Here is a 262,401-nt window from a genome sequence, read left to right as displayed (position 1 = left end):
GATATTCTACTATTGAAGCAAGAACTTGCTTCAATAGTAGAACGATAATGGAATCCATCTCATCCCAGAGTCGAATACAGAAAATTGTGGATATTGGTTCCGTCCAATATATAGACATATTCGACGATACTAAATTAAAAACTGAAGATGTGGGGAGAAAACAGCAGTGAGATTGGTCGGACAAAAAATTGGTGGAATCAGCTTGCCAAGACCATGACCATGGTGTGCGGCGCCTGTAAAAATTTAGTCAGACTAACGACGAAATAATTGTAGCAGTTATTGATTTGTTTGACGTGTGCTACGTACTCTGATTAGATTTTTAGAATCGACCAAAAAATTTCAAATTTTTTGATCAGAATGTCTGAAAAAATATGCAAATATTCCTGAAATTTACACTAGTTGAAATGTTTTTCCTATGTTTTATCAGTTTTGGAAATAATTAATTCGCCTTACGGACAATCAGTAGATTGGTTTAGTACATCAAATTGTCTAATTCACTGATAATTGTTAAGACATTTGCCCTAAAATGAGTACTATAGAAGTTTTTTCCCGCGTCTACCAGTTTAGAGCTCAGTAAAGTTTCTGGTGTTCACTGTGTAGAACCCTATCTAATTAAAATAATTATGTATGCTAGGAAATTTGATATAGCAAAACTAATTTCAGAAAGAAGTGATTGTAATCAGAATAAACCATCAATTAAATATTTCTATTCAATTTGATATTTAAATGTTTTATTATTTTTACAGTAACTATCAGAGGAACGTTGCGGATTATGGCAAAATTGATTACAAAAGGTGCCAGTCAATCTCAGAACTACAAGCAATCCGTGTTGGAGACTGTTTGCTGTCCTTTAATTCGCTGGGTGACAGTAATTTTATCACCATACTTTTTCTAATTTATTTAAGCTAATTTTTTCTCTGTCATTTCAGCCAAGAGGTGATTGCCTCGAAGAAGCCATCATGAATTTTTCAATGGGTTCAATTTAGGCGCAGTGCTTACTCAGAACATATAGTACTACGTTAGCACTGCGCCTAAATTTTGATCGTACTATGTAAGGATAAAAGATTCCTTAGTTGCTTGATACTCTTCCAATCAGGCCATCGATGATGTGTTTTGTAAGCGTTTTCTATCAAGGCTGTCTAGTCAGTTCTTCCTTTAAGCCAAGAAAGACTCTTCGTGATCAGTAGGATAGTAACACTAATCCTTAAATTGCCCTGCGCGACCGAGTCGATAATAGAAGGTTGCATTCCGCAGCGGGATATAGTACCAAGCTTCTTGTTTATTTATGGAATTTTCGTGTCCAGTTTCAATCGGCATATGCAGGTAATGTTCTACCGACACCTAATTTTAAGATTAATTGTCAAACAGACAGTTCGTCTTTTTTACGGAAGTGTAAATACATGACACCGCAAGAAAAGATTAGTGTCGCATAGTTGCAGCGAATAGGCGTGAAATTATTTGCAGCCCGTTGTTTAAGAACCAGTATTTCGTGTTCGATCGACCTATAGAGATCTGCTTTACAAAGATAGAGTTAACCGGTTCGTGATGGGTCAGCCTCAGACTCCAAAATAAGTAAACACCGCATTATTGATGAGAATCATTACTCATAGGCCCGCAGAAACACAAAGATATATTTAATGTGTTAACGAAATCAACGCTTAGCGCTTCATACGTCGGTGTAAAATTTTCAAATCAGTAGCAGGTTTCAATGGGACAAAAACGTACAATGACTGATGTTAGCTACCATTAAAAATTATATAACTAAGGTTTGTTTGCTTGCATTATTTTTCAATTTTTTTTTGCAATGTTCGGCTTTGTTTGAAAAACATTAAATTTCAAACCACTTACATAGTAATCAATTTTAATGAAAATATGACCATAATAATATAACTTCAGACATCAACTCAGAGTTACGCAGACGAATTAACTATTTTTTAACAATAAATATTATACCTCGACTTCTAGCATACTAGTTGAATAGAGCCATGATTTTCACCAAGGTTGGTTAACTCATCTCATCAAGAAAGGACCCTCCAGCTCTGTAATCAATAACCCGCACAGGGTGATCAATTGAATCAGTCACTTCAGTTATTCGCGCTTGCCTGAATGATGGACTTAAATCGTTTGCCAATTAAAATGAGTGGAAATCTGTAGTTAATAGAAGAAAGACTCTAGCACTCTACCAATCGACAACCGACATTTGGCCTTGTATGTGGTCGAAGTCACTATTTACCGTGTATGAAGTGGTTAATTGCGATCGCATATGATTCCTGGTGTTCACCTGTAACCCTCTCATCAAAACACGTAAGTTTAGATATATCATGTCCAAACAATACCCGTGTCAATTATAGCACTTAAATTCCAATGTTACCAGTTTTTTGATACCTTAGTATGTAAGAATGTGAGAGACGCACAATCTCTGCCGCCAAGGCCATTGGCTCGTATTACGGTGGCACAGCGAACCTGAGCACCTCGAGGCAAAGTAAGGACACCTCGATTAAGGGCTAATCGTGCACCTTAAAGAAGAGACGCTCTTCTCAAACCTTTTTCCGAATCATGCTGCTTTTTTGCAGCCGATCGATGGACATCAAACGCTTAAGTTGCAATCTTATGCGCTGTTGTGCGATGATACCATCGAGTGAAACCCCGTTCGATATTTTGTCGTCGCCATCGAAAGGACGCGCCGATTTGAAGAAGCGACGCGAAGGTCAGCTTTTGTCTATCACTCTAACTCTTATAAACAAGTCTGCAGTGGCACGAGACCATCATCACGCACCCGCCGCAGTTACGGGGGGAATACACGTGCAATAGTAGCTTGCATTTTAATCAGATGCGATGCGTGCAAGTTCAAGTTCGTCGGGCTGTATAGGACCCGAGCTGAAGTGTAAATGGGAAACTTGGAGCGCCTTTCGCGGGGGCTTATCTTACGCAAATCGGATTGGAATGTCAGAAATTCCACTTAATATTCAAATTATCAATCGGTTTCAATGCCAATTTGTGACTAACAATGCCGATCATTGATTATTCGAATGATTATGCCCGCGATTAATCACACAATCCGCTTCGAATACTATACAGTCTTTTTTGTTAATTATCACAAATCTTTTATCAGTTCCAATAACAAATCACATGAAGTTGTTATTCTAATAAAAAGTGCCACAAACGACCTGTATACAGTAGAGTGGCTCGAAAATGACATTTTTCAGCACAGCACTTTTTGAGTTCCCTTTGTGGTCCCAAATGTCTGTGCAAAGTTTGCTGGTTGCATCCCGGGTTTGCGCATTGCGTTCAAAGTTTGTATGAGATTTTATATGGGGAAATCAATTATTGTGCAATTACGTTAATAAAGATCGCTATTTCACTCAATATGAAAAACCAGCTTAATAAAACGACAATTCAAACCTTGGTTAACAACATTGTCGAAGACGGTAACTAGCTACGAGTTTTCATAAAATAGTTATAACGATTTTAAAACTTATGGCTCAATCCAAATGCAGAAATTAATTAGTTCTTCCAACACTGTCAGTACACCACGACACCGATACTTAAAACTTGAATAAATGGGAATATATTCATCGCGGAGACTTGGTACCTTTGAATGAAATGTTCAGAATGAATTGCTGAATAACATAGACGTAGTCAGAAAATGAAAACAGGAAGGGGTGTGGCTTGTGTACTCCCCAATTCCCTGTTTAGATAGTTTAGTATAACATAAGGAGCACATCTTGAACGCAGGTTTAAACCGCCGAATTAAAAATTAATCTTACGTGTTTGAGTGCTACTATTTAAGGGGTCTACTGTTATCTCATTTAAAATAGTACAGCGGTTTATAAGTTTTACATATCTTAAAACCCTATTTCGTAGCCGTTCAGAGTCAGAATTTTTTAAAATGCATATCCTTAGATTCCTTGAAGTCTCCGAATTGTTTCTATTGACGTTTTCGTTTGAGAATCTAGGAACGAAACCATGATAGTTATTTCAAACAAGCGTTTTTTGATGAAATTGAGTTCACGCAAAACAGAGGTGATGTTGGCGAACCAGAAATATACTTCAGGTTAGAACCCAACGCGATTTCCAGACCTGAGTTAGTTTTTGTCTCAAGCATTTTTTTCATTTTCTGAGTCAGAAATTCTGACTACGAATATTCAGCAATTCATTCTGAACATTTCATTCAAAGGTACCAAGTCTCTGCGTTGAATATATTCTCATTTATTTAAGTTTTTAATGTCGATGTCGGTGGTGCACCGACAGTGTTGGAAAAAGTAATCAATTTCTGCATTTGTATTTTACCATAAGTTTTAAAATCGTTATAACTATTTTTTGAAAACTCGTAGCTAGTTACTGTCTTCGACAAAGTTGTTAACCAAGGTTTGAACTATAGTTTTATAAAGCTGGTTTTTCATATTCAGTGGAATAGCGATCTTTATTAACATAAATGCAAAATAATTAATTTCGCCATATAAAATCCCATACAAACTTTGAACGCAATGCGCAAACCCGGGAAGCAACCAATCGCTACCAAATTTTGCACAGGCATTTGAGACCACAAAAGTCACTCAAAAAGTGCTGTGCCCGCTAGTTTAAATCATTTTGAAGTTTTCCCATACAACTGCGAGCCACTCTAGTATACAGTCATTGCTAAATGCTCTTCGGCGTATATTGCACAACAATACTAATGGAATATACATAGCTTCAAATTGATATTCATAGATTTATCTACTCTTCATAATTCCACGAAGTTTTCAAGCGAAGTTTTTTTTTAAATCTTGAAAATATACAATTATCAATTATTATTTTTTATCAAAAACATATTGCCGCTTTCTTATGCGCGCTAGGAAAGTTTACTGCGACGGATACCATTTTTACGTACTTTTCGTTGAAGAATTATAAATTATATAGGGATATCATGACGTTACTGCTGGTGTTTGCGCGAAAAACATCTGCTCTTAAATCCATAAAAAAAATCACGACTTCTTTAACTGAACCAAAAATCGAAAATCGTGACCAAGTTCCTGAAATTTTGAAACTATTTGTATTTCCGAAAAAACTTACAGGAAGTTACACTCGAATGTTTGGTTGTCTGTCTCATCGAAAAGAATCGATTTCAGAAGCTTAGTAGCGATCTTCGTAATTTCTCTTCACGGTATTTTATATTGATATTTTATTATTTTATTTATATTATTATATTTTATTCATTGGTTTACCATCGGATTTTTCTGATAGAGTAATGTGATTCATATTCATGATTTAAGGGTCTTAGTTACGATTTTCATGAATCATATTCACGCAATCATATTTTATTTCTGAGCTATCTATCGAATTTGATACGGGGAGTAATGTAACTCCGGTTCATAATATCTACAGTCGTAAGTAGTCTTCCTCTCTCCCCTAGGTTAACGGCTTTGATGGTATTGCAACAATCATTAAGCATATTTGTGCTTCGGTAAAGTACAAAACCTCTGACACTCATCTGCTTTAAGATGGTTGCATTACGCGTCCTGTGGTGCATCGAGGAGACCGAGCCTGTGCACGCTGGCGGGTCGCCATATATTGCCATATATTTTCTGTCTACTGTATATGCAAACATTGTTCAACAGTTTAATGACAGTGTTTGTGGAAACGGCTCACAGTGGGGGTCATTGTGTGTCGATTTGCGGTCATCGTGCACAGGCTAATTAAAAAAAGAAGAAAAAATAGAAGCCTTGTTGTGTTCTAATGATTGTAGTTTTTAGTACTAGATCACAATATTTATGTGCTAGTCGTAAGTCTACCTGTGTATGTGTTCGTCTGAGTACTTGAGCATCTGATGCAGAACTGACGTATATGATAGAATGGTGGATAATCTTTCCTAGAACTCGTTGGTCACTTTTTACCGGAGTTGAATTCGTACATTCAATTCGATTCATTCGGGAAGATCGGAATGGATAAACTAATGTACGACTAATTTACCAAAGCTCATGAATCATCCATTTCCGGTCAGCATAGCATGAAATTTTTTTTAACAAAATTGTCGATAATGGAAAATAAGTATAATTTGCTGGCATTTAGACGATTTCAAAGAGTTTGATTGCATGTTACATGTATTCTTTTATTCTACTTCATTAGTCTGCTTTTGTTGTTCTTCTGGTAGTTTGATTTTCCACTACTCATGTGTATAAAAATAATTTATGCGCGAGAAGTTACATGCACGCTACCACACGCGACGAACACGTTAATATACAAACGCTCGAGTCCTTCGCGATCATTCATGCACACTTACGCCTGCGATCTCGGGAACAGGATACACCCGGTGACTAAGTGAGCGTTTTAACAATTATAAATTCATAAACGTAGTCTCAGGAGTGAACCTACAAACACCCGTGTTCGCGTGATAATGAAACGGTTACGTCAAGAAGTCCCTATCCTCGCCCTAGTAGCATAGGTCCAATGCTTTCAGGTGGACCAAACATAAAAAGGGCGCTCATGTCCACTAAACAACACGTCCCATTGCGACAAAAAATTGAATTTATACCCAGGAAGTCACATACATGCGTCAAACACGTTATCATACAAATGTTTGAGTGCTTCGCGATTATCCACGAAACCTACTCCCGCGATCTAGTAAGCATGAAAACATCCCGATGATAAGGTGAACATCTTAGCAGTTAAATTTTTTTAAACGCGGTCTCAAGCGTGAACCCACAAACTCCCGCATTTGCGTGTTCATGAATCAGTCACTTCTGGAATTCTCTATTTTCGGTACCAGAAGTCTAAGTTCATGCCTTCAATTGGACCAATAAAAAAAGCACTCATATCCACTAGACAACACATGACGACATGACCGGAAGCTCTATCGATATGGGGTACCTCACTCTCTGTCAGAATCTGAACCGTACACCGAAAACTGTACGGGATCTTATTGAAAATTTTACTTAAAATAGTTATCATACATATACCAGTTTGATCACCAACAAAAATAATCGATATTATAACAATATAATTCATAGTAAAACGGCAAATTAACAATTATAACGAAACACACCATAACATAAACATTTTATTACTGCTCAGGTACAAGTTTTTCTAAAAATCTCTGGTTTCCAGGTATCACGATGCACAAATTCTCGAAATTTCAATCCACCACGAGGCCACGATGACGGTTGCAAAGCTTTTGATTTCCACCTGTCAGACAAAACTACTTTAAACGATGCATAATCCAGCGTACTGCAGTTTTTCCATCTTGGCACTAATTTGCTCGTTTCTATCTCATCGACACTATTGATGCCGAGAGAATTGGAGACCAACAGCGATATTTCATTTTTCGAAACACTGCAGTCAACATTCGATAAGAAAAGTGCAAATTTCATGTCACTGTTTGTCGCGGACCTGTTAGGCGGTAATGACAGGGGTGGCACGGTAGGTGCAGTTACATCGATTTGGCTGATGCTTGCACTCATTTTATTATGGACTATAGACGTTGAAACAGGTGTCGAGTGGCTCTTTCCAGCATCATCACCAGGAACAAGCATTGACACCGTGTTCAAGATATCACTTATCTGCCGTTTCATCGCCGTAATTTCTGCTTCAACATTGACTTGCGGTTTCTCTGCTGAACCCATCGTATCCCGAATTTTGTAAAAGACACACGCACAGTCATCACAGAGCCAAATTACATTGTTCGAGAACGAGTTAATTTGCACTTCCTCGAGACCAACACATGCTGCATGAAAGTGATCAGCACATCTTCCTTCACACACCACGATGAGACCAGTGTTTAGTTCGATTGACAAACAGCACTTTTTACATTTCATTTTGTTAGCCACCGACGATTAGCAACAACGAAACAATGGCAGCACGAGCTTCGTTATTCAGTGCAAACAATTTGGTGTTTTAGCAGCTGCACGCAGGTCGAATTACAAAAATAGCAATTGGCACTGATTTATAGGTCAAAGTCGAGACGGGTGAACTCCTTTTCCGGTTGTTAAGAACGCGAGCACATGAGACAAACACGATAACATACGGACGCTTAAGCCCTTCGCGATCATGAACGCACACCTACGCCCGCGATCGTGCAAATTTTCTAACATCCCGGTAATAAGCAGACACTTCCGTACTTAAGAAGTCAAACGCGAACCCACTAACACCCGTGTTCACGCGATAATGTATCGGTCACGTCCCGAAATCTTTACTCTCCGCCCTAGCAACTTAGGTCCATACATTCAGTTGGACCAATCAAAAAATAACGCTCATATCCACTAGACAACACGTTCCATGACGACATGACCGGTAACTCTAGTGATAAGGAAGAATTCGCTTTCTTCTAGCATCTGAACCGTACACCGAAAATTAAGTATCAGATTCACGGTCTGCGCGCGATCATCCAAGATCACACACGAAAATGCAAAAGAACACACGATCATAAAATAGAATTTATACACGCGAAGTTACATACAAATAAGCACACGCGACCTACAATTCTACACGCGATCGAACACGTTAACGTACAAACGTTCGAGCCCTTCGCGATAATACACGCGATCCGGGAACTCTAGTGATATGGAAGATTTCACTTTCTCCTAGTTAATGAATACATGAAGAATATTCTGAATTCAGTGAAATGATCACGTAAAATTCTTAACATAATGCAAAAAATTGTATATTTCATTAACTCTTTTTTGAATTTCATGAAGTGCTTGCTTTGCATTCCAGTGAATGTAAACGACCATCAGACAGGTGGCTTCAAATGCCCTGCCTAGAAGAGGGTGACTGCAGGCCAATGGTGATGGCGATAACCCCGATAAATCTGAATCACTGTGACACCGCACAGCAACTGTTATGACAGTCTACGACAGAAACTATGTGTGGCTTAGCATTGATTGCCGAGTCGTATTAATACTTCCCTGAAAACGGCTACTGGATGGCGGATAGAATGGAAACGGCTGCGATTTAAGTTCTGGGCAGCTTCCTCATTCAAGAAGTGGTAGAACGCTCATACGAAAGCTTCGTGATCGCAAACATCAACGGTATCTTCATGTGCAGCTGTTACGCTCCTTCGAGGTGGACAATGGAGCAATTCAGCTGAATGATGAAGCAATTAACTGAGCAGTTGGTCGGCCGAAAGCTGGTTGTCATTGATGGTGACTTCAACACCTGAGCTGTGGGGCAGAAGAGTAACAATAGTATATCCTGCAGGAAACTCTAGCGAAGTTAGACGTAAGATTGTGCAATGAAGGAGTACCTTTCGGAGACCCGAGAGGGAGTCTGTCATCGACGTTACGTTCTGACGCCATGCACTGACGGCGAACATAGATTGAAGAGTATGCGAGAAGTATACACATAGCGACCACCACAAGATTCGCTACCGTATTGGCCAACGGAACCCTACTGCAGCACGGACCTCTTCGTTGAGGCATTTCGGCTGGGCGGCGGGACTAAGAACGTGGATACGTCTGATCAAACCAGAAGGATTGTGACGACTTGTGACGCCATAATAGACGGCGTCCAGCTTACTGGTGGAACGAGACGCTTAGTACGCTACGCGTTGCTTGCCTCAGAGCCAGAAGGCGGGCTCAAAGAGCAATATTGGAGCCAGATAGAGAAGAGCACAAGGCTGCGTTTTGGGAAGCTAGGGGTCGATGCCTACCGAGTCGTGAAGGCGAAAATGAAGGGACCGTCGACGCCAGCCGAAATGTGCCCAGGTAAGCTAAAAATAATATTTAAGGGTCTTTTCCAGAAGCACAATCTCACTACCTGGTCACCGACACCGTACGGGGAAGAAGTAGGAGAAAACACGAACGATCGGCAAGTGTCAAACGATGAGTTCGCAGAAGCATCAAAGCGACCAAAATCAAAGAAAGCCCCCGGTCCGAATGTTCAGATAGGTGCTGCAAGAGTGTCTAAACGAAGGAAACTTCTTCGAAATGTGGAAAGTAAATGTGGTGTTGCTGTCAAAGCCAGGGAGGTCTTACATGTTTGCTGCATACACTCGGCAAACTTCTGAGAAAAAAAAACATCCATAACAGGTTGACGAAATGTACAGAGGTCGATCGCGGTCTGTCCAAGATGCAGTTCGAATTCCGCAAAGGAGCATCGACAGTGGATGCGATTTAGAATGCAGAAAAGGCATCTTAAAGGAAGCGAAACGGAAATCGATACTGCGCTGTGGTCAAGATAGATGTGCAGAATGCATTTAACAGCGCTAGCTGGGAGACAATTACCGCTATGCTGCATAGAATGAGGATTCCCGACTATCCAGATCCCGAAGAGCTACTTCCAGAGAAAGAATAGAAAGCCCGGAAAATTGAACTTCCACCTGACACAGCTGTCGGGCCACGGCTGCTTCAAGAAGGATCTTCATCGGCTCGGGTACGCAACGTCACTATTGTACCAAAAGTGTGAGAACATCGAGGAGACACCGGAGCATGTGGTCTTCGAATGTCCGAGGTTCGAAACGACACGCATGGAGATGCTTGTAATGGGATGACCGGACATCAACCCGGATAATGCCGTCTATAAAATGACAAGCGACGTAGACACGCGAAAAGAGATCAACAGAGTGGTGATACAGATCAAGGTGGCCTTACAGCGGAAATGGCATGATGAACGGCGAGCAACAGCTTCTAGAGAGCAATCACCGCCGGGGAACTCTCCGCCGGGGAACTTTCCGCCGTAGTAGGTGCTAGCGAACCAGATGCCACGCTCCATCCTAAATCGCCGGATGGTACTCTACCGGTTGGCCCGATAGAAATATAAGAAATCAAAGAGGAATCGGAATCGGGAGAACTTTTTTCGCTGGGGAATGCTCCGTCGGAGTAGGCTGGGTCCATCGTCGGGTACTACACCGAGTAGTTCGCGAACAAGTCGGGAGCTGAATGGCTCATCGAGAAAGTGGTGCTAAATAGCACGAGAAGGTGAATCAAAGGGCTTAAAGAAGTTGCGATGCAAAATGACATTGGACAGGGATCCAAAGGGCTCAAGCGCTGAAAGCAAAGAAGAATCGGTATCGGAAGAACTTCTTTCGCCGGGAAACTCTCATGCTCTACTGGAATCGCCGAACTAACCTCCGCACCTGGTTGGTTGGCTCGGTTTCGGGAGAACTTCTTTCTCCGGGGGATTCTCCGTCGGAGTAGGCTAGGTCAACCGTCGGGAACTAGATCGAGTAGTTCGCGAACAAGTCGGAAGCTCAACGAGGAAGTGGTGCTACATGGTACAAGAGAACCGAGGAGTTCAGTAAATTTGTATTAGACAATCTGAAGTTTTCCGCTCAGAATGTCCTCGTAGGGGACGAGCACTCCCACTGCCATAAAGAATTTACCACTTTGTGCGGATGGTCGAAAACTAGTAGTGTATCGAGGAGGGGTGCTGTAACCCTACTGAAAGAACTTCTAAGTAGCTGGATTGGAATGTGGTTTGTGGACATTATAAAACCTCTCCCCGAAGTAATGTCGTAAGGGAGTGCCGGGGAGAAATCAGGTATCATACAAGAGTAGTTGTTTTAGCGGGTCGGGTGGCTGCCCAAACCCGTTCCTTGACTTATTGGTTTTGTATATTTTTTTCCTGCTTTGAACATTTTTTTGCTCATAAAAGTCGGTATCTTATTCAATCGCTCATGGAGAAAGAAATCAATTCATAGGTGTCGTTTGATGGCCCATAACAATACTAAAAGTTTATACACGATGAATGATACTTATATTACGAAATCTTAAATTACCTAGGCATTATCACATCTATTTCGACAACTATTTCGAGACAGTTAAGGTAATCGCTTTTCGTTGAATCCTGTTGTTCTTGATACAGTGGCACAATCTCATTTTCGTACACCGCTGTGCGGAATGCTTATATGCATTTTACAAGTAAAAAATGAGTTCACGAGACATTTTATTTATGTAGAAATTGTTTACTAGACAGCATAAGGAAGATACAATAATTATCTTTGTACTACAAATGCTAATTTTTTCACAAAAATCATAATTCTAAAGATAGTCAAATATACACGCAATCTCATATTCGTACAGTACACATATTTCTTCAAAAATCAATTGAAATTTCTATAATAAATATTCAATGTGGTACCTTTTGTTTGTAATTACAGTTTTCAATCTATTGGAATGCTAACAACTAGTTTTTGTGTGCATTCAACTTAAATTTTATTCCATTCTTCTAAATAGTAGTTTCTAAGATCATTCTTATTATAATCCGGATAGTTTTTAACTTTTTATCCAAATACTCCCATTTATTTTTCTAATCAGTTAATAAACGGGGTCTGCAGTGGAGAATCCATAGCATTTAAACAATAATAAATTTACTCTGAACGTTTTATGCACGCCTTATGCTATAGTTTTTTCTCCTGATCGAATTTCCAATGTCCACCATTTTTTAGTAAAAGTACCATTTTACGGAAGCTTTGCTTTAAAATTTATTTTAAGATATTCATATTAAAATGCACATTCTGATCCATCATTCCATCAATGAAGACCAAATTTCTAGCACTTCTAGTGGACATATAATACTCCATACAATAATTCCACTGTCCCTGCGCTTACCTGCTGTTATAAGACTATAACGTCCAGGTCTGAGTTCGATTTTCTCCACCCAAAACAACAGCCATTTGAGTCAAACATGTTGAATTTGGACTCGGAGACAAAGTTTAACATCTTTCCAATATTCCAATAAAGTTGTTTAGTGTATAAAAATCAATTCTTTGTTCTTCTCATTGATGAACAGCTTCTTGCTCAGAACACAGGCATTGTAATTGTCAGTTCTCCATACATTACGAGCCGTACCAGAGCAGACTTACACACTTAATTTAAATTACTGGGTACAGTAAAATTTTACTGGGTTTTTGAACAGCAAACCGTTCGGTAATCAATTCAGTAAAACAATTCGGTTACCGAACTCCCCGTAATCCGTTCTATCCAAACGTCAAAAAATACTGATCAGTCAGTAGTTTCCTCTGAAAATGGCGATTTGACAACTGATTTGCTGTACCTGTTTTGTAAGTTTTTGACGAGGTTCGGTAATGTTGGTACAATTTTGCCGAACAATCAGTCAGTTTTTTACTGGATAATGTTTTTGTACCGAAAAAAACAGAAGTGCTGATAAATTCAGTGAAAAATATTGCGGGTTTCAGCAAATTATTCGAAAAATTACAGAAAATCGTTAAAAAATGAAAACTTTACCGCAATTTTTTAAATAATTTGCTGAAAGCTCCGTAAAAATATCACTTTACTGTGGTAGTCGTCAAAAGAAATTACCGAACAACTTTTGGCTGGCTTAGTGTGTATACTTAAATGCTATGATTCAATTTATTTACCATGTATATAACATTAATTACTCGATTTTCCCAAATTTTTCTAATTAAAAATCGTTTATCCCTCATCGCAATTTTTTTACAGCTCAAGTTTTTTGCAATATCTGTTCTGCATTTCGCCACATCAAAGTTTTTAACAACATGTTAAATAGTTGGACGCAACCTTTGAACAATTTCAAAGATTTTATGAAGTGATTTAGCTTCATTTTGGTGAGTAATAATTAGTTTCCGTCCCATAATGGCAGTTAATTTACTTTTTATAACCATTACGTTAATTTGAGGGAATTTCTTAAACTAGTGTTGAGGAAACTATGCCAATGAACACTTTTCTCTGGTCATAAAATCTATTTTTCAAAGTAAAGCAAAAAAAATAAAGAAATAACAGGTCTTAAATTACAAATTAAATGGCTTTTCAAAAGTGTACGAATATGAAATTGTGCCATTTTCACACTTTAGATTACAAATGATAAGAAAATGACAGATGATGATTCTACTACCACATTTACTAGGGTGACCATACGTCCTGGTTTCCCAGGACATGTCCTGGTTTTGCATTGACTGTCCTGGTGTCCTGGGAAGTCGAGGAAAATGCTTGATTTGTCCTGGTTTTTATACTGTAAGCCTAATATATTTCTATTTATTCAGTCTTCGATTTTCACTATGCTCCAGATCGCAGTTACGACCGACCATAACTATAACTGCATATCCTCGATCGGAATGTGAGACAAACAAAACTTAATACAGTCGAATCTCCCAATTGTACCTTCCGATGTTTTTTTTTAATCTTAAGAGTGCCTCGTCAATATCGATGAAACAATGGTTACCAGCGCGTCTTCTCGGCTTAAATCGTCTTTCAATCCGGGACCCAAAGAATTCCCTTTGGTACCTTTCAAAAGATACATCCGCGTTTTGGTGTTTCTGCTTCTACTGAGTTAATGGCTTTTTTCGTCTTACTGGAAATCCATTACATAAAAAGCAAAATAGCAACTATCATAGAATAATTTCATTGAGCGCTCTCTCGAGCTGGGGATCATGCAATTAATATAGGGTCGATACCAGTACTTAATCAATCGTTCTGCTTGTTAACAGTGCAGTGAATCAAACGAACGTTTCTACCTAAAGTCTGCTGTCTATATGTACCGTGCCAGTACTATAAACAAGCAAAGCAGTCGAATAATAAAATTCGTCCCAAGCCAGTGTGAACAATAAAGCACCGTTACTTTCATTGGTGCGATACCGATCAGTCATTTCAAGATGTTTGAAACTCAACAGCAAAATTGAACAGCAAATTTGCAAATGTAGTTTAAACTATCGGAAGTCGTCGTTATACAAGCCCATACTCGTTACTGATAACGTTTAAAACTTTGGCCATAACGGAAAGCTACGCTATGGAAGACAACATGCAATACGTCGTTGAGGATGATAATGTTAGGACCAAGGTACCCGTTTATATTGACAATGATAAGATTGATATGCGTCTGCACGATCTACACTTGGGTACTATTAATAAATTTATTACAACCATCATGTCGGAATACGCAATACGTCCTTTAAGTTTGAAACCTGGAGAAAATTTTTCTAGATATTTCCAACGGTGTTTGTTGCGTGAGAATACGAGTGACGGAACCTATTCCTTCATATCTGAACATTCAATTCTAAGCAAAACGCATGACCAAATCTCAAATCACGCAGTGCACGTATGAAGGACAGACTCCTGCGTGCCTTACGTTGTTACACAAGAAGACACACTACGAGGAACCACGTAGACAAACCTCTAACGAAGCAATATCAACTGCAAGCATCACACAGCTCTTCATCAACATCAACTAAATCACAAACCACCGGAGTTGCAGCAACGAATACAGAACCAACGCACAGCGTGAACGATCACTGTGATGCGCCTGCTGCTTCCAAATCAACACACTTCCTTTTCTCACGGTGTATACCCAGTGAACAGTGGTTGAGTGTGATCTGGCCAGCGGACAATTCTTTTGCAATTTTTCAGACGATTCCACCCTTTATTGTTCCGGTTTTTTATAGTTTCACTCAATCACCAATATAGCTTTTGAAAATGATGAGTTGTTTGCTCATGTCGACATGATCGATTCAAATTTCCAGTTCTAAACAAAACATACAATCTATTCGAGTATGCTAGGTTCATTTAGGGAATTCGTTGTCTTTGAAATTGAATATGAGCAGAGACACTTTTAGGCCGTGCGGGTAATAAGGTATGTGTTATTTTCGCAATATTCGTGCTTGCATTACAATCACATGAAATCATTTCCGGTGCTCTTGTGCAATTGAAGTCCTGGCACCTTGAGTTGCTCCAAAGTTTCGGATATTTTCGAGTGGGAGGGAGTAGTCTCCCACGTCATCTGCCAGTCCTGGATATGAGTATTTCTCAGATACTGCATGGACGATAATTCTCTCTGTGTATCGTCATAAATTCTATCATCACTCTAGTACACAAGTAAAGTGGTTTGAGATTATAATTTCGGAGAATAGTATGACTTTCTAACAATTCCAAATATTGACTAGAATAGGGATTATCTAGTTCTGCTCTAAAATCAAGAAGAAATATCCCAGTTGAAGTGAACTAAGCATAGGTGAAGAAGGGCAAATACTGAAATGCATGAAGCACCACACGAGTGCCCAACATAAGCTAAGCGATCGCCTTGAACGAAGTAAATGCAATAAATACTGGCACCGCTCATGCTAGCTAACCTGCATTCTATCTACTGTTACTTAGCGGATCAGAAGGACTCCCTATTTAGTTGCCCCTTGTCCCTGGTAAGAGCCACGGAGACCCTGTGGGGTGGACTCCAAAGGTCTCTTCTGCTGGCTAGCGCGAGCTTGAGGTTCAGAGGCTCAAAGTCGGCTCAATGACAATGACATCAATAAAAGGTTCAAACACACGGTCTTCACTTTTACACTTTTATTATTACAAGCTACTCACAGCTACTCGTGTTTGTGTGTGTGTGTGTGTGTGTGTGTGTGTGTGTGTGTGTGTGTGTGTGTGTGTGCGTGTGCGTGAGTTTTTATAGTAAGGTTTAAAAAGCTTCAAAAGCCTGACCTGTAGTGTATTGGCACTGAGTGGGACTCACGACACACGTTCGTGCCTAATCACTAAAACAATCCTTACTTTTTACGTCCTTCTTCCTCACGGAACTATCATAAGGTATTACTGCATGGGGGGACCGTTGTGCTTTCGTAGCACCTCTCTCTTTTGCTCTATCTCGAAGCCTCACTTGGTTCATGGAGTGGCTCGACATATGAGCTTTGATTTAACTCTTCTCTCGCTTCTTGTCTTCATCTATTACGTCACCGTTTAGCTCTCGTCCCCGTGAGCCGTTTAGGTGTTGATTCTTTGGGCCGTTTACCTCAAGTTTCAGTGAGTCATTCAGCTCCCGGCCTTATCATGATCTACATGGATAGTCCTGAACGGTGAACTCACCCTACTCCGACCGTTAGTTCCCCGACGGAGGAATTTCCCCCGACACCGATACCCGCTTCCTTGAGCCATTTAGCTCCCTGCTGTATCGAGATCAACTCTGATATTATCCTACTCCGACTAAGAGTTCTCCGGCAACGGGTTTTCTCTCGGTGTCGGTGTTTGTGTGTGTGGAGGGGGGGGACGGTTCGCTGCTGACCGGCCGGTGGTCACGAGATCGCTGTTGGAAACGGTGGACTCGTGGGTGAGAAACTCGTGGACTTGTGGACGACGAACTCGTGGATGACGATCTTGTCCTCGCGGTGCTACCGCGCGTTCGATAGGTTTTCGCAAACCGTCGATGTACCTTTCGCTTCTCAGCTTCTTCAAGGATCTTGTGGGACGTTCGAAGGAATTTGATGACAAGCACCAAAAACCACTACAATGGCTGCTGGGCGAAACTTGCTGAGTTCTGGTCATAGGAATGAAAGAAAGAACTTACTACGGACTACTGGGCTTACTATGCGGATCTTCCTATACCTTTTGTGTGGCGTAGTAGTTTCTACCGGCGCTACTATTGTCTGCTATTTCTTCCTTTCCAAACTATAACTTTTTTCTTGTAATTTTCCCGTAATAATATACTCTTTCCGTGTCTAGAACTCTGTCCTTATATTATAGGTATCCTGGGATCCGAACTCGTCGATGAGTTAATCGAAAGAGATTTTAGAATTTGCTATAGACCCCCAGTAGTCTCTCTCTCTCTCTCTCTCTCTCTCTCTCTCTTTCATTTTCCCAACCCTTTCACCTTCCAGTGCTCTTTTTCCGCAGCTTTCCCATCCATTTCCTGTACCCACGATTATTTAGATGAATGCGTGTTTTGTGTATGTGTTGTAACACAATTTATTTATTTGGCACCGCCAAGCTAACGCATTTGTGTATATCAAATAAACGAACTGAATAAAAAAAATATTTATTTATGTTATGCTATCAGGCCGTTTAGTTTTATTTGTAGTGCTTCCTATTATAGTATAATTTAAATTCGAACAAAATATTCTGAAATATTTAACAGGAAATTGGCGTGATTTTAGACGATAAGTAGTACATTTTCATATATTTATTCCAATTAGCCTAGCAATAATATTGGTAACCACGATAGAGAGTAAATAAGTCCTCTCTATCTCTCTTCACTCTTGCTTGCTCGTGATCGGTAAATAGGGCAAAAGTGCCAGAACGGTAACACTACTTTGCTATAGCTCAGTGCAGCGTGCTAGCTTTCATCGTGCTAGCGAGCGATCTCACCCATCGTGGCTCGTGATACTTGCTAACTCTAAGTCGTCAAACACTACTACAAGCACTAGCTCAATAAGCCAAGGTCTGACATATTATGAGCCAGTGCACAGGAATACGACGCAGTGCAGGTACTTATGCATGCCTGACCAATACTGCTTGTATCATTTAGCTTGAGCTTGAGCTTGAACTTGTGCGACCACCCCTGGCTGCTACTCCGTTATCGATCGGGACTAGCTGAAGTTGCACAGGGAATCAGTAGATAATTATGCTTTGGATTAGCGAAACATCTTTCAATGTGCAACTCCTGGTAATCCCTGGTGTTTCTGATCAATACCGGCGCCGGCCAGGCCCGAACGTAGATCGCGGAAGGAAAGGGAAGGAATTGTTAGTCCGATACTTGCTTTTGCTAGAGGCCGTATATACTACTGCGCACTCCACAAGTATCACGGGAGGAGGATATTTTTGTTAGTAGAGTATAGAAGTTGGATATACTTCTTCTTTACCGACGCCAGAAAGGTGATTCCACTACCTGAACTAGATATCGATCCATCAATTTCATGGACCGGGGACCAACGGCTTTATTTCCATTCCGAAGAATTTTTTCACCTCAGTAAAATCTCAACGACCTCGGCTGGAATTGAACCCAGGCCAACTGGAATGAGTGGCGGTCACGCTTACCGCTCAACCACCGGCGCCGTCTCCAATACTGCTTGTATCATTTACCATATTTACTAATAGTCGATTGATGCGCCTAAGACATAGACATATGGGATGAACATATATAAATGAATTCCAGCGATAGTTACTTAAATATACGAACTATGACTCAATCAGAATATATTGGCTCAACTGGCACGTTCCCCGTATGTAGTTGGAGATTTGTGCCGTATTTGTCTCTTATCCAACTTGTCGAAATTGGCAGAGCAGGCTCAGGACCAACGAAGTCAATCGCTGAACCTGCCCTAGCCAATTCGTCAGCCCATTCATTTCCAGTAATACCAGAACGTCCGGGCACCCATACGAGGTAGATAGTGTTAACAATGCTAAGTTCTTCGATTTGGGTTCGGCACGCGATCACTAGCTTAGATCGTGATTCGTCTGAGCTACGACATCCTCACCGTTATTTGAAGCGCAATATTCAATGGCCGCCCTCATTGCATGCCCCACTTTTGGGATACTCTTGGCCAGAATTTCTTTGGCAGCCTTGCTGCATCTTTGTTTCTGTAACTGATTTAGAACATGTGAAATCAAAATACAGATAAAATTGATTAATCGTTCCATCACTAGCTAATAATTATAATTAAATAATAAATTATTTATCAACAAGGCGCAATAAAAAAACGATTCATAAATCTATGGATTACAAGGGGATCGCGCCGATTGAGTCAATTTGTTCTGAATATAATATATTGAACTAAAACAAACCTTATCGAGCTTCTTATTTGCATTTTTGAGGCAATGATTCACACATTCCTGTTTTTGTATTTGGGGTCCATATACTATATTATCCTTCAGCCTCGCGATTAACTTGGAATCCCCATCTACTATCGGGACAGTAATTTTAAGGTTTTTTGAGTAGATTTTTCGGAATCCATCTATTATGATATCCGATTCCATTGCTCCGGCCGTTCCACGGAAATTTTTATAGCAAACATGGTCTATGCGCCTATTATATTTGTAGCAAACTGTGCAATACCAATTTCTGACACCGACGCACAGTGATGCCGAGGCGGAAAAAAGTCAAAAAATTCACCTTTTAATTTTGTTCCAAGGTTATTTTTGTATTATTGTACAGTATATGAGAAATGATTTGCCAAAATTTCAGGACGTTTGGATGAGTGGTTGGCCCGCTACAGTATTTCAAAGTTCAGTGCGCTCATTGTTCGATTTTTTCTTCCCTTGTAAAATATATGGAGAAACTGAAACAAACTTTATCTCGATTTTCAAATAGGAGCACACACTTTCTCGCATGTCACATTAGGCCCATTTTGAAGATTTTTTTATCAGCTTTTCGAAAATCTCTATGACATCTTGCGCAATTTTGCGCAAACCACATCTTTTTGGTATTAACAGTGTACAGGTATACATCGATTTAACGTACTTGTGGGATTGGGAAAGTGGCTGACCATAAAATATGACCATCTCCGAATCGAACAAAACTTTGCAGTTCTGTTCGGATCATGAATCTCCAGGATTTTCTCTGTCTATTTTGATACAAGAGCATTTTTTTAAAAGGGCGTAGAAATTTTTGCATGCAGCATGAAAATAAAAATTTCTCGGTTACCGTATTTTATACAGCAAAACTATCTGAGAAATAGTTGCAGGGAATGCAAACTTCTACACGAAAAAATATACACTGATTTTTTTTTAAATATTGTAGTTTTCGAAATATTTTAAATTTTGTTCCAATAAATGCAATAACAATTATTCCATTTGTTTACGACCTTTTCATAAGTTATTTGTGTTTCTCCATCAAGAACAGAAGGTTTTGCAAAATGCTCATAAAATATCCTGCAACTTTCCCGTTGACATCAAGTCGATATTGGGAACAAGTTGAAAGCTACAAGAAAACAATGAATATATGATTCAGCTATAGGATCAGATGGTCAAACTATATAGTTGAATTATATTTTTGTTGTTTTCTGATAGCTTTCAAAAGGTTTACAATAACATCTTGATGTCAAAAGAAAAGCCACAGGAAATTCAATGAGCATTTTCATAAACCTACTATTTTTGAAAGAGAAACGCGCACATCTTATGAAAAGGTCGTAATCAAACAAAATAATAGTTTTGGTTAAAACAAAATTTAAAATATATCGAAAACTAATGCATTTTCGAAATTATTTGTTATGAAAGAAAAATGTTTTCATAAAATATCAAAAGAAAAATGTTTTCATAAAATATCTAGATACATGTATGAGAGACGAAATCGATTGAATTCACCTAGTAGTGCGATGGCGAATTTCGCGCCAAATCGTATTCAGAGTTGGCAGCACCCCCTCAGATTTTAATGAAACTTTCTGTACATGAAGATTTTGTCACAAAAAGCCACTTTGCATACTTTGTTTTTCCAAAAATGATCTAAACTGTCTTGTGAAAAGGGTCAAACTTTATTTACCAATTTTTTTCAAATGGCTATAGTCTAAAAATGACAAATCCTACAAAAAAATGTTGTATGAGTGATTTTCCCAAAATTAGTCAAATTTTTGAATAAAAATATTGTAAAAATTCTCCATTGACTCCTACACTAAAAAAATCGATTTTAAAAATTTAAAATCGATTTGCAAAAAACCCCATTTTTGATTTGGATGAATTTTTTTCAAGATAGGTAATTAAGTTCCCTACCTACCGTCAAAATTTCAAGTTGGGCACTTTCAAGGAAAAAAAGTTGTTTGAAAAAAAAAAAACATTTTCTTGTCCAAACTGAATTTTTTTGCAGTGTATTTTTATCGAAAACTAAACCAATGAAAGTCATAATCATCTCAGAATCCAATTTCCCAACTGCCTATTGGCCGGATACATGCAAAAACTATCAGTAACGAATTTGGTATATATTCATAACAAACTTGAATGAAGCACGGGTGGAATGATCTTGACCTAATGTTGTATATTAAGGCGTATTTCCTCAGTATTGCTATGTGAGCGTGAGTACCTCGCTTTGTCTTACTCACTTTAGCTTATATTATCCACCAGTAACGACCAGTAACGACCACTCGCTCATTTGAAAGTTTACATTCAAGTTTGTTATGAATATATACCAAATTCGTTACTGATACTTTTTGCATGTATCCGGCCAATAGGCAGTTGGGAAATTGGATTCTAAGATGATTATGATTTTCATTGGTTTAAAAATACACTGAAAAAAAATCAGTTTGGACAAGGAAAAGTTTTTTCAAATAACTTTTTTTCCTTGAAAGTGCCCAACTTGAAATTTTGACGGTAGGTAGGGAACATAATTACCAATTATCAAACAAAATTTCATCCAAATCAAAAATGGGGTTTTTTGTAAAACGACTTTAAATTTTTTAAATCGATTTTTGTTTGTGGATTACTCTTTGTCGACTATTTATTGTTCAATATAGCAATAATCCATTTAAATAAGCCAAATATTATTTCGATAAAACGAATTTCGTATTTCATTTTTCTATCTACAACCGCTAGAAATAACCACCGAACAATTCCAAGTTGTCTAGATGGGACTTGATCACTTATCGGTGCAAAAATGTTCATTTGCGCGAACCTTCTGACTGAAAACTTCTTAACTTATAACCATCGGATCAATCTGAAACATATCTCGAAAAATGAAAAGCGATATAAATAACTCCAAGCTACGGCGTAGCCAAGAGGTGGTTTGGGAGGTTCATCCCCCCCCCCCCCCATTTAAAATTAACTGGTTTGAAGAGAAAAATTTAGTGATGCTGACTAATTTAATTTTATATTACGATAATAATTATATGATCAGCACATTGATAACCTATTGTTTCAAACATCACGAAGATTTTTGAAAAAAATTGGGAATGCGATCCTGATCTGTAACTGATCTATTGGTCGAGATCTCACAGTTGTCTAATTGCATAAATTTCAAATACCTGCATGAAAACATTTCAATAGAAATCCATTCAGGAGTTCCAAAATCAAACATAATCCTCAGATTTCCTGTCATATTGAGCTCACTTTTGAAGGGATGTATCGAAATATGGATTACGGTCATTTTTTTTAATAGGAAGCGAAGTTGGAACTGATTTAATGTCTATGAAACATAGAACTGCTCACCGAAAAATTGCATAACTTTCAACATTTACAGATCATGTTTTTATTTAGGGAATTAGAAGGAAATTTTTGAAAAATTGCGTTTTCCATTTGGCTCTAACAGGTTCTGATCGATTTTTATGAGCATCTGATTTTTGTTGTATTGTATGTATTATATGATTAGGTAAAATATATGTTCGAAAACAATAATTTAAGGTCAAGAGGACATTATTTCGAAACCGATAATTTCGGAGGTATAGTACAGCACATCATCTGATAAAATAATTTGGGCGGTCAATTCTCCTAGAAGTAGTTATGGAGAATTCACTGTTCCAACTAACTTAGTTCGAGAGTTAATGTCCTCAGCAAAGTTTTCGAGAGTGCTATTATAAACCACTTTGTTGAAGACATGAAGGCTCTATGTGTTCAGGGTATCAAAATATTTAGGCTATTTGAATCTACCCTTAAAATGAACTATTATGATTTTACTGTTTATGATAAATCTCTTCTACTTTTTATAAACAATAAAATTTAAATTTTATCCAAAGCTGGAGTTTGTGAAGCTCACAATAATAAGTTATTTTTGAAAGATATCATTTTATAGCTCGATATACTCCCCACATGAAGTATTCATGCCTTCAACAAGGTTGTTTCAAATGACAGCCTCAACAAATTCGCTAAAGACACGAAGTCTGCTACCATTGTTTTTGAAAAATTTATGCTGCACATTTTTAAAACTTCAAAGATGACGGTTTCGAAATGCCATTTTGACAGTAAGTTTTCACCAAACCGAATTTCTGGCCGCTGACTCCAAGTAAGTAGAAACAAAGTCGTTCTACACTCGTCCACAAGAAACTTCTTCGAATACTGCTTATCTATTATAATTCGGTGAAGACCCGATTTAATCAGCCTCCGATTTGATCAGCCCACGATTCAGTCTGCCCCCGATTTTGTCAACCCCCGATTCGATCAGCCCCCGATTTTGTCAGCTTTTTGACCCGATTTTGCTTCATATCAAACTATGTTCTATGGGCTCTAGCAGACAAACAAGGCTGAATCCGAGTAAATCCTTTCTTGAGCATATTTTTCTTATCTTAAAGATGCAAAAATAAAAAGATCAATCTATTTTAAATTTTCCCTCTAAGCGAAATTTATATTAAACAATCAGAAATAGTTATGAGGCTTCAGGAACTAAAGAGGAATATTCTAACAGCTTCGGTTTATTCTAAAGAGAGAAAGAACTATGTCCCGATTTAGTCCCCGTTTCGTCAGCCTAAAATACACCATGGGGCTAATAAAAACGGGTCTTTACTGTATTTATTACTCACTGTGTCCCACATTAATTGGTACATTTTTTTTGAGGATAATTTTTTCAATTGCAACGAACTACACTAATATTTTAGTAGTTTTCAAGGAGTTATTTTATCGACTTCTTCCAAAATTTGGCGAACCTACTCCCATTCTTTTTCCCTTCTTTATTTCGAATATTATGTAGTCAAATTTTCTTTTTTACTTTTTAACGATATTCAGTTAGCTAGAGATTACTGAGTAGGGAAAGTTTTGAAAATTTAGAGCCATTGTACTCAAGTGAGAGCAAGGATGTGAAATATACAGATCGGAAAACTAGAAGTGGCAAGGTCATTAGAAACAGGCTTCAAATCTTACGGTCTAATCTTTTGTCTTCTGCTGCTAGCAGTTGAGCTTAGGCAGAATTACTACGAATCGCTCAAGTCTACCAACATGTCTCAACAGCAAAAACAGACTTGTCCCTCTTTAACGCGAGAACCGATAAAAGAGAAGTCAAGTAAGATCACCAATAAAACCTGTCGACGATTACTCTCATTCGTGCGATAGTTTATGTTAAAAGGATATCCTAAATTATTTGGTATGCTTAAGGGCTTATATGTTGCGAATTGAGTATTATTTTTTAATAAACTGAGTAATGACCGTCTCTCCACAACGCAGTTTATTTTTCATGGCTTGCGGTGAGCACGATCTCTCCAATTGCTGAAATGAATATTATAGAATAGGCGTTAGTTTTCATTTTCTTTACAGATTTTACTCACCCAGATTTAAATCGCGCAAATGGCTCTGAATCAGACCCCTAAGACGATTTCACTAGATTTTCAGAGCAGCGTGAACATTGCACTAGCGCGGGTGACAGAAGTTTGTCGAAGAGTTTCGCGAAAAAAATGTTCTAGTAATGATAATGATTTTCCGTGACGAGATATGAGAGTTTTTTTTTATAATATGTTCTTTGAGATTAGGATTAGTAACATTAATTCAAATCAAAGATATTACTGGGAAGTCACTTTTAAAAAAAGTCGATATCGAAGTAAAGTTTGAACTATTCACGCATGCACTTCAGAGGTAGCCTGATATCAAGAGCTGCAATTTCAGTTCTTAGTTCACAGTCGTGTTGGAAACTTGAGTAAGCGCAATTGAGAGTATGAAATTCAAATAGATTAAAAAAATCGATTTTTTTGGCCCAGCACTTTAGGAAAATTCAGTTTTTCCTACAAAATGCATTGATTGAAGAATTTAGATATGTTATTAACAGAGCATTAGTAATAATTCGTTTGTCCGTCTATTTTATGAGCCATTTTTCCGCTTTTCCAATGATTTGGTTCAGCCTTTGAGATTTCTAGCACTGATGTTGTCCTATGCTGATTTGAGCGTTTCTCTGAGTATGTGTTATCAAAAGCATCGCGAAACATCAAGTTCTAAATGTTCTCAATCGAAATAATATTCGAAGAGAGTGCTAAGAGTTATAAGAAATGTCTCATCACACTGTTAGGTGGATTAAAAGCGTTTTTTATCTGTGTGACTTTAGTTCAAAATTGTTTTTTTCTCTCAACTTTTTTATTGTAAAATCGAATAAAATAAGGGATCTACAATTTGGCATCATTCCAAATCTAATTTGGATAATTTCAAAAACCAGAAGAATTTTTTTTATTTTAGAACCGTAAAAAGTTAATGAATCAAACATATTGAAATGGGAGTACTACCGAAAGTGAAAATGAATATTCATGCGAGTCTATTTTATTTAAATAAAGTTATGTGTTTCACCACACACTAGAAAATAATGAAATTCAAACGACATGTAAATCAATACGAATGTAAACATACACAGCTTGAATCAAAAATTTAATTGAAAATTAAGTTGAATGCGATGTACTCAATGGGAGCATCAAAAAGCATACGATTTTACAGTTTCGTTCGTGTGATATTACATGTCATTTATTTTACAGCAATATTGGTTTAAAAATACATTAAAGAGCATTGATATCTCGTTTAATGAAGCTGTAATTTTCAATCAACGTGTAAATTTATAAAAAAAAATCGTTGAAGAAAGCACGACATGTGGTGTGTGTGTGGTGGGACTTAATTTTACATAAATATTCATGCTCCAAATATGTGCATGAACATAAATTTAAAATTATAAAAAAAGTTCTGTGCATTTTATTGACGGTTCAGTGTCCTTTCGATTCAAAACTACTATAGTCGATACATTGATTTATCCAAACACCTTATTTCAAGCAAATTTCATAATTTCAAGTTTTCAAGTAAATTGGTTAAAAAAGGAATAATTCTTAGATTTCTTTGCGAAACAGAGAGTGGTAATAGTCAACCAATTTCCACTGTATATGGCAACATTTGAAGAATAATTTCTTTAGTTTGCATAGCAAAGTGCTAGAAATTGAACGACTGATAGTGAATCTCCAGAGGCACTTTGAAAAAATGCAGTGTCCATCATAACTCAAAATGTACTGGACCAATTGTTTAGAGATTTTGTACAATCCTTCCTGGACCCAAGTAACCACGTGAAATTTTCTTTAAATTATTTGAAATTGTTTTTAACGTTTCGCTTTCCGCTCTTCAGCACATGACAGCCGTCTTGACCGTCATACAGCCACCCCCCATTTACCTCCCTATCATGATATCTTTAGGTATTAGGGCTATGTAAACATCATATTCGTAATCAGCGACCCAAAATTACCCAAGAAACCATTGTTTGAAAATATTTAATACACTTTTTCAATTTTTTCCGACTTTTGTATGAAGAGGAATCACTGTGCGACGTCTAGCACTTTGTTCTTTCGCTTATAATGGCAGCACAACCTGAAGGAATATATAACGTTATATAAACCGTATTTGAAGTTTTTCCATTTTTAATTTATAGCTACAGTATAAAAGTACTTGTATTTGAATAGTGTGAAAAATAGTTACGTGTGCTGTTGTAGAAAAGTATGAAAAGAATTGTCAAAATCCCCAAACAGTAGAGATACCTGAGGGAGAGTCATAGCGGGACCCATTCGATCTAACAGGCCGACTTCCATCCATCTTTGCCCGTGTAACAGGAACTCCATTCTCATCTACTGAACCTTCTTCTAAACAAAGTTTCTTTTCCAAATCGATTGCGTTGTTAGTGGATTTAGAAATGGCTGCATTCAATGTTTCGTCCATTCTGCCTTCTTCTGCGTAAAAGGTGGACTTGGTCATGAATGGCATGTTGGCTGTGTGAAAAATTTCTTCGAATTGTGGAAATGTTGATCCTAAGCATACAGTTGCTCAAACTAAGGATTTCTGCAGCGCTTTAGTTTTTCGATCTGACTTGCCACATACCACCATACCGCTATATTCGCATTTGAAGATCGTATCGTGATACAACACACCAAATTTCTTCTTTGACAAAGGTAAAATTGGGCTCCATACAAGACGCCAGGTGCCATCTATGTAATTTGAAGGCCCACTGGAACAAATAAGCTGGCATAATAATCCTATACCCATCAATTTTAAAATTTTCGTCATTTTCATTCGCAAGAAATTCTAGTTCCACAGCTTCCGAGCTGGTATCGATATATGTATAAGTTCATTAATTTACAAACAAATAAAGAAAACCAACCTGGGTTCATTAGGTTCACTCGAACAATTTCCGTTTTCCTCTGTACTGGGAAGTATATCAGCCTCAACATTTGGCTCTTCTGGTTCATCAGATACGTCATTTCGCGCTACTTCTTCGTCGATACTATCATTGTCATTGAAATTCAAATTAGTAAATAGGAAAATCTCAATTGGAATAATGTAAATGTTCCAGTCATAGTGAGTTGGTTGGCATTCTATCCCGCTAAAATTTAGCCAGAAACTGAGCGGAAATTCTGGATGGTTCTATTTTGTATTCCGGCTCCAGTAACACGACCGATTTTAATTAGAATTAGCAGTATCACTGGAGCCGGAATACAAACTAAAGCTAGCCAGCATTTAGACTGAACTTACTGGGGCACACCATTCCAACCACTCATGAAAAGTATATTTCAAAAGATGCAAACCTGTTCATTAGATCAAAGCTACCCTCACGAATTGCTACAATATTAGCCTCAGATTCAAAACCTTCACTCCATAAATTTGATTGGTCGTCTTCAAAATTATCTGCATTATCTTCATAACTATAATTAATAGAAGTTAGTATCAAAATCATGTACCGATTTTACAAATACAAACCGATCATTTTTAGAAAATGAGTTCTCGTTATCGGACTTTGGTTCAAATTCATTTGATTCGTTATTTGCTTCAGTTATTTTTTCGAATCCAGGATTATTTACACATTCTGTGCATTCTTCAACCTTTCTTTTCTTGCCCCTCAACAACTGATTAGCTTTACCTGTACGTTTTCTTTTTGTGTGTCGAGGCATTTTCTAACGTGGGCGTAACCGGGGATCGAATATTCGGCGGGTGTAAACTTCCAACTTCCCGTTAGCGGAAAGAAAATCAATCAGAACTCGTAGGTAGAGAACAAGATTGAAAAGTTAATTGGTAAACAGACAGCTAAAAATCAATCCGTTTGCTTTGATCATACCTGTTGCTCAATAGATTCTAACAGTATAAATCAGCAAAAGTGAACAACAATCAATAATGAAATAAAAATATATACATTTTTACTAAATTTGCTACCTTGTCTAAATGATAAACTATTCACATATAATAATATGTAGGTATTATAGGTACAACACTTACGCATTACATATGCTAATTGTTTTCATTGATAAGGCATTAGATATACAGTTAGGAGCTTTTAAATGAAGCAGTCTATTAAAACCCTACTGCGGCCTTAAATAGCGCAAACGTTTGTGAAACAATATTAAATATATACACTAGAGGTGTACGAATATGAGATTGTGTCACTGTACGTTATGTTTCGGCTTCGATTTGAAGTAGCATTTTCAGCAAACTGAGAGCTGCCGAATTAATTCAGCAAACGATGAATCTATCATAAATTCTCGGAAGCCGGCTGCCCAGAGCAATAAACATATAATAACACTTCAAACGTAGAGATGCAGAGGTATGCACGGTCTCCATTCGTTGATTCTCTATGCAATTTCACTAGTTCTGTACAATCACGGAGTAGCAACTACGAATTGTACGATCATCATGCTCATGCTCAGGTTTATTTTTAAATTCCGGTAGGGACATTATAGTACAATACTATTCTGCATATTTTCCCAGTCATAAAATTACCCGAGAAAGATCACTATAAGAAAATCTTGCGTCAGGATGACAGTGTACTTCTTCGATTGTTTAAAAAACATGATTAACATAATACAAACTAGAAAAAATGAGTAATAAACGACTAAACCGTCATATATGAAACACTACATCTAGCTGCATCGAATTATTAGGTAATTGGGCAATAAGTTTATTGAGTCAGCATTCAAGTAGGCCTTCCAGTAATCGTCAATCTTCATACATTTTAAACTAGAATTTACTCAAGTATGTTGTCTGATTACGCGCAGTGAAGTAAAGCCACATACAATAAACGAAGCGTAAGTGCACACCTCGGATGTGCACTTAAAGTGTCATTTAGAACAAACCTTCTCAACCCGGTCGTAACGAAACATTTCAATTAAGTTTCGCCTTCCAAATTAGCTACTACAAAACACAAAATTGTTATCTCGCTGTTTTACATCAAGCTGCACCAGAGGAACAAAACATTTCTGTCTCAACGCTCTAAGCAGTTTAAATTCTCACACTATTTTTTTCGATTGATTTCAAATTAGCATGCAACTCTTTCATAGCTTCACTGTATTCAACCAGCGCACAATGGGAAAAAACAGTGAAATTCAAAATTCTTTATTACCTTTGTTTTATTTTCAATTATGGCGTTAAACTTTCTCAAATATTCTACTAAAAATCACGAGAAATTGATCGGTGCTGGTTAGGGGCGGATCCAGAAAAAAAAATTCGGGAGGGGTCTGAAATTTCGATTTTAAAATGGTAATTGTACAATTCGTATTACGTATTATCCTTATTTAATGGATATCAGTTTTGTTGGTTAAATTTGGATTGAAATGATTATTAGTTTGAAACTATTATAAAATTGAAACTAATTTAAAATTTCTCAACTAGTAAAATAATTTCGGAGGGGGTCCGGACCCTCAGAACCCTCCCCTGGATCCGCCACTGGTGCTGGTTTCAAACAGTGGAAATAGCAAAAAGTGTATCATTTGCTTTGAAAATATCTTTCACTAACTTACTCAAATTTGATGTACAATAAGTAAATTGAAAATTTATGTTTAGGAAGAAATGAAGATTCGAAGGTTCTGGATAAAACGAGGACAACTGACTTCCATCGTTTCCGTGGATTTAGATCATAACTATTTGATTTATTGGAATTTTTTTTATAGATTTTTCCCGCTGTGCGCCAGAAGGGCCCTTTGTATTAGATATCATCGCCACGTAAAATTAAGCCGCTACCAGCTTACCCCCGGTGGGCATTGTATGCGTACAGCCTATTCTGTTCAATTTTCACACATTAAACTGCTTTTAACTCATATAACGTTGGACGTTTATTCTTCCTCCACCTCCATCATCCCCCCGAGCGTGTGCTGCGTGTTTTGCTCCGCGAAAATTCCCATGCCAAACATGCTTGCGCTTGCAAGATCATCTGCGACTGCGCGAGGGATGGTCAATGGTTTAAGTTTTCGGAGTTTTGACTAACTTATCTACTGTTGCATAAAGCGACGAACCAGCGTACGCAAATAGACGTTTCAAACTGACATGAATTTCTATTCGCTTTCACACTTAATTAGAAAAGACACTAAAGTAGAATTAAAATTGGTCATATTATCCACCAAAACTACATACAATCCATGAGCTTGGGTCTGTAATAATTTCAGAAACTCTAACAAAAGATCATCCCTAAGAAAACCAACTGAAGGCAACTGTAGTTGATGTGACATGATTTATCGAGCACCCGGGGCGAACGCGGAACGTTGCTGACTTGCCGTACACCAGAAGGTACTCCGTTGTGGGTACTTATGATGACCTTGAACATCTACGAGCAGCTTCTTTTAGGCCAAACCCTCATGATTGGTTTAATGGAGTCATAGAGCGCGAACATATAGTTTAGAGAATGAAGGCTAGCAAATGATTGAATATTCTGTAGCCATCAATCTCAGATATTTACTGCGAACCCTCAGTTATTACCTTAACTATGATAGGTAAATTAACTATGACCAAAGTAACTATGACTTCTGTAGGTCGAAAATGTTTTTGTTAAAAAAATGTAAATTTCGCTTCCTTGGACTTTACGTTACTACCAACCTTTCGTAGGTTGAGTTATCAACGTGTCGAAGGAAACTTGATTGGTTGGTTATTGTTTCTTTTGCTCATATTCATCCGGGATTAGCCAATTTTTTGGAACAAGAAAAATCAATACCGGGTGTTGACTTTTCGATATGTCCCTACATGTGACTTTATCTATCTATTGGAACCAGAGTCTGGGGAATCTGTTCAACACATTGGCTCTAATAGTATGGTAGGACTGCTCGCTTCGAAGTTTCCCATCGCCCAAACTCGAATATCTTCTACTTTTACATCGGAATTTAATTTCCTAGGAACAAAGCGAAAGTATGTATACCGATTAATGCACATTGTATCAGTCATAAGGTAAATAATAAAAATTATTACCATCTTCCTTGTTCTCGCTATAAAAATGCCTCATTTTAAACTGCATATTTTGATGTTGATTAACATTGATTAGCGATTTAATTACCGATATTTACAGCTATCAACAAAACAAGTTCGCTTGAAATAGCACCACTACACCTTGAAATGAGATCACCTTTTCATTGATTCATGATTTAATTGAATCGTTTCAACTCCTATGAAACATTAAACCATTAACCTTGAAACTTCCAAGTCCTCATCAATAGACTAAAGTTCACAAAAAACTATACGAGAGGAATTTGTTAGAATCGAGCATGACACTAATTGGCCAGTTCTTGGGAATGACCGCTTACCCGAGTATACGAAAAGTCCATAATGCCCCCATGATCATGGTTCAAATTTACCCCCACTGCATGGTGTTTTGATAGTGTTTGGAATGGGTTCAACCCATGAAAGCACCATCACTATGGTCCAGAAGATCCCATTTAAAAACCACGAGAATTTGCTCGGGTATGAGCTTTTTACAACATGCTCAAGTTAAATCAGAATCACTCATTTACTGAAACAAATCATGACAGATTTAAAAGAAAGAAATTCATCCTGTGAAATTTCAGTATAAATTTACCCATTTATGACCAGTACCAGGAAATCCGGATACAGTTTCCAGGACAGGGCGGTACATCAAAAACATCTACTCGATGGTTTATGAGGAATGCAATCATACATATTGTCAGGGCCGGCGGAACCCTTTTTACCCGAGTGAGTAGTAAGATTCGGAGTGATTTCTACCCATAGTGAAAGAAATGGCATGTAAAAGTGAAAATTAAATTTCGCGTATGATATCTATTGGCTATTTGGAAACACCCTTTGTAAACGGACGGTATGACCGACGGCTCAGTAAAAATGTGTTTGTTGATTACTGATACAACAAATGTTCCACAGCTAAGCACCTGTGCGGTGCACAATGTATGGGATCAGGAATCTGGATGGCTTGTCTTGATGGTGCTCCAAAACGACGACGGTTGTCGATTCGGGACAGCAATAGGTTGTCCGTGTGCTAGTCGAACTGGTGTATACAATAGATTACCGCGGGTGGGGTCTAAATGTGGATCAATTCGATGGGACGAACACTAATTGCTTCCTTGGGTGCGCACTCCGATGCGCAGCAAGTCAGTGGACTGTATTGCGATGGCTCAGCTACAGCAGCAAACAGATGCCTCAGATCCAGCAGTGGAGGACAAAACACGAATGGTGCTCTTTCGGTGGCAGAAAGGAAAATTCCGGATTCTCTTTGGATTTGTTTATTTCGCGATGTTTACGGTTTGAAATTTACAAAAATACTGATCTGATACGTACAAAATGCATTACTTTTATACCTGATTCATTTCCGATGTCTGAATCGGCTTTGTGTGATGTTGGCTCCTCCCACCTCCATTGAAACGAAAAAATATGATGGTACGGCTGGGCGGGAGGGGAATTCTTGCTAGGACATGATTGAACAGGATTTTATTTCTACTTATGAACTATGGGGGAAAGATACAAGTAATGGGATAAGATTTGTATTCAAGAATAAGATTTAATAATGGATTGGGTGATAGTGGGTGGGGAATTTAAAGCAAATATTGGTCAGGGAAAGACAAGAGGAATTTTTATGAATTTAGACGTTCGATACCGAACATTCTCCCGCCGGGTTACGATGTGGATCTACAGATGCGAGAGCGTGGTCGTTATCATCAATTGGAAGTGGTGCGAGTCTGGATACTGAGCGACGGTATACTCCGTAAAATGTTTGTACATCTACTACTCTAACTACTAAATCCTTGCCAGGATAAACTTGCAAAATCTTACCCAACTTCCATGATTGGGGAGGAAGATTGTCTTCCTTAATTAACACAATGAGCCCAGGAACAACATTTGGGGAACCCTTGATCCACTTAGACCGAGCTTGTAGAGTATTAAGGTACTCGATCGACCAACGTCTCCAGAAATGTTCTCGGAGGGACTGTAAATATTTCCATCGAGTTAAACGGTTCAAGGAGGCATCTTCGAGCGTGGGTTCTGGAATAGCCACCAATTCTCTGCCAATGAGAAAATGTCCGGGCGTTATGGCAGACGGCTCGTGGGTGTCCAGCGAGTTAGCAAAAAGGGAGCGCGAATTAAGGACTGCTTCGATTTGCGTGAGAACGGTATAGAATTCTTCAAAGTTGAGACAGGCATTGCATAGAACCTTTCGCAAATGGGTTTTCGTACTCTTCACCCCAGCCTCCCATAACCCCCCAAAATTAGGAGATCGAGGTGGAATGAATTTCCAAACAATTTCTCTAGTGGAACAAAACTCATCAATTTTACGCTTGGTCTGATCATCCTGGAACATCAAAAATAGTTCATGGAGGTCTGATTTTGCACCAACAAAATTTGTGCAGTGGTCGGAATGTATTTCTTCCACTAAACCCCTACGGCTAACAAACCTTTGGAGAGCAGCCACAAATGCTGCGGACGATAGTTCGGATACCAATTCTAAATGAATAGCCTTGGTAGCAAGGCATACGAAGATACAGATATAGGCCTTTACTCGAATGGACTTTCGGAGACCAACCTTTACAAATACCGGTCCGGCAAAGTCGACACCAGTTCGAGAGAATGGAGCGGAGGGAACAACACGAGCTTCAGGCAAGCGGCCCATCATGGGCTGGAAACAACGTGGGCGAGATCGGAAACAGGTTACACATTTCCGCAACACCTTTCGAACTGTTGATTTGGCATTGATCAACCAAAATCTCTGGCGCAAAAGTGACACTAATCCAGAGGGTCCAATATGGAGATTTTCTAAATGGATATCACGAATAAGTAGTTCACAGACTGGATTCTTATTTGGGAGCAAAATTTGATGGCGGGCATCGTAAGACAGATGAGAGTTTTCTAATCTACCACCTACCCGAGCAACACCAGTTGTTGACTAGCAGTTGCTGCAACATAATTCGTTACATAAAGGTATATGGCAACCATTATCGCGCTGGTTTAGCAACCCAAAAAGCGCACGTGTAAAAGCCTTTGCTTATGCAACGAATCGCTGTCGTTGCTTGTTACAAGTGCTGCTTGGGTACTCTCAATAAACCATCCACCAACACGGGATCTAGTGAACCGAAACGACGACTAGGTTTTCCTGATGAAATCAGACTGATTTCATCCGACATATCAAGGCGTTGAACCAGTCCAACAATGGTAATCATCGATCTTCGTAATTCGGGTATCGTCAAGTTTCTGAAACATACGCGATCGGCATGGTTTGATCTACAATTATTTGCAAAACGTAAAACATAGCCAACTACTCTCTGCAATTTTCGAAATGAGCCGAAGGCTTCAAGGAAAGGAACATCTTGCAACACAACTGTGGCAGAGACAACGGGCATAACCGGGATGGTTTCGGGCAACTCAAATTCTTGAGGTAAATCTGGAACGGCTACTTCATAGTGGACTAATTTCAAAAAAGGCGATCCATTCCACCACAAACTGTTAGTCGCGAGAGCCTGTGGTAATTGTCCCCTTGACACAACATCAGCTGGATTTTCTTCAGAACGGACATAAGACCAGTAGAAGCTGTCGGTGGTGGAATTAATCTCTGTCACGCGGTTGCGGACAAAGACTTCGAGCTGGCTTACGGGCTTCTTCAGCCAAGCAAGTACGATACGACTGTCGGACCACAAGCATACGCGTTGAATGTCAATTTTCAAAGACGAGATACAGTTGGGGACTAGTCTTGACAACAACAAGGCTGCACATAGTTCCATTTTAGGGATTGATATAGGTTTCAGGGGAGCAATTCTCGACTTACTACAAAGCAAGGAAACCCTTACGTTGGCATCAGAAACAACTCTCAGATAAATTACAGCTCCGTAAGCATGATTAGAAGCATCCGCAAAACCATGTACTTCAATAATTTCGGCGCCTACCAATCCAACGAAGCGCGGAATTTTAATCGAGTCAACATATTTCAAAGACTCTCTAAACGTAAGCCAAGACTGCAATATATCATCTTCCAAAATATCGTCCCATCCCACTCCATCCTTCCACAAACGTTGCATAATTTGCTTTGCCAAAACAATCACTGGGGCAACCAACCCCAAAGGGTCAAACAACCGAGCAATCTCGGATAGGACTATACGTTTGGTTGGCATAGATAATGGTTTGAAATTCAACTCGTAATGGAAACGGAAAATATCTTCTTCTGGATCCCACAAAAGGCCTAAGGTCTTTATAAGCCTGTTCACATCTGAACATTCAAAACTTAAAAACCTTTCACGATCTTCTTCGGGCACGGTGTCAAGAATAGCAATGTTACTAGCACACCATTTGTGTACTGGGAAACCTCCGGAGTTAAACAAATTTGTTAAATCCAAACGCAATTTAATGGCCTGCTCAATGGTTTCAGCACCCGATACAACGTCATCTACATAAACATCCTCTTCTATGACCTTAGAAGCTATTGGGAAACGCTGAGATTCATCACGGGCTAACTGTAACAATGTTCGGGTTGCTAAAAATGGGGCGCAAGCTGTTCCATAGGTGACGGTTGTTAGTTCGAGGATTTGAAGCGGATCATCAGGATTATCCCTCCAAAAAATTCGTTGCAAACTGCAATTATTATCATTCACGTAGATCCTTCTGTACATTTTGGAAATGTCTGCTGTTATCGCAAAACGATGCTTACGAAATCGCAGGATTATGGAAAAAAGATCATCCTGAACAGTAGGGCCAATCATCATAACCTCGTTAAGGGATGGTCCAGTTATACGAGCAGAGGCGTCGAAGACAACTCTTAAACGGGTAGTGGAGCTGGTTGGTTTCAAAACTGCATGGTGGGGCAAATAGTGGACCAACTTCCCTGGGGTATCATCTAATTCGGAAATTTGCTTACAATGGGACAACAGCTTGTATTCGTTAATGAAATCTACATAAGCTTTCTTCAATTCAGCATTCTTTTTGAAGCGATGCTCCAGAATGTGAAAACGCTTTATGGGCAATGAACGATTATTTCCTAATTCGATTACAGATTCCTTAAGTGGGAGTTGGACAGTGTAGGTACCATCGGGATTTCGAACGGTGGTGGATTTAAAAATTTGCTCACAATCTTCTTCTTCCTTAGACCTAACGTCACTAGACTCAACCGACTCAATAGACCAGAACCTTTCAATACATTCTGTGAGTGGTTGCAAACTGGCTGTGTAGCAATTCTGATTCTCATTCGTATCCTCAGAACCACCACCAACAACCCATCCCAGACGGGTTTCTTGAAGGATCGGTAAGTTATAACCAAGCATTAATCTACCGGGAAGCATCAAATGGAAAAACAGTTTGATTCCAATCAGCAGGTCAATTTCTGCTGGAATATGAAAGGTAGGATCGGCAAGAGGCAAACTTGAGGGAATTTTCAAAAAGCGGGGATCTAGTTTTCGACCAGGCAGAGAACCAGTTACCACATCGGTAACCAAACAATCTATTTGGGTTTGATAATCCGTGCAACAAGAACGGAACGAAAGTATTGCCTTCTTGCCCAGCACCGATCTTTTACCGGTTGCTCCAAAAACTTCAACATGGGTTGGTACCTGGTTGATTCCCAAACGCTGAACAAATGAACGAGAAATCAAATGTGGTTGGGAACCACAATCGAGGAATGCACGGCAGGGGTGGGGATTTCCTTGGCTGTCAAAGACATCAACGATGGCTGTAAGCAAAAGCGTGCCGTCTGACCGAGGGACCTTATGGACTGGATTAGACAAAGACGAAGCACTTTCAACTGGAGAAAGAACTTGGGAACTAACAACATGAGTGGATTCCGAATTGGGGTTTGGATTATCAACAATGGGCTTTGGCGTATCAATAATGGGCTTTGGATCGGGTCTTAGAATTTTGGGCTCATGTAGTAACGTATTATGTTTACCTTGACACTCCTGGCAAGTTTTACTGGAAGGGCATTTCGAGGAAATATGGCCTTTCCTCAAGCAATTGAAGCAAAGATTGAGTTCTCTTACCTTAACTCTACGCTGGGGTACCGTCAAGGAAACAAACTTGTCGCACTTAAAGTTAGGATGACTCGCACTACAGATCTCACATATCGTCACACTATTAGCTACAGGTGTAGCCAAAGCGAACGACTTAGCGGGTGGGGGCTTTGGGGCAAACTTCTGGCTGGGTTCCTTGGCAAACGATGACCTTGGATGACTGGCTTCGCAACGCTTTAACATCGAGCATCGCTCCTTCAGGAATTGGACGGTGTCGTCATACTTCGGGATCTGCTTATGGGGAACGGTGGATTCCCACTGCTTTCTCGTCTCAGGATCAAAGGCATTGGATAATACGACGACAACAAAACGCTCGGAAACGCCTTTCAAATCCTGTTTCAGCAGTCTCAATCCTTCAACGTGGCGGGTTAACTCGTTCAAAAGCTCTCTCATCTGCTTTGAGCACTCCTTGCTCATTCGTTTGAGATTCAGCAAGCCATGAATATGAGAGTCTACTGCCTTTCTTTCATCTTCGTAAACGTCAAGCAGTAGCTCCCACGCGTGGGCAAAATTTCCTTCGCTGAGCGTCCTTGGATCGATAATCCTGGCGGCGGAACCACCTGCTAGTGCCCGCTCAAGGTGGTGCAGCTTGACTGCATTGGAGTCTCTGGACCTTGACATTATGTCCAAAAACACCTGCTGGAATCTCGGCCAATTTTCTGGTTTCCCATCGAACGAAGGGACAGGAGCCGGAAGCGGTTGCTGCTGAACAACTATCTGCGGTTGCAGGGTACTGGATGCTGGAGCGGATGATGTTGGCGGCAGAATCGGTTGCGGGTACACGGATTGGATCAAGGTTTCCACCATCGTTGCGGTCTCTGTATGAAGGGTTTCAAACTGTAGGTACGTAGCATCACTTTCATCTAACTTTTCCGCCGGTAACAAGGCGACGATTTGATACACTTTCAGCTGGGCAAGTGTAAACTGAACAGCGGCGGCTTCCGACACTTCTTCGATGGTTTTCCGGATCCTGGTCACCTTGGCCTTGGCTTGGCCACGAAGATGAATGAGAGTCTTTAGCTCGGCCATTCTTTCACTTTTCTGGGGCGTATGTTGCATCATCACTGATTATACTGTCTTTTTTCAGGCTTAACTAGCTCACACACAACTAAACTGTCCTTTCGAAACTTGTTCGATCGTGTTTCAACTTGTTTCACTTGCACTCGCGCGGACTATACTTTCGAAACGCGGCTGACGATCGAAACGGCGAATGTCTCAACGAAATTTTCAATTTCTCCCCGAGAGCCACTAAATTGTTTCCAATGCGGATGGGATGGCACCGATGCTGCAATCCGGCTCGAAGGACCAAACAATGTGCGGTGCACAATGTATGGGATCAGGAATCTGGATGGCTTGTCTTGATGGTGCTCCAAAACGACGACGGTTGTCGATTCGGGACAGCAATAGGTTGTCCGTGTGCTAGTCGAACTGGTGTCCACAATAGATTACCGCGGGTGGGGTCTAAATGTGGATCAATTCGATGGGACGAACACTAATTGCTTCCTTGGGTGCGCACTCCGATGCGCAGCAAGTCAGTGGACTGTATTGCGATGGCTCAGCTACAGCAGCAAACAGATGCCTCAGATCCAGCAGTGGAGGACAAAACACGAATGGTGCTCTTTCGGTGGCAGAAAGGAAAATTCCGGATTCTCTTTGGATTTGTTTATTTCGCGATGTTTACGGTTTGAAATTTACAAAAATACTGATCTGATACGTACAAAATGCATTACTTTTATACCTGATTCATTTCCGATGTCTGAATCGGCTTTGTGTGATGTTGGCTCCTCCCACCTCCATTGAAACGAAAAAATATGATGGTACGGCTGGGCGGGAGGGGAATTCTTGCTAGGACATGATTGAACAGGATTTTATTTCTACTTATGAACTATGGGGGAAAGATACAAGTAATGGGATAAGATTTGTATTCAAGAATAAGATTTAATAATGGATTGGGTGATAGTGGGTGGGGAATTTAAAGCAAATATCGGTCAGGGAAAGACAAGAGGAATTTTTATGAATTTAGACGTTCGATACCGAACAGCACCAATTACTCCTTTCTTTTAAATTTTGTTGCATTAATTTTCCGTTCCCTCCGTTGAAACATTCTTTTCGCGGATACTGAAGCTCGCATAATATTGTTGGCTAATCAGAAGGTATCTCTTACGACCGACATCACCTCAGACTTAATGGAGGTCGATTTGGATATTTCTTCGATGGCAAAAATGATGCCGATAAGTCCCCTTTTCAATACAAATTATATCCATCTAATACAACCGGCCCTTGGATAGTCTACTGCCGGACCAATGATAAGTTATTTAACATCATCGATATATGCATGATTTAACTAAATAACTCTCGGCCGTGTATAAAGAAGTATCTTGTCTATGTCCCCCCCGGGAAGTAAAGATTGATGGTGTAGTCTCCAATGGGGGCCTTCATTGTGAATTATGGGGTTGGTTCCCTCACGATGAGGGGAGAATCATGAAAAGTCTTTTTATTATGGAGAGACTCCGCGTGATCTCTCGACATATCCTGCATATAAATTATATGGGAAACAATTGAAGCAGTCTCCTAGAAGAAATGCTAAAGAGGGCTTCTCCACAGACCACGACTAATTTTTACGCTTCCTTGTTCACTAAAGAGCCAGACTCGGACTACTCCATTGTGGGAACATCTTCTAATGTGCCAATACATTTTCGAAAGAGGAAAATCATTTTCTTTCTCAAGCTCTCTCGTATAGGCCTTAGAGTGTCCCTTGAAGGGTGCTGTTACGAAATCGAAGTAAGTGGTTCCTGGTCTCGGAAATTTTAGAAACTTGCAGGAATTTCCACATAAGACATTAAAAACTCCCAGTATCTGTACAATACACTCCCTACATTTTCCTCCAGATTTTACACAATGCATTTGCACTATGATTAAAGGGCAGACGAAACGAGTACCCGACGCTAACAACCGTGAACAATCTCCCACTCTGTGGTAGGCAGAGATTGCTCAAAATGTTACACAAAAAGGCCCTATAAGAACTATTTGAACGTCGGATCGCCCGAAATTTTCCCGAATATACGCGACACTAGAAACGCAAATGAAAAGCTTGACGAACGCAAAAAACGCGGTTATTGGCACCGGTTCGTCAACGGATTAACGAGAGAAACAATGCTTCGGCAGATGGCTAGAGCCTACGTTGTGTATTCGATTCAACCTTTGATCGGAATACACGGAACCAAGAATCCTTTTTCGGTGACAGCAGTAGATCCAACAATAGACGTTTCGCGATGAAATGATAATGATGTATATAATCGTAACGTTCGTCAGATGATGACATCTATGCATCGCTTCTATGCTAATAACTATGACAATAGTGGTGAGGACAATCATAAAAGAGACTCTGCTGCAAACATTCTCCCCCCAAAACTCATGGTTTTATGTTTACCATGCCCATATCCTGACAGTTTCAAGGACGATGTTGTTCGATGGAGCATGAAAAGCACTTCTTGTGTTTCGTGGTGAAAACATGGGAGTTCCTGAGTACTTTATCTGAAAAATCATGCCTTAGTTGTAGTTCTTTGGCATTGCTCCGTTTCGGGTAATGAAAAGGCAATGGTCATGAGAAGGTGGATACTTTATGCATTAGAAGGTGATACTTGTGAAAAATCCCGTAGCTTCAACGTTTTTTTCACTATTTATTGTCAGATCACGCTCGAGAATTGACAAATTTCGTGTTCCAATGGAAGTTTAGGGAGCCCAAAGATATTAACAAACCTTGGTCCAAGTAGATGGATGAGGATCGTAACATCATTCGGGTGATATATCGGGTCATGTCCAATCATTATACATTGGATGCGCATCTCCGACGTATTTTTCTCGCTTTCTGCGCTTCTGGTGAGGGTGATCGCGACATTACACATGTTGTCTGGTCGTGCGCCAAGTGTTCTAGGCCAGATCTCCGTTAAAACAACCCCTTCGGCCTCGTTCCATTCCGAGATGTGCTGGCTATCCTCGGTCTCCCTTATAAGTCTCTCATATACATATTTTTAAACATGATAAACATCCAAATTTAGTTATCTCCTCTCTTTTGACTGATATGCTAATAGCTACCTGGAAATCTGGTCTCAAAAGGAGTTCCCAGCGGATCCAAGGAGGCCAGTCGACGATTTGGTCATGATGTCCTGACAGTGATCTTTCGTTTGCCAAAAAGCTACAAGTTTAATTGCTTCTTTTCCCTACCATTGTTGTCCATCTTCTCTACACTTTCCGTGATACGATTTTTGCTACTCTGACGTTGGTACCAGTCCCTTCCTTATGAAAAACCTAATAGTATTTCTCCATGTTTCAATTGTTAATCCAATAATAGGTCTTATTGAAAAATTGCATATCTAGTACTTAAAAATAATTTTTGCTGAATTCTATAGATTGAATAAAATAGCAATAATATTTTTGTATGTCGATCTGAATTTCTTGTTTTAAGATGTAGATATGTCAAAATGTATTATGATAAAACTAGTATTAGTTTTAACAAAAAATATTTTTTTTTATTTCAGGGAAATCTTTATTATTATCCCATATTTCAAGAAAAAATTGCAAGCCAAAAAAATTTGCATCTGGGTAAAAAACTTATACTTTGAGAATTTCAGACGCTTGCAATTTGTGCGCGCGGCACATACGTGGTTAATCTTTGGTTGTTCCAAAGTTTCGAGTGGGTAATTCCCCACTCGGTCATTTTCGAGTGGGTAGTATTACCCATACTACCCACGTGATCCGCCGGATAACGTTAGCTGTACACATGCGAACACTTGATGATAATGACCAGTTCCAGTTATTATGGCACAGGTTTTCCAGGATGATAATTTTTGGATGATGTCATATTTTATGAAATTTACTATTCGACTTCGTCTCACCACCTAGCGATGAAAAATCGAACTAGTGGGTTTTCTTCATGTAAATTCCATACAAACTTCAGGCACGTTGGTCCGGTAGCTAGACTTGTCTGATTTGCTTAAGATTTGAAGCAAGTACTCCTGGTGGGACTAGGAATCGACTCAGGGGTGGGCCGATAGGGGTCATTTTTTTCTTGTCACCAGGGCCTAAAATTCACATATCCTTTCAATGAACGACGAAACCCACTGGATTCACTTTCGGCTTGTTGCTGCTTCCTTCAGTACTAAATACAAAAACCTGTTTAAATCCACCTAGCGGTGCAATTGTGCCTTTCTCATTTCTCTAAACTATGGCACGGAGGCTTTTTATGTTCAACATAATTGTGGAAATGTCCATTACATTCTTAGTACACTTTGCACTTATACACAATGGCATGCCAGCCACGAACTTGATGAGCTACGTGTCGACGGTGAAACACTTGAAACAAAAAAATATCATACTTCATTAGCCTAATCAGCATTAGATCAATGTTATCTGCTTGCTAACTCATTTTGTCATGCGGGGGTGGGTATGTGAGGAGGGCGAAAGTCCCATGAACGAACGACTCCCCAGCTTAAATTGGTATGCTTGGGTTGAAAGGGAGGGGTATGAGGTGGTGGTCTGAGGGGTGATTTAAGGAGATTTTTAAAGGAGGGGAGTGAACAGTAGAGGGGGGGGGGGTGTAACCCCTCTCCGTAAACCATCAACTACGCCCCTGTTAAAATCCAGAAACCTTATGCGAGTCGAAAAAAAATTTGGCCCTCCGGGATTAGGTTGACGTTTTTCAGAGTGATTGCATAACCTTTCTATATGAGAAAGGCAAAAATGTGCAAAATCCAAAAAAGTGAATCTTCGTCAAATTTTTTTCGTGTTTGCATGAAATCTCGACGTTTTATGCACCTTGAATACATTTAGCATCAAAAATAAAAATAATTTTAATTTTTCCTATAGTTTTTATGAGAAATTTCTGTGTGGCCGCACTCTGAAACCCGTAATTCCGGAACCAGAATTCCGATCGATCCAAAATTCAATAGCAGCTGATGGGAAGGTTGCACCTTTCATTTGAGACTAAGGCAAATCGGTCCAGCCATCTCTGAGAAAAATGAGTGACATTATTTGACACATACGCACATACATACACACACACATACACACACACATACACACACATACACACACATACACACACATACACACACACATACAGACTTTTTCCGATCTCGACGAACTGAGTCGAATGGGATATGACACTCGGCCCTCCGGGCCGGGATTAGGTTGACGTTTTTCAGAGTGATTGCATAACCTTTCTATATGAGAAAGGCAAAAAGATAAAAAATGTGGTAAACTTGAACCAAATATGGAAAAAATTATGAACACTTAAGATACAGTTACAGAACAATTCCGGAGTGTTGATGTTTTAAAAGAAACTGTATACCTTTTGAAACTTTAAAAATCACGTTAGCAAAAATGAAAACAGCAAAATGCCTTAGTGGTGAAAAATTAGGTAAAAACTATTATTTCTCTACTAAGCAGAAATTTTTTTTAAGCATTTGCGCGTTAAGGGTACAAAACTTATAACTAAATTAATTATGGAATTTGCATTTCGACTTCTTCGACGCCTCATCAGAATCCGACACTAACTTAGTGACCTTTTCACGCAGAACTAGGGGTTTGCTCAGAAACACAAATAATGTTTTCGTTTTTTTTGGAACTAGTGTCAATCCGGCGCTAGATTAGTTCTGCCACTAAGTTAGTGTCGGATTCTGAGGAGACGAAGTTCAAACGCAAATTCCATAACTAATTTCATGTATCACTGACTCTGGAGCTAAGTTTGATTGAGTTCATGACCATGACTTTTTCAGCTTCTTTTACCAATATACTTAGGTCTCAGCTCACCCAGCGCAAAGTTATTTGAACCAACTGTCAGTAATCATCGTTAAGGAACGAAAAGTTGGTCAACTTTCGCAACACCATTCTCGGAATAGCAAGTAATCGAGCTTGGCTCGACCACACAAGATGCTAAAAGGGAAAATAATGATCCTTAAATCTTCCATCATTTTCAATCGATTTTGACCTCAACTGCTACGGGTCAAATATCAACTTATTACAGCTATAAAGGTGGCAATGATTGATCATAAATAATGAAAAGTTTCCATGATTAGTCACAAGAAGGTACAACAGATCAAAGATTAATGCTTTTTTGTCTTGAGCCGAACAATTTGATTCAATTTTGCACAATTATTGAATTTCTCACAGTCGTGCAGCGGTCAACATCCCAGACCTTCAAGTGTAAGCACACCCATCAGCAAGCGCGAAGCTGCATACTTCAGGAAAGGAAAGGATTGCCTCATTTGAATATTACGCAATTGTCACGAAACTTGATCCGCTTTCTGGACCATTTTCTTCCCAAACGCCGCAGAGACATTTCCATCAGCTGGCGGGCAAAAAACCCATTACAGCATCCAGATCTGCTGCCATCGAACAGAAATGTGAATGCAGTTCCATTAAACGAAATTTCAACACTTTGTTTATCGGCCTACGGCGATCGCGATGCAGAAAAAAAAGGTCGCTTCGCAGTCAAACTGTCCGTATGACCGCAACGAATGCATCCTACGCGGGCGACGACAATTGCGATTCTCGTTCAAATGACGAATGCAGCGGCGCCTACTGTTCGTCCCCTACCGCAACCGGCGCCAAACAGTTGGGTGCGTGGTTTGACTTTGGTACCCATAATTGTCGCATGGTAGACCGAGAGAAAGTTTCGAAAGGGATCACTATCGGTGGCAATGAAACATTAGGTACAGATTAGTTCCCTTCAAGATCACTCTGCCAATTAGTAAAATAACTGCTTAGATAGTTTACATCGTTGTAACTTGTTTCATTAATCTGCCTCGGGCAGTTTTCGACCCTTTTAACGGTGAATTGTTTCCTCTCACGACCGCATGGGGCTGGTTCAGGTTAATTTTTTTGTGGGATATTATTACAAAATTACTCATGGCCCAGCGTGTATTTTATTTGAGCAGCAACCTAAATTTATGGGCACTGGGCAACGGGTCAAAGTTACAGCGGAGATTGATTTCGCTAAATGACGGCCACGGTGCGTAGTTCTGGTGTAATTGATGGACATGCTCAGATTTCAAGGTTCTCGGACGAATCTTGCTCCATTCCCTTCATGTTTTATTTGTAAACAATAACAATTAGAAATAATAGTAACAAAAACTAGTCACACCAGTTACAGGTAAAATCCATCTTTAAAGTGTTGAGTGTACATTAGACTGCCCAGAAAAATATGAATTTTCGAAAACGGAGAGAGATAGAAATAAGATGTCCATGCGGTCACAGGTGGAACGACAATTGTCTAACCAAAACATAACTCGTATTATGTACTACAATTCTTCCAAAGTTAAATCTAACCATTATTTCACAAAACTGTTTAGTTTGATGGAATCTAGTACTGACACAAAACCATGCACTGCTAGGCCACATGCAAAACTGACTCAGACATCGCTTCGCTAAAAGTTTAATAACTTCTTCTAACAAAGCCGGATTGACTGGCAGTCTTCGACAAAGTTGTAGACAATTAAATTATCTATCTTATTTTCACTTACAGTAATAATACGATGCATACTGTGCCACCTAGCGATGAAAAATCGAACTAGAGGGTTTTCTCCATGTAAATTCCATACAAACTTCAGGCACGTTGGTCCGGTAGCTAGACTTGTCCGATTTGCTTAAAATTTGGAGCAAGTACTCCTGGTGGAACTAGGAATCGACTCAGGGGTGGGCCGATAGGGGTCATTTTTTTCTTGTCACCAGGGCCTAAAATTCTCATCTCCTTTCAATGAACGACGAAACCCACTGGATTCACTTTCGGCTTTTTGCTGCCTCTTTCATTGCTAAATACATACAAAGCAAAACAAAAAAGACATAGCCGACATCTTCTTTCGATTCTATGAAAGCGAGTAGCAGAAGCAGCGACTTTCATTTTCCTATGAAAATACGAAAATTCAATCTCGTTTTAATTTTAGATAAGCAATTTTGATTCTCATTTTAATTTTCATTAGATGAAATTACAGCAATGTGCATCATAGAATTGCAACTAGAACGCAGACACAACGGGAAATATGCACACCAATACTGCTTCAGTCGTCCAATATCATCGCTAGCTTTTAATTCCACGAAATCGAACAACGACAAGTAAATATCGTTACTAGTGCATTGCACTACGTTCAATATCGAAGGGACTAATGTCGCTCTCAATCTCAAAGCGAAAACGAGTGTGCGTAGGAAATAATGAAATTTATCTTACTCGTATGCTTTGTCCTAGGCCGTTATCTCATTTTCGTTTTAGCAAATTTCCGATGCTTTAGAAAGTAGCGTCGCTGTCTCGTCATTTTCGTCTGATTTTGGTAAACGAAAAAAATATTTTTCGACTCTGCTTGTCACTCTAGTGTACATCTCACTGATATCTAACGTCGCATAGTGGCGTAACTAGCCCAAATTCCTGGCCAATATAAGCCACGTTTTTAAGCCTTATCATCAGAGGTGGGTAAGAAAACCAACCGGTACGTACAGTCACTGGTATGGTGCTCAAAGTCTCAACACGTGTAAACGAGCGATCCACATCGTGTGCGGTTTTGATTTCGTTCACACGGTAAACGAAATGACAACCTCGACCGAGTGTCGGTTTTGAAAACCAAACCGAGTCACTCAGCACCGTTTACATGTGTGCACGATTTTCAACTCGTGTTAATGTATTCTAAACAGCGGTATCGGTTCGGCTTTTTTTTCTGTACGCGGTGCTTCGGTTGAAAGAAGAGGCAATAAATTCATATGCAGTGCTGCCGAATAAACAACTGAATTGAATAAGGTTAGTTGTTGAGAGTCGATGGGGCAATATCGAAATGTTAGGTTCTGGGCGATTGTTAACGTTTCACAATTGATGTTCTTTACCATATTAAAAACGGACACGAAATTCAAAATGGCTATCTTTCTTGGCGAATAATCGTATGAAACCGATAAATGTAGATATGTTTGATTCGGGAAAGTCGTTGATGTTAATGTAACAATGTTAAAATTGAAATTAATGACTTCAAAGAAATCAATAAAAACAATGAAATCAATACAATCAATGAAATCAATGCGATCAATGCAATCAATGCGATCAATCAAATCAATCAAATCATTGAAATTAATGCAATCAATACAATCAATTAAATCAATGAAAACAATTAAATCTATGAAATCAATCAAATTGAAAACAATCAATAAAAACATTCAAATCAATCAAATCAATCAAATCAATAAAATCAATCAAATCAATCAAATCAATCAAATCAATAAAATCAATCAAATCAATCAAATCAATCAAATCAATCAAATCAATCAAATCAATCAAATCAATCAAATCAATCAAATCAATCAAATCAATCAAATCAATCAAATCAATCAAATCAATCAAATCAATCAAATCAATCAAATCAATCAAATCAATCAAATCAATCAAATCAATCAAATCAATCAAATCAATCAAATCAATCAAATCAATCAAATCAATCAAATCAATCAAATCAATCAAATCAATCAAATCAATCAAATCAATCAAATCAATCAAATCAATCAAATCAATCAAATCAATCAAATCAATCAAATCAATCAAATCAATCAAATCAATCAAATCAATCAAATCAATCAAATCAATCAAATCAATCAAATCAATCAAATCAATCAAATCAATCAAATCAATCAAATCAATCAAATCAATCAAATCAATCAAATCAATCAAATCAATCAAATCAATCAAATCAATCAAATCAATCAAATCAATCAAATCAATCAAATCAATCAAATCAATCAAATCAATCAAATCAATCAAATCAATCAAATCAATCAAATCAATCAAATCAATCAAATCAATCAAATCAATCAAATCAATCAAATCAATCAAATCAATCAAATCAATCAAATCAATCAAATCAATCAAATCAATCAAATCAATCAAATCAATCAAATCAATCAAATCAATCAAATCAATCAAATCAATCAAATCAATCAAATCAATCAAATCAATCAAATCAATCAAATCAATCAAATCAATCAAATCAATCAAATCAATCAAATCAATCAAATCAATCAAATCAATCAAATCAATCAAATCAATCAAATCAATCAAATCAATCAAATCAATCAAATCAATCAAATCAATCAAATCAATCAAATCAATCAAATCAATCAAATCAATCAAATCAATCAAATCAATCAAATCAATCAAATCAATCAAATCAATCAAATCAATCAAATCAATCAAATCAATCAAATCAATCAAATCAATCAAATCAATCAAATCAATCAAATCAATCAAATCAATCAAATCAATCAAATCAATCAAATCAATCAAATCAATCAAATCAATCAAATCAATCAAATCAATCAAATCAATCAAATCAATCAAATCAATCAAATCAATCAAATCAATCAAATCAATCAAATCAATCAAATCAATCAAATCAATCAAATCAATCAAATCAATCAAATCAATCAAATCAATCAAATCAATCAAATCAATCAAATCAATCAAATCAATCAAATCAATCAAATCAATCAAATCAATCAAATCAATCAAATCAATCAAATCAATCAAATCAATCAAATCAATCAAATCAATCAAATCAATCAAATCAATCAAATCAATCAAATCAATCAAATCAATCAAATCAATCAAATCAATCAAATCAATCAAATCAATCAAATCAATCAAATCAATCAAATCAATCAAATCAATCAAATCAATCAAATCAATCAAATCAATCAAATCAATCAAATCAATCAAATCAATCAAATCAATCAAATCAATCAAATCAATCAAATCAATCAAATCAATCAAATCAATCAAATCAATCAAATCAATCAAATCAATCAAATCAATCAAATCAATCAAATCAATCAAATCAATCAAATCAATCAAATCAATCAAATCAATCAAATCAATCAAATCAATCAAATCAATCAAATCAATCAAATCAATCAAATCAATCAAATCAATCAAATCAATCAAATCAATCAAATCAATCAAATCAATCAAATCAATCAAATCAATCAAATCAATCAAATCAATCAAATCAATCAAATCAATCAAATCAATCAAATCAATCAAATCAATCAAATCAATCAAATCAATCAAATCAATTAAATCAATCAAATCAATCAAATCAATCAAATCAATTAAATCAATCAAACCGGAAGTCGCCATCTTGGATTCCAAAATGGCGCCAATGGTAAATTTTCGGTGTCTGCTGACCATATCCTTTCACATGACACATATTGATGGTGGTGAGGGGTGGTAATCAGAAGGAACCATCTTGGATTTCAAAATGGCGGTAAATGTCAATTATTGGTCTGCTGACCATATCCTTTCAAATGACATCCATATTGATGGTAGTTCTCACCAGTTTTCGATGTCTGCTGACCATATTCTTTCAAATGACACCCATATTGATGGTGGTTCTCATTATTTTGTGGTAACCGGAAGTCGCCATCTTCGATTTCAAAATGGCGGTAATGGTCGATTTTCGGTTCTGCTGACCATATCTTTAAAAATGACACCCATATTGATGGTGGTTCTCACTATTTTGTGGTAGCCGGAAGTCGCCATCTTGGATTCCAAATGGCGCTAATGGTCAATTTTCAGTGTCTGCTGACCATATCCTTTCAAATGATACCCATATTGATGGTGGTTCTCACTATTTTGTGGTAACCGGAAGTCGCCATCTTGGATTTCAAAATGGCGCTAATGGTCAATTTTCGGTGTCCTGACCATATCCTTTCAAATGACACTCATATTGATGGTGGTTCTCACTATTTTGTGGTAACCGGAAGTCGCCATCTTGGATTTCAAAATGGCGCTAATGGTCAATTTTCGGTGTCTGCTGACCATATCTTTTAAAATGACACCCATATTGATGGTGGTTCTCACTATTTTGTGGTAACCGGAAGTCGCCATCTTGGATTTCAAAATGGCGGTAATGGTCAATTTTCGATGTCCTGACCATATCCTTTCAAATGACACCCATATTGATGGTGGTTCTCACTTTTTTGTGGTAACCGGAAGTCGCCATCTTGGATTTCAAAATGGCGCTAATGGTCAATTTTCAGTGTCTGCTGACCATATCTTTTAAAATGACAGCCATATTGATGCTGGTTCTCACTATTTTGTGGTAACCGGAAGTCGCCATCTTGGATTTTAAAATGGCGGCAATGGTCCATTTTCGGTGTCTGCTGACCTATACGGATCCAAAATCTTACGATTTCTGTTCACAAGTCCGAATAAGAAATATTCTGAACACCTGTTATGAACCTATGTATTATTTTCGTACCGCAAAAATGGGTTAATATTCTATACCATTCCTGCTCTGAAAATTTTGTCGAACAATTTTTGCGCTAAATGATATTTGACCCGCTTTTGCCTGAAGTTTTGATAAATATACAATTTCGGATCTAAAGGAATATTTTAACCCACTTTTGCTCTGAACAAAATTTTAATCCACTCTTGCTCTCAGTCTCTCATATAAAAATAGCGAATGCTATTAAACTTCCTTTTACTTTCGATTTTTGGGCAGTTCCCCATACCAAACATACCCATATTGCAAAGTTCCTGATGATAAATCATCATGAAAATGCCGTAATATTGAGTTAAGGTAAGTCATTTATTTTCTTCCAAAATGACGAGGAACATTTTTGTTGTGCATGGAAGATGTCTCAGAACAATTTTTCAATTACCGAAAAAATACCTGACATTATATCTAAAATAAATATGCACTGAATTTCTAATAAAAATGCTGGCAGCACTAGCATAGCCGATAAACATCAACCCGAATACACAACCGCAACACAGCCGAAGTTTGGTTTCGGTATTCTCGTGTTTCGTTCCATACTCGTGCACCGGTAAACGAAAATCAAAACCAAACCACGGTGCTGTGTAAACGAAACTCAGTTTGGTTTTCGTGTCTCGTTGAAACACAACCAGCGGTAAGACCGCACACGATGTAAAGGAAACACAAAATCGTGTGAAAATTTGGTTTACCGCACCGGTACTAAACCGGTTTTTTCCCACCTCTGCTTATCATATGTCAAAGAGTAGTGAAAAGTGATTTCTTATAGTTTTGGACGATATGCTAGTAAATAATTATCGTAAACCCTCCTAGCAGTGTAATGCAGAGACGAGATAAAAAAAATTAAATTCCACTTTATTTTAATTTTTTTATTCAAATCTAACGATGTTACTAGGGTTGACGAGTGTCAGTAAGAGGGCTTCGCGATTTTTTGAACGTAACACCACAAATTAAAGAATATTTTTTGCGTTTAAAATTGGTTGATTTGAGATCCAATGAGTTTAGGTTCTCTGTAGTGCAAATAAGTCTTTCCACTATCTCCTTCTCTAAATTGCCAAGCTGATCTTACATAAACCTAGCAGAGTTCCTGCATTTGAAAACGATATCGTCTTATGAACCTTTTGATATAACTTCTATCGGTATCTGGAAAATAACCTCGGTTCAAAATAGCATTGAGGGGGAGGGGGGGGGGGGGGTTAGTTGGCAGTTGGGGTAAGTTGGCGGAATCCCCTTTTCTCCGTTTCTATTAGACATAAAGCGCTGTCTCTCGTTGTGAGCCTCATGTAATGTGAAACACATTATCCAGCGTGTTTTTATTGCAAAACATTTTGTTTTGTAGAAGCTGTAGGCGTTATTGTGGTTTTGAGTATACTTTGTAAATTTTCTTAATTTTAATTATTTTGTGTTATTTAAGGTTGTTTTCAATATATTCCCCGAATGATTATATTTTTTGATAGTGCGTGAAAAGAGCTTGCAGTATCCGACGCGACATCTACTTAAGAATTCCATAAGTTGCAACTTATGAAGCTACACAATTTTGATTTCATTGAACGCTTATGTATTTCATAAGTTCGCCCTATGAAATTTATAGACGTATTTAATGACGTTCATAATCCTATTATTGTGCAAATGTCATAATTTTACCATATGAAATCAGTGAAAATAGGAAACTAGGCTGGATTGAATTTAATGTTTTTTTTCGAATTCGGGGAAATAAAATGTAAGTAAATATTCTTCGTTACTCATTGCTCCATATTTTACATTACTTTCATAAGAAATGCATTGATTTTCTCAAACTTTCAAAACTTCTTTTCCATTCATTTACAGCTTTTTGGAAATATTATGAGACATCACAAATTCATCAAAACATCAAACTAACTTATCTTTAGCTCCATATTCATGTGAAATAATTCGTTTAAATAAAAAATATATGTTATTAAATGAAAAATATGATGCGGAGTTAATATTTTCTCGAACTGGTGCCATATGATACATCTATGGATTTCATAACATCTCATATATAAAATTTATATTCAAGCATGATGATTTACATAAGCCCAGTCGCATGAAAGATATAAAGATGGCTTAAAAATTTCATTAGCATGACTTATGAAAATTCTTAGTGGCTCGATGGCCATTTTTTCCTCCGAGTCATAAGTCAAACCTATGATTTTCATATGGGATACTTGTGGCGCTGAATCATAAATGATTCTTATGGAATTCACTAGTTATTTTATCTCGGTGTATAGATATTACTCCTATCCATACACAAAAGTAATTTTTAAATCCTTTTTATTAAATGTGCGGTTAGGGTAAGTTGACGGTGACGCACCGGGGCAAGTTGGCGGTACTATTTGCAGTGCAAAAATAGTCATCAAATATTTTCATTTCTGGAATTCCCTCCAAAGTAAGAGAAACTTTTTCTTGTATCTCTCGTCAATGCAGGGGACAACTATTTGGGTCAATCGCCTGAAGAATTTTGAAATTTTGCTTTTGAATATGGAGTCAAAATGACGGGGCATAGAGACTGAAATATAATGAAAAGTGTCGAATAATATACAGTTTTATTGAAAAGACGATCGGTACATTTCATAAGGCCCACTGATGTAATCAAATTTCCATTTGATTGTTTACTTTTTGGCATTCCGCCACCTTACCCCATACATGCAGCCAACTTACCCCGGGGCTGGGGTAAGTTGGCGGCTTTTCCGCGTCACATATTTTTGTCTCTAGAAATGAGGACAACGTATCAAATATTTTCATAAAATTCAGAGATGTTGCCAACAGTCCGCCGTTCATGTAACGTGTTCTATTTTGCAAGATCTACCAAAATCAAAGCGGTTAAAATTGAAAACTGAAAACACCGCCAACTAACCCCGGTCTCCCCTACTCAAAATGAATCGAAAATTTATAATTAATAATGAACAATTTCTTTTAAAAAAGAATCTACAACAAATTGTAAACGAAACTTCATAATATCGTTGGTCAGCTTTTTGTGATTGATCTACATTAAAACACTAATAAAATTTCTAATTATTAGACTATTTTTTCGAGAGTTGTCTTACTGGAGACAAGACAGGCAATGGTGCCCACTAAAATACCGCTTTAGGCCAATAGCAGCGGGCCGTGATTCTGAATGTGATATTCATTGTACGGTTCAGATTTGTGCGAGGGTAGAGACTTCGCGATCGCGTGTATTATCGCGAACAGCTCGAGCATTTGTACGTTAACATGTTCAATCGCGGGTGCGTTTGTATGTCGCGTGTGCTAACGTGTATGTCTTCGCATGTATAAATTCTGTTTTATAACCATGTGCGTTTCACATATTCGCGTGTGTCTTGGATGATCGCGCGCGGACCGTGAATCTGATGCTTAATTTTAGTGTATGGTACAGATAATAAAAGGGAGTCAGTTTCCCCATATCACTAGTTCCAGGTCGTGTTGTCTAGTGAATATAAGCGTCACTTTTTTGATTGGTTCAACTGAAGGCATGAGTCTAGACTGCTAGGACCGAGGTTAGACTGTTAGAACACCACTTTACTATCAATCAAGGAGAAAAGGATGAGCTGAAAACTCGCATCTTCGAAACCGTAGCATTGGAGGAGCTTTACTAGACGGTGTGGAAATGCGGGGATCGAGCGACGGCACAAGAGCTGGGCGAAATGCGCCAACGCGTGATCAAGTGGCAGGTGATCAGCGAAAGGATGTGTGTAGTGTGGATCAAAGGCCATTTCTTCGACTAGAGCATTATCAATGTGCACTGACCTCACGAAGCCGAGAAAGATGCATTTTATGTGCAGCTGGAGCATGTCTATGATAGCTGTCTATGGCGGAATGTTAAGCTCGTCATCGGTGACATAAACATCCTGATAGGCCGGGGGCATTGTGTAAACCAGTTATCGCATAGGATACACCTTACAAATAATGTGCAGAAATTCTCACGATTGATAAGTATATTATGACGAACACCTAAATAGCGAAGCAGTAGACGACAAGAGTAATGCAAGAATCAGCTTGGAGACGCGCGCAGTCTACCTAAGATTCATGAAAAAAATAGGACAGTTGAACCGCTGGCAATGATCAACTTCCATGTGAGCTACTCAAACACAGAGTAGAGGAATTGGCTAGAGCACTCCACTGGGTGCTTTTGAAGATCTGGAAGGAGGAGATTTTACCGAAGTATAGGATGTAGGGAGTAGTATGTCCCATCTATAAAAATGGTGTTAAGCGGGATTATTGCAACTAATTACCGATTAATCACATTACTGAACTGCCCTTGTATGCAAAGGTGATTTTTCAATTTTCAAATCTTGCATGGTGCGGGTAAAAGCATGCTTTCGCCACTTTGCTTTTCGCGTTTAAGCAGGTTATTTTTTATTTCAATATTAATTTGTCAAAAGGGCGAAAGTGTTTTTTGTAAACAAACTTGTTTCGCTCATTATCTGCTGCAGAGTGTAATTTCACGAAAAATATGCGTTAATGTAAATTTTTACCCTTCGTAGAAGTAATTTCAATTGTTTTCTGCTTTGAAATTATAGTAAATTAAGAGAAATCATCAAAATAAAAGTTTGTTTACAAATCCTATTAGCCCTTTTGCAAATTTAATATGGATTTGTATTTGAAGTCGTTTGCACTGAAAGATGCGAATTTTCGTAGTGATCTTAAAAATACGAAAAAGTTAAATTTGACCAAAGTGGCGTTGAAGTCACTTTTGCATACTAGGATAGTAAACGTCATCTACAAGGTGTTCTCCCAAATTCTTTGTTGCCGCCTATAACCGTTAATAAGGGATGTCGTAGTGCAATATGGGCTATAACGCACAAATACGGGTTGCATACTTATCTCCAATCAAGCTATTTGCAATAACATTCTTGAAAACTTTGCTGAAGGAACTAAGTCTCGAACTAAATTTGATTGGAATTAGTAATGCATCCAACTGAAAAAATTAATCAACAAAATTTTGCTGCTAAATACCAAACCTCCAAAAGCTGATGGTTTCCATATTATGGTATCATGGCGCCATTCAATTTGATATCCAACTGTACATCATAAATAGCGAAAAACTTGAAAAAATTTCAATTTTTTATTACCAATCTTAGCTAGTGGCACTTTGTATAAGTGATAACCCAAAAAAATCAAATGCACATATAAACCGATTCTGACCTGTTAGAGACAAGCGTAAAACACCATTTTTCATCAGTTTCTATGTAGGCGTTTTCGTTGAGCTATTTTGCTTGATATTTACATGATTTATCAACTATAGGATCCTCACTAAAATATTAGTTACGAGATCCCATTCTCACAATTTACAAAAAGTCTCATAACGTTTAAAACATTATGTTCTCAATGTAATGAACAGATAATAAATTTCCAAAATTATTATTTGAATGTTTAAAAAACTAGTCAGCATCAAACTTTTTTTCTTAAATTCAAATATTTTGGTTCGGAGGGGGTTTTAACCCCCCAAACCCCCCCTTGGTTACGCCACTGGGTGCTACGTTTACTTAACTAGCGGGGTGTTTTCATGTTGGCGAAATCGCGGGTGTAAGTATGTGTAGATGATTGCAGTTGCATGGTAACGTTTGTGACCAGGTTTCTGATATCGCGAAGGACACAAGCGTTTGTACGTTTGTACCTATATGAATATAGATAGGGTATAGTAGAGATATACTAATAAAAGGAATCATAACATTCCGAATAAAGAAAAAAATACAAAGAGCTTTATTAGAAGTGTATAAATTGATCGATAGTATTTTGGTATACATGAGTAATGGAAAAGCAAACTAATAGATATACAAAAGAAACAGACTAATGAAGAAGAATTGAAAAAAAACACATGTAAAATGCAATCAAACTACTTTAACTCGTCTAAATGCAGCAAATGTTGTTTATTTACCATTAACGACAACCGCATTATGTTCGACTTTCATCATGCTATGCTGGCCGGGAATGGATGATTCACGTGCGTCGGTAGATTCATTGTACCTTAATTTATCCAATCCGACCTTCCCGAATGAATAGCATCGAATGCACAAATTGAACACCGGAAGTATCAGCCACTATTCTATCATATACGCCAGTTCTGCAGCCATTATCTGACCCAACTGTAACAAACACTCAGACGAACACATACACAAATAGACATACGACTAGCACAAAACAATTGTTCGCTAGTTCTAAAAACTACAATTATTACAAAACGACAACTAATAGGTTTCTACTAATGCAATTTTTAAAATAATTTAATTATTAAATTAATTTAATTAGTTTATGCACGATGATAAAGTCAACCGTCAAATGGACACACAATGGCCCCCACTGTGAGTCCCGTCCACGAATACCGCCATCAAACTGTCAAAAAATATTTGCAAACACGGTACACAGCAAAAGTCAATCCACGTCGACCCGTCAGTCGGCCACGCCACCGCGCACAGACTAGCGGTTGAGCGTTAGTATGCGCAGGTGCATTGTGTGAAAAAACATAGAACATAAAAAAGGCGCATAAGCCCTCTCGGTTTCCTCGATGCACCACTTTCGAGGCCTAATGCAATAACCATCTTAAAGCAATTGTCTACATCAAAAGTGACACACTATTTTATACCACATGTCAAAACATGTATAAATCCATTATTAGACAGGAAAATAGTCGCAATATTGTTTACGTCAAATGTAATTTTCATTCTTTCTAAGTATGTAAGTACAATTGTCATAATGGATCGGATAGATTAATGAACATAAGGTCTTAATTTTTAATAATTATTATTAAAAAAGTATTCACATCACAATAAAATGGAAAAATACTTACAGAAACAATAAATAAATAATTCAGACGTTTTGTATAGTCTCAACAACTTTTTGTTACTTATATTTAGGCAAATACATAATATTTACAAACTTTTGTAAACGCTACTGGGATTAACTGGGAATGTTTTTTTCGTGGGACGGGGAGAAGATAATCCAAATAAACGTCTTTGCCCGACAATATGCTTTTTACACTACCGATTTTTTAATAATATTGACAAAATTGGCACTTTTTGAACCCATTTCAAAAAAGAAGAAAGCATAACAAAAATGCGTCTCTTTTAGTCATAATTGTTGGTGTTTATTATGAAAATCTGAATTTGGTACCACATATTGACTTAGTATACTTAGTTTAGTTTATGGACAATATAGAAAATTGTGGAGTAATGTAATTTTTTTTTTTTTATCCCTTTATGGGCAGCTAGGGCCGAGGGTGGTGGCTAGCGGGTTTCATACATCCTTGACCTGACGGACAAAGCTATGGTGCCTTGAACACAGGCAACGCAGATCCAAGGCCATCATTGAAATGATAAGTTCTGCGTTTGAGATGTACTTCCCCCGGTTGCCAGACGAATACCTGTAATTATTACTTGTTGCTTTGTATGTATGAATCTAATGTTCAGTCCTTGGTGGTGTATGCGTGGAAGGTGTGGTTTTTAGCGTTCGAGTCCAGGAGTGCATATCTGTCTGGGTTAGCGGCGGCGTTTACTAATTGTGTAATAGTGTGATCGCCAAAGGCTCGAGCATTTGAATGCTAGCGTGTCTCTAACTTTGCGTGCATAAATTCGATTTTAAATTCGTGTGGCCATTCGCATATTCACGTGTATTCGTGAACGATCGCGCGCGGACCGTGAATATGATTAATTTTTAGTGTATGGTAGAGGAACGTGTTGTCTGGCGAATATGAGCATCATTTTTGATTGGTCCAACTGAAGGCATGAGTCGAGAGTAGAGAATTCCGAACGTAACCGGTCTATGATCGCGCGAGTGGTGGGTTAATGCTTGCGACCGCGGTTGTAAAGTTATAGGTGCTGAAAAGTTCACCTAAGTAAGGGGGTGTTTTAATGTTGGCGAAATTGCGAGCGTAGGTGTGTGTGAATGATTGAAATTGTAATGTAAGTTCGCGTTTTGACCAGGTTTGTGTTATCGCGAAAGTTAGGGGCGTTTGGGCGTTTTGGATGTGAGTGTATATGAGAGAATATGCAATTGATTGTGTTGGTGAGTGTGAGTATGAACCTAACTTAAGATATAGTAATAAAAGGAAAAATAACATGCCGAATGTTTCTTTTTTAGGTCACTAACCGTGCATTGCAGAATGCCCAAAAACTCTGAACTAGGCCTCGTCGCGTCCAGTCTGTCCGTCTCGTCCTGTCGTGTCTGGGGTTTCCAGGTTGCATGCATTCACCAGATGAGACTAGCTTATGTCAGTTTACTTGTGCACTGGTTTCGTGGAATCGAGGCGATCCTCGAAATGATAGATCCTACGAGTGAATGCACTTGGCCCAGTCACCTGTCAAGCATTTGTGTATTTGTTTGTGTTGAGATATATGTGGAGCCTGTAAATAATATTTTAATACGAATATTATTGTATTTGTTAAAATAAGAAACGTGTACTACTTGCAGTTTGTTGATCGTTCCTACTTATCTGATTCCATCGAGTATGAGAATACATCTCCATTGTTCTAAAACCTGGCGACGTCTGATGGCAGAGAAGAATCATTGTTGGCAGCAATGTTGCTCTTCTTGGATGTATGAGCTCGAAAAGGTCATCACAAGAATATAACGCATGAGACCGAAAATAAATAAAAATAAAATAAAAAGAAGAGTTAGTATTGTTATTGAGTATTAATAATGTGCCGATTTTTTTCGAGAGTTGTCCTACTGAAGCTGTAGAGCTAATTGATTCAATTAAGGCATGACCTAGACTTCTGGAATCGAGGATAGAGACTTCAGGACGTGAACGACTCATGAATGCGCGAGAGCGGGGGACTGTAGGTGCACGCTTAAGACTACATTTGAGTGATTACAAGTGCTGAGACGTTCATATTATCACCGAGATGTTATAATGTCTGGAAGAGCGCGAGTATAGGTTGCGTGGACGGTCGCGAAGGGCTCAAGCATTTTTATATTTGTTTGTCACGTGTGTGTGACTTTGTGTGTATACATTCGATTTTTATGTAGTTTAGTGAATATGAGCATTATATTTTTGATTGGTCCACCTGACGGCATTGGACTTATGCTACTAGGGCCTAGCATAGGGGATTCCGGACGAAACCGATTCATGATCGCGCGAACACGGGCATTTGGAGGTTCACTCTCGAGACCGGGATTGTTAATTTATAAGTGCTAAACCATTCACTTAGTCACCGGGGTGTTATACTTTTTACGAGATCGTGAGTGTGGTCGTGCGTGGATGATCGCGAAGGACTCGAGCGTTTGTATGTGGACATTTTTGTCGCGTGTGCTAGTATGTAACTTCGCGTGGGCACATTATTTTTGTAAGCGTGTGGCCATTCGCATGTTCGCGTATTCTTCAATGACCGCGCATGGGCGTCTTATCTAGTTTTTATTTCTATTGGTCTAACTAAAGGCATGAATTTGGGCTGCTAGGATCAAGGGCGGAGACTTCCGGACGTAACCGATTCATGATTACGCGAGCTTAGGTTCTTAGGTTCCAACGTTCACCTAATCAATCGGGATGTTTGAATATTGGCGAGAACGCGGGCGTTCGTATTTGTGACCAGGTTTGTGTTATCGTGTAGGCCACGTTTGTACGTTTGGAATGAGAGATTGATAGTGTATATGAGAGAATAAGAAATTTGCTTGCAGAGAGAATTGGGCCCTAAACCCACATTGTATATTATTTGACCATGGCAGTGGATAATAAAGGTCGCCAAGTTAAGTACTAAAATTGATCACAATGTAACTTAACTAAAAAGAAAATATTCGTATCCCAAGTTTCTGTGATATAATCACTGTAATACTGCTTTGGTGGAAAAGCCCCCGGACCACATCAAGGTACAGTATCATGCCGAGGGAGAAAATTGTGGAGTAATGTAATTCAAAGCTAAAAGATCCGTTAAAAATTTACCTTTTTTAAACACTTACATACAAAAATTATCAATTGAAAACCCTATTTTCCTGAAATCATTCATTAGAGTATGGTTTAAAAACAATTTCGTCGAAAAAAATAGGCAAAAGCACAAAAAATTATTTGGGGCCATTTTCGCCAGGATTTGAGATACTACCCTTCGTTTGCGGAAGAATGACCTTCTGTTTCGCCGATTCTCGGCATACATGAGATCAGTTTCCCTGATACCAACGTTTATTTTCCCTTGATGCTTCTACTGACAAAAATAAAAAAAACGATTATATTTTTTAGCGAGTTAAAATTTCAACAAAATTATTGTTTTGCACATAAAGTAGAGTAGCTCATTCTCGAATTGTTCTGCTATACAAACGACGATTCTAATTGTTTGTGGACAGGGGCAGATCCAGAAAAAAATTTATGTTGAAATGAACGTTGTACAATACGTAAGAGAACAGATACATGCTAGAACAATTTTTTTCTGTAAAAGCTGTGCAATCATTCTAATGAAATCTACATTACAAATCGCCATTGGCGATCAAACGCTGGATGTCGAACGGCAGATATCTCAAGAAGATGATGTTTTTACTTTCATCAGTCCAATTCTAATGAAATATTATTTCTTCAAATGAAGAGTAATTTTAATGAAGAAACTATGTTTTCTTACTCTGAAAAATACATAGAAGGTAAATTTCTGGTTATACTTCACTAAGAATTCGCTCTTCCGGGCTCAGTTTCTACTGAAATAAAATTCGGAGATTGAAATCTGGCTAGAAAATTCGATGGTGGGCGAAAATCACTGGATTGAAGAGTGCGCGTGTTGATAGTCCAGATTATCCACTGATAAATCCAAATTCTATCTGAACATATTTCGATATTAGATGGCGGCAAATTTAATTTTTTTCCCAGAGCAGTAAACAGCCTAGCACCGCCACTGCAAGCAATTTTGATTATATTTTTACGTTTACAATTTTTAATTAAATGCCACAATACACCAGCTTTAAGCATATTATATCGAAAGGAAGGTTACGAAAAAATTGCACGAAGGTTATGGTTTCCCAAACTAATGTCTTGACCTTACGGTAACATTTTCTTTCACTCTTATACAAGACTTCGAACAGTACCTTCAAATTTCAAATACCTAACACAATGCACCATAATTTCCACCGACCCTTCCAACATGTTGTCAAAGAAGAGCCAAATGTATACCAATTAGAGTACAACGAAGTCCATTCACGCCGCAGCATCAACATTTTAATTAATGGCGTCGAACCGACCGACCGACGCGACATCTCACTCTTTGTTTGATGTAGTTCAATAGGCGAAGGCTGCCACCACCATCGAGCGGCATGGATCATGAAGCAAGCCACAAAATAACCTCCCATCAATAGTGATAGGAATTTTGAACGGCAGATTCGGCGTCTCATTCGCCGGTGTCAATAATAACGGGTTAAAATCAATCAAAGCCACCACAGACCTACTCTTTGGAGCACAAACAACGCCACTCTCACTTACTGATGCAGTTCGTCCGAGTCGTGTCTGGTGCAAGGGTTGATTATGATTCGATCTGTTTTTGTAAAGAGTGATTATCTCTTTTTAACATGGCATCGATAGGAATATTTGATCAACATGAATAATGATTACTGTCGTCATCGGTAAGTAGGACCAGATAGCACCCTTGACTCTGTTTCGACCAGATCTTCATCATCCTGAGTCCTATGTGAATATGTAGGTATGCCGTGTGAAGGCAAATGTGTTCAATGGTTTCAAATTTTCAAAACAAAATAATTTATTTATCGTATCTATCTTGTGGGTCGAAAATTATCTCAAAGGTTATACATTTTTCAACTGAATAATATTATACATAATGTAACGCTTGATAGAGTCTGTTTGGGAACCTGATCTAAGAGACGAGCGTTTATCAACAATCATCTAATGTCGGATTCGTATAAACACAAACGTAACTAAAATTATCACAGTTTATCGCCGCTGTTGTTTGTTAGGACCGGTTGTCAACAATCACTAGCATATAGATCTTCGAAGTGTCTTCTATCCTCAACGATATGAGGAAATAAGCAATGCCCGACCATCTAAGGGAATTCGATCCGACATTTACTTTTACAATGCTTTTGAGCCCATACAACCAACTGGTTCTCTATTAGGGTAATGCGGGGCATTAACTCATTCTGACAGGACAGTTTTGGTTGCGTAAGTACATCGGTCAACCATCTTGAAGCCATCTTTAAAACACATATAAAAAACCAACTTAATCCAGACAGACAATGTCAACAAAAAAGGATAAATTAAATTGAGTCATTGGATGAAATTAATACAAGGAATAAATTGAACATAAATAATAACATTGATAAAATGAATAAACTGAATTAATCGTATGAACTGGAAAAAAAATTAAAAAGAGAAAAATGACTAAAATAAAATCAATGAATACATTGAATAAAGAGAATAAAATTAATTATATGAATTAAATGAATTAAATAAAGTAAAGGAATTAAGTGAGTTAAATTAATTATATGAAATCAATGAATCAAATTAATTAAATGAATCAAATGAATTAAATAGATGAATAGAATGAATTAAACGAATTTAATGAATTAAATGAATCAAATGGATTATATGAATCAAATTAATTAAATGAATAAATTGAATTAAAAGAATTAAATTAAATAAAGAGTTAAATTAATTAAATAAATTAAATTAATTAAAATAATGAAATTAATTGAATTCATAAAATTAATTTATTTAACTAAATGAATTAAATTAATGAAATTAATTAAATGACTTTAATGAATTTAATAAATGTTATGAATTTAATTATTTAAATTAATTTCATGGATTAAATGAATTGAACTAATCAAATGATTTGAATGAATTCAATAAATTCAATGAACTAATAAATTAGATGAATTAAATATATGAAATGAATTTAATGAATTCAGTTAACTTAATATAATTAATTGAATGACTTTAAAGAATTTAACGAATTTAATGAATGCAATGGATTAAATGAATTAAATAAATTTAATGAATAAGATAAATTAAATGAATTAATAAATTGATAAATTTTTTGAATTAGCTGAATTAAATGAACTGTGATTCATTCAATTGAATTAAATTAATGAAAATAAATAAATAAATTAAATCAATTAAACTAATCAAATGAATTAAATGAATTCAACGAGTTGAATGAACTAATAAATTAGATGAATTGAATATATTAAATGAATTTAATGGATCCAATGAACATAATATAATTAATTGAAATGTCTGTAAAGAGTTTAATGAATTTAATGAATGGATTAAATGAATTAAATAATTTATTAAGAAAAGTAAATTAAATGAATCAATAAATTAAATGAAGTATATGAATTAGCTGAATTAAATGAACTGTGATTCATTCAATTGAATTAAATTAATTAAATGAACTAAATGAATTAAAAAAAATAAATGAATACAACCAGCAAGATGGATGAAATGGATAAAATGAGCAATGTGGATAAAATGGATATATTGATTGGATAAAATAGATATATTGGATGAAATGCATATATTGGATAAAATGGAATAAAAAAAATGAATAAAATGGATAAAATGGATCAAATCGATTTAATGGATCTAACGGATCAAATGGATAACATGTATAAAACGGATAAAAGGAATGGATCAAATGGATCAAGTAGATCTAATGTACCAAATGGATGAAAAGGATAAAATGGATAATATGGAGAAAAAGGAAATGGTTAAATGGGATAAAATGAATCAAATTAATTAAAGGAATAAAATAAATAAAATGATTTAAATGAGCAAAATAAATAAAATCAATAAAAACAATAAAACGAATAAGATGAATGAAATGAATATATGAAATTCATGAAATAATCAAAATAAATTTAATGAATAATATGAATACTGCAATTTTTACTATCTTCTGAAAGGTTGTATTAAAACCAGTTATTTCGGTATTTCGAATGGAAATACTAACCAAGATATCTTGCTAGTTCGTCCAGACAAGCTCAGTACTGTGACATTCTGTCAAGCAAATTACGTTATTGCCGACAAGTCATTTATGACGGACTACCGCATCTACATGCCCACTCTCAAAGTTGAGATCGACGGCGTAGTCACCAATTCGAGTTTGTCATGCGTGGATCTACGGGAGAACTGTGTTGGTTATTTGAAGGACCCCTTGCTGCGTTCATCAAAATGGCAGTTGCGAGGTTGGCAGTGCAGCCAATTTCTTTGTCATATTTAGATATGTTGCTATAATACATATAATAATGACCGTTTTATTAACACACATTTCGCCAAAATTTATCTGGTACTAATCAATCCAACATTTTTATTACATGCATATTGATAGTTGTTTTCACTGTTTCTTAGTAACCAAAGGCCGTCATCTTGGATTTCAAAATGGCTCCTTTTAAATGGTATCCATGTTGCACTCTGATTTTAAAATGACTTTAACCATAGCTTGAGCTTGAGCTTTACCTTGTGCGACCACCCCTGGCTGCCACTCCGTCATCGATCTGGACTAGCTGAAGTTGCAAGGGAATCAGAAGGTAATTATTTTTGAGATTAGGGAAACATCTTTCAATGTGCAACTCCTGGTAATCCTAAAGTGTTTATTGATCTAAACCGGCATCGGCCAGGTCCGAACGTAGATCGCAGAAGGAACGTTCGTCCGATACTAGCTTTTGCTAGAGGTCGTATATATTACTGCGCATTCCACAAGTATCACGGGAGGAGGATATTTGTTAGTAACTAGATATCGATCCATCAACTCAAGGACCGGAAACCAACGGCCTTACATCCCTTCCGAAGGAAGAATTTTCACCTCAGAAAAATCTCGACGACCTCGGCTGGGATGAAAAAAAAAATATGCTGCACTGCCAACCTCGCTAGATGCATACAGTCATCTGTCAACAATTATTCAGCAGGGTACAAGAAAGGTAAGAAAACTAAAAATACAGAGACAACTGCTCCAAGATGAGGAGAAAGAATGGTTCGGAATATTGGTCATTTTTGAGTGTTTTTGTTTTATACTTGTAAAATAAAGCATGGCCACCGGGCCCCTGGTAGTAAACATAATCATCTGGACGAGCATCCCGATTCTTTGGCGCACGATGAAAAGAGAGAAAAGGCCGGGTTTTACCTTTTTATCTCGAAACTACTGATAAAAAATAATGATTGCCAAACCAAAGCAAAACTTATATTAACAGAAAAGCCCACTACGTCATTTGATTATTCTTTTTTTCATATCCTCCTGATTTATCAGCTTCATCGAAAAAAAGTACAACCTCACTCATACAGAGAAAAAATGTTCCTACCTGTATCCGTCTTGAGTTGCATCGTCTTATCATAGCCTTTACCCTGTATGTATTTATTATCTTGGTCGGAGTTATTTTCATGTCAGTGAGTGTTCATTCATATTCATTTGTGAGTGGTTCATTGGAATGGCCCACTTCCATTAACTGAGACCGTGCTAATGTGAGGTTGGTTTTCAATAGAAACTAAACAGGCAAAAACGTCAAATGACCAGAACCTGTTAGTCAATTGACAGTGAACTCTAAGTGACTCAAACGAAGACGGCAGCAGAACTCAACTGATATAGTGGTGGTATGCTTACAGTGAAAGTCTCGCAGTTTCAATTGAAATGAATATTTTCGTTTGAAATTGATATTTTACCGCACTGGGTAAGAGACTCCACATAACCATGCCTCACGTGCAGTGTCCGAAAAACTTCGATCGCTCCCCTGGAAACGCTCTTATGGAGAGGGGGTAAGGGTTCCAGCCTAAAAAACAAACTTCATTTTTACAAAAACACAGGTTTTTGTAGAACGTCTCTGGAAAAAAAACTCGATTTGCGTTGTTAACTGTAATCCAAAAACTACTCAATTGACTTATTTCAAACTTTGCATACACATTATATGTATAAAATACCCAATTTCTGCGTAGAGTTTTCGAGATAATTTTTCAATTAAGGGGGTTTTTACTTGAAATAAAAATTGCAATTTTTCACCAAAAATTCCGCCATTTGAATTTCCCTATGCAGAATACCTAAAATAGCACTTTTTACTAAGTGTTCTGCCACGCTTATGATCAAAAAATTTACAAACTTACTCGCCAAACTTCTCCATTTGGATCTCCAAAAAAATAAATTAATGCTGAAAAAATCTAAGACAGGTAACCTTAACCTTTCATTTATGAAGTAAGCCCGATGACTTTTTAAACATGATGTCATTTTGGGACACCCTAATTAGAAGTTGCGAAAACGATAAAATATTCCAGAAACTCTTGCCCGAAAGCTTTTTGTCGCTAATTGTAATGTCGATGTAAAAGGGCGCATTCTACAAAGTATGTCAATTTATCAGAAATACAGATTATAGAATAAGATAGAATCTGCAGCTCAATTTTTTTTATTTGTTTCGAATGTGCTTTCAATGCGCAACAAATCGTATGCATTACGATGAAATCGATAGCTATGGCCAACACTTTCTGAAGTCCAAACAAGTACTATCGCGACCCCTGACATGTACCGTCCCACTATTAATCATATCTATCGAAACATTTACATCAAAAAGCTCTCGTTACTACATCGTCACCGCCCGCTCTATCATTTCTATAGATGGTGCTTTCCAGGGGGAGAGCTCATTTCTCAAGAGCACTCTGATGGGTAACACAGTTAATGGGAGGCATCGGACCGCGGGTTGGAATGAAAACTTGATATTTCTTAACACAACACCAAGCACCTATGCACTTTATCATCCGCACCTTGAGTGTTGCAGCAAGGTATCACATTGACGACACTTGAACGCTATCGGCCGCGTTGGAAAGTTATGTAAAAGGCTTTTGCTATATCACCATCATTTGGTATAAAGATTCGCCGTAGAACGATAACTCTCCGTCCGTCAGCGTGAAATGCCGTTCAGATGCATCTCGATTACCATAATTTAACGACTTGCGTACGACTAGTCACGCAAACGAAGCGCATAAAACGGCAACACGCAGATAGAAGAAAGGTTATAAATTGAAGTACATTTGCGAATGAGCTTATATGGTTTGGCGAATACGCTAGACTGGCCATAGGGTATTCATCCATCGATTTTATTAGTGTCAAACTTTAATTAACTGAGAGAGAATGGTATCTCCACGGTTTCAAGTAGAAAATATTTTTCTCTTTTAACACACATCGTAGTTGCTCACCGATACAACATAATCTAACAAATATTTATAGCTTGTCAAAAATCTTGAAGTAACGTTATTTTATGGAAAAGACTTTTTCAGACACACAGCAGACAGCGGCAACGAATGGGGTTTTTCATTGAAAACCCCTAGTTAAGGGGAACGCACTGGTACTGCACTTTCCAGCGGAAAAGCTGGCCAGTAGACGTGTTTCATTCCCACTTCTGCTAGAAAGTGCAAAACCAGTGCAATCCACCGCACCGGTTTTATTCAATGGAAAACGACAGAAGTAAACCCTTATTTGATGTCAATTAGAAGACGTGAACCACTAACTACAATGTAATTGTCCAGACTTCCAGGTCCAAATTATTCATGCGTGCACTAACCATATTTGACGTAGACCTCGCCGTGTGCAAATTTTCCGCATCGCCAAACATTTGGATTAAAATGACAAATGACGTTAGCGTTGATAGTATAACCGGAATTAACTGTAACGATAATTCTTGCTTTATTAGTCAGAAACGGTCAAAAGCAGATAAGGCTTGTGGGTTAATGGTCAGATCAGCTGTTTCTTCTGTTATTAGAACTTTTGGAAAGGTATTCAGCCCTAACTTCACTATGGTAACACAATATAATTATACATTCCATTAAGTCGATTCAAACAGTTTGAAAAATGTGTAACTCTCGTATTGTGTTCGATGTTAATTGGGGAAGACTGTCTCAAAGAAAGCATTGAGTACTCATTAGACATTTATGGATACCAGTTTCTGATTTGAATGCTTTCCTATGCTCTACAACTGAAGAGTACTGCTTAGCACTGTCTTAAACACCTTGAACTATTATACCCCAAACATTTGCAATAGGTTTCGGAGAAATGGTGGAAGTAGAGCTTGAGATGTTCTTTTTTTTATTTATTTAAAGGTGCTCAACATATATAGGTTATCTGCACCTGTTATCTAATACAGAGTTTACAAATTTTAGAGTACATCGTATCTTAAACTAATCTAAATATAAATTATTATAAATATTCTATATTATCCTCTAGAGATTAATCCTAATTAAAACTATCCACAATTGGTTATATAATTCGGACTCCTTCAGGAAATTCAAAAGATCCCTGTGAATTCCTTTCTCCTTCAAAGAATTAAGGGAAATTCGGTATTTAATTCTAAGATCCAGACATTTTATACAATTAGAAAATAAATGAGTTATATTTAGTGGGGATTGGCATGTTACGCATAATGGGGCTCGTTCACGTTCAAAAAGGTGTTTGTGTGTCAATTTTGTATGACCGATACGTGTCCGAGTAGGCACAACAGCATCTCTTCTTTAGAAGCAATCAATGCCTCAATGTTGTTGTTTGGTTTTGTCGAAGTTTGTTTTCTGTTAGGCTTTTCCAATTTTCTTGCCATTGATGGCAACTCTCGTATTCTAGTTTGGACATCACAAGACTTATACATAGTGTTGGTCTCATTACCAACATAAAGGGAGAAAACTTAATGGGAGCAATCGGAACGGATGGTTGACACTTAACCTTGGTGAATTCCGCTGGCGCCGCTTCTTCATACGACGAGAGAATCCAAATACCACCTTCCAACACTGGGTAAATTCCCTTGGCGCCACAATGCGACAAGAAAATTCTAGCTGAATGGAGACAAAACCAGGCGGAACAGGAACGTTCGAGATTCAACTAGTCCAATGAACAGTTTGTGACTTTTACACTATTTTATTACTTTCACTTACATTTACACTTTTCTTCACAAAGGTTGGAAACTGAATGAATTTATTGCGGACGGGTTCTGCTATTTATACATCATTCACTGCTGTCAGGGTTGCCACTATTTTTGAAGAAAATCGGGCAGTTCAACTAAAAATGTCTGGCAAAATCTGTCACTTGACAGCGACCTTAAAATCATCGAAATTTTGCACCAATTTTGCTCGTCCTAGAACGTGTATTAATGGAATATGACCAGGATTTCCAAAATTTGTTTGTTACAACTTCTATAATTTAAAAATCTGATATAATAAGAGATTTTACTGTTGGCTGGAGGCCTAAAAAAACTTTGGCTGTACCAGATAAATCTGGCATAATGGAAACCTCACTGGGGTGTAAAGTAAAATTCAGAATATCTGGAAAAATCTGGCAAAATTTAAAAAATCTGGCGAAATGTATGGATTGAACAAATGTCTGTTCAGTTGGGAAAAATCTGGAAGATTCCAAATAAATCTGGAACATTGGCAACGCTGACTGCTGTAGCGAAACGAATGGCTGATTGGCCAACCAATCAGCGCGCGGGATGGCGTCATCGGCAGGGTTGCCAAAATTAAATCTGTATTTTTGTCCTTAAAAATCTTTTCATCTGTATTTATTCTTCGAAAAATCTGTGTCGATATCTGTATCGAATCAGTTGAGTCGTTTAACCTGGATTTTGCTGGATTATCAATCGAAGATATTAATTCCTGTGGTTTAAATCAGTCAAGCAAGGACCTGTCTACGTCTTCATAAAAAACACTACAAATCGTTCTGAAATTTTACATCCAGAAACTTTAACTTTACCGATGTGCACAATGGAAAAATAAATTTCTTCTTCATTTAAATACTTTTGTTGATATATAATGTTATATACATTAGGTCGACCCATGTAGCTATCGAATTTTTGGACAAAAAATTGAGAATTAACAAAGTCACAGAGCATTACAATTAACGTTTCTGGAAATAGACTTCAGCCAGGCGTTTGCTGGGTGCTAACCTGAGTGTATTACAAACCTTTACCTTTCAGAATGTGCGACCACTCTCAAAAGTAAAAATGTATTTTAATATAGAGGGCTAAGCTGAGAGAGACACAGAGGATGTATTACTGAAACAGAAAAAGATATTTCAAAAAAATAGTTTTTATAACATCATTTCTCAAAAATCTGTACATACACATAAAAATCTGTATATCTGCACATACAGATTCTTGGTCTGAAAATGGCTGAAAAATCTGTATAAATGCAGATTATTCTGTATTTTTGGTAACCCTGGTCATCGGTATGATTCGTGCTGCTGTGTGTTGGCGCATGCGCATTTTCGTCTCTTTCTTTCTCGTTTGCGGCCTCGCAAGCGAATTGCGCAGTTTGGAGGGTTCGAGATGTTTCGCGGTGCAGCGTGCCATGCTGGTTGTAGAATGTTCTGGTCGGAGAATATTCTCGTTCGTGAAGTAAATCTTCGCTATTGCGAACACACAGTAAGCGGAATTTTGCGATGGGAGCCACAGGTGGTGTTCGAGAGAGTTCTTATAATTTGGATAGGTTGGTCTACATTTCGTTTCAATTGCTTGATATGTGCAGTCCAATTAGGCCTTCGATCGAAAAGTATTCCCAGGAACTTATGTGCATTAACCAACAGGAAAGATGCGCCGTGTAGCTTTAATTCTGGGTCGGAGGTACAGTCTGTTCTTCTACAAAATTGAATGACCTTTGTCTTTATAGTTGAGAATCGAAAACTTGTGGCTTTGCACCATTCTTCGAGTCTTAGTAGAAAATCTTGGAGTTTATCTTGGATAAGTGGTAGTGATTTATCTGATGCGAACGCTACTGTATCGTCGGCAAATTTGAACCCTTTGATGGTGACAGGAAAGCAAAGTCGCATTGAGTTTATTGCTAATAGGAACAGAATGACGCTTAATACGGATCCTTGGGGTAGACTATTTTCTTGAACAAAGATAGATGAAGAATGGTTACCAACACGGACTCTAAATGTTCGGTTTTGTAAAAAGTTATATATACAAAATGTAGCATGTTACCTCGAACTCCGATTTTAGAAAGTGTTTGAAGTATTTGGGGATGCCAAGTCATGTCATACGCTTTTTGAAGATCAAAAAATATGTAGACTAACTATTCCTTTTTATTACAGGCCCCTTGGATAGCAGATTCCAGCGATATTAGATTATCCATTGTATTTCGATATTTTCGAAACCCTGATTGCGTAGGGTCGATAATTTTGTGGGTCTCAAGAAACCACAGCAATCTTCGATTTAAAAGTTTTTCTAGAAGCTTGCATAGGCATGCTAGCTCCTTGTTTCAAAATCGCGATGATGACTGATTCTCTCCACTTTTCTGGTAACACATGGTGTATCCAAATGTTATTATAAATCTCGAGAAAATACAACATACCATCGATAGGTAAATGTTGGAGCATATGGTGGAGGATATCGTCGGTTCCAAGAACCTTTGCAACTGGCGACAGCTATTTGCAGTTCTATCACACCGAATGGGATATTGAGATTATCATTTTCTAAATCTTCGAAATCAATATTGTCAAGCTGGGTCCTCCTTCTAAGAAAATCACTTGGATAGTTGTAGGTACTTGACGCACGCAAACTGTTTGTCCATTTCTTCTGCTATTTCAACCGGAGATGTATTAGTACGTCACCTACTTTCAAAGAGGGTTTTAAGTTTGGTTTAATTTTTTCGCACATGCTCTGAACCTTGTTCCAAACAATTCTGGTTGGAGTAGTGGGTATGGTGGTCGATACGAACTCTTTCCATTTGTCAGACGAATATTTTCGAATTAATCTTCTTGCTTTGGCCTTGGCTAAGTTGTATTGAAGAAGTGTTTCAGTGTTCATATGAGCATATAGCTTTCCTTCTTTCTTTAATATTAAGAGCTACTTCCTGATTCCACCATGGGGGTTTGAATCGTTTTCTGGTGGATGAAGTCTTGCGGATGGTTTCTATGGCTGAATCTACGATTGCCTTCGTAAACGGTTCTACTTGTGCAAGGGCTTGGGATGGTTTACCATTATTGATATTAACTGTGACGAGGGATTGTAAATTCCCCCAATGTGCAGAACCAGCTATCCAACGTGGATGTTTTGAACCTTCGTTAGATCTTCCCACTGGCGTGAGAACAATTGGGAAGTGGTCACTAGAGCAAAGGTCGTCATGAACTTCCCAGCTAAAATTGGTTGACATAATTGGACTACCAAACGTAAGGTCTATGGAAGAATACGAGTTGTGAGCAACACTGTAACGGGTTGGCGAACCATCAATAAGGCACGGTGTCTTTGTCCAACTGCTTTATTCAAAAAAATTCGGCATCTTTAAAATTTCGGGATTTGAAAGAATGGACTTTTCCCTTTCATTTAAAAGTAAAATTAAAATATTCTGAACAACTTTTTATTTTAAAGTTTTTTGATTGAGAACTTAAGTTTTTAATGAAATTAATTCGTATTTTTGGTACTAATTGGTACCATAGACATTCAAAAAATACTAAAAGTGTGAATCTGATGAACAATCCTATTGTCTACAACTTCGTAGAACGATATAAATCGATATAAAATGACCCGAGAAAGTTGTTAAAATTTTATCACTTTTTAGATGTGCCCCGCTATGGATTAAGAAGTCGATTAACAAGGACTTACAAAAAATGTTGGGTTTAAATGAACAGTAAATTCAGATAAATTTCAATGTATACAAAGTCCCATTCTCAGCAGAAAAAATATATTTTCAGATTGCTCCGGGTCTTGGGCGAAAATGACATTTTATGAACAAGGAAGTTCGGAAAGGTGTTGACAAAATTTATTCGATAATCTTATACCTTTTCAAGATGTTTATTAATGTAGTAACAGTTTTCATCATGCCTTTTTCATTTCTTTTCTCGCTCTAGGGAGTAGCAAATGTAAACTAGAATGACCCTTCTTCCTGATCCCATCCTGCCTGGTAAAATACAGTTGGCTTAAATTCAAATCTTTATATTTGAATGAAATAAAGTAGACAGTTCGAGTCATTGTAATAAACGACGGATTTTATTGCAACTTTGGGTTGAGAATCCTGTCTGTCTTTATCAACATTAAAAGAAAGATGACTAAAAAATAAAAAAGCTCTTCGAGTTTTGGAAACCATGTTTGTTATCTTTTGGGGTGGATTCATTTCATCAGAATTTATAGATGCAGATTTTTGCTTGTCCTGAAATTTTATTTCCAAATCGAGCACACTTCACACAATCTTAGAAAAAAGAACAAAACAATGTTTCATAATTTCCTTTAAGAAGAAATTCCGGAGTAGTTACTCGTTGAACACGGACCACAACAGCAAACGAACAAGAAAATATCAGGCAGGGCCATATATTCAGTAAATTCTCAAAGTAATACAAGTCTGTTTATTGAAGATTTCCCTCATAATATAGGATAAGAGCAAAGACAACATATCAAGAAGACAGAGTTGCCAGTTCAGTTCAGAATCTGAAGACATTAACAGCAACACGTCTTTCGGGTAAAGGTGATATTTTCTATATCTACTTTTATATTGAGATCGCTATCTTTGTACAATAGACAAAACCTTTATTTCTCATTTACTATTGCGATTTCTGTTAAATGTACGATTCCCAAAAGATAACAAACTTGAACATAAATCTCATCGAATTATTTTTCTATCCTTCCTGAAACTGGCAGTCAGGATTCTCAATCGAAATCAAATCAATGACTGAATATCTAATCGAGTTTGATGAAATATAAAGTTAAAAATTAGGCCAAATATATATATATATGTATATATATATATATATATATATATATATATATATATATATATATATATATATATATATATATATATATATATATATATATATATATATATATATATATATATATATATATATATATATATATATATATATATATATATATATATATATATATATATATATATATATATATATATATATATATATATATATATATATATATATATATATATGACAGAAAAAAACTGTTTCATTTTGCTGCATTGCCCAGCATCTTTCAAAAGAGTCTTAATTTCATTCAAATTTTATCTACTCTTCTCTATATCTCCATGCTCCTAAAATATCATTGGTGAGCATAAAATGGTGGAATCTGGAATTATGTTTTTACGCTTAAAGATGGGACTTTACTAGCATTCCGGTTCTTCTGAGTACACTGTTAAAATAAGGCAATTCATTTTTTTACAAAAAAAAATGTTTTTGGAATAAAGCTTCTTAACTAATAGGCTCCGTGCGAATCTAGAAACTTTGATAAAAATTTAATAGCTTTCTCTGGCGATTTTAGATCGCGATGTAGTTTTCTACTAAGTTGTACACAATGAAATTGTCCATCAGATTCTCACTTTTGGTAATATTTGAATGTCTAAAGTACTACCTAGGGGCAAAAATGTGAACCAGTTTCATGAAAAACCAAAGTTTTCAAACAAAAAAACTTTAAAATAAAAAGTTTTCCTGGAGCCCCCGACAGAATATTTTAATTTTACTTTCAAATGAAAGGGAAAAGCCCATTCTATCACAGGCTGAAGTTTTAGCGATGACGATTTTTTTCGAATAAAATTGTTCTACCAAACACACCGTGTAAGGCAGTAAGATCCAGTTCTTCAAACAATTCTTCTAGCATTTTCCCCAACATATATTATGAGCATTACTGCCGGTGGTAATTATACTCTTTAGCATTAGAAGGTGACATCTACGAAAGACCGATTTGCTTCAACGAATTTTTCAGTATTTGTCATCAGAGGACACTCGACAGTTGGCAAAACGCGTGGAGCAATGGGGAACTTGGACGATGGTTACATTCAATTATCCCGAAGGTATCCACGAAACCTTGATTCAGGGGGGTGGATGTGGGTCGGGATTTCATACGTGTAATGTCCCGGCTTAGATCGAACCACTACATATTGGATGCGCATTTACGACGTATTGGACTCACAGAGAGTAGTCGGTGCGCTTGTAATGAAGGTTATCTCGACATCGATCACGTTGTCTGGGCATGCGCTGGGTACTGTGGCGCCAGATCGCAGTTAAAGGATTCCCTCCGGGCCCAAGGTAGACCACCCTAGGTTCCAGTTCGGGATATCCTGGCAATTCGCGATTTTCCCTATATGTCTCTCATCTACCTTTTTATTAAATCGACAAATATCCTAATCTAGCCCATATCCTTTATTTCTCGTTTTTAGAAGTTCCCTGTCCTTCCTTTTGGAGCACCAGAGTGCCACTAAGTGACTGCCGTCACCTTTACCACGCCTGCAAAAATGAAGTCAAAGCGAGAGGAGGTCGATAGTCTGAGCACTCTTGAAGGATTCTCCGCCGTCAACCCGATCCCAGGCAACTACCAGCCTGAGGTTCTAGCTCATGTCACTGTTCTTCTCTTTGCCTGAAAGTTGCAAGTTTTGTTCTTCTTTCCCCGCCATCGTGCTCGCCTACTCCCCCTGTTTCTGATACAACTCCTGCTGCTGTTACAAAAACCAATTTGTATTATATTCCTAGTTTTAAGATAGCCTTGAACCATTTCATTTTTTTTTTTCGTTTCCCATCTTGAATATCTAATTGTATTCCTAGTTTTAAGATAGCTGTGAAATTTCTCATAAAAGTTTTGTTCCCCTTCTTTTCTATTAGTCTACATTCCTAGTCTTAAGAAAAAGAATTTGACCCCGCCAAGCTAACGCAATTGTGCCTATTAACGAACTGAATAAAAAAGTACGCAATGCAAGATCGTATAATCGTGCCTCGATTCTATCATCGTCCATGCACGCGGTGATCTTGATTCTTATGTTGTCATACTCAGTCACGAGCGTCAGGATATTATACAGAAATTAATATTGTCGCCTAGACCAATTTGTTAAACCTTTTCAGTACTATCTAGTCGATGAGATAGAAATGAATAAAGGAAACTTCCGAAACCCATTTTTATCTTAAATCAATGGCCACCTTTTTGACCAGAATTCGACTTAATAGTGGTATTTTTTTGTTCCTCAGACAATGGATACAAGACAAAAGTAACTGTTTGTTGTTCGCTTCGTCCAATATCGGACAGCAGAAAAAAATAAATGGTAGATTCGTGATCGCTGGCTATGATAGTTGGATACCCTAGTAACAATTGAGGTTTTATGGTAGTTTTATAGCCACTCATAAAACTTAGATTGCATTTGTAGCATGCTATAAAACTTCAATTGTTACTTGGGTATAGACTATTGTAATTCGCTTTGGTTCAGGTTGTTATATGATTGAAGTAGAGCGAATTGAACTCATTACTATTGAGCAAGTTCGAATATTTCTGGAAAAATTAAATAAAGATTATTGCAAGATTGATCCTAATAGTTAGTTCAAACTTAGTTCAAGTTCGAGTATCGGGTCAAGCACTGGCGAGTTCGGGTATGGGGGTTTGAAATTTCAAGGTAATTTTAAGTTTGTGTCAGCATCGGGTTCCCGAATTTGAAATTGAAGAGTTAGGACTCGGGTTGAATTCGAATTTTCAAATTCTCGATTTCGAAACGGGTGCGTGTAGAAAGAAAAATTAAATTTGTGTGTTATCTTTGAATATAGCTCTCAATCATCTAGTGTTGAATATAATAGCAAATTGTTATAATTTCGCCTTGTAATATTATTATGTTGCAAGAAAATACCAAAAATACTTTTGCGAGAATAACATGACGATCGCGTGCCTGAAAAAAATATGTGCCCCAATGACTGCTGGTTCGTTCTCCAAGGGCGCTCGAGATGAAATGTGGCGCTGTTGTTGGAATGTGCTGCGCGCCTGCTGAACACCAAGAAGAAATTCTCCGGATTGCGTGCCCCGAGAACACTTGTTGTCAACGTCAAATTATGATAGTACCCACCGCAACGACATGGTTTCTTCTGCACGAAACAAATTTGTTGAATTCTGTAGCTTTCGCTGTAAACAAGATTACAAAAATGCTTTTCAACCGAATTTCGCCATCACAGCCTGGTCACGTTCACTTGCTGAGCATTAAGGTGAAAAAGGCTAACAAAAAAAACCTGATACCTAAATTACGCCAACGGTGGGTATGTCGCGTAAACGTATTCTTAATTTGACATTTTGATGAGTGCGCGAAATTTGTGGTTATTGCGAATATGTGCTGTTTAAAGCGTTGCACATTGCTTATAATTGTACGAAACGCAGTGGCAATTTCGATGATGCGCAGAAGTGGAAAAACGTCTACAATCGGACAGAAGACGAAACGGACAGCTCTTAACAGCTGCTGCAGGTAGGCCTAACTATCCGCAATAGCTTCAGATGGTCAGCGATGGGAATGGGGTGGTCACAGTCTGTTCTGGTGGTCGAAACGCACGCCGACGCGACGGTTTTAATTGATTTTCTGACATTACTTATTTATACATACCTACAACTCAGCAAGTGCAATATTTATTTTTACATAATCAGCGTCTACGGGGCAGGAATATTTATGGGATAGACGCTTGCGTTTGCCAAACTACGGCAGGTTCGATGAGAGCCAACCCGCTGATAAGGGGAAGCCAAAGGCGGAATGTTGATTGCGGTTCAAATTTAAATTGAAAATATTTCGAAACATACCTATCATATTATATTATATACTGATGCACCGATCGAAGGTTAGAACAGAATGCTCCGTCCCGCGCCACCGTCAATGTCCTGGTTGGAAAATCTATTAAACCCCATGGTTTACTCTCAAAGGAGCATCCACAAAGTACGGCACGCTTTTAGGGAGTGAGAGAGAAAGGGAGTTAAGAAAATTGTGACGATTCAAGACGTAAGAGTAAGAAGGGGTTTTAAGGTTCAACTGAGAAAGCTTGTAAAAGCGGCCATCTTGGAAAACGAAAAAAGCAGTTTTTTTCTCACACCGTTGGAAAAATCTTCATGGAAAAAGTGTCTGCCGTCAAATTTTTGTGATCAAGTTTTTCGTCGAATTCCGTCTTGGAGCATTGTATTAATAAAGTATGGAAAATGAAGTGTAGTGCATCAAGCCCAGTTACTTTGGCACACTTTTAGAGACGTGACGAAAATCGGGCAATAAGAATTGGCGAGCAAGGAGTTCCCGGGGGGCTCGGAAAGGCTTACACAGAATTTCTTTCAAAGCATTTCGGATACCAACATCAAGATGGATACATAAATTGGTTCAAATTCCACTGTCCTCGAATGCAGTGAATAATGAGTTGTTTTTTCGGTCTACGACGAAGCGGTCAACGGTACCAGTGGAGTACCCTTTGGTGAGATTAACCCAATTTATCTTGTTCTTGTATGTACTTATTTTGTTTTGAAAGCAACATGCCACGAAAGATACTCACAGGTGGGTCCATAGTGGCACACACTCTCCATTATCGACGGCTCCCGAGGTCTCGGCTGTCATTTTCTTGTACCTTTCTTTCTTTATTTCAGAGAGCGAATAAAGGCGCTATAACCTAGGCTCATAAGTCAGGACAAGTCTAAATACCGCTTACCCATCCCAGGAACCAAAGGAGTGACATTAATCCTCGTAACAAAGTCACTCTTAACGATTTATCAAACCCCCATCAAATTGAAACGGTTGAGTACGGTTGTCCACGTTTCTTCCTTATTCAAGGTTCAAAATAATCCGTTGATTAAATTATTCATTATTCATAATTTGATTGCCGTATAATTTTGAATCATCTTTATTTTGTACGCTACACAGTTGGCCTGGCCGCTTTAATGCTTGTGTCATATTCAATATGTGCCACAAATATTAATAATGACAAGAAAAATTGTGTATGTGTAGACTAGACTAGACTAGACACCGTCTACATGAAATTCAATCAAGGTATTCGGGGTATTGGTAGGGTAGTATTGATTAACGTTCATGAAGATTTTTCCAACAATGTGAGAAAAAACTGCATTTTTCGTTTTCCAAAATGGCCGCTTTTCCAAGTTTTCTCAGTTGAACCTTAAATAATAATGTGACGAGAACGATTGAAATAGTATATTTTGATAATAACTACAATTCTACTTAACCTTCGATATCTTAAAGGGAAAACTATTGGAAAGGAATAATATACACGAAGAAGTTAATAACAATTTCATCTTTTTCAGACAAAATCAGCCCACAGGTGTATGATAGGCATCAAGTCATTAATGCTCAAATGTACTTGAGAGTCGATAGAGCGCGTGAAAATAAAAACTTTGCTAACTCTGAAATGACATCTTGGCAACTCACGGTACCCATGTAAGCTTCCAAAAATGTTTTGGTCAAAATAAAATTTACATTAATTCTTTAAATATTTGCAATTGCCGAAACTAGTTATACACATGGCTCAACTGGAGTCATTCTAATGAACTCGACAAGATAGCCAGTTTGAGACGATTCAATAAAATTTCGCCGACCGATATTAATTATTATCTTGCCAAAAAGGAAATTACGCAACATACTCTGGCGCCTGCTTTCGCGGAGAGCCGCTCATTAGCATAATTTTAGTGCGGTTCCTCGGGTGGAAATCCCAAAACGGACACTCCAACAACAAATATGTAGGTATAGTATGATATTTGATATCAATTTTCATCAAAGCAAATCTTATAATGAAACAAAATACACATCGAACGCATTGGTTATATCGCAACTCATTACGAAAAACAATAAGACTACTGCATGTACTGCATATTTAGCGAGAGTGTATTCTTTTGAACAAATCTCGACAAACATATGATTACGGCGTAAATGAAAGCACAGTTCATGAACGAGAAAACTTTTCTCTTTGGTTTACAACTTACATCTGTGATTATCAAGTAACGGTTTATCCGAAATTTTCATTCAAAGTGAATTTCAAACACATGACTTCATACGTCTCCCAACCTTTGAACGGAACGGATCGTTATATTTCACAGTGGTGTTCGTTGTGTAAATTTCAGTGATTGAAGGTCATCCTTTGTGCGTTCGTTAGCTGCCATTCTGCTGGTGCCGGCAGTAAATCCAGTACATTGTTTTCGCTGGTGCGGAACAATCGACGTTGTTTGCAGATAAGTTTTGCTTTATTTTTTTTTCCTTGTTTGCTTTCTTTCCTTTTCCCTACTTTTACTCTACCTTGTAATCAAATAATAAGACACATTCCCGTTTATATAACGCTCTGCCCTCGTGCTTAAATGGCCGAGGGCGAAATACCATCTGATGTAATCATGGAAGTCCCAGATCCCCCAAATACGCGCATTGCTCCCCGTATAAAGCAGTACCCAGAAGGTTCCTCTGGGCCATGGGTGGTATATTTTCGGACCGGAGAGAAACCGGTTAATATATTAAAACTTTCTCGAGATCTGACTGCTAACTACCCGGCCGTAACTCAGATAACACGTGTTCGGGCAAACAAGATACGTGTTCTAGTGAATGATCTCGGCCAGGCAAACGCGATTGCTTGCTGTGAGCGCTTTACGCGGGAATTTAAAGCGTACGTGCCTTGTGTGGCCTGTGAAATCGATGGGGTAGTGTCCGAACCGGGCCTGAAATGCGAAGAACTGTTGGAGCACGGGGTTGGCTGCTTTAAGGACCCCTCTCTTGAACAGATTAAGATCTTAGAATGCAAACAATTGTATACCGCAAACACCGAGGGAGGTAAGACTACCTACTCTCTATCAGGCTCGCTTCGGGTGACATTCGCCGGGTCCTCTCTTCCCAACTACATCCTCCTTGACAAGGTTCGCTTACCAGTTCGCCTGTTTGTACCGCGGGTCATGAGCTGCAGCAATTGCAAGCAGTTGGGCCACACAGCCACATATTGTGGAAATAAGAAACGATGCGGCAAATGCGAAGGAGAGCATGAGGATGACTCTTGCGACAAAGAAACTGAAAAGTGTATTTGCTGCGGGGGCCCTTCACATGCTCTTAAATCATGTCCTGCGTACAAGCAGCGCGGGGATAAAATTAAGCGCTCCCTTAAGGAACGCTCAAGGCGTTCTTATGCAGAAATGCTAAAGAATGCTTCGCCATCTGTCCCTTCCGAAAATTCCTTTGCTCTTTTGGCTGGCGTTGAGCAAGAATCTGACGACCCACGAGAGGGAACATCTTTGGTTAACCCAGGGGAATCCAGGAAGAGGAGAAATCCAGCCTCCCCTACATTGCCTCGTAAGGGTGCCAAGGTGTCGTCCACTCAGAGTGCGCCAACTACAATCAATAAATCCAACGGAAGTGATGCACAAAAGCCGAAGCAATTTGCTCCAGGACTTGGAAATATTAATTCTAACAAGGAGTACCCACCACTTCCAGGGACATCAAAAACCCCAAGTGTCCCCTTTTTTCAAACAGATACTCAGTCCAGTAGCGGACTAATGAAATTTTCTGACATAGTGGACTTAATTTTCACAGCTTTCAATGTTACTGATCCTCTTAAAAGCCTTCTGATACGTTTTCTCCCTATAGAGCAAACATTTTTGAAGCAGTTGACTACTAAATGGCCCCTCCTTGCAGCGATCGTATCCTTCGATGGCTAAGTCATCGAACGAGGTCACCGATTCGATCACTGTTCTACAGTGGAACAGCAGAAGTATCCTCCCGAAAATCGATTCCTTTAAATTTTTACTAAATAGTTTAAAATGTGATGCTTTCGCATTATGTGAAACTTGGTTAACTTCCGATATAAATCTCAACTTCCACGACTTTAATATAATTCGTCTGGATCGAGAAAACCCCTATGGAGGAGTACTTTTGGGGATCAAAAAGTGCTATTCTTTCAACCGAATTAACCTCCCTTCGACACCAGGCATTGAAATTGTCGCCTGTCAAGTTTTAATCAAAGGTAAAGACCTTTGCATTGCTTCCATCTACATTCCTCCTAGAGCCTCGGTAGGGCACCGAACGCTTTGTAATATCACGGAATCCTTACCGGCACCGCGGCTAGTTCTGGGAGACTTTAACTCGCACGGTACGGTATGGGGTTGTCTTCATGATGATAATAGATCAACATTAATCCAAGATCTTTGCGACAATTTCAACATGACCATCTTAAACACGGGAGAAATGACGCGGATTCCTACACCACCAGCACGCGCAAGCGCGTTGGATTTATCGCTTTGCTCGACATCGCTACAGTTAGATTGCATGTGGAAGGTGATCCCTGATCCCCACGGTAGCGATCATTTGCCTATCGTGATTTCAATTGCTAACGGTTCAAGACCATCGGAAACAATCAATGTCTCGTATGACCTCACACGGAACATTGATTGGAAGAGTTACGCGACCGCGATATCCGTTAAAATCGAATCCACTCAAGAACTTCCTCCGGAGGAAGAGTACAGGTTTTTGGCTGGCTTGATTCTCGACAGTGCGAATCAAGCTCAGACTAAACCAGTACCCAGCGCGAATACCCATGGACGGTCTCCCACCCTGTGGTGGGATAAAGAGTGCTCAGAGCTGTACGCGGAAAAGTCCACTGCATATAAGGCCTTCCGGGAAGACGGGTTACCCGCTAGCTATCAACAGTACGCGTCGTTAGAAAGGCGAATGAAGAGTCTAATGAAAGCCAAAAAACGCAGTTATTGGCGCCGGTTCGTCGACGGGTTAACGAGAGAAACAGCGATGAGCTCTCTTTGGGGTACGGCTCGACGTATGCGTAACCGTAATAGTACCAACGAGAACGTGGAATATTCAAACCGTTGGATATTCGCTTTCGCCAAGAAGATCTGTCCGGACTCTGTCCCGGTACAGAAAACGTGCCGCGCCGCGTCTCCTCACGATACCGCGAACGAAACACCGTTTTCGATGGTGGAGTTCTCACTTGCTCTCTTATCGTGCAACAATAACGCCCCAGGTTTAGACAGAATCAAATTCAACTTACTGAAGAATCTACCTGACACTGCAAAAAGGCGCTTGTTGAATTTATTTAACAAGTTTCTTGAGGGTAACATTGTCCCTCATGACTGGAGGCAAGTGAAGGTCATCGCCATCCAAAAACCAGGAAAACCAGCCTCCGACCACAACTCATATCGGCCGATTGCAATGCTGTCCTGTATTCGGAAGTTGTTCGAGAAAATGATCTTGTTTCGCCTCGACAATTGGGTTGAAGCAAATGGCTTACTGTCAGATACACAATTTGGCTTCCGCAAAGGCAAAGGGACGAACGATTGCCTTGCGTTGCTTTCTACAGAAATCCAAATGGCCTATGCTAACAAAGAGCAGATGGCATCAGTCTTCTTGGATATTAAGGGGGCTTTTGACTCAGTTTCTATCAACATTCTGTCAGAGAAGCTGCACCAGCATGGTCTTTCACCAATTTTAAATAACTTTTTGCTAAACCTGTTGTCTGAAAAGCACATGCACTTTTCGCATGGCGATTTAACAACATCGCGATTTAGCTACATGGGTCTTCCCCAGGGCTCATGTCTAAGTCCTCTGCTCTACAATTTTTACGTGAATGACATTGACGATTGTCTTGCCAATTCATGCACGCTAAGGCAACTTGCAGACGACGGGGTGGTCTCTGTTACAGGGCCCAAAGCTGCCGACTTGCAAGGACCATTACAAAATACCTTGGACAATTTGTCTGCTTGGGCTCTTCAGCTGGGTATTGAGTTCTCCACGGAGAAAACTGAGTTGGTTGTTTTTTCTAGGAAGCGAGAGCCGGCGCAACTCCAGCTTTTATTAATGGGTGCAACGATCAACCAGGTTTTCACATTTAAATATCTCGGGGTCTGGTTCGACTCTAAAGGTACCTGGGGATGTCACATTAGGTATCTGAAACAGAAATGCCAACAAAGGATCAATTTTCTCCGAACAATAACTGGAACATGGTGGGGTGCTCACCCAGGAGACCTGATCAGGTTATACCAAACAACGATATTGTCGGTGATGGAGTACGGGTGTTTCTGTTTCCGCTCCGCTGCGAACATACACTTCATCAAACTGGAGAGAATCCAGTATCGTTGCTTGCGCATTGCCTTGGGTTGCATGCACTCGACCCATACGATGAGTCTCGAAGTGCTGGCGGGCGTTCTTCCGCTAAAAAATCGATTTTGGGAACTCTCATATCGATTGCTCATCCGATGCGACATTCTGAACCCGTTGGTGATTCAAAATTTCGATAGGCTCGTCGAGCTTAATTCTCAAACCCGTTTTATGTCCTTGTACTTCGACTACATGGCACAGAGCATCAATCCTTCTTCGTACAATCCCAACCGTGTCCGTTTCCTAGATACTTCTGATTCTACTGTATTCTTCGACACATCCATGAAGGAAGAGATTCGTGGAATCCCGGACCATATACGCCCGCAGGTGATCCCCAATATATTTTATAATAAATTCCGAGAAGTCGACTGCGACAAAATGTTTTACACTGACGGATCAAATCTCGATGGGTCCACTGGCTTCGGTATTTTCAACAATATTATCACCGCTTCATTCAAGCTCAATGATCCCGCTTCAGTTTACGTCGCAGAGTTAGCTGCAATTCAGTACACCCTTGGGATCATCGACACTCTGCCCACAGATCACTACTTCATCGTTTCGGACAGCCTCAGCTCTATCGAGGCTCTTCGTGCGGTGAAGCCAAAAAAGCAACTCCCGTATTTTCTGGGGAAGATACAGGAGTCCTTGTGTACGTTATCTGAAAAATCTTATCAGATTACCTTTGTTTGGGTCCCCTCTCATTGTTCTATCCCGGGCAATGAAAAGGCCGACTCATTAGCAAAGGTGGGCGCATTAAATGGTGACATATACGAAAGACCAATCTGCTTCAACGAATTTTTTAGTATTTGTCGTCAGAGGACGCTCAACAGTTGGCAAACCTCGTGGAGCTATGGGGAACTTGGACGATGGCTACATTCGATTATCCCAAAGGTATCAACGAAGCCTTGGTTCGGGGGGATGGATGTGGGTCGGGATTTTATTCGTGTAATGTCCCGACTTATGTCCAACCACTACACCTTAGATGCGCATTTGCGGCGTATTGGGCTTGCGGAGAGTAGTCTGTGCGCTTGTGACGAAGGCTATCACGACATCGAACACGTTGTCTGGGTATGCGCCGGGTATTGTGACGCCAGGTCTCAGTTAAAGGAATCCCTTCGGGCCCGAGGTAGACCACCCAATGTACCAGTCCGAGATATGCTGGCAACTCGTGATTTCCCCTATATGTCCCTTATTTATACCTTCATAAAAACGATAAAAATCCCAATTTAGCCCCTCTCTTTTTATTTCTCGTTTTAGAAGTTTTCTCCTGCCTTGTGGAACCGATCAGCTCCAGAGTGCCACTATGTAACCGCCGTCGCCCTTACCACTACGCCTGCATAGAAGGAAACTGAAGCGAGAGCGACTCGAGGTCCGATGACTTTTGAAGGATTCCTCGCGGGTCCGAAGAATACCATCCGCCAATCCGGTACTCGATGACTTACTAGACTGAGGCGCAAATTTGTTTCGCTGATCCACCTCCCCCCCCCCCCCCCCCCGTTCGAGCGAAAGTTGCAAGTTTTGCTCTTCTTTCCCTGTCTCTCCCCTGCCCTTGATACAACTGCTGCTACACTGATGCGGAAATAAGCCACCCTCTGAATATCTTGACCAAGCATAAGTTTCAGTTAAAAAATTCAAATTAGTATTCTGTATTCCTAGTTTTAAGATAGCTATAATTTTTACTCTTTATTGAAACTCTTGTCCTCCATCTTGTAAATAGAATTGAATCCCTAGTTTTAAGATTTCTGTGAAGTTTCTCATAAATATTTGTTCCCCCTTTTGTGTACTAAACTATATTGTTAGTTTTAAGATAACCGTAAAATATTTCGTAAAATACTATTACTCCCCCTCTTGTATATCAAAGTGAATCCCTTGTTTTAAATTTTTTCATAAAAAAATCTTTTGCCCTCTCTTGTATATTGAATCTTATTTCTAGTCTTAAGATAGCTGTAAACTTTTTTTTCCTTTGTAAAAAAAATATTTCAACATTGTAACCTCCTAGTTTTAAGATATCCAAAATGTAAAAACAAAAGCATTTGGCACCGCCAAGCTAACGCATTTGTGCCTATCAAATAAACAAAATGAATAAAAAAAAAAAAAAACACATGACTTATACGTCCTAATCATATATTTGTCGAGAAATTGCCTTGCGCTACCATGTCATATATTCAAGCCGTTTGCGTAGAACAGAGCTTATACTGCTTCTAGCTTTCTCGTCTTCTCTCATGCTCTGTAATGATCATCGTAGGAGATAAATGCAAGAATTCTTGCCTAATATCCTGTTTGTTGTCTTTCGACGTATTACCTTATCATCGCAGTTATGGTCATAAGAAAGACACTTTATGGCCGTTGGTTTTTATGGAGAACTGAAGAAACTGTTCTGGTTCCGTACACACCATTTTTATATTTCATTTCATCAAAATATTATACTGAAACTATGTCAGCAAAACATAATTTGCTAAAAGTTCAGCTATATAGTTTTTGCTTTGCTGATGTTCAGTAGAACCGATTCTTTGTCATAAAATCAACAAATTATGCATTCAATCTATAAATTGTAAAACAATATACGATAGAATGACAATTTTACCGAATTTCAGCAAATCAAACCAAAATTTTGACAGTTACGAATAAGATATTTATTTATTTATTCATTTATCTGTTCTTTCTGTATTCATATAAATCTATTCAGATATTTATTTATATATTTATTTATTTATGTATCCATATAATTAATTAACTCATTCATTAATTGATTATTTATTTATTTATTTATTTTTTATTCATTTATTTATTTATTTATTTAGAATAGTTGTATGAAGATTGTGACTGAATCTCAAGGGATACAGCGTTTGTTGTAGTGGTTTGTTCATCATCTCGACAAATCATGGTAGATAGATGGTGGTGGTTGTTGTTGTTGTTTATTAGCGACATTTACACCGAGGTGGTGCAGTCGTGTCGAAAGGAATGTTATTAAAATAGTAATTCATGGTATCTTACGTTGCATTTTACAATTTTTTGTCAAATCTGTTTCTTTGAGAAAGTTTCATAATTTTGTTTCGTTGTCCTTATCATTGCATAGCACCGCTCCTAAACTCGTCGGTTCGATTTAGTACTTTCTTCTGACTCTGTCGCATTTCATACAGAGAAGGATTTACATGCGGCGACCCCGCAGCAGTCGCATACTGGTGGAGATGTCTTCTGCAGTAGGAGCTCGTGCGTTGATCGAGTATGCCCTATTCGCGGCCGGGTAAGCACTCGTTGATCAACCGAGCATTCGCGGTCCGTCCACTTTGCCGTGCCATATTTAATTTCTTGGAGTTTAACTTCAGTAAACGAAGACCACCGTTTCGGATAATTTGTTTGATTTGGTTGACAGCGTCTGAGATGGCTTTTTCTAGTGGAGTATTGCCCCTGGCTTCTCCTGCGATACGGTCTACGTTTTCGTTACCACGGATGCCAGCGTGACCTGGAATCTAGCAAAGATTGATTTGACGGCCTCGCAACATGTTTTCAATCTGCTGAATCCACGGGTGTTCCGATGTGCCAGCTTCTAATGCCGATAAACAGCTAGCCGAGTCGGACATTATCTCCAAATCGATGACTGTGTTATGTGTTGCTGGGCCACAGAGAACCTCCCCTGCATCCGGTCCGAGTGAGGCGTAGGGCCCGTGGACAATCGTTAGTGGAGTTCTGTGCAATTAGCGAGAATTTGCTCAACCGTGATCCTGGTTCTGCATGATCTACAAAGTGATGGATGGACGTTAAAAATTGTGTGTGTGGGAAAATTTTGTATGACCTGTGCGCAGACGGGGGACAAAACCTTCGTTCCATTTTGCTGTCACAATCGGATCGTGTTTCCTTTATTTTCCGGAGATATTCCGGTAGTGCTTCCAGTGCTTTACAAAGTTGTGTGTGACTGACTTCTTGAAGTGCGTTATAATGTCGGTCGTTGGCACCTCATTAGTTAGTAGAGTACGAGATCGGCAAACCGAAAGATGCGAGGTGATCCGCCTCCTCGTTGCCGTGGATACTTCTGTGTCCGGTTACCCAGCGGATAGATATGAACGGATCACAGTAGTATTCTAGGGTCTGGATGTAGGGCTGTCTGAACTGACCGGATGACAATGCGAAAGAGTCCGAGAAAAAAAACTGATGTCTTCAGAATCTTTAAAAACAACCTAGCCAATCCCAGCAGCTTCGGCGAAGAAAATAAAGCACTGCGGCGCCAGAGATGCCAGATACTTTTATCAAATGTTTTTTAAGCGTGTTTTGCTTACTTTTTACTTTTTGCTTCAAGGGGTTCATACCTTTTTGCAAGAAAAATTTCAAGAAAGTTTAACTTTACATAAAGGCATAAAGCACTGATTTAATTACATAAAGTTATAGTATTTTAGTAGTAAATATTTCAGTGAAAAATCAAGCATTATTTTTTAAAAATATGTTGATAATAGGCGGAGTTATGGTTTTTTCCCCGAAACCCTTTTTAAGGGGGGCGTCTGGTGTAGAGGGCAAAAATACTCGACATCTTTTTTATCCACTTAACTGTTAGTATTGAACCTCTAGAAAGGTCTCCCGCAATCTCGGTGGCCACGCTGAACTTCTTTTGTTTAAAACAGCCATGCATTCTACATGCGTATTTGCTGCTAACACACACGCAGATTTCAATCTATCGGCAACAATTTTCGAAAAACTGACAGCGATAGAAATAGAGTGTAAACAATACACTCTAAACTACTTCTACCCAAAATTTTCAAGAGAAATTACTCAATAGGTCATTTTCTATAACGTTTTTCCGTGATGCAATTTGATGTGGGACACCCTTTAATAGCGTTTTTTTTCGAAACCGCGTTTGTCGATGAACCACATAAAACAAAAAAAAATATTTCTCCCTATTATTTTGAAGAAAAATTAGTGAATTTTATAGTAAAATATGAGATTTTTCGGTTTTCATGAAGCCATTTTCCGAAACTTTTTTTATTTTTTGTGGATTATTGACTAACTACACGTCTAAGCTTTACAAAACTTATTGAATTACCCGTATCAGACAATTTCATCGAGAGTTATCGTGTTCGCCGTGGCGCTCCTCGACTTGGAAATGGTTGGACGTCTACTCTTGGAACGCTCCTATGTGTGGCTCTGTGTGACTGAAAATATATATTTTTTCGTCTACAATGAATGTATAAAGCGATCCTAACATTACACCAATGATCCGTTGTTGCCTTGCCTTCAAAATCGTAAAACAAAATAACTTTTGTTTTGAGCACTTTACACCAGACGCTCCCCTTAACAAAAGAGGCTTACGGCGATCACGATTGAAGACTAATAGATTATACAAAATCACAAAACATTAAAAAGTCTATAAGAATATCAGTATTCCTTGTACTTTAACGATTAGTTGAATAAATAATAATTTCTTAGTACACTCCGCAACGTTTTCCCTAAAAAAATCGATGTTTAAAGCTCTAAAAATTGTTTAAAAAAATTCTTTACCATGAAACAAAAATTTATGCATAAAAAAAGAATCGTTAAATTTAAAAAAACGCTTGAGTAGTTTTTCAGCAATCGTGAACACGGAAAAGCCATTTTCGGAAAAATTCGCGATAATCGAGTTTGAAATTTCAAGTTACCACTGCTCTTGGTAGACAAGGCGTGCTTCGTAGTGCTGTAACTTTCACTCAATTGAACGGATCGCAATGAAAATGTTGGACAATATTCTCAAAGATTTCAGATAAAGTAAAAAAATCGATTTTTTGAATAATAATAAGTTATGTAACCCCTCAAAAATACAGTGGCTAATATGCTGTTGAGGTTTTAATATGGGTTGGATTGATATGAACTCCTGCTTACCATTGCTTAAACAGCTTTTATTGGATAATTAATTAGAGGTGAAATCCGCCAAAATCATCGTTTCAACGCAACACAGCTTTCACGGAGAAAATCCAACTCCTCTAAACAGTACTTGCCATTCGACCTAACCTTAATATCGGACAATGATTAACAGATCGCACCAAGCCCGATTGACCACAACCGTCCGACATCGAGCCAGCCAGACTGTTTGACCATACGATGTTTTCTTTTTCAGGTCAAAAACCTACCTTCAACACCATGACCAATAAACTATCCTCCCTCACGAAGAAGTATGTCCCACCATTCTACCATTCTGAGCTTGCAGCGCTCAAGAGACTCTTTCGGTGTGTCGTAATCGTGTGTCCTCACATGTGCCAGCAGCGTTGGAAGAAAGGATTTATCACGTTACATTCAATTACCTGTAGACCCTACCAACCGTGGATCATCATGAGCGGCGATTCTCGGCTCCTCTCTGGACGACCGCCGGATACGACTGTGATGAATTATGACTTTTTTCAGCCGATTGTGCGATAGGGTGCTCAAGAAGGCAAGCGATCTGATCTTAGTCAATGACTTAATCAGCACTGTCGAAGTGGGGCATTAACCAACAACGACAACACCACATCCCGCTCATTTGAATACCTACATAGTGCGGTAATTAATTGAAAAAATCATCAGCGCCATCGTACCCGATTTCCTTTTCTAGACAGGACGACCGGCTTGGCCACCGACGCACAGGTCAACCGTAGTGAGAGATCATGTACCACCCGGTAATAATAATGATCAGATCAGGTAAAATAGCCCATTGCGCACCATGTTATCGATTGCCATTAATCATGTGGCGCGTATTCCATTTCACAGCTTATAAATTTAATCCAGTTCCAGAGAAGGTGAGTTTTATTCTTTTTATTGTGTTTTATGTAAACTGTTACTAAATACATTACTTACATGAAAGGAAGGTGCTGTAATTTTCTTTGCGACATAGGTCGCTTTGTGACTGCAGTCCACATTTGGTCACGCTGATGCGCTTACTAGAAACGTTCGTGTGATGATCGTAAGGAATTTCAAGCCGCAAAGGATACTGTCTCGTGCTGCGTTTTCATATTATGCCACACGCATGCTTCGCTTATTGTACAAGGAATGTCTTCTGACAGTCACGTCCTCAAAGTAGTAAAACGATCAAGTAGTTCATGCGAATGGCACTTCACAGGGTACCCATCATCATCGATGGATTCGAACAATACACTTGTCAACATAAAAAAGCCGTAAATAATCAATTACCAATGTTAATGATAAATTCTTCATCCGCCGCTATGTATGTACCTTTTACAAGAACGCCAATAAATCTTTGGCTGTCTGGGGAGCCCTGACCATCCAGGAGGTTGTTTGTGTTGAAATATTACTTGGGCGATTATGTTGGAAATTACCCGCATAATTTATATATGTCTATCAATATAAACTGATGACCCAAATTAATTTTATGAAGTTTATAGTTCTTCATTCAGAAGTAAGTCGTGATGTCCTAAAGGCGTATGTAGGCGACATTACGAATAAGTTAGCGATTGAAACACGTTAAGCAAACATTTGTTTTTGTATAGGGTGCGCCACTTTGAAACTTGCATAACTTTTTTCATACTTAATCGAAATTAACGAAATTTTGTCCAATTTCTCTTTAGAATGTATTGTTTACATCTACTCAGTTGTGCAGTTATCAGTGAGAATTCGGACGAGATGGAAAAAAGTTTGCAAATCGTTTGATTTTGTCCATCACCTTGTAAAATCCTGAGTTCGTATCACGCCCTGGGAAAACGGATAAATGTACATCATTTGTGTGTTTCAAAGGCTCTCCATGAAGACATGTCAGGGGACAACAAGCCGGGAGCTGGACGAAAACCGGGAACACGCAAAAAACGCGATAGCGCTGATTACTTATTTCAAGCGGAATCCGAATATTTCGACGTGAGACGAAAACGATCCGGATTGAAAACCTACAAGATGCAAAACTTCCCAAATTGAGATGAACGTCAGCAGTGTTGCCAAAACGCGCGACCGGAATCGACACCACGCTTCTAACGAAATACCAGCCCTGCATCATTGATGATAAGATCTACATGAAAGTAGATTTTAAGCAGTTGCTGGGACAAGAGCTAGTGTCAATCCGGCGCTAACTTAGTCCTTGCACTAAGTTAATGTCTGATTCTGACAGATGAAGTCGAAACCGAAACGCAAATTCCATTATTAATATGTGCCCTTCAGGCGCAAACAATTTTCTCCTGAGTGGGGAAAAAAAGGTTCTTTTACCGAAATTTTTCTCCATTAGTGAGAAGTATAGCATACTGTAAAAACGGTCTCCGATCACAACTAGTATCGGTCGATCATCATACTGTCCTGAATCCAAAAATTCTCCAAGAAAATTATTTTGTTCCGACTCTACAATTGGATCGAAGCAAATGGCTTCCTGTCAGAGGATCATATATACAATTTGGCTTACGCAAAAGTACAAAGTCGAATACTTTTCTTGCGCAGCTTTCAACAGAAATAGCATATGCTAAAAAAAACCTCATGCCATCAGTTTTTTTTTTAGATTTTAGCGGGTATTTGATTCAATATCTAAACGTTCTCTCAGAGAAAATACATCACCATGGTCTTTCATCAGTTTTAAACAATTTGTTATTTGAAAAACATATGCACTTCTCGCATAACGATATGAACACATTGCGAATTAGCTACATGGGCTCATTGTAACCCACTCTTCTACAATTTTTATGTGAATGACACTGATGAATGTCCGGTCAATTCTTGCACGCTAAGTCAACTTGCGGACGACAAAGGTGTCTGTATTCCAGGGCCCAAAGCTGTCGATTTTCATTGAAACTATCCATTCGGCAAAGCCTGGACAGAACTCTCCATATTTCCTGGAGACCAGTTAACCAAACTGACTAGCCAAACCAAATATTTTGACTTCATTAATTCTCATCAGCTTAAAATGATCTCCTTTTCTTGCGGGACATCACGCTTGATTACGAGTTTGCTCAAGAACACAAATTGTGTCTCCGTTTTTTTGGGTGCTGGCGTCAATCCCGCGCTAGCATAGTCCTGTCACTAATGTCGTTTTTCATTGAAAAACACCAGGGCAGTGGGCTGCACTGGTTTTGCACTTTCTAGCAGAAGTGGGAATGAAACTAACTGGTTAGTGACCTGCTCTTCTGCTAGAAAATGCAACACCAGTGCAACCCACTATCCCCGGGTTTTTCAATGAAAAACCCCATAAGTTAGTGTAGGATTCTGATGAGACGAAGCCGAAACGCAAATTTTATAACTAATATAGCTCTTTACCACAATGGGTTAGGATCGATAACATATTCTTGATTTTCAGCTCTATACATAGGTTCATCTAAGCATGGAGAACCAAAAATCCGGGTACGCAATTGCATTACTGCAGGGCCGTTTCATATCAAATGATATAAAGTTCGGTAATCGGATTCACAAAGATTACACGAATAATACTTTGCACACAGAATACTAGCCATATGATAATTGAGTTTACAATGGCCAGTCAGTGTCCTGACTAGAGTACTGTAATTGTGTTTGGAAGAATGCAGCAAATTCTTTGACATTTTCGGACTCACTTTCGGTAGAAAAGTTTTTGTTTGAACGCAAGTTTGCAAGCCAATGGTTGACATGTTCGGATGCAGGCCAAGAGCGAAACTTATGCTTTATCCAACTTGTCGACAATAGTAGAACTAGTTCTGGACCAACGAAGTCAGTCGCAGCGCTAGCTCTAGCCAATCCGTCCGCCATTAATACTTGTAGCCCCTCGACTCGCTCAGTGGGTGGTTGGAAGAGGATTATGCTCTCTACTGCTGGTATACATTCAGGGTTTTAGTTGTACTCACCACGGTACTCATTCACATCGGGAACAGAGGAAACCGGACCATCAATCGCTGCTGCAACCAAGGTGGACAACTAAAAAGGTAAATCAATATTTTAAAGTGATCAAAAGTGATACCGTGAATACTCTTTCAGCGGAAACATCCCAGGACGAGGGCTGACGACTCCTTTCGAGTCCGGAAACCGATTCAAAATAGCGGTGTTTTTGTATGGGCAATGTTATACGAGAGAATGTACAAGTGGTAAAGAAATGTAATTTACACATGCTATTTATTACTATACCATATCTAAACTTAATACTATGTGACATCAAGTCTTTTTGTTTGGTGCAGCCCAGTCAAAAATGGCAAGTTGCTGGCTAACGGGGGGCTATTTGCCAACTCGGATGCGCTATTTGCCCTTCAATTTGCCAGCATGATGCTGGCAATTAGGGGGCTATTTCAAATGCAACATTTGGGCGATTTGCCGCCGTCATTTTTTTGCCGCTCTACCCGCCCTTAAATCGCCCCCAAATTGCCCACGGAACGCGCCATTTAATCGCCCTTAATTGCCTAATATGAAAATTACAAATAATGCGTATTTTCGGATTCAATATCTACTCACATAAACTTATCAATACACTAGGTAATCACCACCAAACTATAGGAAGAATCAATGGTGAAATTGGTATTGCACACCAAAACTTACCACAGTCTGACTTTCATTAAGATTTTAGGTCACAGATCTTGTTCCATACTTCCACACGATTTCACAATTTCCCACATTCGTTGGCCAAATGAAGTGCACTAGACAAACAAAATACAAGCGAGAACACGCCAATTGTTTAAAAAAAAAAAACAATATTAAGCGTAAGCCAAACATGAACCGCCATGTTTGAAAAACGCAAAAAACAATCGTCCATTTCAGCCGCCAGAAAATTTGTCTAAGTGTTGAAATTGCCTTTAAATCGCATTCGCAAATTGCATTTGTTCCTAGGGGTAATTAGCACAGGCGAGCTGAGACAAACTGTTTAAATCGCCTGACTGGCCTGACTATGTTCGTCCGCATTTTTTTTACCGAGAGGTTTACAGCGGTGATGCGGCCTACTATTACAGCCGGGGTGAATTCCGGTGGATCTGTGTTCGCTGGTTGTAGGAAAACGGTTTGGAAATTTAAGGGCGACAAGCCTGCCGACCTCGTATTGGCCTGTCGCCTCTAAAATCAGCCACTGACGCTTGGGTGAGCGCCTGCAACCCTTCTGCGTGAGTGACCCTCCCGTATCAGATGACAACCTGCACGCCACCGAAAAACTACCTAAAATTCAGTACTTTTGACTCAATCTCGTGGTATCGTGCAGGAAGGTAAAATTAGGTAAACCGTGTTGAAGGTAGTTACCATTTAACTACGGCAAAAAAATAACTCAACCTTGAGTTTAATTTACTTAAATTTAAGTTGAATTTACCTAATTTTGAGTATACCCCAAACAACTTAAAAGTACCTTACTGCACGGAAGACCTCGATTGAGTCGAATCTCTCGTTTTGTTTTTGACAACTCAAAAGTACCTAAATTTAAGTTAAAAGAACTTATTCTGTAGGTTATTTTATGGTTGCGTGTGGACTTGGAAGGCCATCACTCACACTTTTTGATGTTGTACACAGAGTAGGAGTTAGGGATTGGGAAAGGGAATGAGAAAACCTAGCGGCACTCAACAATTTGACAAAGCCAACTAACAACTGTCGTAACCGGTGGTTCCATACCGGAATGACCGAGTACCCATACAAGATAGATAGCATTTGAAATGCTTCGATTTGAGTTCGACATGTGATTTCTAATTTCAATCACAAATCAGCCTTTTAAGACGGCCTGACCGTTATAGCAACAATAGATTCATTTGCCGTAAATTCCCTTTTGAAGTGCCGATTGCACGCCATACAGAATTACAAAGATTTCTGCTTGGAATACGCTACAGTATCTACCAAGCGAATGATATTGGATTAATCTCATTTCACGACCAGTAGCACCATCGCCGGCTTGGCCCTCCAACAAAGAACCGTTAGTGTGATAAACTACGTTATACAGTCGTGATTCGCTGGTTGGGCCACAGCCTTGTCCAACTAACGAATTTGATTCGCTAGTTGGACCGACTGACAAATGTCAAAAACTCTCCAAAAGAGATGTTGGCAGTGTAAATGCATCTATTCACATCTCTAATAGTTGTCAGTTTGATTGTCAGTAAATTTGACATAACATTTTGACATTCAGATGCTTTTTAGTTGGACAATGGTCCAACTAGCGGAGGTCCAACTAAAAAGCGGTCCAGTTAAAAAGTGTCCACCCAGCGAATCACGACTGTATTGAAGTTGTCGCTCCATCCAGCCAGTACGTTTCGAGTAATTTTCCGAACAGCATGACGTCTAGCAGCGGTTTAAGCAGTTTTTATTATAGCGTAAACAACTGGAAACTTCGCTAAGAACTTTATGCGAACTTTAAAGTGTCTTTTAGGTATTTTCCGTGCTTTTGGTCGGTAGGGATATATACACTGATAAAAATTCAAACGTTAATTCTATTTGCTTCAAACCACTTAAAATCCATATGAAGAAGAAATGTTAATGTTATCATGCACACACATACCTTCTATGTGTCAATTGTATAAATTAAAATTCTTACGGCTAATTTCTTCACTTGGATGAAAACCGGTATTCGTTGAAAACCGGTTTTCGGCTAATTGGTTACCAGCAACCTGAAAACTGGTTTTCAGCGAAAAACGGGTTTCATCAAGTGATGAAGTTGGCCGTTATAGAATCGGGTTTTATGTGCCTTATAGTTATGAAATGTGAATGGAAGATTAATATTTCTTGTAAATACACACATTAGGTTTATGTGCCAGCAAATAGTATATCTCTATGCCACCGCTAATTGCAAAAATCAATGTGTCAAATCCATAGTTATGCCGTTTACATTTTTATCAGAGCTCGAGTACTTTTTCAAATGGACGTAAGTAACATTGAGAGCCTCTCTTTGTTTACTTTCTCTTTCGTTTATTACGACGTCATTACAACACTTTGTACTAATTTTCCAGTACATATCGAAAGCCGACGGTTTTTACTACAATATTATGCAAAGAGTAGAGTAGTAAATGTTGAAATGGCCGAGTAATGAACAGAAGAGAAAGACCTCAAAGAGAATCTCTCATTGTTACTTACGTCCATTTGAAAAAGTACTCGAGAGAGTATGAATCCACGGAGTTTTAGTGCAAAAAAGCGGTCAATTCAAACCATGTTTCTCCCGAATTCCGCTAGATGGCAAGTTTCGTTAAGCTCTTTCGTTATTTTATGGTATCATCCACTGGTCACTCTAATGCTCGATCTTTCGTTGTTTTTCTTTTGCCTTTTGCATCTTCCAAATAGAGATGAACGACGTTGAGCAAACTCACACAAAGATCTCGTAATTTGTAATTCCTGCCCTGCCCTCAATCCAAAAGTCGTTTGTTTTCCTCTTGTGCAAACGGTTCGTTTTCCTTCACAGCCGTACATCCATACCAACACAGAGCGGACACCTCTATGCACTGACGAACAAGTGTCACATTCACATTCTTGCTTCTGTCACCCTTGCTGCAACACCCAAATAACGCAGGAGACGAGAAAAGTTCGCGATTTTCTATCGAAAAAATAGTAATTTCTAGTAGAATCTTTATTTCGACAGTAAAATTGTGCTGTGCAACTATACCAAAACTGGTATTCGAATATTTCGGGGTGCGGTTTAGAAACAGCGCGACCAAGTTCGGTTTTCCCAAAAAAAAAACATTGAAAGTGTTTCCCCGCAGGAGGATGTCGAAAGTGAAACCATTTTTTGCTCAGCCGCAGTTTGTGAAGATTTGAATATGTAATACATTATGATTGGAAAGATTACATTTTGCATGAAACGTATAAATCCGCATAAGAAGAAATAAAAAAAAAAGCATCGCTGCTGCGCTGACCTAGAGCTCAGAATGTCCCGGCATCAGAAGAATCGGATTCGAAAACTACAGGTTGGTAGCGTCCGATAAGGTTTTCAATGGCATTTGAGTGTTCTATAGAATCACGCCCAGCATTAGTTTATGTAAACATTGCGAATGGTGCTGGGCTGATAATAATGTTGACTTACCCCTTAAATGATAATTTGTAATTTTACTGAACGCGATAACCTGCTAGTACAACTATGAGTCAGGCCAAGGAAATTAAAATTGCGACTCGGGAAACAGGTTCTAGCGAATTTATAGCCAAAAACACAAAGACTCACGATGAAACAGTTACGAAACAATATAGTCTATAGCTAGTACATTTTTTTCGGGTGGACCGTTTTTTTGCTGCTGTAAATCATGCGTACAGCCTGTCTGCATTTTAGGCCCGTCGCCAGTTTAATAATGTATCTGGGCAGCACAACTAGAATATATTTATATGACGCAAGGTTCTTTCTGTATAGCGGTTCATGAAGCTAATATGTAACGGGCAATTAAGGATGACCTGAATAATTACTGAGATTAATGTCAATTGTTTGTTTTATCTCTATGGATGTAGGCAGGCACTTATTATCCTCTCCCTCGATAAAATTGGACGAACAAGGCAAGAAAGACGGAACGTATACTACTTTAAACACTGGCTAGGTTCTAGTAGAAGTAGTTGACAGTATAGAAAAACAACAATGTAAATAAACCATTCTTCCCATCGAGTTTAAGTGCATTGCGTATGCTATACCTACTTTAGCTTTCTTAGTGCACTCTGATGTAACTCGGGCAAACAACTACCGTCTAATGACTCGTTAAAATTGATTTGTTTGCTTTTACGGTTTTCTGTTGTTTACATTCTCAGTGTTTTAAAACCCTATCTAAGAGCTGTGAAGCTGCTATTTATTTTTTTGCTTTGAAGGGAAATGTGTTCTAATCGATAATCGACCAAAATAGCTCAACTGTTAACACTTTCCTTTTTTCGTGTATTCTTTATTGCTGGTCGTTATTCGAGCTTAACGTAAACAAATGTTCAAATATTGCTTTGCAATAACGGGAATAACCATCTTCATCACTCTTTCAACAACTAGGGTTCGCTTTATAAGTAGAGTCGCTCGTCGAATTTCTGTAGATGTAGAATGTATGAGAAATTGTGGTATCGAGATGAATCACTGCTTTCTGTTTCAATCCCAATTGTATTTAATTTAGTGCCGCAGACCGTACTTTTGCAGCAGTAATAAAAGCGTTGAGGTGTAGACCAAAATGTCCTTGGAACTTTTTTCATGTTTCGAGCTTGAATATAAGATATCAACTATATATCAGTACCAGGCGGAATCACTGCTTTTTTTCAAACTCAATTGAGTTTGGAGCATGAAACCATACTTCTACTTTAGTAGCGGTTGTGGGCCATCCGTCAAGTTTGACGTACGCGTTATATACAACGTCACATCTTAGTGCAGGCACTCCGAATCTAAAACAAAAATGCATTAATAATGTAGATTTTGTTTGAAGCAAAACTGAGCTACAGTATGTAAAAAAAAGTTTATCCATCCCCGCCACAAAATCAGTTCATCATTCAATATTAGCATAGCATAGCAAAAACGACCGCACTCATCATGGGTGGCTGAAACAGTGAAATCTTTTTATACAATAGTATAGTTCACTACACACCTGGCCATGTTCTTACGATCGCAAAAAAGGAAGGGAATGTTAGTTGAATACCTACTTAAGGAGACACGGGGAACCCACTCAATCTCCATAGATATTACGGATATTAGATATTGTTAGTAGGGAAGGAATTGTAACATAATGGATAATAAAAATTACATTGGATTGATCTCATCAAATTTACTTGGCTGGACTGCAAAGGCATTGGCTTCTGGCACCACCGCTCAAGCACCTCCTCGGAGTATTTCGCTAGTGGTGTTGACCTATTGTATTCAGGGTCGCCGTGGATTGACTTTTTCTGTGGGCTGTGTTTGCAGACATTGTTCAACAGCTTAACGGCTGTCTTTTTGAGCGCGGCTCGCAGTGGGAGTCATTGTGTGTCGATTTATCGGTCGACCTCGTCAACGTGCACATGCGCATTAAAAAAAATAACAGTTGAACCCTATTAGTTGTGTTGTGTTGTAATAATTGTAGTTTTTAGTACTAGTGTAAAATTGTTATGTGCTAGTCGTATGTCTATCTGTGTATGTGTTCGTCTGAGTATTTGTGACATATGGGTTAGGGAATGGATGCAGAACTGGCTTATATGATAGAATAGTGGGTAATCCTTCTTATGATCACTTTTTACCGGACCAATTCGTGCATTCGATTCGATTCATTCGGATTGGATAAATGAAGGTACGATTAATTTATCGACGCACGTCAATCATCCAGTCCCGATCAGTATAGCATGAGAAACTTCTAACGGAATGCAATTATCATTTTCTGACATTTAGACGATTCCAAGCAGTTTTATTGCATGTTACATGTGTGTTGTTCAATTAATACTCAATAACAATACTAACTCTGCTCCGTGGGCTTGGCGGTGGACTCCAGGCTACAAATTTTTATGCTTAGGGATTTGTAGCTTAGAGGCCTTGGATTCTGTTGGTCCCTAGAATCTAATAGCAACACGGCGCGTGATTCAGTTGGTGGATAGAAGCGAAGGAATACCCTGACGACTGGAAGATTGAATTATTTTTGCTATCTATTCAACTAGATCCAGACCGATGCAGTATCCTATAGTTGATGGTTCATTACATATCTAAATAAAATATTCAATTTGCACAATGCATTGAAACTTAAGGCAATTAGCCAAAGTACTCGAATCATATCAATTTAAACCCAAATCTAAAGTAAACATCATTCAATTGCACAATGTATTGAATTTTAAATTTAAGTGAACTATCCAAAGTATTGGGATCATATCAAGTGAAATGTTCAAAATATGCCTAGTAATTTTGAAGAACCATCATCCACGCGAACCAAACCGTCAAATAAAGTAGCTATGTTTCCAAATATAAGCAACTTAGAATACGTCCTTCCCGTTCTTTTCTTCTATTTCATTTGCCTATTTTTGTTTTTCTTCTATTAGTTTGCTTTTCCACTACTCATGTAAACCAAAAAAAAAATCAGTTTTTTTCTTCTTTTAATTCGGCATGTTCTTTTTCCTTTTATCACTATATCTTAATTTAGATTCATTATAACACTCACTAACACAATCAATTGCATATTCTCTCATATACACTCATAATATCTCATTCAAAACGTACAAATGCCGCTAGCCTTCGCGATAACACAAACCGGGTCACAAACGCGAACATGCAATTGTAATCATCCACACATACCCGCGATCTCGCCAACAACCAACCGCTCGCGCGATCATGAGTTGGTCACGTTAGGATGTCCCTGTCCTCGTTCTTAACAGTCTAGATTCATGTCTTCAGTTGGACCAATAAAAAATGAGGCTCATATGCATTAGACAACACATTCCATGGAAATGTGACAGGGAACTCTAGTGTTATGGGGGAATTATCTTCTAGTACCTGAACCGTACACTAAAAACTAAGCAACAAACTCACGGTCCGCGCGATCATTCAAGAACACACGCGAATATGCATATGGCCACACAATTACAAAATCGAATTTATACACGCGAAATCACATGCGTTCTGGCATACGCGACAAACAGGTGAACATACAAGCGCTTGAGCTTTTCGCGATCTTCCACGCCCATCTACGGTTGCGGTCTCACAAACTTGATAAAACCACGGGATAAAATGAACTTTTTAACACTTATAAATTGGCATCACATAATCACAAAATACATAATACATTAGCTATCAAACCTTATGGAGAAACATATTGTATTTATTTCTGAACAGCCAACAGTAGTACTGTTCAATGCACCTTTTCATCACATTCTGCAGCGCAATTATTCGTCAAGTATACATCAATCCATTAACCCTATCCCAACTCACACCTTGTTTCTCTCCCATGGCGTTTTGGTGGTCCGCATAGACTATTCTGCCATTACCCCTCCTATCATCGGCCTTGGACTGACTTGCGCTCTCATTGCCCCACCAAACGCTGCAAAATGAAAATGAAATGACATCTATGTGTCGTCGTAAAGAAGCTATAGTTTCATGTATATTGCCGCAAGATATTCAAAATATGAAAAAGCGCACCTATCGTATAACGTAAACAGAAACGACATAAACTACTCTATAAAGTATAATTTTACACATTGTCTTTTATATTCGCCATTACGATATTCCTAAAACATATTTTATGTGTATAATGAGTCTCCTGGTGGCCGGATGGCCAGAGACTCCCAAAATCTTGAATTGCGCGCGAACTACAACTCAATTTCGAATACTTATCATTACTAAAAATCTCTCTCCTCCCGTGACACTTGTGGAGTGCGCAGTAGTATATACGGCTTCTAGTAAAAGCAACTGTCGGACTAACATTCCTTCCCTTTCCTACTGCTTTCCTACGTTCGGGCCTGGCCGGCGCCGGTATTGGTCAATAAACGTTTTGGGATTCCCAGGAGTTGTACATTGAAGGATGATTTGTTACTCCCAGTCTGGGCCAAACATTTTTATCTAATGATTCCCTGTGCAATTTAAGCTAGTTCCTATTAATAACCAAGTAGCAGCCAGGGCTGGTCGAACAAACTCAAGCTCAAACTATTGAAGGTATTTTTACAATTAAGGTGGTTTTTTACTCATTTGAAATAAAAATTGCTATTTTTCACGAAAAATTCCGCATTTTATGAAAAAAAAGTTCTTTGTTTCTCACGTTGAAACTCTTATCCCCTTAATGTTATAAAAGTTGAGTTGATATACCGTCAGTGTTAACATCAACAGGGCAAACCATCATCGACACTCCCTAGTTTGCTGTGACCGATTTTTACGGCTATTCTTACATTATGGTAAACGATCAGTCAGCAGAATGAATCATATTGCGATTGCCGAAACCTATCAACACTCATGGTTACTTATAATGCCTTGCCCTTATCTTCCTCTCCACAGATATTAGTAACCTTCGAGAGCGCTCTGTACGGTAACGATGAGGAGGTGCTCTAGTGTGATCGAATAGCTAAAGCTCATAAGGCAACCGACATTCCTCAACTCTTAACGACAAACAATCGATAGAGACGGACGACGGCAATTGTCCCTGTTCGTAAATGCTCCTGCAGTCTTTTACTACGGAACAGGCCAATTTTCACCAAGGATTTGACCACCTTCATTAGGATTACCACAGCACACCACGGAAAGGCAGAACACAAGTAATTCGTACAGATTTAACAACAAACGTCAAATCTCCGCTACCTACTCTAGATTTAGGAATTAAGTCATACGTATTCACCAAAAATAGATAAGGTATTGAATAGCACCCAAACCGATCAACTAACAGCAATGCGAACGAAACATTTTCTGCTAGTTCTGGTCGCCGTGATTGGCACTAGTTTGCTGTTGATACTGCTTGGCCCCGCCGGCCAACAGAATGATTCGATCAAAAGTATTGTGTCACAAACGCATGAGCAGTTGCGGAACCTAAAGGTGAGTCTACTTACTATTTATAAAGGTGTGAACGTGAAAATAATTTTTATACTTTTAATAGAACAACCTCCGGGAAGCGAGTGAGCATCATCCGGAAATGGATCCCAAGTATCTCGCCCTGCTTGGCTTCAGTCATTCACTATACAACGGCACGCGTTGCAACTTCTCTGTAGTGACGTACGCCCTCGCTGGCGAGGTGGCTTCCACCATACTCTATGCACAAAATATCGCTGCAAAGCTACCGAACGAGCAACTACTTATATACGATCTCGGTTTATCTGAGAGCGATTTGCACGCGCTGCAGGCCTTCTGCAATAGCTCCCGCTGTACTGTGATAACCTACGATGTAAGCTCGTTGCCATCGTACATAACAGACGAGAACATGCACGCCTTCCGGCCAATCATCATTCACGATGCGCTGTCCCGGGCTCGCACGATTCTGTTTACCGAGAACAGTGTTCGATTACGAGGCACTGGCAAGGAGCTTGCCGAATTACGACTAAAGACTGAGAACGGCAGTGGCGTGATGGGGTGGACCACCCAGCAAGCAGTCACCAGTCGAACGCATCCGAAAATGTTCGACTATTTCGATACGGATGCAGACAACTTTTTGTTTCTACCGATGGTTTCGTTGGACTTTGTGCTCTTTGTCAGTAAACCGACTGTGAACGATCAAATTATGCTACCATGGGTAAGGTGTATGCTGACTCCCGAGTGCTTGCATCCTATAGGTAAGCATTCTGCCCGTCCCTATCTCGATGCATACTGTTATCAGGTGTATTTCACAACTCAGGCAATAGCGCATATCTCTTTTGAGTTTGAAATCCGCAATCACTGAGAACGGCAATCTTTAAACAAATATCGAATTATCTGGGTATGATGAAGAGTTAATTGTTTCACTGTTCCCACAGGCGCCCAATCGGGAGGATGTAAGTACAACAAGAAACCTCAGTATCGCTACTCGGGTTGTCACGCTTACGACACCTCTGCCTTCAACATCATCCTCGGGCTGACGTTCGGATTCGACGAAAGCAAATACTCAACACACGAGGAATCGACTGGGCTGTACTCAGTGGAAACGCTCGAGCAGGCAACCAGAATTCTAGAGAATCGGCGGAAAAACATTACCGACACATCGGAGCATCCCTTTACGGAAGAATAATCAGGTGGAATTTCAAGGTCTATCGTTCTCCGGCACCCATCTTCACGCTCTTTCACTTTAGATACACAATTGAAAGAACAAACCAATATTAGCACACACAGAGGTTATGGAGTAAGTTGTCTACTGTTTTGTTTATTAGTAGAAATAATAGTTCTGCTTTAACATGGTGTAAAGAATCTAATATTTTTGACGAGAATTGGTGACCGCGGATAAAGCGCGTAAACACGGTGATAACAGAATGACTGTGCTGGCATATACCACGTGCGGGAGAGATTAAACCAAAGTTTGAACAATTGCGCTAATTTAAGCACCTCAAAACACACCCTGCTATGTTTGCTTTTTTTGACTAATTGAGACAATGTGCACAACACGTAAACGATAAAAATATCGTTCTGTACCTCAGTCGAATATTTTCGGAAACTAAAAATGAACTACCTTATCGGGATTTATTTGTAAATATGTTCAGCGGGATTGTTCACACTCCTGAGCTGGCTGGGATGGCTGATTGCATGCTTTGTTATAGTGAGTCGAGAAGGTTTTAGGTTAGGCACGGTTACTTTATTTTATTTATTTACCAGTATAAGTTTGCTGTCTGCTGAGAATCTGAAACTTGTAGACGCGTAAAATATTGTGGCAGCGAACCATAGCCAGTATGTTAGAGTTCACAAGCTGTGAACGGATTACGTGTTTTCTCGCGTCTACCAATTCAAATTTCAGCTGTCTTTTACGTACTCTGTAGTTATCCCAAAACATCACAGATTTTTTATTAGCATATCACTTTGCTTATCCGTTATTAATTTTTTCATGTTTTTCACTAGAAATGAAAGCAAGCAGTAGAACCTGCTTCTTTCGCGCACAATTTTTTAATCCATTACACATCTATCAATGGCAGAACCTGGTGTTCGCTCCGCTAAGTTATTAGCCCTGCCAGATTGCTACGCACATCCTATCGGGTTAGCTAGGACAAACTTATGGGAACTGAGCAAAATCTTTGCAGCACTCTGAAATGCTCTACCAATACCTTCCTTGCAGAATGGCTTCGTTTTCTGTTCCTCCTGATCCGTCCTCCAACAACATTGACGTTTACTACCAGAATGGTTGTGGCGGTTGTGGCTTAAATTCATCAACGGACAGCTATTTGCTCGCGACCACGAACTCCTGTTATGCCGTTATTGCATGGACCGAGACATGGCTGGTCGACAACCGTCATCGATTTCGCCAGTTATTTGATTATCAACATCCATCAAACAGGTGGTAGTGTGTTTATCGCCATTCGCCATGGTATAAAATCCAAAGTGGCCAACGATGATCAGTGAGCGAACTCCGAGCAAGTGTGGCTATCAGTGCAACTTGCCGATCGCAATATGTTTCTGTGTGTCGTGTCGATGTACATCTTTCCTCCGTTGCTTTCATCACCTCGATCGCCCCGTCTGACGATATTTTTATACTTTGCGACTTTCACTTACCTGGCTTGAGATGGCGCCAGGCAAGGAATGGATTTCTATGATTGGATACACAAAAATCTGCGCTTATCAACAATGCCAGGTGTACTCTGGACAACTACAGCAGCGTAACTCCTCGGCAAACCAATAATATCATCAATAAGAATGGGCGTACATTGGACTTCTGCTTTGTAAGTCTTGGGATTACGCTCCGTCCTAAGTGACTTTACGCTTGTTCGGACACGCCGCAGATTCAGGTGATTCGCACTTTAAATGCCAAAATATCCTGACTCCTGCGGGTTAAGTCGGGAATTCGAAGCTTGCTCATATGACCCTATGCTACGCTTTTCTAAACTTTCTTCCTTCAACTCCTCGCTCTCCCTTGAGTACTATGGCTCTTTAAATTGTAAAATATACTCCACATCTTCCAGTCCCTTGCGAATTAAATGTTACAACAAGCAGTGCCTTTTTCAGACACGTCGAGCTTCAACTGAAATCTAAGCCCAAATCGTTCTGGAAGTATGTGAACGAGCAGCGTAATTAATCCGGTTTGCCTTCTTGTTATTCAATGGAGTTTTAGGCACCGACACAAAGAAAATTCGCCAATTGTTCTCCGACAAATTGTCAAGCGTTTTTTCGACCCGCTGTACGAAGCAGTCCGCTGCGTGATTGGTACTATCTGGATGGAGAATGAAATGCATTTTGACTGGTTGGATCTACAAAAAGGGTCAATAACGCGAATGTAATGACTATCAAGGCAAAACGATACTCAATGTCGTATATAAGGTACTCTACCGGGCTCAGGGAAGAGCAGTTCTTTTACCCAATTATTGGTACGCAGAGCCTTCATTCTGCTACCAATGGTAATGGCCTGCAGCTTGTAACTTTCGCTGCTGCTAGGAGGATAGCAATCAGTAGTACCTATTATGTACCTAAAGATATCCAAAAGCACAGTTGGAGACACTCAAATGGCAGTACTTGTTCCCAAATAGACCACGTACTGGTAGATGGACGGCATTTCTCTGACGTCAGTGATGTGAGGACCTTCAGAGGCCCAACGACTCGGATCGTTATCTCGTAGTTGCAAAGATGCGTGTACGGTTATCCAGCGTCACGAGCCAAAGAAAAAAACAGAACGATGTGATTAAATATCCAACGTCTTTCGGCTGAAGGTGTATCAACTGAGTATCGCCAGAAGCTGGATGAGCGGATAGATGAGACCAACGTAACTGGCAATGTTAACAGCACGTGGGAGGCTGTCCACGAAACTGTGACTATAACGGCGCGAGAAGTGATAGGTACAGCTCAGTGGCGCCAACGAAGCGGGTGGTTCCATGAAGAGTGCCAGATAGTGACGAACGAGAATAATGCGGCCAGAAGCCGGATACTAGTGGCTGGTACACGTTTCAACAGAGTGGTACGGGGAAGGGAAAAGAGCCGATTAACGAATTCACCACGAAAAGAAAAGGCAGCACGAAGAAAGTATGATTGCTGATGCGCAAGAAAGCATGGATCGGAATAATATGCGGAGATTTTATGCAACTGTCAACGATGCGCGGCATAAATCAGCGCCAGTGCCCGTTATGTGCAATGACCGAGAAGGAAATGTATTGATAGACAAAACAATGGTGGCTCCAAGGTGAAACGAGCATTTCGAGGTTTTGTTGAATGGCAGAAGTGAAAGTGTATCTAGGAACAGGATAAGCGTTCAAAATGACGGACAAGCTGTGGATCCACCAACACTAGACGAGGCTAAGAACGCAATACGTGAGCTGAAAACTGATAAAGCTATTGGGAAGGACGAACTGCCAGTTGAGCTTCTCAAATACGGTAGTGAGTTGCTGCACCAAATAATCCACAGCATTATTCTAAGAATATAGGCGGACGAAAAAATGCCTATTAGTTGGCTGGATGAACTCATTTGCCCCATCTACAAGAAAGGACACAGACAGGAGTGCGCTAATTACAGGAGGATATCTCCTGAACTCGGTGTACAAAATACTGTCACGTATGTTTAGCAGGCTGAGACCGTCGGTGAATACCAACCTGGTTTTCGTATGGGCCGATCAACGACGGATCAGATGTTCAGCCTGCGGATGACCCTAGACAAATTCCGGGAAGACATCTTGCAGACCCACCATCTGTCCATTGATTTTAAGGCGGCGTACGGCTCAGCGAAAAGAAATGAGCTGTGGTAGTGTCAGAACATGATAAGGCTGATACGTGCGACGTTGGATGGTTCAAAATCAAGTATTAGGATGCAGATGCGATCTCAACCTCAATCGTGACCTTAGATGGGCTGAAGCAAGGCAGGGATGCACTTTCAAATTTGCTGTTCAATATTGCTCTTGAAGGAGCTATCAGGAGAGCTTTAACAAAGTGAGCAAAGTAACAGAACTATCATCACAAGGTCGCATATGCTCCTTGGCTTTGCGGACGTATTGATGTAATTGGAATCGACGTTGAGTAGTGGAAAAAGCCTTCGTGCCTTTTAAGAGGGAGACAGCCAGGATAGGCTAAGTCCAACTCAGCCAAGACAAAGTACATGGTCGCAGGTAAAGAGATAGGCAGGTCTAGTGATGTTGGTTCCGAGGTAGTGCTTGATGGTGACGTATTTGAAGTGGTCAAAGAATTCGTTTATCTTGGTATACTTGTGACTTGCGACAACGATTTTTCCCGCGAAGTAAAAAGGCGTATTGCAGCTGCCAACAGGGTCTTTTACGGTCTAGGTAACCAGCTCAGGTCACGCAACCTGCAAACGTCAACATAATTCGCCCTATACAAGACACTGATCATCCCTGTCGCTCTTTAAGAGTCATGAAGCGTGGACGTGGACGTTGAGGTAGGCAGATAGGAGAGCGGAGTCTTCGAGCGTAAAGTGCTGCAGACAATACTGGATATGCGAAAATGGAATGTGGCATGAATCATGAATGGTACCAAGTATACAAAACTGCAGATATTGTTAAACAAATAAAATACGGCAGACTGCAAGAGACTGGCCATTAGAGTGGGACATGGTTACATGAAAAAAATAAAATTTCGCTCCGAGTAACTTTTTGGGTTCCATTTAGCTCCCAGAACAACTCCGCAAACTTTTAGTTCGATCGGTGAAACTATATTTTTGCGCCCATGGTTTAAAGTTTACATGGAATTTCGTATGGGGAAATCTACTTTTGCAAAATAATTCTTCCAAGAGTCGCCCGTTATCTCCTAAAAATAAATAGATTTTTATAGGAAAATTGTCAAGGAAGCAAATTCAAGGAAACAAGCAAAAACCGATTGATGCCCTGAAGATTGATGAAAATTTCACTTTTCATAGCATCACTGCTGCTGACGGTCGAATTATATACAAAATTTTTAACTTTCTCTTATTATATACAAAAGAAGTCCCAATTTATCCCCCAAAAACCTTGCGAAGTGGCCAAACAGCATAGATAAATAATTTAAACACATTAAGACAAGATCAAAACAGAATTTCATATAATTGGACAACCAACAGCAGTGGTGCTAGAAAAAATGAATATTTTATCAATCGTCAGAGCATCAATCGATTTCTGCTTAATAACTTTTTACTCAATCGTCAGATCGTTTTGTGGTTTTCGAGACTTTGTTTCTTTGTTAAATTTCCTGTAAAAGCCACATATTGATTTCTTTTTCGGGTGACTTTTGGAGGAATTGTTTTGTGAAAGTTAGCTTTCCCATACAAAATTCCATGTAAACTTTAAACAGTGGGCGCAAAAATATAGTTTCAGATATCGAGCTAAGAATTTGCAGTTGTTCTAGGACCCAAATAGTACCTGAAAAGTTGTTCGGAGCTGGTTTCTATTTTTTGCCCCACCCTACTGGCCATGCGGTACGAATGTCGAAAGAAAGAATTGCAAAAACAGTATTCAGCAGGGAGCCAGCAAGAGGACGCCGACTTCGTGAGAGGCCACAAACACGTTGGCTAGAGGCAGTGGACGAGGACCTGAGATCCCTGAACGCGTGGGAGAACTGGAAGGACGCCGCCCATGACCGTCAAAGATGAAGCTCTACGATACGCCTGGCATTGGCGAGATGACGCTGTAGCCAACACGGTATCATTATAGGTACCAAGCTCAACCTCTTGACTGATTATCCTGCGACAAATTCTAGATAAAATCAGGAAATCACTATTTGTTGGTACATGGTAGCTGGTAGAGAGCGAAAAAGTCCGAACAGTGTTAATTCCAGGTGAACTAACAGGTGAAATCGATGGAGTATGTTACGAGCTTGTCAACGAATTGTTGCGGCTACAAATAGGATTGTATATTGTTGTTTCGTAATTTATAGACGCACACAAACTCTTTCTTTGCAAATCGCTGATATATCATGTTACTTGAAGGATCTAATTTGATGAGTGCTCGATGTGTTTAAGAGAAGAATTCTGCGCTCGATACTCGGAGGCACATTAGAAAATGGACAATGGCGCAGACACAGGAGCCACGAGTTTTACAAAGTGATTAAACATTGGACATTGGAAGTCTGCTAAAACTGGCAAACTACCTTTATTGTTTAATTGATCGGTACATTCATCGAAAAAATTGTTGTCCAATTTTGACGGCTGCAAATACGATTTGCGCGATTAAACACCTTTGCATGAGCGTCTCAATATTTGAAAGGCAACAACGGTTTTCATATGGCGGTAGATTTGGTAGGTCTTGCCACGAGAGATAGCGAAGAGCATCCTTAACAAATCTTTTATGTGTGGCATCAATCCTAGCTGTCCAATTTGCGTGGAAAGGACACCATACGATAGCACACAAGAGTGCAATATAGCGACTCTAAGACGCAGCGGGTCACAGGATCGACCAGCAATATTGCATATAAATTATAGCTGGTGATTAGCTCGGACAGTGATGTCATCGTAGTGAAGCCTGTACGTGAATTCGTTGTCCAGGATAACGCCTAACCCGAGCAAACGAAAAGCCCATAATACCCATGGTCTGATTTCACTCCCACTGCATTGTGTTTTGATAGTGTTATGAATGAGATCAGCCCATAAAAACACCATAACAATGTTCCGGTAGATCCCATATAAAAAGTATATTTTGGTGTATTTATGGGTTATTGAGACATTTTATGGTGTTTTGATAGTTGTGAAACTTGGCATGGACCATATTCATGGTATTTTTATGGGGTTGTATGGTGTCTGAGCTCATGAGAATTAGTACGCGTTTGAGAGAGCATTCCGAGGTAGTATAGTCCAAGGTGAAGGGTTAGGGTTCAACTTCCGATGGTATGAGATAGAGTTACATCTGTCTATGCTTAACGTCAGCAAGTTCGACGATCACGACGATTTCACAATTTTTACGCCGACAGTGTGGTTCATTATGTATGGCCCAAACCAAGCGACGATAGCCGAAGACGAGTCTAACCTCTTTAGCTTTTCAAATAGAATTCCATGGTCAACTCTACCGAAAGCAACCTTGAGCTCCAAGTACCAGGTGTATAAGCTTAAATCTACTGTTGTCAAAAAACGGATTTTTTTTATATAGAAAGCGAAAAATAATGTATTCAAAGTATTTACCCTCGCTAGGTATACATTTTTCCCATCTCTCAGGTAATTTGTGTATACCACGCCAAAAGAATTTTTCACCTTTCGACAAAGGCCACTCGTCCGTCTAGCTATTTTTGGACGTCTTCGTACGAATCGAAGTACTGTTCTTCTAGCGCGTGAGCCATCGATGAAAACAGATGGTAATCGGAAGGGAACAGGCCTGGTGAATAAGCAGGATGAGATAGCACCTCCCAGTTGAGTGTCTCCAATTTGATTAGTTGTTGGTAGCGGTGAGCATTGACAGTTTCAGATTTTTTAAATAATGTGCATAGGTATGGTAGCTAAATATGCTCACTAACGCCATCTATGAGCAAACAGCGGATTTAAATGTATACACCTGGTAGATGGCATCGATTTGAGTGCCGGAAATCATGGGCCTTATTCCCACAGTCACGTCACCTAGTGACTAGAAGAAAATTTCCTTCTAGTCACTAGGTGACGTGACTGTGAGAATAGGGCCCCATGTTACGCAGACATAGTGATATGAATTGCACTAGATTTATTGCGACCGATCTTTTCGGAAAGATTCCAAAATGTTCGGTATCGATGTTATTTTTAAATCAGACGAATAGTGGGTCGCTCATGATATCGAACAATTTCGAGCAGGTGCATAAGAACGTGATACCGAGATAGTTGAATATGTTTCGTTTAATGTCCCTGTTTGGAAATTGGAAAAAAGAAAGAGAACTTTTATCTTGAGGAAAAAAACAACTTGATAGGCTGTACGGTGCTTGCCGCATTCCCGAAGAGCAGATGAGTGGGAGCACTTCATCACGTGTAGCCCGAGCAAATACTCATGGGTTCAAACACCACATAGCCCCCTGAAAAGACCGTAAACATGGTCTGTGCCAAAATTCACAACCATCAAGACACCATAAAATCTCTCTCTGTTTTTTGTAAACGGCCAATAAGCATGCTGTCAAAATTCACTTCAAGAGAAAATTCCGGACAAACCGTAGCTCGCCGAGAATGGATGTTAATATTTTTTTTCCTCTCAAAGTGAATTTTGACAGTATGCTTATTGGCCCTTTTCAAAAAAAAAACACGAGAAATGGTCTCAACAACCCATAAATACACCAACATATGGTATTTTATATGGGATCTACCGGATCATGGGGATGGTGTTTTCATGGGTTGTACCCATTTCAAACACCCGTGTCAAACCCCATGATCATGAAGATATTATGGGCTTTTCGTTTGCTCGGGAGGCGTGTATTGGATCAAGGAGAGCTTGGTGATCTTCGCAAAGAGCTACAATGGTCAATAGGGCACTATCTGTTATGCTGTAGATTAAATCAACAGCATCATCAATTGAAGTAGTCGCTTCGACGAGCTGCCACTTATATTCGGATAGCTTAAAGCTGCGTAGTCTGCTCTTCGGAATATCCAGAGCTGAAATTTCGTCATGCAGCTGGGAATTGATCGGCGCGGTCAGCATCAGCAGTGCTTCGAGAGCGTGTTAGGGAGTGCCTATACATTTACGAGAACGAGGTCCAATCTGTCGTGCGTTCCGGTTCAAAACTGCATTCATTTGAGTACAGCTGTTCAGATCAAAGCCGTCTAAAAGTACAATGCACGTTGATGCTATTTGCGAATCTGGAGGGTCGCCAGAGCAAACCTGGTTGATTATGGTCGCCGAATATCAGTGCACTACCACCAATGCGCAGCCGTCGACCGTATGATAGAATCGACGTAATCTTCAGTGGTATTAGCATCATTGCTACGATCTAGAGGCAAGTAAATTGCACACACTGACAACGTTATGCGATGTTTATGTTTGAATCCATAGCGAGAGAATCACCGATACGAGCAGGGTCGACGAAACTGTTAAGTTTGATTAATATGACTATTAAAACTCCGCCACCGCATGTGTTTGGACTGCTTTTAATATAGCGATCGGTGCGAAACTAAGTATACGTGGATTAAAATAGATGCGATGAGAAGATACATCGTATTCCGCTTCAGACACTGCCATGAAAAATGCATCTATTTTTGTACGCAGTCCCGGTACGCTCTGATAGTGAATCGGAAATTTGGTTGTAGGTTGGAAATCTTCGTAACCAACCTCGCCCACAGAACCAGGCGAAGGCGAAAGCAAGGGGCAAATTGATTTGGCTGGACATGCAGTTCGATTGTCAGGACAAAGGTCGTCAGCTTCGGGACAGACCTTGCAATCGCTGGCTGTGCACAATCGAGGAAGATGCGCGTGCGGTGAGCGTTCAAGAAGATTCAAGATCAAGTAGCCTGGAAATCTAAAATACATTTGTTGCAAGTGCGACTGTCGGGGGGAAATAAAAACCTCGATCAGTCCCGGAAAGCTCGTATAGGGCAAACGAAACTGAGATCCACAGCGTAAATATTCACAAACAAACTTTATTGACTCAGCATCACTCTTCTTTCTTCGCTCCTCATTCCACTATACCTCTCCTTTTTCTAAACTAATAGCCTTGCTCCCATCTCTCTATTTCCTATCTCCTCTTCCGACCGCGACAATCCTCGTCAGAGCTGGCATGCTTAAATCTACCTTACTTGAAATTTTTTGTCGAGCCTGCCCGTCGCCTTTACACGGACGTGATCACCAAGCGGATGAGATACTGGAGCAATGTGTACCACCTTATCGCGGACTGGCTGTTAGCCCCTTCGAGTTTACACTTTCTGTACACTTCTGTCGCCGACCTTTCGCGTCCAATACTCGAACTGCACCGCTTGTAACGATTGCGACGTACTTCTGACTCTCCCCACTATGATGTTGGTCTGCTCGACAGCCGTGCTTCAGAATGCGAATTCCGAGAAGAAACGAAAAAGACCCCTATCGCGATTCCTTGCTTACGAAATATATGTGCTTTACCTCTTATTGAGGGTCTTTTTGTATGCTTCTCTAGCCGAAGTTCTCCAGCGTTTTGTGGGAGATTTCCAAGCCAGTTGAGTTGTCAGGTTGCAATCGTTAGTGACCAATACGTAATTGCAATCACGGTTTGCTTCCCGAAATGATTTGCATCGACAATTTGTCCGATGCTAGTTCTTCGGGCAATTTTTATCAGCAACTGGAGCTGTAATGCTCGCTGTGCGGTTTCTCTCGTCCCGAAAACGGCGTGCCCGTTGTAGGCCTGGCCTGTTCTATTGGCCAGCTCCACATGCGTTTCTTCTCGGGCACAGCCATTGATGCAACTAACTTCTCCCGAGATTTACCTACGGTTTGCAGAATTCCAATCCCGTTCCTTGCGTCACGATAGCTTCTTGCTGCGACTACAAGTTATCCTAGGTCTTCCATAGCCGATCTTTGAGCAAACTGTTGCTACCGGTCGTGCTAAAGTGAACATGTTGTTTCACAACGTTGTTGCTCACTACTGGTTTGCATGACTTTCCGCTTTTGTTTGTTTCGTCGGAAGCTGGACTTGAATGAACGCTCTGCGTTTAAAGGGTCCTAATAATAAACAAACAACAACAAGCTGGGCTGACAGCTGCCGGTTTTCAAAGTAGAGAAGTGCTGCTAGATTTTCAAGCGAGGGGCTCACTTGGTGTTTACACGCTAATCAGCTTTCTATTACTAAGTTATAGGTTTATACCGCTTTATGGGCTATAGTATGATAAGCTGAATCAAAACGTAACAATTTAACATATGAAAATAAAGAAACAAATGGCGAATTTAATTCCCACTTGTTTTACGGTTCGTATCCTAATCTTTCGTTTTCAGTGTTACGAAATTTCAAAATCAGTTACCTATTTCTGCTTGCATTTACCGAAGCCGACAGTCAGATTCAACGCCTCTCTCATTCATTCACTTTCCAACTGACTGAAATTTCATGCAGAATCGAATGCTTGAGTACAGAGGAAATATAAATTCATTTATTAATTAAAGCATTCATTTGTTATTATGTCGATAGTTTGAAGGCAGAAGTTAGCATCTTCTACATTTTCGAGCATAAGTGAACTGCTAAATCTATATCTGTTGCACTTTTAAATGATAATCCCTCTCAGAGCCAGCATAGAAATAAAATTCACTTTGCTTCTGAGACCGTACATGTCCGTACCTGAAAGCGCTGCGTCGGGAGAACGAATGACGATGGAAACGAACCAAAAATTTCATTCATCGCAGCGGGCATGAATTGAATTTCGTTTTCTTTCAAGTTCATGCAGCGATGTCAACTTTTTTAAGCTCTGTTCGTTTTATTTCACATCGAAGCTTAACTCAAAAACTTATAGAGAGTAGATTACCAGGGTCCGTCGCACTATCACTACAGAGAACAGACTTACATATTCGAACAAATTAGTTCAAAAATATAAAACACGTTAAATACTAGCGCCGTCTTAGCTGTACATCCCAAACTAGAAGTATAACTATGACATCCATTTTGAAATGTCTAACAATCAACAGTCAATTCAGTCAAACTCAGTAGCGTACCCAGCGGCAAGTACCTAACTAAATACATTTCAATCAACTGTGGATGTTTACCTAACTCCAACGCTCGAGATGGATATCTGTTCTCTGTGTATTCTCACCTTCCTGTTTCGCTATGTATGTATGTGTGTGTATGTATGTTTGCGATATTCTACATCACAGTCGTAACGATTATGGCACTGTGTATAAAAAAAACTGAAAAGGTGGCCAACGTAAATAATGTTTTAGGACGACGGGAACAAATAGGATGTTGGACAGTAGACACTATAATAGGAAGGTGGTAGAAAACGCACATTTTGAAGCGGCCGACGCCGAAAACAAAACGTTTCGAAACGCACGTTTCAAATATTGCGATTTTTGCGTGTTGAAAGAGCTGTGAAAACTATATTCTAGCTTAAAGGTAACGTTGCTGTAATATTGTTTTGAGAAATTACTTTTGTATTCCACTTCAAATTTAGGTAGTTTTTGAAACGCATAATTTATAGCACTACAATTACAGTAAATATCTGAAATATGGCACATAGAATTAATCTTTCAAAAGAAAAAGAAGCGCTAGAAATCGAACATAGCAGCTACATCCATTTGCATATTAGTGCAATGGATTACAGTGAGAAAAAATATCTTTGACGCAAGCTAGCCTTGATCAGGTTTAGCAAACCGAATGTCAATAATGCAAAAGTATTTTTATTGGAATTAAAGTACTGTAAGCTGTACCATAAATCTATTTTATCATAACGACCACTAGCGATAATTAGTAAACAGAATAGATATTTAATACCTGTACGTTAACTGAGCTAAGAGCAAATATGTAAGGCATAAAAAAATAAAAGATTCACTAATAAGTAAACCGTAGTCTCGCAACAGCAAACAAGAAAACCACATTAAAAATTACTAATAGAATTAGTGTTCAAGAAACGATCAAACTAGTGGAGAAACGTCGAAAAAATTCACAGACACAACTTGACCGAAGTATAACTTGTACAACTAGGCACGGATTATAGAGCAACTTTGTTGAAATTGTATCGAACAGTAAATAATTCTACACTTCACTATGAAACTTTAGTTCTTTCCCTTATACTCTTCTCTCAAAACTCCGCACAAAATAAATCGCTTGTTCGTAGCTATATGAATGAAACTTGTCACCTTTCTCCAATACAACCAAGGACACCGCTGAACGACAATCGAGCTTACATCAATAACTAGTCGAATAACAGGTCATTTTGTGTTTAACTTTATTGCTCTGCCACAAATAAAAGTATTCGTTCGAACGATAGACACTTCACGGGAATATTTGCGGAGGTGCCCTAACACGTGCCAGACACTCAGACTAAACTCATAACACATATCCTTCAAAAAGTTTTGCCATCAAGCGTAACGCCCACAAGTATTATGCGGAAACGAACACAAGCTGTTTAAGATTATTAGTAAAAATGTAGTCAGAAAACACGAACAAGTCAAACCAGTTGCATACATAACGATAACATAATTCATTATAGGGCCAGAACTTAAAATCATCCGAGCATCATCAAGCCGAATTAACGAATGCCAACTAACGCTGTAGGTTTCATTCAGTTTACCACAGTCTGAAGCTTTCGTTGATTCCTAAACCAATCTATACACTAAGAAAAACTTTCACAGCTTTGCGAGATTCCCGAGCGGAAAAGCCAAAAAAATAACTGTACGTGACCAGGAACAAAAGATTTTATAAACCAAAATTTGATAAACATATATTGCTTATTCAGTACCAAATAGCTGTCAACGCTTACGCCAGCGAACGGAACATATAGAACAGTGGAGCGAGTTAGAAATTTCCAGTCATTTTGGAAAATCTCCACTAACACGTGTTTCGGTTTTATCTCTAAAGGAATGATGCTTACTTTCTATTGGCGATTCTGAAAGCATGGCTTCACCGTTGCTGTTTTGTTTAACAATTTATTTCAATGGCCAGCTTTAGTTGGAAGTTGAAAAAGAATAAGGATTACCAGGACAAAAATGCCACTTTCTTAGAAACATTCGAATCAGAAGAATAACTAATAACGTTACTAAAATAATCTATCAGGAACTCAGCTATAATTATTGTTAATTACAAATGGAGTAAGCAAGGAATACACTTCTTAAAATCATTAACAGTAGTAGTATATATCGCTAAGTTTAATTTATGCTGTTTTAAGCATATGAAAATTTAAAAAGAAATTGTTTGGTAAATAAAAAAAAACAATAAAATTGTAGTTCTTTGTTCTCGTTGTGTTCGACACTAATCCTACTTCTGTTTCAGTAAATACTCCTGTTTCGGTGCTGTTCGCGACAGTTTCTGTTCTAGAAAGGACTATTGAACACAAAGTGCCTTATTCTTACAGTCACGTGACTGTGAGAATAGGGCGCGATATATGGTGACAAAGACCTGTCGCTTTTATCGATTATTTCAACCGAATTTATTGTTAAGTTGCATTTAAAATAGAACAAGTAATTCAAAAAACCAGCAGCGTTCGCAGTTCAATGTGTACCCCTGAAATGATTAATTGCAAAAAAAATGAAGAAATGAACAATCAATCTTCGTCATCTCCGCAGTCACCGGATTTTATCGAAGATACGGTGGAAAACGTTCTGAAGAATCCGAATCCACGACCGGCTCCCGCAATGCCAATTTCTCCGGATCGCTCGAATCCAGCCAACCCGCTAGAACCGGCCATTCCGAGCAAAGTTCCACGACCGTGTCCAACCACACCGATTTCTCGAGGTTCACGAGCATTTTCCAGTTTCACCTGGCGGCTAAACGGGTTGTAGGAACGACTAGGGACCGCCGCGTTGACGGTCGTTTCCAATTGAACTGTATCAGAGGCCGATTGTTCCGTTTTGAAAATGTGAAAAGGATTTGTGGAAACGTTCTTTTCCGGTTTCTCCTGCTCTTGTGTTGAGGTTCCCGCACGTGAACTATAGATGATTGCGCCGGTTTCGTTTCCCCGGAATGGACTTTTTGAACGAATTTTCTGTATCTTAGGCATTGACACGTGGGTCAGGTCCGATGCTGACACAAAGGACATCCGATCACTCTGGTTATCAAAGAATCTCGAACCCGTTTCGGACAGATCCGAGCAAAGTGTTGTATTTGCGTTCATAGGAAGATGTCGTCCTGCAACCAAATCTATGTTCAAATCCAAACAGCAGCTGTCCGATATAATGTACGATAAGCGAATTATTTTAGACAAACAACAATAGCTCGGATTTCCCAGTTTTTCGTGAAACTCGCAAGCGATTCCACTCGTATATTCGTAAGTATCCTTTTTCAGCAGTATATCTGCCACGGTTTTTGCAGGAAAGGTACAAATATCCAATCCGTAACTTTCTGTAGCCCGCTTCAGTTGAAAGAAAAAATCACCTAGCGGACAAACCAAGAATTTGAACGGAATTTTCGACTCATCTGCAAACTGATTCAAAATATTCTCCACGACAGGAATTTGCGATTCTTCAGCAAAAAATAGTCGATATTTTTTATCCTCGCGATTGATAAAGTCCAATATTTTCCCAAACAGAATCGAATAATCCGTCTCACCCATAGACTCGGGTGGAATCGGCAGTCGATGACTTTCGTCGCTTGTGGTATTCGCCTCATGTGCCAATCCTAGCGGAAGATTACCTGGATTCACAAACTCATGAAGTTTGTCCATAACACCCTGCCCCAAACTGTATGATATAATCGCCATTTCTGCCGGAACATAATCCTGCTTGTTCGTTTTGCAGAAATAATTGAACGCAATCAAATGAACCTTGAAAAAAACCGTTGTTATTAAACATTCCTCTAAATGTTTGATGCAACTAACCTTCATCTTATCCAGAGCATTGTTACAGGTAGCCGTCTGAATCATTTCCGACACCGCTTTCCGGATCGTTTGCTCTTTTTTCTGACGTCCCTGCTTTTCCCTTTCAATCTGCGAGAACGGTATACCTTGGGCGGTATACTTCTCGCCATAGTTAGCCTTGGGACTTAACTTGTAGGATTTTGCACGATCTTTGTAAGCTTCTCGCTCGGCTACAGTCAGTGCATTCCAGTGCGGGCCAGCTTCACGCATAACCTGATCCATTCCTCCCGTGAAACTTTTACCCTTGGATTCCTCACGCTTGCGAAACTCCAACATAAAGAAGAAAAAGGGTCCTTTAACTGCGGGTTTCTTACGTGCAGGCATGTTGCTGTAAAAAGTGAATGTTAAGGACTGACCGTTAGCGAGATGAGCTGTGTAGGATCACGCATTTGATATAGCAGAGAAAAAAATACTGGCCGCAAAAAGCACATTTCCTAACTTTCCGGGAATAATTGTAATTAATTTATTTTATTGCATATAATGTTAGTACAACTTTAAATCAGGTCAAAGTTGATAACACGGTAACTGCGCTACTGTACGTCGCTCTGAAAAGCTAGTGTCTTTGGGCACCAGCAGCTGATCTTTCAGCGAGACATTTCCGCGACTTCCGGAGGATAAAAAACGACAGTTCGCCTTGTTTCTTGGCTTGACATCGATTCAATTTTAGAGTAATTTGTAATTTATTTACTTACGGGAACCTGTTACGTTTAATTTAGGTCAAGTTACGTTTTAATACTAACAGGGGCAGCGTAACAACATTTAAAGCGATTGCGAAAAATATTTCAGTCCTCATTGGGTAACTTACCTGGAAGTTAATTTGGTTGAAAGGAAGGGAATATACCAGGAGGATTTTGGGATTATCTCTAGAAAGTTGCGTTTCAGAAACTACGAATCGAAAAACAACGCACTCCGCGTGGTTCTGCTCTCGTTTTTTTCTCTTGTTTATTCGTTGACTTTTTGTAAAGGTTAGTGGTAGATTTACTAGAATCGAAAGTCGTCGAAAGCACAGTTGACATCAAAGTTCATTCGTACTCGAAGCAAAACGGATACAGGTGTGCACATTTTTTTCTGTGTGTGAGTGCGGTTGTCATTTTTCTTTGATGAAGCCGAAAAAACAAGAGGATATGAAGAAGAAAAGCACAAACAGTTGACGTAGCGGGCCCTTCTGTTGCCATAAGTTTTGTTTCGGTTCGGTCATAGTTAATTTAATCGGTTTTTTAGGTAAAAAGTGTCCATAAGTGTTCTAATCGATAGATCCGAAGTGAAGCTTGGCGTTTTCTCACTTTTCATCGTGCGCCAAAGAATCAGGATGCTCGTTCAGATGTTGATGTCTCGACAAACATATGATTACGGCCTAAAAGCCAACTGTCAAAATTCACTTTGAATGGAAATTCCGGACAAAACGTTACCTGCCGAAAACAGTTCACAACAGTTTATGAAAGAGAAAACTTTTCTCTTTCGGTTGCTATAAAGATCTGTGATTGGCGCGTAACGGTTTGTCCAGAATTTCCATTCAAAGTGTGTTACCACCGCCACATGAACACAACACCAGTGGGCCCACCTCCAGGCCTGCCGAAAAGCGAGAAACGAAGGAAACGTCATGATGTGGCACCGGGCCAGTTCCGTCTGCAAGTGACACTGACGTTTGATGCTAGACAGACGAAAGATTAAAGTGTAGAGAGTAGTCGCACATTTACTTTTCTCTAATTTCTTAAATTACACAATTAAAATTAAAATTAAATACCTAAGTGAATTTCTCTATATACCTTTGAATTTGTAAGTAACAACGAATTTCAATTTGTAAACTTAAATATAATTATGGTCTATAATCTAGGCTTAGGCTAAAAACAGATCGAGATCGATTGTTAGATGAATGAAACCACGTGAAGAACACCATTAAAAGTAAGATTGATTTATTGATTTATTATCCTAATATTCTAAACTAAATTAAATAAAATGTTTCTAGTTTTGAGCTGTATGCTACGGCCTGCTTCAAGAAAGTGGATTTCTTCATTTATCATCTGAACAATTTCTCAAAATTTTAATGCGATGGCGTCCGATAATGCAGGCGAACATAACCCCGAAATCACAGGGTATGACTGTGCGCTCTGCGAGGAGCCAAACCATGCGGACAGCCACATGATTTATTGTGAAAAATGTCACAAGTGGTTCCACTTTAAGTGCGTGAACGTGACCGAGGAAGTTAGAAACATCTCCTGGACCTGCGAAGAATGTCGAGGTTCCAAAAACTCGGTTGACGAAACGCAAACACCTGATCAGGGTAACATCATCGTGGATGTGTCTGATTCGGTGGACAACAGACCGCAAAGCCCAGTTAGTCAGGAAGTCGCCATGAAACATATGGGACAAGCCAAAGTGCAGGAGGACGCTGAATTGCAACACAAGCGAGAGTTGCAACAAATGAAAGCGGATTTCGAACGACAGTGTGAGAGGGAAACGGAAAAAATGATGTTGCAGCTTCACCTGGAAAGACAACTGCTGAAAAAGAAGATGGCGGTTGAAGCAGAGTTGAATAGGAAGCGAGGTGAATTATATAACGAATTTCAATGCAGAAATGCTCCTCAGAAACCGGAGGAAGGTGCCGTAGGCGGCCAGATGCAAACGGATGCAGATTTGGAAGAAATGTGGAGGAGCAACTTCAATTACCCGATCGAGCAAAACAAACCTATTGCCGATATCCGGGGAGCTGTTCCAAAATGTTCCACACCCAAAAAGGTACCGCACCTGGGAAACGTCAACTACAATCGACCCCTGCTCGAAAAGGTTTCGGAGGAAAATGCAATGCTAAGAAAAAATCGATCAAATGCCACAGTAGATAGGCCACCTATGCCGCCGCAACCGATTCCCCAATCAGCAGTTCCACCTAACGACCTGGAACAAATTCCGGAACCCATTCCAGATCCAACTCCGGGTATGTCATGTCCTCCGAGTCCGTACGAATATCTGACTATACTGCAAGAAGAACCAGAGCTGACGAGGGCTCAGATTGCCGCGAGGAAGGGTCCATTCGCTAAGTTGCCGATATTCACAGGGAAGTCGGAAGAGTGGCCGCTGTTCATCAGCAGCTTCAACAACGGAAACAGTGCGTGCAACTGGACCAATCTTGAAAATCTAGGAAGACTTCAGGAAAGTATCAAAGGGCAAGCATTGGAGGCAGTGAGGAGCAGACTTCTGCTGCCAGAATCGGTCCCAAAGGTGATCGAAACTCTCCGGCTGCTTTACGGCAGGCCAGAACAACTACTCCATTCCCTGATACAAAAGGCGAGAAAGGCTGATCCGCCACGTATTGAACGTTTCGCATCGTTCATTAGTTATGGCATGGTTGTGCAACAACTATGTGATCATTTAGTGGCCTCGGGACTAGTGGACCATCTTGTGAACCCTATGCTCATAGCGGAATTGGTGGAAAAGTTACCCCCTAGTACAAAACTCGAATGGGTGAGGTACAAGCGCCAACAAGATGTTGTCAATTTGAGCACGCTTTCGGATTTTCTCTCGGAGATTGTTTCAGAAGCAACTGAAGCCACACTCTACACTGAGCTTCAAATGGAACGACGTCCTATCCAGGAACGGCAGATAAAAAAGCTGAAAGGTAGAGAACACCAGGGTTTTCTGAACACACACCACGTTGAGCAGTCGTCGCTCCAGCTAGTGGGCCAACAAAAAAACCCCAATCAGTACGATAGTCGTAAACCATGCCGTGGGTGCAACCGCACAGACCATCGTATTCGCCTTTGTGAGGATTTTCGAAAGCAAACCTGGAATGAGAGAATGAAGATTGCGGACAAATGGAAACTGTGTCAACTGTGTCTCAACGAGCACGGTCAGATTCGTTGTCGGTTCAAAGGTCACTGCAACGTCGGAGATTGCAAAGAACGGCACCATCCTCTCCTTCATCCGCCAAATTCAACCTTCTTATTGTCAACGAACTGCAATGTACATAATTCGGATCAGCATCCTGTAATTTTCCGCGTGGTTCCGATCAAGCTGCACAACGGAAGGCATGTTCTCGACGTCATCGCCTTTCTGGACGAAGGGTCATCATATTCCCTGATGGAAAGCAGTGTTGCAGAACAAATTAAGCTATGCGGTGTGTGGAAGCCGATACTGGTAAAGTGGACGGCAGGTATGAACCGATTGGAACGGGACTCAAAGTGTGTTGATGTATCGATTTCGGCAAAGGATTGCGAAGAGAAGTTTCTGCTACGAAATGTTCATACGGTTCAACAGTTACAACTTCCGGAGCAGGAGGTGCGATTCGCTGAAATAACGGCCAGATTCAAGCATCTTAGCGGACTGCCAATTACCGAATGCCTGAACGGTCCTCCTAGGATTCTCATCGGGCTTAAACATCTGCATGTGTATGCACCGCTCGAGTCACGCATCGGCAATCCGGGTGAGCCAATTGCAGTTCGGACGAAACTTGGCTGGACAATATACGGTCCTCAGTGTAGCGACGATACGATGGTCGGATTTGCTGGTCATCACATAGTTGGAGAATCAAAGGACCAGGGACTGCAGGAGCTTCTTCGAAAATACTTCACGGTGGAGGAGTCTGGTCTAGCTGTCACGGTGTTACCTGAATCTACCGAGAACATCAGAGCCAGAAAGCTATTAGAGCAAACAACCACCCGTGTCGGCGAGCGCTTCGAAACGGGATTGTTATGGAAAAATGACGACCCTCAACTGCCAGACAATTACGCGATGGCAGTTAAGCGAATGCAGAGTCTGGAGCGAAAGTTGTCAAAGAATCCGGAGCTGCGACAGAACGTGGAGAGTCAAATAAAGGACTACCAAAACAAAGGTTACGCTCACATTGCTACTGAAAAGGAATTGATGACAGCAGAACCCGGTAAGGTGTGGTACCTTCCCCTAAATGTTGTGCTCAACCCCAAAAAGCCGGGAAAGGTTCGGCTAGTATGGGACGCTGCGGCATCCGTTCAAGGCAAGTCTCTCAACTCCGAATTGATAAAGGGTCCCGACCTTCTCTCCAGTTTACCATCGGTACTGTGTCCATTTCGAGAGCGCCCAATCGCTTTTGGCGGCGATATTGCCGAAATGTACCATCAGCTGCAGATCCGTCCGAATGACAGGTCAGCCCAAAGGTTCTTGTTTCGACCAACGCAATCGGGCCCTCCGGTGATATATGTGATGGATGTTGCCACCTTCGGCTCAACCAGCTCGCCATGCTCTGCACAATATATTAAGAACCAAAACGCGCGAGAGTTCACTGACCAGTTTCCTGATGCTGTGGAGGCAATCATCCACAGGCACTATGTTGATGATTACCTGGATTCAACGTTCACGGTCGGTGAGGCCATTAAGCGGGCGAGCGAGGTTACTTTCATTCACTCCAAGGCGGGATTTAAGCTTCGCAATTGGGTGTCGAACAGTACAAAATTTTTGCAGCATTTCGGTGGACAAACAGAAAGCCGAATAATCCACTTCGGTTGCGATAAATCTAACAACACAGAAAGGGTGTTGGGCATGTCATGGAACACAGTTGACGATGTTTTCGTTTTCGCTACCGTTCTTCGGGACGACCTGCAAGCGTTTTTGACGGGGGGAAAGCTGCCGACTAAAAGAACTCTCCTACGCATTGTGATGAGCTTTTTTGATCCACTTGGCTTATGGGCACTGTTCACTGTTTTTGGAAAGATTATCATCCAAGACCTCTGGAGAAATGGGTGCCCGTGGGATGAATTACTGGACGAAAACTCAGCAAGAAAATGGATCAAATGGATCGCACTGCTACCAAAAGTTCAATCCATGGAGATTCCCCGTTGTTACTTTCTGGGTTTGAAACCGTCAGATCATCAGAACCTCGAATTGCACGTTTTTGCCGACGCTAGTGAAGAGGCCTATGGTAGTGTAGCATATTTCCGAATATGGGTAAATGGACACCCAAGAGTTGCCCTGGTGTCGGCGAAGTCCAAGGTTGCCCCACTTCAATACATGTCCATCCCTAGAATGGAACTACTAGCTGCAGTACTCGCTGCAAGATTGTCTGTTGCTGTGAAGGCCAATCACTCAGTGAAGGTAAAACGGCTCGTGATCCACATCGACTCTGCAACGGTACTTTCCTGGATCCGCTCGGACCACAGGAAGTACAAACAGTTCGTGGCCTACCGCATAGGAGAAATTTTAAGCCTCACGAGTCCCATCGAATGGTGCTGGGTTGCATCAAAGAACAACATAGCAGACGTGTTAACGAAGTGGGGTAAAAATGGACCACCCTTAATCACCGACGGCGAGTGGGTGCGAGGCCCGGATATTCTGTACCAATCACCAGAAGAGTGCTGGCAAAAGGAACTGCCCGCACCAGACGTGAAAGAAGAGCTGCGGGCGTACCTTTTGTTTCACGAAATATCATTCGCTCAATGTTTGGTGGACACTACTCGCTTCTCGCGTTGGAAGATCCTGATAAGAACTGTTGCCTGTGTATTCCGGTTTATTTCCAATTGCCACAAGAAGATAAAGAAGCTGCCAATCGAATCGCTTCAAGCTACAGTGATACAAGGAAAATTGCTGAAATCTACGGTGCCGTCAATCAAAACTCCTCTCAAGTGCGAGGAGTATCGTCAGGCAGAGGATTACTTGTGGAAAATAGCGCAGCAAGAAGGATTTGCGGATGAAAGGAAAACGTTACTGAAAAACCGTGAACTTCCGCAAGCTAAGTGGCATGTCATCGAACGATGCAGTCCACTCTACAGATTATCGCCCTTTTTAGATGAATCGGGAGTAATCCGCATGGAGGGGCGATCCGCACATGCTGATTTTCTCCCCTTTGAGCAGCGGTGCCCCATCGTACTTCCGAAGAGTCACGATGTCACTACCAAACTCCTTCTTCACTATCATGAAAAGTTTGGCCACGCAAACCGCGAGACCGTTGTGAACGAGTTGAGGCAACGCTTCTCTATCCCGTACATTCGGGCTGCAGTTTTGAAGGTGATGAAGGATTGTGCTTGGTGTAAAATCCACAAGTGTCATCCAACTGTCCCAAGGATGGCACCTCTACCAATTCAGCGTCTCACTCCTCAGCATCGCCCGTTCAGTTTTGTAGGGGTTGATTATTTCGGTCCAGTCGTCGTCACGGTCGGAAGACGTTCAGAGAAGAGATGGATTTGTCTATTTACGTGTCTGGTAACCAGAGCAATCCATATGGAAATCACCTATAGTATGAGTAGCCAATCATGCGTCATGGCAATTAGACGATTTATTTGCAGAAGAGGTGCACCATTGGAGTACTTCTCGGACAATGGTACGAACTTTCGAGCGGCAAGCAAGGAGCTGGTTCAGAAGGTTCGTTGCATCGAGCTGGATTGTGCCGACGTGTTCACAGACGCCAGGACAAGGTGGAATTTTAATCCGCCTGCAGCGCCGCATATGGGCGGTATATGGGAGCGACTGGTAAGATCAGCTAAGGATGCGCTCAAGGCTCTACACGATGGTGGAAAGTTAACAGACGAAATCCTGCTCACTGTACTAGCCGAAGCTGAAGATATGGTGAACTCCCGGCCGCTCACATATGTACCACAAGAATCGTCTGAAGTCGAAGCCCTGACACCGAACCACTTCTTGCGCGGTCTTCCTGCTGAAGAACGTGAGGAGATAAACGTTCCGACCAGCTCAGCCGAAGCGTTACGCGATAACTATAAGCGGTCGCAGCAATTGTCGGATATATTATGGCAGAGGTGGCTGAAGGAGTATGTACCTATCATCAACCATCGGACAAAATGGCACGCGGAACGAGAAAAGATTCACGAAGGAGAGCTAGTGTATTTGGTCGACGGAAATAATCAGAGAACCTGGATACGTGGTGTTGTAGAGAAGGTCATCCCAGGTGTCGATGGCAGAATACGAAGAGCACTGGTGAGAACGTCGAAGGGCGTGTTTCGACGTGCAGTCGCCAAGCTTGCGGTTATGGAGTTAAGAAGTAAATCTGATCAGATCGCTAGTTCCGGACCAGAGTTACGAGGGGGGGAATTGTTACCACCGCCACATGAACACAACACCAGTGGGCCCACCTCCAGGCCTGCCGAAAAGCGAGAAACGAAGGAAACGTCATGATGTGGCACCGGGCCAGTTCCGTCTGCAAGTGACACTGACGTTTGATGCTAGACAGACGAAAGATTAAAGTGTAGAGAGTAGTCGCACATTTACTTTTCTCTAATTTCTTAAATTACACAATTAAAATTAAAATTAAATACCTAAGTGAATTTCTCTATATACCTTTGAATTTGTAAGTAACAACGAATTTCAATTTGTAAACTTAAATATAATTATGGTCTATAATCTAGGCTTAGGCTAAAAACAGATCGAGATCGATTGTTAGATGAATGAAACCACGTGAAGAACACCATTAAAAGTAAGATTGATTTATTGATTTATTATCCTAATATTCTAAACTAAATTAAATAAAATGTTTCTAGTTTTGAGCTGTATGCTACGGCCTGCTTCAAGAAAGTGGATTTCTTCATTTATCATCTGAACAAAGTGGATTTTGACAGTTGGCTTTTAGGCCGTAATCATACACTGAAAAAAATCCAAACGTTAATTCTATTTGCTTCAAACCGCTTAAAAATCATATGAAGAAGAAATGCTATTGTTATCACGCGCACACATACCTTCTATGTATCAACTGTATAAACTATGTATGCACACACATAAGTTATATGTGCATATTGTTATAGAATGGAGTTTTATGTGCCTAATAGTTATGAAATGTGAATGTAAGATTAATATTTCTTGTAAATATACACATTAGGTTTATGTGCTAGCAAATAGTATCTATATGCCTCCGTTAATTGCAAAAATCTATGTGTAAAATCAATAGGCATAACGTTTACTTTTTTCTGAGTTTGTCGAGATGTTTACTTCAAGGGCCCCGGCCGCCATGCTTAATTTTGCAAGTATAATACTAATACACTCTAAAGTGTCAAATGTTCCCACCTTTCTCTCCATCTTGTACTCGGAGTGCGTATGGAGGGTCCCTATTGCCTCGATTCAAAACTCGTCGAAATGTCAATTGACAACAGGTACATGGTGTAGTTGTAGCGGATATATAGATGTAATTAAGGAAAACAGAATTACAAAAAAAAGAGTGCAACCAAATTAGTGTATTATTATAATAATAAATGAGCTGAACGAAAATTGTAACAAGACTACTGCCATGACTCTTGAAGTTGTCTCTGTCTTTGATGAGTAAAGATAACTGTTCGGTCGAACGATAAGCAACCCTGAGAAGCAAGGTGAGATACCAAATGTGAAAACGGTACTTTTCGTGGTACGACGGTTGTTGGCTCGAATCAAAAATTGTCGAAAGTAAACAAAGTTCATCCCATAGCGTCAAACTTGCTCTCAGGTGGCAAAATGGTTAGAGTTCAACGAGGTGCTGGAGCGTTGCCAGAAAATTTTTATTTCCCAGATTAAATTTTAGGAAACTTTCCAGTATAGCTCAGCCGGACTCGCCGTCGGAAGCAAGCGAACCTGTGATCCACATGTTTGCCCGGCTTACTTAAAGATAGTTGGACAGCACACGTAAAAGCCATGTGTCGTAGCCACGTTAGGTGGTAGAAACAAAATAAAATTAGCAACGCTAGCAAAATCTAAACACAAATGAACACTTCCGATGAACCTATAGTCAATTGGGTCATTAAATGAGAAAAAAACTTTTATTGCATACATCGATAAAGCTGATTTTCGTGATTACAACATTATTTTTTCCAACTCAGGAAACGTGAAAATAAAATTTAAATTTTAAATAAAGAATTATGTTGACAGTGTTGATTTGACACTATCAGAAGCATTTGACATATCGAATTTCTCGACAAATGATGCCCTGTCAGAAAAATGAATACATGTTTTCCCGGTTTCACGCAGGGTTATTTTAATTTGACATAAAGTCCATTCAATGTATATAGTTTTTTTTTCATTTTGGGTGTTGTCTTGATAAGCCAGATGTAAACAACCGAAGTTTTCCTATGTATGGTTGTCTATGTTTACAAAAGATTTGTTTAAAAAAACAAAATCGTTTTTACGTATTACAACGTAATTTTTTTTAAATAATGTTATTTTATGTATATTGGACCTAAAATTTATCGAATGGAACGAAAAACTATATATCCCGGTCAAAAAAAATGCGGACGAACATGGTCAGGCGATTTAAACAGTTTGACGTTTGACTCAACTCGCCTGTGCTAATTGCCCCTAGGAACAAATCCAATTTGCGAATGCGATTTAAAGACAATTTCAATACTTAGACAATTTTTCTGGCGGCTGAAATGGACTTGGTTGTTTTTCTCGTTTTCCCAACATGGCGGTTCATGTTTGGCTTAAGCTTAAAATTGTTTTTTAACAATTGACATGTTCTCGCTTGAATTTTGTTTGTTTCGTATACTTCATGAAGCCAACGAATGTGGGAAATTGTGGAATCGTGTGTAAGTATAGTAGAACAAGATCTCTGACCTAAAATCGTAATGAACGTCAGATTGTGGTAAGTTTTGTGCAAATTTTTGAAGCAGCTAAATAAGTATCCTCACATCAAACTGCACGGGAGACAGCAAATAACAAAACCGAATAGCTTATGCACAATCCTAGAGAGTGCGTTCAGTGTTGTTTTTGTTAGTCACCGCAACAACCAATCTATGGCAGATGTGGTGTGAGCATATTTTTGTGTGACAAAATTATTTTGCTGTGAGTCTATCTAGGGGTAAAATTCGCAATATTTAGCCAATGAATTATATTTTGCCAAAATTTGAAACATGTTTTCATCGCTGTTAGAATTTTGGAGGTGCTATTTCATGAATGACTTGTGCTCAAACGTGCATGACTTTCCTTTAACTATCTGTACAGGTTTCAGGTGATGAGTAATCCATAACTAGATTTTAATCTTCATCATCCCAGACCATAAAAACTTTCTTTTTGTTCCTTTTACCATAAAGAAATTTTTTAAACGAATCGATCTTTTTCAATATTTCGAGAGACAATACAACGACATTAATACCTCGAACTATACACACAATAAATTACGGGAAAGTGCTATCCAAATCTTTCAGCAATTTTTCGCATTACAATTTAATAATCGAATATGGTTTCATCCAACCCAACTCTCCTTTCGATTTTGCTGTCGCAATTGAGAATTCAATTGCATTCTTCCGAAAAAAATAAACGATCGGTCCTATAGCATAAGTTTGCCACAATAGATCAAAACACTGGTCGCAGTGGAATAAGTACCCAACAGAAAAAAGTAGCATGGTGCAATAGAATACTTTTTATTTCGATTATAGAGGTATTAACCTTAAGGTCATTCGCCTCTTCGGGTTAGAAAAATCTCTTATGAAAAATTTCTAACCCTATGTGCGGGGTCGGGACTCGAACCCAGGTGCGCTGCGTACAAGGCAATCGATTTACCAATACGCTACGCCCACCCCCCAATAGAATACTTTATAGTAAAGTTTATAAACTGTTTTTGAATTAATCATTCGCAGATTTTGAGTAGTTTCTATTATATTTCATGAGAAATTGGCCCTGCTTATTCCTTCATGTTATTGGACAAGGGAGAAATACGATGGTGTCCCCATGCAGGGATGCCATTATGCCAGATTTCTATTGTTCCCCATCTTGTAAATATGCCAGATTTCTATTGTCCCCCATCTTGAAATATGTATTTGTATTTGCTTCTAGTAAGCATTCAATGAGTGGATAGACCGAACATGTCCAATGCATAAAATTTACAGCAGAAGAAACGAGAGGCAGATAGAAAAGTATGCTATCGTTGCATAAATAAAATTCTGCGTGTATGCACCGTGCTTGGGCAATAGTGGTTTCTCCAGAATTTCTCCTCAAAGTGAATTTTAACAGTTGGCTTTTGAGTTCGCAACGCTGATGTATTCTATATGGGCAGTTTTATTTTACATTACCGACTAAAACAGATCGATCGCAATGACTGTGATGCAGTTCTATTTTTTTTTTGGATCAGCTCGACTATTCTGTTTTAAATTTTTCTTAATTTAAAACACGAATAGAACAATGTTCAATTTTTTTTCATTAGTATGTGTAACGACTGACAGCAGAAAAAACAATATGTGTCACATAAGTGACAAACAATAACAAAATCAAATAAAAAACATTTAGAACAGGTGGCTAAATCATCGCATTGGGAACACCGTGTGCTAGCTGTATTTTGACAGATCCAAATTATCCGACGGCTTGCCATTTTGAAACAAATTTACATCATAGCATTGCGAACAGCCTAATCATACGCTTATCGAGAAATGAGCACTCCGGGTTAACCTATTGTCAATTGACACTTCGACGAGTTTTGACTCGAGCCAATAATAGAGGCCCCATTTTGTCACTTATCATTTCGAAAAGCTTTGATTCGAACCAATAACAGAACACCATTCGTCATTTTCGATCAAATTGATTTGCTTTGTCGAATGTCAAACTGTGCTGACGCGAAACAATCATCAGCTGTTTCGCCATCGCTGGTGTATTTTCTTCCAACAGATTTCTACACAAACTAACGAAGAAATTTAACTTATCACAGTGATTTTGTGGGACAATTATTTCAGTTGAATGCTTCGTGGCTTACTGTGGCCGATAGTTCACAGAATGCCCTTCTATGCTGTGGCAAAAGGACGAATAGTTGGTGTCTATGAAACCTGGTGAGTAGAGTAGTAAATTTTTCTTTGTTTACAAAACAGGAACTATGGTTGTCCTTGTTTCTAAACCTTAGGCCTGATTGCCAGCGACAAGTAAATGGGTTCACGGGGGCTAAATACAAAAAATTTCCAACTCGTCAGCAAGCGGAAACATTCATTCGTGAGAATGGTGGCAGCGTTTCCGTATCTAGCACAGATAGCAATTCATCTGCCGATTTTCAGCCTGTTGGTCCACCTGCGGAATCCGTGAGGGTTCTGGTAAGATATATTCTATATAAACATTACATATGCGTTAATATTGATTATTTTTCAAGATTGATAACTATGATGAAATCAACGCAGCTTGCTCTCGGATTGAGAGTCTGAAGCGGGAACTAGACGAGCTAAGGGGTTCGGCTTCATCTAGCGGAGTTACGAGTGATTTAGCAGAAGCACCAAAACCTAGCAAGCGTCAGAAGCTCGGAAGTACAGTAAAACCTATTACCAAGTTGCAAAAGTTCGGCAAATATAGCTTCCTCCAGGATGAGGATGGATTTGTCCATGTATATACGGATGGATCATGTGAGGGAAATGGGACTGCTGCGGCTTGCGCAGGACTGGGCGTTTACTTTGGCGAGGGTCATGCCTTGTATGTAGAAAAATTGTCGACAGTAAGTTTGGTTTCTATCTAACTTCTAATTATTTTTAGAAATGTGGCCAAGCCAGTTAGTGGGCGAGCGACTAACAATTGCGGCGAAATACAGGCAGCATCGCTGGCAATTCGACTTGCCAAAGAAAATGGTATCAAGAGACTGATTATCAACACAGATTCCAAATTTCTCATCGATTCCATAACTAAATGGGTGCCAGGCTGGAAGCGAAATGCATGGAAGCTTTCGACTGGTAAACCAGTTAAGAACCAGGTGGACTTCGTGGAACTGGACCGGGAGTTGGCAGGTGATAAAATCGAAATCAGGTGGAATCACGTTGACGCGCATTGTGGTATTTTGGGAAACGAGAGGGCCGATGCGTTGGCACGAGAAGGCTCTGCTATGTTCCGGCGGCAAAAAGCCACCCGTTGATTTTTGCCTGTTTAACATTCTTATTTTATCTAATGTAATATTAAAATTTTTGAGTATTTTTATTAGGATAAATTGTCAAGATAATTAATGTGAAATTTCCATATTGATTGATAAAATGTATTTCCTTTAATTGATTACGTGCACATATATCAATGATTATTCAATTTCACCGGATTCCAGATCCGATGAGACGTCATCTGTTCCTTCCACTTTGAACATCTGCACAGAATTCGCAAAAGTACTTTTTGTTGTCTTCAACACTACAATCTTGTCTTCTATCTGTTCCTCATCATCTTTGCTAACATCGGAGACCATACTAGTATTGAATTCGGCTTCGACAGTTTGACTCTCCTCGAATTCCTCATCTGATTCGGAAATAGCTTCCAGCTGAAGATCCACTTCATCCGACAGCGAATCATACTGATCGACTAAACTAACTGGGATCTGCTCACTTTTTTGGGGTTTTGTTACCACCGAGTGTTCCTGTTCTTTCTCGGCCAAACGGGTATTTTTATTAGCTTTCTTCAGGCGCCTCCTTTTCTTGTCTCGTTGATCGTTGCCACCGATATCACTTTCGCTATCCTGCATCTGATACTGCTTAGGAAGTCGTGGCGATTCTGCAATTCGTTTCCGTTTGCGTCTCTGATAATCGTCGTTACCCGAAGAATCCGAAGTCACTTCTTCTCGTCGCTCCTGATCTTCTGAGCGATCATCTGCAGATGAACGACGAACTTTCTGTCGCTTCAAACTTTGAGCAATAACTCGTTTCTGATGATCCAGCTGGGGAAACAAATCTTTGGAGTTTTCCAGTGCCTGTTTCGCCGCGTTCATCTCCGCCTGTTGGATGCTGTGTCCATTGGAACAAGCGAGTCGTTTCCCACGGAAGTACACAGCCACTGTGTAGACGCGAGTGTTTGTCGGTCCATTACATTCGATAACCTTGTAGATTGGTATGTCCGGTTCTCCACCGTCCATCGTTCGAAGAGTCAAACAACACTGCTGTAGCTTCGATTTTGGATCATTCCAGTCTTGGTTCATAATAAAGTCTTGCAGTCTTGGGAATAAACAAACGTGGCAGAACATTTCACAGTGTTCTAAACCCTTATCCACGTAAAGAGCTCCTAAAAATGCTTCAAGTAAATCGGCACGATCTTTAGTTTTTAGATCCGCCTTTGGATTAGAATAAACTGCATACGTTGTCATGCCCAAATCGTCGCAAACAACTGCTTGTGTTCGATTGTTCACCAACGAACTTCTAAGCAGCGATAAATGACCCTCGTGATGCTCCGGAAAGTGTCTGTATAGATATTCCGAACATATCAACTGCAGTACCGTATCACCCAGAAACTCCAATCGCTGATTAGATCCTAGTGTCAAATTGGTGAATCCGATAGATCTGTCGGTAAATGCTCTGGCTAGCAAACGGATGTGATTGAAGCGGACCCCAACGGAGTCTTCGAACTTGGTCAGTGTTTTCAGCATTTCGAACGATTCAATGTGGTGCCGATCTCCGAGTGGTTCCTGCTCCTGCAATGGATGAGGCGGATAATTTACCCAAATACCTCGCAAATTCCTGTCCTCCTGAAACAGTGCGTAGGCAAAGACACGATCGGCAGTTTCGATACCGCCATCGAGCAGCAAAGCACCCATCAAGGCTTCAAAACAGTTGGCCAAAGCATGCCGAAGTTCCAACTCGTGGCACAGGTCCGATCCGTGTGCGTACAGCATAAACTCCTCCAGGTGCAGTTTTTTTGCCAGAACGGCCAGATGCTGGTTTTGGACAATGGCAGCACGATAGGTAGCCAATCCACCTGAAGGGGAAGAATGATTAGAGATGTATATTAGAAACTGTTTAGTATTGTTAGTTCCCATACTCATATAAATGATGACCTGGACCCAAACAAAGAGAGATTAGTAAAAACCTAGGAAACGACAAGGATGTCCTATTCCTGATTGGTATGGGTAATGATCGTAATGACTGAAATTCAAGGTCCGGTTAGAGTCAATACAGTAGCGATTGATTTTAAGGATAGTATAATTCGACAATCTGCTTACGAAGGTGAGAATCGCGCTAGTTTAAAAACTTATTGTTTATTACTTTAACCCATATGGGTCATTCGCAAAGGTAGTTCCAAAAATTTAGTTAGCATATTGTGACCAATTTCAAAGTGTTGTGCTTTTTTTTTTCTTTAGATTTATTTGACACAGCTGAATGCGTTAGCACAAGTGAGTCGTGAATCTTTTAAATTTTCACAATAAGTAAACGCAGTTAACTTATTGTGAAAATTGGCGCAGTTTGCTGTTGCGTGTGGAGATCCTTTTCCTTGGCGGTGAGGCATTAGTTGCCTTATCCGTCGCAGCTTGGGGGTCGTTCAGTCAGCCTTCTCTGGCGTTATCATTCACGTCCATGTCATCATTGGTACTGCTTTCTTGCTGTTCACGGTCAGAGGTTCTTATTTGTTTCTTGTTCTTACGGGTCGCAGTTGCAAATCCGTCTTCATCAGGATTTGCTTCTTTATTGGGGGGCTAGTTGCTAGGTTAGGATCGGTTGTCGTGGTCGTTATCCCGTCATTATTGGTTAATTGGGTCGTTGTTTTTGGATTATCTGTAAGTGTCGGTGACTGCTTGTTAGAGTTGACCGTAGTAGATGAGTTTTTACTAGTTGCGTCGGCGCATATTTTTCCAAAATGGGCTATCTGGTTACAGAATTGGCATGTAAGGGTCTGTCAGGAATATGTGATCAATACCGTTAAAAAAAATCTTCAAGTGTTATTCGTAATAGATTCAGCTTCTGTGTCTTGCGACATAATTCGTTTATGTCGCAAGACACGCGGTGCCAGATCATGGATACGAACGTCCACCATGTGATTCTCCATATACACGGGGATCTTGATTCTGATGTTATTAAATTCGACCTCGTGTTGATGTTGCACGCGGTCGTGTTGATATTGCAGGGCTGCAAAACGGTGAGTCCCTACCTCATGCTTCCCCGGATCATATGATTATAACGACCGCCAGCTAAGAGTTGTGTGCTTAGCTGGTAGTACAGACTGGGCACTGTTGTCCTTCTGACTTCAGCTAGATTTAGGATGTACGTCCCGAGCGTTTATTCACCAAGGAGTTGCGGCTCAAACAGCGTATGTTCTGGCATCCAGCGGCTGAGTATGAAATGCTGTATCGCGTCAGCTATACCTAAGGTGGCAGCCCCACCAGCGCGATGTAGGTAATGCGACCCCGCGATCATATGATTACAACGACCGCCAGCTAAGAGTTGTGTGCTTAGCTTGTAGTGCAGCCTGGGCACTGTCGTCCTCCTGACTTCAGCTAGATTGAGGAGGTACGTCCCGAGCGTCTGTTCACCAAGAAGGTGCGGCTCAAACAGCGTCTGTTCTGGCATCCAGCGGCTGAGCATGAAATGCTGTATCGCGTCAGCTATACCTAAGGTGGCAGCCCCACCAGCGCGATGTAGGTAGCACGACCCTGGTAAGGTAGCCTACCGAACCCTCCCACTTACCACGAAAAGTGAAGAAGAAAAGAAAAACGAACGATACTCCGGCAACCGACCCGGCTACGAAATAAGGACAATGATTGGAAACTCGGAACATGGAATGTCAGGACTTTGAATGAACCCGGACGAGTGAGTCTTTTGGCTCGCGAACTGCAGACGGTTGGAGTGAGCGTGGCTGCGATTCAGGAGGTGCGGTGGCCTAGAACTGGAGAACGTGAATTCAGGGCGGTGAATCCCATCGCCAACACTTCCTTCAAATACAACATCTACTATAGCGGCGGCGAAAAGGCAGAACATAGAGTCGGTTTCATAGTGATCGGCCAGCAGATGAAGTGTGTTATAAGGTGGAAACCGGTTAGCGAGCGAATCTGTGTATTGATGGTACGGGGCAAATTCTTCAACTACAGCTTGATCAACATCTATGCACCGACAAACGATAAACCCGATGACGTGAAGGACGCGTTTTACGAGTGCCTCAAAAAACCTATGGAGAAAGCCCAAAGCATGATGTGAAAATTGCTATCGGGGACGCCAACGCTTAGGTCGGTAGAGAGGACTTTGCCCGTCCAATTATTGGTAAGGAGAGCCTTCACACTGTAACCAATGACAACGACCTGAGACTAGTGACCTTCGCTGCAGCTAGAGGGATGGCCATCAGCACTTACTTTGCATGCAAAGACATCCGTAAGCACACCGGGATGCACCCGAATGGCGAAACTTGCAATCAAATAGACCGTGTCCTGGTAGACGGCCGACACTTCTCGGATGTTATAGATGTGAGAACCTTCAGAGGACCAAACATCGACTCTGATCACTATCTCATTGTCAGTAGGATTCGAGCACGGTTATCAACCGTAGCGAACTCAAGAACGCAGTGACCGTTGCGTTTCAATATCCAGCGCTTCTCAGCAGAAGGTGTGACGGATGAGTACCGCCAGAAGCTTGATGAGCGGATGAGGGGAATCAACGTAGACGACAACCTCAACAATCTGTAGGAGTCAATCCAAGGAGCGGTGAACACAACAGCGCGAGAAGTAATAGGTACTGCTCAAAGACGACCCTGAAACGGTTGGTTCGATGAGGAGTGCCAGAGAGTGACGGATAAGAAAAATGCTGCCAGAAGCCGGATGTTAGTGTCTGGTACCCAGCAGTACAGAGAGCGGTACATGGAAGCAAGAGGAGCCGAAAAAAGAATTCACCACGGAAAGAAAAAACAGTATAAGGAGAACGTCATTACTGAGGCTGTAGCGTATACGTTTAAATTCTGTACAAGATCTAAGAGTAAGCATGAATCTAGCGTTAGCAATAGTGTAGACAGTCTTTGCAATTAATGTCTTCACCGGCTGACTGTAATCGCCAATCACTAAGCCCCCCGTATGACAACAAGTCAATGTCACGTCAGTTCAGTGGAAACGAAAATGATGCCAACACCACCACATAAATGCGAGCAAACCAGAGCAGAACGGAAACGGCAGAATTCTACTGGGACTGTGCTGGTGACAAGGCAGTAAGCAGACGTCACATTCCACCTCGAGGATCGGCCGCATTTTCATCCAGTTGAGGAAAAAACTCGAGCAAACGCGAAGTTGGCCGAGTATCTTGACAATTAGCATTGCAGAAAATTCACTTATCCGCGAGAAGCGCGCAGCAAAGAAACAACCTATCGATCTCGGTTTCAATCGACGACGGAACCACACGGAAAACGTCGGGACGACCTATAGCAGTAGACGGAAAGCTGCCATCTCCACGAGGAGAACATAACCTAAAAGACATTTGACTGAGTTCGAATTTATGCTATAGCAGCTCCATTCCAAGAAGCATTCATACGACGGCGAAAGTCAAATCTAGCGTGGATCGAACAAAAATCGGTGAAGAAATCGAACATTCCCGTAAGGAACGCACGACAAGCAGGACATCAAGTCAAGTTCGGGTTCGATCTCGTAAGACAGCACTATTTTCGGAAGAAGGAAGAGGTTACTACACAAGATTGATTCGCGCTTTCCGTGCTCAGAGCTAATTGCGAAGAGGAAATCTCCAATAGAACGGAGCAACGAAACTAGGATCGTCCAGGTGAAGGACGTGGCCAGTAGGGCGAATTCTTGAAGCTCTCCGAAGTCGGAAGTTCGCAGCAAAAAACTTTCCAGTGGGAAGGTTTTTTTCTTTAGTTGCCAGACTCAGCGGAAACTGCGAAGGAGTGATTTTCTTCTGCTACACGCAGTGCACACTACGAGGCAACGATTTTGTCTGCTAAACAGAACGGAGACAGTGACGAAGGAAGGTTCTCCAGCTGGAGTGAAAGCCATCACGGAGTTACTGAGAAACACAACAGTGTCAGTTGCACCACCGGATCGATCGCCAAGCAAAGGAAGATCGCCGTTGAAGTTTTCCTTCGAAGAGCCACGGTGTCGGTATTCGTTAAGGAGGTGGAAATGTTACGGAAGACCGAAAGGTCACAATGGGTTGGCTTAGATGGCACAGGAAGGCTATGCAAGTCAGGCAAATAGAAGGATTGGTCCATCATACGTGAGTAGTAGTAGCTAGGAAGTTAAAACATTAATGGTTAAGCAGGAGGGTGTTGAATAAATGTAATAAGTGCAGATTTGGGTTTATGTTTTGTTGGTTGCGTTCATGAGTTTCGGCCTGTAGACCGGGTACCCAAAGCATCCCAGCTTAGGGGGAGTAAACCGAACAAGGCGCAAAACAGTATGGAACAAAATGAAATTGTGCGGAAATTTTATGAAATTGTGAATGGCGTACGGAGAAAAACAGCGCCGTCTCCCGTCATGTGCAATGACCGCGAAGGTAACTTGCTGACAGATAAAACTATGGTAGCATCCAGGTGGAGAGAGCACTTCGAGACACTGTTGAATGGAGAGAATGTTGGCGCGTAAACGAACAGAAGTGACGATGGACAAGCTGTGGAGCCTCCGACGCTAGAAGAGGTGAAAAAGGCAATCAAGGAGCTGAAAAACTGAAAGGCTGCTGGAAAGGACGAGCTCCCGGCCAAACTTTTCAAACACGGTAGTGAGCAGCTGCACGAAATACTTCACCGTACTCTTTCGAAGGTATGGGAAGAAAAAGAATTACCTGCTGACTGGCTAGAGGGCCTCATTTGTCTCTTCTTATACAAAAAGAGCTCCGCTAGCGAATGACGGATCTCAATAGTAGCACGTCTGTAATAACATACGTACATGGAACTATTGAGAACCAGAGCTACAGGTCCAAAGCCCTGGTAAAGGAGGATGGTTGTGATGATCCGGGCCGAGATCACCACGTAAAGCAAGGTAGGGCATAACCCCAATTCCAAGGCGTGAAGCGACCCGTGCCGAGGGATGAGTGATCGAGGGGGTGAAAAAGATGCTCGATCGTTAACGGAGCCTGTGGGGTACCTGGGCAACCCCCACAGTAAGCGTCCCTTACCACGCTAATGCGGAGCTCTGGCGTGGCGGACATATATTTCTCGCGCTACTCGTGGGACTTTTCATGGAGCAAAATAAAAATAAAAATAAACAGACGGAGGTGCCAAACCCCTTCGCTAGAGGTGGTTTGGCGAGGTCTCCCCCCCGTGGGGAGAGTAGTGGAACGATGAGTGCTGTACTCGAAAGCACCAGTGACCCCCCAGCAGCGGTAGGCAATACCCCTACCAATGCATCGGAGGGGCCAATAGCTGCGATGCGCAAAGTAGCGAAGCAACTCGATGCTATAATCGACTTCGCTAGCGCAAAGCAGAACATAGCCAAGGAGTTGAAGTTGAGCCTTCTGGAGCTCCGGAAAGCTGTTCGTGTCGCAAGACAGGAACAGCAGGCATATGTTGAGAGGGTGGAATGTCGGGAGAGGCCCGACAGAGAAACCCAGACAGTGGCCTCCAATAGGGAGGAAAGAGAGAAGGTTAATAGAGGTTCACAGACAGTGGCCTTTACCTTCTACGGAGCAGCCACGTCGATCGGAGCGGCGACCGAGTTCCCCTCGAAGGGAAAGGGAAAGGGCAATCGCAAGACGGCATCGAATGCGAAGCGCCCTAGGAAGTCGCCAGGAGAGGGTGCCAAAACCGACACCACTCGGCGTGCAACCGTCAAGGTCAAACGCCGCCTGGGTGAGGTAAGCGAGGGCGAGAGTGACCTCGCTGTTGAGAGCGATGGTACCAGCAACCCGGCACGACCGGGGCAGGGGGGCTCAAACCCCTGGACGCTGGTTACCAAGAAAAAGCCGGCACCGAAACCGGAGGTACCGCGGCCTGCGAGGAAGGCCAAGGACAGAGGCGAAGCCTTGTGGTTAAAAACCGACAAGGACAAATACGCCGATGTCCTTAAATCGATGAAGGCGGCCGAAAGCCTCTCGGCCCTTGGGCAGGATGTGCGTAGCGTAAGACGCACCAACACGGGAGAGATGCTCCTAGTGCTGAAGCGAGGCGCACAATCAAGTGCAATATATAAGGCCTTGGCTCAAGAGGTCCTTGGCGAGGGCGCCCAAATCAGGTCGCTAGGTGCGGAAACAACTCTCCAGTGCAAGCACTTGGACGAGTTCACGACCGCAGAAGACGTCGTCGCAGCCGTCAAGGAGCAATGCGGCGTCAAAATCGAGCGGGCCTCTGTGCGATTGAGGGACGGACCCTCTGGCACCCAAGTAGCCTACCTCAGGCTACTGAATGCGGATGCCAAAAAGGTAACCGAGAAAGGGAAGCTGAAGATCGGCTGGTCGGTATGCCCTATTAGTATACCCCAGCCGCCTTCAGTGGACAGGTGCTATCGGTGCCTAGAATCCGGCCATAAAGCTTATGAATGCAAAGGCTTAGACAGGAGTAAGCTATGTCGTCGATGCGGCGAGGAGGGGCATAAAGAGCGGGGGTGCACTAAGGCATATAAGTGCCTTATCTGCACCTCTAAGAAGCAAGCCCATAAACATGCTATGGGCGGACCTTCGTGTCCCTTCGGCGAGTTAAATAAGAAGAAGCCGTGAGAGTCACACAGCTAAATCTTAACCATTGTGCAGCAGCCCAACAGCTGCTGTGGCAGTCGGTCTCGGAGTCGAGGACAGATGTCGCCCTCTTATCAGACCCGTACAGCATCCCTGCCGGCAACGGCAATTGGGTGTCGGACGGGTCTGGAATGGTGGCAATCTGTACAACGGGAAGGTTCCCGGTTCAAGAGGTAATACACCCCTCCGCCGAGGGTGTGGCGATTGCCAAGATCAATGGTGTGTTCTATTGCAGCTGCTACGCCCCACCAAGGTGGCCAATAGAACAGTTCTACCAGATGATCGACAGGCTCTCGTCGGACCTCGTGGGCCGGAAACCGGTAGTAATAGTGGGAGACTTCAACGCTTGGGCAGTGGAGTGGGGCAGCCGCTGTACAAATAGCAGGGGTCAAGCGCTAATGGAAGCGTTTGCGAAACTCGATACTGTGCTAGCGAATGATGGCTCCGCTAGTACATTCCGTAGAAACGGAGTGGAGGCGTGGATTGATTTGACCTTTGCCAGCCCGAGTCTGGCTCCAGGCATGGAATGGAGGGTAGACGAAGGCTACACCCATAGTGATCATTTAGCAATCCGCTTTAAGATCAACTATGGTGTGCAGCATCCGAGGGCGGGAGATCCCTGTCAGGTAAGCGGGTGGAAGTCCAATCACTTCGACAGCGAAGCTTTCACCGCGGCCCTGGGACTGGAGGCCAACACCGACAGTCTAAGCGGGGATGCGCTGGTAGCTGTTCTATCACGCGCGTGCGACGCCACTATGCCGAGAAAAACACTGCCAAGAAACGGTAGATGCCCGCCAGGTAAGCCAAGAGCGCGTCTGATCCACTGGGAGCCCGAGTGACTCGAGTTCTTTAAATGTCCAGAAAGATATTGGTCGTAAAAATGCTTTGGCGACTTTGGGCTAAAGAGAGGTCAGAAATTGTTTTTTAGAAGATTTTATATTCGATCAATTTTTGTGCGTTCCGCTGGATTCCGGGATTCCAGTCCTTAAAAAACTTACCGGTTCCTCGTCATTTGACATTAACATTTCATCTGAGTTGGGTTTATACATACTTTTTCCGTAGATTTGTTTGTCCAAACTTGTAGTTAATAAGGAAGTTAATCGCTTTAAAATATTGCATGGAGGTCTCATCAACATAGATAAACTATTCAACGTGTTTTTCGAAAAGAGTGTTACGTCGAATTATTTTCCATTTGTCGGTGCTCACGCCATCGTTTTGGCTCACTATGTAAATCCTGATAGTGTCGTCTAATCTTTGGATATCGTTCGCGTCAACTACCATTAACTGATTGCTTTCCCACGGAATCTCGTAGCGTAGAAATAACGGAGTCTAGCCAATCCAACGTGTCCGTGTTTACACAGTTTATCACCAGATGTCCGGTTCGTTGCCAGCAGTTGGTAACTTAGGCTTGAAGGACTCTTTCCTTTGCTGTGTGACTTTTTGCAGAATGGCCTCCTGTAAGATATTCATTTGGATCATCATAATACTCCTACTTTTACCATTTGGCCACGTTACTGTAGGTCGGTTGTTGCTCTCCGGAGTTTGTTGTTCATTGTTCGTGCATGATAATTTCCATCCGTTTGTTACCGGAGTGATGGGCGTGCCTTCCTTTTTAGTTGCAATATTTTTGATTGATTCCTCGATTGACTTCATAATTCTGCACGATACAACGTATTCTAATTTCAACTTTTTATCTTTTTTATTTATGTACAATTATTTGAAGAGAAAAAAAGTAAAATTCCCAAAAAAAGATAAAAGGAGAGATTCTTTTTATCCTTCTATCGGCGCCACGCACTATTTTGAGTGATTTGCAGTTTCCCTTATCACGTATCGGAGTGGCAGTGGTGTCTCGATAGCACCTACCCGCTCTATTGCTATGCGATAAACTAGCACTGGCACTCAACACGTGTCTATAGCCGGCACATTTGTACAACTTTTTATTCCTTTACTCTTCACTACTAATTACTTCTTCAGAATGTAATATTCGGACAATAGGGGTTGCAATTTTTCGCGCTTTTTTCGCATGAAACACTGAAATATCCTAATGAACTCCATTTCCACGATGCACTATGGCACTTTAATTAGACTTTTTTTTATAATTTTGACCCAAATGGGATCACTTTCAACGTTATATTTAAGAAAATAAAAGGAACTTATATATCCAGCCAAGTAGCTGCCTTACTCTGTTCGTACAATGCTTTGAAAAGTAATCTGTGATTCAATCTGACAAACAGACTTTAATAAACACAACATTCGAGTCAGCCTATGAGGCATTTTAAGCATAAAAATCAAAATATTCAACGGCTATTTAAATTTTTTATAGAAATATTACCTTTGATTTTTTCTAAACATGTCTAAAAGTATGCTCTTTGAAATGCAAGAAGAAGACATTAATACCGTTTGCCCCAATTTTAGAGATTAATGTTTTAAAAGGGTATATTTTTTATCTAATATTTCTCACAGCTTGACAACGTAATATCTGAATTGTTCCATTATGAAAAAATGTCTTAACGAGCATTAAAAGTTTTCCGAGGGTAAAAAATAAAAAAGCGCGAAAAAAGTTTTTGTTAGGATGACACAAAGTTGCTTGATTTAGAATAGCTGTAGAATAGAAACCTTAAGAAACACAACTATGGCGTCTTCGGCAAAGTTGCTTGGTGTAAGTTGCTCCACAATGTTGCTGAAAATTTCAATCTTCAAATTTCTTCTTATTCAGAAAAAAAAAAATTCGTGTCACCCTTATAATAAGAGCCACCCTAATACCACCTACATCTGCAGATAGCCTCTTTGATACTAACTATTTGTCCTGTAGATCTAAAATATAAGGTTTAGCAACAAAAATTCCTAAATTGTGGATTCGGACCACGTGCATTGGAACGGCAGTCCCTCGATTCTGTTACAATGGCCTATACTAAATATAACCTCAACTAAGGTTATTGATTTACAGGCCTTTCGTGCAAACAAAAATCTGTTTCATCTAGAAAACGATATTGTCCTACTTGTCTTTTTTCAGACCAATAAACCTCCGACATCGGTACAAAGTATATTGCACCAATCTTCAAGATTAGACTCCTCTTTTCGAAAGCGATGCTAACTCCGCAAAAGGAGCTTTACTCAAAGGAAATAATTCATACTCTTTTTACCTACCTTCCTCCAGATCTGGAAACATATGGAATAGATGTATCGACGTGATGAACTCCACCACGGCATCACCGAGAAATTCCAACCGTTCGTTGTGCGTAATATTACTATCCGTTTCGTACTCTTTTCCGAAGCGAGACATGATGCTGATTAACGTATTGATACCGCGCTTGCGAGTATTCATGAAATGAATTTTCCTGTCGCCGTACTCCGGCTGCCGTATGCCACAATTAGTCAAACTGTTCCGTGCATGATCCGGATTGGTGCCGAAGTTCTCCTTGTACGATGGATGAGTCAGAGCCAACTGCAGAGTGTACCGATTAATAAACGTGTAGTCGATGTACTTTTCCAGAACATCTAGTGCGCGATGAAATCGCAGATGTCCGGTTAGTACCGGAATGACCATGGCGTGCTGAACCATGTCGCACATGATTCCGGTTCGATGGAAACCCTTGGCACTGACCGCTACGGTAATATTCCGTTTCATACGACCTTGAGTTCGCATTTCCAGCAGACGATTTTCCTTCGCTTCCAGCTTTCGCTTGTCATCGAACGATGGTTTGGACATGTTAGCAATCAGATGACGAAACTTTACGTATTCTCTCCACGCTTTTTGATACTCAGGGTTTCCTGCATAACTAAGCTGCGGTGGTCGAATGCCAAAATGTACAATAACCGGGTGAACAAACCCTTGCTCATCCGTCAGGCTAGCCTTTGGAACATCGGCGACATTGCGATCAAGTTGATCAACTCGAACCGAACAGGGTTTCATGCCCGGGTTAGTGACTACCATTCCTTTTACGTAATCTACGTAGTCTTGCCACTCGATCTGGCTCATGTCGTTCATCTCTTTTAGTATTTCGGGGGCAACAAGCGGGCCCGAATTATCCAACAAGTACCGAAGAACCTCGCACATAGCCAGTACCTCTTTACCGTTGTCCGGCAAATCACGCACGAATCGTGGCAAAAAGTGATAGCACGGGCACGAGTCCTCAGTATTGGCACCAGATGGAAAGACAGTAAAGTCCACCAATTCAAGTAGCTCTTTGAAAACAAAGCGTTCAAATAGGTCCAACTCACGGATTGTGAAGTTCTCCGGCATCTGTTCTTCTAAGTAAAGAATAGTATACTCTATGTTGAACCGAATGACTTTACAGGTCGGTAGTTCCCCGATCGGTTGATGAGATAGCAGTGAAAAGCCTTCAAACAAAAACTCATGCTGATCATGCTTGATGATCGTTGGCGTTTTTGTCAGAAAATTTGTAGGCGGCGAAATCGTGATCCTAACCGAGAAAGACATCACAATTTATCTTTGGAACTACATTGAAGCAAATACAAAACTTACCTGTAGTGGTATAGCTTATCCGCATTATTTGTATGAGGTAAACATTTTGTGAATCCCACCTCTCCAGGATATTTGCCATGACGGATCCCAGTTCGCCTCGATCTTGCCGAACATCGACAAAGTGGACCATCGTTCATCTCACCAAAGTCGTTATACCATAAATCGACATGCAACCTGTACGGGTGTTTGATTTTTGCTGTAAGTTCTTCCATGCTACATTCGTCTTCGAAATTCAACTCGTCGTCCGAAGAATCTGAAGAGGAACATTTATCATTCTTGTGGCGGCAAATCCGAACTTTGTGTTTCCTCGGTGGAGGTTGATAAGGAACTTGTTTAGCACGAGCACTATCCGCTCGAAACATCAGCTCTCTTTCGAACAGAACACACAGGGCATCTAATCGCGGTGTTCCTTCTACAATTTTATCCGACACACGCCGATAATGAAGATCTGCTGGCGATGATCGAACCCAGCTATTCTTCTCCTCATTGTTGGTTAATTCTGCCAACTTTCGGCGAATGTCCTCGGGGGTCTCACAATAATTTTGCCTCCACTTAGACAGAATCGCTTCACGTTCTGAATCCTGAATTAAAAAAAATGAATTCAAATTTTAGAAACTAAAATGGAGAAAATAAATTTTACCAATTTGAATCGAGAAGCTCGTGATGGACGATCTTTACCCTGACTTGCCGGAGGAGATGAATCACTTCTTCGCGTTTCCGCACGGAGCGATGTTGACCGTGAAGAATGATCACGTTCACGGCTTCGAGGACGGCGACGGTCATGATCTCGGCTTGGCACCGAATAACTACGACTGCTATGATGCGATTGTCCCGTAGGAGGAGGCGAGGAACGACTTCTATAACTGTCTCTTCCACTGTAATCAGAATATTTACTTGATGATCCCTTGCCACTTCGGCTCGAAGATGTTGATCCGTAGCTTCGCGTAGATAAGGATGACGAGCTATGGGATGTGTACCGATGGCTCGATGATGTCTTGGTTGAGTACCGATCATATTTCTTGCTTTCCGGTGGCGCTGTTTGGTGTCGTTCGAAACCAGCAATTCTTCCGGGCGGTAAAGCAGGCGGGGGAACGCTGAAATTTGGCTGCACTGGGAATGTTATCTTACCAACCGGTGGTAGCGAGGGTGTAGATATGGTGCCCGGTGGAGGCGGATCATTGATTGCGTACATAGTACTGTAGGCATCTGAATTTGTAGAGGAACGAGAGTGTCGTTCGTAACCTGAACTAGGCGTGTTAGGTCTATGAAAGCTCATGGCTGAATTATAATACTTTTTGTTCAATATTTTGTTCACATTTATAAATATGTCGTTGATGAGTTTTATCTGCGTGCCAAGGTCAAACACAATACACTCTTGCAAATAATCACCAAGGCGAGATGTACAGTGATCGGTCTTAGCCGTCTAAGGACAACACAAAAAAATAATCACCGACAAAATAAGTCCTTAAAAGCTCACGAATAACGGCTCACGAAATTCAGATCTTTCGAACTGTTGTCTTACATGTAGTGCGTCGAAATTGATTAAGTCGATTGAAATTCAAAACTCCACGGTGAAGGCAAACTATTAAAAACAATATTTTTGCGTGTTCCACGTTTGTAGAAGAAGAGGGAACAATGTAAAGAAGTGTCGTAGCAAAACAAAAGAAATAACGATAATTGCAGAGCACTCTGAAGGGAGTACACGCTGAAATTCCATTAGCTTTTAGTAATATTTATAAAATAAAGTACCCAATAATGCGTTGAAAATTACCCATTTTTAACAAAAGTGGAATAACCTATAATGGGTAAGGAACTTATACCCATTAATGTGTATGGACCTTGTACATCAAAATTGACACTTCTTACATTAAAAAGAATGACATGGTACTTCTAACTGCTGAGGGCGGATTTGTTCACTCTCGCTTAACGTTTAAACCAGGTGCACCAGAACGTTTAAACCTGGTTTATGCGCTACACGAGGGTGAAGAAATCGGCTACTAGCCATGTGACGGGAAAAACTACTTCCAATAAAGATTTAAATTTACCATGAATAAGTTTTAAACCACCTGAAAATGCATGAAACTAGCAGGCGGGTCGAAGAAACAATCATGGCAGGTTTCACTATTTTGATTGTATTTGATTTAATCTTTATTCAGCTTTTTGCTGATGGCTGCGTTTTAAAATGCGCTCTCTACTTTGATAAGTCATATTTCCATTGTCAATTTTCCCAATTCGTCAGTAGTATCAACGACTCTCACCTACCCTGTAAATTTACATTCTCAACTCAACCGTCAAAATCGATATTTGTTTGCTTCCAATTAATAAGATTTTCTCGACTGTTTAAAATCTAAGAACGGTTGGTTTCAAAATCGTCCAATGAAGGACGTTCGTTGGACCAATTTTCCAAATAACCGGTCAACAAACGTCCATCGTTGGACCCGTGTTGAACGATTTTGAAACAAGTTTTTGGACGTCTCAGTGGGAAGCCCTGCTCTGGAATAATCGACATGCGCGATTTATATCGGTAAGTCACAATTTGTGTATGATGAATTGTATAGGTATTGTGGATTTTGTTTTGGTCACAATACACAGTTTCAGACCTGAAAAACTATTCCAGGCAAATTGTGACGCGATGCATCGAGTGTTACCATTAAAATAACTATTTGCATTTAATGTGTAAGGGCCGATTTCTTCACCTTTGCGTAACTTTTAAACCAGATTCACCAGTACGTTTAAACCTGGCTTAAGCGTTAAGCATGGGTGAAGAAATCGGCCCTAAATAAATAAACGAAATAGTAGAAAATAATACGTTTTAAATTTAATTGCAAAATACTGGTCAAATATATCACATATTCTATAACATGGTAAACACCAATAGTAATTTGAACTAGCTAGCATTTTTTAAAACCGGCATGTTTACGGTAATTCTGACCATTGGATGAAAATGAAGACGTTGTAAAAATTACTATTATATCACCTTAAAATAGTAAAAAATACCATCTCTACGTCGTAGTGGACATGGTACAAATGACTTGAAACATGCTCGAGTCAAGTATGATGTATTATCAACCAAAATTCATAGGCACAGTCTTTTTAATTTTAACTTCTAATATAGTAGTACTTGCCGTGGTCTTTATTTCAGTGTACAATTACCATTGTATAAAAAGTATCCATCATTGAAAATTTCCACTGTATTAAATATTTCTAATATATAATCATTACTAAATATTTAAACGATTCTAGCACATTTGCCCGAATTACATTCGTCCGAAAGCCGGATGACATTTGCCCGAATGTAAATTAAGAAAATTGAATTTACTCTAAGACAATTAAGATGTAATCGACTTCTTATTTTTCCATCGACATTCTTCTTTTCGCACATTTTCACCCTGCCAAAATCTTCCGAGCACTGTTGCTATATTTATTAATGAAGTAGGTTGTCACGGTAAAGATGGACACGTCTATCTATACCAGGACACATGCTAGTGAACTCGGGTAATTCGTAGTTATCCTGCCTAAGCTCGACCCTCATTGGCAGAAGACAAAGATTAAGCCTGTACGATATTAAGCCTGTTCTAATGACCCTACCACATCTAGTTTGAGTACTATGGCTCTAATTTTCATAGCTTTTCCTACCCAGTAATCTCTGGCCGTTTTTCCATGTCATGGGTGTTTAATAAGGTTTGATGAAGCCATTTTCTGAAAAATTTTAGAATATGGTGTGGTTTCTGTCTTATTTTTTTAAAGTTAATCAACCACGTATAGGTAAATGCATGATAAATACTTGTATCACTTTGCCGCGTAATTTCTGTTCTATTTTAGTCATTTTTACTTTTTTAACGATAATAATTTTATTTGTCAAAAGTAATGACAATCTTTTCTTATAAATATTAGCAACACTGCCAAACATCATTTCGCTATCCCTGCAGTAACATTGCGTACGGTGCAAAAACGCCCTCTCCCATATGGTCAGGTCTTGTCTTAAGATTTACTACACTGAAACACGTTAATATCATGTGGAAAACACTTGAATTGATTCAATTGTAAAACACATGAAAAGGATACGTTTGCCATTCGAATATCCAATAGAGTGTAGATAATGTGATTTTCAAGTGTAATTCTTGCGAACATTATGTGAAAATCACATAAACATCACATGAAATACCGTTGACGAAGATTTCCAAATGAATTACACGTGAATATCGATTAGTTTTATTTATAGATATAATGGGTAGAAGAATCGGCGAAATCAATTATTTTACATATGGATATGCACTATATGTTTTTCACATGAATGTTATGTGGAAAGTTTATACAATGCGACAAGCATGGAAACCAAAATTCAATGGTAAAACATATCGTATTCATGTGAAAGTGGTATGAATGTAATTTGAAAGAGCACATGAACTGCGTTTTAATAGATTTTCATGTGAAATTCGAAGGGAAATCATTTGATTTGCTTTTCAACATGAAAGTGCACTTGAAAATTGTTTGAAAAATGTTAAATTTCCTTTGGTTTTATAGTGTGATTTTTTATCAGTGTAAGCTTGGATTTCAGCTACACGGTTAAATAAAATAACCTATAGAATAAGTTCTTTTAACTTACGTTTGAGTTGTGCGTCGCGTTAGCACTTATTAGTGTTGTCAAAAACAAAACGAGAGATTTGACTCATGCTGAATTCGTTTTTAGATCAGAGTTGCTCTAGGTTCGCTCGGAGCTGTCACTTTTGTATGGAAACTGTAAACATTAGAGCGAACCTAGGGCGACTCGATTCTTAACCCGAAAACAGCATCAGTCGAGGTCTTCCGTGGAGGAAGGTACTTTTGAGTTGTTTGGGGTATACTCAAAATTGGGTAAATTTAACTTAAATTTGAGTATAAAAAACCTATCAATGAGTTGTAATTTTTACGTGGTTAAATGGCAACTACCTTCAACACGGTTTACCTAATTTTACCTTCCTCCACGATACCTCGAGATTGAGTCAAAAGAACTACATTGTAGGTAGTTTTTCGTTTGCGTGTAGGATTTCAGCTAATTATTATACACTTATACACGCAGAAAAAAAAAATCAGTAAAAATAAACAAATGTTGGTTTTAAATAAGAATTTTCCCGTTTGATATAGTGACAAACAAGTTTCAGGTTTGGTTCAATCAATGCTATTACTTGAAATTACCAACAAATTCATTTGTTGGCCTTTCAATAGTTTCAACAAATATTTCGTTTAAAACAACAAAATCATGATATGTTTAATCTAACAAACAGGTTCGAAGAAATTAAAAAAAGATCTTTGTTTCACAATAAATATTTCGTTTGAAACAACAAAATCAAGATAAGTTTAATCTAACAAACAGATTCGAAGAAATTAAAAAAGATCTTTAGTATTAACCAAAGGAGAGAACAACTCAAATTTAGTTGAAATCAAACAAAGATTCTGTTGGTCTTTAAAAAAGGGAACAGTTAGATCTAACAAATTTTATTTTGTTTCAACAATGTTTCTATTTAAAATGCAAACAGAAGTATTTGTTGAACTAAACCAAATATTTGGTTTCGAGAAACGCCCATTTCAGTTTGAAACAGTCATTCGTCAAGTTTGAAATTCAACTAAACGTTTATTGTTTCAAAAAGGCCTGATTCTGGACGACGCATAGAAATCTGGAAGAATCCAGATAAATCTGGAAGACCGTACTAAACGCACATTATTGATTTCTGAAGGGTAACGGAGTTTGCGCAACAACTCGTCGGTTGTCAAAATGTTCATAACAAACAAAGAGGAATGTCAAAAATTTTCTTTAAAACTTGTTCACGTCTTCTCGTCGCTAGACGTGTGTACGATGTTTCCTCAATTGAATTGATTTTAGTCTAATTTATTTGTAAATCCGGTTGTCCGCAGAATGGTGCAGATAATGATGAAACAAGCTGGTAGTTAGACTGTGTATAAGTGAATATTCGTTGTAGCGAGTCGTGTTGTGACAAATTACAGTAGGTGAAGGTGAAGTAGGGCTCTGGGTGCAAAGCTCAAAGGTGTCATCCAGTGATATTAGTAAAAGAAGCAATTTGTTTTGATGACTTAGGCCGAATAATGGTGTCTATTATAAAAAACCAATTGCTGAAACATCTTTCACGGTAAGAAATATTCAGAAATTCTCTACACATATAGCTATCTTCCTACACAGGTGCGCAATGAGGTTTTCTAGCATCATTTCGTGGAATTAGCTGTATTGTAGTTCAGGTGGGGAAAGGGTTGTGAATCAACAAGCTGGAAGTCCCAAAAACACATTGATGTTGGGATTAGATATTTGGTGATAAGCTATCTGTCATCAGGTGGTTTGCCACACCTTGTAAAGTCCGGCTCGACCAGATTTTCGGAATGCAACCACTAATGCGTTTAAATTTCCTACTTGTCAACGGAATAATGCACAACTTTTACACACGGTTTGTCCCCTTGACCGACTTCATTCAGGGGATTCTTGTGTGTTTCTTGCACTTTATGAGAAATATAAAAGAGTGTTATTTTAATCTTTTACAGCGTTGTCGAATGAAACGCTGGCTGGTCGTTCTGTTCTTGCTTTAACAATTTAGCCATACATTATCTAATAAGAAAGTCTATATGAAAACGGCAAAAGGTATAAATCAAATATTTCTTGGTATTTTAGACTTAATATGGTCGTCTTGTTTTGTACTCTCATGCTGAGATATTGTTTGTATATCATGAAATTGGTTAAAAGATTAACGATTCAAATAAAAATGCCCAACTCTACGAAAACTAGGCCGTTGGGAAATGATGATAAGTGTATTCCTCGATGTCATACACATTTTTGTCGTTGTTTCGTACATATTCGTGTAATAAACAACCAGCTAATCGCTCCGAATCCAAATAGTGGAACGATGGCATAAAAAGAGTAACGAGATCGGTCATTGAGGTAATAAATGCGTGTAGATGACCTATGGAGGCAATCGTAGATAGAAGCACAAATTTGCTAACTGTTATCAGTTGACGCGAACACGACACCACTTCATTTTTTGTCAACTCTTTGGTTCATTCGTTCAAACATGGGAAGTAATTTGAGGGCATATAAGAAGACAAAAAAAAATCTCACCCGAGTCAACAAAAAAGTTTTAAAGTCGTTGCAATGAACAAAAAGGTTGTAGTCTCAAATACCATGTTCACAGTCTAGAGTGTAACCGTGTTTTAATAATTAGCACATGAAAAACATCAACAAGATAGTGTAATGCCAGTAATGAAATAGGGATTGCGCATAGTAAGGCTGTTCGCAACGATGATGTGTTCTACAGAGTGATTTATCGTAAGGTTTTTTTTCTAACTAGCGAACAAAAAAATGAATTAAACCGCGAAACCTTTATTATCATTCGAAAGAACGTGCTTTGCTATTTTATTGTTTAAAAAACATTTCTTTAAAAGTTGACCATAGCAGTACTTGAGGTGGTCCATTCAAATGGTTTAATTTTTGATGACGTGTTTGAACATTTCAAGTGGTAGGCTGGAATGAATTACTCGAGTAATGTTAGCTTCCCATGGGCTGGGGAATCGCAGGAATCCAAATTCCTCTTCTTGTTCTAGTTATTTTCCGACGCCAGAGAGGTGACTCTACTATCTGGACTAGATATCGCACAATTTTTTTCACCTCAGAAAAATTTCCATTACCTCGGCTGGGATTGAACTCAGACCAACTGGGGTGAGTGGAGTTCGATTCCTGATTGACTGATTAACTTTTCATCTCTCGGTGAATTGTCAACATATCTTTATTCTCACTGTTCCCGGTCATTTTTTCTCTGTCTATGTTCCATTGGGCGCCTTGAAAAAGGAAAAAAAAATCATGACCAACATCAAAACAAGGAATACATGTTATCGTAGATAACTGGGTAAAATTTTGCTACATTTCAATATTTGTAGAATATAATTTGCAATCATTAACTATACACGTTCTAAGCACTGGACTATATGTATAAATGTTATAATAATAATTTTTCATTATTGGTATATAATCGCAGATTATTATTGTAAAATTGGGTGGATATATTACCCTCTCGCAGGTTGATGGGATTGACGGTATTGTAAACATCATCAAGCCACAATAGATTCAATAGAGTTATCTAAATATTAGGACCTTCGCTTTTTTTTAGTTTTTATTTGCACCAAGTTCTACTACTAGAGGTTAATTAGTTTATTTATTAACAGTTTAAGGCCGAAGTGGCCTGTGCCGTATACAAAAGATTTCTCCATTCCACTCGGTCCATGGCCGCGCGTCGCCAGCCACGCAATCTGCGAAGGGTCCGCAAATCGTCTTGCACCTGGTCGATCCATCGTGCTCGCTGCGCGCCACGTCTTCTTGTACCGGTCGGATTGCAATTGAGAACCGTTTTCACCGGGCTATTGTCCGACATTCTGGCTACGTGCCCGGCCCACCGTAGTCGTCCGATTTTCGCGGTATGACAGATGGGCGGCTCCCCCAACAGCTGATGCAACTCATGGTTCATTCGCCGTCTCCATGTGCCGTCTTCCATCTGCACTCCACCGTAGATGGTACGCAGCACTTTCCGTTCGAAGACACCAAGTGCGCGTTGGTCCTCCACGAGCATGGTCCAGGTCTCGTGCCCGTAGAGAACTACCGGTCTAATCAGCGTCTTGTAGATGGTCAACTTCGTACGACGGCGAACTCTGTTCGACCGAAGTGTCTTGCGGAGGCCAAAGTAAGCACGATTTCTTGCCACGATGCGTCTACGAATCTCTCTGCTGGTATCATTGTCGGCGGTCACCAGTGAGCCCAAGTACACGAACTCTTCAACCACCTCGATTTCGTCGCCACCGATGTAAACTCGAAGCGGGCGGTTCTCATTCTCTTCTCGTGAACCTCTTCCTATCATATACTTTGTCTTCGACGTGTTGATGGCAAGTCCGACGCGCTTGGCTTCTCTTTTCAGTCTGATGTAGGCTTCCTCCATCTTCTCAAAGTTTCGTGCAATAATATCAACGTCATCGGCGAAGCCAAGTAGCTGAACGGACTTTGTGAAAATCGTACCACTCGTGTCGATCCCTGCTCTTCTTATTACACCTTCCAGCGCGATGTTGAATAACAGACACGAGAGACCATCACCTTGCCGTAACCCTCTGCGTGATTCGAAGGGACTCGAGAGCGTCCCTGAGACACGTACTACGCACATCACCCGATCCATCGTCGCCTTCACTAATCGCGTCAGTTTGTCCGGGAATCCGTACTCGTGCATAATCTGCCATAGCTGATCTCGATCGATAGTGTCGTATGCGGCTTTGAAGTCGATGAACAAATGATGTGTGGGCACATTGTACTCGCGGCATTTCTGCAGTACTTGACGAAGAGCGAACACCTGGTCCGTGGTAGATCGTTCGCTCATGAAACCCGCCTGGTACTGCCCCACGAACTCTCTTGCAATTGGTGATAGTCGACGGCATAGTATTTGGGAGAGTACCTTGTAGGCGGCGTTCAGCAGGGTGATTGCTCGGTAATTACAGCAATCCAGCTTGTCGCCCTTTTTGTAGATAGGACACACGACACCTTCCATCCACTCCTCCGGTAAAATCTCCTCCTCCCAAATCTTGGTAATCACCCAGTGCAGCGCTTTAGCCAGTGGCTCGCCACCGTGTTTTAGTAGCTCGCTTGGTATTTGGTCAACCCCAGCGGCTTTATTATTTTTGAGCCGGCTAATCTCCTCCTGGATTTCTTGGAGATCCGGAGCCGGTAGTGTAATGTCTTCCGCGCGTGCTCCCAGGTGCGTTACCGTGCCATCCTCGTCGTCTGCTGCATCGCCGTTCAGGTGTTCTTCGTAATGCTGCCGCCACCTCTGGATCACCTCACACTGGTCCGTGAGAAGATTCCCGTTTGTATCTCTGCACATGTCGGCCTGTGGTACGTGGCCCCTGCGCGAGCGGTTCAACTTCTCGTAGAATTTCCGTGTGTCTTTAGCGCGGTACAGCTGCTCCATCGCTTCGCGATCTCGGTCTTCCTGCTGGCGCTTTTTGGTCCGGAAAACCGAGTTCTGCCTGTTCCGTGCCTGTTTATATCGCGCCTCGTTCGCCCTCGTGCGGTGTTGCAGCATTCTCGCCCATGCTGCATTCTTCTCTTCGACTAACTGCTCGCATTCGCCGTCGTACCAGTCGCTTCTTCGGTCCGGGCCCACCGTACCTAGTGCAGTGGCTGCGGTGCTACCTATGGCGGATCGGATATCTCTCCAGCCATCTTCAAGGGCAACTGCGCCTAGCTGCTCTTCCGTTGGTAGTGCCACTTCCAGCTGCTGCGCGTATTCTTGAGCCACTCTGCCATCTTGTAGCCGCTCGATGTTTAGCCGCGGCGTTCGGCTTCGACGAGAGCTATGCACTGTCGAAAGTTTTGAGCGTAAGCATACTGCAACCAGGTGGTGGTCCGAATCTATATTCGCACTGCGATAAGTGCGGACGTTTGTGATGTCCGAGAAGAATCTACCGTCGATTAGAACGTGGTCGATTTGATTTTTTGTTACTTGGTCCGGTGATCTCCAGGTGACTTTGTGGATATCTTTGCGAGGGAAGAAGGTGCTTCGGATTACCATTCCACGAGAGGCTGCGAAGTTCACACATCGTTGGCCGTTGTCATTTGATACGGAATGCAGACTGTTAGGCCCGATCACCGGTCTGTACATTTCCTCCCTTCCTACCTGTGCGTTCATGTCGCCGATGACAATTTTCACGTCTCGCAGAGGGCAACCGTCGTATGTCTGCTCCAGCTGCATGTAGAACGCTTCTTTCTCGTCGTCGGGTCTCCCTTCGTGTGGGCAGTGCACGTTCATGATGCTGTAGTTGAAGAAACGGCCTTTGATCCTCAACTTGCACATCCTTGCGTTGATCGGCTGCCACCCGATCACACGTTGGCGCATCTTGCCCAGTACTATGAAGCCGGTTCCCAGCTCGTTGGTTGTACCACAGCTCTGGTAGAAGGTAGCCGCTCGATGCCCGCTTTTCCACACCTTCTGTCCCGTCCAGCAAAGTTCCTGCAGCGCCACGATATCGAAGTTGCGGGGGTGTAGCTCGTCGTAGATTATCCTGTCACATCCTGCGAAGCCGAGCGATCTGCAGTTCCATGTTCCGAGTTTCCAATCGTGATCCTTTATTCGTCGCCTGGGTCGTTGCCGATTGTTCTGGGTCGTATTCTCTTCTGTATTGTTCGTTATGTGGGTTTTTTAAGGGGTGGCTTATAGGGCCTACGCCAACCACCTGTCTCGCCGGTGGGCCATCGTGCCAGGACTGCTTAAGGTCCCACCTGGGCACCAGGACAGGTTTACACCTTCCGAAGAAGGGTAACCCCCCCTTCCCTGCCAGCATACGACCAAAGTTCCCACCGGGGTTGGTTACCCGATCTTCACTAAGGTTACTCGTATCCCAGTCGACGCCACGAGGAGGCCAGGGCTAGGAGTTACTGGGCAGGAAGCTAAGGACCGCAAGTGGGGTCTATTTTATGCCTTCAGGTACGAGAGGCTTACGCACTGCCCAGTCATTGTCGACCAAGGTTAATTAGTTCTCATGTTAATAATCCACCAAACATTATGACTACTGAGGATTTGATTTATATAAGAAGCCCGCTTCAAGATGTTGATTACAATACGCCTCGATAGTGGTGTGTCGAGGAGGCCGGGAGGGCTGATATGAGCCTTTTATCTGTTCTATACCTTTCCTCTATTCACCAGCTCATAACCAACAATCAACCAGTAACAAATAGATAATTGAGAAAGGATGTGCTATGTGTGGTGATTGGCTATTCAAGTATTAGTAGTGTTTGAAGTACTAATGTATGTCTCATGTGATGATCATAACTTCAGCTGTATCTTGTACCTATCTAATCTATTACGTCTCTCATATATTGTCTTTTATTTCTTCTTTTCGAGTCCTATACTGCCATTCTACACCCGTCTTCAGCTGGGTCAACAAAGATGGTGATAGTGAACGTCTTAACACTCACACATTCTCAAACGCGGTCTCAGCGGGAACCTACAAAAATGCCATCGTGCACGCGATTACGACTCGGTCACGTCCGAAAGTCTATCCTTGATCCTAGAAGCCTAGGTCCATGCCTTCAGCTGGACCAATTAAGAAAATACGCCCATACCTATTAGACAACACGTCTCATGGCGACATGACCGGGAACCCTATCGATATAAACGATCCCACTCTCTGCCAGAATTCTAACCGCGCACTGAAAATTTAATATCAGACTCACGGTTCGCGAGACCATTCAAGAACACACGTTACAAAATCACGTCAGCGCACAAACGTTAGAGCCCCTCGCGATTTTCCAAGCAACCTACGAACTCGCAAACATGATTACACCCCGGTGATAAGGTGAAAATCTCAGCACTCATAAACTTACCAACACGATCTTAAGCGTCAACCTACAAACTCCCGCGCTCGCGCCATCATGAATCGGGATCGTCCGGAAGTCTCTATCCTCGGTACAAACAATCTAGGTCCTTGTTAATTAATAAAAAAATAATAAAATTGAAAAATAACTCCCGTATCCATTAGACAAAACGTTCCATGGCGACATGACCGGAAACCCTAGTGATATGGGGTAACTCTCTCTCTCTCTGTCAGAATGTGATCTGTACACCGAAAACTAAAGATCAGAATGACGGTCCGCGAATATATGAAGCGCCGCAGGGTTTCAAAATCGAATTTATACACGCGAAGTCACATACACGCGAGCACACGCGACAAACACGTCAACATACGAACGCTTAAGCCCTTCGCGATTATCTACGCACACCTATGCCCGAGATCGCGTAAACTTGATAACACTCCGGCAATTGTGTGAACGTTTTAGTACTTACGACGTTACAAACGCGGTCTCAAACGCGAACCCGCAAACGCGCGCGATCGGTCACGTCCGAAAATCTATAGCCTTCATTCTAGCAATTTAGGTCCATACATTCAGTTGGACCAATCAGAAAAAAAAAATAAAGCTCATATCCACTAGACCACGCGTTCTACGGCGACATGAATGGGAATTCTAATGATATGTAAGAACCCACTTTCTTCTGGAATCTGAACCGTACACCAAAAATCAAAAATTAAGTATCAGATTCACGGTCCGCGCGATCATTCTAGAACACACGCGAATATGCGAAAGGCACACGGTTATAAAATAGAATTTATACACGCGAAGTTCATACACGTTAGCACACGCGACATACAAACGCGCACGCGACATACAAACGCACACGCGATCGAGCACGTTAACGTACAAATGTTCGAGCCCTTCGCGATGATACACGCGATCGCGAGTCCCTACGCCCGCACATACCTGAACCGTACAATGAATATCACATTCAGAATCACGGCCCGCTACAATTGGCCTAATGCAGTGTTTTTTTGGGCGACATTGCCTGTCTCGTCTGCAAATTGTAGTATGTGATTCTGACGGGGAGCCCTTCCGAGAACCTAGCTCTACAGCTCCAGTAGGACAACTCTCGAAAAAAAATGGGTGGATATATTAGTTAAAAGAAAATTATTTTACTCCAACTCCTATCTTGTTGCATCGAATGACAACATGCAATGTATGCCCGACAGATGCTTTGGCTGTGCGTGTTGCAAAAACTCTATTTGCTCAAATGGCAGAGCAGAAATTTCTTGACGCTCTAACACAAGTATTTTACAGTTTTAAGATCATTTTTATGTACGCGCTGGTACTTAATACCGATGCAAAGATATACTCTTTCTAATAAGAACAAATTTGAGCTCATCATGCTAACTGTAATGGCTAATATACTTAAAGCGATTTAATCTAGCTGTGTATTCATAGCTGGCTCGTTGAACTCTTTGAGCAATAAAATATAAATGCTTTCAACTTTACTGCGATACCCAGTCGTGTTTTAGATAGCGATGGATTTACTTTTTCATTTTATGCACGGGTAAAATTTTTTTAATTACGTTTGTTAATTATCGACTAATTGGGATCGGTTTTGTTTGTTGGTTTGTTTGATATTTGTGTACTCCTCTCCCATTACACTTACACATGGAACATGTAAAACTTCACACGGTTATTAAATAAATCGCACACGATATATTTTTTTATTAGGGGAAACTTTGCCACTGCGACCACTATTCTGTTTATCTTTTGTGGCTGCCCCTATTTGCTCTACATGTTACAAATTGCCCGAATCCAATGTAGTTGGAAGCGAGTTGTTTGGTTGTTCACATGTGTCGTCCCAACCGGGTAATACATTATTAATGTAGCTAAGGATCCTTTTGGGACAGGTATGCCATACGTCATGAGTCGTCATGCCTTCCGAAGTATCACTCCCTTCGAAGAAATAGTACTGCACAATGGCAGAGAATATGTTCCGAGCTCTTGGGCTCGTAGTTACAGAATCGACAAATATAATCTTGAATTTTACCATTTTTTCAGATGATACTTAGCAGGACAATGTTCCGTAAATAAACCTGTGATTAAACGTAAATCTTTTCGTTTTAGATCCATTAGTTTTTCGGCCCCCTCAGCTGGGAGGTTATCAGTTTCACTGATAACCCCCCTCAGCTTGGGAGGTTATCAGTTTCACTGAAGCCTCATCTACTGCCAGCAGGAGCTCTACCATTTCGAGGACCGTAGTTCTCTTCACGACCCTCCAGCCTTCTGTGCAGAAATTGTCGTTCTGGTTCTGCACGGAGGATGTTCCCATCGAATCCCGATGTAAAGCGCTTGTTTTGGAATCTGCGACGCTTCAACGGCTTTCAATAAAGCGCCTTCTCAAAGCTTAATCGCAGCCGTGACATCCTGCAGCCACTTAGTTGTATCTTTGTCTACACAGGCGATTTCGAGATGCCCTTGTTTGTAGGTGCACTTGCTAAACTTGGGGTATCATATTGCTTGAGCTCTGTTCCATGACGCTATCGATTAGCGCGCATCGAGTTGCATTCAGTTGTTCATGGCTGAGGGTATTCGCAGGGTACCCAACCGGAATGATGGCCATCGAGTACGACTTGGCATTTCCTTGAAAGTTGGGCGTTGTTAAGTTTTTAGTGTCTGTCTAGTATCCTGACCCTTGATTTTTTTTCCGTTGCGGTTCCTGCACCCACTGTTGTTCGGCGACTCCGTGTCCGTCGAACGCTGTTGCTTGGATAATGCCTTCCCTATTGGGATTTTTGCCAACTCTAGTGGGTTTGTGGCCATTTCTGTTCCTCTCGTTTTGTTCACAGAACCCTCCGACCCACCAGTTGCTCCGCCGGACTGGTCTGTGTCCTCCCTTGTCACCACTATTCAGCAGCTCTCTAAGATTGCTTTCCGCGCAATCCATTGACGCAATCTCATCCAAACTCAGGTTTACAGTGTTCTTAGTGTTTTCCGTTTTGTTCCCACGAATAGCTAGGGAAAGAAAGTCAACTCTGTGTGACAGGGTAAGGGCAAACATACTGTCGGGTGCGCCCTGGTGCCCCACAGGCCACAGGCTTCGTACGCGGCTTGGTATTTGTCATCACGTCGGATCCCAGAACTAGTTTTACGTAGGTCTAGGGTTCGAAGTGTTGATGCCCCCACGCCATTCATCCCTGGGTACGGGTCGCGTCACACCTTGGATTGGCGCATAAATTTTACGGTACGGGTTTTGAGGCCCGCCCGTTGGCACTCTCTCATTCCGATGCTACAGCAGAAGGCTAATAGCATCCAGCCGACGCCGGTCTAACGACCAAATGTTATCGATAGATTCACGTCGAGGCATGAGATAGGAAACTTGTGAGTGCTATGTTACCTCACCATTTGACGGCACAGCTGTTATTAGTTGCCTCTTACGACATGGGGAACAGAAACCCAGTGGGTCAATTCTTTGCTTAAATACTGCGAGAGATTTCAGCCACCACCGGATACCACACGGCTGAAGAAAAAATATCGATCGTCATACAAACGCTCGAGTCTTTTGTCAAAGAACAAATTCGGTGGTAAACGCGATCATTTACATATACCCATGCCCACTATCTCGCACACATAAAAATGTCTTGGCCATTATTGCCGTTCTCGATGGTAGTGTACCGTTGTAGTTCTGCTCGAAAGTACAAAACCAGTGCACGAGAATATCCTGATGTGCATCAATCGAAAAGTCCACCAGTAACCGTGTTAGTACTAACAAATCTATAAATGCGGGCTCAAGTGCAGTCATAGAGGGTGTACGGAATGAAATTGCATTGTAAAAAAAGATTCGTCAAAATTCACACATTTAACCGATAAAACATTAAAAATTTTCCATGCTCGTTTTATTCATTTTCATAGCCATTTCCAAATGCACGTTCCATACCGTGCCCGTTTCTCTTAACGCTGCTCATAAGCTTTTGTACAACATTTGGTCCATCTTGTTTTCTACTTAGAAATCCATTTTTGACTTCTTTAGTCTTGTACTACTCCAAAACATCTTTCGAGGAATGATCCGAAAAGGAGAGTTCAGAAGTGGAAGAGGACGCTTTTGGAGGCATTCTTACAAGTACCACTGCCCATTGGCCATTCCGGTTGACACGAACGGGGCGCTCCACTTTCGACATGAGCAAACTGTCTTCCAAATCATGATTTTTTTTTACAAACTTAGACATCTGTTTTCTAATTTCGGGGAACGTGGCATTTAAGCCAATATATTCTGATTCTATTCACATAAGTCTCGTCATCCATAACGAGACAGCCCAGTCTCGCAAGAGCTAAGTGTAAAGTTTCCGCGTACATGATTTCCCCACTGTATTCTGCCATTCATTCGGCACCTTTTGGACTTTGTGTATTTTTGTATCTTGCACAAAAGTTTTGCTTAATTGCAGTTTTTTCGTCACCACTCCGACTGAACTTGACCTTTAGCAGTACTTTAGTGGGATGACATTTCCTGTCTCTTATGCAATTGTAGTGAGTGATCTTGACAGGGAGCTCTTCATAAATTCTAGTTTCACCGATCTAGTTGGATCACCCAGAAAAAATATATGAGATTTGTGGCATCTTTAGCCAGTACATATTTGGATGTTGTCAATAGTTTTTATTGTCTAATCTGCTGTCATTTTCAAAGACTTGTATTGAAGTTAATACAACCTTACAGATACCGAAAAGCAGAACTTTCGGTCAATCATTTATCCGACAGTGCTGTATTAACAACATCCATTACTCACAATTTTCTTTCAGCTTTAAATTACCCCATCCACGACAACAAATATTAAAGAAAAATCTCTTCAAGAATAAAGTGTTGCTCAATATTCGTGCAATAACTTTGCATTATTATATTTGTCATGCTGATAAAATTTAGTAGATACCTTCGCTGTTTAATGAAATATCTCTCTGATCTACTGTATGTTATTTAGTTCTATAAAGCTCTACGATCCTCTTATTTTCCAGCTAGACGAATAGGTAAGATTTATTACATGTCACGTGCTGTACGAATCGTTGGCTATATAGGCATTCAATAACATTTATTTATTGTGTTGGGTTCCCCGTCTTGATCGGGTTTGGTTCATCTAAAGTAAGTAAATAATCCTGTTTGAACCGGCAAACCACCTGATAACGAAAAGCTTATCATCACATGTCAAATCGCAATACTGTGTCACGTAATCATACTATAATGTATGTTTAACTCTTTTATACCCAACTTCCTTCTAGTATGTGTAGGCCGATCCGTAGCGTGTGGTTGGCCGAGCACCTGCCTAAGGGGGGGGGGGGACTGAAATCTTGATCTGCTTTATAAAATAGGTGGGACAAATGGAATATTATAAAATAAATCAGAATAAGTGTCCCATTTTCAGGTAAATACTAAATTGTTCGAAAGTCAAACTGAAAAAGAACGCCAATGTAAACACCAGAGAGGTGGAGACTCCACCAAAGGCAGTAGAAGACCACGCCACAATCCTGCTAGGACTATTCAAAATTTATGCAGATGTCCCCGAGCGAATCGTTAGAATTGAACTATTCCTGAACCAAAAGAGCATAATTTGTCGTGAAGAATATTATAACTCTGGTATTTCTTAAAACGCGTGCTTAACGCGTCTTCCAAGAAAACGCTTTAGATTTCCCCCTGCGCGTTTTGTACGCGGAGCAGGATAATAGATGATGTGGACTCTTCTCACAATAGGCACAGTCTTGTCGAACAAGACCTAAATAAGCGAAGCAGTTCCACTACAAGTCATACGAGTTGGTAGGAATATACTATTTCGTCCCGTCCTGTGCGGTTGCCATTCAAAATCCTCACTGGAGAAAGAAGTGCTTGGAACAGCTAATTTTGTGCTCCAGTAGACCCACACGTGAAAAACTCGAATTGGTAACCACACCGTCTATCTCAACTTCGTGGGTGGGCATGTAGGTGCGGTAGTCCTTCATAAAATACTGGTCCTCAGTAATGTCAATTGCTTTCTTTAGACAGGCTGCCACAAATCTGTAAATATTTGAGCGAACTTCGAGATATTTAGCGGAAGATGTTTGAACCGAAAGTACACCTGATGTGGTTCGATGCAGCTCAAAGTGTATGATTTTGAACGAGAATCCGACATGTTCGATGACGAATCTTGTTCGCCATCCGGGAAGATGCGGGTTGTATTCCCCATTAAATCATTTGCTTAGAAAATCGATCCGAACTTACTATCTCCCACAAAAATACTTCGTCCGTCACCTTCAGACACCTAGCGTTAACTGATTACACAAAGTCTCCCTAGAAAATGCTCCGTCCGTCGCCTTCAAACAAAGCAATGATATTACAGACAAATTTACAGTAAACTTGTATTTAACATTTCACAAAACTTTAATGGACTGTAAGTGTTCTAGATTGATGGCGTTACCTGAATTTGGCTGGAAATTTCGATTTACTGCATATTTTAAAATAGTTTTTTTCTTTTTGGAAGTTGAACAAAAACCGATTGAAACTTATCCGACCGATGTGTTAATTCTGCTCAATTTTACATTGCTGTTTTGCCATCTGTGCACTTTTTTTGAGGAAATAATAATTCTGGGAGTCTGCGAGGCGAATCATTCTAAACCTTTTCAACTGAAACTGCCTTGTCACGCTATCAAAATATTTTTATTATATATAACAGAGAAAACAGCAAGTTTGACGACACTTTTACTGGTCTTCCTAATTCACGAATGGACTTTATCCCATCAAAACGAAAGTCCTGCTTATCTAGTCAGTGGAGTGCTATACAACGTCTATTATAATTCCTTTGTCTATGTGAAATTGTAAATTTCAAACTCAAAGCGCTACCGAAAGGCACACAAGCGGATCTCCCAGTATGTTGCTTTATCTACTCTGTGGTAGAAAAATTTCGTTGCTTCTACCCGCACCTATTAAGATGCGATGAGTGTCGATCGCGAGCAAATAGTTGCCCAGTTTTTTATCCGGGATGGGTAACAGTGAATATGAAGTTTAATGTGGCAGATATTCGCACCATGTAATTTAACCATATCCAACATAATGTACTGATTATGTTCAAGATCATTACTCAAACAGAATCGATCATCAACCGAAAGAACATGCAGCACGCTATCGAATACGAGAACGTTAAAGTCAGCATGCCCGTATATATGGATGATGATTTAATCGAGGCATGACTGCACGATCTTGCATCACTCAGGTGGTCTCTGTTAGGTTTTCCCAACGGTGCCCGTGTGTTGAAAATGCACTCGATTAAAACTATTCTTCTAATCATTTCAATGGAGTTCAATATACTCTCAAAACGCAGGTTACACATCCTGGGCAGACCCCTATGTGCCAATTTTATAGTCAGACGGTGTGAGTGAAACACGGAAAACCCTACAAATAAGAAAAATTCATCGACTGCCACCGACAACAGCACAAAATCAACTTATGATAAATCTCAAGCGATTACTAAAATATTATTTGCGGATCAGAAAGTAACAAACACGCACTCATCAACGCCATCACGTAATATCTGAAAATAAAAAACCAGCAAAACAAACAAAGCAGCTGACGCCGCAAAAGGCTAATATTCAAAACTGGCTCGTAAGAACTATTCACCCAAAAAGAATCAAGAAAGCGATGGGCATTTAGCGATTTTTTTTAGCGTCGTCGCGATGACGGACACGAGACCGGTAGACCGATTGACCCCAAGTTGTTGTGGATAATGCAGCTACTGATTCACACCCTAGAAAAAAACTTAAACACACAGCAGCAACATGCGTCAACAGGATCCATTGGACAAAAAATAATTCTAATTTTGTCTAGTAATTTTACACATTGTTAAAATATTAGAGAACCACGGCTTGGACGCGAGCATTAGAAGAGCTGATTTGTAAACTTAGTTAGGATAAGTGTGCCATTTCTATGTACATAATAAAAACGTTGTTCGAAAGTCCAAATGGAAAAGAATACCAAAGTTAACATCAAAGGGGCGTAAAACTGAGCATTCGCCAAGGGCGCCAGAAGATTACGCTACGGCTTTGCGTAACAAATTTTCCTTGAAACACGAAAACCTTTTTTCATAAAGATAGGTTCTTCACTCGCAGTGCTAGAAACTGCTCAATTTTATTTTTACCCTACTACGCTTAATACAATTCTCCTAGAACATTGACAATAGTCCTAATGCGCGGAAAACGTAGTCGAAGACAGTATAAATTGATAGGTTTTTATCAGTTTTCAATAATATTGCAAAATAACGAATATATTTGGAAATATCATTTTCTGTCGTCAACGTGAAGTGGCAGCATTGCTCCATCTGAATCCAATCATACTAATTGCAAAACTTCAGTTCTAGAACTGATACTTATAAGTTTTAGTGCTTAAATGAAAGGCAATTTTTAACCCGATTTTATCAGCTTTATATGAAAATTGATAGTTGGTAGTTTGATAGGCTCTAGCAGACGAACCAAGTTGAATTCGAGTAAATCCTTTCTTGAGCATATTTTTCTTATCTTAGAAATCCGAAATATGCAAAAAAAATTATTTTTTTTAAAATTTTGTGCTGTCAGACCCCCTTAAGGGAAATTTAAACTAAATAATCAGGAAAAGGTTATGAGGCTATATCTAGGGACAAAAGAAGAATGTTTTTAGATTCCTTAAAAAGAAAAAAAATATATGTGCCGATTTTATTAATGTCCCCGTTTTATCAGCCTAAATTTCACCAAGGGGCTGATAAAAACAGGTCTTCACTCTAGTCACATTTATTAGCGTTACTTGTATTAGTGAGCAAATATTGTCCAAATTAAAAGCAGAGGCAGATGCTATAGTAAAGTACTGCAAATAAACAGTCCCGTGAGTAATATTTATTACCTGGGAGGAATTATAGCACAAATTGTTATTTTAATTTGCGACCTCACGAAACAAAAGCGATTCGACGTCGGTTTTGTCAGGCTGACTTGGCGAAGCAACAACATCCAACCTCGCCAAGGTCACACATATGCAAATAGTGGACAACATGAGTAATCCTTGCTCGCTTAAGATTGCCAGCTAAGTATTTAATCGATATGTTTTTTTTTTCTTTTTTTTACTGATCGTATTTCAAAGTTGTGAGCGCGGTTGAGCGTGTTGCTCCCGCAACAAAATAAGGCGTAACGGGGGATCTCCCGAAGATGAATCATATCGGGAAGAAGAACGTTTGGCTACTTCGGAGATAGGAGATATTATCACCGATCCACCTTCTCCACTTTCCTCTAATGTCTCGCAGACCTCCCCCCCCCCCACCCGAGTCAAGGTTTACCAAGATGAATCCGTTTTGGGTGGTTTACTTTCGGCCCAAAAATAAACCTATAAACAGCATAACTGTTGCGCGTGAGTTGACAAAATGGTACTCGACCGTGAATGAGATTAAAAACGTTCAGTCAGATAAACAGCGCGTAGTTGTTACTGACTTGAAACAGGCAATAGCCCTTTTTCGATGGAGTATCGCGTCTACATTCCTTCTCGCGATCTGGAGATTGACGGTGTTATAAGTGATGCGGGGGTAACTGTCGATGTTCTGATGAATGATGGGGTTGGTTGCGTTAAGGACCCTAACTTTCAATCAGTAAAGATTTAAGAGTGCTAGCAATTGCACTAATTGTCTATCGAAGATAGGAAGTACTATCCAGCAGACTCGTTTCGCCGTGTCTTTCGCCGGATTTGCACTTCCGAGCTACGTTGAAGTGGGAGGAGATCGTCTGCCTGTGCGTTTGTTTGTACCGCGGGTCATGAATTGTTCTAAATGAAAGTAGCTAAGTCATACGGCCACCTACTGTAGTAACAAGCAACGGTGCGGCAAATGTTGGGAACGCCATGCGGATGATGTTTGCAGTAGGCCTGCTGAGAAGTGTGTTTACTGTGGAGAGAATCCGCATGTAATTTTGACATGCCCAACGTACAAACTTCGCGCGGATAATCTGAAACGATCCGCCAAAGATCTCTGCAGACGCTCTTACGCAACCAGAACGTCACGACAAACCTCACAAGCAGATGATAGCCTCGGAGTGCCAATATTTATTCGAAAAAGCGACCCTCCCCTCGCCCCTGCGATTACAGGCTGCAAACCACTACAACACAGTGTGTATATCCGTCACAATGATCGACAATGTCAACTATACAATATGTATCCCACTTCCTACCTTTTCCTTTACTAACATAAGATGGGAGCAAGTCGCCTCTAAATACGGCTTTCCTTCCCCCCCCCCCCCCCCCACTAACACGTGCCATGCACGGAAAACCGATTCATCACAATTTCTACTAAAAAATTAGTTGAGTTTTTGGTTTCGTCTAGTTAATATTTGGGCGAACTAAATTTTTGTTGAAAACAATAATCCAACGTTGTTGGTTTGATGCTGTCAGTTTCAGTCTGGACACGAACGTTTCATCCTAGCACAAAACTTAAAAAGCTAAAGCACAAAACTTGAAAAGCTACAAGAGCTAAAGCTTGAAACGCTTGTCTCAGCTTCTAACGCTTGTTTTAGTCCAGACACAATTGCATATGCCGTTACACTACCTTTTCAGCCAAGACACAAACGACTAGAATTCAACTAATCTCATTGTTGAATTAAACTGCTTCATCGTAAAATACAACATAGGATATTTCAAACGTTTTGTTTCACCGACCGATGGATGAAAGGTATGGAATTAAATTGTTGAAAAATTCCGTATGTCAGTAATTCACACGTAAATATAATACAGAGTTATGTTTCTCATAATGTTATCTTTTTATAAACTGCAATCTTAAATGAGACGAAATAGCCAAAAGTATTTAAGGAAATTGATTGATTTGAATTTTAGAATAAAGGTATATTTTTTTTCTATTTAGTCACAAACACTATCCAGCACTACAAAAAAAAAACTTCATACTTATTCCACATCTAGTTTGGAATCTCAAACGATGAAAAATAATTATCATATTAAATATTACATTGGTTAATAATTGAAATGTTACTATATAATCGACTAAATCCGAAATAAAATGATTTTGACAATTTTCGACAATACTTTCAATTTTCAGTGCACATGTATTGAAAAAAATGTCAATAAAAATCATCCCTTTATTGAAATGTTTTTAAAGAAAAACTAGGTAAAACCAAAATGAGGTCAGTTGAATTTCTGTTTTTTTTGTGTGTACTGGTTCAGGTAGTTGCGTCCAGGATAAAACAAGCTTTCCAAGCTGAGACAACTACCTACGTGCTTAACCGTTATGCCCAGCGTGTATGAACATAATTGCTGTCGCTACCTTGATGTATTTCAGTAAGGTGTGCATCTTAGCTACTTGCTGTCATTTCGTATGATGTGCGTCTTGAATCAAAATCAATAATAATTTTCAATAACTATTATTTGAGAATCTCTCAAAATTAAGAGAAAATTTAGTTACGTTATTCATTTTTCTGTTGAAATCAACTAATTAGGGAAACAAAAATTTGTTTTGTTATTTTCTTCATCGAATGGCTTTCAGTGTGTATTTAAAAAAAAAGTTCATATTGTAGCCGTAATTGATCAACTCAATATGTTTTTTGATGAAAATAGTGCAAATTTAGATGAAAAACAGTTTTAGAAGTCAAAATATTGATATCATATTATTACCCAACAAACAACAAAAGCCGTACAAGTCTTTGATCCGAGAGAATAAACTTAGCAAGAACTGTTTAAGCCATTATCCAGCTAAATTGTTTTTTGGGTAGTTCCTTTAACAAAAAGTTGTATTTTAGTTATACCAGCAAGTTTGTAAAATATATTAAATTAACCAATTAAGATTTAGCATGGAAAAGTCAAAAACTTATTTATTTATTTGGGTCATATTTACAAAAACAGCAATTTCGCCTCAAAAATGAGGTCTGATGTCTGCAGTATCTTAGACGAAGTTATTCAAAACATAATATTCTATAACTTTGTCGAAGACATCTAACCTATAAAAAAATTGATTTTTTTTTGCTTGGGTACTCTAGTCTAACCAAGAAAATATTTTATTTAAAAACCTACAGAATGATATTATGAACATATCCTACGAAGGAATGCTGGCTCTAAAATGACATCGAAGGCCTCAAATAGGTTTTGTCCCACCTTTTGTACACTGCATTGTACCGAAGATTGTTAGAATGTTGCTACTGAACTTCAAACATTGTCAAGTCGAGCGTATTAGTATTTTTTATTGGAAGTTGAAAATCATTTGTTTTGGACATTTTCCGTGCACTATAACAAGAAATATTGAGTTTTTCAACTTTTTACAGATGGTTATTTAATGAAACTGGCAGTTGAATTGTACCTCTCGATTCTAGGTTCTACTGTATGCTTCCTCAGCATCCCTTTACATTGAGACTGTAGGTGCAAAGGATTTTTTTTGTGATACTTCCTCCCGGATAAAATTTTACAATAGCATTTACCCTACAAACAATCATAAAACATTAAATATTATAGTTATTACTGGTTCAACGTTGTTCGATGCCAAGTTCTCACAGTAGATTTACAATAAAATTTCATGTAACAATAAATTTCACTGTTCAGCAAAAAACTGATACAGTGCATTCACATTAAATTTTACTGTTTTCGAGAAAAAAATGTATGGAGAAAAATTGATTTTTTTATTGTTAAGATACATAACCACCCCCCTTTTTCACTGTAAAAGTCTATTTTACGTTGAAATTTACTGTAAAAACGTTAAAGTTTATTGTTTTTGTATTTCAGCATAACACTAAAACTTACTGTAAATTATTGTAAAATTACTGTACTGGCACAGTGAAAATCATGGTTTTGTTACTGTACATTTCTATTCGGGCTTGCTTCAGACAATTGATTGACGCATAATTGATGAAACGGTCAACAATTCAGGACAGAATTATAACCAAAACATGAGTATTCCGATTTCAATTTCCATATTTATTATAAGCATAGCGGTGGTTGAAAAATTTATACCGGCTAGGATTTTTTTAGCACAAACTAATCTTATATATCTAGAAAGACATATTTTTATTCCACGTTGCAAGCACGTCTTTGGATCACGTATTGTTGAAGTCTTCGACAAAGCTATTCATGAACCTGCTTAGACATTATATTGTTTGAATCTATCGCATCTCTGTACTTAAAATTCTTCCAGTTCCCTTTTACACCAATTAAATGCATGCATACCTGCACCGACTGTGAATTTATTATGTTGTCCCCGAATGGTTTGACTTCAAAAGCGCTATCGTATAAAGCTTCATTAAAGGATCTATAAATACCTTCTGACTATTTCGTCGCTGTGAGCCGTCCCACGCCTCATCATATTGTTCGTTAATCATGATTTAATGATATTTGGTGGCGAAGCGAATTATAGCCGTTCGCTGCCAGAAACTATTTATTCTGCTAAAGAGGATAAGGATGATATCAGCTGACACATTTCACGGCTTTTGAAAGGCAAACCTGCTGTATTGAATGAAGCAACGGAAACGTAGCTTGCACAAATTTGGTTGGTCATCCGAATAAACTTTGTTACGATATGAGTGTATTTTATGGAAGGATGGCTCTGTTACCTGTAGCACACCCGGGTAAGGGATTACGTGCATGAACAATCGGGTGGGGTTAGGTGGAAATTGGATGCGAATGTCCAATGTTTATTACTTCAACTTTCATCTGATGGATAAAGTGGTTTCTAATGCTGATGGCTACCGACCACACATGTGAACACCGGAAAAGCAGGATAAATTTTCATCAATCATCAGGATTTGTTCGGGATTAGGGAATCATAGAGCGGCTAGGTTCATATAGTTGACAGTGTGTCGTCGTTTTTGTTCTATTTTATTCTTAACGATTAATTGTAAAATTGCACGGGCATGTCATTCTAAATTTTCTGTGGATATGTTAAATTTATTAAAAAACAAAACGATTGCTTTCCAATTGTAGATTGCTGTTTCTATAATAAACAATCTACAGAAACCACATATAAGCGTCCGTACAGAAATGATGGTCCACAAAAATCATGTTCTTCTTAAAAAAAGATTGTTCAGATGACGCTTTTTATTAGAAATGGATTTATAATGCTGCAACATTCTACCATATGGCGTTGGGGTCCATGTGAGTGATTGCACGCATATTTGTTTCTATATTACTTTATTTGTAGACGTAGGGGAACTGTGGGCAGGACGCCCAGCGTCGTTCTATATCATGAAAAAATGAGCGAAATCGATTAAACTTAACAACTTATATGCTTATTTATAAGAGCTATAACAGCGTGACGTTTCTGATTTGAGAGTGGAGTATGTACTACTTTGGATTTGTAGTCCGTATTTCTATGACCTCATACAGATTACCACTCCAAAGTATTGATTTTGATCGACAAGATTGGAACACATATGTGATATCAGGTAGGACGAAAACCTCACTCTTCGGCTTTTTAATATGCTTGCTACCAAAACATCAGCCCCATACTCGTACAACATATGTCGATTGAGCGGGAATGCGAGGTTCACAGCGCCTGATACCTCTCGAAGCGACCAACGAACACCGATGGCAACACCATACACCACGTCTCTGCGGTGATAGCAAAATAGCAACACCGAGCCGGTTCAGTCTCTACCAGGGATGCCAACGGTACCGATAAACTACATTTTTTTCGATATATTTACATTTGCACAAGCCGTACAGCCCGCTACAGCGACGCATCACTACAGCTCTTGCCAGAACAGTAGTCAAACCGAGTACATTTTGCCGTACAGCAGTAGAATACATTTTTGTTTTGCTGCTGTACTCCGACTGCTCGGTGAGAGTGTGGCGTAGTAAAGTTTGTTCTCTCGCTTTGTACATTTTTCTCTGCATAGTCAAAGGGAGAGTCCCGCACACGAAAGCGTTGATGCCGGCCGTGGCGTAAATGAGCCGCATTCATTGTAGTCATTTTTGAATAAAAATATTAAAAAGATTGAAAATATTAAAAAATGTAAAATAAGGAAAGCGAAGCTGTACCGCCCGCGTCTGGTGGCTGTACTGGGGACAGTAGTTTTCTGTCATTTTACTGCTTTACACACAGGCAGCCGTACAGCGCTGGGCGTCCTGCACTAGCGAATGACAGCAGCATCGAGAGAGAAATGAGAATGTAGGCAGAAAAATTACAGCCGTGGAAAAGGTATGCATTTTGCATCCTTGGTCTCTACTGTGAAATCGAGCAACAACCGTCAGCAGCAATACTACAGCATTCGCATAAAGCAAAATGCAAATATTTGTCGGTGTATCCTCGACTTGGTGAGCAGCGCAGATATCGTGTACGATTTGCTTGTTTGCATGGTAATAGAGGGTGCTGAATATAATAGAAGCATAGCGCGAATTCCATTATGATCTGCTTCAGCATTTTTCCCAGGCTGGCAATGTTCTAGCGAAATATAGCTCATGAGCCCTGCAGTCCGCGTTTTGTGACAGAACATATTTTTATCAGCCCATTCCAAAGTTATAAGTGATACCAGATATGACGCAAAAGTCACTAGTTGGCATTCAAGTAACCCTCGCTTATTACCAAAATATCAGCCCCATCATTTTTTATCGAAAGCTTATATTTACTATTAAAAAAGATTTTTTTCAAAACATGTTTTTTGCTGTGATATTTTCACAGCACTTGTCATCAGAAGAAGTTTATTTAGTTGGTAAATATCTTGGGACACTGGAGTTCTAGGAAAGTGGTTGCCCAACTAAGTTTTCTTGCGTAGCACAAATTGGCATTACCGGTCGACAAAATAGAAAAAGTCATTACGATAAAAATGTTTTCACCTACGAACTATCTGTTACAATTAGGAATAAATACGACATTTCAGATTGATCAGGTTCATCAGACCCATTCCAAAGAACTGACACAGAAATATTCAGCCGCGATGGATATGTTAAAAGTGCGCCTAGATTAGCTCAACCGTTGTGTCATCCTATTTAAAGCAAGCAAATGACATTACTGCCGACAAGTATTTTATAAAAGACTACCGTGTCTGTATCGCCACCAACAAAGCAGAGATCGACGGCGCGATCACCGATTAGTTTTAAATACTTTTTATAATCCGCTTTTGGAAAAATATACGACTGCATTAGGGCAGTGGATTTGGAGATTTGTTGTCTTAGAAACATTTATTGTGCGTAGCAAACTGTTTCTTTTGGGTAAAGCGGGGTGGTCCTTAACACTTTCATGCCCAACTTTTTTCTAGTGCATGAAAGGTTACAAAACTATTTTTACTTGAAAATTGTGGGGTCAAGAAACACGAAAAGCTATTTTTCATAGAGATAGGTTCTTCCCTCGCAGTGCTAGAAGCTGCTCAATTTTTACCTTCCACTACCCAATACAATTCTCCTAGAATATTTACAATGGTCCAATTGCGTGAAAAACGTAGCCAAAGACAGTCTGAATTGACAAGTTCTATCAGTTTTCAATAATATTGTCAACGAAAACTGTCCCTGGAAGCACTGCTCTATCGGAATCCAATCAGACTAATTGCAATAACTTCAGTTCTAAAGCTGATCATTGTAACTGTTAATACTCAAATGAAAGACAATAGTCACATTTATTAGTCTTACTTATTTTTGTGAGCAAATCTTGCCTAAATCAAAAGTTATAGCTATTTAAAAACGTTGTTGTCCACAAACAATATGGGCATGAAGGAGTTAAAAATTCGTTGGTATTGTAAATTATTTCAAATTCTAGTTGAGATCGAACGATATTTTCTTCTGCAATTTTCAAGAGCAATCTTAACAATTCTTAACATCTTGAAGATAACAACTTTGTATCTCGAGCCGTTTTCAAATGGTTTTTGTTAATATGAGAAATTATATCAAGATTTTACAAAATGTACGTACATTTACAGGCTTTATGAATTACAGATATGTACAGAGACACAGATTTATATTCCAGATGCGAATTCAAAATTCTGTTTACTATCAAGAAGTTTTTAATAGATTTTTGAATGGTTAACAACAGTTAAGCATACAAAATGCCAAGATGCAAATGCAAATAATATGTTACTTTGCAATATATACTAATGCTTGGTGTTTACCTGGGTTAGGAATGTTGAAAAGCGTGCCTATTATGAAGAAAACACATGATCTTTTACCACGCCTCATGTACAATAGTACCCGGAAAATCGGAAGCCTTCTCTTGAAAGAGGCTCTTAGCACTCTTGCACAAAATCTGAAATGAGCTAAATTTTTCACCACTACAAAATATTAAGACACATTCCACGCACTTGTATCGCTTATCTCGTAAAAATAAATCTGCTAATATAAGTAAAAGTTGTTCTGAAATATGTTGGTATAGGTTTAAGGCTCCCAAATCATAGATATATAGAATTTTTTTAAAAGAATTTTATAACGGTCGTCGATGAAAACCAGTAATACATTTATGACTCGTTTTTAATAATTTGGTTTGTCTTTTCGGGATAGATTTTCTTCAACATGAACCAAACATCGTAGTTTAATGCAGTTTTTTATGTTTTATAGCACTTTAAATTCAAATTGTTATCCTGAGGATACGCATTTCTTAGAATTCGATAATAAAAGATACAATTTTACGAAATTCTCCAGTTTTCTATTATTTAGATAATTCAATGACAACCCGGATAGAATTTTACAATAACATTTACCCTACAATCATAAAACAATAAATATTATAGATATTACTGTTTCAACATTGTTCGATGCCAAGTTCTCACAGTAGATTTACAATAAAATTTCATGTAACAATAAATTTCACTGTTCAGCGAAAAAACTGATACAGTGCATTCACATTAAATTTTGCTGTTTTCGAGGAAAATATGGATGGAGAAAAATTGATTTTTTTAATGTTAAGATACATAACCACCCCCCTTTTTCACTGTAAAGTCTATTTTACCATGAAATCTACTATAAAAACGTTAAAGTTTATTGTTTTTGTATTGTAGCATAACACTAAAACTTACTGTAAATTATTGTAAAATTACTGTACTGTCACAGTGAAAATCATGGTTTTGTTACTGTACATTTCTATACGGGAAGCCAGCCATCTGAGCCATAAGACCGCAATTGTGTGAAATTTCTTAACGAATGTTTTTGTACTCTAATATATAAAATTTTTCAAAAAGCTGGATCTTACCCTTCTTTTCCAAAAATTGCGTAAAACGGCTACATTTTGATTAATTTCCGCAATCATCACTAATAAGTGTCGTCTTGCAGATCTATGAGTAGAAACAGTTGTACAAACGCCAGAGGATGAACGGGAAGGGCGATATTCTCTTTCGAAATTTATTTTTCAACCGTATTACTCGTATTTCGCGACAACATTATATACAATATATAAATATAATAACTGCTCGACTGAGTATAATCGTTTGACAGTCTTTGCTTTGTTGAATTGCTTCAGAGTCACATTTGTGTATTTGTAACGTAACAAGAAAATAAATATTGAACAACCCTATGACGTATTTTAACTGCCCTAATCACCAGTCAATTTTATTTTCAAGATTTTATAAGGTCGAAAAACAAAGTCAGTGCACCAAACTTACATAAAAAAAACTTAGTTGGTTAACAAAATAAAAAAAAAATGAGTCACCCTAAGAAACGGTTAATTTTATTTCATATATTTTCCTATGTCAATCAGGAGCGGATCCAGAAAAAAATTTCGGAGGAGGTCCAAAATTTCGACTTTAAAATGTTCATTGTACAATACGTAATAGGCACCATCCATAAATGACGTAGCATTTTTTGAGTAATTTTTAACACCCCTCTCCCCCATCGTAGCATTTCATCACAAACCTCTAAATACCCCCCCCCCCTTGTCACCCTATTTTTTTAAATAAAAAAACGATATTAGTTATTCCCCTTTAAAAAAGCTAAGTAGCCTGACATGATTTCTACCCCCCCCCCCCCCCCCCCCGTCGTCACACATCATCACAAAATGCAAAACTTCCCCCTCCCCCATATAACGCTACGTCATTTATGGATGATCCCATATGTAATACCCTCATTTAATTAAACTCAGTTTTGGTAATCGAATCTGGTTTGCAAAGATTTTGAAGAATGAATTAAAAAAAGAAACTTTTTTAAAAATTCTCAAGATGTTAAAAATTTTCGGAAGGGGGGGGGGTCCGGACCCCCATGACCCTCCCCCTGGATCCGCCACTGATGTCAATAATATATTAAACTTACCAAAACTACTTCAAGCCACCTTTTTCGATCCATTAGAAAGTGGCGATTGTGGTTTACAATCTCTTCTATACTGCGCCACACTGGTATGCGGTGTGTCCTGTTCTCATTTCATATTGATTTGATTTCTTAATAAAACACATGAAGGTGAAACTAGAAATACATCTGGTTTGGCGTTTCAAATCTTTATTTTGAGTTATTTACAGGTTCAGAGGTAATATACATCGCTTTGTTTGAGCTTCAACAAATTCTTCAGTCGCGTTAGGGGACAACACTTCATATGCGACCGTTTGTGTTCATTTTGGTGTTGTCCCCTAACGCAGTGTTCGTAGCGGTCGTGAAAAAAATTTCCTAAAAACTCGAAAATCTAAGTATACAGTATTGTTCTGTGACTATCGATGATCAAATTTCTAGAACAAATGGATGCTCTAAAGTTTGAGACAGAGCAGGTTTTTTGATAAATGTAGGTTGGGAAATCATTTTTTTTGCGCTGTTGTCCCCTAACGCGACATTTTCACCTCTCAGAATGAAAGGACAACCTGAAAAACATCAAACCCATAACATTAACGTTGTGTTAGGACTTTTAAAGTATTCAATTAAGTTTTTTGAGCGTACATCGTAGGATTTTTCAAACGACGAGCTGTTAACAGTTGAATGATGCGTGCAAACGTTGTCCCCTAACGCTGGAATGTGTCTTAGCATCTCTTGGCTCAGAAAAAGTGCGACTCTGATATCCCCTTGCTACTGCACCCAAAATCTATAGGCAGATGAGATTCCTTGAAAAAAGCTAAAAAAAATTATTTTCATCAACCGAAAATTCAACTTAGCGCTGGACCGCGTAGGCTTAGGTTGGGTATCATTTTGTGTTATTGCGAAACACCTCCCACCCAAGTAACCATAAGCATTAAGCCATTGCACTATATTGGCTATACATTTGCATTAATGTTGCATTGAAACACCATTACAGCATTAACAATGCAATAAAGCTCTATATTAGCATCAAAAATGCATAACTGCACAGCCGACATTTAGCATTAACGCTTGCTCTATATGCTTGTATATAAATATAAATATATGATATAACGCGTACATGCTTCAAGGATCTTTAAAGCATGTAAGCTTTACAAGTGCATTTAGTGCCATTATAGAGCAAATAAAAAACCGATATAATGCTATTGTAATGCTGTGGGTTTATTTGTTATACAACTCTTCGTGAGGATTATATTCGGCATATTTCATTTCAATCGAGCATATGCAATATAGTCCAGGCAGCAAACGCAGCGCACTTACCGTGAAGGACGAGGCACGGTACCTCAGTTTGAGTCTAAAGACTAAAGGTAATTTTCGTAAAGGATTCATATCATGTGAGAACGAAAACCCATTAAGGATATTCATTACAATGCATTAGAAGAGAGTCAATTACAGTCTTAAACAGAACATTTTATTTTAAGATTTTTCCTTTTTGCTCATCATACCGAAAGGAAACATAAGAAATGGTTTTTAAACCATGGCGGACAATGACAACCAACTGAAGCTTGTTAGTAGCATTAGTAATGCTGATATTAGGCTTTCAAATGTGACATTTGTGCTATATAATAGCATTAGTACTGCAGAAACGAGCTGTGAATCTCTGCACAGTAATATCACTATATTTCGCCTTTTCTGACATAATACCAGCATTATATCAGTATTTACGGCTTTACGGTTCTTTAAGATTATATGTGGATCTAAAGCAGATATTAGGCTACGTTATAATGCTTATTGGTTAGTTAGGCAACACCGAAGAAACTTCCATTTTCACGGTATTACATGGAGTTGTCTTCTCGATCTTTTTGATTTCGATAATAGAAGTTGGAACTTTAAGATCATTCTCTTTTTCGGGTTAAAACAAAATCTGTAGAAAAATCTCAAAGCCGAGGTACGGGGTTGGGAATGCGTACAAGGCAATCGATTTAACGACTACGCTATGTTCGCCTCCTCGATAATAATCGATTTAGCCCACTCCACGATTTTGGCTATAGTTAGTCTTTTAAATTTATGCTTCAATGAAATTGAGAAAACGTGTGAAAAAGTTTGCAATAATTTTCGCTACTTTCACAATTTGAAGTATCTGCAAAGTTTTGGGTCGCATAACTGAAACACGTAGGTTTTTTGTACACATTTTACATTTACATTTTAAATAAATCTGGATGGTATTGACAGCGTCGTAGCGTGGTCTTCTGGCATCTTCGGCGAGTCTCAGGTTTGCACCTTTTCGGTACTCACATCAGTTTTCGTTTTCAGTTCGACTTGCAAACAGTAATTTATTGAGTACCTAGAAGTGGCACACTAATTTTAGCTTTTCTATGACTTATTCCAATCGTTTTAAAAAGTAGTTCAAGGTTTCAGAGCGCCCTAGGTTTGGCGACTTTGGCCAACCTGGCTAACCGCACGCCACGGGCCTGTCTGTATGTAGCGAAAGACGGGGTAAGAAATCTCAGCAATATACGAAAGATCAGAGCCACTTTTATGAGAATTCTCTAAGCATCGTGCTGCAATTATACACAAAAGGTATTCAGGATATGCCTTTTTGCATGATTTTTCTTGTAGAGTTGGCTCAGGTTTGTCTCACCCAACCTGTCTTTCTTTCCCCATATTCTCCTGCGCGTAAAGCTCTGCGTTATTTTATTTCGTACGATTCCGTTCCACCTTCACTGCCACTAGAAGCATAGTTGTCTCATGTGTATAGGGATTCCCATAGCACATGGGACAGTTATGCTTTTGGCCGAAGTTCACCACGTAGCAACTATTAATCCTACTCATTTTCTGTCGTTGTTGCAGGTACACTAAGAATTTATCACCGGACAAGGTGAATTTAAGTGCATTCCGTGGAGAGGGTGAGCTCTCAAATTTGCAGCTAGACGAGAATGTACTTACCGACCTGCTGGAGCTACCGGCTTGGCTTCGACTAACGTCCGCCTGGTGCAATTCCGTTTCGTTTCGAATATCGTGGACCAAGCTCAAAAGCACACCTATCACCTTGGTAAGTAATGTTTTACATACATATACATATTTACGTTGATTGTCCTTTGGAGTTGCAGCTGCAACCCACCCTATCTTTAAGCATTGGTGAAATGAAATTTTCATTTTATGTTGTGAATAATTATTAAGTTATGCTTATGATAATTATCGATTTTGTGAGGCGTATAAATATTACCCTGCTACGAGGCAGTTATTTTGCTACGTTTCCATGATAGTGATTAGAAATTAATTGACTGAGTAGCGTAGAACCCACTCCATCCGGACCAGAATGAAATTATAATACATACTGATACTTTGTTGCGAGAAATATTCTCTCAAATATTATTACTGAGACCAGCACGTGTTCAAATGACAATTCAAACAAATCGATCTGTACTATTTACACGTTTGTAATAAAGGTCGAGTACAGTATAAAATGTGTTATGACCTAAATTTGATCAAACAAAAATGCGTGTAAATTGATAATATGTTTTAACATCTTCATGCCCATGTTGTTTAAAACAATAATCATTTTAAACAGCTATAACTTTTGCGTTAAACAAGATTTGCCCACAAAAACAAGTACAGTTAATATTAACTGTGACTATTAACTTTAATTTGAACATTAACAGTTACTAGAATTACCCGTAGAGCTGAAATCATTGCGATTGTTCTGATTAGATTCTCCAGGAGTAGTACTGGCAAGAACAGTTTCAGTTATCGGCGAAATTTTTTTTTTTTGAAATATCTTCGTCGCCTTGAAATATTTTTGAAAACTAATAAATTTTGTCAATTTAAACTGTCTTTGACTACACCCTCAGCATAACTCAACAACTCTAAATGTGTATTGAGCATCGGAAGGTAAAAATTGAGCAGCTTCTAGCACTACTAGTGAAGCACATATCTCAATCAAAATATTATTTTAGTATTTGTTTACCCCAAAAAAATATTAGGGGTGAATAGAAAATACATGTACTCGAAAAAAAGTTGAGCATGAAAGGATTGAAGAAAAAATCAAATTATTTTTCTTTTTTAAATTCAGTTAATTTAAAATATGGAAAAAATCCCGCAGAACACCAGTTTGCCCTAAACTGCTTCTCGCTTCCATCAGTCTTCTTCTGGTGCCGCTTTACGATGTCCAAAAAATCTCGATTGGGCGGAGCTCTGGTAAGTTGGTAGGGTGATTGTCGTTTGGCACCTCCTGCACGTTGTTGGCGGCATACCACTTCATGCTCTTTTCCCGTAATGGCATGGTGCAAAATCCGGTAAAAGAGATAGGAACATTCGTATTGCTTCAGGAAAGGTAGCAGATGTTTTTTTTTTCCAAACTCTCGTTCGTGTAAATTTCTGGGTTGACGGTCCCGGTTCCAATGAAAATGTCGCTTTTAGACCGCAGGTACCGGTAGCCATCCAAACCAGATATTTATTAGCAAAAGTCGTTACTTTTATATACTTGTGAACTGCTGTTATAAGCATATTTGTCCCATGTTCTATGGGATTCTCTATATACATGGGACAATTATGCGTAGAACGGTAGTAAATGTTTGCCACATTTCTCCTTTCGGTTACCTTACTTTCAACGAGATAAGGACAATAACATATACAGCATAAAATTATAAAATTGTTTTCCTTTACAAGTGAATTGTTTAATTTTCTTGAGTAGGTAGACATATGCCCTGCTAGTTGTCGACTCTTTTCATCTTGGGTCACGGTGTGTTTGGTAGAACAATTTTTTTCGAAAAAAATCGGCATCGCTAAAACTTCAGCATGTGATAGAATGGGCTTTTCCCTTTCATTTGAAAGTAAAATTAAAATATTCTGTCGGGGGCTCCAGAACAACTTTTTATTTTAAAGTTTTTTTGCTTGAAAACTTAGGTTTTTCAATGTAACTGGTTCACATTTTTGCACCTAGATAATACTTTAGACATTCAAATATGCACCAAAAGTGAGAATCTAATGGACAATTTCATTGTCTATAACTTTGTAGAAAACTACATCGCGATATAAAATCGCCAGAGAAAGCTACTAAATTTTTATCGAAGTCTCCAGATTCGCACGGGGCCTATTGGTTAAGAAGCTTTATTCCAAAAACATTTTCATTTGTAAAAAAATAGTTTGCCTCATTTGAACAGTGTGCTCAAAAGAACCTGAATGCTAGCAAAGTCCCACCTTTAAGCGGAAAAAACATAATTCCAGATTTCATCGTTTTATGCGCACCAATGATATTTTAGGAGCAAGGAGATATAGAGAAGAGTAGATAAAATTTTAACGAATTTAGTACTCTTTTGAAAGATGCTTGGTAATGTAGCAAAATGAAACAGTTTTTTCTGTCACAGATATCTTTGTTTCTTATTTTTTATTTCTTCACTCATTCTGGAGTATGCTTGATGTAATCTTGAATTAACCTTTTTGCTCGTTAGCATCTTGTGGGATATATTTGGCCTAAATTTTAACTTTATATTTGATCAAACTCGATTAGATATTCAGTCATTTGATTAGATTTCGATTGAGAATCCTGATTGACAGTTTCATGAAAGATAGAAAAATAATTCGATGAGATTCACGTTCGAGTTTGTTAACTTTTGGGAATCGCTGCACATTGAACAGAAATCGCAATAGTAAATGAGCAATAAAGATATTGTCTATTGTACGAAGATAACGATCTCAATATAAAAGTAGATATAGAAAGTATCACCTTTATCCGAAAGACGTGTTGCTGTTAATGTCTCCAGATTCTGAACTAAACTGGCAACTCTGTCTTCTTGATATGTGGTCTTTGCTCTTATCCCATATTATAAGGAAAATCTTCAATAAGCAGACTTGTATTATTTTGAGAATTTACTGAATGTATGGTCCAGCCTGATATTTTCTTGTTCGTTTTCTGTTGTGATTCGTGTTCAACGAGTAACAACTCCGGAATTTCTTCTTAAAAGAAATTATAAAACTTGGTGTTGTTCCTTTTCTAAGATTATGTGAAGGGTGTTTGATTTGGAAATAAAATTTGAGGACAAGCAAAACTGCATCTATAAATTCTGATGAAATGAATCTCCCACAAACAATAACAAACATGGATTCAAAACTCAAAAAGATTTTTTCTCTTTCAATCATCTTTCTTTTAATGTTGATAAGGACAAATAGGATTCTCAACCCAAAGTTGCAATAAAATCCGTCGTTTATTACAATGACTCGAAATGTCTACTTTAGTTCATTCGAATATAAAGCTTTGAATTTAAGCCAATTGTATTTTACCAGGCCGGAAAGGATCAGGAAGAAGGGTCATTCTAGTTTACATTAGCTATCCCCTATAGCGAGAAAAGAAATGAAAAAGGCATGATAAAATCCGTTACTACATTAATCAACATGTTGAAAAGGTATGAGATTATCGAATAAATTTAGTCTACACCTTTCTACACCTCCTTGTTCATAAAGTGTCATTTTCGCCCAAGAACCGGAGGAATCTGAAAATATATTTTTTCTGTTGAGAATGGGACTTTGTAAACATTGAAACTTATCTGAATTTACTGTTCATTTAAATCCAACGTTGTAAGTCCTTGTTAATCGACTTCTTAGTCCATAGGCCCGCACACCCAAAAACTGATAAAATTTTAATAACTTTCTCGGGTGATTTTACATCGATTTATAGCTTTCTACGAAGTTGTACACAATGAGATTGTTCATCAGATTCTCACTTTTAGATTTTTTTTAATGTCTATAGTAACAATTAGTAGCAAAAATGCGAATTAATTTCATTAAAAAACTTAAGTTTTCAATCAAAAAACTTTAAAATAAAAAGTTGTTCTAGACCCCCCGACAGAATATTTTAATTTTACTTTCAAATGAAATGGAAAAGTCCATTGTTTCATATCCCGAAGTTTTACAGATGCCGATTTTTTTTGAATAAAGTTGTTCGATAAAGACACCGTGGGGTATAATGGCTAGTTCAGGGAGAGTGCGCAGTACTGACAACTAATAGATAGCTGAATTAATAAATATATTTGATTATTTCGCACGTCCAATCACTATTCATGTTAGAAATAACGAGTCGTTTCCTCAGATCGGAATGGTTTGCTCGAGCAGAATACCCAGCTAATTCAAATGGGCTTTTGGTTCAAACTGATCCTCTTCTGATTTAGGAGACGCAGAAAAGAACAGAAACAAGGCAGAATATGAATTTCTTTGGTACCTACAAATAACGGGGACTGAAAAGCGTTGGCAGGAGAATGTTTCAAAGAATTAAGCAAACTAAACGACACGACATTTACACTCTTTGAAGAAAACATATGTAACATGTTAGCCTCTCGAATACCGATGTCTACTTGGCAGACAGCTGATTAATTTGCCCCTCCAGACAGACAGAAATCCAATTAGCAACACGCTGCAATCCTATCAGCCCGCAAAAAATATGCTAATCACTTAAACATTCAAAATAGTATAACATTGACGGCATTTCTGTAACATCCACAGACCCTGGATGAGGTTAAGATTACGATCGAAACATGTGAAATAGCACGCAGTGGAACACCTACGACGGGCTTCTCTAGCATATCGGTGCCCCAGGGAAAGTACAGCTTCATTCACAAGGTCATCGACGGCATCACGATCGTGGTAAATACGGTAAATGTAAATTTGAAAAGTCCTGCCTTCACAGCTTCGGTGCAACTGTCCAGAATACGGGTAGAATCACGTACACCCAAATGGCAGTTAGGTGACCTTCCATATACCAGAATTAAGGACTCCAGTCGAGGTCAGATACTGATATTTAAGGAACTATCTTGGCAAACGGTTCGCATTGAAGCTAGTTCTACGCAAGATACAAGTCTGACTCCATTACGGTTGCTTACCAATCAAGCCCGCTGTAGAATAACCATTAAGAAAAAACTGTCTGACTGTAGTATAGTAGCTAGTAGATTGGTATTAATATTAGATGATCTACTGTGGGTTCTGACCGACTCACAACTGAAAGCAGCTCTTCATTTCGTTGATTCTCTCTCCGGGCTGATCAAAGCGTCCACAAATGTGGTCCAACGAGTAACAGCACAAAAGAAGCTGGAGACGCTTCCCGAATATCAAGCACAGCTTGCGCAATCATCGAGGGCCCAACAGGACACGCAGCAGTTGACGGTAGCGCAGCGCTCTTTTAATATCTACAACGTACGAGAGACATCGTACCATTTCTTCAGTCAACGAATAGATTTGCACCTCTGTGATGATGCCGGCATCGGTAGGTCCAGCCATCCCGACCTAAAAGAAGGTGGTGCCTTGCAGATATCGGTACAAGGATTTCAAATTGATTACTATCCATATCATTTAGCGAAGGCAGATCGTTCACATTGGCCAAAGTAAGTGATAATAAACGGCTAAGGCGGTTTGGCCAAAGGAAATAATGATGATTTTTTACAGGTATAAAGAAGCGACCGTCCCGCCGGCTCTATGGCTTGAGCAGTCATTGAATGCCTTCCGCGAGTCTATTCTGAATCTAAGTCAACCAAACAGGTCCCCAAACCATCCTAGTCTAGAAAGGTATTGTATGAAACGAATGTTAAATTTGTTGTAAGCTCGCATAGTTTAAGTTATTCGATCGTGTTTATCTTTAGAACAACCAACCTTGGTCAACAACCAGCACAAGGACAAGCGGCACGGAATCCTGGAATGAGTGGTAATCAAACACCAAACACACCGGGATCTCAATGTACCGCATCATCTCCGATGAAGAAACATGTGCTGGATAATCTGGCCAAATTAATGTGTGTATGTGTGGTAATGAAAGTTGAGGAGTTCACCTTGTACCGTGTAACTACATCCGGCAACAAACAAATGCCAAAGGAGTTTATCTCTGGTAAGTTAATGGTTTCGGCTTTTATTCATTTCGCACTTACCATTATAGCAACAATAAACGATTTGTATGATCAAATTGCTTTCTTCTTTTATTTGCACGCTGTGATACATTTACTAATGAAAGCACTAAGCAAAAGGAGGAGAGGTATCTAAGGACTATTTTTTTTCGTATCGTCCGGCATGCGATAGCTTTTTTAGTGTAATTTGTACTTAGTCTTCATATTCATATTCGTTATCATTGTCTTCTTCGTCATCATCTTCGTCATCGTCGTCATTGTGGTTTATATAGTTAGTCGAAAATACCCGAATAGTAAAAAAGTAAATTAGTTCCACTAAGCTTAGAATGCTAGCGCCCATGAAAAGTCCAAGGATTCCTCCAACCGATACAACGATATCTAAGTTCTCGCGTACAATTTGCCTCCGGTAACGCTCGGTTGGCAAGGCCAATAATTTAAAAAGCAGCGATCGATCTTCACGATCTTCGATTACTGATTGTCTGCCAATTACTCTTATTTCATGCTCGTTGCAAGAGGGGAGACACTGACAAACCAACCCATTGGTCCGCCAGGGTTGCATGATTGTCGTTTGTGGAAACATTAGGTCCTTTTGATCCAAACAGAACATACCATCATAATCGCAGATTGGATTTTTGTCGTTATCTGTAATAAAATAATAGGGAGAATTCAGTGCTGTGGTTTATAGGCTTGCAGTTGCGTGACCTACCGTCGAGGATCATATTGTGGTGACAACAGTTGCATGTTCTGATTTGTGCCTTTTTAAGACATTCCGTTACGCAAACACTGTAACTATATTTAGGATAGTTTGTGTCTGTATGTTCATTGGGAAAGATGCAGCGACGCAATTCCCTATCAACTGTAGGTATCAACGGGTCATTTACCACATCTTGGACGGTAAAAAATGCTGTACCGGCATAACCTTCCGGGATTTGAGTGAACTGTGCCGTAGTCAGCAACATATGAGGTATGTCTTCTTCGTTGAGAATGTATGCCTGGAGGTGATAGAAAAAAGTACGTCACTTGTATATTCTTGTTTTTCGTTCCGTAGATAGGAGAATGGCATAGGTATGCTTACTTACTGAGCTAGCTTTAGAAATGTTGAGCAGCAGTTCTCCCGATGAATGAGATGTGCGTCCGACCTCCATTTTGAACCATTGCTGTCCACCCCTAGAATGAACGTTGACTTTCATTTTGCCGTAAACATTTTTCGTTTTATCTTTACTATGCAGCAATTAAATTCTTTAATCCTAGTTTTTTAAATCGTATCTAAATGAATGATTTACGGTGATGGGTCCATTAGCTACTTCCGACCTCTTCCGTATAATATTACAGCGGCGGTACGACGGGGCTAAATGAAGCCGAATAATAATCGTAATTTTTGTATGGTACAAAGCCAGCGGTCAGATGGGAAAGCAAAAAGTCACCGTAAAATACACAATTGATTTTTTTCATCCACCATGAGATGAGAATTACAATAAAGGGTGTCCCTCACCATCTTGCATCACAGAAAAAGCACTGCATGCGTATTTTCTCTTGAAAATTTGGGTGGAAGTAGTTTAGAGTGTATATACACTGTATTTTTATCCTCAACTCTCTCATCGGGAGATCGGAAAACAAGTCGGAATCGTGCATTCAACGGCGAGTCGTTTGATTAAAAGTTACTACCAAAGTCTGAGTACCAAATGGAAGGACAAATGCGGTCAGAATGGATGTTCTATTGGCGATCAGGAAAACGTTTAAGCGAAATTCCAATGCTTCGGTTAGGGATGTGGCCAAAAAGTTGAATCTGTCGAAGTCTTTTGTTCAGAGAGACAACGGCCGGGAGGGACTGCATATGTACAAAGTGCAGATGGTTCCAAATCGTGACGAACGGCAAAATACGGTGGGAAAGTCACGGACCCGGAAACTATACACCCAGATACTGACGAAGGCTCATTGTCTCATCATGGATGGAGAGACTTACGTCAAGGAGGACTTCCGGCGGTGTCTGGGGCTACTGTGCTTTACTGATCAGCACAAGTTTGATGTTCCGAAGGAAGTAGAAACTTTCAAAATTAACCAATAAAAACATGACTTGGCAAGTGATCTGCTCATGTGTCAAACGGAGGGCGCCGTTCGTGACTACCGGGACTGTAAACAGGGAGATCTACCTCAAGGAGTGTCTACAGAAGTGTCTGCTTCCTCTGTTGAAGCAACACTAGGGTCCTATGATCTTCTGGCCTAATTTAGCTTCGTTTAGCCACTGTTAAATGGAGTGGTACGAAGCCAAATGGGTCGTAGCCAAGGGCATGAACCTACAACCCCCCTAACGCACCGGAACTATAGCCCATCGAAAAATTCCGTGAAGCTATTTGATGTGGGACACTTTTTATGTCATAGCGCGAAATGTATTTTATTGACGTTGCTAACTGCTACGCCCGCTGTATAAGAGGCTTTATGTTAGGCCGGGTCTAGGTAATTTCGCCGAAGGTCGTTTTTTTGTTGGAGACGATCACTATTTAGATCTATTGTGGTATGCCCCTTCCTTAATCTAAGTTTACTGCCTACTATGACATCACTAAGGCCAGGCTTGTTATTTACTCACACAATGTGCCACAAAGAGCGGAATACACCGATGTAAAATAGAGCAGCACAAAAACACTGCGATGTGCAGAACGACCGCGTAAAGAGAAACTTGAAAACGAAAAAGAGAAAGATCTGTGCACCAAAAGCTGCACAATTTCGTTCAAAGAGAAGAGCCACTTTTTTGTGCCTCCCCTCACTGGCAAGCAGCTAAAAAGGCGAATCAAACTACATTTCAGATAAAATTTGATAGGAAGAACGTTTTTAAAATGTTTTTGGTTGCCTTCCCTGCTTCCGTGCGCGTGGGACCAAGATTCACACTAAAGAGCCTCTTTATTTCTACTCTTTGATGTGTGCAGCCATGGAGTAGAATGCACGTATGGGAGCAACACACATCTGAGTGAAGAGGTTTAGTGTGAAAGAGAAGAGCGGTGGTTCGCATGAAAAGTGCAAAGAGCGTTTTTTATTCTTCTCTTTATTTGCTCTGAGGTGCATTACATCCCTGACTAAGGCCGAAGGTCGCTTCGTCGAATGTCATTTCGCCGAATTTGATTTTAATTGAGTGATTATTTACCACAAGGTATTGCACTGGCGGAATAGCGAACTACTTTTTCCTTCCGTTTATAATTATTTTAAGGCCTCTTATCATAATGTTATATTTACAAGTATTTTGATGGTACCATTAAAAATAACTGTTACTACAATTATCCATTTAGTAAAACAGCATTCTACCAAATTATCGGCTATCGACGAAATGACCTTTGACAAAACGGCTCAGTTGTTTTAAATCTCATGGCCTTCGGTTTAACAACCATTCGGCCTAATGACCCATTCGGCCTAATGACCCATTCGACATATTGACCCATACGGCCCAATGACCCTTGCGGCCTATTGACCAATTCGGCCTAATGACTCATTCGGCTTCATACCATTTGACCTTATATCCTAATCGGCCTAATGGCATTCAGCCTAATAGTATTCGGCAAACCAGCTTTCAGCCTAATGGCCCAGCACCGCATAGCTATAGGGGATTCTTTGAATCAATTACAGAACAGATTCAGTTTAGTAGTACCGTTGTACTTCTGACTCCTGAATTTTTCAGCTGTGAGCACTTAACTTGATCTTGGAAATCGTAGATTTCGGAAGTTCTGGAAAACTGACTTTCTGATTTCTAAATTTATTCTGTTTGTTCATTTTGGCATTTCTGGATTCAGTGGTTCCTGAATTTTTAAATTCCATAATATCCATATTTTTTTAAAATTTTCTTTTCCGAAGCCATGTATTCCGTGTTTTCGCTTGTTTAATTTCCGTACTCTTTTATTCCTGGTCCCAATTTTTCCTTTGTTCACAAAAACGATAGATTTATTTACTGCTGAGATCTTTAATTACTTTTAATTTTGGATTCTAGTAAGGTTTGAACCGAGAAAACCTCAAAAAGCGGTCATCTTTAAAAACGAACCCAGCAGTTTTTTCCACATCGTTGCCGAAATCTTCATAATAAGCAATCAGTAGTACTCTACCAGAGCCCTGCATACATTTATTTTTCATGATGATAGTGTAAAAGGCCGCCTTTTTTGTTTTCAAAAATGGTCAAATTATTCTTGCTTTCTGAATATATTAGACACGGAATCAGAATGAGGCAATTCACTTAGTTTATCTTGATAACTTTCATTGCAGGAATATTGCAACTCCTTGTTCAATAAACTCTTAGTTTTAGAAATTTTAAACTTTTCAGTTCCCAATTTCATTATTCGTTTTTCGGGTTCCGTAATTTCATAAATTCTTTGATTTTTAAGACGGTCAATTTTTTTAATTGATTCCAAGCTTTCTTGGAACCATTATTGTTTGACTCCTAAGGTACTCGTTCTAATCTAGAATTTTGGGTTTCGGGGTGTTTTTTTGTACGACTAGTTGATTCAAATCCATCTAGAAGCCTTAATTTTTGACACATGCATTTCTTTAAATGTGAAATTACGTATACACGCGAATATTTATATTAAGTTTATTAGATAAATGATTTCCAGAATTCTATTTTTTAACATTTGTGATTTTATTTTTTTAATTTCCAGGAATTCTAAATTATTGATAACTGTTCACTTTAATTCTTGGTTCTTCGAAGCATTTCATTTGAAGAGTCTTAGCATACAGCTGTGTAGCTAAGTGAGTGTCAGCATATTTCTATGTTCTTCGCAACATCTGGAACTGTAAAAAACTTGGAATGTTGATTTCTTGTTTCCTAAGCCCCCAGAGTTCCAAATTGATATATTTATGATATTCTGACTTATGACTGACTTGACTAATTTAAAGATTGTGTCTCTTCAGTTTCTGAGTCCAGGCGATAACGGGGACCTGAAGCCGTTAAGCTGTTGAATTCTTCCATTGTTCAAATAGGCCGCAATATAGGAAAGTAACAAAATGAAATTAAAAACTTTAACTAATTTTCATGACTTGTTATTTAAAACACAACAACAACTAATTGTTCTACAAACTGTCATGAAACCATGAACGAAGGAGGACAAAAAAGCTTCTTGTTGAAAAGGTAAACTATTTTTCAAGCTACACTTAAAAGGGTTATCTGTTTTAAAATGTTAAAAAGTAACTAACCATTGTTATGTTTTTAGAGAAGAGAGTGAAACTAAGGATATCTTCGAATATTGATAACTTACTTTTCAACCAGCTGTATGGAATTCATTAAATAGCACTTTCCCATCGTCGTTTGTATTGGCTGGAAATACTGGCAGCAATCGAACGGCTTTCCGTTCCAGGTACACGCCGTAAAAAGGTCCTCGCACTTGGCTCGTACTTTAGCGGCAAACTTGTTATACCCACTCTCTGGACATTTGATGCACGTATCCTCGCAGTCCTTATACGGGGCACAGTACGACATTATAGAACCATAATTGTACAGATTGTGGAAAACCACTCTAAGCATGAAATCTTCCACGTCGTAGTTATAGGGTATGTCTTCGCTCGGTTTCATCTGATCTATTAGTTTTTCTAAGGTCTTATAAACCTCCTTATTGTAACCCATTTCACAGACGCCAACCGACGGAAAGTTGACCGTTTCCCGTACGGGTACATTTTCGACTACCATGCTGAGGGTATTTTTGTGAAAGTTTTCCATGTACGTTGATATCAGATAGTACGATCCGGTCCATGAGAGTAGCACACATCCGAGCCAAAACAATCGTTCTGTGTAGTGGTATTTTGAGCTTGCAATATAGCTTAGCCCCATCAAGGAACAGTTGCTACAATAATCGATGAAAATTCTGACCCAAAGTTTTTTCACTTTTCTCAATTTCATCTTTGCTGTGCAACGTTTTCAAACATAATGCACTCTGTGGAGCAAATAAAACGCGAATCTATTTAGTTTAATGTGAGGTTTTCATCGACACGAATTTAATCACTATATAATATGCGGTTGTCACTATGAGATAACGTAATTAATTATAATCCACTCAGCAATCACCTCATAATCTGTTTATGTGAAGCTCATTAAAAATGTATCTATTATGTATTTATTCTATAGCTTGCCTAGAGCAAGAAAGCATGTCTTTCAGTTTTTCGCTGTTGAATGTTTAATTTACACTATTGTATTGTTATCTAATCGAGGCGAGCCCTAAACATTGTTACAAGCATGCGATATTGCATGTTGGTTTTAGATCGTATTTTTTACTGGAATAAGGTTGCGAAACACAGGCTGTACCTAAGATTGAGACCTTAAGGTTGGAACCTTTTTACGTGTGTTTTAAGCTATTTTAGAACACTTGTTAAAAGACATTGCATCTTTACTTTCGATTTAAAAATTTGACTCAATGCATTATTTTTTACATAAGAAAATCGTTCGGGTTAATAGAATCATAAATTGATTTTTTAGAAATATTTTAATAAATTTGTGGCTCTCGTAAATTCAGTCTTTTACACCCGCTTTAAGGCTCAAGTTACCTTTTTTGAGCATGTGTTAGAATTGAGCGCTTGGTAGTATGCATAGAAAAAAATGTGTTCAGCTTTGCCACCAGATTATCCATATAATACCTTTTCGAAACTCTAAAAGAAGAAAATCAGACGATTTTTAGACCATCATTATTAAAATCATGATAAATAGCTGCTGGAAAAACTATCGGATTGGCTGAATGGTGCTTTTGAAAAAGTGGCTGTATTTTTTTCATTGCGCAGTTGTGTTGCGTAACCCAGCACGTTGTGGAAGTGTGGCAAAAACACAGCCATTTTTGCAAAAGCAGCATTCAACTGAACCGATAGTTTTTCCAGTAGCTATTTTGCATGATTTGAATCGTGATGATCTAACAAAAGGACTGATTTTCTTCTTTTAGATTTTTGAAAAGGTTTTATATGGATAAACCGGTGGCAAAGCTGAACACATTTTTTCCAACACATACTATCAAGCATTCAATTCTCATAGACACCCACCGAAAGTTCTTTGAATTTTAATTCCGTTCAAATAATACATATTATTATTGGGTTTATACGAAATTTGAAGGTGATATTGATTGATATGACTTGTAGCTACGATGATTTTTTTTACTAATTTCAAACTAAAGATAGTTCCCTGTGAATGCACTGTCCATCTTATTCGCAGCGAACGGTTTTTAATTAAATTGAATTACGTAGTTGGTGCTGAGAAGTATTTCGTTTTTCTGCTAGGTAGATAACAAGATAAATCAACAGAATATGGGGAAACTTGTTGTTGAAACACTAGATTCATGAGCCTGTGTATTAAGTTTTGTTTTGTTTTTGATAATGCTTTTGGCAGATACCGTAACAGGTATGCGATCTCACTCGAGGTATCTTCTGTCTTCATCGCACCTCTCCTAAGCTATTTGAGCTTCTACTATCTTTTGCAGGTGATCGGGATCGTTATTCGCTGCCTCCGGAAATGCCGACGCTACATGCAGAGTTCACCTACTTCTACTACCCTGGGGACTTCGTTTTCCCATGTAATTTGCTATTCCAAACTACAGTGATGTATACCATCAAAATTAATTTACCTCTCTTATTCACAGTACCTCCATCCAAAGCTTTCGTCCATATTAATCCGGTGCAGATCAATTTCGACTTGGACAGTTGCTTGTGGCTAAGCTCATTTGTGCTCAATCTACACGAGAGTCTATTAAGAACAAGCAATGTGACTGGAAGTCTCAATTCGCCTTCATCGTCGTCCTCGGGTGGCCAATCGGTGCAGCAACCTAATATTTTGTACATGGACGTAAAAGTTGAAGTCATAATGCCCAGAATTGTGTTTGAAGCATCGGTTAGTGCGCCCCAACAACGGGACCGGCCGAAGACAATGACTATTCAAGTGTCGCGCTTTGCCATTACCAATATCCGAGAGATGGGTGCTTCACGTGCCGATTTAGCTCAAGCGGTTTCATCGTTGCAAGAAGGCAGCTTAGTGTTTGGTTCCGGTTTCCCTTCAAAGCCAGGTGATTTGTGTATTGTAACCGATAGAATTTTATCACATATTGCGGCATCTGATGTCACCACTGCTCAACCTACTTCACCCGAGATGAAGTCCGTTTTCAGTAATTTGACGCGTTACGCTATGTGGACGGAACCCCGCGATGTGTGGTGTATGAAGTTGGATCCCATCTGGGCTGATTTTTACGGGGCGAAATCCGTAGGACCGAGTCGGGCGATATCGTTCATAGATGCTGTGCCCGTTACAATTTGGTTACACGGTAGCTCTGATTTCGAAATCCCTCCAAATGAGTTAAATAGTGAACAATTTCGCAATGACTTCATCAACGATATCAACAAAAAACGATTCAGCAATATTTCAAACTCAACCCAATCAAGCGACAGCCTGATACTGTCGGTTAGCAACCTCAAACAATCACTAGATCTAGATTTGACTGTTCGTCCTCAGATGGGTGAAGGCATCCCGCCCAACCGATATTTCGGAAGCCATCCTTCACTCATTGGTGACAATGTGAAAAAGAAAACAGAAGAGGTGAACCACTTCCATGTTCCGGTAGATAGCGAAGCCAATCTTGTTAAAACGGCGGATCTGCACGTGATAGCACATGTTTCTAATTTAGTTAGCGTTCAAATTGACCACTATCAGTATCTGTTCCTATTGCGTCTGGCCGAGGAGCTGACCGAGCTGGCAACGTTCCTGTCGCTGGATTCGAAGCGCATTCTGCAGGAGGTGAGTCGAATGAAATTTTCGTAGTCCCTGGGTGTTGTAAATTGGCCCTACTCCAAAATCTGGTAAAGTCACAAAATCAAATGTGGGCGTCATTTTTCTGCTCTGAAAATTCGTCGGCAATATACTGCCCATGATTGCATATTTCTAGCCAGTTCACATTGCTAAATGTTAGAGAAAACTTTTCTCTTTTGTTTACTACCAACATCTGTGTCTGGCAAGAAACCGTTTGTCCGGAATTTTCATTAAAAGTGAATTTTGACAGTTGGTTTTTAAGCCGTATTCATTTGTTTGTCGAGATTTGTCCCATTTTCTGTGGGATTTCCTATCTTTTTGGGACTGATTTGCGATCATGGGCTGTATAATGGAATTAAACGTCCTCTTAGTTTGCCCATAAACTAACTGTGGCAATTGAGTACCACCTTCAGGGTGTGTCCCAAAACTAATCTAGACGAAAATTCTTCTTGTGGAGATTTTTGCAATTTACATTCCAACACCCGGCAATATAGATTGAAATAGAAATTAAAAAACCTAGGAAAAGTAGAAGGAGATCAGAGCTAAAACAGGAGCGAATTCAATGCGAAATATAATCAGATGACGATTACCGAAATGAAAGGTAAAAGTCTGGAAGCATTTATTCTCTTCTTGCTTTATTTCGCACTGTCTTTCCCTTTCGGCCTGAAGACATTCGGCGTCATCCCCTTAGACCTAATGTCCATTTAGTCTAATACCCTTTCGGCCTAATTGTTCAATACTGATTTGGTCCATAGGCTCTATATAAACTCATTTCTTTGCTGTCTTGAGTTTAATGAATCTGTTCTGGTCAATGGTTTAACGCAAAATAAGCTTCGGTGACAATTTATAGACACTTAAAAAAAACAACGGCTACATGGTGCTAAATGTATCCGCACTTTCTTTCCACAGGCAAATATAGAACGATCAATAATCGTTGGCTGTGTCATACCGCAAGTGGAAGTTTCGCTTGTTATGCCTTCACAAACGCCCGGCAAGGAATCGAGCGGGGGCGACGGGGAAAGCGTGCTACCCGATTCGGCCAGTTTAGGTGACGATCTACTTACTAATGGTATTGTAGTAGTACATGGGATGTCATGTATATGGTTCATCTTAGTGTTAACGGAGTTTGCTTTTCTCGATTTGTCCTGCCAGGTTCCTGTTGGCCTAACTCAATGGATCAAACTAGAAACTCCAACATATTTAGCAGCACCGAATGCCCTTCTCCTGTGGCTGTCGAGGTACCGGTGGAGTTTGAGCACCATCCCGTGCCTAACACTCATGGGTAAATGACCATTTCTTTATTTACGGGTTACAAAGTTAGAATGAAATACAACAATTCCAGACATAATGTTCAAATTCGTAGCGTCCCTACAACATCATCCACGTCCGGCGTGATATCCGTTGAAACATCTTCTTCATCGACGATGGTGACTTCGAAACCTCATCCGAACTCGGCAACCGAAACTCGTCAACCGAAAACCCGAAACTCGGCAACCGATTCATCCTCCTTCTCAAAAGACATAAACTCCGGTCTGAACTCGATGAAGAAAGGATTCTCTCATTTCATGACCTCGATTGACTCGGCGCTGAAAACGAACACTTCCGACGATATGAGTGATACCCTGTCAGTTCAATCGGACCTTAGCTCGGACTCAGAGAATTACCTGATGATGTTGGGTGAAACGGAGAAAACAGCCGACTGTATGGACGTGATGTTCAAGCTGAATCCGTTTAGTAATGACATCAGCATGAGGGTAGATCCGATCGAAGTCGCCAGTGAGGTATGCGAAGATCCATTCCTAACAAATATGTCATCACCGTCCGAACCATCCGAGGCCAGCAGTTTACGAAGGCGGGATTTGGTGTCAATGGTCACTTTTCGGTAAAACGCAGCTAGAATGATTGTTTTGTGTTTTCTTTAATGATTGACAATTTCAGACTTACTACCGTAGAAGTAATACGTCAAAATATCGGTAACGATTCTTCGATCAGGCTTCAAGTGTCCGCGGTCAGCTGTGATGAGTGCGGAGCAATACCCTGGGATGAATTTCAGGTTCGTATATAGATTAGAAGGCCCCTATAAATCATAGCAAACCGCACCTTCATGTATTTTGTTCGTTTATCCTCTTGTTATATTAAGTTTCATCAAAATTCTTTTGACGCATCTATAAGTCTTATTTTCTTTCATTTTTCATAACAAACGATCTCAATGTGATTCGCTTCGTAGCTTACATAATACTGAGAATCGCTTCTTTATTCAATAAATGGTAACCTGCAGTTTAGTGTAACTATTGCGTGTATTAAGATGGCTGATTTTTCACTGATAGTTAGAGTAAATTGCGTTTTCTTAAGACTTCTCAGTACTCATGTAATATAAAAAAGCATTGCCGGTTCGAAAAAGTAAAATCATTTTTATGTTCCAACCTTGTAAATAATCCCATGTATTGTTTTTTCAATTCTATTTGTCTATTATTCTATTTAAAACACAATAACCATCCTGTAGTATCAGCATTCAGATTTCATATGCAGAGAAATTTGACGATACAACACGAGTATAATTCGGCATGCAGCACACTCATATGAAATCTTTTTGCAGTATTGAAATTTAAACTTGCAAATACCAAACAAAAAAAATCATATTCCTCACCATCGCATATAATTTAATTTTAATAGATATACATATATAATATATTACCTTTTTCATATCAAGGTGTTAATGTGTTGCAAACATATTTTATTCTTTTTTTGCATGCTTTCTCTATCTTCTACTTAAATCCAATACTTAAATTATTATTCGTAAAACAAAAACAAATAAACATCTACAACCACGGTCACCAACATCCAACAACGACTGCAACGTTCCGCCGGCCGTCAATCAACAATCAACAAACGAATGAAACAATGCAAACCCGCTAAAACATTGAATGAATTGATCGTTTTTGTACGTGTGCGTGTCGTGTCTATATTACCATACATGTAATTGTTGTGAAAATCTTCACCGCACGGTTGCAATCGAATCTTCATCTACAATTACCGGTAATCCATTGTACAAACTGTCGATAAAAAATTGACTTGTTGCTACAAACAAACCGAATTGTGGCCGCTTGTTTTCCGATGGACATGTTTTGGTTTCTGGCGATTGTGATTGCGTGTGTATGTGTGCGTGCCCGGGGTAACGATGCTGCGCCTAAAACAATACTTTTAAAAACCCAAAACCAATTGCCGTTAAATCCGATACATGCATACACATTCACAGAATTACCAGCAAAAATTGAAGGTATTTATTCTTTCATTACTTTCCCTATGACTAACCATACTTTAGTTTTGAGCTGTTGCGAGAGAACAGAAGAGAGATCACTTGGTTTAAACTATGTTATGTTTTGCATTTTGTTTTTTTTTTCGTTGTGGGAATGAAACGTACATGTGAATATCTCATAGTTTCCATAAATGTTTGCTGTTTTGGAATCCTATTTATAGGTCTTACTTTACCGTTTATGTTTGATTCCACACGTGTCCTAAATTTCGTCGACATCAAAATTTATCGCTACGTAAACATTTGTTTGTTCATTGCCTGAAAATGCGCACCCTTAATATAGTGTGGAATCTGTAGGTGTTTAATGTTAGTTCTTTTCGTTGCTTTGAAGAATATTGGAGGACGAATGTTTTTCCCAACCTGATATACAAAATATATTTTGATGCTGTTCTCTAACTTATCCTATTGCACGAGTGTATCACAGAGCTCTGTACAGCATATTGTATTGTATAGTTAGAAGACATGTTCGTATCTGAAGGTCACAATACTTCCTTTCAGTTACAGTTCATCCTTCATCCAGCTCTATTTATATTTAGGTATTATATCATCTTTCTTATCTACTCCCAATTATTTTCCGAACTAGATGTATTGGATAAGCACATCAATTACCTGAAAATCTAGGTTTTCATAGGATTGTCTGCTCTACGGGTCATCAATCAGTATTCCGTAAAGAATATCACGTCACATCGGAGATAGAGCAACGAGTATAAGGTCAAGTTTCCCTGGCTGGTGGTTATCTGATGAATTCATTAACAAACTAAATGTTGGCTTTGTTCAGTTTTGTTATAATGTGCTAGGAACTTATACCTGAGAGATTTGGGTTGTTTTTTTATTGTTTCGCCCGACTAACCACCCTGGCTACTTTAAATGGCGAGTGACTTTCTCAGCTTGGTGCAATTTATTCGGATCATATGGTCGGTGTTAAGTCAGATCGGACTAAATCACATTTTATTGATTTCAAGAAAAACGAGAGAATTCGTCGTTTTTAGTGTATAGATAAATACCATTCTCATCTTTTAAGAACGGAAGTTCTCGTGGAACCTACGATCCTTCCTCGTTCAATATTTTATCACAACTAGAAAGTATTGCCAAAAGTATTGAATGTGTAATTGAAAAAAGTTGGATGGACGATGTACTTTTCAAATGGATTGACGTATTAAGGCAGTATCATCAATTACTGTGTATTGACAAAATATTGAACGCGTACGGGCCTCTATAGACTGGCGAAGCGACGGGAGTGCACCGCAACATACTCCCAGCCTTGAGACAGCGCTTGAATCAGAAAGTGGGATTTCTGGATGGATCGCTGATTCTCTGACATGCTTCACCGCAACGTAATGTTGTGTACCAATCCTTGTTTATTCGGATGTATCGATACTATTCAGATAGCCATCTCCCAGATAGGAGTCGGTCTGTTGTCCCAACCCGTACCGGTTTGATGTTTTCCTCGCTAGTCCTTCACTTTCCCCTGGTTTGTAAAGTTGCGACGTATTCATCACGCCACCGATTTCAGAATTCGGCAGTGTAATGCTGAACTCTCTGCCAGCTATCAAGCGGATTCATTTGCACATGGTTGGGGTCTGGTGCGGGTAGTAGATTCAAAGGCTGACCCACCAAAAATGTCCTGGTGTGAGCTGTAATAATGTTTCTGTTGATCGGTACCCACCAAGTCCGTACCGTTATCCGACCAGAACTCGTTGCAGCAATCAATTCTTGGCGAGCAATCATCCATTTGAGTGATCCAAAAACATATTAGTTGAAAGATTTCCGGCTGCTTCCAAATGCATGGCTTTTGTCGAGAGACAGACGAACTCGATTGTGTATCCTTTCATCGAACGTTGACCTCGAGTGCAGCGCACAAGGATCGGACGAGCGTAGTCTACCCCAACGTGTACAAACGGACGAGACGCTGTAACACGAGCCACTGGACGACTTCCCATAAGCTGCTTTGCTGTTTTAGCCTTTTGACGACAAAATTTCACATAGCTATTTATCACCTGCTTGACGACACTTTGGCAGCCATTGACTTAGTGACGCGGAATGGATATTTGGTCGCCCTGGTTTTCGCTGCAACTAGGATAACGTACATACCATTGATGTCATTAACCGATCGTAGGTCTTCATCAGCAAGTATCATGTACTGGGGCGCCGGGTGATCTTCCTCGAGCCGGCAGGGGTTCCTTCCTCCGATTTCGTAGTACGGCTCTGATGTGGATCGATAATACACCGAGTTGTGCGTGTGATGTTTGTGTTGTAGGTCCCGTGTTTGTTGGCTCAGTCGAAAGAGATGTTTCGTGTCGTCTTGAAGTCGTATCAAACCATCGATGGTATACGGTATAGGCGGAAGAGGGCACTTCTGTGAATGCTAAGAAAATAAAAGGGGCAGTTAAATCTGTATATTGTTTGTTTTAAGGAAGGTGCATACGAGAGATGTATAGAGGAGTGGTATCTGTGCCTATGGCGACGGTTATCACGATATCGAACATATTGTCTGAGTATTTTTCTGGCAGAACTAAATTGCCCTCCGGGCACGAGAAAGATCTCCTAATACTCGGGTTATAGATGTATTGACAAGCTGCGAATACATCTCTGACCGTAGCATTGAGTGATCTTCCTCGGGCCCGAACCAAAACCACTAGTTGAATTCTGGCTGAAAAATACTCGGCGCATGCCCAGACAATATGTTCGATATCATGATAAACGTCGCCACAAGTACTGATACCACTATTCGCAAGCCCAATTCGTCGGAGATGAGCATCTAACGCAGGGGTGCCAACCTTCCAGATTTATCTGGATTCTTCCAGATTTTTAAGCGTTTTTCAGACATACAGATTTATGTTTGTCTTATCCAGATTTCAGAATCTTTGTCCAGATTTATCCAGACAATTTGAAAAATAGCAAAATGAGATATAACAATGCATTATTGATTTTTAAACCATCTTTTCGAGCTCCGATTTTGAAAATAAATATTTTTAGAATAGCTGGAACCACAAACCAGTAAAAAAAATTCGCTAAAAGTGAATAAATTTTGTTGAGTTTTCATCAGTTAGAAATTTCAGCAATCTAAGATGCTGAAAGCTCATAACCTCAAATTCAATCCTCAAGCTTTTTCAAGAAAAATTAGGCAATCAGACAATTCCAGACATTTTTGAAAATTATTACAGACTTCTTGGAAAAACACTTGGTATCCCTGATCTGGACATGAACCGAGACATCACACTAATGAAATCCCGACCCACATACATACATTCCTCTAAATCAAGGTTTCGTTGATACCTTCGGGATGGTAGAATATAGTCACCGTCATAACTTTCCATTGCTCCACGATGTCTGCCACTGCCATTTTCTCTGACGAGAGATATTGAAAAATTCATTGAAGCATATTGGTCTTTCGTAGATGTCACCTTCTAAAGCGCCCGCCTTTGCTAAGAGTCCGTTTCTTCATTACCTGGGATGGAGAAATACGAAGGGACCCAAACTAAGCTAAACTGGTATGATTTTATAACCAAAGCACGCAGGAAATACGGAATGCGCTTTCTAGGTTTCACCGAACGGAGAGCCTCTATTGATGTGAAGCTATCCGAAACAATAAAGTAATGAACGGTAGACAAAGTATCAATAATCCCAAGCGTATACTGAATAGCAGCGCGTTCTGCAACGTAAAATGAAGCTGGATGAATTGGTGATGTTTTGATTGAATAGCCAGCCAATGGAGTCGTCGAGACTTGGTCCGTCGGTGTAAAACATCTTGTTGCAGTCCACTTCTTGAAATTTACTATGAAAGATGCTTGGGATCACTTGCGGACGTCCACGAATCTCGTCTTTCATAGATGTGTTGAAGAATACAGTTGAATCAGAAGCATGAGAGAGATTGACACAATTGGGAGAATACGATATTGATATTTTGTGCCATGTATCGAAGTACAAGGACTTAAATCGGGTTTGAGAATTGAGTTCGACAAATCCCTTGAAATTTGAAATGACTTACGGGTTCTAGATGTCGCATTGCATGAGTAATGGATATGAGAGTTCTCAAAATCGATTTTTCAGCGGGAGAACGCTCGCCAGCACTTCTAGCCTCATCCTATGGGTCGAGTGCATGCAACCCAAGGCAATGCGCCGGAAACGATACTGAATTCCCTCCAGTTTGATGAAGTCCTGAGTCTCCTGGGAGGCCCCCACCATGTTCCAGTTATTGTCCGGAGAGAATTGATCCTTTGTTGGTATCTCTGTTTCAGCTGCCTAATGTGACATCCCTATGTACCTTTAGAATCAAACCAGACCCCGAGAATTTTAAATGTAGCCTGATCGATCGTTGTACCCATTAATAAAAGTTGGAGTTGCGCCGGCTCACGCTTCCTAGAAAAGACGAACAGTTGAGTTTTCTTCGCGGGGAGCTCGATACCCAGCTGAAGAGCCCAAGCAGATAAATTGTCGAAAGTATCTTGCAATAGTTCTTGCAAATCGGTAGCTTTGGCCCTTATAAAAGAGTTCATCCCGTCGTCTGTAAGTTGCTTTAGCGTGCATGAATTAGCAAAACATCGTCAATGTCATTCACATAAAAACTGTAGAGTAGGGGACTTAGAAACAAGACCTGGGGAAGACCCATGTAACTAAATCGCGATGTTAAATCTCCACACAAAAAGTGCACGTGCTTTTCAGGTTTAGCAAAGAGTAATTTAAAATCGGTGAAAGATTATGCTGGTGCAGCTTCTCTAACAGAACGTTGATATAAACTGAATAAAAATATTCCTTAATATCAAAGAAAACTGAAGCCATCTGCTCTTTGTTAGCATAGGCCATTTGGATTTCTGTAGAGAACAACGGAAGGCAATCGTTCGTCCTTTTGCCTTTGCGGAAGCCAAATTGGTCGGTGTTAAGTCAGACCGGACTAAGTGACATTATATTAATTTCGAGAAAAACGAGTTTAATGTTTGAATCGCAGCATCCTTTACGTTTTAAATCGAAATAAATTTTTGCCACAACTCTTGCTTTTTATAATATATTTCAAATCTAGCGAAAGTCGAATGTAGCGTAAGAAATTCTTTATCCAATGCTATCATTATCCCATTTTTTAAGATTTTGCGACTTAGTCTGGTCTGACTTAACACCGACCAATTGTGTATCTGACAGTAAGCCATTTGCTTCAACCCAAGTGTCGAGGCGAAACAAGATCATTCTCCAGAACAACTTCCGGATACAGTAAAGCATTGCAGTTGACCGGTACGAGTTGTGGTCTGGCAGATTCTTTAATAAGTTAAATTTGAATCTGTCTTGTCATGGGACTTTATTATTACATGATAAGAGAGCAAGTGAGAACCATCGAAAACGATGTTTCATTCGCGTTATCGTGAGAGGCGCGGCGCGGTAGATCTTCTGTGCTGGGGCGGAATCCGAACAAACCTTGGCGAAATCGAATATCCAACGGTTTGAATATTCCACGTTCTTGTTATTACTGTTTCGGTTTCGCAAGCGCCGGGCCGTGTCCCAAACAGTGCTCATAGGTGTTTCTTTCGTTAGCCCGTCAACGAATCGCTGCCAGTGGCAACGTTTGTTGGCTTTCATCAAACTCTTCAATCGAATTTTTGATATCGCGTACTGTCGATAGCTAGCGGGTAGCCCATCATCCCGGAAGATCTTATACGTGGCGGCCTTCTCCGTGTATACGTCTAAGCATTTTATGTCCAACCATGGGTTGGAAGGATGCCCGCGAGAGTTCGCGTCTGGTATGCGTTTAGTTTGAGCTTGAATCGCGGTATCGAGAATCAAGCCAGCCATGAACCCGTACTCTTCCTTCGGAGGAAGCTCTTCTGTATTCTTCTTGTATTCGGTTTGCGCTGAACCGTTAGCAATAGTGATTCGAGCAGAGGGACAAGTCTAAGATGCTCGGACGTGCTGGAGGGGTTGGAAACCGTGTCATTTCATCCGTGTTCAAATTGGTCACAGATCCGTGACCTCGCTTGATGAATTAGCCATCGAAGGATCGCTGAAAGGAGGGGCCATTTTGTAGTGAACTGCATCAAAAATGTTTTTACTGCGGGGTGAAAGCTTATCAAGATGCTTTTATGAAGGTCAGAAATATTTAATGCTGTGAAAATACGGTCCACAATGTCAGAAAAATTTATTAAGTCAGCGCTGGTTGCTTTCTCTGGCTGCGATATGCGAACATTTGGGGTTTTTGATGTCCCTGGAAGTGCTGGGAACTCATTTTCTGAGCTCAGGTTTTTGAGACCGGAAGCGATTTGCTTCGGTTTTGCACCTAGAGTAGTTAATTTTGGAAGAAGAGACACTTTCTGGCCTTTAAAACGAAGCTTGACAGAGGAAATGTTCCTCATTTTTCTATTGCTTCTAGACACAGCAGAAGATGTTCCCTCCTGGGGTTCATCACAGTCACCTTCATCAGTAGATAAGTTAGTATAGATGTTAAAAGAGGCCGGTGGCATAGCTATCTTTAGCATTTCTGCAAAAGATCGATTAAGATTATCCTCGCGCTGTTTGTACGCGGGACATGTCGAGAGATCATGTAGGTTTCCCTCACAGTAAAGTCACTTTTCGACATCCCTTCCACAGGAATCATCCACATGATTCCCACCGCATTTCCCACAATGAACCTTATTGCTACAATGGGAGGCTGTGTGTCCCAATTGCTTGCAATTAATACAGTTCATGAATCGCAACACAAAAAGGCGAATAGATAGACGAACCTTGTCAAAGAGGAGGTAGTTAGGTAGAGCAGACCCGGCGAAGGTCACGTGATAGGAGTCTGAGTTTAAATATGTCCTTTTTCTGACAGCTGCGACTGATGTTGAATGCAAACGTTTGCACTCCAGTATTGTCACTGGCTGATGCATGGGGTCTTTAAAACAACCAACCCTATGTGTCAGCAGGTCCTGGCAATTCAGACTCGAATCGGAAACGACCCCGCATAGCGCAACCCTGTTAGCTGATATATATACTCTGTATTCCTTCGTAAATTTCATGTAGCCAGTAATATCGTTTGCCTTATCTAAACTATTTAGAATATTTCTGTCATGGCCGAATATCGTTCCGTCTGAACTCGAGCAATCTACAATAGATTCAAACACTTTTTTGTCTTTGGTTCTGAAGATTACGAAGCGAACCAATGTCAGGGGAAGTCATTTTTGTACGGGCCTATTACCGAGCGCAAGCTGGTATTATAGACAATGAAAAGTGTAATATTAATGCGGTACTTAACTTGTGTGTATAACGATATCCAGACGGCTTACTAGAAAAAACTGCTGCACTGCTCACTGACCGGATAACGGTAAACTCGCAGAAACACAAAAGAAGGGTAAAAATACTGAAACCTTGACGAAAAGGAGAATGCGCAAGATAATTTTGACAGCGGATTAGCACTATTCTTTTTAACTTTACACTGACTGGAAAGGTAGACCGATAGGTCCGAGAGTCACAGAACAAGTATTGCGAATTGCTTATTAGAAGCAACGTATCATTTCTATTGTGGTAGCCGTTGAAAGTCTCCCTTGATTCATCGCTCGTAACAACACAATATGATTTTATGGAATATTAGATGTATTGCTTTCTTGTGATCATTTTGGCAATTAATACTTTGTATACACGTAGTCCAAAACATTTCATTGTTATACAAAACATACTGAAGTGTTTATCTTTACCACACTGTGTTTCAATGTTTCCGTTTCACATGATATTTCATGATATTTTTCTATGATTTATTTTCCGTCGGACTCTGTCCGCACTGAGTGTGATAGTTGAATCTAAAAGGTGATCAAAATAGTGAAAAGAAGTATTTATCAATGGGGAAATGACATGGTATTTTTGTGGAATCTGCGAACAAACTTAGTATTAATGTTTTCTGAGAATATATGTGTTGATGAAGAAAAGTAAACCTCGTGAAAAAAGAACATCCTAGTGACATATCGAAACTCGTCTCTAGTAATACACCCAGTTTCACATTGCATGATGTTTCTAAAATCAATGATTAATTCTAATCAAAATTCTAGCACTATCAAGCCATTAGATAACTCAATTCTCGTAGTACAAAATCATGCACAACCATCCGGAGCACTGTGCTTCCGTCGTCTTCCTGTATTTTGAACCGTAGTTCAATAATTTTCGCTTTTATACTTTATAATTTCATATTTATACTTTTTCTTTTCGATCTTGCATTAAAAGACTGATTCTCTCTACTATAAAAGCAATAAAAGAACGATGTGTCTAAGTTAAGTTCCCAGTTCCGACAATAGCTTCGGGAAACTAATTCTGGTTGGAATGTTCTTTTTCTTTTGGTTTCACTACCTTTTTCCTTTCCTTGCTTCACTCGCAACGTGGAACGTTATCATCGGATCACACTACCAATCATGCTGCTGGGGCATTCAAAAATCGATACAAATCTTCACGCAAACATACCACGTACATAACGATGCAAAAAAAAATATAAAACTATAAACAATCTAAAACACAACAACAAAATATCATTGAATGATTATGCTACATAGACGAAGTTTGGGGCTAGATGTAGAGCATGGAACATTGCACTGCACAATCCGGAAGCACCTCCTTGTGTTGCGATTAGATTAGAGGAAGAGCTCACCCTACCAGCCGATTCTCTTAGTATCACCGACAAAAAAACTATCCAAAGGTAATTTGCTTAATTAGAATGCAATCGTGACACTAAACGGAACGGCTTATTTTTTTCCCTCTCCTGAAGCTGGTTCAAACGAAAGCTGAACGTGGAGGTCAAAAATATCGATCTGCAGCTGTCGATGAGTTCTGTCGTGGGCTTGGGTGATCTGACAGAAGATGAGGTCATCCCGACACCCATCCCGATGGAAGTGATGGTAGAGAACGTTAAAATCAATCTTATTGAAGATCGACCACCAGTTAATATCACTTCGCCTGGAACGCTACCGATAAATCTGGCGATTGGAAGGATGTTTATCACACGGGATGCCACGGGAGTGTTCTATTTGCAACCGATAGAGAAAAATGAGGACAAATCAGGTGGACCACAGCCCCATTCGATGACAGTTAAGAAGGAACGGGATCGAGAGGTACTCTCGTTGCAGCTGGTCATGCAGCAACTTAGGCTTGACAACGATAATTTGCGAAAAATGCTGAACAGCAGCAAGTAAGTAGTGTTTTATCTATTTCCCGTACCGTAGAAGGAATGACTTGTGGAAAATACAAATTAAATCGTCTAGGGCTTACCGGGTCACATGTCACAGTGGTAAAGTAAGATGTATTTTGAGGTCAAAACTTTTGTTTTTGTTTTCAGACTGAAGGCCCGACAAGACAACGAGTTACTTCGTTCCAATCTCAAGGCGGCCCAGGATGACGTCAACAGTCTGAAGGTCGATAAACAAACTCTAATGGAGACAATTCGATCGCTTCAAGATCAGCTCATAGCAATGAGTGACATGCAGAATGCTACTGACGGCAAAAGATAGCACAACTGCATGGATTGCATACAGTGTTGTGGCGAGAATCCCTTCTAGATACCATGTTGTCTCGTCGTGCATCTGAACCGTTTTGTAGGATGTTCTCATTGAAACCTTTCAGCCTTTCAAGCATAATTTTCCGGCCAGTTACTCATTCTTCCCGACGAAGCCCGCCTCACGTAAATTTCCCAAACTCCCGATTAAAATGTATTCTGGAAATAAAGTAAAACAAAAACACCGACAAGCGCATAGTGAACAGATCACCCACCGTTAGCCTGTATTAAAAACAGTAACTTAACAAACAAAAAGAGTAATTCTTTTACTGTTAATATTCGTGAACTTAATGAGAAAATAGTCTGTTCATTACTGTTTGTTCCATCCTACTTATGAAAATAACTATGTGGGCTACGGGGTGTGACAATAACCAAATCAGTAGCATTCACGGACATTTTTATGTTCTTTATTCGTTAAACCGCAACGTGAAGGATAGACCACATTGAATAGAACGAAATGTATGTTTTCTCTCTACATATAATAAGCTCTTTTCCGTTTCCATGCACTTTCGGTGTCAACCTGTAGAAGCTTTCTCGCAAAGCATATCCTTGCACTACACGTCATTAATGTCGGTTTTTGTACTATTTAAATAAATTCATATATTTAGTTTTTGCAACACAAATTAAAACATTACGTAGGAATTCTCCTGGAGTCATTAATACGACAGTCATTACAACTTCTTCAATTTTTAAATGAAATTACACTCTTCAATACGTTCCTAGAATATTTCAATTACCTACCATTCCTTTTATCGACTCTCAATAGCGATACAACTTTGTTGACTGTTTGAAGAAGTGCTTAAACTGGTCAATCCGTTCTTCTATGGCATAGTAGCAAATAGTCATTTCTTGTGATATTAAATTTAGTTTCATGCTAAACTGAGAAGCATATGGATGTGTGTACAACATATTAGTTAGAGTATTAAAATATTGTCAGTGGACATAACAGAGAAAAAACAAAAGTTTGTGATACAGACTTTTGTGTTATAAAACAGTTATATTACAAAAAATGTTTTAGATTGGCACTCTTCAGCTATTAGCTATTTCAGCGACAGACAAAAGTAGGGATTACCATCATTACTGTTATTTCCGAGTGGAATTTGTCATAAAAGCTGCAGTAGGTTGTTACTTTCATCTCTTTTCCACGTGGTTGCAACGCGATGTTAGGATAAGGACGATTTAGTGCAAAATGTATACAAAGTGGGGTCATTTTAATAAAAGGTTTAAGTCTAGCAAAGAGCGTAACAAATTATGTCAGTAAAACATGTAACGTTCACGGGCGTTGAAAAGAATTACCGGATTCATATATTTACCATTATTGAATTATTCTCAAAATCAATACAAAGCAAATCTAAAAAAGATTAAATCATTGTTTGCATTGCTTATCACAACTCCTTGTAGGAATGCTGGTTACAGTTCAAAATCGAATCGCGCGATTGTGCAAAAGATATGTGCAACTAGATAATTACTATCATCAACTGCATTAATAATGAGCATATCCGGGGACATCTGACAGAAGTAGCCAACATTAGACCTTTTACATGCACGGCCTTATTCTGCGTGGCGTGTGACGTGAGACGACTAATCTCACCTCACTGTACGTGAATTTTCTCACCCAATTCTGAAGAGTCACTTCGGGTGACGTGAGACGCCCATTTAACCGCAACGGGGAATCTCACCTCACCCGAGTCGACTCTCAGAATCGGGTGAGAAAAGTCACGTAAAGTGAGGTGAGATTAGTCGTCTCACGTCACACGACGCGCAGAATAGGGCCGGAAATCTAGCGATTTTGAGTAGAGTAACAATCAAACGCATTTGATAAGGAGATCGAAGTAGGCAATGCCTGAGTGTGGACGGAAAATTTTTTCTCGCGTCATTTATCGGTGTTCGAAAAATCTTAAAAATATTTTACTTAGATCGAAGACTGTATATCAAGAAGACTGGCAACTCTGTTCAGAATCTGGAGACAGTAACAACAACGCCACTTGCGAAAGTAGCACCTACTTTCTATAGTGATGCACACTCACATATACACTTTTATAGTAAGCTTCCTACCTTCATACGATAGAGGTTCTGCAACTTCTGTCGCTTCTTGTTCGTATGGGGGAAGGAAAGAGATATCAGTCTTCTTAATATGTAGTCTTCGCTTAAATGCTAGTCTTTCTAAAATGTGTGTATGTTCTAAAACTGTGTATCGCAGAACTGCAAAACAATTCATGCTACTGTAAATTCTGACTTTTTTATAGTGAAGAAATGAACCGTTCCAGATTGCGAAGTATTCTTGTTCGAGTGCGGTCGTTTTTTCTATGCTATGCTAGTAATAATCAAACGCATTTGATAATGTGAGCAAAACGGTCATTTTGTAGTTTTTTCACCGGTGCCAAAGCGTGGCCTTTTGGGCAATGTAGGTCGAAGCAATGCAAAAGTCATTGCCTTTGATTTGACGTGGCAAACGACAATTTCAATGTCCGGTGCAAGTTGAAGGTTAATTCTATGGAAAGAATAGCACTTCTCGATTCGTAGAAGCATCACTCATTAGGACTTTTCTCAAGCTATGCGGATAATATTTAAATCGTGGAGATCTATACTGCCGTGATACGCATACGCATCCCATTTCGTCGCTGTTGTGCTATCTTATGACAAACGCCATTTTGGGGTAAACTGAGTTAGATATGTCACATTACTTGTCTTAAAAATCTTTACAAAGTGGCGTTTACAGAATTTTGACATTCTGCTTAGTTGCTGAGATATAGCGAGAAACGTGCCGAGAAATTTTTTTTTTTGGGATTGGCTCAAGCTATCTTGATGTATAAGGAGTTTTTATATGTAAAACTATCTGAGAAACGCAATGGCATAATCATTTTCAAAACAAAAATGCAAGAATCGTGAGAAAAATGCAATTTAAGTTATAAACTGGAAATATAGCATATTTGGCAACACTGTAACCAAAACTAAATATTTTTTCTAGATTCCCTGACTCATTTCCTTCAAAATGCATCTCGTCGATTGTTTATAGACCAAATGAAGCCAAAGATATGAATAAAAGTTAATAATTGATGATTTTTTTCTATGGAAAATTTTCCATGCACGATTTTGACACGCCATACAAATTTTGTCCTATGACACGTGCGAGTGCGACTTTTGTTTACATTTATAGTAAAAACTCGCAACATAGTCATCTGATCTTCGTAATATTTGAGAGATTAATACAGAATAGATAGAAGCATCAATTCTCTTCTTTGAATTGTTTGTGCCATTTATAAGTTTCAAGATACTCAATCTCAAACTTTAAAAATCGTTTTTCTCGAAATGTGCAAAATGGCGCTTGTCATAAGATAGCACAACAGCGACGATTTGCTATAGATTTCCTATACATATAGGGTTGTTATGCTTATCACGGCAGTACACAGGAAATAATTCAAGTTTCAGACAATGCGAACACGTAGCATGTCTAATTATTAACCTTCACCGCTTTTCGGATTGATACTTTAGTAATTCATCTGTGATAAAACCGTGACCTTGTTCGATGAATTAGAACGGATACGATCACTGCAAGCAGGAGCGATTTAATAATTAGCTGTTCTAAAAAGATTCTTCAGATAGGGAGTAAACGTATAAAAGACTATTAAGAGGATCATAAATATCGAAATCTATAAACATAAAATCCCCGAATTTCGTCAATCCCGCAATGGCTAGAATGCTGAGGCACTTGGGATGTTTGTGAACGATTTTGTCGGTGCAGTTTGATGTATAATTACGCTTCCCGGTTAACCGGGAAGAATCCCAAAGTATTATCCCTTCTCGCGGTAGAGAATAAGCCAAACGAGCATTGCTTTTCACAGCTAACAGCCAAGGAGCGTGATGTAGGCAGGACAGCGGCATCGCCTACAAAGTATGCAATGTGGGTTCCGAGAATGCGGGGAGTAAAGAATCAAGTGTTTTGTCCCACAGTCGCTCTGAAACGAAGACCATGGTGTAAACTACTGTATTAGAGGTTTAAGTTAAGGTTGTACCAGTGAATTTTGACTATGGTATGATTCCTATTATTTTCACCATGTCTATTCCAACATAGAGTGATGGTATTTCAAACATCATTTCCTTCACACAACACAACAACCAATGCTAATCAAATCTTCATCGTCAATCGCACTACCGCTTGCAACCCGTTTATTGAACTCCGAAAAAGAGCGTTCTGCTTTTCTGCGATGTGTGCTGATCATTTTATGTATGAAACTGGCACGCCTGTGCATAATTGGATGCAATGATGCCTGGCGGCAGTCATTGAATATTATACGTTTCATTGGATGCGAGCCATTCAATCATTATGATTGAATAGCGCCGAATAGCGCTACGAATCTTGCTGCGACGAAAAATAATCGTCGCGTCTCCTTTGAAAAGCACGGACAATATATTCCAACCGAAGAGTTTGAGCTGACACAAAACGTAACAGCTACTACGAGGTAGGAAAGCAAACTGACGATTTTTTTATGTGCCGTTTTTATACCTGGGTGTTCGGTTGTTGGCACACTTTTGTTTTTGGCTCACAACATTCCTCTAATTGAACTATATATGGGAATAAGTATACCAATCGAAAGCAAGAGGCCATAACTAACAACTTATGAAAGAATTTAATTTATTCTGTCAACTTGAAGAAAATTATTAACAATTTAGTAAAATGATAATTTTTTACCATTTTGAAAAATGTGGTCGGTTTCCGGCACCCTAAGAAAAATTATTAAAAATTGAAAAATATGAATGATAATCATCAATCGTGTATACAGTACTACCTAGCGGTGAAAACACGACCAGGTGGGCTTTCCTAATGTAAAAGTAAAACGCTAAACCGGAAGTCGCCTTCCTGGTTTTCAGAATGGTGCCAAAGATCGATCTCTGGTATCTATTCGTACATCCCGTTCCAAAATACCCATATTGATTAGGTTATTGAGATCATTTGCCACAAAAATGGGGTGCTGACAACCGACCATGTTTGGGTGCCGACAACCGATTTTAGTAACCTTTTTGAAAACTGATCAATCAAAATTTTGTGGCGAACATTTCATACTTTTTCGATCGATTTACTTCTTTCTATAACACTAAGTAAATCATCAAAGCCAACTTTTAAGTAGAGTTTCACTTGTTCAAAAACTATATTGGTTGTAGAACAGAACATTCGAGTCTACTTCAGCAATCGGCACAAAAATAATATTTATCAGAATGTCCATGTCTGACTTCTGTCAAAAGTTACATAGGGGTGCCAACAACCAACCAGTGCCGGCAACCGAACACTTTCCCCTATGGCAGGCGCTGCTCTACCCAACGACTTCAAATGGGTAGTGTGAGAATAAGAATAGTGCAAAAAAGGGCACATTACCCTATAGTACTAACATTTTGTTGTTTGAAATCTCATAGCTTTAAAACAGTATCAATGATGCATTTCCATCGCGCTGACTCCGTCAAAATTATCCGAAGGTCGCACTGGTTTCCACCGGAGTTCTGACTTACTTGAATTTGGGGATTACTAAGCACTTATTGCCATGACAATAACATTCAGCCTTATTCTACGTTACGAATGTGGTTCGATTGAATCTGACCCCCGTTTAATTTTGCTATCGTTATAGAGAATATAAATCGCATTCATTCGAAAAAGGATTGGTTATAATGCAGAGTAAGGCTGATTATTTCGATTATTAGCATTGGAACAGATTCAGTTTAGCCTCGGAACTGGATCAGTTTCGATTACAAGCACAAACGACAAAAAGTATAATAAAATATTTTCTACTAACTTGTACTGAGAAAAAAAAACATACCAATCATTTTTCATAATTTAATTGGGTATGAAAGGCGCGTAATGCTCTTTTAAAATTTCACACCACTGTTTCCAAAGCAACCATAAAGTGTTTGTTAATGGATTGATTTTGAGCTAGGCATTCCTTTACTCGACAGTCTTTTTCGGATCCGTTAAAATACCTATCGGTTCCATAAAATATATCACAGTAGAAGAAATCAGAAATCGGTGTCAGTTAGTAGGTACCTTGTAGTGCCTGCATCGCAAACCTATAGCCTCATTATTTCAAGAGAGCCTGTGTAGTTCAATAATTTAAAAAAGAAAACGAGGGTGTGTCACGACCTGGCACCAGGTTATAACTAATTAAACCGAGTCGGCTCCCCGGAAACCGCTGTAATTTTTTCGCCAAACTAACAATCCTGGCTCCACCTTCGCAATCTGAATTGCCTTGCCCAGTAGCGCCAGAATCGGAAAAAACGAGGAAAAAACGTCCTGCTACCACAGCAACGCATCAGAATGCCAGAATGGGCAGAAGTAAAACGGGAAAACAGCAGGGTGAGTTGATTGATGGTTGTTTGCGAATAGATGTGCATGTGATACGAACAGACCAGTGTATTTTCAGTTCGCGATCGAACCAGCCACGGCCACAGCAGCGGAGGCGGCTTTGGAAGCTGAACAGTGTGCAACAGATCAGGTCAGCTCTTCAGGTGAGTCGTCTCCGTCAAAGAGCCTCCAAACCGGGAAACAATTACATATGGAGGAACTTAAGGACGCAAGCATTCACCACACGGCACTTAAACTGGCCGAAGACATCAAAGCGATGAAAATCTACGGCAGTCTGTATAAGATGGTTCAGGTAAGCTGTTTTTGTACTATGTTCCTTTAGAAAAACGCAGAGCAAGAATACTGCCGAGAGAAAAACAGCATTTTAGTTAACGCATGCCTCAACATTGTATGGCAACACGTCCAATGTTATCAGGGGAATCCAAACGATCCAAAATTGAGCCTTCGCAGTTAGCTTTCTATGAGTTTCTCTATGTCTAATCTCTTTCTTGTGTTTATGTCTATACCAGGTTTGAGTAGAATCGATGTTTGCTAAATTTGTGTAGTGTATGCCGTTAGTAGCGACAAACCTGTCTGTATACGCTCAAGTTGCTTTTTACGTGGGGATGATAAGTACCATTTAAATTCAAAGCAGCGTAAAACGCCATTCAAAATTCTTTATCCATCGGTTCAAAAATGGTGAAAACGAAAAGTTACATTGAAAAAAAGCGTGGGAATATACCACGAAAAAGGGGGAGAGCATAGCGTAGTGTGCGTAGCTCATCTGGGTTCGATTCTCAACTCCGCACAGTTAGGAATATTTATAACCTATAGATTATAAAAAAGAGGCAAATGAGCCTAAGGTTAAAACTCCTATTAAACTAAAAAAAAATCGCGTAAAAAGCGACTTGAGTGTACACTTACATTATTCGTTTTAGTGCGCTTTCTATGTCCTTGGTGAGCAGCATACTATTTTGTTTTAGCAACTGTTGCTTCTGATAAACAACTATCGATTAGCAAAAAATATGTCGTCGCCCCGATGTGGGTCGTTTTTTATCAAAAGAAATGAAGTGTAGGGACACCAAGGGCAAACAAAAAACAATGAGATAGCAGACTATAAACAGAACTATTAAAATTAGCATTAAGCTTATAGCTGTTATTGCACAATTCATTCATTTTTATAGTTTTTAGCTACATAAAATTGTAATATTGCAACAATGCCATTCGCGCATCATTTCCAGTGCAATGCAATTTGAAGTGGTCTTTTAGTTTGTCAATGTGGGCATGGTTGTGTGTTTGATTAAGCTGATGATTCGTCCGTCTGCCTTAATACTAAAATTCATTTTTTCACCGTATAATATTGAGTACAACAATCATTGGTGCGAGATCTCAAATTCAAATAGCTATTTTTGCATGAATTCACCGCAACCCGATTCCAAACTGACTGAAGTTTCGTGAAAAATCGAATGTCTTTAGTTCATTAGAAATACAATGTCAAGTATTAATTTGTTATATAGGTATATCACCCTCATCTCCATCGTATCTTTGAGTAACAATTTGGTATAGTGCATCACAGCGTCGAATTGCCTAATATCACTCACTGACGGTTTTGCGGAGGTTTAAAATCGTTCCGCAAACTCTATTGGAAACCCCAAACAATATGAGTATTTTCGAAAAGGGCTTAACGAGTAAACGCCAAACATCGATGTCTGACGGCATTTGAAAACTAATGTCGTTTTCGATTGAGAACCAAGAAATTAACCCAGGTCAGTTGCTTCAATCGAACGTTTTTAATGGAACTGAGGTTTGTTCTCGTCAAACAGCGGTGGTGTGAGCGAGCCAGAAATATATTTCGGGTTAGAACCCAACTCGGTTTTCAGCTCAGTGGCGCATAACCTAGGTTCGAAACTGGATTCAATCAAACGGTTTCACAGCAGTTAGGTCCAAAACTGAATTAGTTTCTGCCTCAAGCTAAATCGCAATATAGGTTATTTTCAGAAAGGGAAAGTAGATGCCAGAGATCAATGCCATTTTGAAGTTCAAGATAGCGACTACCGGGCTAGCAAAATAATGCAGTATTGCAAATTAATTGTTCAATTAGAAATGCTAAAAAAATCCTTGGACTAGGTAAGTGCACGGTGAAATAAAAATTCCGTAGCTCAGATTTTTCTCGCAAAAAAAATATGATTATGATGCAAGGGACGTCTTCCTCTGTGGCAAGAAAACCAAAGTTTTCTTGATGGATATCACTATGAATTCGAATTTGAAGGAAGGTCCTCAACAATCGTATGTTACCCATCCGGTCTGTTACATTTTAGATAGACTGAGTCAGTTCCCATGACAGCAAGGACGTGCTATAATTATACGATGCGTCGCTCCGTCCAATAGCGAAGTATTGTATGATAATTAAGCGGAAACTGAAGATGAAGAGCACAGTCTCCAGCGAGTTTGGTTGGATGAAGAATTGATGTAATCAGTAGATGAATAGTAACATCAACAGAAAAGTGTCTGGTTGGTTGTCATGAATATCGAAGTTTTCCGGCCACAGTTGCAGATTTCCTGCCAGATCAACAAGTTACGGGTAAAGTTACCCTAAAAACGAAATTTATATTTCTTGGGAATTTCTCAGCGACCCCCTGGCAACATAAAACTTCTGTCCCGGAAGCTGTTTGAAATCCAATTTGACACACGCTTCATCGTCCATAAGGATGTACCGTAAACCGGGGTGACTTTGATCAGCGGGGTGACTTTGATCACTCGAAACTTTTTTCCTAGATCGCTTATTAAACCAGAATAATCTACCGAATCATTTTAATTTGAACTGATTTTTACTCTAAACTTATAAAATAATTATTTGTTATACTTTTTGAGTATATTGTTCGGTTTTTGGGTACAAACACTACAAAAAACCGAAATTTGACTTTACCGTATTTTTACGAAGCTTCGTAAAGTGTCTATATTTTATAAAACAAATAAATCTCAGATTTGAGCAGAAGTAATAAATTACAAGCGAGTTTTTATTTTCCTTTAGATTGGGATGTACAAACTTTAGTTTTAAGAGTTTGTTTATTTTAAATACATTTTTTGTAAAACTGATTGGCAATTATTTCAAATTATTTTAAGCTAAAATTCGCACCAATTTTGTTATTGTTCAATATTCCAACGTGTTAGAATGGATGGAACTTTTTGTACATCGATAAAGAACTGAAATAAAACAATTTTAGCAGTTTTAAAGGTATTCAGAATCTTTTATTCTAGTTGGACTCGAATTATAGGAATTTTGGTAACTCGAATTTTATAGTACATTGAAATTATTTGTATAATACCGATTAACATCTATTTAACAATGAATATCTTTCCAGAATCAGTTTAAACAAGCATTTCAATGAAAAACATTGACAATGATAACTTAATGTGGGTGAACATGCAGGTTATCAAAGTCACCCCGGAATACGAAAATGGACTTCAACTTGAAATCATTGTTGGAAAAATAGCTGTTAGCGGAAATTTTGGGTAAAACCATCCAATCTTGTTCTCCATACATCAGTACATGGTTTAAAAATATTAAACTTGAAAAAAATGTGTTGCGTCTAGAAATATGCAATGATTACTCCGAAAAGTGATCAATGTCACCCCGGTTTACGGTATCCGTTTGATTTGGTCAGCATCTGATCATACCGCTTTTAGGCCCGCAGTTTCGCCGTACTTTTTTGCTTTACGATCCGGCTCTGGAACCTTTCCGAATGCGCGTATTTAGAACTGTATAGTTTGTTGACTACAACAACGTCCAATGCCTTGATTACACCTTCCATTCCTTGAAATATTTCAGAACTGCACAAACGGTGGTTTTGGTTGTTTTCAATTCCTTTGCGACCCTTGTACCGAGCTATGTCGTTATTTAATTACTTTTAGGCAAAATTAATTCGCTCCTTTTCCCATCGTGTGGCAGTTCGAGAAAACACCAACCTTGTTAAGGGGGTCTTCTACTCTCACGGTAGAAAAAAAATCCATTTTTTTCTTTGTTTAGTTTCAATCTAGATGTATCTGATAATACGCTACAGAAAGGATTTGGTAAAAATCATATTCCTTGGTATTTTTCTGGGAACCGATAGGTATCCATCTCCGGTCGTTTCTGAGATACTAAGCGCGGCGCACCACGATGGTGCTTGTCTATGGAAAAATCATTGTTTAAATAATTGACCGGTCAATTCTTGACGGTTTATATATATGTGAGCGTCTGTGAATGGTTTCTTGTTTCATTTGGGAACGAGATAATCGTACGGAATGCGTCGGACATGTTGAGCAGTGTATGGGAATGAGATTACGAAAACTGAAGAAAACAAAGGTATCGGTGGGAAAAAGGGAAGTTGACGGAAAAAAATAATCGACGAGCTAACAAAATTTTATGGGCTAGCGATTCGGAGAAACTCAAATTCTATAGAAAATATGAGAAATGCAATCTGGGCTTCCCTCGAACATTGCTCGTCATCGAACGAAAAGCCCCAACACTCAAAGTATCCACCCGGCGAGCGGGCGAGGATAGTTGGGGTAGGTGGCGTCAGGCCTAAGTGAAAGGAACTTTAGAAACTTTCGAACATGTCACGATCCCCATCGCTCCTTCCATCGTAGAATTATTTAACCCATCAAAGAAAGTCTATTATCTAATGATTCATTCTTTTACATTGTTGAAATTGGCGTTAAAAATATAAGTATTTTTACATACATTCTTCAGCAATATTATATGGTTTTATTGTCTCCTCATTTGTCTGGAACATCGTTTGTACGAAAAGTCACAGTGAAAAAAGTTACATTAAACAAACTAAATTTAAGGGGGTTGCCATAGAAAACGCTTTATAAATCGATATCCTTTAGTTCTACAAGCTCAAGTTCTGCAACAAAATTCTTCATTGCGAGCATTTATAAAATTTTATCGAAGACACCAACTTTCTAGCTCGTCAGCATCGATCATAGTAAGTCATGCCTATTTTTAACTTTTACCGGATTTTGAGGAATATTCATACGAACAATTCTCTGAAAGACACCCTATTAATATATTCGATGGTTTGGCCTCTAGTGAATTAAGTTCACGTTTTTTGGGGTTTCCGACCACTGTGGACTGGGGTCACGAATGGTTACATCGGGCGAAAAAATTCTTGCAATATTACATTCTCGTGTAGTGTTCCTTACAGCAGATACCATATAAAGATTCCTTCTCGAGAGGAGTGATTGTCTGTCTTACACTCACGGCTCTCTGATGCAGGAACGTGCTGGTGTCAACTGTCGTGAAATAAAATTAAAACAGTCTCACCCGCTAGGTAGACACTATATAACACTGGACGACTGAAACTCAGAGACATACTAAAGTTCCTTGGTTCCTTTCCTAGCGATAAAGAGCTTTATGCATTCTCGCGATTTGAACTACTTTTTTGATCCCTTTATGGGCAGCTAGGGCCGAGGGTGGTGGCTAGCGGGTTTCATACATCCTTGACCTGACGGACAAAGCTATGGCGCCCTGAACACAGGCAACGCGGATCCAAGACCATCATTGAAATGATAAGTTCTGCGTTTGAGATGCACTTCCCCCGGTTGCCAGACGAATACCTGTAATAATTGCTTGTTACCTTGTATGCATAAATCTGATTGTGAGTCCTGTGGTGGTGTGTACGTAGAAGGTGTGAGTTTTAGCGTTCGAGTCCAGGGGTGCTGGGTTGGCGTGGGCGTTTACTAATTGTGTAAAAGTGTGATCGCGAAGGGCTCGAGCATTTGAATGCTAGCGTGTCTCTAACTTTGCGTGCAAAAATTAGATTTTAGATTCGTGTGGCCATTCGCATATTCGTGTGTATTCTTGAACGATCACGCGCGGACCGTGAATCTGATAATTAATTGTTAGTGTATGGTAGAGGAGCGAGTTGTCTGGTGAATATGAGCATCAATCTTGATTGGTCCAACTGAAGGCATGAGTCTAAGCTGATCGAGAGTAGAAAATTCCGAACGTAGCCGATCCATGATCGCGCGAGCGGTGTGTTAATGCTTGAGACCACGGTTGTAAAGTTATAGGTGCTGAAAAATTCACTTAAGTAAGGGGGTGTTTTAATGTTGGCGAAATTGCGAGCGATGGTGTGCGTGGATGATTGAAATTGTAATGTAAGTTCGCGTTTGTGATCAGGTTTGTGTTATCGGCTAGGGGCGCTTTGGATGAGAGACTGTGAGTGTATATGGAAGAATATGCAATTGATTGTGTTAGTGAGTATTACTATGAACCTAACTTAAGATATGGCAATAAAAGGAAAAATAACATGCCGAATGTTTTTGAGGTCGCTAACCGTGCATTGAAGAATGCCCAAAACTATGAACTAGGCCCCTTCGAGTCCAGTCTGTCCGTCTCGTCCTGTCGTGTCAGACTAATGAAATAGAGGAAAATAACGCGAGGGACGTATTTAGAGTTTCTTATATTTGGGAACATAGCCACTTTGTTTGACGGTTTGGTTCGCGTGGATGATGGTTCTTCAAGATTACTAGGAAGATTTTGAAGATTTGAATTGATATGGTCCCAATACTTTGCATAGTTTACTTAAATTTTAAATTTAGTACATTGTGCAATTGAATGATGTTGTTTGAGTTGGCGTGATCCCAATGCATTGGCTAATTCACTTAAGTTTTAAAACATTGTGCAAATTGAATGATATTTAATTTAGATTATATGTAATGAACCAACACCCACACACCTACAAAAATTGTGTAAATTTACGTCTCCTGACTAAGACATATACGAGCATCAAAAATGACATAGTTTTACATTTGATTTTAGTTTTACATGTTGCTGAATTTTGCGAGTCACTTAATTTTACTCCACATATGGCGTTTGTTTAAAATGTTGAAGGGTGTAATTTTATGGCACTGCGCATGGAAAGTACATCTTTCATGAAAAATTAAACAGAACACGGTTATATTTCGTCACTTCGTCAATTACGGTTTGTTAGATTGTGGCAAGTTAGGAATTACGTCAACGATAAAATTCAGTTTTTTTTGGTGTGCATACCCAGTCAAAAAGGGCAAGTTTCTGGCTAACGGGGGGCTATTTGCCAACTCGGATGCGCTAATTGCCCTTCGATTTGCCAGCGAATTGCTGGCAATTAGGGGGCTATTTCAAATGTAACATTTGGGCGATTTGCCACCGTCATTTTTTTGCCGCTCAAGACTTGTTTTCGGATTCATTATCTACCAGTATACTAGGTAATCACCACCAACTTATAAGAAGAATCAAAGGTGAAATTGGTGTTGCACACAAAAACTTATCATAATCTGACTTTCATTAAGACTTTAGGTCAGAGATCTTGTTCTACTATACTTACACAGGATTCCACAATTTTCTTCATTCGTTGGCTAAATGAAGTGCACTAGACAAACTAAATACAAGTGAGAACACACCAATTGTTCAAAAAACAATTTTAAGCTTAAGCCAAACATGAACCGCCTTAAACGTTTTATGAAAAAAAAAAAAAACATGAACCGCCATGTTTGAAAAACGCAAAAAACAACCAAGTCCATTTCAGCCGCCAGAAAATTTGTCTAAGTATTGAAATCACCTTTAAATCGCATTCGCAAATTGTATTTATTCCTAGGGGCAATTAGCACAGGCGAGTTGAGTCAAACGTCAAACTTTTTAAATTGCCTGACCATGCTCGCCCGCATTTTTTTACAGGGTAGGATACTGCATCGGTCTGGATCTAGTTGGATTGATGGCAAAAATAATTCAATCTGCCAGTCGCCAGGGTATCCCTTTTGCTTCTATTCACCACCTGAAGCACGCGCTGTGTTGCTATTAGATTCTAGGGACCACCAGAATCCAAGGTCTCCAAGCTACAAATCTCTAAGCATAAAGAATTTTAGTCTGGAGTCCGCCGCCAAGCCCACGGCTCGCGATTTGAACTACTCGCAGACAGCAAAAAGGCGCATAACTGAGATTCTACCAAAGACGCCAGAAGATTATACTACGGTCGTGTTAGTCCCGAATAAATAACGAACAAGACAAAGACTTGAAATTTCAACAAAAATAGCGAAAATTATTGCAAACTTTTTCCGTTCCTGGAAGCATTTGAAACTCTTTGTTTCTCCCCAATTGTCTCAGACCATGTGTGGCAGAGCTTTCTGCTGGCTAGTATATTTGGCTGCCTTTCGAGAGAGAAAAAAATGTTGCAAAGGCCCATTTGCTTTCAATTGTCGAAGAAGACGCAAAGCAGTCTCGCACGGTGTGATTGTCTATCAAAATCATCGCTCACTGGAGCAAGGGGTTATTGAAACAGCCAATCCCGTTCAAATCGATAACTACACCATCGATCTCAACTTTGTGAGCGAGCATGCAAATGCGTTAGTTCTTCATGAAAGTCTTGTCGCCAGTAATCTCATTTTTTTGCTTTAAACAAAATATCACAATTCTGAGCTTTTATTTGATTTTTATTTGAAAACCTCAGCTTAAAAATTAAAAATACCAGAGAGGCAGCCTTTGTCAAAAAAAAGTTTTATGAGAAGATACAAGATCCGTTGTTTCATGCATTTCTAAGACATTTGGCATATAAAATAAATTAAAAGAAGCCTTTTCAAACCCCAGTATGAACGCAAATCCAGAATTTTCCAAGTTCCAAAAAAGCTATCTTTAAAAAGAATCAGGGTGGCAGTAGATCTCGACGTTTCATTACATCCTAAGCCATTTAGCATAAAAATTGCGAATTCAATCTTTGAATCATCTAAGGGTCCTTTTGTGTTTTTTCGTGGGTGAAAATTTTTGCATCGTCGTCGTTTTGCGCAACCTCCAATAATCATGTCCGATTGAGCTAAACTGCAGAGACTTTTTTCGAGGTGTGTCCTGTTATTAAATTTTATGATCATCTGTTTTTCACACATGCCATAATGAACCGTAATGAACAGTCTTCTGCATAGATGCTCGTGTCGTCGTGATGTCGTCATCAACTGATTTATAAATATACAGTAAAAGATTTGTGGCTGAAATTTACATGAACGACAGTAAAACATGAATTAAGTAGGGAGTAGGTGTGTCATTTCCATGTACACAAATTACTGTTTGAAGGTCGAACTGAAAAAGCAAGCCGTTTACTTTTGCCAAAGAGGCGCAAAATTGAGACTCCGCCAAGGGCGCTAGAAGACCACGCTACGGCTCTTCGTATATAGTGTATTTATTTGATTTTCATATATAGGTAAATTATGTTGAGAGGGTCTAATCAGATTGTTCATCATTTTTATTATACCTTTTATCTTTTCTTCTTTCTCTATCGTTATTGAATGATTTTTTATTCCTTGTGTATTTTATTTTATATTCTATTGTATTGATCAATGTCTGCCGATTTTTAGCCGAAATGCTAATAACGCGACCATCAAGAATACGTCAGGCAACCACAATTGAACCCCTTTGAAACCAGTTTCGCCTATCAAGCCGTGAAGGGGGTGGCGTTGTGAGAACTGTCGAATAGGAGTTGAGAACAGTTTGAAACAACATCTGATATTGTTCTAAATGTATATGATTCGAGACAACACGTGTTGGATCCACCATCGAGCTTAGTTACATAATTAGACTCACTGTTCTCCGGTCACCCCTCTTTCGCTATGGAACGTTGTTAGGTACAAAAATAATTCGGAAATCACGTATTTCCACTAGCACAGATGACACAGTGGAAATCACCTTCAAGATGAAGCGAGCTAAAAATTCCGTGTCGTACGGTAATACCACCGACCCTTCGCAGCCAACGTTGCCTGCTTCTGCGCACCAAAACTCACTTATCGTCTGGCACCACTACCACCTGATTTTCCTCCCACCCAACACTGCCTGATCCTGTGCATCAACACAGCGCCAGGTACCGATCAGATGTTCAAAATACTCCTCCGGCCTGTCCATGGTCGATATAGCCTTTGTGGTTATAAATTGTTAGCAACCACAACCTTTCAAGGCGAAAGCTAACACTTGAATGTTATTATTGATAAAAAACCTAAAAAAATATAAACCTTCAATTTGAATAACATGAAATGATAATAACTTTTTTATATTTGCTGCGCTTAATTAAATGAATATTGTAGCCAAATACCTCATATTAGTATGTACTCTTGTGTGAACCGTTTGCAGTAGGTATATTAGTAGCGCGCCATGTTGCTCGTGAAATTTGATTTGCACACAACCTTAACGAATAAACAACTGCTCGATATGAACTTTCAGAAGCTTGCCTGTTCGCCCGAAGTGGATAAAGATGACATGCGGCACACCCTCGAGGCGGCTATCAAATCCAATGGTCTCGAAACGGAAATACGCAACGTTATCTATCACCAGATACGGAATTCCTTGAAAAGCGAAACGAAGCCCACGCTACCCTCCAGCGATCCTTTGAACTACCTGCGTCGAGCCGGAATACAGTGGGAGCGACGCGTTCGTAAATCTCTCAATTCGATGTGTTCCGATTCGAAGGCACTGCTCCAGGGTCAAACGCGGGTCGCTACAGACCGGGAGGATATTCTAGCCAAGTGGGACGAGCTAAGCAACTACCAGATTGACCTGACAAACTACCGTCCGGTATATGCACCGAAAGATCTGCTCGATGTACTTCTCTCCCTGAAAGGCCCCGTTAAACAGGATGAAACAGAGTACAAACGATATTTACGATTCTCATCACAGCAAATCGCCAGCAAACTCAAACTTATTCAATCGTTTTTCAGCTTCCTTCCAAAGTGGGAGTTTGCGCACATTTCGTTGCCGGTGAAAAACCTCTTCGAATTGCGCGTCCACTTCTCCGAGCTGCTGCGCAATGACAACGGTGGCGGGTCTGCCGATTGGGCCGTTACGTGTCAGAAGATTTTGAAGACGCGACACGCGCCACTTTGCCAGCAGGCGTTGAAGAAGGGCATCACTCCTCCTCCGTTACGGGGATCACTTTGGGCTTACGTGCTCGGAAGTCAGGTGGAATCTCATGTAAGCCTAGTGCATGATCAGATCATTAGGGTCCAACGAGCTAGCACTTGATTCAATGCTACTAATCTGTTTGGCAACTTTTGATTTTTTTCACAGCATATCGAGCAATGGGAAAGCTTAAAACATCTTGTGCTTACCACTGAATCCATTGTAGACAAGCTCGTATTTAAGGATGTGCAACTGACAGCTACCAACGACGATCGATATTTCGTGTTTGAAGACGTTCTATACCAGGTATGTACTACATTCTACTCGTTTGTCTGAATTATTATCTAAATTACCTGTCGCAGATAATGCTTTGCTTCAGTCGGGATGCGGAAATCAGCCAGATGATACAAACGGAGTACAGTAACTCGGCCAAAGTTAAACAATACGAGGGACCGGCTTGTGGATTTGTGCCCTTTCACGGCATATGCATGCTGGCAGCCCCGTTTTGCTATCTCTACGATAATCCAGTGTCGCTGTACTTCACTTTCCGTGCATTTTACGTTCGCTACTGCCATAGGTTGACGACGATCAATACTCATCCCCAGGGGATCATTAGCTTGTGTCTGCTGTTCGAGAAACTACTTCAGACTCACGAGCCACAGCTTTGGTCACATTTTCGCGAGCTACAAATCCAACCGTAGGTTTAAGATGTTGTCAACAGTTTATTTCCTTCTACATATCAGAACATTTACAGCATTCGTGTCGTCTTCAAGTGGCTCATGCGAGCCTTCAGTGGTCATCTGCCACCTGAGCAACTACTCATTCTTTGGGATTTGATTCTTGGCTACGATAGTTTGGAAATTTTGTCACTCCTGGCATTAATAATTATGAGCTTCCGGCGCGAGAGCTTGATGCAGGTAGCAACACTGGAGAACATTGAAGCCATCTTGTCGGATCTGTCGTCCGTTAAAGTCTTGCCTTTAATACAACTTACACTAACACGGGACTGAGTGCTACGGAACTTTTTCATGCTTGAAAACGATTAGTTATGGTCTGGTAACATCAAGAATGCAAAAATGACTAGAAATTGTGAAAAAAAGTAATTTTTAAATTAGTAGTTGATTTTAATTTATATAAATCTTATATTTCTTACATTTTGGAAAACTTACCCCATGAGGTCATTCTTCAATTACATAGAAGAAAAACGAATTTCATCCGCACTGGTCAGGTTTCTCTACACAACAACAGTTGTAGTTATATTCAGTATCAAATCAGCTTCTCAAACCCCGTGAAGTTCAAAGAAATGAAAAAGTTCCATTCATATTTGGTTATTCAGTGATTCAAACAAAATATTGTACGGTGCAATATAAAATACAGAATATATCCTTCCAAATGCGTTTCGCTGTACTTTTTGATGTTTTTGTTTATGAGCTCTGGTTTTGAATTAGGTTGTTAAAAAAATTGATTTTGAAACTGAAATCACCATTAGTGTCGTTATAAAATAGATTTACTAATAAACCAATGTTATCCTTCATATTAAACAAAAGATTGCCAGAGGAGTGCTAACGGGATAGTACCTAGAATTTGTTTGCTCCCAAAGTTCATCTATATAAGGACTTTGGTTTGCTCCGTCTTAATCGATGTGTTATATTTCGTCAGTGAACAACAAAAGACAAAGCCGATGTTGAGAATGTTTCAACAAATGAGCCGTACCGTTTGGTCGTAGATAGAAGCGTCCAGGTTCAAAGCGAGAACTCAATCCGTTCTTTACCTCTAGAAGTATCCTGAAGTAAACGACATTTTGCACGAAGTGATACCACACTTGCAATTGCTAAGCCTCGCAAAAGTAAAATTTTACTTATACGAATTTCCTATAACTCTTGGGCAAAAGTAAACAGTTTTTTAAATCCACTGCGTGAAAGGACCAAAATCGCTGCAAAGCAGAACTATTTTTAATCTTTTCTTCAAGTTCTAGAAGCGAAATATAGTTGCAAAATTTATATTATTTGATAATTGTTTCTATTTTTCTCTTCACCTGTAAGAATAACTACCGTAGTGGGAAGGATTTACCAGTTCTTCGGTTTGAAGCTAAGCTTTGACAGCCAGGAGGAGCTCGAATCCTCGATACCTTTAAGTTCCTCAGTGCCTTGCGCTTCCTTGATACCTGCTTCCTTGAGTTGCTCGATTAGTTTTTGACGAAAAATAAGCTTATGCGGACGTTTGTCTATTTGTGATTCGAGCTGGTCCTGAATTTTGGCAATGGCTTCGGTGTACGTCAACCCATACCAGTCGATTTCTTCCGGGGTGTACTGAGACAGGTAACAAGAATATTCATCCAGGATTGCCTGTTGTTTTTCGGGCTGGGCAGCATGCTTGGGGCACCCGGCCAGCAAATCCACTAGGATCAGCTTTTTGAGTTTGATGGCGAGCATAGAGCGTAGGTCACATGCTGGCGTTTTCAGCAAATAATGATCAAAGCCGTGATTATCGTGAATCTGATCCAAAGTTCGATCAGTCACGGTAACAGCCATATGCTCATTTAGAATTTGACTGTGTACGACGGACCGCTTCAGAACTGGAACCCAAAAGTGAGGCACTCGCCGTTTGTAAGGATTGCGCTTCTGGAACCCTTTCACGATGGCTTCTCCTCCCCAAATACCTTGGTTGGCCTCTGGGGGATCGATCAGGGGCAGTGGTATGTTTTGAATTGGCGTTACCAATCCGGTGACATCCTCTCGTTGAAACATTCCTGTCAAAATTAACATTTATTAGATCTCAATGCTTAATTGCAATTGTTATTTAATAATTGCACGGTAACACGTTGGCTTAACCATTAATCAGACCAAGGATGGTTTGAATTGAAGCGTAATGATAGTTCTAGAAATTGAGTTAGCTTCTAACCGTAATCGCTATTAAAATATATTAACTGGTTAGGATTAAAACCCAACTCGGTTTCGACATTAGAGAAAAATTGTGTTTTCATACCATCTTTAGGAACATAGTGGACAGCCGCAGGTTGTCGATGCTTCCATTCATCCCAAAATTTCTTGTACGCTAATGGTAGCTGAGCTCCTAGTCCTTCCGTGAACTTTTTTGATTTACGTAGGCCATAAAGCAAATTGGCTCCCTGTAAACATTCATCAGTGTATTAAACCACACAATCACATCACAGATCGGATGATGAAACCATCAGAAAAATATTGCGGAAGACAACTATATGTACTAAATTAATTGTTTGAACAGATACGTTACCTGTGGAGTGGCGGATGCCATTGAACACTGATATTAAATTATGTAATAAACTATTGTACTGGTTGATTTTGTAGTAGTTTTCTCTCTAAATCACTTGTGTCCAGCGATAGCAGTCGAAAAAATGTTGCTGATATGAATAACTTTTGACGTTTTACAATCGTATACGCTCGTAAAAAGTTACTCAAAAATGAGTTTAATCCCACCCATTTCCAGATAAAGCTAAGTATGCACCTCTTGCGAAATGAAATTTCCTATACAAAACCTATGCATAAAAAACGTCGCGAAATGCTCGCGAAAAAAAATTTCGTTTCCATTTCGTAAGCGGTACGCAGCTCTCGCGAAAACGATAACGAAAAAAGCAGTTAGCCGAGACACGGTTCGACAAACGATAAGTTTCATAATAGTTCCGCGAGATAGCGCTGCTTTCTATGCGCTGTCACCAAGGCAAACTTTTTCCTTGCGAAATAATGGTCAATGGTATTATTTCGCACGGAGGCTCGCGAAATTTTGACAGGTTGCATTGAAAAAATATAAAAAAACAAAAGATTAGTAATTTTTTGTATTTTTTTTTTATCGCGACCTGTCAAAATTTCGTAGTTTTGAGAATCAATATTTTGAATTTGAATGGTAAGTTTTAAAATATTATTGGAATTGTGATTGTTTCTAGTAATTATTATTTACAGCACACCCGAACAAAGCAGTCACAAGAGCAGCATTGTTCGTCACCAGCCATCTATCTACTTGATAAGTTTTCAACAACAACAACCAGGTGCTACAAATCAGCTCAACTTGACTCAACATCCTGGATCTGGCAATCAGCCAACCAACATTAAATCGATACAACCGTAGCAGTACCAACAACTCCAAATCCAGCAGCTGCCAACAATCTCTCAAAAAAGAACCACAGCAATTACAGCTCAGAACCAACAAAGCAACAAGATCTTTTTTACGAATAATAGACCCATCGGAAACACTTTATCGGCACATTCTGTCGTAAAACTTGCCTGCCACTATTCTTACCAGCGGTTACCTTCCTGATGTAGAGAAATCAGAGTCAAACACAAACGTCATATTACTGCCTTGGCTCCTACCAGTTGCTTGCATGAAAATATCGCTGCCTCCACAGTGCTCGTGATTTCATCCCAGCAGCAGCTAGCAACCACAATTCCAGTGCTTATCGCCAGCAACATCAGAAAATTAAGATTTCCCCCAGACCATGACCATCATCCGACAGATCGGTAGCAACGTTCAACTGACGGTACAACCTGGCCAGCAACCGCAAGTAGTGCAATCGATCCAAGCCAATCAGGGCCAAATGTAGAAGACCATTGGTCAACTGCAAAAAAAAGATACATCAACAGCACCTTCAAACACAGTAGCAGCAGCATACTGTACTGTACCACGCCGCGTGCAGGACTTTTTTTTATTCAGTTGGTGCAGCAAGGTGAGTCATTTTTACTACCTTTTTTAGTTTCGGAAGGATCAGTACCGTGTGCAGTACATTGTAATGTAATACCCTATTCTTCTTTCAAAAGCTCGCGTTCACTCATTCACGGATATTTTTCATCACAATTTTTTTCAGATCGAACAGCAACCATAGCGGATACACATCACCGAACACCAGCAACATAATGCCATGGTAACCACCCAGCAGCAGAACACGGCGATAAAGGGCCAACAGTAAATACAACATCAAGATCCTCGGAAAGGACTTTCTCTTTCGGTATGTGTTTAACAGTAGCTTCTCTCCACCAAGCATTCCTTTGCATATTTAGATGTCCTTGTCAATTTACAGAACAAACATAATGGAAGCATACTCTACACGCGCGACATATTCAATCGGGCCAACCGTGTGACTCGTTTGGCAAAAAGGGCTCATCATCGGTTTCATGGCAGCGAAGTGAGCAGACAAAAGAAGGTGTTTTTTCCGAATGGTCGCTCTGGGCAAAAGTTCAGCTAATTGCAAGGAACAAACCACCGGAGTGACAGTATCCGTGCTGATTCAGGACCTTTTTCCATATATTGTAGTTTTTGAATTTTAATACCCGGTTGAAACGATGGCAAGTGCTGCCGATAACTGGGTCAAAAAGGCGGAAGGAGGATCAGGAAATTTCTGCACTCGGTAAGTGTTTTTTTTTTGTCATAACCAATTAACCTATTTTTGGAGCGATAATTTTTCCATAGGTTTTGAATTTTTCTTTTCAATACAAATAGGTTGTCGATCTGAGTATCCCTAAGGATAAGGAACCAGAGCCGACGGCTGACAGCCCAAAGAAAGAGAATGCGGAAAAACCTTCTAGTTCACCGCCAGTAGAACCAGCGATCAAATTACTCCGGTAGAAACGGCTGCACCTGCAGTTTTGTTTTCGGTAGCTACAGAAATTAAGACTTTAGCAGCTCCTGAAGAAAAAAAAAGCTGCTAGCGAAAATGGAGAAACAGCTTCCTCCACGGAAGATGCAGAGTCATTCAAGTAAGTCGCAATCTGGAGAAAATTTTGATTAGGACATAAGTAACATTGAGAGCCTCTCTCTGTTTACTTTCTATTTTGATTATTACGTCTTTATAACACTTTACACTAATTTTCCAGTACATATCGAAAGCCGATAGTTTTTACTAGAATATTAGGCAAAGAGTTGAGTACTAAATATTGAAACGACCGAGTAATTAACAGAAGAGAAACACCCCAAAAAGAATCTCATTGTTACTTACGTCCTATTCAAATTTTTCTCCAGAAATATTTAATATCAGCTTTGAAATTATCCATGATTCATCTTTTAGCCCGGCGGATGCAAGTTTGCTAATTAAACTTATTCGCAAAGGTCAAGTAGAATCAAAGCTGGATCTGGGGGTGAAGGATCCTTCTTCGCCGCTATACTTGGTTAAAACTTTCGAAGCTTTGCACATGAATTCGGAACTGCTTCTATGCTATGGGTTTCAACGCTCCTTCCAAGATTCAGAAGACGGCTCAACCTACTCTGTTGGCCGATCCACCACAGAACATAATCGCCCAGAGTTGGTCGGGAACAAGAAAAACCACTGCCTTCGTGCTGGCAATGCTCAATCGAGTCAATCCGTTGAAAAACTATCCGCAGGTGATTTGCCTTTCCCCACGTATGAACTGGCAATTCAGAAGGGGAAAGTAGCTGCAAAACGGCAAAGTTTTGTGCGGAAATCGAACTTGGTTAAACCGTTCGCGGTGAGAAGATCGTCAAAGGGGCGAAGCTGACTAATCATATCATCATCGGAACAGCCGGGCGTTCGACCTTAAGAAGATTGCCATTTTTGTAATGGACGAGGCGGGCGTTATGATCGCTGTTCTTTTTAGCAACGTACGAGCGGGAGGTGATGGGATTCGTCCAGTACATCGAAACCAATCCGATCATGATTCTTCTGGTGCGGGAGCAAGAATCACTCGATAACACCAAACACTACTACGTCAAATGCCGCAACCAGGACGAGAAATATCAAGCAATTTCAAACATGTACGGTGTGATTACCGTCGGACAAGCGATCATTTTCTGTCATATGATGTATAGGACAGTTGTAAACTCCAAGTAAACTTATTTTCGGCATTGTTAATCGATCGAAACAGGCACGCAAAACGGCCGGTTGGTTGACCGGCAGGATGTCCCAGGATGGTCATTCGGTAGCGGTACTGTCCGGTGATCTAACGGTGGAGCAACGGTTGGAACGAACGTTTTGTCCAGGGGTAAGTTCCACCACTTGATTCTGGCTACAGCACCAGGTTACGGAGAGATTCTTTCGTCTTAGGTATCGACGTCGAACAGGTTACCATTGTCGTCAACTTCGACCTGCCGATGGATTAGCAGGGACGAGCCGATTGCGAAACGTATCTACATCGAATTAGACGCACCGGTAGATTCAGTAAGTGTGTCATTCTTGTGATCCTATAGATTGTATTTCGTCCCACTTCTTTAACAGAACGGAATCACCATCAACCTAGTGGGTAGTGATCGAAGCATGATGATTTGCAGATCAATGGAAAAACACTTCCGGAAAAAGATTCAGTTGCTAGACGCGGAGAACTCGGACGAAATTTAAAAGATCGCACCGTAAAATGTTTTCGACCAGCTACTGGTGAAAGGCGTAGGAGCTTTTTTGGGTCATACTTGTTTTGATTCTGAATTTATAATTTTATTATATTTTAATTTTTTTTTCTTCCTTGACCTGACATAAGGTATACAAATGTAACCAACAGGGTATCGTCAAAGAGAATAGGAAAAGAGACGAATAGTGTGAAGCCAAAAATACCTTATTGAGCAAACCAATCGTGCAATGTAAATAAACATTACTCATGCCTGAGTTGGAGGAGATAAGTATTGTAAATCCATCAAAAAAAAATTGAATTTTCGTCAGAATTTAGTGCAATCGTGATTGTAAGGTGCATTCTAGAGTCTATGTATGAGTAAAAACAAGTTTTAGAATTATTTCATCTCTTTGCTTCGAAATGCACATCGTTTGATAAACAAATCCAACGATCGACAAAAGGTTTGTTTTCAAAATATAATAGGAGTCATTTAAAGTGCTGCCTTTGGAAACGGTTGCCAAATTCTAGTGTTGAAATCATCGTAAAGGGAGTGTTGCCGTTTTGACTGATTTTCACTCTGCGTCTCTTTCACTATTCTCTTTGGGTATCGTAAGCTAATAAATTTACAATTACAATTACAATTTATCTCTACCCAGTTCTATCCAAACATTTGAAAAGGGCCTAACTGCAAAATGTAACAAATTGAAATTTCATGTTTTCCATTAACGAATATCTACCCGAGCACGTACATAACGCAACATTTGATTATAAAGAATTTTGATAGCGATTTTACAACAATTTATAAAAGGGCCTAATTGATTTTTATGACCGAACTGATTATGAAAGGACCTAGCTGATTGAAAAGTGCCTAACTAGCAATACACTCGTTTTAAATGGATTATAACGTATTATTGTATTATGACTGATTGTAAAAGGCTTATAACATCTTTTCCATAATTTACATACAGGGCCAATCTGATTTTATGATGTTCAGTGGGGTCAATCTGACCATCAATTTAGAATTCAGTTAATTCGTCTAACTTTCGGTGTAATATCAGACTTGAACAGCATTTTTTGTGTGAGGTATTCTGCCGCTAGAAGCAAAACTGTCCCATGTGCTATGGGAATCCCTATACACATGGGACAATTATACTTCTTGCGGCAGTAATACAAGTAGTAGCAATATGCGCAATTCCTTAAACCTCTCTAGTGTTTCATGCAATAAGAATTACCACGAATTACTTATGGCAATAAATTTGAATTACGATTCTCACAATTGTTATACCAAAAATAGGTTTGTATCCGTACTGATTTTTGGTAGCATTCCCTGAGACTTCCAGAACCTTTAGTAGTAGCACAGATAACAGACGTTTAGGCTCGATTTGAATCGTGTGTAAATACCCGCTGCTGAAATTCCGAATAAATCAGATATCTGAAACATGTTTGGCAAACGTTTGCAGATGGCGCAGTGATCACTACAATGCAGTTAGAGTGCAGCTGTCGAACACGTGTAGCAAACAGTTGCGCAGATGGCAATAGTGAAACACGGATTTTCAACGTATATCAATTTGAAAGTTTACACAGGTTTTTGAAGAAATTTTGTTCTAGCCTAAACGTCTGTTATCTGTGGTAGTAGCCATTGTTATCATAATCGATTTTTAACGTCAGCCAGAGTTTAAAGCCTAGGGTTTGGTTCGACCTGAAACCGATTGAGTCGGAGTCGGTTGTTATATTTGCGTTATATTTCCGGATTCCAAAACGTGTTTCGAAAGGTAGTTTCCCCGAGACTTGTGAAAGCGGTAAAGGCGGCCAAGGCAATCAGATTTGCTTCTTAATGGTCAAACGCCGATTTAGAGCTACGATTCGGACAATTACAATAGATTTGGTTTGAGCGAATTTCGATCATTTCCCTGGGTCTTCTAGAACCGGTAGAAGCAGCCAATTTAGATAGAAAATGGCCAGCCAATGATTTAAATTTCCGATTGCAGGAATTGTGCAGTCTAAATTGGTCAGACTGAACTTCCCCGAGACATCCGGAACCGTCACAAATAAGCATTATGATTAATCATGCTCGAAATATGATTCACGCTGAGTACGTCACTTCCCTGAGAGCTTCATGAATGGCAAAAAGGTTTACAATTGTTACCGATTTCATACACATCCGTGATGAATTAATAAAATACATCATTTAAAACATTTAAATGACAACAGAAATATAAAAAAAATAAACAAACAACAGCTGATATCGTTTTCCAGTTATCAAAAGCGACATCTAACAGCAAACACACAGACTAGTTTTCGCGAGCAAATGTCAAAATTACGCACGGAATAAGGAAAAATATTTCGCGACCTCATTTCGCAAGAGGTGCATACTAAGCTTAAAGCTTAGTATGCACCTCTTGCGAAATGAGGTCGCGAAATATTTTTCCTTATTCCGTGCGTAATTTTGACATTTGCTCGCGAAAACTAGTCTGTGTGTTTGCTGTTAGATGTCGCTTTTGATAACTGGAAAACGACATCAGCTGTTGTTTGTTTATTTCTTTTTTATATTTCTGTTGTCATTTAAATGTTTTAAATGATGTATTTTATTAATTCATCACGGATGTGTATGAAATCGGTAACAATTGTAAACCTTTTTGCCATTCATGAAGCTCTCAGGGAAGTGACGTACTCAGCGTGAATCATATTTCGAGCATGATTAATCATAATGCTTATTTGTGACGGTTCCGGATGTCTCGGGGAAGTTCAGTCTGACCAATTTAGACTGCACAATTCCTGCAATCGGAAATTTAAATCATTGGCTGGCCATTTTCTATCTAAATTGGCTGCTTCTACCGGTTCTAGAAGACCCAGGGAAATGATCGAAATTCGCTCAAACCAAATCTATTGTAATTGTCCGAATCGTAGCTCTAAATCGGCGTTTGACCATTAAGAAGCAAATCTGATTGCCTTGGCCGCCTTTACCGCTTTCACAAGTCTCGGGGAAACTACCTTTCGAAACACGTTTTGGAATCCGGAAATATGACGCAAATATAACAACCGACTCCGACTCAATCGGTTTCAGGTCGAACCAAACCCTAGGCTTTAAACTCTGGCTGACGTTAAAAATCGATTATGATAACAATGGCTACTACCACAGATAACAGACGTTTAGGCTAGAACAAAATTTCTTCAAAAACCTGTGTAAACTTTCAAATTGATATACGTTGAAAATCCGTGTTTCACTATTGCCATCTGCGCAACTGTTTGCTACACGTGTTCGACAGCTGCACTCTAACTGCATTGTAGTGATCACTGCGCCATCTGCAAACGTTTGCCAAACATGTTTCAGATATCTGATTTATTCGGAATTTCAGCAGCGGGTATTTACACACGATTCAAATCGAGCCTAAACGTCTGTTATCTGTGCTACTACTAAAGGTTCTGGAAGTCTCAGGGAATGCTACCAAAAATCAGTACGGATACAAACCTATTTTTGGTATAACAATTGTGAGAATCGTAATTCAAATTTATTGCCATAAGTAATTCGTGGTAATTCTTATTGCATGAAACACTAGAGAGGTTTAAGGAATTGCGCATATTGCTACTACTTGTATTACTGCCGCAAGAAGTATAATTGTCCCATGTGTATAGGGATTCCCATAGCACATGGGACAGTTTTGCTTCTAGCGGCAGAATACCTCACACAAAAAATGCTGTTCAAGTCTGATATTACACCGAAAGTTAGACGAATTAACTGAATTCTAAATTGATGGTCAGATTGACCCCACTGAACATCATAAAATCAGATTGGCCCTGTATGTAAATTATGGAAAAGATGTTATAAGCCTTTTACAATCAGTCATAATACAATAATACGTTATAATCCATTTAAAACGAGTGTATTGCTAGTTAGGCACTTTTCAATCAGCTAGGTCCTTTCATAATCAGTTCGGTCATAAAAATCAATTAGGCCCTTTTATAAATTGTTGTAAAATCGCTATCAAAATTCTTTATAATCAAATGTTGCGTTATGTACGTGCTCGGGTAGATATTCGTTAATGGAAAACATGAAATTTCAATTTGTTACATTTTGCAGTTAGGCCCTTTTCAAATGTTTGGATAGAACTGGGTAGAGATAAATTGTAATTGTAATTGTAAATTTATTAGCTTACGATACCCAAAGAGAATAGTGAAAGAGACGCAGAGTGAAAATCAGTCAAAACGGCAACACTCCCTTTACGATGATTTCAACACTAGAATTTGGCAACCGTTTCCAAAGGCAGCACTTTAAATGACTCCTATTATATTTTGAAAACAAACCTTTTGTCGATCGTTGGATTTGTTTATCAAACGATGTGCATTTCGAAGCAAAGAGATGAAATAATTCTAAAACTTGTTTTTACTCATACATAGACTCTAGAATGCACCTTACAATCACGATTGCACTAAATTCTGACGAAAATTCAATTTTTTTTTGATGGATTTACAATACTTATCTCCTCCAACTCAGGCATGAGTAATGTTTATTTACATTGCACGATTGGTTTGCTCAATAAGGTATTTTTGGCTTCACACTATTCGTCTCTTTTCCTATTCTCTTTGACGATACCCTGTTGGTTACATTTGTATACCTTATGTCAGGTCAAGGAAGAAAAAAAAATTAAAATATAATAAAATTATAAATTCAAAATCAAAACAAGTATGACCCAAAAAAGCTCCTACGCCTTTCACCAGTAGCTGGTCGAAAACATTTTACGGTGCGATCTTTTAAATTTCGTCCGAGTTCTCCGCGTCTAGCAACTGAATCTTTTTCCGGAAGTGTTTTTCCATTGATCTGCAAATCATCATGCTTCGATCACTACCCACTAGGTTGATGGTGATTCCGTTCTGTTAAAGAAGTGGGACGAAATACAATCTATAGGATCACAAGAATGACACACTTACTGAATCTACCGGTGCGTCTAATTCGATGTAGATACGTTTCGCAATCGGCTCGTCCCTGCTAATCCATCGGCAGGTCGAAGTTGACGACAATGGTAACCTGTTCGACGTCGATACCTAAGACGAAAGAATCTCTCCGTAACCTGGTGCTGTAGCCAGAATCAAGTGGTGGAACTTACCCCTGGACAAAACGTTCGTTCCAACCGTTGCTCCACCGTTAGATCACCGGACAGTACCGCTACCGAATGACCATCCTGGGACATCCTGCCGGTCAACCAACCGGCCGTTTTGCGTGCCTGTTTCGATCGATTAACAATGCCGAAAATAAGTTTACTTGGAGTTTACAACTGTCCTATACATCATATGACAGAAAATGATCGCTTGTCCGACGGTAATCACACCGTACATGTTTGAAATTGCTTGATATTTCTCGTCCTGGTTGCGGCATTTGACGTAGTAGTGTTTGGTGTTATCGAGTGATTCTTGCTCCCGCACCAGAAGAATCATGATCGGATTGGTTTCGATGTACTGGACGAATCCCATCACCTCCCGCTCGTACGTTGCTAAAAAGAACAGCGATCATAACGCCCGCCTCGTCCATTACAAAAATGGCAATCTTCTTAAGGTCGAACGCCCGGCTGTTCCGATGATGATATGATTAGTCAGCTTCGCCCCTTTGACGATCTTCTCACCGCGAACGGTTTAACCAAGTTCGATTTCCGCACAAAACTTTGCCGTTTTGCAGCTACTTTCCCCTTCTGAATTGCCAGTTCATACGTGGGGAAAGGCAAATCACCTGCGGATAGTTTTTCAACGGATTGACTCGATTGAGCATTGCCAGCACGAAGGCAGTGGTTTTTCTTGTTCCCGACCAACTCTGGGCGATTATGTTCTGTGGTGGATCGGCCAACAGAGTAGGTTGAGCCGTCTTCTGAATCTTGGAAGGAGCGTTGAAACCCATAGCATAGAAGCAGTTCCGAATTCATGTGCAAAGCTTCGAAAGTTTTAACCAAGTATAGCGGCGAAGAAGGATCCTTCACCCCCAGATCCAGCTTTGATTCTACTTGACCTTTGCGAATAAGTTTAATTAGCAAACTTGCATCCGCCGGGCTAAAAGATGAATCATGGATAATTTCAAAGCTGATATTAAATATTTCTGGAGAAAAATTTGAATAGGACGTAAGTAACAATGAGATTCTTTTTGGGGTGTTTCTCTTCTGTTAATTACTCGGTCGTTTCAATATTTAGTACTCAACTCTTTGCCTAATATTCTAGTAAAAACTATCGGCTTTCGATATGTACTGGAAAATTAGTGTAAAGTGTTATAAAGACGTAATAATCAAAATAGAAAGTAAACAGAGAGAGGCTCTCAATGTTACTTATGTCCTAATCAAAATTTTCTCCAGATTGCGACTTACTTGAATGACTCTGCATCTTCCGTGGAGGAAGCTGTTTCTCCATTTTCGCTAGCAGCTTTTTTTTTCTTCAGGAGCTGCTAAAGTCTTAATTTCTGTAGCTACCGAAAACAAAACTGCAGGTGCAGCCGTTTCTACCGGAGTAATTTGATCGCTGGTTCTACTGGCGGTGAACTAGAAGGTTTTTCCGCATTCTCTTTCTTTGGGCTGTCAGCCGTCGGCTCTGGTTCCTTATCCTTAGGGATACTCAGATCGACAACCTATTTGTATTGAAAAGAAAAATTCAAAACCTATGGAAAAATTATCGCTCCAAAAATAGGTTAATTGGTTATGACAAAAAAAAACACTTACCGAGTGCAGAAATTTCCTGATCCTCCTTCCGCCTTTTTGACCCAGTTATCGGCAGCACTTGCCATCGTTTCAACCGGGTATTAAAATTCAAAAACTACAATATATGGAAAAAGGTCCTGAATCAGCACGGATACTGTCACTCCGGTGGTTTGTTCCTTGCAATTAGCTGAACTTTTGCCCAGAGCGACCATTCGGAAAAAACGCCTTCTTTTGTCTGCTCACTTCGCTGCCATGAAACCGATGATGAGCCCTTTTTGCCAAACGAGTCACACGGTTGGCCCGATTGAATATGTCGCGCGTGTAGAGTATGCTTCCATTATGTTTGTTCTGTAAATTGACAAGGACATCTAAATATGCAAAGGAATGCTTGGTGGAGAGAAGCTACTGTTAAACACATACCGAAAGAGAAAGTCCTTTCCGAGGATCTTGATGTTGTATTTACTGTTGGCCCTTTATCGCCGTGTTCTGCTGCTGGGTGGTTACCATGGCATTATGTTGCTGGTGTTCGGTGATGTGTATCCGCTATGGTTGCTGTTCGATCTGAAAAAAATTGTGATGAAAAATATCCGTGAATGAGTGAACGCGAGCTTTTGAAAGAAGAATAGGGTATTACATTACAATGTACTGCACACGGTACTGATCCTTCCGAAACTAAAAAAGGTAGTAAAAATGACTCACCTTGCTGCACCAACTGAATAAAAAAAGTCCTGCACGCGGCGTGGTACAGTACAGTATGCTGCTGCTACTGTGTTTGAAGGTGCTGTTGATGTATCTTTTTTTTGCAGTTGACCAATGGTCTTCTACATTTGGCCCTGATTGGCTTGGATCGATTGCACTACTTGCGGTTGCTGGCCAGGTTGTACCGTCAGTTGAACGTTGCTACCGATCTGTCGGATGATGGTCATGGTCTGGGGGAAATCTTAATTTTCTGATGTTGCTGGCGATAAGCACTGGAATTGTGGTTGCTAGCTGCTGCTGGGATGAAATCACGAGCACTGTGGAGGCAGCGATATTTTCATGCAAGCAACTGGTAGGAGCCAAGGCAGTAATATGACGTTTGTGTTTGACTCTGATTTCTCTACATCAGGAAGGTAACCGCTGGTAAGAATAGTGGCAGGCAAGTTTTACGACAGAATGTGCCGATAAAGTGTTTCCGATGGGTCTATTATTCGTAAAAAAGATCTTGTTGCTTTGTTGGTTCTGAGCTGTAATTGCTGTGGTTCTTTTTTGAGATTGTTGGCAGCTGCTGGATTTGGAGTTGTTGGTACTGCTACGGTTGTATCGATTTAATGTTGGTTGGCTGATTGCCAGATCCAGGATGTTGAGTCAAGTTGAGCTGATTTGTAGCACCTGGTTGTTGTTGTTGAAAACTTATCAAGTAGATAGATGGCTGGTGACGAACAATGCTGCTCTTGTGACTGCTTTGTTCGGGTGTGCTGTAAATAATAATTACTAGAAACAATCACAATTCCAATAATATTTTAAAACTTACCATTCAAATTCAAAATATTGATTCTCAAAACTACGAAATTTTGACAGGTCGCGAAGAAAAAAAAATACAAAAAATTACTAATCTTTTGTTTTTTTATATTTTTTCAATGCAACCTGTCAAAATTTCGCGAGCCTCCGTGCGAAATAATACCATTGACCATTATTTCGCAAGGAAAAAGTTTGCCTTGGTGACAGCGCATAGAAAGCAGCGCTATCTCGCGGAACTATTATGAAACTTATCGTTTGTCGAACCGTGTCTCGGCTAACTGCTTTTTTCGTTATCGTTTTCGCGAGAGCTGCGTACCGCTTACGAAATGGAAACGAAATTTTTTTTCGCGAGCATTTCGCGACGTTTTTTATGCATAGGTTTTGTATAGGAAATTTCATTTCGCAAGAGGTGCATACTTAGCTTAAAGTGGAACAACCCTTAAATTGAGTAATTCCGGAGTTACTCAAATTTGAGTAAGCCAGCCTGAACCAAAAACTGAGTAATTATTACTCGGTTTTTGAGTACAATATTATCTACACTAAACCCAAAAGTGCTTCACTAGTACTCAGATTTTGAGTTCAACATTGCTCAAATTTTGAGTTCAGTACAAATTTAACAAAACCAAAAATTAAGTAATTATTACGCAGACTTTGAGTTGAACATTACTCAAATTTTGGGTTCAGTAGAACTTCAACAAAACCAAAAATTGATCGATTTTTACTCATATTATGAGCAGAAGCTTACCCAATTTTTGAGTAGACAACAAAGCCAGTTGTAATTCCTCAGTTTTTGGGTAGAATATTACCCAATTTATGAGTGCAATATTCCTCTAAGAACGGTTGGTTTCAAAATCGTCCAATGAAGGACGTTCGTTGGACCAATTTGGGCATCGTCCAAATAACCGTTCAACGAACGTCCATCGTTGGACCCGTGTTGAACGATTTTGAAACAATTTTTTGGACGTCTCAGTGGGATTTCATTAAAACCCAGTAAAGTTCAGCCGGAAATGAGCCGGAATTGCAGCTGTTTCCAGTCAGTATTCCGGCTCCAGTGACACAATCGATTCTAGTTAGAATAGGTTGTGTCACTGGAGCCGGATTACTGACTGGAGCCATCCGGATTATGACTTGCAATTCTGAATGGTTTCTGTAAGAAGAAATGCAACAACCGATTCCTATTTAAATTGGTTCATGATCGATTGTTGCATTTGAACTGGAACTAAACCGGTTTACATCCAGTGAAGAAATTGGCCGTCAAAATTTTGTTTTGGATACAACACAATGCAGTCTTTCTTTTCTTATGGAATATTTTTACAATAATAATTAAAGAAACTTCTGTTTATTAAATTTTATGGTTTTTAGTAAGTATTGTATAAAAAAGTTGTCCTTTTATTTGTTGTCAATACGTGCGCGGGAAACTTCAATAAAAGTTTGGACGAGTCTATTCACAGTTGTCCTCTGACTGTGCGGAATTATATTATATATGGCACATGCCAGAAAGTCCCAAAACATTCTAAAATTAGGTGGCACCTCCACTCCGAGAACTGCGTGGCATTTGAATAAAATTTCCACTGCATGAATAGAATTGTTAGTCTCGAATATAACTTTTTTCTCACAAATGACGGCATAATTTCCTCTTTTCATCGGGCTTGCTACGCACACCATGTGTAGTATGGAATCAGTTGCGGGGGATGCCATGTATGTATCTAAGCACTCCTAATGATGATATAAAATCATTACATCTAACCTTATGTATATTATATTGCATTTACCCCAATCCAACGAATTAAAATTGAAGCCGAATGTTCTTCGCCTACAGTTGGACAGCCTACCAGCGTTCTTTTTTGTCCGCGAATTGGCATATGAGAAATTATTCTCAAGCATCCTCGAATGTGATCTGTGAATAGTTTTACAAATTTAAAATTTTATGACAGACCTTTGGGCTAAATTAAAAAAAATTATATCTCACCATCTTCTACTCTAGAGAATCTGGACGGTGAATAAGATAGACACTGAGAGAAGACATCCTCGATTTTGAGACCTTTTGTTCTGTTAGGATACAATCTCTCAAACATTTGACGAATCTAGAAAAAGTGATATGATATAAATATTCATATGTTCCGTGAATACCATAAAGTGAAATAGTAAATAATAAAAAATAAACATGTTACCACCAATCCTTCATATGAACACAGGTGTGGAAACATATCCAAGATATCATTAACGGGTTTCTTTTCTTTTAATAACAGTTTGAGGACTGGAAAGCATCGGTCCATTTCATCACAAATATGTTCTGCTACTGATGCCGATGCAAGCATTACTCGGAGCAATTGAGCCCGCTCTACAAGTTCAGTTGAAACGGACTCTTCTACAGGCATAGTTCCTCGATTATATTTATGTTTTTCTGCAGGTAGCTGTTTGATGACATTCCGGATGCGATGAAATATCATGCCAGTATGAGCACCCTTTTCCTTGCCTCCGTTGCGCCAAAAGAAAAATGACTAGCATGAAAATAATTATAATTATATTAGAGAAATTAAATAAGCATAGAATAACAAACCTCATCAGGAGCAGTTGGTGTGACTCGCGTATTACTAAGTTGTGGAAATAATTTTACGATTTGAACAGCTGCCGCATGCTGTTGATCAACAGAAGGATACCTGCGCATTTAGAGATCATTGGTTCGTTACTCCGAAAAAGACCAAAAAGATTCCGTGAAAGATTAAGTTCTAAATTTCTTAAAAAAAATCTAAATGGTAAAAGTATGAACGGTATTTGGTTCGTAATTCTTTGCATGCTGGGACACATCTATTATTTTCTGAAGAAAATCGGTCAGTTTATTACTGTTTTAAAAGTCTGTAAATGTCTGGACCAGGCATACGCAGAACTTTTTTTGTCGTGACTAACGACTTACCTTTCAATATAGGGGCCCCTTTTCAAAATTTCGGAAGAAAAATGATGTAAGATTTTGAACGCTTATATCTTTTGTTGTACTGAATGGATTTAATCAATTTCTTCGGCATTTTGTCGAAAATATTTGTACCAATGTTGTATTAAATTTTGGAATATGTAGGACATTCATTATCAACGGAAACATAGTGTTTTGAATAATCTTTCGAAAACGACTCGGAAAAGTGAAAATTTTCAGCCCATCCCGCACACAGCCGTCAATATTGTGCAGCAACCGAACAATAAAATAATGAAAAGTTTATATATAGGTCCACTACATGTTTGTTCCTATGATTATTCGTATTGGGTTGCTTGACGAGAGCAGTTGGCGGGGGAAAGCCGGCATATTAGTTTTGGTTATGCCATTAGAAGCCGGACGGAAAGGAAAGGCCCATGCACGCCATGAGAACGAGCGAGACAGCGATAGTAGTGAATATTAGCGAAAGCGTTACGTACAATTTGAACCTTAATAACTTATCTTCTACTAAACGGATTGCCAATCTTGTTTCATAAATCGGAAGGAAAACGTTCAACGCTTGCTACCGATACGTTGTTTGCTATATAAAATTTGTTTAAATAGTTCAAAAACTACTTTAAATGAGAATCAACATTAATGATAAAACCTATAAATAGGGGTGTCGCAGCTTTTCTCAAAGCCAGACGTGTGTAAGACGCAGTGCATAACAGACGTGCGTGGTCGTGAGAAGCTGCATCGGACGACCAATCAAATTGGCTACCACCGGAGAGAGGAAAAACGGTGGTGGCGGTGAGAAGGCCAAAAAGCCAAAGGCTAAGAAACGCAGTCACTGAAAAGGCGGTAGTAACTGCCACTAAAAATGCTACCAAAACATCGAAGGCTGCAAAGCGTACTCATTCGGTGTGAGCTACGAAAGGGGAAAGATCGTATGGATGTACGCAGTAAAAACAATCGTCGGCAAGGTTTGAATTGTTTCAAAAGATTCCCGTCTTGTATCAACATAGTTATCTACAAACCGTCCTTATTAGGACGAATGCAAAATGGAAAAAGAATTTAATTAGAAAGTTTCTTTTATTAACCAGTATTAAGTTTGCGCTTGGTAATTCTGTACTTTTACCAGTGAATCATGAGAAAATGTTTTTCTAATCTACAAATCCGAAGGTTTTTGCAAATCCTTCCAAGAAAATCAGTGAATGTGGCAACTCTGCCACTAAGCGAAAGCTACACCAAAACGAATGATGAAAATATTTTCATTTATCGAACAAAAGGACGGCCTTCCATCTGCATTGTAAAGTCTATAAATAGGAACACCATGATGAAAACTGTGCTCATTCGGTGTGAGCTGCGAAAGGGGAAAGATGTATGTACGCAGTAAAAACAATCGTCGGCAAGGTTTGAATTGTTTTAAAAGATTCCCGTCTTGTATCAACATAGACAAACCGTCCTTATTAGGACGAATGCAAAATGGAAAAAGAATTTAATTAGAAAGTTTCTTTTATTAACCAGTATTAAGTTTGCGCTTGGTAATTCTGTACTTTTACCAGTGAATCATGAGAAAATGTTTTTCTAATCTACAAATCCGAAGGTTTTTGCAAATCCTTCCAAGAAAATCAGTGAATGTGGCAACTCTGCCACTAAGCGAAAGCTACACCAAAACGAATGATGAAAATATTTTCATTTATCGAACAAAAGGACGGCCTTCCATCTGCATTGTAAAGTCTATAAATAGGAACACCATGATGAAAACTGTGCTCATTCGGTGTGAGCTGCGAAAGGGGAAAGATGTATGTACGCAGTAAAAACAATCGTCGGCAAGGTTTGAATTGTTTTAAAAGATTCCCGTCTTGTATCAACATAGACAAACCGTCCTTATCAGGACGAAGGCAAAATGGAAAAAGAATTTAATTAGAAAGTTTCTTTTATTAACTAGTACTAAGTTTGCGCTTGGTAATTCTGTACTTTTACCTGTGAATCGTAAGAAAATGTTTTTCTAATCTACAAACCCGAAGGTTTTTGCAAATCCTTCCAAGAAAATCAGTGAATGTGGCAACTCTGCCACTAAGCGAAAGCTACACCAAAACGAATGATGAAAATATTTTCATTTATCGAACAAAAGGACGGCCTTCCATCTGCATTGTAAAGTCAATAAATAGGAACACCATGATGAAAACCGTGCTCATTCGGTGTGAGCTGCGAAAGGGGAAAGATGTATGTACGCAGTAAAAACAATCGTCGGCAAGGTTTGAATTGTTTTAAAAGATTCCCGTCTTGTATCAACATAGACAAACCGGCCTTATCAGGACGAAGGCAAAATGGAAAAAGAATTTAATTAGAAAGTTTCTTTTATTAACTAGTATTAAGTTTGCGCTTGGTAATTCTGTACTTTTACCAGTGAATCATGAGAAAATGTTTTTCTAATCTACAAACTCGAAGGTTTTTGCAAATCCTTCCAAGAAAATCAGTGAATGTGGCAACTCTGCTACTAAGCGAAAGCTACACCAAAACGAATGATGAAAATATTTTCATTTATCGAACAAAAGGACGGCCTTCCATCTGCATTGTAAAGTCTATAAATAGGAACACCATGATGAAAACTGTGCTCATTCGGTGTGAGCTGCGAAAGGGGAAAGATGTATGTACGCAGTAAAAACAATCGTCGGCAAGGTTTGAATTGTTTTAAAAGATTCCCGTCTTGTATCAACATAGACAAACCGTCCTTATCAGGACGAAGGCAAAATGGAAAAAGAATTTAATTAGAAAGTTTCTTTTATTAACTAGTACTAAGTTTGCGCTTGGTAATTCTGTACTTTTACCTGTGAATCGTAAGAAAATGTTTTTCTAATCTACAAACCCGAAGGTTTTTGCAAATCCTTCCAAGAAAATCAGTGAATGTGGCAACTCTGCCACTAAGCGAAAGCTACACCAAAACGAATGATGAAAATATTTTCATTTATCGAACAAAAGGACGGCCTTCCATCTGCATTGTAAAGTCAATAAATAGGAACACCATGATGAAAACCGTGCTCATTCGGTGTGAGCTGCGAAAGGGGAAAGATGTATGTACGCAGTAAAAACAATCGTCGGCAAGGTTTGAATTGTTTTAAAAGATTCCCGTCTTGTATCAACATAGACAAACCGGCCTTATCAGGACGAAGGCAAAATGGAAAAAGAATTTAATTAGAAAGTTTCTTTTATTAACTAGTATTAAGTTTGCGCTTGGTAATTCTGTACTTTTACCAGTGAATCATGAGAAAATGTTTTTCTAATCTACAAACTCGAAGGTTTTTGCAAATCCTTCCAAGAAAATCAGTGAATGTGGCAACTCTGCCACTAAGCGAAAGCTACACCAAAACGAATGATGAAAATATTTTCATTTATCGAACAAAAGGACGGCCTTCCATCTGCATTGTAAAGTCTATAAATAGGAACACCTTGATGCGAAGCGTACTCATTCGGAGTGAGCTGCGAAAGGGGAAAGATGTATGTACGCAGTAAAAACAATCGTCGGTAAGGTTTTAATTGTTTTAAAAGATTCCCGTCTTGTATCAACATAGTTATCTACAAACCGTCCTTATTAGGACGAATGTAAAATGGAAAAAGAATTTAATTAGAAAGTTTCTTTTATTAACTAGTATTAAGTTTGCGCTTGAGAATTTTGTACTTTTACCAGTGAATCATAAGAAAATGTTTTTCTAATCTGCAAACTCGAAGGTTTTTGCAAATCCTTTCAAGAAAATCAGTGAATGTCGCAACTCTGCCACTAAGCGAAAGCTACACCAAAACGAATGATGAAAAGATGGGTTGGTGATGTATATGACATAACAGGGGTGTCGTGACCACACTTCGAAGTTATTTCAAATCTTGCAAAGCATAAATTGACATAATTTCAATGATTGTTCCTTTATGAATGAAATGACAAATTTTCAGGTCAACGCGGCAATAACTTTGCAATTTATAGAACAATTTTATATTTTTAGTTATCATATATTAACTGTCATCTCTTCCAAACAACTTAACCCTCTGCTGCCAACCCCGTGGTTTTGCAGGGTTAAGGAGAATCATTGTAAAATGTCCAATACATGATTTTATGTTGTTACCTCCACTAAAACCACTTCAGAACACTCCCACCTGTCATACATGCACATTGTCTGCTTGTTGAAATCATTATATGAAATTATTGACCTGTATTCAATGCGGAGAACTCGGTAATAAAATTGTTTTGCTGAATATACTAACGAACGGGATCCCCAGGAAAATTTCGCTGAGCCCGGTGAATCGAACTTAATGCGTAAAATTTAGCCATTTGAAAGAGATACAAGCAGAATTTTAAGAATATGATCATCGCGGTTATGTCCCGGACATTACCCGCTCCTAGTTTTTTGCTAAGTGTGTTCATTTCTGTACGAAAAAGATTCCGATGGTTGTTTCGAGAGATTTTAACATTGATATTTCAAAGCAAGAAAATTGTTCATTTCATGAATGAATGTCTCAACCAGCTTAGAATCCAGCGCATCCCCTATCAACGCAGACGCCAACAATAAAGGTTCTTTTCAAAACCACCATAATTATTATAAAGAATAACTTGAAACATTCCCACATATTTCATTGAGTATCATTCGATTTGAATTACAAGTCAAACGAGTAGTCACGACACTCCGGTTATGTCCTAGACATTACCCACCCATCTTTTTTTTAATCACCGATATCATACTTTTTGATCTGCCTCTCGTTTCTTCTGCTGCAAATTTTGTGCATTGGACGTATTCGGTCTATCCACTAATTGAATATTTACTAGAAGTATATGCTAGAAAATGCATGAAAATTCTCGACAAACATATGATTACGGCCTAAAAGCCAACTGTCAAAATCCACTTTGAATGGAAATTCCGGACAAACCGTTACACGCCAATCACAGATGTTGGTAGTAAACGAAAGAGAAAAGTTTTCTCTTTCATAAACTGTTGTGAGCTGTGTTCGACTAGTAACGGTTTGTCTGGAATTTCCATTCAAAGTGGATTTTGACGGTTGGCTTTTAGGCCGTAATCATATGTTCGTCGAGAATTACAGCAAAAGAGACGGGAATGAAAGTATGCTAATTCTGCATATTTTTGTTTCTCAGTGCAGCAAATCTGTCCACAGTCTGTAAATCTGGCATCGCTGTTGCTCGATTCAACGACATTGCGGCTTAGTTAGACCCTTTGGTCGATTTACGATTGAACTGTATATGTAAACAAATAAACACGCTCGCTATAAACAGAAATTGTATACCTTTAAATTCTGTTGGTTTAAATGTTTAAGTTATTATAATTCGTCGTCGTCGGTCGTCTTTATAATTTTGTGCCGGAACATGACGAATTACGCTTTCTAAGTACCACCGTCAAAGACGCATGTACGTTCTTATGCCGAAGTTTATAAATCGAACCAGATTGAAGATGTGAAAAGAATGGTCAATATTGAAATCAGGATGCGAAGAACTGATAACTATGTGGTTTCCTCTAGCAGTTTGTACTGTGTTTCATACATTTCTTTACATTGATAATCAGAAGTGAAGTTGTTTGGCCGTGCTTCATTACTATGCATACTTCATAGTTTCATAGGCTCAATGAAGTAATAATGCATGATACTGATTGACTACGATGTTTTTTGAAATAGAAGCTTCACAACGAAAGGCATTGCTTTTCTCTGCTCATAGACAGTGTTAGATCACCTGCATATTTGCTCGAAGGACTACTAAGGGCCGATTTCTTCATTCTCGCTTAACGTCTTAACCAGGTTTAAACGTACTGGTGAACCCGGTTTAAAATTTAAGCGAGGATAAAGAAATTGGCCGTAAGCCCTATAAATATGTATAGGCATTGCGCATTTCGCCGCAAGGTTGCTCTAGCGGAGAGACTCGTGCGGTTCAATGTAAACAATTCATTCTATCACACTTTAAGGAGTGTTCATAGTTTGATGCACTAGTAGAGTAACAAATAAAACTTTCTACTTGCCTTTGACCGTCCATTATTTGAGTCTCCATTTGCTTGCATGCGACTCGTGTAAGATGATTTAAACCGTCCTTATCTGGTACGATCCCTTGATCCAAAATTGGATACAAAATTTTCATTCGGAGTTTTGCGTCATCTTCGAATGTCGAACGGTTAATCTGAAAACGTTAAATATGTATAGTACGACAAGCGCTTACAGTAATTATAGTAGAAAGTTTACCAAATTTTGAACATTAGTGGAAGTCTCATCAATTTTATCTTTGGTCGGATTAGCTTCAGAACTATAGTTTTTTATTATGTTAAGAATTGTTAGACGGGATCCTTTTTCGATTATCCCCATTTCAACTAGGTCGGCATCGTTGAGCAGAACTAGGTTCTGATCGTTTATTTTTTGGGCTGAAAAGAGCGAATAAGTATATATAAAGGTTTAAAGTGAAATCTCAAGTTGTTTGCACTACCTTCTTGATTGTTGTTTATTTTATTATAAATTTATTTCCAAGTTTATTTCCCTACTAACTATCTACATATTTCAAACTTATATAGTAGTTTTCTTCTGAATCTCCGTATATACTCCATAAGTTGTATGTTTTTTTCGTTTGCAAGTTCTTGTGTGATATGCGAATAACTTGACTGTCAGTTTTGAGTTTGTAACTGTTGTATTGTAAACAATATTCGCATTCGAGATGCTGTATTAGGCAAACAATTTGATTATCCGATTGCAATATATCTATTATCAAACCATAGGACATTTCGTTGCATACTTGGTATTTCGCTATCAGTCCCGGCCGAAAGCTTGTGTTATTTATTTTCATATGGTTTATATATTTGATTGAATCTGGTAGATCCCGGATCAGGAGTAAATTATTTAGAGATTTTTTGTGTATGTGCTTTGACGAAACGATATCTACCGTACCAATTTCGTATGAATGGTCAAGAATAGTGGTTATCTGTGCTAGATTCAGGCGCTTAGCAAAGCTGTTTGTTAAATTGATGAAATTGTTGCATGTCTTCGCTTGGGATTTCGACTCCTTGAATTTCGCTTCGAAGCGTAAGCAACTATGATTAATAACTGGCCCATCCTGACGAATTATGTAGGGATAATGAGAGATGTGATGGAATTTATTGGTAGGGTTGATGGCAGGGAAGCAGGATTTGAACAACTTGTAAAAACATTCGATTTCGTTTTCCAGATCGTTAATCTGATTCAATGTTAGCTTATTGGAGAAACTATAATAAGTTATTTTCATGAGAGCTCTAAGCAATGATGATAAATTTGAATTAAATCCGAGAATCTGGTTGAACATAAAAGGGAATGCTCGAAGGAGAAGCCAACATTGCGAAGCTGACTGAGGAATAGCATGTCCACGTGCTTTTAACTTCTCGCAAGTAAAATTAGCGGTAGGTTTATCAGCCGATTCAGTTATACCGTATTCGTAATGCTGTATAATTTGGTTGACTTGACTAATCGTTATCACTTTATGGATATTTACAGCTTCGTTCAAAACACATTTGATTACGACCATGACGACGCCTTCCAAAAGATCATGCATTGGATCAAACGTGTTATTTTCCGCTATGTTGAAATATTTAACTTCATTCAGTGCTGATTTTCGAATGATTCCGCATTGTGAAGGTGTTTTAGTTCCGCTTTGAAGAGCATTTAAATCACCTTGTATGCTTTCTTCAGTGCGATGAGGGAAGGTATCACCAATGTTTCCACAATGAAGTGCAGTACGCGTCGCATAGCACATTCTACAGAATAGACTTGATTGGGGCCCCATTAACTCGAAAATTTCATGAATTGCCAGCGTGTCCCCCAAAACATGCACTAGAACTGCCCTCATCGTAAACTTTTCACTCCCATATTGTACTACAACACCATCATCTGATTCAAGCTCACGCAAATCTTGTTTCATAACGTTATTGTAGCCATATTTTTTTACATCTCTTGAGCGAACTGTAAGCGTTAGATATATCCTGTTGGAGGATGAATTAATTGCGGGGTGGAGATTCTCAATTTTAACACTGAAATTGGTAAGTTTTTTTTTTGATTTGCGTGATCCCAAAGGGTTCAGATATTCGACATCGTCCAGATGAAGCGAGAGTCGTAATGCATCGGGAAACCGTGTCAGGAACGGGTGTGTTTTGAAACGTTGACCATCTTTGAAACCGCACAAGATATCGTCATTCACTGCTTCTTCTGCTATCATCTTGCGAGCTCCGGGATTCTTCATAACCAGTGCTAAAATGCTGGTTAGTGGAATATAGTGAGCAACGTCTTTCACTATTTGTACACTTTTTCTTTTGCCTAGTTTGGTAATCGCAGGGACAGTTTTAGTGATTCTAGTTCTTCCCAAGACTTCTTCCCTAGGGTTTGGCACAGCACAACCCGCAACTCCAGACAAATATGCTAGGTTGTCTTTTGGAGAAGCTACGTCTGCAAAAATTCCATCCAAAGATGCGTCGTTTATAAATTTCAAAGCGTCGGTATCGTTTAATGGGATCGACTTCGATTTCAAAAATTCTCTGAATAGATTCAACATGTAACACTCGTAATCTTCTATAAGATTCGAGGTAACCTGTAAGAACTTTTTGATTTTTGTCTCGGGAAGAGATACATCTTTTCGCAAATCTGTGGCGAATTTACTAATTTTCTTAGTAATTTCATCCAACGACGGCGCCGTTTTAAAGAATATGGTATTCGTTATTCTCAACAGATAATCATCATCTACGAGCATATTTTCCGGATGATTATTTTGAATTTGTTCAACAGCGTCATGGTCGTATGAAATATTTGTAGAATTTTCTGTAATTAGTGGATGAACACTCTCTATGTGCCGTTTCAAGCTCTTAAACCTCTGGTACAGTGAACCACATTCTGAACAAAGGAAAGGTTGAGCGGCTGCTTTGCTGGTGTTCAAATTGTGTACCAACCGGAAGTGTTCCTTCAATTCATCCACGTGTCCAGGAATCATCTTCCCACAATTTGGCACATGGCATGAGAAACCTGAAACCTTACACTTTTTTCCAGTATATATATATATATATATATATATATATATATATATATATATATATATATATATATATATATATATATATATATATATATATATATATATATATATATATATATATATATATATATATATATATATATATATATATATATATATATATATATATATATATATATATATATATATATATATATATATATATATATATATATATATATATATATATATATATATAATATAACGTGAATATTACCTCGCAACTTCATTGCAGTTTCAGCATCCACCTCTTCCGAAATCTTCTGCATGCTGGTTGTTCAAATCCACTCTTTCAATTAAAATGTATTTTACACACTACAACTCTAGCTTCAACTATTATAAATATTTGAACAAATTTTTATTTGTGAAAAAGTGATGAGCGATAACTAAACGAGCGTGTACCTACTAATGGAAAATGGCGGATGACGCTTGGAATTTTTAACTTGGCGAGAAACGGCTTTTCCGTTTGGTAACTCCAAAACGGTTTCTTGTGTAATACCCAAAAATAGAGTCAGAGTTACTCAGAGATATTATACATGACAACTCAATTTTTGACGTTTACGAACATCATTCAAAACTGAGTTAAAAGTACTCAGAATCTGAGTAACTTTTTACGAGCGTGTATGCAGAAAAGGAAAACGTGATGTCACGAAGTTGCTGCAGGTTCCGTTCATGCATCATTTCGTGTTGCAATACAATTTAGTGAAACAATATTGAATATTTACATTAGGGAGGACCGACATCGAAAATGCGGTGCGAAAATAGAAAACGAAGAAACATTTTTTTGTCTTCATGAAAATCAATCAGCTTTTCCCATAGAAAATTTGACAGTTGTGAAATTTCCCAGTCGACCGACGAAATCAGGTGCTTCGAGGTCGACCGATTAATCACCCGACTAAATATTAATCGCCAGATTTAATCGATGTCAATCTTGTTCCAGTTTTAAACCACAGAGAACAGACGTCCATCTTCAGCATTCAACTTGTGTAAAATCTCTAACGGTTTCGAAGGTAGTTTGGATATCTAAACCAGGTGCGCTACTGTCGCCCAGTCAAACTAGTCCGGAACCGATTCGGACTTCCAGCATGAATTCCAGTTCAAATGCGTCAACCGATAGAGTCGGAATCGGTTGTTTTCTTTGAGCTAGATTCCATGCTGAATCCATCCAGGATTTCGAACCGGTTTCGGAATTGATTTGACGGATAGTTGGGATAGGTTGGTGGTGCGGCGCTAGTGTTTTCGTATATTAATTCAAATGTTTACACACGTTTTTTGAATATTTTTGTTCGATCATGGATGTCTGTTCTCTGTGTTTAAACTATCAACCTAGGAATATAACAATCATTTTCAAAACAAAAATGCACGAATTGTGAGAAAAAGCAATTTAAGTTTTAAATTGGGAATATAACATATTTCTCAACTCTGTAACCAAAAATAAATATTTTTTTCTAGATTCCCTGACTCATTTCCTTTTCCATGCACGATTATGACACGCCATGCAAATTTTGTCATCAATATACACCAATGACACGTGTGAGTGCGACTTTTGTTTACAATGATATTAAAAACTCGCAACATAGTCAACTGATCTTCGTAATATTTGAGAGATTATTACAGAATACATAGAAGCATCAATTGTCTTCTTTGAATTGTTTATACCATTTATAAGTTTGGAGCGTTACCAGAATTTTTTTATTTCCTAGATTAAAATTTCCGGCTACAGTGACACAACCGATTCCAGATCCGCCGTCGGAAGCAAGCCAATCTGTGATCCACTCATTTGCACAGCTTACTCAAACATAGGGGCTATCGCTATCCTCAGTTTAAGCATGTGCAAAAGCGATGTGGCGTAGCTAGCAAAATGTAAACACAAATGAACACTCCGGATGAACCTATCGTCAATTGAATACTTTACGGTGACGTCACAAATGAACTCGAGTATTCATTTTTGACAGTTCGCTTTTACTGTTTACATGGACTTAGAACAATTCTTGCGTTGCGTTTTCCTTCGAGCGAATCTAGTCGTCCACAAAATTTTCTAAGTCCATGTAAACAGTACAAGTGAACTGTCAAGAAAAGTGAGGTTAACTGTATCAGTAAAGAACCTAATAGACATTTCGACGAATTTTGATTCGAGCCAATAATATAGGCCCTCTCCCACGACGATTTTATCCTTATTATGGCACGTTAAGAGATGGATATATTCCGACGATAATGTCGTGCTACATACCAGTTTGATGCACTATCATGTAGTACCGTCAAGCAACAATCCAACTCAATACATTTTTTCATAATCATAACAGAGCATATCTCGTGGTAAGTAATTTTGCAAAAACAACGGAAAAACGGGCGGAATCATGTCCCGTCCGATTTCATTTGTTACTGGAAATGCTAAGAAGCTTGAAGAAGTTCGTGCAATATTAGGAAACAAATTTCCCCGTGAAATAATTGCTGTCAAGCTAGATTTGCCCGAGCTACAGGGAGAAGTAGAAGATATTTGCCGAAAGAAATGTTTGGAGGCTGCCAGACGCGTTCAAGGGCCCGTGCTAGTGGAAGACACGTGTCTATGCTTCAATGCACTGAAAGGATTGCCAGGTACGAAACTTTTTTAAATATTCATATATGCGTATTGAGATAATGGATTTCTCGAATGTTTCATAGGACCATACATAAAGTGGTTTTTGGATAAATTACAACCGGAAGGGCTGCATAAACTACTGGATGGATGGGAAGATAAATCTGCGCAAGCCGTGTGCACATTTGCCTACGCGCCAGATGCAAATGGGGAAGTGATGCTCTTTCAAGGCTGCACTGAAGGCGATATTGTGTTTCCTCGAGGCAGCCGCGAGTTTGGCTGGGATCCAATTTTCCAACCGAAGGGCTATGACAAAACCTATGCCGAACTGCCCAAGGAGCATAAGAATGAAATTTCTCATCGGTTTAGAGCATTGGATAAAGTTAGAGACTATTTCAATTCGGATGCACTGTAGTAAGTTATAACAAAACATTTGTTCAATATAAATTTTCGAGAAGGTAAACTTGGAAATGGATTCTTATTCTACAATCTGGAAGTTCTAGCCAATTCTACAATTTCTGAATTCTAGCCAAATATTTGAAAAGGGTTTGACTACAAAATGTAAGCAACCCCATATCCGACCCGTTTCGGTGACGGTTCAGTACCGTGCACGGGCGCCAATATGCTTTCATACAATGAAAATGCGAGCATTCACACTTGTCCGGGACGGTTCCGTGCCGGACAAGAGTGAATGCTCGCATTTGATTTGTATGAAAGAGTATTGGTGTCCGTGTACGGAGCTGAACCGGCACTGGAGCGGATCGGATAGGTGTAAGTAGTAGTAGTTAAATCGGTTTGCGTCGCCACAATCGGCCGACTATGCCATCAATTAATCGGGATATTGTTGCACCGACTCTTGTGGGTATTTAGCATACGCGTTTGCCGACGTGACAACCGATTAAATATGAAATTTGTTGAAACGGTCTGGAACCAGATTTACACAGGTTAAAACTGGCGATTAATATGGTGACGAAAATTGTTCACCGACGAAACCCAACTTATGTGGTTTTCGTTTGAGGCGAAACTGAGTCAGTTCCTAACCCCAACTGCTGTCAAAATGTATGAACTGACAGCGGTTGGGGTTAGAACCTGACTCAGTTTCAGGTTCAAGCGAAATCGCTATTAGTCGGTTAATTAATTGTCGGTCGATTTCGTCGGTCAACTGGGAACTTTACCAACTGTCAAATTTTCTATAGACTTTTCTACGGCTCATGTACGTACACGCCACATGACAAAACTACATCACAAGCTGGTGGAAAATAATAAACAAAGACGGTAAAAGTAAATGGGGTTTGTTTTCAAACAGAAAACTTAATTAGTGTTCGTGAGACCGGTCGCAAAGAACTCAATGAGAAACGTGTATCCGGGATCATTCATAAATTACGTAACGCTTTTAGGGTAGAGGGGGTATAACAAAATGTGACATATGGGGGCGTAAGCTAGAACATTACGTAACATGTTTTTACTGAAGAAAACATTTTTTAACAGATTTGTTACGTAAGTGGGTAGGAGGGTATAAAATTGTAATAATTTGTTACATGGGGGGAGGGGAGCCAATTTTGGGCAAGTTAGCTTTTGTGGGGTGTCCAAGTAGAAATTGTATGCGCAATCAAGTTAGCATGAAGTTTTTAAGTAGGATTATAATGAATTAGGCCCTGTTCAAATGTTTGGCTAGAATTGTGAGATATGTTCAACTGCACAGAACGATCACATTGACAAAACGAACATGTTTCAAAACCGTTCAGGCTTTTCCTAGCTAACGGCGTGCGGGTTCAATGCTGGACGATTTGAAAAACGGGGGTTGGAGGAAACTGAGAATCCAAAATCCAGATCCAAAATGACTAGGACATAACACCAATAATTTTATTTGTGATTTTATCTGGATTCGAAATTTTAGTAATTTTATAAACCAGATTTGAAAAAATGTGTTGCGAGTTTGAGGATGTTGATGTTGCGTTGCAGCAGCGAACGTGCCCCTTCATTTGCAGTTTGGCTGCTGGAACCGGGCTCTCGGCCTGTTGATAAGTCAAAATTGACGTTTAATTTTTCATAATACTATCGACCGACACGTCTCGGGAAAGTCAGCGGCATATTTGTTATTCAGTTCGTCGTAACTGAGTTTTGCCTTACTGTAAGTTGTCTTCTTGTTGTCTAGCCCAGTTTCCAAGATATAATATTAATAATTTAATGTATTACTCCAAAAATAGCTAACAGGTTCAAACAGAAATTCATCAAAAAATGACCGATTACGCCAAGCAGTTTATGCTGCTTCTGATGAATGAAAAGTGTTACGATAACTACTTCGTAGACTTTGATCTGCTGAACGGTAAGCGCAGTGTTTTTAATGTAAATTAGATAAAAGTTTTGATAACGCTTGCCATATTTCAGTGGATTGCTTCAAGGCTTTGCTCAGCAAGGGATTGGGTATGGGAATAATTGCAGGCTCTGTACTAGTCAAAGTACCACAGATTAGCAAGATACTGGCCAACAAATCAGCCAAAGGAATCAACCTGTTCAGTGTATGCTTAGATCTATTTGCAATTACGATTCACATGTCGTATAGTTTTGTAAATGGATTCCCATTCAGTTCGTGGGGAGACACGTCATTCCTTGCGCTGCAGACTGCGATCATCGCATTTCTGGTGCTGATGTATGGTGGTTCGTCGGCGGCGGCATTTGCCTTCAGTGCGGTTTACTCGACTATAACTTATGTTCTAATGGGAGGACTTACACCGCTCAACTATCTGTTAATCGCCCAAGGTTTTAACATTCCGATTATTTTGCTGGGAAAATTTTCCCAAGCTTACACCAACTATCAGAATGGTAGTACTGGTCAGCTATCTGCAGTCACTTCTTTCATGCTGCTGGCAGGATCTCTTGCACGAATCTTTACGTCTATTCAGGAAACTGGCGACCAGATGATGATTATCACCTATGGATTTTCTTCTTTCGCTAATGCGGTGATCGTGCTGCAACTCCTGTACTACTGGAATGCCGATAAGGAGAAGAGAGCGGTTGGTTCTAGTGCTTCGAAAAAGACTGCTAAAGTCAAGGCTAAGAAATCTGACTAAGCGAGATGGAGAAAGCGAGTTAGGACATAGTACATCAAAAGACAAAAACAGCCGAAAAAAATTGTTTTACTACGAGTACAAAACTACGCTCCAGTTTGTATGAAGACTACTGTTAAGCTGCATATTTCTTATACTTAGTTCAGATTTTGATGGAATTAAAAATTATGTATAGTCAATTGATGGTAACACTTAGGAAAATACATCATCAAGCCGGGTTAGGAACATTTTAAGTGCCACCGTCATCTAATGGAATCACAACATCGAATAAGTGATTTTTGTATGATGTTTTAAAGTCGTGTTACTAAACAAACTGCAGATAGTTAATTGTTAAAAAGTAGAGAACGAACGTAGCCTTTTGCCAATAAAATAAAACAATACGGAGTAAAATGTCTTCTTTTGAGTCCGTTGTTATCCTATATACAAGTAAGTCGTATGCTAAAGTCCCCACCAGGAAAGATTTTTAGTGGTTCTAAAATTTGACCGCTATTTGTCGGAACAGAATATACTAAATTCCATAACGGAATGTTGTACCGGTTGAAAAATGTTAGAGTCGTTCAATTTTTTTCAAATTAAAAACTTGTTCTTAAAGGGTTAGTGTGGTATAGATAGAAGCATAAATTGTCTTCTCTGAATTGTATCTACTATTTATAAGTTTCGAGATATTCTATCTCAAACTTTAAAAAGCGTTTTTCTCGAAATGTGCTAAATGGCGCTTGTCATAAGATAGTACAACAGCGACGATTACTAACAAAAGTGCATAACATAACATACCGTAGGAAAGGTTTATTCTTTTTCTTTCCCGAGCATTAAAAAATTAAGAAGAAAATGACTGAAAATTTCAGCGTAGCTAAAGTGTTAGTGCCTAATGTCTCTAAAATATGTTTTTTTGCTTTAAATCCTAATTTTGAGGGCCTACATTAAATTGTAACGTAATTTTGTTTTGTATTTGTCCAGACCTACAAACTATATTATATTGGTAAGTCACTAAATCAAGTCTGGAAACAGACATTAATTTTTTTGTCATATCTTGTAATTAATTCTTCAGCTTTTAAGATAGATTTGGATTAACGTGTTGTCCATTCGTCACTATCGATTAGACATTACTTCAATAAAATGCTGAATACTTTTTTGTATTAACTAAGATCGTTATTCATTCATCAATTGGGCATAAAACCACCGATGAACCGACGTGCCACATGGAACAAAAAATGCGTCAGATGTTGTCCTAATTGTTTAAATTAAAATACGTTGTTTCGCTAGCGGCATCTGTATAATGGTTCGCGTGGTAGGCTTGGTCGATAAAATAACAATACCTAAAATCCAAAGTGTATCGATGTTGAACCAGGTATGCTAGAAAGAACAAACTTTCTTTTATTCATATTAAATATCGTTTTTCTGGCTTTTCATGATTTTATGTATGCACTATTTCACAAAACTGTCAATTAAAAGCAAAAAAGTAACAACAGGTGCATTTTCAATGAATTCTGAATACTATTTTGATGCATATTACCACTACATACGCAGCTGAGGGAATTGCACACCTTCTGTAATATCAATATACATATCGAAAAACCTGCCCTGATTTAAACATGGCGGAGCAATCTGTCGTAAATTTGACAGTAGCGATCGCTTCATTTCAAAGCAATCGTTATTTTGTATGGGACACTTTTCGAATGCCTCTGTCATGTCGGTTCGTCGGTGATAACTTCTTAAACGAATTTTACATTTGGCGGTATTTGGACACGTACAGCTCCATCTAGTAGCAAAAATCGCTCATATAGATAAATAGTACCCTTAATATAGTTACTACAACTTAACCGTTAACCCTTTCATGCCCAACTTTTTTCTAGTGCATGTAGGGTTTCAAAACTATTTTTCCTTGAAAACGGTTGGGTCAAGAAACACGAAAAGCCTATTTTCATAAAGATAGGTGCTTCCATGGCAGTGCTAGAAGCTGGTCAATTTTTACCTTCTAATGCTCAATACAATTCTCCTAGAATAATTACAATATTCCAATTACGTAGAAAACGTAGCCAACGACAGTCTAAATTGATAAGTTTTATCAGTTTTCAATAATATTGCACCATAACGAAGATATATGAAAAACTCATTTTCCGTCGTCAACGTAAACTATCCCTGGCAGCACTGCTCCATCGGAATCCAATCAGACTAATTGCAATAACTTCGGTTCTAGAGCTGATCCTTGCAACTGTTAATACTCAGATTAAAGGCAATAATCAAATTAATGAGCCTTACTTGTTTTTGTGAGCAAATCTTGCCTCAATCAAAAGTTATAGCTGTTTAAAAACGTTGTTGTCCACAAACAACATGGGCATGAATGGGTTAAACACAGTTGCAAATGAAAAATATTTTTTTTTCTTAAAATGGGAGCACCCCATTAAGAAAAGTAAAGGTGCTACCCGATTAACAGGCATAATTAAACATCATAGAACTTAGCTGAAGACACCTAATCACGAAAACATCAACGAGAGCTAAAGAATACTTCTGTTCACCATTTTTCAGTTTGTGACCACCGTGCGGCGTCTCACCCGTACCAGCAGTATCTCTCCTTACCTTCCGCCTCTCGCTATAGTGCACTGAGTGTACGTCGCTCTGAAAATCTATCGAAATCGTCTTAGACCACCAGCGGCTGCTAGTTCAGTGAGTCAATTGCGCTACCTCCGGAGGGTTAATTGACCTTTTTTTAAATGTTCGTGGAAATTTGATGAACTTTTTTATGACAAAAACCATTTTAGTGTATTTTAGATACTTGTCGCAATTGATAAAAATGATTTTAGTAATTATTGAATGGTTTACTTGGATGCAGGATTGATTTTCAGAAGTGTGCGATCCTTCCCGAAATAACCCACTGAGTCAGTCAAGTGGGCAATTGATAGTTTTGTCCCATGCAAATCGCCTGGAAACATGAAACCTGAA

General features: G+C 39.5%; 11 protein-coding genes and 2 long non-coding RNA genes across 26 annotated transcripts; 8 read left to right on the top strand and 5 right to left on the bottom strand.

Moving 5' to 3' along the window:
* Nucleotides 1-98,115: 98,115 nt before the first annotated feature.
* Nucleotides 98,116-105,625, top strand: LOC131678646 (uncharacterized). Its single transcript, XM_058958885.1, has 4 exons — nucleotides 98,116-98,556; nucleotides 103,536-104,066; nucleotides 104,128-104,797; nucleotides 104,978-105,625. Exons 2-4 carry the CDS (start codon nucleotides 103,923-103,925, stop codon nucleotides 105,226-105,228), a joined length of 1,065 nt encoding a protein of 354 aa, XP_058814868.1. The 5' UTR covers nucleotides 98,116-98,556; nucleotides 103,536-103,922; the 3' UTR covers nucleotides 105,229-105,625.
* Nucleotides 105,626-119,008: 13,383 nt separating this feature from the next.
* On the bottom strand, nucleotides 119,009-121,516 carry LOC131678645 (protein maelstrom homolog). Its single transcript, XM_058958884.1, has 3 exons — nucleotides 121,310-121,516; nucleotides 120,466-120,832; nucleotides 119,009-120,411 (listed from the first exon to the last, which is right to left on the bottom strand). The coding sequence occupies exons 2-3, from the start codon at nucleotides 120,826-120,828 to the stop codon at nucleotides 119,194-119,196; spliced, it is 1,581 nt and encodes a 526-aa protein (XP_058814867.1). The 5' UTR covers nucleotides 120,829-120,832; nucleotides 121,310-121,516; the 3' UTR covers nucleotides 119,009-119,193.
* Nucleotides 121,517-122,553: 1,037 nt separating this feature from the next.
* LOC131679560 (uncharacterized) lies at nucleotides 122,554-128,595 on the top strand. The gene has a single exon (XM_058960300.1). It carries the CDS (start codon nucleotides 122,554-122,556, stop codon nucleotides 128,593-128,595), a length of 6,042 nt encoding a protein of 2,013 aa, XP_058816283.1.
* Nucleotides 128,596-132,950: 4,355 nt separating this feature from the next.
* LOC131678644 (ribonuclease H1) lies at nucleotides 132,951-134,323 on the top strand. The gene is made up of 4 exons (XM_058958883.1): nucleotides 132,951-133,193; nucleotides 133,265-133,448; nucleotides 133,505-133,818; nucleotides 133,879-134,323. The coding sequence occupies exons 1-4, from the start codon at nucleotides 133,105-133,107 to the stop codon at nucleotides 134,249-134,251; spliced, it is 960 nt and encodes a 319-aa protein (XP_058814866.1). The 5' UTR covers nucleotides 132,951-133,104; the 3' UTR covers nucleotides 134,252-134,323.
* Nucleotides 134,324-134,354: 31 nt separating this feature from the next.
* LOC131678643 (ribonuclease 3) lies at nucleotides 134,355-148,861 on the bottom strand. 2 transcript variants are annotated; one of them, XM_058958881.1, is made up of 4 exons: nucleotides 147,860-148,861; nucleotides 147,220-147,800; nucleotides 145,881-147,157; nucleotides 134,355-136,062 (listed from the first exon to the last, which is right to left on the bottom strand). In XM_058958881.1, the coding sequence occupies exons 1-4, from the start codon at nucleotides 148,493-148,495 to the stop codon at nucleotides 134,408-134,410; spliced, it is 4,149 nt and encodes a 1,382-aa protein (XP_058814864.1). In that variant the 5' UTR covers nucleotides 148,496-148,861; the 3' UTR covers nucleotides 134,355-134,407. The 2 variants fall into 2 exon arrangements, with proteins under 2 accessions (XP_058814864.1, XP_058814865.1); XM_058958882.1 differs by having other exon boundaries at nucleotides 147,898-148,372.
* A 4,169-nt stretch (nucleotides 148,862-153,030) lies between these two features.
* LOC131678642 (bridge-like lipid transfer protein family member 3B) lies at nucleotides 153,031-210,521 on the top strand. 4 transcript variants are annotated; one of them, XM_058958878.1, is made up of 16 exons: nucleotides 153,031-153,344; nucleotides 181,578-181,779; nucleotides 186,222-187,096; nucleotides 187,158-187,277; nucleotides 187,352-187,593; nucleotides 187,717-187,737; nucleotides 195,034-195,126; nucleotides 195,193-196,337; nucleotides 197,259-197,397; nucleotides 197,502-197,631; nucleotides 197,692-198,231; nucleotides 198,288-198,402; nucleotides 199,606-199,626; nucleotides 208,161-208,303; nucleotides 208,373-208,792; nucleotides 208,940-210,521. In XM_058958878.1, exons 1-16 carry the CDS (start codon nucleotides 153,301-153,303, stop codon nucleotides 209,109-209,111), a joined length of 4,422 nt encoding a protein of 1,473 aa, XP_058814861.1. In that variant the 5' UTR covers nucleotides 153,031-153,300; the 3' UTR covers nucleotides 209,112-210,521. The 4 variants fall into 4 exon arrangements, with proteins under 4 accessions (XP_058814861.1, XP_058814859.1, XP_058814863.1 ...); XM_058958876.1 differs by having other exon boundaries at nucleotides 197,259-197,418; XM_058958880.1 differs by lacking the exon at nucleotides 187,717-187,737 and having other exon boundaries at nucleotides 197,259-197,418.
* Nucleotides 210,522-215,071: 4,550 nt separating this feature from the next.
* Nucleotides 215,072-227,787, top strand: LOC131678638 (TBC1 domain family member 19). 2 transcript variants are annotated; one of them, XM_058958874.1, is made up of 7 exons: nucleotides 215,072-215,495; nucleotides 215,563-215,796; nucleotides 225,706-226,127; nucleotides 226,200-226,452; nucleotides 226,549-226,686; nucleotides 226,743-227,077; nucleotides 227,135-227,787. In XM_058958874.1, the coding sequence occupies exons 1-7, from the start codon at nucleotides 215,457-215,459 to the stop codon at nucleotides 227,388-227,390; spliced, it is 1,677 nt and encodes a 558-aa protein (XP_058814857.1). In that variant the 5' UTR covers nucleotides 215,072-215,456; the 3' UTR covers nucleotides 227,391-227,787. The 2 variants fall into 2 exon arrangements, with proteins under 2 accessions (XP_058814857.1, XP_058814855.1); XM_058958872.1 differs by having other exon boundaries at nucleotides 225,706-226,452.
* A 589-nt stretch (nucleotides 227,788-228,376) lies between these two features.
* Nucleotides 228,377-229,792, bottom strand: LOC131678639 (large ribosomal subunit protein bL28m). Its single transcript, XM_058958875.1, has 3 exons — nucleotides 229,633-229,792; nucleotides 229,366-229,507; nucleotides 228,377-229,129 (listed from the first exon to the last, which is right to left on the bottom strand). Exons 1-3 carry the CDS (start codon nucleotides 229,651-229,653, stop codon nucleotides 228,447-228,449), a joined length of 846 nt encoding a protein of 281 aa, XP_058814858.1. The 5' UTR covers nucleotides 229,654-229,792; the 3' UTR covers nucleotides 228,377-228,446.
* A 229-nt stretch (nucleotides 229,793-230,021) lies between these two features.
* Nucleotides 230,022-235,416, top strand: LOC131678640 (uncharacterized). 5 transcript variants are annotated; one of them, XR_009303697.1, is made up of 8 exons: nucleotides 230,022-230,259; nucleotides 230,316-231,076; nucleotides 231,215-231,355; nucleotides 231,428-231,754; nucleotides 231,847-232,103; nucleotides 232,412-233,342; nucleotides 233,405-233,518; nucleotides 233,576-235,411. It is a non-coding gene; the product is annotated as an uncharacterized LOC131678640 (long non-coding RNA). The 5 variants fall into 5 exon arrangements; XR_009303699.1 differs by having other exon boundaries at nucleotides 231,817-232,103; nucleotides 232,412-233,518; nucleotides 233,576-235,413; XR_009303700.1 differs by having other exon boundaries at nucleotides 232,412-233,509; nucleotides 233,576-235,412.
* A 1,304-nt stretch (nucleotides 235,417-236,720) lies between these two features.
* LOC131678641 (uncharacterized) lies at nucleotides 236,721-241,854 on the bottom strand. Of its 4 annotated transcripts, XR_009303702.1 has the most exons (7): nucleotides 241,049-241,851; nucleotides 240,770-240,910; nucleotides 240,371-240,697; nucleotides 240,023-240,279; nucleotides 238,784-239,714; nucleotides 238,608-238,721; nucleotides 236,721-238,550 (listed from the first exon to the last, which is right to left on the bottom strand). It is a non-coding gene; the product is annotated as an uncharacterized LOC131678641 (long non-coding RNA). The 4 variants fall into 4 exon arrangements; XR_009303703.1 differs by having other exon boundaries at nucleotides 238,608-239,714; nucleotides 240,023-240,309; nucleotides 241,049-241,854; XR_009303701.1 differs by having other exon boundaries at nucleotides 238,608-239,714; nucleotides 241,049-241,853.
* Nucleotides 241,855-243,021: 1,167 nt separating this feature from the next.
* LOC131683265 (uncharacterized) lies at nucleotides 243,022-244,553 on the bottom strand. Of its 2 annotated transcripts, XM_058965104.1 has the most exons (5): nucleotides 244,410-244,553; nucleotides 244,021-244,350; nucleotides 243,819-243,933; nucleotides 243,622-243,746; nucleotides 243,022-243,565 (listed from the first exon to the last, which is right to left on the bottom strand). In XM_058965104.1, exons 1-5 carry the CDS (start codon nucleotides 244,515-244,517, stop codon nucleotides 243,239-243,241), a joined length of 1,005 nt encoding a protein of 334 aa, XP_058821087.1. In that variant the 5' UTR covers nucleotides 244,518-244,553; the 3' UTR covers nucleotides 243,022-243,238. The 2 variants fall into 2 exon arrangements, with proteins under 2 accessions (XP_058821087.1, XP_058821089.1); XM_058965106.1 differs by having other exon boundaries at nucleotides 243,022-243,746.
* An 11,535-nt stretch (nucleotides 244,554-256,088) lies between these two features.
* Nucleotides 256,089-257,395, top strand: LOC131683261 (inosine triphosphate pyrophosphatase). The gene is made up of 2 exons (XM_058965092.1): nucleotides 256,089-256,413; nucleotides 256,480-257,395. The coding sequence occupies exons 1-2, from the start codon at nucleotides 256,176-256,178 to the stop codon at nucleotides 256,806-256,808; spliced, it is 567 nt and encodes a 188-aa protein (XP_058821075.1). The 5' UTR covers nucleotides 256,089-256,175; the 3' UTR covers nucleotides 256,809-257,395.
* Nucleotides 257,396-258,382: 987 nt separating this feature from the next.
* LOC131678637 (mannose-P-dolichol utilization defect 1 protein homolog) lies at nucleotides 258,383-259,840 on the top strand. The gene is made up of 3 exons (XM_058958871.1): nucleotides 258,383-258,524; nucleotides 258,601-258,719; nucleotides 258,782-259,840. Exons 2-3 carry the CDS (start codon nucleotides 258,632-258,634, stop codon nucleotides 259,462-259,464), a joined length of 771 nt encoding a protein of 256 aa, XP_058814854.1. The 5' UTR covers nucleotides 258,383-258,524; nucleotides 258,601-258,631; the 3' UTR covers nucleotides 259,465-259,840.
* The last annotated feature ends 2,561 nt before the right edge of the window (nucleotides 259,841-262,401 follow it).

The sequence above is a fragment of the Topomyia yanbarensis genome, chromosome 2 (genome assembly GCF_030247195.1).
Source record: "Topomyia yanbarensis strain Yona2022 chromosome 2, ASM3024719v1, whole genome shotgun sequence".
Taxonomy (NCBI): domain Eukaryota; kingdom Metazoa; phylum Arthropoda; class Insecta; order Diptera; family Culicidae; genus Topomyia; species Topomyia yanbarensis.
The sequence above is the reverse complement of the archived record's forward strand: the minus strand, read 5'-3'. Positions and strand labels throughout refer to the sequence as shown.

Bases quoted from the DNA above. Each gene is read 5' to 3' on its own strand.
- LOC131678646 (XM_058958885.1), top strand. From the start codon at position 103,923: ATGCGAACGAAACATTTTCTGCTAGTTCTGGTCGCCGTGATTGGCACT. The intron at 104,067-104,127 runs GTGAGTCTACTT...TACTTTTAATAG, and splicing joins AGCAGTTGCGGAACCTAAAG to AACAACCTCCGGGAAGCGAG. The intron at 104,798-104,977 runs GTAAGCATTCTG...CTGTTCCCACAG, and splicing joins CGAGTGCTTGCATCCTATAG to GCGCCCAATCGGGAGGATGT.
- LOC131678645 (XM_058958884.1), bottom strand. From the start codon at position 120,828: ATGCCTGCACGTAAGAAACCCGCAGTTAAAGGACCCTTTTTCTTCTTT. The intron at 120,412-120,465 runs GTTAGTTGCATC...GTTTTTTTCAAG, and splicing joins ATGCTCTGGATAAGATGAAG to GTTCATTTGATTGCGTTCAA.
- LOC131679560 (XM_058960300.1), top strand. From the start codon at position 122,554: ATGGCGTCCGATAATGCAGGCGAACATAACCCCGAAATCACAGGGTAT.
- LOC131678644 (XM_058958883.1), top strand. From the start codon at position 133,105: ATGCTTCGTGGCTTACTGTGGCCGATAGTTCACAGAATGCCCTTCTAT. The intron at 133,449-133,504 runs GTAAGATATATT...TTATTTTTCAAG, and splicing joins CGGAATCCGTGAGGGTTCTG to ATTGATAACTATGATGAAAT. The intron at 133,819-133,878 runs GTATGTAGAAAA...AATTATTTTTAG, and splicing joins TTTGGCGAGGGTCATGCCTT to AAATGTGGCCAAGCCAGTTA.
- LOC131678643 (XM_058958881.1), bottom strand. From the start codon at position 148,495: ATGAGCTTTCATAGACCTAACACGCCTAGTTCAGGTTACGAACGACAC. The intron at 147,801-147,859 runs GTAAAATTTATT...TTTTTAATTCAG, and splicing joins GAGCTTCTCGATTCAAATTG to GATTCAGAACGTGAAGCGAT. The intron at 147,158-147,219 runs GTAAGTTTTGTA...TTTCTCGGTTAG, and splicing joins GATAAGCTATACCACTACAG to GATCACGATTTCGCCGCCTA.
- LOC131678642 (XM_058958876.1), top strand. From the start codon at position 153,301: ATGGTGTCTATTATAAAAAACCAATTGCTGAAACATCTTTCACG. The intron at 187,594-187,716 runs GTAAGTTAATGG...TACTAATGAAAG, and splicing joins GCCAAAGGAGTTTATCTCTG to CACTAAGCAAAAGGAGGAGA. The intron at 198,403-199,605 runs GTTCGTATATAG...ACACATTCACAG, and splicing joins TACCCTGGGATGAATTTCAG to AATTACCAGCAAAAATTGAA.
- LOC131678638 (XM_058958872.1), top strand. From the start codon at position 215,457: ATGCCAGAATGGGCAGAAGTAAAACGGGAAAACAGCAGG. The intron at 226,453-226,548 runs GTAAGCCTAGTG...TTTTTTTCACAG, and splicing joins GAAGTCAGGTGGAATCTCAT to CATATCGAGCAATGGGAAAG. The intron at 227,078-227,134 runs GTAGGTTTAAGA...GAACATTTACAG, and splicing joins CGCGAGCTACAAATCCAACC to CATTCGTGTCGTCTTCAAGT.
- LOC131678639 (XM_058958875.1), bottom strand. From the start codon at position 229,653: ATGGCATCCGCCACTCCACAG. The intron at 229,508-229,632 runs GTAACGTATCTG...GAATGTTTACAG, and splicing joins TGGCATCCGCCACTCCACAG to GGAGCCAATTTGCTTTATGG. The intron at 229,130-229,365 runs GTATGAAAACAC...TAATTTTGACAG, and splicing joins CCACTATGTTCCTAAAGATG to GAATGTTTCAACGAGAGGAT.
- LOC131683265 (XM_058965104.1), bottom strand. From the start codon at position 244,517: ATGCGCAGGTATCCTTCTGTTGATCAACAGCATGCGGCAGCTGTTCAA. The intron at 243,934-244,020 runs GTAACATGTTTA...CACTTTTTCTAG, and splicing joins GTTCATATGAAGGATTGGTG to ATTCGTCAAATGTTTGAGAG. The intron at 243,747-243,818 runs GTGAGATATAAT...AACTATTCACAG, and splicing joins ATTCTCTAGAGTAGAAGATG to ATCACATTCGAGGATGCTTG.
- LOC131683261 (XM_058965092.1), top strand. From the start codon at position 256,176: ATGTCCCGTCCGATTTCATTTGTTACTGGAAATGCTAAGAAGCTTGAA. The intron at 256,414-256,479 runs GTACGAAACTTT...AATGTTTCATAG, and splicing joins TGCACTGAAAGGATTGCCAG to GACCATACATAAAGTGGTTT.
- LOC131678637 (XM_058958871.1), top strand. From the start codon at position 258,632: ATGACCGATTACGCCAAGCAGTTTATGCTGCTTCTGATGAATGAAAAG. The intron at 258,720-258,781 runs GTAAGCGCAGTG...GCCATATTTCAG, and splicing joins AGACTTTGATCTGCTGAACG to TGGATTGCTTCAAGGCTTTG.